Raw genomic sequence first — 219,809 nt, 5'->3', positions numbered from 1 at the left:
AATCCTAACGCTATTAAATCACATTATCAATATTATAATATATATATTTATCAAAATAGTGTATTTATACTACTGAAGTTTTAAATTTATATAAAGTTTTATAAAAGAAATATTGTGTATATGTTCATCCCTCTAAAAAAATAAAATGATAAAATAATGTCTAATATTTGAGTTTTGATGATAAGAACTTACAAATTAATTTAAAATAAAAAAATATAATTTGACCCTTGGTTGGATAAATAGATTAAGAATTTTGACCTTAATTCCCATATGGCCATATTTCTATAGCAAAATATACAACTATAAAAAATTATAATTGTTATAGTTAGGATCCTTAAAAGATATATGAAATTTTCACTTCATAATCTTTTTTTTTTGGTGTTTAAAATCATTGTTTATTCCGACACTCTTGTGTTGGTGAAAAAGTGTTGCAAAGCAAAAATGATGTGCATAGATAACAAATGAGTTTAGGATAAAAGTGCAAAAGTTGAATCCACTTCCTTGCATTGGCATGATTGATGTTTCTGTTTTCTTAGTTGTATAATTAGTTAATTACTTTTGGTATGGGATAATGATGATCAGGTTAGAGTTGTATCCATCTTTTCAAGTTTGTATGACTCAAATGGGTATATTTTATTATTAATTTTTTATTCAGATTAAAACATATATTTTTTTGTTTTTAATATTTATTTTTATTCATATAATTTATTTTATTTATAATAAATAAAAATAAAATATATTTAAAAATAAAAATAATATTATAAAATTATATTGTTAGAGAGAGTTATTGTCTATTATATAAACAATAAAAGATTAAATGATATATATTAATTATAATAACGAGAAGTTAGCATTTTTCCTTTTATTTTATTAACAAGAAAAGAAAGGGCAGGGGTTTAATGGGGGAACACATTGCTACTAATAAAATTTATTAGTGGAAGTTAAGATTTAATTTTCTTACGAAAATAGGCGAAGTTATCCATCTTATCCTATAATGCTTGAACTCATAAATTTTTTTTTAATGTCTACTAGAGTAATAATAAAGTTATAAATTTTTGTACAAATATCCAATTGTAATTATAATAGGTGCAAATTAACACTATTCAAAAGTGTATTACTCTCAAGTATAACAGTGTCTAATTATAATATAACTCGGTGAGACCAGGGTCGAACCACATGGAGTTTTTAATCTAGTAAAACTAAAAAAATTAATTGCGGGGCAAAGAAATTATTTGAAATTGATTTAAAAATAAGCTAAAGTTTAGGATCCACTCTCTGTATTTAAACTATAATTTTAATACTCTCTCATTTATATTTTGCCTTACTTTTACCAATTAATTATTATATCATTTAATTCTGTGTGTGGATAAATATGAAATAAAGTACCTAATGTGTCACACTATATTAATATGTCGACATTATGTCAAAATATCATAAAATCCAGTGAAATTTATAAATTAACATGATATAAAAATAATTAGAAAATAATTAAATAAACTTAAAAACTCATTTGAGAAAAAAATAATAATTAATTGTTTCAAACATTGAGCTTTACCTTTCACCTCAGCTTAATAAAAATAGCTACTCATATTGAAAGAAAACACAACACTCTTTTTATTTGATAAACTTTTTAAAATATATTACAAAAAAATTGATACAAATGGAAACAAGAAAAGAAAAGAAAGAAAGATAGAAATTCTTCAGTCTCGGCTTCAGCACTCAAAATATCTCTCTAGCTTCTGGCCCTCCGCTCTCACTGCATTTCCTTGCCTATACATTATCTTTATTTATTTATTTTTTATTATTATTATTATTATTATTATTATTATATATATATATATATATACACACATTGAAATGTGTAATTGGCCACTTGACCATAATGAGAAGCCAAACAATTCGATTTTTGTTCTTTTTTTTATTATTATTTATGTATTTTCATCTCCTCAATAATGCTTCCAAATCGCTCCAGTAGTCCTTCTTTGTTCCCGCTTTCAATTCCAATTTATTCTTGAAAAATATTTATAAGGTAAAAATTAACATATTGTGAATTAATTTAACACAAAAATTTATTTGGGGAGCATTCATATAATTTATAAGTTATGCGCGCATTAATCAACACTTTAAGTAAAAAATTAATAATTTTATCCTTATTACACATACACTTTTTAGTGTTAATCACAAATATATCTCGCATTTGGATTTGCAGCTTGTTTTTGATGAATTAAGTGCACCAAAGTAAACATGTTTATGTTTGAGTAGCTCATACACATTGAGGGACTACTGTAGCATTCTCCAAATTATTTTAGAACCTGAGCATTGTGCGGGCATGGGTTACCAGTAAGATAATACTTTTATGGTGTGTTTATTTCATGAAATGGGAATGAGGTGGAATGTGAATGAGCTAAGAATGGGAATAGACTGGAATGAGAATGAGGAATAGGAATAAGATTTCAATGTTTATTTGACAAAAATAAATGGGAATTAAATGTGCTGGAATGCCATTGATGTGTTTACTTGGCAAAATAAATGGGAATGAGGAATATGAATGAGAATCAATTTACCAAAATACCCATAGTATTAATAATTAATTTATCATTATTAACAATATTATCATTATTGTTGTTATTATTACTATTATTATTATTATTAAAAATATTATTATTATTAAAAATAATATTAACAATAATTAATAATAACTAAAATAATAAAGTTATTATTATTATTAAATTTTATTAACTTTATTATTTTAGTTATTATTAATTATTGTTATTATTATTTTTATTAATAATAATAATAACAACAATAATGATAATATTGTTAATAATGATAAATTAATTATTTTTATTAATTATTATTTTTATCTTTATTTTTTATTGTTAATAATGATAATATTAATAAAAATAATTAATAATAACTAAAATAATAAAGTTAATAAAATTTAATAATAATAATAATTATTAATGACATTTAAAATCATAAAATTAATTGTGATTTGAATGAGGTAATTTGAGAAATATGAAAAATTTAGAGGGATACAGAAGTAAACATATATTTCATTCTCATTCCCTCATTTTCATTCCCAACCCCCCATGAGAATGGAATTCCCATTCCTTATTCCCAAATTGTGTGGGACCCACATATTTTATTCACATTCCCAAATTACATTTTGCCAAGTAAACATGGATTTCATTCATATTCCACATTCCATGAAGTAAACGCACCATTAGATTTTTTAAGGTTTTGCATACATTAAACGACAAGCTTTCCTAGTTTTATTATTATTATTATTATTATTATTAAGCCGTGCCTTGATGCCGAGGGCTTGCTTAAGAAGTTCACCAGCAGTCGCTCTTGAGAGTGGGTGGAACGTGGAACGATTGGGACAAGGCGGGGGGCTCCCGCCGAACCACGGAAGCCTTACCTCTGGAAGTAAGGGCGTGCTAATCCCTGACCTAGGGAATGGAATGAGTTATAGATAGAAAGAGAGTGGGACTGGTCAAAAGGGAACTATGTAATTATTAGAATATACGGTGATCGAAGCAGACAAAATGAAAAATTTACATACAACTTCTATCCAATATATCAGCATTGATTAGTTAATATGTTGGTTAATTGTATTCTAAAACGCGAACCACTAGTCTTTTGATACAATCATATCCAAAATTGTGTGTAATGAAGTAAGATCTTAATAATAAGATATAATTACAAAATGTAGTAACTTTTTCTAAGAAATTGACCTCTATAAATAGTGAGAAATATAATTGAAAGTGCTTATGAGATCACAAAGAATCACATTAGGAATAATAGGGAGGCCATTGATAAGCTTGAGGATGTGCTTATGGAGAATGAAACATTTTCAGGGGATGAATTCAGGACGATTCTGTCAGAATTTACTGATGTATCTATGGAGCAAATTGATAGAACTCCTACCCGAGAGATAATTAGTGTTTAAAATTAAAAAAAGTGTACTTAAGAGATGTACACTCGTAGTCATAATGCAGTACACAATTTTGTTACTGAAGCAACACAAATCTTGTATAAAGTATAGAATCTATGGCATAGTTTTCAGCATAACATTGAATAACAGCTTTTCAATCAGCAAATTTTCCATTTGTCATCCTACTTTCCCATTCTTTGAACTATATTGGATTCTCAAATGATTCATGCTCTAAATTCTATAAGACATGTAACTTGAGTCCTTGGGACATCCAATTACTTCTATAAAGAACTGTTATAACAATAAAAAATAATTTTGAGATACTAATTAGGTTCCATCAGATTGAACAGAATCTAACTTTGAACAATCTAGATACAACATATCACATTCACATAAATTGTATCACTCGTATATGAGTAAAATCAGTGCAGTTTTTTTCCTCTCTTTCTGCCTCAATCAGGTGTGAGCAAAACCGGAACGCTCCAGCACTTGAGCTGCACTGCAGTTGACACGGGAGCCGTCAATTCCGCATTAAGTGCAGTGGTTTAGAACATAAAAGTTTGCGGCCGTTCTCTTACATGCTGGACACGCCGCTGCCTTTCTTGGCAGTCTCAGCCAATCTTAGGTGGGCGATCGCTGTGGAGTGACGACAATGGGATTAAGGGAATCCACAGAAGGACAATCAGGGGGATGAACAGGGGGATTTGTGAAGGACAACACATGCCCATAAGATTCCTGAAAACTCAACTTTTGTGCAGTAAAATTAAAATGGATGACGAAAGCTCTAGAAATCTCGAATCGACTTCATTCAAAAACAAAAATCAAGAGGAAAGATTCCTGAAAATCTTAGACTATATTCATTAAATTAATTTATGAATGCAGATAACTTTGTCATTTTATAAATATCAAAATGCTAATCAAATACAATATTTCCTTAAAAGCAAACTTCATTCGATTGCCCTTTTGGGCATATCACTAACAATTTCGTGGATCAACAATGTTTTCAGGCTCTTGACCATCCATCGTCCAAGGGATATATGGTATTAATTGAATTTCCATTCAGTCTAAGATAATGTTGGGGATCCAACAAAGAGAATTAATGATGAATATAAACAAAGTCACAAATCGGTTATGACGCAAGGTTTTTGGTTTGCTTTTCCACAACCATATGCAAATGGAACTCAAAATAGTACTACCAATGCAATAGATCCAACGGACGATCGCTCTGAAAGTTGTACAATAAAGAAAAAAAGGAGAATAAGAGGAATGAAATTGTCACAGTTGAAAAGTTTTTTTTATAGAAATTATGGGAGTTGGGTTGTAGAAATAGAAAACTGTTGATTTTCGAGCAAGAATTAAAATAAAAACTTGTAAATTCGAATTTAAACATATACTTGGATTATATGCGGAAAATCAATAAATCAAGGTCGTGCTATTGATTTATGGTCAAAAGATGATCAGAAAGTTAGAAAATTCTCTCAATTCATATTGCAAGAACCCTCTAAACTTCTTTTAACTTGAATTTTTTCTAAATTGCATTTTGTTTTTTTTTTTTTTGGTTAACTTCTTTCCTCTATGAATTTGCATTCTATTTATAACATTCCAAGAGTAGTGAACATCTTCTCAATGATCACTAAATAAGCTTAAACAATTGTTATAGTGATCATCTTCTTAATGATCATTTAACATCTTTCAATATAATATTTAAAATATTATAGAGTTCTAACTCAAAATGATCACTTGCTCTTGGTCATGCTTCCCTCATGGCTGACCTAAAAGTGATAAAACCCTATATATAAATATATATTTAGATATATATTTCTAACAGAAACTATATAAGAAAAATAAAATGATAGAAATTATATAAAATAAATTATATAATATTTTAATTCGTAATTTCATTTTAAAACAAGAAATTTAATATTCAAACACCGGTGGATTTGATATATTAACAGTACCTTCCAACAAGAGAATTGTATCACTCGTATATGAGTAAAATCAGTGCAGTTTATTTCCTCTCTTTCTACCTCAATCAGGTGTGAGCAAAACCGGAACGCTCCAGCACTTGAACTGCACTGCAGTTGACACGGGAGCCGTCAATTCCACATTAAGTGCAGTGGTTTAGAACATAAAAGTTTGCTGCCGTTCTCTTACATGCTGGACACGCCGCTGCCTTTCTTGGCAGTCTCAGCCAATCGTAGGTGGGCGATCGCTGTGGAGTGACGACAATGGGATTAGGGGAATCCACGGAAGGACAATCAGGGGGATGAACATGGGGATTTGTGAAGGACAACACATGCCGATAAGATTCCTGAAAACTCAACTTTTGTGCAGTAAAATTAAAATGGATGACGAAAGCTCTAGAAACCTCGAATCAACTTCATTCAAAAACAAAAATCAAGAGGAAAGATTCCTGAAAATCTTAGACTATATTCATTAAATTAATTTATGAATGCAGATAACTTTGTCATTTTATAAATATCAAAATGCTAATCAAATACAATATTTCCTTAAAAGCAAACATCATTCGATTGCCCTTTTGGGCATATCACTAACAATTTCGTGGATCAACAATGTTTTCAGGCTCTTGACCATCCATCGTCCAAGGGATATATGGTATTAATTGAATTTCCATTCAGTCTAAGATAATGTTGGGGATCCAACAAAGAGAATTAATGATGAATATAAGCAAAGTCACAAATCGGTTATGACGCAAGGTTTTTGGTTTGTTTTTCCACAACCATATGCAAATGGAACTCAAAATAGTACTACCAATGCAATAGATCCAACGGACGATCGCTCTGAAAGTTGTACAATAAAGAAAAAAAGGAGAATAAGAGGAATGAAATTGTCACAGTTGAAAAGTTTTTTTTTTTAGAAATTATGGGAGTTGGGTTGTAGAAATAGAAAACTGTTGATTTTCGAGCAAGAATTAAAATAAAAACTTGTAAATTCGAATTTAAACATATACTTGGATTATATGCGGAAAATCAATAAATCAAGGTCGTGCTACTGATTTATGGTCAAAAGATGATCATAAAGTTAGAAAATTCTCTCAATTCATATTGCAAGAACCCTCTAAACTTTTTTTAACTTGAATTTTTTCTAAATTGCATTTTATTTTATTTTTTTTTGGTTAACTTCTTTCCTCTATGAATTTGCATTCTATTTATAACATTCCAAGAGTAGTGAACATCTTCTCAATGATCACTAAATACGATGTTCACTAAATAAGCTTAAACAATTGTTATAGTGATCATCTTCTTAATGATCACTCAACATCTTTCAATATAATATTTAAAATATTATAGAGTTCTAACTCAAAATGATCACTTACTCTTGGTCACGCTTCCCTCATGGCTGACCTGAAAGTGATAAAACCCTATATATAAATATATATTTAGATATATATTTCTAACAGAAACTATATAAGAAAAATAAAATGATAGAAATTATATAAAATAAATTATATAATATTTTAATTCGTAATTTCATTTTAAAACAAGAAATTTAATATTCAAACACCGGTGGATTTGATATATTAACAGTACCTTCCAACAAGAGAATTGTATCACTCGTATATGAGTAAAATCAGTGCAGTTTGTTTCCTCTCTTTCTACCTCAATCAGGTGTGAGCAAAATCGGAACGCTCCAGCACTTGAGCTGCACTGCAGTTGACACGGGAGCCGTCAATTCCGCATTAAGTGCAGTGGTTTAGAACATAAAAGTTTGCGGCCGTTCTCTTACATGCTGGACACGCCGCTGCCTTTCTTGGCAGTCTCAACCAATCGTAGGTGGGCGATCGCTGTGGAGTGAAGACAATGGGATTAGGGGAATCCACAGAAGGACAATCAGGGGGATTTGTGAAGGACAACACATGCCCATAAGATTCCTGAAAACTCAACTTTTGTGCAGTAAAATTAAAATGGATGACGAAATCTCTAGAAACCTCGAATCGACTTCATTCAAAAACAAAAATCAAGAGGAAAGATTCCTGAAAATCTTAGACTATATTCATTAAATTAATTTATAAATGCAGATAACTTTGTCATTTTATAAATATCAAAATGCTAATCAAATACAATATTTCCTTAAAAGCAAACATCATTCGATTGCCCTTTTGGGCATATCACTAACAATTTCGTGGATCAACAATGTTTTCAAGCTCTTGACCATCCATCGTCCAAGGGATATATGGTATTAATTGAATTTCCATTCAGTCTAAGATAATGTTGGGGATCCAACAAAGAGAATTAATGATGAATATAAGCAAAGTCACAAATCGGTTATGACGCAAGGTTTTTTGTTTGCTTTTCCACAACCATATGCAAATGGAACTCAAAATAGTACTACCAATGCAATAGATCCAACGGACGATCGCTCTGAAAGTTGTACAATAAAGAAAAAAAGGAGAATAAGAGGAATGAAATTGTCACAGTTGAAAAGTTTTTTTTTGAGAAATTATGGGAGTTGAGTTGTAGAAATAGAAAACTGTTGATTTTTGAGCAAAAATTAAAATAAAAACTTGTAAATTCGAATTTAAACATATACTTAGATTATATGCGGAAAATCAATAAATTAAGGTTGTGCTACGGATTTATGGTCAAAAGATGATCACAAAGTTAGAAAATTCTCTCAATTCATATTGCAAGAACGCTCTAAACTTCTTTTAACTTGAATTTTCTCTAAATTGCATTTTGTTTTTTTTTTTTTGTTCACTCCTTCCTCTATGGATTTGCACTCTATTTATAACATTCCGAGAGTAGTGAACATCTTCTCAATGCTCACTAAATAAGATGTTCACTAAATAAGCTTAAACAAATTTTATAGTGATCATCTTCTTAATAATCACTTAACATTTTTCAATATAATATTTAAAATATGATAGAGTTCTAACTCAAAATGATCGCTTGCTCTTGGTCATGCTTCCCTCATGGGTGACCTGGAAGTAATAAAACCCTATATATAAATATATATTTAGATATATATTTCTAACAGAAACTATATAAGAAAAATAAAATAATAGAAATTATATAATATTTTAATTTCGTAATTTCATTTTAAAACAAGAAATTTAATATTCAAACACCGATGGATTTGATATATTAACAGTACCTACCAACAAGAGAATTGTATCACTTGTATATTAGTAAAATCAGTGCAGTTTGTTTCCTCTCTTTCTTCCTCAATCAGGTGTGAGCAAAATCGGAACGCTCCAGCACTTGTGCTGCACTGCAGATGACACGGGAGCTGTCAATTCCGCATTAAGTGCAGTGGTTTAGAACATAAAAGTTTGCGGCCGTTCACTTACATGCTGGACACGCCGCTGCCTTTCTTGGCAGTCTCAGCCAATCGTTGGTGGACGATCGCTGTGGAGTGACGACAATGAGATTAGGGGGATCCACAGAAGGACAATCAGGGGGATGAACGAGGGGATTTGTGAAGGACAACATTTACCCATAAGATTCCTGAAAACTCAACTTTTGTGCAGTAAAATTAAAATAGATGGCGAAAGGTCTAGAAACCTCGAATCGACTTCATTCAAAAACAAAAATCAAGAGGAAAGATTCCTGAAAACCTTGGAATATATTCATTAAATTAATTTATGAATGCAGATAACTTAGACATTTTATAAATATCAAAATGCTAATCAAATACAATATTTCCTTAAAAGCAAACATCATTTGATTGCCCTTTAGGGCATATCACTAACAATTTCGTGGATCAACAATGTTTTCAGGCTCTTGACCATCCATCGTCTAAGGGATATATGGTATTAATGGAATTTTCATTCAATCTAAGATAATGTTGGGGATCCAACAAAGAGAATTAATGATGAGTATAAGCAAAGTCACAAATCGGTTATGACGCAAGCTTTTTTGTTTGCTTTTCCACAACCATATGCAAATGGAACTCAAAATAGTACTACTAATGCAATAGATTCAACAGACGATCGCTCTGAAAGTTGTACAATAAAGAAAAAAGAGAATAAGAGAAATGAAATTGTCACAGTTGAAAATTTTTTTTTTATAGAAATTATGAGAGTTGAGTTGTAGAAATAGAAAACTGTTGATTTTCGAGCAAGAATTAAAATAAAAACTTGTAAATTCGAATTTAAACATATACCTGGATTATATGCGAAAATCAATAAATCAAGGTTGTGCTACTGATTTATGGTCAAAAGATGATCACAAAGTTAGAAAATTCTCTCAATTCATATTGCAAGAACCCTCTAAACTTCTTTTAACTTGAATTTTTTCTAAATTACATTTTGTTTTTTTTTTTTTTTTGGTTAACTTCTTTCCTCTATGGATTTGCACTCTATTTATAACATTCCAAGAGTAGTGAACATCTTCTCAATGCTCACTAAATAAGCTTAAACAATTGTTATAGTGATCATCTTCTTAATGATCACTTAACATCTTTCAATATAATATTTAAAATATTATAGAGTTCTAACTCAAAATGATCACTTGCTCTTGGTCATGCTTCCCTCATGGGTGACCTGGAAGTAATAAAACCCTATATATAAATATATATTTACATATATATTTCTAACAGAAACTATATAAGAAAAATAAAATGATAGAAATTATATAAAATAAATTATATAATATTTTAATTCGTAATTTCATTTTAAAACAAGAAATTTAATATTCAAACACCGGTGGATTTGATATATTAACAGTACCTTCCAACAAGAGAATGTAAGGTAAAGTAATCGACACTCGACCCAGGACAATATTAAAAACCATCCATAATAAACTCAGTAACTATTAACAAAGTGAGGCCAATGATGAATCGCAAATTTTTGAGGATTTTGCAGAAGCATGAGAAAGAAAAACAAAGAGAAGCCACACAATCCACTCGATTTACCTATTCCATCCTTATTCTCCGGCCCTTTCACCTCCAACATTGCCGGCGGCGGTGGTGCGAAATCATCTTCCTTTACACCAGCGGGGACAACAACTGCCTTGGTCAAGGCGAAGGCTAACACGCAGACAACCGCGAACAGAGCAAGTTTCAAATTCATTTTAGTTTTGAATTATAATTTTACCGCGCAAGGACATCCGGATCTGCTATATATAATGGATCCCCCTAAGTTTCATTTAGCCCCCTATACTCTACATTATTTACAATTTATTCATAAGTATTTAAACTTTTGTATTGTAAAATTTTGTTTAGCCCCTTACACTCTATTTTATTGCATTAAAACTTTTAGAGTACCAATTTGCCCCTATAATTTTAAATTTCCAAAATGCCCTCCATTTAATTAAAAAATATAATAATTATTAAATGAATTATAATTATAATTATAATAATTATGTTTATTATAACTATAAATATAATTACAATTTTTAAATAGTTTTATTATTATTATTATTATTAACAAGAATAAAAAGTATTATAATTATTTAACCTATTAATAATTATTATTAATAATTTTTTCGTTAAATTGTTAATAATAATAATTAATGATAATTATTATTAATAATAAAGTTTTGAATAATAAATGTTAATAATTGTTAATAATAATAATAATAATAATTAATGCTAATTAAATCATAATAATTTATTTACTTGAACTGCAAGAATCGTAATTATAATGAGCTTTATTACCATTTATGTATTTACTTTGTCTTATAATCAAAATCAGAATGAATTAAATTGTAAAAAATTACTATAAAACTCTTAATTAATTTTTATCATAATTATTATTTTGTATTTTAATTATTGTTATTATTATTATTCAAAAATTAATTATTAATAATAATTATTGTTATTTGATTAATTAATTATAATACTTTTTATTCTTGTTAATAATAATAATATATTTAAAAATTATAATTATATTTATAGTTATAATAAAATAATAATTATAATTCATTTAATAATTATTATATTTTTTAATTAAATGGAGGGTATTTTGGGAATTTAAAATTGTAAGGGGCAAATTGTTACTCTAAGAGTTTCAATGAAATAAAACAGAGTGCAAGGGCTTAGCGGAATTGTACAATGCAGAAAGTTTTATAATACTTATAAATAAATTTTAAATAACATAACGTATAAGGGGTTGAATGAAATTTTACAAGGCAGCTGTAACTTACATCAATTGTAAGTTAGGCAGACCCTTAATCTATTTAGTATGAATGCACTTTGATTTGGGATATTACAACATGCAAAATTTGTTTCAATCTGTTAGCTATAGTTTTTGTTACGATTCTATAAATTACATTACACAAGCTAATATGTATATATTCTGTAACATCTCTTGGTTTCTCAACCTTTGGGATAAAGGCAATATATGTATGATTGAGAGGAGTTATGTTACAATTTCCATTCAAGATGTGTAAATATGTTGCTAGCACACATTCTCCCACTCAGTTCTAGTGCTTTTGAAAGAAAACTACTAGGAAGCCATCTGATTCAAAATCTTTTGTTGGACACATTTGGAAAAGCACCTCTTTGATTTCATCCTTTGAAAAATGTCTCACTAGCTTCTCATTCATCTCATCTGTAATTCTTCTCGGCGTCTTCTTAAGGGTTGCCTCCATTTGCTGTCTTGAGAGGTTTGTTGTGGTGTATAGATTTGTGAAATGTTCACAAAATCTCCTCTTTATCACCTCTGCTTCTTCTGACCAGCTTCCGTTTTCATCCAAAACTCCCCAAATCTTGTTTTTTTTTTTTTTTCTTCCGTGTTGAGGCTTTGGCATGAAAGAACTTGGTGTTTTTGTCTCCTTCAAGTAACCAATCAGCTCTTGACCTTTATTTCCAGCAAATTTCTTCATCGATCAGTACCTTATCAATATGTTTTTCCAACTTCTTGATTTTGTCCCCATCCATATAGTGATCATAGTTTTGCTTTATGTTTTTTCTGCAACTTTTTTTAATTTATTTTCTCTTTCCAGCTCTACAACAATAATTTAGCCATTGACTTCTTTGTAGTCTATTTGAACATATTCACAACATTTGCTCCCTCCCAAATACAATTCTACCGCCACTCCCTTCTAACTATCTTTTGACATTTTCCATATGGACTCCACATATCTTGAATTCAACTAACAGTGGAGCACAAGATTTATTGACGGCAAGGGGTTTTCACTAATAACGGATCTTCGTCATCTAAGTGCAAATAATCTAAAGTTCAGGGGAGGAAAGTAAAATTTATTATTTAGAAAACAGAAAAAAGAAAAAATAGAATATCATGAGAGCTAAAAAAAAAAAACTCAAACTCATTCAATGTTCTGGGCAAGAAAAACAAAACATTACATTGCATCATTTATTTGATATATATAAAGAGATCAACATTTGTGTTACATTAAGTGAAATGAATGGTGGATTTTTCAACTTCAATGAATTTAGAACTAGAAATATTAATGGTTGAAGTCATGAATGAAGGTACTCCTAATCTTATGCTTATTAGTTAGTTTACGAAACAGATGGGTGGAAGATCAAGTGAGCTCCAAATTGACAATTCCCCATCACTGGTTGGAGAATTAGACCCCATAGCACTTGAACTTTCTGAATTTTCATCCTGTTTCCCTTCTTCTTCAATTTTCTTCCCTTCCTCTATGTTCTTGCCGCTACATGCATTCTGAAGTTTGCTTAATTCAGATTTGCCACAGCCCTTCTTGGTTCCTGATTCAAGCCTCAGCTTCAAGCACTCGGGTATCCCGTTGAAAGCATACAGAGAAGCTGAGAACTTCCTCTCGTACTTCATTCTCTTCATTGCTGCTCTAAGCATTGATGGCTCATCTGCACAGGTCTCCGCCTCCACTAGATCCTCTATCTCTGCTGCTATCTCAAATGGTGAGTAGAAGCATGATGAAGAACCGACATTATCCAAGAAATGAAAATCAATTGACCCTATGTCACTGCCTGCCTCCTCTTCTCCACTTGAACATTGACCACCTGTATCACTCAAATTGTAATCCAAACCTGAACCAGAGCCACTATCTTCTTCTTTCTGATCACTTAAACATGACTTCAAACTCGTTGTCATGGAATCTAAAGTACTTGCGTTAGTACTAATGATGGCGTTGTAATCTTCAGTATCATTGAGAAAGTCGGCCAACCGTGTGTCACTGAGATCTGCTGATGTTGCTGCCGGTTCACAGTACTCCTCTGCTGGTTGCCTTTCTGACTGGTTATTAGCAGGGAAAGAACTAGACGGCGAAAAGGCAGAATTGTTTCTTGCTTTGAGTCTTTGAAGCAGAAGGTTAGTGATCTTTGAAGGGAGAGCTGGAGTTGAATATGTAGAGGGTGAACAAGGCCAGAAATTTGTCCTTGTATTGGCACCGCGAAGCAAGCAAGCAGCCTCATCATAAGCCCTTGCAGCTTCCTCAGCAGTATCAAAAGTGCCTAACCACACTCTGATCTTCTGTATAGTATCCTTGATCTCAGCGACCCATCTACCTGATGGCCTTTGCCGAACACCGACAAATCGCTTTCTAGCCCTTCTTGCTCCTCCTAGTGCTGCTGCAGCAGCTGCTTCTTTCACCATCTCATCCCATGTCATGTTTCCTTCATCTGCGCCCTTTTCTTCAACTCCTTCACAAGTCTTTCTCTTCCTTGCCATAGTCTCTTTGCTTTTGCTTCGTTTGTTTTAGTGTTCAAGTTCCTTGAAGGATTTTTGTATTGGAGGCTTTGGCTTTTGCTTTTGCTTCTGTTGCTATTGTGCTTATGCCACTGCCTTTTATATATGAAGTGAGTAAAGATCCTGTCAAAGAGAAAGTGATAATTTGAAAAGGTCTTATTGCTTGTTCATATCCTTTTGTTCTTTCTCAATTTTGGCTCAAAATCAAACCATATGGAAGTGTGTTTGCAAAGCAGTTAAGTTTCATCAATTATGCTTTGACCAGGCCAAAGGTTATCTTGCTTCCACTTGTATGAAATTAGTAACTTTCTTCTTCCCTCCTGTTTTAATCAGACAGAATGACTCTTTCGTCCTCCACCGAAAATTTTCTTTTACAATTTGTATCTTTTACAGATTTTTTTAACGTCTCATTTCATCATTACCATTTACCATACAAAGGTATAATTACACTGCTAATTTTTTTTTTTTAAAAAAAATGAAAGACTGATGTGACAAAAACACATGCGCAACTATTTTAAATCATTTAAAGCGTCACATTTATCTTTCAAAAATATTATTTTCTCGTTAACATTTTAATTTTAAAGACAAACGAGGTTCTACAAATTTATCCAAAAAAATCATTCGAAGGATGAAAACGTCATTTTCTTCTAGTTTTAATGTAAAAATATGAGCCAGAATGGGTCATGTCAGTCAGTAGCTCCTTTCTTTTCTTACTTCATTATAGGTAGACATTTTCATTTTTTAAAATTGGACTGTGACAAAATGGAAAATAATTTATTCTAGTAATAGGCGATCGATCGAGGAGACAAGCTTCGAAGTCATCGCTATCTTGAAAACGACAATTTGTAAATTTTCTATTACGTTCACAAATTTATGCCTTGACCCTGACATGAGATGTGCAATGCAAATCTGAAAAAATGTAGCAACGACTTATTAATAACCGATAATGAAGAACTTGTGATCGTTGCGACATACAATCCAATAATTATAATATGAACTATGAATCTTTCTTTTCTCAGAATGAAAAGAAGCCCTAATAGAAGTCATTTTCGAACCCGCTTACTAATGTTAAGAAAATTACTTTGGTTAATTAACCATACAGGTCATTATCTTCTTGTCATTTCTCAAATAAGTCAAAGTTAACGATTTTCCCGAAGAGCCCACAATTATATTAATAGTTTAATACAATGGCCACGCCAATCAATATGTTTTTTTCAAATTAGTTTTATTAATGTTATTTTCAAGTACTATTTTGAATACCCAATAATCTTCTTTTACTTCTACAAGCTTTTATTGGCTTTCTGTCAATAATTATGCAGAGAAAATGACATTCTTGTACCTACTCTTATTCACCGTTATCTCGTATACTTTTTGTAAATGGCTACATGTTATAAACCAAGAACCTAAAGATTCCTTACACTAATTACAAGGACCTACCCAAAAAATTTAAATAAAAAAAATTATATATCGAAATGAACTAAGATTTAGTGTAATTCAAAAATAATAAAACCATCCAATTTTGAATTTTTTTCAACTGTGTCTTTGATTTAAGAATAAATAAATGTTAGATTTCACAAGTTATGCGCCACATTTCAAGTTTGGTGTTAAATTTTATAATTATTTTGTTCATCGCTGTACCATACATAATAAAACTGAGTAATTATAACGATGAAACCAAGAAATTTTTTTTTTAAAAAAAAAAAAAAAAAGTGAACGAAAGAGGCCGTAAATAGATGCCCATTTGGAAAGAGAACACAAAAAAACAGAAACAAAATCAAGAATTAAGAGTCGAGGCAGCAGATCTTTGTGGGGACTATACTCTATCTAGGTCAATAGCAAAAGAAAAAACAAAATAAACAAATTTCATAAAAAGACAAATTTAAGCTTTTTGCGTCTGTTATGTTGATTTTTTATTTCATTGAAATTAACCACCACTATAGACTTTTAATTAATTAATGAGATTTTCATATCACTAAACCAATATTTAATTAACCAACAAAAAGGAATATGCTCGTCGCCTGGAATAGAGAAAGCAAACAAAAGTTAATGAATTAGTAAAAAAAAAAAAAAGGGTCAAGGCAACAACATGCATATGTGAGCAAAATAATAAACACATGAGCATAAGTCTTACCACACAGATCTTATGGAGCACATTTCCTCTCATTTTTCATCATAATTTTTAAATTTATGTTATCGTCTCAAATTTTCTTTTAATAATTTCAAAATTTTTTTTATTGCATAATCATAAGGAAATTCCCTCCCACTTTTTGTTATGCAAGAAGTCTCAAATTTTTTAAATACAAACTCTCTCTATATATCTAAATATAAATAAGTTAGGAGCAGTAAAAGGTGCAACCAGTACAGTACGCCTACCCACAAAAAGAAGACAAACTCTACCTTTTTGGCGAGATTTGCATGCAGCGACGCTATTCACCGTAATTTCAATGGGAATTAATTATAACATATAATATATAATTAGTCACTTGTCACTAATTAAGCTCATACATTACGCTTTTAAAAACATTTTAAAAAAAATTAAAAAAAAAATCTGCTGCAAAGCAAGAGCACCTGAAAACTGCGTCCTCGGAAGACGTCAACGGCCGTTCTTGTTGCTCCACGTGGAGGTTTGATGAGAGAGTAAATGTCTTCTTCTCAAAGCTGATATAAGTTATGCATCTTCCTTGTTATGGCCAATTGATTACGTTAATAATATCCTGCAAAAGCATATGCCATCTGTCCATCTGTAGACTAATCTGATAAAATATGCAGCTCGAAAGACGAGTTTTGTTTTGCATCGCCGTTCATAAATTGATGAGTGCAAGACCGACGGAAAACAACTAACAAGCATGAGATTTGAGATTAATAGAATGTTGGCGTTGGGCAAATGCAAGCATAATTTTTAATGTCTTAGGCTACAAGTCTGCCCGTTAGCTCCTGCAAATCAGTTAGTTCAAGCCAAATTTTATTGTAATATTAAGCTTATCCACTGTCTTTTTATGCGGAAATTACAGAGCACGAAGTTCTCATAAGCAATAATCTGAGTGAATTATGTACAATTATTTAACTGAATGAAACTAAAAGAAATTTTGTCATTGTAATTGTATCCCGAGTTAACATTCTGATGCACAAATGGAATAGTTTGTCAAGAATACAACAAATCAATTAACAAATAGTGCTTTGATTAGATTGGCAAACCATTCACAACCGAATAAGACATACCACTTTCTAGTTTCTAGTGTGCAAATGCTACAAAAGGAAGAGCTATCTACTAACTTCAAACATTGGCGGCATGAAGCAGAGGAGAAGTGCGCTCGTCAGAGCTCCCAGAGTATTGAACTGGCATCAAAGCTGGATCTTGGTACGCAGTTACTAGTTTTTCATAGAACTCGGCCATTGTGGGATCATTCTGGTCTTCCCTATCTTTCTTCACTAAACACTGCACAATGTACAAAATACTCAGTTCTTTCATATAGCAGCATGGGAAGAATGCAACACTTGCACGAAAGTTTGTGTAGGTGCCTGACGTTTAGCCAAAAATACAGTTTATAATAAAATGTAACACGATACGGATTGATTTCGTTGTTATGCCAATGTACCTCTGTTGGATAAGCTTCAAATATCGGTAGGAACCTTTTCCTGCAGTACTCATTAAATAGAAGCGTGAGAACTGGAAGAGGAATAACTAGGCTGGATGCCAGTGGAAGCTTCTTAAGCCCAAATATCCCAATTGCAATAACATGCATCAGTAGTAAAGAAAAAATTGTTGAGTTGTGCACGATAGGCCAAAATTTTCCGCCAGTTTCAAATTTGGGTGCATATACATTCAACAGCTGCAAAATAATGGTAGCAATAAATCACAAAAACAATAACAACAGAAAAAACAAAAACAACAACAGTATTAAATGAAGTTGAAATGAAATTACTAAAACAAAACCAACAATCTTTTGATAATGAAGCGTTGTCAGGCATTTTGTTTTCATGTACCAAATAAAGAGTTTAAGGATATCCCACATACCTGGTTGCGATAAATGATGTATCCCAGACAATAGTAGACCAAGAGGAATGGGAGAATAAGTGGAGCAAGGAAGAAATATGTGATTCCAAGAAGTACAGAGAAGATAACCCGTGGAATCTCACTGTGATAGGGAATTGATGGAACCTCAAGATCATCACTAGCATTGTGACAACATAGTCTACTTATGAAACTGCAAATGAGAGGAAACATTCGAAATAATTCTGATGATATACTTGTCCATCCAGACGTCACAACATATGCAATGAAGAATGATGCCTGTACCAAAATAAATAAACAGTGTCACTTTCCCACTGATAAAAATAGAAAAAGGGCTAGTATGCTCAAAGATTTGAAACTCACAACCAAAAAACTCCATACAGTTATTTTGTCGCAATTGAACTTAACAGTAGAAACGTAACCTGAGCAGGAACTCCTTCGGCAAGCACCTGTGGGATTTTCTTGGGCTCAAGGAAGACCTGGACATGATACAGAGCGGTTCCTGATAGTGCATTTGCAAAGAAAATGTTCCATACAGTAAACCACCAGACCTTTGAACAAGCACTTTTCTCTATATTGCTGAGGGATATGTGTCCTTGAATTGAGGAAAACATTATCATGATGGGCGGCACAAAAGATAGGAACAACTGAAGAATAAGACTAGGAAGATATCCTGTAATTACTTGGCTAATGAATGTCCTGCAACTCAGACGATTGTATGGATTATTATTAGTCTTACACAAGATATAATCTTCACATAAGTAGGATAATGTTTCAAAGGGCCTAAATCAAATGTCAAAGAATCTTTTAAACTCGTGAAACAGAATGATTCATTTTCAGTACTTTGCAAGGTTCCCCCATATCCTCGAGGATGTTAAATTCCAATAAATATGCTACTAGTATATTGCTTTCCTCTGCTCAAGACGCCCCTTGCCTAAAGAATGTATCTGCACAGAAACTCAAATGGCCAGGGCCAGGAAAGAACCACTTACAGATTCAGTACACCTTTTAGGAAAGGGAACCACGTCTCCAACTGATCTAGATGAGTAAGACCTTGTACTATTACAACTGGAATAAGGAATAAGATTGTAAGAGCAATACATGCAACAACCACTGCCAACTTGCAGATCCATCTTTTCATGAATGATGAAGAAAAGAAAGGCCAGTGAACATCCTGAGGCCCAGGAGCTTGTTCAGTAACCCACTCCGTGGGATTAACCCCCTGTTGAATGTGTAGAGCTATTGCAGCTCCATACCGTGAATTGAAAGACACGAAAGCAGCTGCCACTTCCTACATGTTTGGAAGGCATGATAGAAGAAGCAATTGCATCAAACTAACTTTATTTAGAAAACAAATACAAATTGAATTTATCAACTGGGCATATAATGCAAACATTGCACGGACTCTTTCCTAGAGCTATCTGCCTTCCCCACAGTAACACCTTAAAATCTATAAGCAGTTTCATCTAATTTCATTTTTTTTCCTGTGATGATAAATCCATATGCTGAAACGATGCGGGATATCTGAGAATTTTACATCCTCAACATATAAATCTTACATGTGTTAGTTTAAATGCTGTCTGTGCAAGAGAGTCCCATAGCAAACATTAAGGGACTTGATTGATTGAAGGAAGATGAGACCTTGTTCTTTTGGGGTAAGATAGACCACCTTCATTTTCCCCCAACCTCATTGCCAAAACTGAGCTCTGCCAAGCATCCATTCATATAGTTGTTACATAAAGCCTCCAAAAAAATTTCTTATGGCAAGGCCAGCATAGCACAGATGACCTCTGATGGTCCTTATACTGCCAATATGCTTCCCATATATCTTTACATTAATATTAATGACCAAAGAATTTTCAACCAAAGTAACCAGAATAATGACCAAAGAATTTTCATGCAGAGTAACCAGAAGAACCACCCCTAGAAAAATATGACTAACTGTTTCCATAAGTGAAATCATCACCTGGTCGTAAAAGTAACCATAGAAAGAGACAAAAATAGTACACACCTTTCCTGCTAACGAGGATTGCTCCATTCTCACATTATCCTGTAAAGCTTCCAACCTTTTTCCATAGTGATCCAAAAGATCAACTTTGCGTCCGAAGATTCCCAAAAAGCCATCACGCCTAAACCTTTTATGCGAATTATCGTTTGAGTTTAAGCGGGCAAGTCTTCTATACAGCTTCTCTGCATCTTTCTGCAGGGGAGAACCCATAATCATCAAAAATCTGATTTAATTAAGTGAAGAAGGAAAAAAACAATACAGATTCATCAAAAAACACAATCATAGTTAGGGTGATATATCCGGCATGATTCTAATCCCTGGAGGACTAACATGTATAGAAAATTGCACATTGCAGTAATTTATTACAAGTCTGCTCAGTATTACATTGCACATGCAACAAATGCCCCAAAATAAATAAACTATGTAACTTTTTTTTTTTAATTGGTAGGAATAACTATATACAGTTCTGAACAAGTAATTCCAAAAATTTATGTCCCAAATATCAAAGAACTGCATTTTAGAACTTTGATGAAGGTGGTACACAATTTACAGATGCGAACATTCTAAGCCCTCATACAACTTGGTAGGTTCGATTTTACATTCTAGAAAGTGAATGCTGAATGCAATCATAAAAACACGAATTTGTTCTATGAAGATGGCTTTTTATTATTTATTAATTTATTTTTCTTTTAGTACATTTAAGATTTGATAACATTCTAAAAGTGAACAATTAAGCTTTTAAAATAAATTTCATAACCTAGAAGGCGATTCAAAATCAATTGGAAGTTCATTTTCAATGCTTACAGTAAGTTCTTGAATTTTGCTTGTTCGACGGATCACAGTATGTGAAAGGTAAGTAGAAGGATGATACTCTTTGAAAAAGCTTTCAACAACTTCACTGAAGCTGCTTCTAGAAGACCCTGGGATACCCCGGACTAATAGTGTAAACTGATGAGGCTGGGGCTTGGATGAATAGAAGTAAGAAACTCTTTTTGACGAAATATAGCTATATTCCTGGAAATCACAGAACCAATATATGTTAAAATTTGGAAGGATAGTTTTGCTTTCATGAACCAGCAAAATGTGACTGCATAGACTTACTTGATAAAGAAAATAGCAAACAACTCCAGTGAAAACATATGCAGCACAAAAGTGAATCCATAACCTTGAGAAATGCCAAAAGTAAATTCAGAGCTTTCTCACAATAAGGTGGCCAAATGTTAGTTGGCACAAGATAAAAATAATGGATACCTGAGGAAATCTACAAATAACTCGTGCGAAAAACCTTAAAATTGACGTGACAACAAACTACCAACGAGAGGTGAATATCATAAAATAGCCATAAAAGAATACACAAGCTTATCATTGAATATTATGCAATAGTTTTTCTGTTTACCTGTTTGAACCATCATCAACATTTGAGATACTGAATGAGTCCAAAGACTTGTTTGGCAAATCAGAAAAATCATAACTTAGCTGATTCCCCAAAAAGTTAATGGGCAGAAGAATGGTGATACCAATAATCCCAGCAACAATAAATACCTTCAAACTGCATTCATTTTTTTTTTTTAAAAAAAAAGGTAGAGAGAGAGAGATCAGATCATTTGAAGATAAGTCGTGAAACTAAATAAGAAAGAAGCACAAATATGAAAAAGGAGAAATAAGGTCCCTTAGTTGATTAATCAAGCGACAAAAATGCCAGCAGGGTTTATGTCCAAATTGAAAATGAGGTGCCCAGCTTGTGCCAGAAAAGGCTTTTGATAGCCAGGACACTGAGAATGGGAAGATCCACCCCTTAGCTCTGCAATTTGGACAGCTGAAGTTTCATGCCTATCTAAACATGAACAATGAATCGACGACAATATGGTGACACCAAAAGACTTACTAACTGCTATTCAATTCCTCATATACTTCTGTACAAAATTATAGCCACATATTCCACAAGAACTCAACCAAGTGACCTCTAAAATCAATATGCCCCAACTAAAAGATGGGATTAGTAAATAAATCATGAACTTTTTAATCCTTACATTTAAAGAAGAAAAAAAAAGCTACTTGTGCGCACAGAAGGCAGCAGCTTCCCAACATAGCATGTTTCGAACTATACTAAGCAATGAGTTCAACAGTCTTCTAAAACTTAATTATAATCCACAATCCAATAAAGCAAGTTACCTGAAGGTAAAAATGTGCATAAATACCACAGCATCCAAGCCTACCGTTGACAAGAGTTCATCTTCAGAGGGCTCCCACGCCTGCCTAACCCAGCCAGGAGATGGCAATAATCTTTCTAAACTAAAATCTGCCTGCTGAGATTTCTTTTCTTTCTCAACCAAGCGCGGTGCATACACAATTCTATTACCCGGTTGTTTCCTCAATATAGAATACAAAGTGAAAAACAATAAACAAAGACCAAGATTGATTCCCACAGACGTTAAAAGAGCAGAAAGAATCATTCCTACCCAAGAAGATCCGCAGATCCTGTGAAAAACACCAAAATCTGAACCGATTTCAAAACCTTCAAATAAATAGCTGTATGAAAGTTAGCACAATTTCCAGTGTCAACCAGTAAGATGCAACATTCAAGACTTAAGAAAATAAGTCGACGAGACAAAAATGATGATTTTGAGCTATATTCTGACATCCCATTTGCAAAAGTTTAACAAATTTTCCATCAATCCAAACATATCTACTGAAGCAAAACTAAACATCTAAAACAAGAGCAAAACCCCACTTCGATAAATACGAAACAAATGGAAAAAATTTAAGCCCACTTCAAGTTTTTAACTAATGGTCAAAAAATTAGCTTCGAATAACATTACTACCAACTATAACACTTCAGAACCGGCCAATGTTGTTTACGACTGTAAAAAGCAACTAAAATTTATATTAAGCAAACATAAAAAAGAGTGTAAGAGACATTGAACTGAGAAACAATGAGAAAAAATAAGAGACTGAATCGAACCAGAAGCGGTATCAGTGATGATCAGCTAGCTGAAGGAGAAGCAAACAGCAAGCCTTATTTTTTTTTAACCAATAACTAACCGACTGTACCGTTAAATTGACATTTTTACCCTTCACAGTCCGTTCTCATTGGCTGGTGTATACAGTAAACCTCGGCCTATGCAAAATACTTTATGGGAATATTTTTTTTCGTTGATTATATTTAGGGCAATTAAGGTTAATCGGGAGAAAAAAAAATGTGGAAGAAAGAAAATTGCAGTTTAATTATTGACAAATTTAATCACAAGCACACATGACAAATCAATCACTATGTTCGAATCAAAGCTATTTTAAACCAACTCGATCATTTTTTTTTTTCAATATGAATGTAATACAAAAATATGGAGCTACACAGCTCCTAATTACATTAAAAAATGCTTATTTTAAAAGTTTTACTTTGAAAAAATTAATAAATTAGTCAAATTGGAGAGAAAAATAAAATAAAATAAAAACTTTGAAACTAGATGTTACACATGAAACAAAAAACGTTTCTTAAAACCGCGAAAACGCGCGTCCCAAAACTCGAAGTCGAAAGATCTGTGCTGTTGTAAAATCAAAATAGAATCTCAAAACCACTCTGTTTTCTTCGTTTCATAGACCCATTTTCATTTCAAATGTGAAAACGATAACTTCTGATTTAACTCACTCATATATCACGTGATTACTCTTCAAATCCTCATCACGTCCCTGCCCACAACAGTTTTCCAAGCGGGAATCCTCCAAAGAACAATCAAAGGTACCATTTTGACACTCAATTTCACAGATTTCGCGTCATGTGAAATAGACCCAGATGGATTTGAGTCGATTTTGATATGGGACTGTGATTTGATCCCTGTTTTATGTTCTATTGGATTCAGTTTCATACTCAATTGGGTTAGATCTGGTTGCTTTAATTTTGTATTTGTATGATTATTTTGGTCGATACATTTTGTTTACTTACGTTGGTTCTTTGCCGCAAATTTGATGTGGGATTTTTTTTTTTTACTGCTTGATACATTTTGCTTTTAGTAAAAAGTTTCAATTTTTAGATTTTTTTTCTGTTGAATGCCTTTGTTGCTTAAAGTAATTGGGCTTCTTGTTTGTGTCTTTAGTTGCCCGTGGTATGATTCAAGAGTGAGTTGAATTGTGGAAGAAGCTGGAATGAGAATGGGGCATTTGAATTTGCCGTCTGGAACAGGAAGCAATGCGTTTTATGCTGGAGTTAAGGATCCACTTATTAAGCCCTCAGGGGGTGCTTTCGCTTGTATGATAAATTCTGAGATAGGTGCAGTTTTGGCTGTGATGAGAAGGAATGTAAGGTGGGGTGTTCGTTATATGGCTGATGATGAGCAGCTGGAGCACTCTCTTATTCATTCGTTGAAAGAATTACGCAAACAGATATTTTTATGGCAGAATCAATGGCATAAAGTTGATCCAGCTGTGTACTTGCAGCCTTTTTTGGATGTGATTCAATCTGATGAGACAGGTGCACCAATTACTGGTGTTGCTTTGTCATCGGTTTACAAAATTTTGATCCTTGATGTACTTGATCTTGATACCGTGAACGTGGGAGAAGCTATGCATTTAATAGTTGAAGCAGTAACAAGCTGCCGGTTTGAAGTAACCGATCCAGCATCAGAAGAAGTGGTGCTGATGAAGATACTTCAGGTTCTTCTAGCTTGTATGAAAAGCAAGGCGGCGGTTAAGTTGAGCAATCAGCATGTGTGCAATATTGTAAATACTTGCTTCCGTGTAGTCCATCAAGCAAGCTCCAAAGGTGAATTATTACAACGGATAGCACGTCAAACAATGCATGAGTTAGTTAGGTGTATCTTCTCTCACCTTCCTCATATTGACTGCCTGGAGCAATCATCCGCTCTTGGAAGCAGGTCAGACAATGGAAACAAGGTAAGTACTCTAGGCATAGGTTTTACTCTTTGATGGGATACTTTTTGAATGAAGATTCTAGCATTGTGATATCATTATCATTGGCAATTTGTTCAAACTAAATCATCCCTCCCCCAAAGCTCCATACATGTATACTGGACTGTTGATTTTGTCAATCCTGAAAGTTGATTCAGTGGGCCTACCGCCGATTTGTCTGCTTGCATTAATGTTTTCATATATAATATATAAATATAATAAAATTGGATGACTTAGAGTTAACAGCATTATATAATTAATATATGAGCATTCTAGACATACAAACTAATGATACAAACTAACATGGAAAAATGTAATTGGATGAGTAAATGTAGAAAAGTCAATATTGTTGCCACATCCCTCATTCTCATTGTTGCATTAGTCTCTTTATTTACTCGTGTAATTGCATTATGCCATGTCAACTTCTGTGGATGAGATTTTATCATTAGTTTGATATTTAGTATTACACCTAATCTGATATACCATTGGCTTCCCATGTGAACTGATGCATAGAGGTCAGGCATTTAAGCTGCCAAGGCAAAGTAGGTCTGCATATGTTTTATGGTTGTAAATTACAACTTGTATGTCTAGATAGGATGAATATTTTCAATTCACAATAGGATGAGCAACCAAATTTTAGCATAGGTATCCCTTGTCAATTTTTGAAGCTGATCTGTTTCTGCAGGTGGGGTTAATGGAGAAGGAAATCACCTCAGGAAGTAAACCTCTAGAGAATGGTAATGTTAGTGTTGAAAGGGATGGTCAATCATCAGTCGAAGCAAATAATGGTGAGACTACTGTTGAGATGGGGTCTACTGAAAACGGTGAAAAGATAATGATGGAGCCTTTTGGGGTCCCATGCATGGTGGAGATATTTCACTTTCTGTGTTCTCTGTTGAATGCTATTGAGAACATGGGGATTGGACCTAGGGGAAATCCTATAGCGGATGATGAAGATGTTCCACTTTTTGCATTGAGTTTAATCAATTCATCCATAGAATTGGGTGGGTCGTCAATCGGTAAATATCCGAGGTTATTAGTGTTAATTCAGGATGAGTTGTTTCGTTATCTGATGCAGTTTGGTTTGTCGATGAGCCCTCTAATTCTTTCAACAGTTTGTAGCATTGTTCTCAATCTGTATCATCATTTACGTGTGGAGCTCAAAGCACAGCTTGAAGCTTTCTTTTCTTGTGTGCTTTTGAGGCTTGCACAGAGCAAGCATGGGTCCTCATACCAACAGCAGGAGGTTGCCATGGAAGCTTTGGTTGATCTCTGTAGGCAGCAGTCATTCATGAGTGAGATGTATGCCAATTTCGACTGTGACATAACCTGTGGTAATTTATTTGAAGACCTTACTAATTTGTTATCAAAAAGTGCATTCCCAGTCAATGGACCATTATCTGCAATGCATGTTCTTGCACTGGATGGAATGATATCCATGGTTCAAGGTATGGCCGAGAGGATAAGTAATGAGTTTCCTGCTCCAGAAGGGGCAACAGTTGACCCTGAGGAATATAATGCATTCTGGACGTTGAAATGTTCGGACTATAGTGACCCCAATAATTGGATTCCATTTGTTCGGAAGATGAAGTACATCAAGAGAAAGTTGATGGTCGGAGCTGATCACTTTAATCGGGATCCTAAAAAAGGTCTAGAATTTCTCCAAGGAATGCATCTACTACCTGATAAACTTGACCCACAAAGTGTAGCATTGTTCTTTAGGTACACAGTTGGGTTAGATAAGAACCTCATTGGAGATTTTCTTGGAAACCATGATGAGTTTTGTGTTCAGGTACTTCATGAATTTGCTGGGACTTTTAATTTCCGTGGCATGAATTTAGATACTGCGTTGCGTCTTTTCCTAGGAACTTTCAGATTGCCTGGCGAATCGCAGAAGATACAAAGGGTGCTTGAGGCATTTGCTGAACGATATTATGAGCAATCATCTGATATATTGAGCGACAAAGATGCCGCTCTCTTATTGTCTTATTCGCTTATATTGCTCAACACAGATCAACACAATGCACAGGTTAAGAAAAAGATGACTGAAGAAGATTTCATCAGAAATAATCGAAGTATCAACGGAGGGAAAGATCTTCCTCGAGAGTACCTTGCAGAGCTTTATCATTCAATATGCGAAAATGAAATCTTGATGATACCAGAGCAAGGTGCCGGGTCTCCAGTGATGACGTCAAGCCGCTGGATTAATGTATTGCATAAATCCAGAGAAGCCACTCCTTTCATCGTGTGTGATTCTAGAGCACTCCTCGATCATGATATGTTTATTATCTTGTCAGGTCCTACAGTAGCTGCAATGTCAGTGATTTTTGATCAGGTGGAGCGGGAAGATGTTTTGCAGAGATGTGTTGATGGATTCTTGGCTGTTGCCAAACTTTCAACGTTCTATCATTTTGGTGATATCTTGGATGATTTGGTTGTGTCTGTCTGTAAATTCACAACCCTTTTGACTCCATTATCTGTTGAAGAAGCTGTTCTTGCCCTTGGAGATGATACCAAAGCCAGGATGGCACTGACCACCCTTTTCACAATAGCAAACAGGTATGGTGATTATATCCACTCGGGCTGGAAAAATATTTTGGATTGTGTATTAAGCTTGCATAAGCTTGGCCTTCTTCCAGCTCGTCTGGTGAGTGATGCAGCTGATGATATGGAGCCCTCATCTGACCAAGAGCAGGAGAAACCTGCTACAAGTTCTGTCTCAACATCACACGTAACACCTGTGGCCACTCCTAGGAAGTCTTCTAGCCTGATTGGTCGGTTCAGTCAACTCTTATCATTTGATATGGAAGAACCAAGGTTGCAGCCCAGTGAGGAAGAACTTGCCGCTCATCAGCGCACTCGTGACATCATACAGAATTGCCACATTGATAGTATATTTTCAGAGAGTAAATTTCTCCAGGCTGAGTCTTTGCTGGATCTTGTGAAGGCCCTTATTTTGGCATCAGGCAGACTCCGTAAGGGTAGTAGCTCTGGCGAAGATGAAGACACAGGAGTGTTTTGCCTGGAATTGCTGATCGCAATTACACTGAATAACCGAGATAGGATTATGCTTATCTGGCATGGTGTCTACGAGCACATAGCCAATATTGTTCAGTCAACTGTAATGCCGTCCATGCTTGTAGAAAAGGCAGTGTTTGGGCTCCTCAGGATATGCCAGCGACTACTTCCTTATAAGGAGAACTTGACCGAAGAACTACTCAAGTCACTACAACTAATATTGAAACTTGATGCGAGGGTGGCTGATGCATATTGTGAACCCATTACGCAGGAAGTAATGCGTCTTGTAAAAGCAAACTCAACTCACATCAGATCCCATGTGGGATGGCGCACAATCATTTCCTTGCTATCTATCACAGCTCGACATCCAGAAGCATCAGAAGCAGGATTTGAGGCTTTAGCTTTTATCATGTCCGAGGCAGCCCATCTGTTGCCTTCAAATTTCATTCTTTGTGTGGATGCAGCAAGGCAATTTGCCGAGTCTCGGGTTGGTGAGGTTGATAGATCTGTTTCTGCCCTAGAATTGATGGCAGGCTCTGTTGTTAGTCTAGTCAGATGGTCTTCTGAGGCTAAGAATGCAGTGGGGGAGGAGGCTGCCATTAAATTGAGCCAAGATATAGGGGAGATGTGGCTGAGGCTGGTTCAGGGACTGAAGAAAGTGTGTTTGGACCAAAGAGAAGAGGTGAGGAACCATGCTGTATTGGCGTTACAGAGATCTCTGGCAGCAGTTGATGGGATTCGCCTTCCAAATGCCTTGTGGTTCCAGTGCTTTGATATGGTGATATTCACATTGCTCGATGATTTGTTAGAAATTGCACAGGCTAGCTCTCCAAAGGATTACCGGAACATAGATGGAACACTCGTTCTAGCCATGAAATTAATGTCAAAGGCATTTTTACAGCAACTACAGGATCTCTCACAGCAACCGTCCTTCTGCAAACTTTGGCTTGGGGTTCTTGATCATATGGATAAATATATGAAACTAAAACTTCGAGGAAAACGTTCTGACAAGATTCATGAATTAATTCCTGAGCTTCTCAAGAACAATCTGCTGGTGATGAAGACGACTGGCATTCTCCTGCCGACTGATGATATAGGTGGCGATAGCTTTTGGCAGCTGACATGGTTGCATGTGAAGAAAATATCCCCATCCATGCAATCAGAAGTTTTCCCTGATCATGAATTGGAACAATTGAAAGCAAAACTTGTAACAACTGGAGGAACTTCTGCAACTGATGGGTCTGTGATTGTCCAATCAGATGAAAACACAGCATGCAGATAAACTTTGGCTTGTCAAAATTACAGAGAATTACTTCATAGCACCAGTTGTCAACTGAAGCAGGCTTCTGTCTTTGTTGAGATTCGAGCTGAATAGAAGAACATCAGACACCAGAGACAAGTTTGATGTTTTTGAGCATCTCATTTTTGCAGTGAGTTGCTGCTGATGCTGCTGCTGCATTTTTCATGGAGAGTTTGTGTAGTACCCATTTGTTTTACAAGGGATCCAAGTAAAGAGCCCTTTATAAATTTTGTGCTTTTTGGTCTTAATCTTTGTACCCCAAATCGAAACCCCACTAAAATTTGCACCATTTCTTTGTATACATGGTGCTAATAGAGTTTTAGTTCGTTTTATTGAAGAGAAATTAATGTCACTAGAAGCAGTGATTATTGATAAAATAATTATGCTATTCATTATGTAGACAAGTTGATGCTTTTTTGGTAATGGCTTAAATATAATTATTCAAAGGATCTTCATTCTTACAGAAGGTAAATAAATAAGAAAAATTTCTTACTCTTTATGAGTTTTTTTTTTTTTGAAATAAAATAATTTCATTTATTAGATTTATATTATAATTAAATATGTCCCTCGGTGCAACCTTAAATAATGTCTAAATTATCATAAACAATAAAATTAACACCAACTGAAAAGTCAAGGGCATTACCGGATATTCTCCGCTCCCACCCACGTAGGGCAAAGCAAATCCAATCTCACCCACGGAAACCAATCAATAGCCACCACATTTATTGCACGTGTCATTCTACCCGTTCCCCATCAAGTAGCTTTATCATTTACCTTTTTCCATTTCATCCACTACGCACACGATCGCTGTCGTTTCGATCATTTTCAAAAGAACTTACAAAACCAATTCACAGAACCTTCGCGATCGCAACCGAATCAAACTCTCTTTCTAGACGATCTTCGCAGTTCGATAATTCATCACAAGTAAGTTTTTATAGTTTTTATTTAATTTTTGTTTTTTTTTAAGTTTAATTTGATTTAATTTGTTGGCTGTGAACAGATTTCATTCGGATTAAGAGATAATGAGTGACGTATTTGAAAGGTACGAGCGACAATACTGTGAGATTTCAGCGAATCTCTCAAAAAAGTGTACGGCAGCTGCGTCTCTTGATGGAGGTAAATAAAAGTTACTGAAAATTAATAATTAAATTAGTTTTACTTTGACATTAGTGATGAAGCTTTGATGTGTGAATTTTTGTAATATTATTTAATTATTTGCAGAAAGGAAGAAGCAAAAAGTATCTGAAATTCAAACTGGATTGGATGAGGCTGAATCTTTGGTACGGTTTTTTATTCAGGCAGTGTTTGGTTAGACATCGTAATTCAATTTTGTTATTGTTTTAGCTTTTTTTTTTTTTGAAGATTTTGTTAATTGAATAACAACGTGCATTGTTTGAAGAAGGAAAAATAAATAGTCCATTCTGCTGTTTTGTGAAATTATACATGAAAAAATCGCAGAAGATAAGGTTTGGAGTGTCGGAATTTAACTGGATGGGTTTTTGTATATTAAGAGTTTTTTGTCCCCCTCAACTTTTGCTGCTATTATGAAATTTTCACCAGTTTTGGATTTAATAGTAAAAACTCTTTGGATTGCAAACAAAGAATGCTCTAATTATTCTAGCACGGTCTGGATTATCTTTTTGAACTTGATATTGATTGGTTATGTTTTGGCAGATACGGAAAATGGACCTTGAGGCAAGAAGTTTGCAGCCAAATGTTAAGGCTGTACTTCTAGCTAAGTTAAGGGAGTATAAATCAGATTTAAACAATCTGAAAAGTGAAGTTAAAAGACTTGTTTCTGGAAATTTGAATGCCGCTGCTCGAGATGAGTTATTGGAATCAGGAATGGCCGACGCTTTGACGGTTTGTTTGATTCATCTGGCTTTCTTTTATTAGTTTCGCTAAGATGTTTCTATTTTCATATATATATATATATTATATATATATATATAGAGAGAGAGAGAGAGAGAGATTTGTTAGAATTGGATCTAGGGAAAATGGTTTAAGACTGGAATGGAATAAAAGTTGAACCCAGTTGCAAATTCAAGTTCATTTGCGTGAACTATTGTTTGCCTGAATGCATTCCTTGTTAATTTTCTTGTAGATGCACCTAGGAAGCAATTCAAGGATGTAAATTATCATGTAATAAGTTTAATTTTTTATCTTTTCCTTTATGCTTTGTTGCAAATATGGGTTTTACAAATTTGTGACTAATGGTGTGAAAGTGTTATTCTTTTTGCTTCTAATTTGTAAATTGTAATCATAGTATTTCTGTGATGGTAGCTTACTAAAAACTTTATACTGTTTGATCGCTATCTTATTAGTTTTAGGTTTAACTGCTAGTCTTCAGTCATATCCTTACTCGAGGAATGTTTGATCCACGTGCAATAGGCATCAGCTGATCAAAGGTCAAGGTTAATGATGTCAACGGAAAGGGTAAATCAGTCCACTGATAGAATTAAAGATAGTAGAAGAACCATGCTGGAAACAGAAGAGCTTGGTGTTTCAATTCTTCAAGATCTGAGTTCACAAAGACAATCTCTTTTGCATGCTCATAATACAGTATGTTTCTTTATTCATTTATAGTCTCTTATGAGCTCTCCATCTTTTGATTCCTTGTCTTGTGCCAGTTTATTTACTGCTTTTTGTTCTTGAGCTACAGCTTCATGGAGTGGATGATAACGTTGGCAAGAGTAAGAAAGTTTTAACGGCCATGTCAAGAAGGATGAGCAGGAACAAGTGGATTATTGGTACCGTTGTTGCAGTTCTCGTTATTGCAATCATCTTGATTTTGTACTTCAAACTTGCTAAATAGACAAGATGCTTTCTCATTGGATTGTGGGTGTTCTTCAAAGCTCAAACGCTTAAATTTTTTCCTTTTATATTTCTCATTTAACATTTTGTTGTGTTGCCAGTTCTTTTTGTTTGTTTGCCTTTGGGTGCAAAAGTAAAGCAACCTCTTGTTTGTCCAGTCTGTGTGGTGCTTTAATTTCCAAGGAGTGAATGTTAAGAATTGTTTTTGATATGTCGCAGCTTCTCTTCTGTTACCTACAACATACATGTATATTTGTTTAGAGAGCTGGAGTAGCTTATTCGGCTAGAGGGTATGATTTTTTAACCGTAAGGTCGGAGGTTTGAGGCTCGCGCCATCAACATGGCATATAATCGAGTATCACTTGACTCCTTCAATGGAAATACAAATAATTTGTTGAAAAATGGGAGTAACTCTGATAATTTGAGGGGTTTAAATATCAGTACTCATTCTTATAATCCAGGCATCCGAAAAAATTCTTGGCATAGCTCAGAAGTTACATTTGGGCCTTTTCGGGAATTGAATTGGCAAAAAGATTCATAAAATCGGGGCATTTTGAGAAAACATTTTGTTGTGTTGCCAGTTCTTTTCTTGATATGTGTAAATGAGATATTCGAAGAATTACATAATTTTTTTCATTTTTCATTTAACCCCTTTATGTCGCATCACTTTTTACGCATTTGTTTTATTATTCAACTAAAAATGAATACCAATGCACCAAAAGTTACTTCTTCCTAAAAGATGTATGATATGAGCTTTAATTTAAATGGTTGTTAAATATATAGAATATGAAAAATACATTAAGTAATTACCCTAACAAAAAAATTTATAAGTAATTGGGATATTAAATTTTTTTTTTTAAAAGATGTTTCTCTACTGATGTTACATATTAAGTGGAACACGTTAGAAAATATTACAAGATTACCACAATGAGAATGAATAATAAACTGATGTTACAATTATCTAATGCATGTCGCACTTGAATTGAAGGCTCTTTGTTTATGACAAACAAGTCGACAACCTTTAACTCGGGTTGTCGTTAGATTAACCGATTAAAGGTGCGTCTGGGATTGAGGTTGGGCAGCTGTAGCTTTTAAGCTATATTGATATGATTTTTCACTTGTATAATACAAAATCTATTATATTTTTAATAATTTTATTAAAATTGTTATTTAAAATTTATATTTACTATATATTATTAACTTTTGTTTCATAATTACAGTTTTTTTTCACAGCAGCGGTAGCTTAAAAGCTACAGCAGCGGTAGCTTAAAAGCTACAGCACCTCAATCCCAAACGCACCCTAAGAAAGATTGCATTAACTTATTTCTGGGCCAGGACCTTGTGGATTCCAATTATAATTAGCGACTGGTAGCTGTATCGGTGACCATCAAACGAATCTCCCCTCTGACATGACATGATAATGTGGCGGTGGAGATGGAGATGGTGGAGGCTGACAAGAATCCTCAGCAGCTGAGGGCGGTGAACGCGTTCATTCCACTACTGCCGCTGAGATTGCGCATACTTAAATAAGAGTTAATTATATCTGCTGTAGTGACATGAACTTAGTGGTCAGTTCAATTTTGGTTCTTAGAATTAGTAATAATTGATGCCGGAGAACACAAGAGCATACAGATGGGGATGTAGCTCAAATGGTAGAGCGCTCGCTTTGCATGCGAGAGGCACGGGGTTCGATCCCCCGCATCTCCACGTCAAGTTCTTTTAGCAACGGCTGAATTCTTTTATGTTTTCACATTCCGGGCAGGGTCTCGTCGCGAGTGCTCCATTGTTTGGTCGCCTAATCATAATTGCTTTTTTAAATTATGATGATCTGTTACTCTCATCACAAGTGCCCTATTGCCCGTCTATCAAACTTTACTTTTATCCAGCATAGAGATGCAGTGGGGATTGTTTTTTTGTTTTTTTGTTTTTCAACAATGAGTTGCGAATTACAACTAAATTTCAAAGAAGTGCCAAGAACATAAGAGCAGTTTTCAACTTTATTCATTATAATGGGATTCCTCTAGAGTGCAAGGAAGATTGTTTAAATTCAACCATAATGAATAGAAAACACAAATTTATTAAAACTTCAACAATAAGGGCATCAAAATCAACAAAAAAACTGACAGCCAATTTCAGCAACTTCTCTTTGTACCATGTTATCTAACATGAATACAAGAATGAACTACAATCATGATTCCCGAGTAGAATTTCTACGCAATAATAGTTTTCTTTTTTTCCGAGAATATTAATAATTAATCCTAGCGAGCTCTGTATTATTTTCGAACTCGGCCAGATGCCCTCAGTTTCATCTTGTCTGATGCCTCACACTATTTAGGCTCTCCCTCTTGAATTTACTGTAATCTCGAAGCAACCTACCATTAACTTTCTGCTTCATGTCCTCGATCAATCTTGTTAACACCTGTTCCGGAAATATTTATTTACAGAGGTTTGGCTAGAACTTGGAGCAAAAATATGTGTAAACATTCGTTATAAAAAGGGCTTCTTGTAGGGGCTTACCGACTCTGCAACATTGCGGCGGACATCATCAGGGATCAAAGCAAGCACAGGAGGAAGTACAAAGCTTATATTCACCTCTAATTGACCTTTAAGCCGGCTCCTTGTTCCCCGTCTGGCAGAATATAAGGCCCCTTTCACACTAAGAGAAAACTGAGATGGTTTAATAACATTTTCAAGGTCTCTGAGCTCCCATCTTGTCTGAAAAAAGAATGGATTTGGTGTGTATCATACAGGAATGGTGAGAAAATTAAATACGTTAAACATTCATTCCTGTGCATCTACAACTTACAATGTCAAGCTCAAGAACCTTTGTGATATCTTGAGGAACTTCTGGTGGGTAGTCTTTCCCTCCTGTTTTGCATCTCAACCTCATGTCTATTACTGGTTTCACAGTCAGGAAGATGAACTGTATCGGCAGCATTTGAATCCTCCACTCATCCTGCAAAATATATTATACATCCAAATTACATATCTCAGATTTCGGGAACCTTCTCTTACATATAAAAAGAATGCGTAGGCTTAAAAAGCATTTAAGCTGATGGCTATATTCTGACTTCTACCAACGACCATTTGGGGGTGATATATAACTTCTGTTTTTGAAAAGACTAGACAGGTCTAAATGCAAAGAAGATCTTTTGGCAAATTTTTGTTCAGGCTATGCGACGGATCTATGTAAAGGCCTTAAAAGCAAGCAAGTATATCTAGGTATCATACACCATGAAGAGATCCTCTGATAGCTTAACTTGGCATTAATATATTCTCAACAGATAAAGCTAGAAGAATCAATCTCACTCTCTTTCAACTAGAACTACATGGTTAGGTATGATTATGCGATCTTTCAATCATGACGATTCACAATCACCATTGCCAGTACTACTATATCGTTTATTGACAAATTCTAAAGCAAGCGATTCTTTTAGTCAGATGGACTCCCATTCTTAGAAGAGAATCATTACTAAATTCCATCCAAATGACAAGAAAACAAGGAGATCAAGTCTCATAATTAAGCCCAGATAATCATATCAATTACCAACAATTCCAAAATATTAGCTTGGAATAATGCTACAAAACTCATTGTAGGCACATAATTGTAAACAAAACTGGTCTAAAATTCCAGAAGCGTAAACAGTGAAATCAAACACAAAACCAAAATTAGAAACCTCATTAAGCCTCTGACTTCTTTGTTTATTATCAGGAAACATTGCATTAAAAACTCTTGGCTTGTCCTCCAAGCACTGATCAAACAAAGCTTGCGACATAAACACAAGTCAAAGAGCAACCCCACATGAAATTGCAAACACAGAAAAAAGAAAAATGAGAGAGTTAAAGCAAAAAGGTAGACAGACCCCAGGAGATTCGTAGAGAGGAATATCAGTAGCGATTCTTGAAGAGTAAGTTGCAGGCTTAACGGCCATCTGATTCTTGACCATCAACGGCTGTGATGATGATCTTTTCTCAGACTTGGTTGTTGCATGGCATTGCCATTGTGGCTGCTGGTGGTGCTGCATCAGCTTCACTCTCCATCTATCTCCATGGTGACATGGCGCCAGAGAAGTGGATGCAATTTTACTCATTTTCAACCGAAAATTGAAAGACAGGAAAGTGATTGAAGTTGTAGTTAAGAAGAAGAAAGATAAGCGAATCTGAGTTGGCTGTTCGCTTTGTACACGTGGCGCTTTTACAGAGACTCTCTTGGCCTCTTGTGCTGGGGGTTAGCCCCCACCGTTTATTGACTGGGATTACAACAATTGTCAGCTAATTTTAACAATAACACCACGCACACTATCAAAGTGTACGTGGGTGCTCTTCAATACGCAGTTAACTGCAATTTTAATCTTTTTTTGGTTTCTTTTCAGTTTTCACTAAATGATTGTGGTTCTGTTTTACTTGTTATTCTCAATCACAAGATTCGTGCCCGCCCGTGTCACTTGACAATTATTTCGATTACTAATTAATTAATTATTTTAGCTATGACTGTGTTCCTCCGATTTCTTTTGTTGTTTCAGAGTTTAAGGATCCGTACGCAGTTCGCAATCTAACTCATTAGTGGAGTAGCCTACACAATACAACCACACAAAAATATGTAATTAAAACACAAAGGGCAAAACTGGCATGGTTGGTACCTTGTAGAGCTCAAAGCGTAGTGATAATTACACTTTACACATGAAGAAGAGGACCATAATTTATCAGACATGTAGGCTGGGATAAGTGGGGCACTGTCATTTTATTTTAATGTACATGCTATTAAGACGAGTAGTTTAATAGAATTGTTTTTTAATCACCCATAAAATTACTACAGTAATAAGCACACACCATCTTTCGTCATGACACAAGTACGATTTTATTGACCTCAATTTCGGTCTTATTTGCTGGGAACCTCATGCTTGTCTTATTCAATTGTGATCTTTAAGCAGAATATGGTATCCTCAGGGCCATTCTCTGGGCAAGCCAAGGTCTTTGAGGATCTGGGTCGATGAAATTATGCATGAGAAACTGTTCTGCCTCTTCATCTAACAGTTCTCTAGCCCAGGTTTCGCGTTTTGCTGGGCAGCTACCTGGTCCAAAACACCTACAGTTTTGATTGTGCAAACGGAACTCAATTAACTCTGATGACTGGGAAACACAATTAAATTGAATGTATTTAAGATATGCATAAACATGAGATACCTATACTCATAAAAGCAAGCACTCCTCTCGTTCTCCACTTTGCCCCAGTTATGCCAGCCTACATGTCTGATACATTGATCCATATATGTAAATGCAAAGACCACCCTTCCGAAAGGTCCCCATGGGCGTCCAAGATAGATATATCCTGTCCCTCCATTCCCAGTGATCACACATCTGCATCAAGTAGATAAACTGTTAGGAAGAAGTAAGAAAAAACAAGAGGATTACAGAGAGCATTAGGCATCGGAAACAAAGGTACTACCAAAGAATTAGGATATCTTTGTCTGGCACAATCCTTCTAACATGATTTCAGTGTTGTCACATATGAAAAATCATCCCACCCAATTTCAGTGAGCCAGCAAGTTATGATGAATGTATTTCAAGAACATAAGGCATAAGATCATGGAGAAAATGCCTGGAACCAGCCCTTAGAGAACACTACAACAGATGGAAGTGTCTAGAAAATCAGTGTTCTAAGTTTGTCTCAGAAAGTTCTAAAAGGAGCCAAGTCAAACTCTTGCTAATCCAAACAAATCATTCCACCATATACATGAACATTATTATTGAAGTCCATGCTTCATATGCATGCCTTTCTTCAGGGAGGGGACTGGTTACGTTAAACAATGAGGATATAAAAAATCATAATTGCAGTTCAGTGGCCCAAATAACTCTCTAATTTTTCAAGGGGTTCAAAAGATCATTTGCTGATATATATTGAAGTTTTCAAGGAACAAATTTGAGCCCTAAAAAAGCTTTGCAGGTTTAAACTGTATAAATGCCATTAGTGATAACAAAGTGAAAAAGAAAGGAAAAGAAAAATGAGCAAATACAAACCTCAAAAACACATAACCAGTTGTCTCCTGAGAGGATTTCCTGCTTTGTGCAGTAATAAAACCTTGCGACTTGCAGTGGATATGACAATGCTCTATGAGAGCAGTACTATTCCCAAATATAAAATCCACACTTCCTTCAATATAGCAATCTTTCAGATACTGTTTTCCATAATGCAAGTAAAGAGTATCCTGCATGCAAAATAACAATCAGCAACTGTATATCTAGAATTGCAATTGTAAAACAAAAATGAACGTGATATTTTTCTGATTTATCCTGAAGATGAAACAATTTTAATGCAATTAATATGCACATACAAGCATCCAGGTTATCATCCACTGCCCTCGGTTGATATATGATAGATCCTATATCTCTGTGCCGAAAATGTCTATCATACTGCTTATGAAGCAAATCCTTTTTCCAACTATAGCAAAATTTTAAATGGTAAACATCTATATTGGGTGCTGCTTTGACTTTTAGAAAGTTTTCACACAATACATCATTCACAGGCAAAATTACTGTTCAAATGGAATCTGTCACCTAGGTTATGTCCAGAAAATCAATAACCTGGTCAAGAATCTGAGATATGCAAGTTACATTTCATGAATCCCTAATCAAACATAGTCATCGATATTGAAATTTAACAAACCTGCCAACCAAGAAACCTGCAGTTATAGAAGGCGCATCGGTCTGCAGTTACCCTGATTGCCACAGCTTGGCCGGAACCCTATAATGAGGAAGACAGAGAGTGCTGAATAACAACTTCAAAGATCATATTAAAGAAATTATTAAAGCATTTATAATCAACTCAAAATAAGCACCTCCAATAATACCCAGATCTCCACATCAAATTTTAACAGAGCACGATGCAGTTGCGGACACTCTAAGAAATCATAAAGCTAGAATGAAAATTGCCCTTTTACGAGAGACCCAACATATTATATAACCCTATGCCGAAAATCATAGCATATGCAGAAATAATAAAAAATCAGTGAGTATGTGTGCAACTTAACAAAAAAAAAGTCTCCCCATTTTACCAAAAACCAAATCAGCCAAGATCGAAACATTACTCACTAACATAACAAGATCATCAATTAACTTAGGCCTCATTTTTCATCAAAAATATCAAAGAACAAATATGTAAACTCATCAAGCATATATATAATAAATAAAAGGCAACCTCAGGTGCAGAATTCTCGAAAGTGATATTCTCAGCAACGAAATCTTCTCCTTCCACAATCACACTGCCACACCCAAAAGTCCCAGTCCCAATTACCCTCGCAGCCTGAGGAATATATATATATATATATTAGTTAAAAAAAATACCGTTTTGGGAACACGTTCATAAACACAGATGAGTAGTTACTAGGTACTGAACCTGATGGTGTTCAATTTTAGTGGCGGTGTTATTCCAAGTGAGTACGGTGTTTTCGGGACAAAGACCCGCGAGTGTAATGAGGTTCTTAGTCTTTGGCACATACACCGGCTGTCTATAAACCCCAGGTGATATACGAATCAGAGTCCGACGAGTGTTGCACAGCGGCACCCTATCTATTGCCTCCTGCACCGTCCTGTAATCCCCCGTCCCATCCTGCGCCACCGTCACCACACATGATGCCATTTTCAAAACCAAAAGGAAACTAACACACCCGCACCGCGCAGGCGGCGATAGGATCGATTGCTGAGAAATAACGCACCCAAAGATAAATTTAAACAAAAAGGTGTAATTGTGGCTAAATGGTTTTATTTATGTAAAGAGAGAATCTCTATTGATGTTGATGCGTTTTTTATCATCTTCTCCTCATTGAATATTTATTTTGGGTTTTTATTTTGATGGAAGAGAAATGGAGGGAAGTGAACGGAAAATGCCAAAGTGCTTTGATTAACTTTGGATTTGTTTCTAGTTAATAAGTAGAGTGAGGCAAGATAATGCACATTCTTATTATTATTATTATTATTATTATTATTTTGAAAAAATGCACGTCTAAAATTTTTTATCTAAAAATTAGTGTGCGTTTGGGTTAAGATTGGGCCTTTTTAATTTAAAAACTCTAATATTAAAATATTTATTAAATATTATTTACTGTAATTTATAAATTATATTAATATAATTTTTTATTTATATAATAAAAAATTATTACATCTTTAATAATTTTATTAAAATTATTATTAAATTTTATATTTATTATATATTATTAATTTTATTTAATAATTATATTTTTTTTCACCGCATCTCAATTTAAAAGGAAACTTAATAGAATTAACTGCAACTTACTGGAGCATCATTGATTATTGAGTTGTAAATCTATCGTCTGGCAAAGTTGTTGGGGGCGCATGCAAATTAAACCCAAAGTAAAAATATAAATTAAAATAAAAGGATGGGATATTTTTAGCCATATTTCAATTTTGCGTTTCTCTGAACGTTTTATTAATTTTTTTATAAAGATGTAATTAATAATTTTAAATAATATAAAATTAATAATATTATATATATATATATAATTAAAAAAAATGAAAAATTAAGTATAGGTTACTAACTATGGTTGGATGATTGGACCTCACTATCAAAACTAATTATATAGGTAAAAATCAATCCAACGTCGGCAGGCACGTGTCTCTTCTTTAAACATTTTAGCATCAAAGCGAATCCAATCCAACGGGCAACACACACAACGTCTTATCACAAACGACACCGTTTGCAAGTCATATCACCACAATAAAATCTCCACTCATTTTTTTCCAGATCCCAAAAACGAAATAAAACAAAACAAAATCGCGATCGGAACAGAGAAACAATGCCGTACTACGCTGACAATGACGATGACGTTACTGATTTCGACGATTACGATCCAACACCCTACGATGGTGGATACGACATCACTTTGACTTACGGCCGTCCTCTGCCACCGTCCGATGAGACTTGTTACCCATCATCGTCGGCGTCAGATGGGGACTTCGACTACGCTCGTCCCAAGTTCTCGTCGCACTCGGAGCCTTCAGCCTACGCTGACGAAGCTCTCAATAACGAGTACAGCTCCTACGCCCGACCAAAGCCTCGTCCCGGTTTCGTACCCGGGTCAGGGGGTGGGTCGGGTTATGGAGGAAGGCCCCAGCCGCAGCCGGCGTATGGGATTCAGCCTGGAATGGGAAGGCCCGAACCTTATGGGTCGGGGAGGTCTGAATCTGAATATGGTTCTGGGTATGCGAAGAGGCCTGATTCGCAGGAATATGGATCTGGGTACGGAAAGAGACCCGAGTCGGAGGAATATGGATCTGGGTACGGCAGGAAACCTGATTCCGAGGTGTATGGCTCTGGATATGGGCGGAGACCCGAGTCGGGTGAATCCGGATTTGGTGGTAGGACTGAGTCCGAGTATGGAGGATCAGCGTATGGACGAAAACCCGAATATGAGTCCGGTTATGGCCAGAAACCGGAATATGAATCTGGCTTTGGTGGAAAACCAGGGTACGAGTCTGGATATGGAAGCAAACCCGAATTTGAATCCGGATATGGTAGGAAACCCGAGTACGAGTCTGGGTACGGCAGCAAGCCGGAATTTGAATCCGGCTATGGTAGGAAACCCGAGTATGAGTCCGGCTACGGGAGTAAGCATGATGATAGGTCCGGCTATGGGAGTAAGCCCCATGAATCTGGCTATGGGCGTAAACCCGATTATGAGTCCGGGTATGGCAGCAAACCGGAGTATGAATCTGGGTATGGGCGTAAGCCAGAGTATGAATCCGGGTATGGTAGCAAGCCGGAGTACGAGTCGGGGTATGGGAGGAAACCTGAATCTGAATACGAAGGCGGGTACGGCGGTGGTTCGGAGTATGGAAAATTTGAGAGGAAGTCGAGTCATGGGAGGTCTGATGACGAAGAAGGGTATAAGAAGCCCAGTAGTTATGGTTATGAGAGACGTGGTGATGATGATGAATATAGCGGCGGGTCTCATGAATATGGCTATGGACGCAAGAAGAAGGTACGGTTTTGAAATTTGAATGATTTGATTCATTGGTCATGATTTTCTTTTGCAAGTATGCTCCTTTTGATTATATATTTTATGTATATTTGCTAGCTTTTCTTTCAAGTTGATAAGATGTTTAGCATTTGTTGAGGCTAGAATGGGAATCAGAATTATTACTGTGAATTACATTGCATTGTTTTGGTTTGGTCAGTTAGTTTGAATGATTGGATGAATTGTTGAAGAAATCTATGTGATTCACTAACTTTGTTGGTTGAATAAGGCTATTGCTTGGGGTTCAAATTTTGTTTTGTGGTAGAATTCAATTACAGTCTTGATATATTATTGTTGAAATTTTTTAGCAGATGTTGATACACCCAAGTATTAAATGTCACTTTTATTATTATTATATTGGTACTTTGGGTGAAGATATGTTTAGAGATTCAAATTTCTAATGACTTGTTTCTATTAACAAGCACAGAGTTGAGCCGGTCCTGTGCCAAGTGTGTCTCTCGAGAGTTCAAGGGGCTTGATAGAGTTTAGGGCTGCATGGCTATGTCACATTTGTGAATTGTAGTCGAATGCTACACATGGTTTCCTCGAGTAATATTATGGAACTTGATGGCTTGTAACCATGATTATGTGTGAAATCATAAGTTCCGTTATGATATGGGTTCAAGGGGCTTTATTTTTTCTAGTTTATTTGATTTTCAATTATTTTCTATTGTTGTTGTTAATAGAAATAGCATGAGATCAATTACAGCTCAAGTTAGTTCGTAAAACTGGGGCTCGTGGAGCTGTAATTTTTTTTTTTTGGGGTTCAGTATGATTGATTTCCCTCATGTCTATCGTTTAATTGCCCCATATTGCTCCCTCTATTACTGGATGGGAGTTGATGGCTCCCAAGTATGGTCATCTCTAAGATGTAGATTTGTTCTGATTTGGAGTTGGCTTAGATTTTGGGTTTCATCATTTTGCATGATTGATTTGTTTATTGTAGATAGGTGGAAGAAAATGAAATTTGTGGTTTTTATGTTAAGACTGATCGAAACTCATATTTGCTCATTCTGAAAATGGCAGGATGATGACAGTGATGATGACAATGAGAAGAAGCATAGCCGCCATAAGCACCAGCACCACCACAGGCACTACGATGACGAGTGATCGAGAAGCTCGTTATCTTTTAAATGGAATTCATGCCATAGTTTGCTAAATAAAGGATGGGGGTTGAGGCATGTCTTCCTTTGGGTGATTCTAGACCCCTAAGACATTTGGCATGTATTGGCTATTATAAACTATGCGTCATTGAGTGTTTGTTGCTGCTTAAAAGCTCTCTGTTTGTGCTGCTTAACAAAATCCCAAACACTTGTGTTGGTTTATTTTATCAATTATCATGTAGTTTCTCTTTGTTGTGTGAAATGCATTTCATATTTTCTGAATTTGCGAGTGCTCTCTATCTTTTGTTGGAGCTATGCCGACTCACATTTTGTTCTTGATTGGACTTTGCGGCAATATAATTGTATTAAAAGTACAATATTGTGGATCCATCACAGACAACAACCCAATAAGGATCTGATCCCACTATGATGTGAAATTGATTGATTTCAATCAAATGACCTGGTAAAAAGTGTTGGTACCCACGAGTAGAGCTGGCAAAATTTGACACGATCCGATTACCCGACACGAACACGACACCAATAAATGGGTATGGGTCGTTGAATTTAACACGATTATTAAATGGGTCGGGTCTGGGTCAACACGATTTTTTTCGTGTCGGGTTTGGGTTAAAATTCTTGATCCATTTACCCGATCAATGACTCGATTATATTTTCTATTTTAAAATAATTTACAGATTCTTGTAATCAAAATTCAAATATTAGGATTTTTTTTATTCTTTAAAAAGATGAATATAGACACAATATTTTATTTATAAAATTTTAAATACATTTAGAACTTTAATAGTGTAAATGTATAAAATATTGGTAGACATGTATATTTTATAATATTGATATATAATATTATTTACATATATATAATTAAAACCTCAATAGTGTGTGTAATATTTTAGTAAATATGTATATTTTATAATATTGATAAATTATGTATGTATGTATGGATGTATGTGTATGTACATACATATGTATGATAAAGTGTAAATATTTGATGTAATTTTTGTTTAATATATAGATATTAAGCGGGTTATTGACTAACCCGATTATTTTTCCGTGTCGGGTTTGGGTCTCAATATTTTGACACAATTATTAAATGGGTCGGGTTTGGGTCGACCTAAATTTGACACGACACGAAGCTGACACGACACAAACACGACCCGATGACCCGTTTTGCCAGCTCTACCCACGAGGGCCAAGGCCAACATTTGATTTGAAAATAATAGCCTCAAACTAAACAAACAAGCACAACTTCACTAGCATCTTGGGAGCCAAAATTGAGACTTTGTCCAACAGCATTGCAGCTGCCTTTGTGGTAACATAGTTCACAGGAACCAATTTGAGACTTTGTCCAATGACATTGCAGTTGCCTTTTTGGTAAAATAGTTCCCGGCAACAAAACAAGAGAGTATATATTATCAATTGCAAATGCAGTAAGCATACAATTTTCTAGTATCAGCATTTCAACACAAGTATTAACCACAGCAACTGATCAAATGTGATGAAAACTTTGGTAGCAACTCTAGAGGAGCTTCTTCCTCTCAAAGAAGGTCTTCAGATGCCATATTTGCAATGCAGCAACGGATAGGCAAACAACAAGCGAAATGAATCCAAGACTCGCCATTCTGGAATTTGTTGTTTTATTAAGCTCTTGCATTTCTTCCTCCCTTAACACCAAATTCAAAACTAAATTTTAAAAAGTCAAATACAACAAAAACAGTGTGGAGCTCCTCAATAAAGCCACTCAGAACAAAAATTTAGGATAAGTTCTTTTGAATAAAATGATTTTTGATGAACAAACTGTGGTAGTATTAACATGGAAAGATATAATTAAGAAACAAAATGCCTCCCCAACATTTAGTTGAGGAGAACTAGTCATTGTCTCTATTCAGCGTTCATCATGATGAATATGAAGAACTTGAGCTGAAAAAATTCGCTCCAAGTGTCTACACAAAATATGTTTCAATTAGAAAGATTTTTTTATTTATTTCCCTAAATCACTTGACCATCATTTAAACACATGGAAATATAATTTACCATGAAACAAACATCTGCTTGTTATTAGAATGCCTTTCTGTGCAAGAAGTCATACCTCTCACGAAGATAAAACATTTCTTCATGAATGGATGAGACGGTATCAAATAACTTCTTGAGCTCCAGTTCCATCATCTAGCACAATTGATGAAAGCATACATCAATAACAATCATAAAGTTTAGATCTCTTGTGATAGTTTGAATATAAAATTATCTTGTTTTTTAAAATAGAAAAAATTTTGTACATGGAAACAACAATTACCAACCAAAGAATATAGGATAACGTCGCTGAAAGTCACTTAAAGATCACATTATTCATACATACATTAACTATCACAAAGAGAAAGCCAACCATGCCCCTCCTTAACCAACTCTTGTATATTGACAAGCACAAAATGCAACCCTAACCCGTACACCAACACTAATGAAATAGTACAGGCCTTGTACAAATGTAAATTCTCTTGTAAATAGAGTTTTGGACTTGTCCAGCAACTTTAATGGCATTACGGTTAATTGAAAGAATACATATTTATAGAACCAAATTATATATCATTTTAGTTTAAAAGAAGAAGAGTTTCCTTGGTATTATTAAAACAACTTGATCTTGCTATCTTGAATATAGTTGGCATTAACCTAATAGAAAGTTTTTAGCATACCAAATCATCTTGAAAGATACCACAAGACAAATGCAAAGTACTAATGAACAGAAGAAGTAAAATGCTTGTAACAGTCACTTACGTCAACCTGCCCTTTCTTAGCAACCTTAGTCCAATCCTTGGAAACTACACCGGTCTTCCACTCAAATTCAACTGTCACAGTTGCTGGTGGGTTGTGCTCAGGTGACCAAAAGCAAGCAGTATAGTCACCAGCTTCAGCTGCAGTAAATGCAAAATTACCCGACTCCACGTGATCCCCCTGGTGGTAACTGTTCCCATAAGGCGAAGTCACCTATATCATATCAAGCCCCTCATCTGCTTAAATTAAATCTCTCCAAACCAGTAATCTCAAGCATTACCAAAATGAGACAAAATATCAAAATCTTTTGAACATGCATACACTCACAAGGATGCTAAGCTCCACATCATTCACACCAAATACAAAATTTTCGCAAACAAAAACACACCCATTGGGACTTAAGCTCCACTTTTGTCATCCAAGTACTCTAGATTTCAAGTTGTTACTAAAATCATATTCACGCTTAAAAGTGACAGCATTCAATTTTTCGACTCATAATAATGCATTCATCCCAAAAAGCGCAAAATTTTTCATATTAACTTCCGAAAAGATGAGTACTTGCAAAGCATTAAAAATTCAATCACAAACCTTAACAGTGAGCTTGTGCGTATCAGGCAAAGGGTAGCCTTCATTTGGATTAACAACACTGTACTTTCCCACAGTCATTCCATTGTGATTTATATCCTCTGATACGCATTTCGTGTGTCCTGATGTCAGATCGAACCTCATTGATTCTCCAAATTTTGAAAATAAACCAAGAATTATAACTACATTCGTTACAAGATTTGATATTGGTACGGTCATTTTGTGCCTCTAGGACAAATTTTGATTTTTTGAAGTGGGGTTTTTTTTGGGTTTGGATCAACTAGTTCGGAGATGTTGAAAATCCTGGAAGTTGCTTAAAAGTAGAGAAGACTTTCTCCCGTTTTTGTTTAGTACTGTCTGAAAATTGGTAGAAAGAGGCAAATGGATTGAACCGGCTCAAATGGGCCGTTATCCAATCTGCATTAAGTGGTTTGCTACGGCCCATTTTAAGTGATCTTATAATTTCTGAGCACCGTACATGGATGGTATCATCAAGCTGCCGGCAGACGCAATGAATGCTCTCTCTCTCTCTCTCTCTCTCTCTCTCGCTACACTACTTAAATGATCTGTGGACCCATTTCATTAATTATATTTTTAATTCATCGATAAAGTTGGATGAGTGAAACGAGTTGTAAATTCGTAAGTCTTGTTTTGACTCACAAGAATTTATGAGATTCATTTGATACATCCATTATTGATATTCGTAAGTAATTCACTCATATAATTACCCAATTTTCTTACTTAAAATAAAAAAAAAGTATGATTAATTATTAAGAATAACTTACATAGTGTTGATGCGAGATTCCAGTTCTCCTCGTTCTACGACCAGGATCTCTGCTCGATCAACTTCCCCACGACCAGGAGGTCTCCTAGTAATGCTTCTTCTCCAGATATCCCTGCACACACAGACAAGTCAGAGTACGCCGGTTGTTCTCCCGGCGTAAACCCTCCGACGCTCAAGTCAGATATCAAGGTTCGGGGAACGCTTGCCACAAGTCTTATGGCTTTTTCGTGGTTTTTTCCTTTTATCTCAAAAAAATGCTAACCCTTTTACCTTCGTTGGCTACCTTTTTATAGGCTTCCTCTGAATCCCAGTTTTCCGCTTTTTTCGAGACGGTCTGGGGCTCTGACTGCTGCGTTATGGGCAAACGGGGGATCTTGCGTGTTACGCCACGGTTCAGGGGAAAGCGTGGCTGTCGTGGTTCTGTGAGATCTTGCGTGTTACGCCACGGTTCAGGGGAAAGCGTGGCTGTCGTGGTTCTGTGAGATCTTGCGTGTTACGCCACGGCTCAGGAGAAAGCGTGGATGTCGTGCCTAGATTCTCGGGCTGGAGAGCATGTCTTGCCAACTGCCGTCGACCGGGTCTCCTCGCCTATCGACCTCTAGCCGGAATGGCCGTATATCTTTTATAGGGAATTGGCCTCGCGGATGACAACATCGTGGACGAGCAGGACATTTCTGCTCCTGTTCCTCCGCGTGCCAGGCTTTTATGGAACGCACCGGTTCGCAGAACTCTGCCATCAGATATCTGCTCGTCATTCCTGGTCTCGTCGACATATTTATCCCAAACAGTATCTCTCCCAAACACATAGTATAGTTCAACTAGCAAAGAAATTAAACGACTAGTGCAAAAGTTAGGATTGTTGATTGAAGTCCAACAAAATAGCAAAGCATCTGCATTGTGCAGTTTCAATTTGAATGAATATGGCAATAAAAATACAACTTTCATTTATACGGGCAATTAAGTTTAATCGCAGCAGCACAAGTAGAAACATTCAAATGGCAACGAGAGTAGTTGAAAAGTAGCTCACAACATCTCAAACATTCATTTGATTTTCTTTTTTTTTCTTTTCTTTTCCCCCCATCTATTAGAAGTCTTTAGTTTAGGCCCATGCATTCCCATGTTTATATTAAAGCTCACCAATATAACAACTTCCAATCCCATTTCATTTATTCTTGTTAAAGTTTGCAGGTGGGTGTATGACTAATTCTTTGAGACTAAAGAAACTATCATTTTTGGGTGATTTACACATTAGACAAAAGAGAGAAATATCAATTACAGTTTGTTGTTTTGTCTTAAATTTTTAATGGGCAAGCTCTTGGTGGACTTTCATATTCATAAATACATGACCGTAAATTAACGTGCATGCATAAACCATAATTTGTTTTAATAATTGAACCGACTATTCAAATTAATCAAGAAATAATAATATATAAGATAAGCTAACATTGAATCAAGCATTCATATGCCGCAGATCTTTTAGGTTGGAACGCGTCGATTTTCAGCACCACATGAATGGAAATAATAAAAAAAAAACTTTCAATACTCCTATGCAATCCAGAATTCATTTACCATCTATAACAAACCAAAAAAATAAGAAGTAAAAGATAAAATGTCACATTTCAGCGATTGAGCGACAAGTATTTTGTTGAACTACAGCATAATTGGCATGTCATTATTTTACTTTGTATATACACGACAAGTCGTACTGAAACGGGGCTTAGCGGTCCCATTGGGTGAATTTTGCAAGCTGGCCGGGCCAAGAAGCTAGAAGAAGAGACATCAAACAAGTGAACAGCCTAATAATTGGCTTTAAATTGTTCTCGTCATACAAAGTAGAAAATAAAAAATAAATAAAGATCCTCGATATGTAAGTTGTAATCAAGCACTCGCATGATAAATCTTTCATCATATATTGAACAATTTGGTGTTGACTGTGTTTGATGCATCATCCGTGTTTCTATGAAAAAGGGAGATTCCCAAAGTAGAAAACTTTCAACTTGATTTACCAACAAATCTTCTTTTGCTTTGCACGAAGAAAATTTTTCAACTTGCTTGAGCCCAACAGAACATAATAATAGGTCAAAATTAACTTCAAATGACAGGTTGTGTATGTTGTATTCATCGACAGCCGTGAGTGAAGGCAATAAACGCTTCATTAATTCTCAGCCCCATATCACAATTTACTCACTTAAAATATTGAAAGATATGTCATTATCATGGAGGAAGTGGGTATCACTATATACATACATATATATATATATATATATATATATATAGAGAGAGAGAGAGAGAGAGAGAGAGAGAGAGAGGTGGTAATTGGAAAAAAAAAAAAAAGAAGAAGAAGAAAATTTGTGACTGTTAAATAATTATAGTGTGCCGAGACGAATTCTTTACATGTTTCATGATTTTTTTTTTTCAAAATTATTAGGGCAATAAATATATCTTGTATCTATTAAAATGAAAGCACTAATTAATGAATGAGTAGTTGAACAAACAAAGTTCTTTTTAACAAATACACAAGAAGTCATTTTCTACTATGAATGTTTGTTTTAAATTCATATTTGGTGTTGATTAGACATCAACTATATAGTTCAAATTCTTATTTTGAAATGAACGGCTTGATAATTTTCATACTATAAAATGTAAAACATAATTTTTATGTCAATAGCTGCAGAGTGGAATTAGATTAATTTTGGAAGCAAAGTCGATAAGTGGCTTCGTGCTTTCAAAACAAAGCTGAAGCACAGCCGTTTTATTTATTTATTATGTTGTTAAGGGTTGGTATATATATATGTATTAATCTTGAGTGAGGGGAAGATTTTGTCATTTGGACAAAATGAAGTTTGGCAAAGAATTTGAAGCACAGTTGGTGCAAGAATGGAGAGAAGCATACATGGATTACAATTATCTGAAAACAATCTTGAAAGAAATCTTACATTTCAAGCAAAAACACACAGCATCTCCAATGACAGCAACAACAAAAGAAGGGAGGTCATTGAAGAGAAAGGTATCATTTTATAGAGCCTTCAGTGGGCTGACAAACAAGTACAGAAGCTACTCTCCAAGGAAGTATCGTCATGAAGAAGATGAAGCAATTTTGGTGAGTTCTACAGTTGATGAAGGAGACCAGTATCAGACAATGTTTTTGATGTCGTCTGACGAAGGAGGCCAGTTTGAGGTTGTGTTCTTTAGAAGGCTTGATGACGAGTTCAATAAAGTTGTTAGTTTTTATAAGAAGAAAGTTGAGGAAGCTGTGGCTGAGGCTGATGAGTTGAGTAAGCAAATGAATGCTTTGATTGCTCTTAGAATCAAGATTGATGATCCAATGTTAGCAGGAGCTGACATTTCTCCATCTTCATCAGTTTCTATTCATCCCAACAACGGCAGCAAGCAACAAGGTAAGGGGGCTCTTTTCTTTCTTTCTTTCTTTCTTTCATTTTTTTTTTCTTCATTAACGATGGCAAACTGGTGTGAATTCGATTGTGTTTTGCTATGCTCTCTGTTTGGACATGAAATATGAAGGGCAGTTGCATATGGAGAAAATTCAAGAACTTGAGATGAGTAGTGAGGGATCCTCTGATGGGAAAACGAGAGCTGATATGAACGGCTTTAGCCGAGCTTCATTGGAAGTGCTGGATCATGTAAAGCTCAATGTTGAGCCTGAAACGCCGGTATCGATATTAAAAGGAGTACTCATGACTTCAAAATCAGATAGGTCATTCAGCAGAAATGAGCTGAAGAAAGCAGAGGCGCTAATGACGAGGGCTTTTGTTGAGTTCTATCAGAAGCTTAGGCTTCTGAAAAGCTACTGGTATAATTGGCCTATTTCGTTTTGTTTAGAACTAACAACAATTAGAAGCTTTTGGGTTGTGATTTAATCCAGTTAGCATATCTAACTGTTATAACAGCTTCTTGAATCAATTAGCATTCTCCAAGATCATGAAGAAGTATGACAAGGTCCATATCTTTCTTTTTGAATGAACAGCTTCTTTTTAAAAAAAAAAAAAAAAAATCTTCTTTTGGGTTTAATTGGGCTAATTTGTGGTATCAGTGCAGATCACTTCAAGGAATGCGTCAAAGGCATACTTACAGATGGTGGATAATTCTAATCTTGGCAGCTCTGATGAGGTTAGTTATAAAACTAATGAGACTCTTTCGGGTCAGTAAATTCAATGCCCTCCTGCTAATAACTTTGGCGTTACGTGCTTCTTCTTAGGTTACTAAGCTCATGGAAAGAGTAGAAGCTACTTTTGTGAAGCACTTTGCAAATGGGAATCACAGAAAAGGAATGCACACATTAAGACCAAAAGCCAAAAGAGAGAGACACACCATTACATTTTTCTTAGGTATAACTCGTTCTAATAGGAACTAGAATTCTTTTCCATCAATCAATTTTGTTAAATCCAATCGGAGTACTCTTAGCTTCTTTAAGCCTTCATGCAGGTACCTTCTTTGGCTTCTCTCTCGCGCTTATTGTTGCCGTTGTTGTCGCTATTCATGCAAGAAATATCCTTGAAAGTCCTGGAAGAACTCAGTACATGGAAAACATATTTCCACTTTACAGGTGATGATGCTGCATTGCTTAGACATCGAAAGAAGCAAAATAAAGTCAAAGGATTGATAAATTTTGCGCATACTTTTTGCAGCTTTTTCGGATACATTATCCTGCATATGCTCATGTATGCTGGAGACATATACTTTTGGAAGCGCTACCGGGTTAATTATTCATTCATTTTTGGCCTTAAGCAAGGAACAGAACTGGGTTATAGAGAAGTCCTTCTTCTCAGTTCAGGTCTTGCAGTCCTTACATTTTCTTGTGCGCTTTCAAATTTGGATATGGAGATGGACCCCAGAACAAAAAGCTTCAGAGCTCTAACCGAAGTAGTCCCTTTGGGTCTACTCATTGTAAGTTTAATTTTTAGTGTCTTTTAATGCATTAAAAATTTACAATGAACAAATATTATCATTTGAACATAAACGGCTGGTCATCTCTTTGGCTGCAGATTGTGACTCTTATAACATTTTGTCCTTTCAATATCATATACCGTTCAAGCAGATTCTTCATTATCCAATGTGCGTTGCGCTGCATTTGTACACCTCTTTACAAGGTACCAAGAGTTACAAAAATTCTAGATATTAAAATGAATTGAATATATTTCAGCTTTTTTATTTTAAATAAAATTTTCTTTTGTTATTCAGGTTACCCTCCCAGATTTCTTCTTGGCAGACCAGCTCACTAGCCAGGTTACACATCGTGCTGACGCTTGCCTGACTTCTAATTTTTATTGCCTGATATTCGAAGAATCTTGAGCTCATATGAAGATTCCAGCTTGGTTTATTTTAAAATTATCTGCGTTGTTGTTTCATTTCAGGTTCAAGCTCTCAGAAGCTTAGAATTCTACGTTTGCTATTATGGATGGGGAGACTTCAAAAGAAGATCAAATAATTGCAATCAGAGTGAAATTTTTCAGAAATTTTATGTAGTAATAGCAATCATACCATACTGGTTCCGGTTTCTTCAGGTACTTTATGGTTACTCAAACAGATCAATGTTCATTTCTGAGCTGTCCATGTTCAAGTCTGCATTAAAGCATATGCAGCAATGGTTCTTACAGTATCTGTGATCTACATTTTAGTGCCTTCGCCGCCTATTCGAAGAGCAAGATAGAGTGCATGGTCTTAATGCTCTAAAATACTCATCAACAATTGTTGCTGTCGCTACAAGGACAATCTATAGCTTAAGAGCTGGGAAAACTTTGCTGATAGTGGCTGCTGCCAGTTCAGGAGTTGCAACAATTGCTAATACATACTGGGATATTGCCATAGACTGGGGTCTTCTGCGCCGAAATTCAAGAAACCCTTGGTTAAGAGACAAGCTCATTGTACCAATCAGAAGTGTTTATTTTATAGCCATGGTAACAAAACTTGTGAGTTTCCTCCGCTTTTTATGGTGTAATTACTTGATGATGAACAATAATTTCGGATTGAATTGCAGGTGTTGAACATCCTACTGAGACTAGCGTGGATGCAGACAGTGCTAGGCTTTACAGAAGCTCCATTTCTGCATAGAACAGCCTTAATTGCAGTAGTTGCTAGCTTGGAGATTATCCGGCGTGGCATCTGGAATTTCTTCAGGTAAGAGAAACTGGAAAAGTATGTTCACATCGACAATAAACGAAAAACTAGAGGTATTATTGTCGATTTCATGATGACAAATTCACGATTTTGATTGGTCAGGCTTGAAAATGAGCACTTGAACAACGTGGGGAAGTATAGGGCATTCAAGTCAGTACCTTTGCCTTTTAACTACGATGATGATGAAAACAAGGGATCATGAACAAGCGTATCAGCTCAGAAAGATATGACAGATCCATTTTAGTGCAGATTTACTGCACATGTGTGATTTTTTGTACCCCAGCTGATTGATATGTTATATAAAGAAAGACGCAAAAGAAAAAAAGAGAATGTATGTGTTAGTACCGATACAAAGAAATGACAATGCTTACATCATAGCAAATGATGTTTAGTCAAACAAAAAATGAAAAAAAAAATCAACTAAGTGGCTTAAGTGATAGTTCTGCAAATTGCAAAAATGTACAAAGGCAACCATCTAATCCACAAACAAGAAACTTTGTTAGTAACTTCTAGAGGAGTTAACCTTTAACACACATTAATTCAACTAGCAGCTTTCATACAATTGAATGCCTGTTATTATTCAGTTTCAACTTCTTACAAGGAACTTGGAAAGGAAACAGAACCCCAAAAAAAAAAAAAACAAACACGCATTCATGAAGAGTGGGTATCATCGTGATTGTCCTCTCGATTGTTTAACAAGGCTGGAGAGTTACAAGCAGAGTTTTCAGCCGTTACAGCACCAATGCTTTCATCATCCAGACTCTCAAATAGAGACGAGAATGACAATGGGTTAGAAGTAGAGCTAGCCTTTCGAAGGCCTTTTATGGCTTTCATTGCAGCAAGGGTGCTTCTATATACATCCAAGGTTTCATCCCTGAGATTTGGTGGATTGTCAGACAATGTGTTTGCGGCATTCAGCTGTGATTTTGATTCGTCTGGTGTGGTGGCAGTAGCCTCAATGACTTCCGCTTCCAACGGGAAGAGAAGCTCAAGATTTTCCTCACATTCATGGACTAGCCTTGTGAGAGATTCTGTAGTAAAGAAAGGTTGATGAACTGCAAGTTGAGTGAAAGGTTGACGCAACAGTCCCCCAGTTCTTTTATCATACTTCTTCAAAATTTTCAATAGTCCTATCAAGCCAAAAAAACAGAGAAAATAATTTCAGAAACTGAAGCAGCTGCACTGAACCATCCCATGTCGAATATAGGAGAAAGCAAATTAATGATGCACCCTAGAAAAATAATGTTTAATCAGCATCATCTGCGAGGCAACAAAATTCTTACAAACCAAAGTCAAATAGAACATCACAAATGTAGTTGCTGACCTGCAAAATTTAGGGAGCTATAATTTTTAAGGAGAACCATTTCCCCGTGAATGGTGACAAAGTCCTTCCGAATTTCCATCATTTCCTCGCTAAATTCACTTTCAGAAGTAAAAGCTCCACCAGTTTTCTCCTTGACTCGCTCAATTCTGTCCTTCAGCTCCTATTGTAACAAAAAGAAGAAAAGATCAAAATAGCCATAGTAGAATAATAACGTGGGGCCTTGCCATCCTAAATATGCAAAACATCATCCATAGAATTCTTCAATGACAGGTCATTTGGTTCCATCAAGGAAAATACTGAACAAATCATTGATGCAAACAGAATTTATAATGATTATTGTCTAAAACCTTCATCAAATCTCTCTTATCAACAAAATAAACAGTACAATGAAAATTTTGATTGATAAGATAACGTAATCTCAAATACAACCACATAAATACCGTCAAACAATGAAAAAAAATGCTCCTGTTATAATCAAATTCATTCTAATTCATTCCAATATAATCATTGACAAAGCTAACAGACTCTAAATACACAGACAGCAACATACATATTCTACTATCCAATCAAAGGTCTCTCCTTTCCCATGAAAAATATGTTCCTTTAGGCTTTTATAATCAATTAACTCCAATTCAATGTTCATTGATAAACAAACAAATTTCTAAATACACCTATACAAAAATATGATTATGAAAACAAAGATGGCAAAATAACGGTACCTGAAAACGGATGACAAATTCTTCCTCCTTATCAATATAAAAATCATTAAACTTTTCAAGCTCTTCTCTGAGAATTCTGACAAACCAATCTTGTAACCGATCCAAAGACCAGCAGTTACTGCTACTGCTGCCCGTACGATTATGATCATCATCAATAATAACAACAACATCAACGGTGGGCGTTGGCTGTGAATGGGGTTGAAAGTCAGCCGCAGGGAAGTGTTTGAGGAGCTTTTTGAGAGGCTTGTAGCACAGAAACTTGTCCCTCCACTCCGGCAATGTCTCCTTCAAGTGGGTTGTGAATTCTTTGCCAAATTTCATTCTATTTGATTGAATTTCCCTTTTTCTCTTTTTTTATTTAATTTTTTTTCTTGGCGATGATAACAAATCACACCGATGATGATCAACTGAGAGAGAGAGAAGAAAACAAGAAAAGAAAAAGAAAGACAGAACCCAAAGGTGGCCGAGGAGGCGGTATTTGGTATCTTTTGGCAGTGAGTGTTTGCATGTGTGCATTCGGATTTGAGGCATCGTTGGATTTGACATTTCTTTTTGCTAATGACATTTTGCTCCCTAATCTCTTGTGTTTTCGGTTCTTTCTCTTGAGTAAGCTTCATATATAAAGTTTGGAACAACCTTATATAAAATTTACCTTTCTATTGATGTTATAAATAGAATAAGACTAGTAGTCTTGAACTTGATTAACATAAGGATAATAAATGTAACTCAAAAGTCATCTGTAAAAATTAGAACAGTCTTCATGAAAACCAAAAATCAACTCTCACAATGATCTACTTTCATTTTTATCGAAATGCTCAGTGGTCGATTTATATGCAGAGATCTATACAGCAATGAACAAACTGTTCAACTCATAAAAAATATACTAAAAGAAAATAAGGGGGCCAAGATAGTTTCGTTTTATGAATAGGTATATCAACGACTGTGGAAAACAATAAACTACAAAACGTCAATTTTCTTAATACATACTCTTTTAACAAAATTAATGAAACCCTACTAAATTTCCTTGTGCGTAAAATTAGTCACCAAATTTAGTTGTATAATATTAAAAATGGATCGCAAGCCCCTCTTCTCAACATTTTCGTTTCCTTCTGTTCTCTTCTGCACTCAATCATTCAGAAACTAAGTAACAAACTAAACAGAAAAGGAAGAACATTATAGATGAAGTTTTAAGATTATTCAAGGATTATTGTCACTAAAACATAATAACAAAACGAACATATTCAAACATCAAAAGAGAATGCCGTTAGGAAAAGTAAAATGAAAAATTTGCGAAGGTGAAACACAAAAAACACTTCTATATGGCGTGCAGGGCCTGAAGTACATCAGCCTTCAAATCTTCAAAATCTTCCACTCCAAAGCTAAAGCGAACCAAGTTATCCATAATCCCATACTTGAGCCTCTCCGATTGGCTAAGGTCCCAATACGACATTATAGCTGGCTGATCAACAATGCTCTCACAGCCACCGAAGGATGGAGCAATATATGGGATTTTCAAGGCATCAATAAATTTTATGGTGGCCGTTAGGTCTCCATCAACCTGCATGTATTATGAACAGTGAATGTTCAAAATTCCACAAGAAGGTACTTCTGCGAATAACATGTGAATCACTGTTACAAAAAGACACACACCTCAAAACTAACTACCCCACCAAAACCAGTCATTTGCTGTGTGGCAATGTGATGCTCAGGATGACTCTTCAAGCCTGGATAGTGAACGCGCTTCACCTGCAAATGATATTTCACATAAGCTCTTGGAATACAATAATTACTAGGAAATACAAGTGTACAAACTATCAAATAAAATTTCAATAATTTTAACATTTTTAAGATCGTATCGTCAATAAAGAGTAAATGGTACTATAACCCGTCAACAATCAGATGAAGATATTGTTGCTTAACACACCTATCAGCTGCACTGCATGTAGAGAGAGAAGTTTACAGTGGAAGTGAATGCTTGGCTATATTAGTAAGATGTACCTAGTCGTGCTAAAAACCAAAAGCTTTGTAGAGAAGTTGTTATTAAAGTTCAGAATACATCACATTCATTAAAACCCCTATCAACATGGTTAATTATTTCATAAACCCAACTAAGGTGCCATTAGAAAAACAAAAAAGAAATGTGATAAATAGCAACAATACCTTTGGATGTGCCTCTAAAATCTTGGCCATCCTCAACGCAGTTGAATTTTGTTGCTGTACACGAAGATGCAATGTCTTCATGCCTCGAATGATCAAATACGCGGCATTCTGTCAAAGGAAACAAAATAAACATTATTATCCCGAGACTTAAGTTGCATGGAAGTTTCAACGAATAAGATATGAAGCCAGAAATCCTCAAAAAACAAGTTGAAAATATCTAAGCAGCATAATTGAAACACCATCCAAACTCATTTTCTTGAGTAAAAAAAGTCTCTCATTTTCTGGGTATATGCCAACTAAAAACCCTTAAGACTGATTAATACATTTACTCACCGGGTTGAGAGCACCACCCAAAACATGATGCAAATTACGAATTTGTGTAACTAACTTCTCTGAACCACTAATGCACCCAGCAAGGACCTGTACAGAAATATTAGTTTGTTTGGTGATCAAATTAAGGAAGATTGACAGAGTGGTAGGGGATCAATGCAAACTGACTAACATCATTGTGGCCACCAATGAATTTTGTTGCAGAGTGCAGTACAAGATCAGCACCAAGGCTGAGGGCCTTCTGATTGAGAGGTGTGGCAAAGGTTCCATCTATGCAAACTATTGCTCCTTTCTTATGGCAAAGATCTGAAACCAGTTTGACATCCACACATCTCAGGAATGGATTGGTTGGAGACTCGGTGAAGAATAGTGAGACCTGCATGAAATTACCACACCACTCAACTTAGTATGACCAGTCACTTTCAAAGTACATCAAAAGATAGAATTAAATGGAGAAAGAAAAAAAAAATTGACATATTTCTTCACTACTGACATTGTTATTGTTGAGTGCTGCCTCCAAACCTTCCATATCAGCTGGGTCAATCACCGTAGCCTGCATATCAGACAAATTGAAAACATGCGTTGAATACCGGATAACTTTTGTTCCAGAACACCAGAAAACTACTCTATGTTCCCAAACATCAAATACCAATGACCTAGAAAATATTTTCTGTCGTCAAAGACACAAAGCAACTGCAACCTAAATGATAGCATAAAATGTACCGTGATTCCCATTTTGGGCAGAACAGTCTCAATGAAAATCCTAGTCTTCCTGTAGCAATCAGTGGTTGTCACAATATGCCCACCGGCTGGAACCAATGCCAACAACATGACTGTGCTAGCACTCATTCCAGATGCCATAATCACAGTTGATTCAGCCCCCTCAAGTGCACTAAATTGAAAAAAGAAACGACATGGCGTCAAAAACATTCAAAACATATCACTGCCAACGAAGCACTAAAATTCTATTTAGTCAAAGAACAGATTAGCAAACCTCATCTTCTCCTCAACGACCACAGTTGTTGGGTTTCCATACCTCCCATATTCAAAACTTGCACGACGTTTCTCCTGCCACAAGACCATAGAAACAGCATTAGTCATCCATCCCAACTTCCTTAACAATAACATCTTTAATAAACCGCTTGGTCAAAACTTAAATATAATGCATACCTTGAAATCAATAAGCTCAGCAGTTTTCTTAAAGAAGTAAGCAGAAGTATTCACCACTGGGGTAGTAATTGCATCTGTTACTATACCACGACCTAATCTTTCACCTAAAATTGACAGAACAAAAATGTTACAGATTCATGCATTAGCTAAACATCACTCATATTAGCAACTTAATTAATTACCTAGACAAGATCAATAATTTTGGAGAAAAATCATCTTAAAAAAATATATGAAACTAATATCCAATACATTTATTGCTGTCCGCAACATATAAATATCTAAAAACACGAATCAATAACCACATAACGCATCGAAAATAGAAAAATAAAACTAAGAACAAAAGTTTTACCGGCATGAATTGCAAGGCTCCCATCGGAGCTCAAAAACGAAGCCTCGTTTTTCAAATCAGCGAGGGCTTCCAGCTGTACATTTTTCAATCCGTCAACCAGCGCGATGTCATCGCCGCTCGTAATCTCGACGGGGGCGGGCGGGGCCGGGGCAGCGGAAGCGGCTGTAGCCGCCGCCGAGTTAGAGCCGGAACCCACACTGTTCGACCACGAAGCCGCCACGATTTGCGCCACGCCGATGTTGCTGCAGTTCCTCCTGGCCTTCGTGCTAAGCTGGCGTACGAAGTTCGGCGGAAACCTGAAAATCAGAGACGACACGCCGCTAAACGACGCCGTCGAGGCTCCAATGACTCGCGCCGCCGAGATCCTCGGTTTATCAAACCGAGCGGAGCCCGAGAAGTCGGGATCGGACCGGCACTCAAAAGACGAACATGAAGAAGAGAAGGACAAAATTTTTTGACTCGAACATGAGGACACGGCCATTACGACGTCGTATTGAACGGCGGCTTTGCTCTCTCGGTCTTCTATGATAAGAACACAAGTCAAGAAATGAATTTGGAGATCATATGCGACGAGGTTTACGTCCTTTAAATGCGCTTTGCATTGTCGTTTTCCTAATTTAGAGTGTTTGCGGGCAATCACTGGAATTAAATTTAACTGGGGTTAGGTTAAGGTTGTGTCAGAGGGTTGGTGGATGACGTGGTGGACGGAGACTGGTTGGCTGTAGATTTTTGGATGGTACCGCGACGGAGCACATTATTGCTAATCTTACACGGGTTCTGTTTATAATTAGGTGTGTGTAATTAGATTAGTCAAAGGTAATTAGTTAGATGGTAAGACAAGGAAGTCCAGTCAAAGTGTTACAACTTAACAAGCTGTTATTCTATTTTCGTATTTTTATTTTTTAATAATTTGTGTAAGAAGTGCATTGCCCACTTTGTGACAACACAACGACATAATACGGTAGAATAAGGCATCGTCATCAAAATTAATGTGTTTGATTAATAAGATATAGTAATATTGTTCACTCATTAAAGCATTTATTTTGAGTACAATTTCAATGTCCCTTCATATAAATAATTTGTTACCATATCTCAATATTAATATTTGTATTTAATTATTTTCTTTATATTTTAACTACCATAATTTTAAATAAGTTAAATTTAAATTGTCAACTGATTCCTTAATTTGTGGATTTATGGAACATGATTTATAACATACTTACGCTCATTTTTTTTTTCAAGCTTGTAACTTTGAATTAAAGTTTCATTTTAAAGTTTGATGTTTTTCAATAAAAAAGTGTCTTAAATATTATTATTTTCACAACTTAAAATTTGTATTTGGAAACTTATTGATTTTTCGAATAATCAATATTTATTTAGATATATAAGTTTCTTCTTATCATTATTGGTGTATGTTATTTGGCATAATAATATGTAAATGTATGTTCCACCTTTCTATTTACAATATTATTGTAAAGACTTAACTTGCGAAGGTGCCCACTTTTGTTGACTTCTGTATATTTATAATAACAAAAAAAACCAAATACTCACCTAATTGAGTACTGAGTTGGCTGGGTGTTGTGTCGATAATAGGCAATAGAAAGGAATATACCCTCTGTACTACATAAAGATGCTCAGGTGGTCAAGTTGTTTACAACTTTTATCCCTGTTAGGGTCCGTTGGGGTGCCCACAATGACACGAAGTCCAACACTGAATTTGCTCACTCAGAATGTTACAGTTGGTACCATCAACGGGACCGGTCTATGGTACAGATTCTGTAACAAACATCTCCCGTCATCCCATCATCCGATCCTCTATTGTTTAGTTTCTCACTCCACATCCAACGGCTGATGCTGCAGTCCGTAGCTTACAGATTCTGTAAGCTAGTCAAGTCCCCATCCAACAATATGTACAAACATAAAATATGAAATACATTAATCATACGTCTATAAATGGTAATTTGGGCGATGCATTAATTCAAGATAATTTACACTCATTGTAGAAATAACTCGAAACAATTGTATTGCATGAAACTTAATTATATAATATAAGGGAATTATCTTATTAACAGGATAATATTATTTGTCTTTTACGTAAATAATCATGCAAATTTTGGGAAAAATAAGAAAACAATATGAGTGGATTGATTGAATATCGAAGAATATTTCTATGCAAACCTGAGGCGTAATCCAAAAAACAATAGTTTCTTAGAAGAATTTTGAGGTAACAAATTTGCGACTAGACATGGCCTTTTTTTTTACATCCACAAAGAGATGAGGAGTACAAGAACCTAAACCCACTACTAACCGTAAATGAATCAGAACTATTGAGATGGATGGTGCCTCTGATTCACTGGACACCAATTGTTACTTTTTGAGGAAAAAGGCCAAAAGATAAAACGAAAAGACGCCACTGCATTCATTGCGGTCCTAGTATATTCAAACAAGGCAACGCAACATCGGAAAGCATTATCTATGCGTGGTTTATTGGTGGGTCTTCGTTGGTTGATTAATTTATTTAACCGAGTTGTCATTATTTGGTTTATATGCAATTTGATGATTGTCTGTACACTAATATATACAACTGATACGATTGTTTTGTAGCAAAAGCCAGCGACGTCCGTTCTGTCATGTTTAAAGAAGAAGAGGGGGGGGGGATGGATTTCTTTCATTTACTATCGGCGACATTTCGTTTCACGTCTCTTGTATGACACATGGTTTGTTTAGATTATTGACAAGAAAGTTATAATTGATAATGTCTTAATAGCCATGTGCATACAAAGTGAGGATCAAGATCAAGCGAAGTGTGTAACTGCACACGTATCAAGATTTGAGATAGAATCGTGGCCCGTGGACCACACACAACACAATTATCCACCATCTCCCGTGCCGTGGATCTTGACTCGAAAATCTTGTAGTATATCATCTACTTTTTCTGAAGGGTATATACTGTGCAGTAAAAGATGCTCACAGTCACAGGCGAATGCCTCTGCTAATGATGCATATGTTTTGGAAATTTACCGTTCTCATTTGCATTGTTCATTGAATAATTTGACCGTTAGTTCAAAACTACAGACTTAACTTCAAAGCAGCCTTTTGTGACTTTTGACTTCAATATGAGGCATCAAAGATGCTTCTCAATAAAGGCCTGTAAAACGTTGTGATTAAATTTAGTGTGATGATTTTCTTAAACAACATGTAAATATCTTTACGACTCTTATTAATTCCAAGGTTTTTATAATTTTTTTTTTCCTTTTTAACAGTTTAACGACGGATCAATATAAATTAAGATGAAGTAATTTTTCATTAGTGTATTCTAATCTAATAAAAGAGAACTTTTAAAATACATTAGATGTATTATAATTAATTGATGTATGAATGACATGTGTAGTTGAATTTAATACAATCACCACTTACACGACAATTTTTAAAAATAAATCACACATGTCATGACTTTATTTATTTATTGTATATCTGATATGATACCTCATATGTATTCTAAAATTTTTCCTGACAACAAAGTACGCCGCCCTCGATTAGAAGCCAATCAAGTTATTTATTAATTTATGTTCGACTCACTGATGACATATTAGAAGCACGAAACACGCTGTGAAACTCTTGTGATTCTGCAGCAATTAATTAAATAGTTATTAATTTGCACAAGTTTCAAATTAATCCGAAGCGCGACAAAATTTTATACTATAATAACGCGATCGCATGCAGCACACCGTTGATTTAGAAAAGGAAAGTCCAACGGCAGAGATGAATCATACACCCAAAACCCTAATAACGTCACAAGCCCTCACCAGTCTCTCTCATATATAGTCAAGTCTCTAATTCCTTGGCCCTTCGTCTATGCGTAGAGTCGCCGTTCCAATCCAACAAATTTTAAGTAATAACCCTTTCCAGAAACTTCAGCAAATGCAGCTGCTCTTACTGCTTGTAAGCTGAGGGTGGGTTACATACTTTTATTATTCGCTATTATTGTGAATATAAATACCCACTTCACTTTTAGTTTTCTTTTTTTTTTTTTTTTAATTTTTGGTTTTAGATTTGGTTAAGTAGCAATTATCAACTGCAGAATGCACAAGTACTGAGGCACCGAGAGTGAATAATGGAGTTCTCGGTCGCCTAATCTTATTGAATGTGCAGAAAATGAAAGCCAAAAGAAAGGGATGCGCTTTGCAGCTTCAACTTGTTCGACGTGTTTTTGCTGCCTGTTCATGCCCTTACATTCTTTTATCTCTTTCCTTTCCCACTTTAATTTTCTCCAATCGATCTGCTTCTTCTTCTGCTTCGCGCACACAAATATTATATATGGAATCATCGAAGCAGAGATAAACGGATTCGGATTCGGATCCTAATCTAATCTTTGTTAATCTTTATAGGAGATTTAGTAATTAAATAATTTCTTTAATAATTAAAACGTCCCCAGCAAATACCATGATGCTAAATACCCTGTTTCTTTAAAACGTCCCCAGCAACAGTCCATTTCATTTCATCCCAAAGCACAAATTATATATATATATATATATATATATATATATATATATATATTTGTTTGTGATATGAGAAAATAAAGAAATACAAATATTAGGTTATAATTAATTTTTAGCATTAAATACTAGCACAAAAGTAGAAACCATGCATGTAGGAATATATATATATATATCACAACGATTAGCTTTGGATTGGATTGGATTTAGGCAGCAACAACAATAGAACAAATAATACTAAAACAATCGCTGACATTGCCCAATCTCTTTCTTTTATTATGTTGAAATCTTGTATTGTCCATAGAATACAAATTTAAAAAAATGGCAACTTTTTGTGATTATTAAAGAAATTCAAGAATAGATCTAATATTGTCCATATAATTATTTAATTATCACGTGTCTAAATCTCCTACAAAGATTAGGAAAAATTAGGTTAGGAGAGGATACAAATCCGAGATAAATATCATATATATATATATATATATATATGACATGTCATCATTGCTATCAATACTTTTTAGTTTTGAAATTTGAACATGTTGTCGACATAAAAAGCATCCGTAGGATTTGTTTGTTAGCATGTGCCATGTGTGTAGTTTTCGGAGTTCAGACAGACAAATGGGTTTCCTAGATTGTCCAGGCCTTTCACTCAGGATCATATGGGTATATTATGTCTTCGTTTGGAGTCATCAGGCCTATTAGAAACAAGCCCAAAACTACTTGATGTTTGGGGTTCCTTTTTAGTGAGTGTATAAACTTATAAAGATATGATGATCTGTTAATTTCTCGGTAGTCCTTGGGAGTCGCAGTTTTCTCAAAGACGGGCGAGCATTTATTACTAATTGGTTGAACTGAACAGGACTTTTATTCGAGGAGGACATAATTCTCGATAAAGTGCTTCTTTTTCTAAATTAGTTGTATAATAAGATGGCCCATTTTGATTAATTTGTCGATAATTAGTTTGAATTTAAATCGGTGGCCTTAAAAAAATAAAAATAAAAATTAGTCAAATCTTCAACAAGATGTCTTTGACGTTTGAACAACTACTTTGATTATTAGATTAATTTAAAGAGCTTTCAATTGAATTGAATTGAATTTCTTCGAAAGCAATAATGATTGCTTTTATTTCCGTTTTCTTTTTTCAGAAATTAAATCCAAATGAATGGATAGATGAGTTAAATGCCTTCCCAAGTAGCAAAAAAAAAAAAAAATCTTGATGTTGAAGTTGAAAACTCTGCTGCTGTGTCCGTAAACGTTTAATTTTCCATATTTATTTTTAAACGTATCTTTAGAACAGAATTTGACCTTTATCCATAAAAGTGGCTGATTTTTTATTCAATCATTTACCTAGCCAGCTAAAATCATTCACTTCATCTTGGGAATTCGTAGTTATTCAGAGTGCTCACTCACTCCTTACTTGTTCTTGTTTTTTTTTTTTTTTTTTTTTTTAAAAATATAAAATATATACCTGTATAAAATTTAAAAAGAAAAAAGAAATAAAAAACTAATGTTAATTAGTTCATACAAAAGTTTATCCAAAACAATTTTAACAGTTGTACTCTTTTCAGAAAACAATATACAGTAAAATAGTGTATTTATTCTTTCCTTGGAGGAACGATGACAGATACATAGCATGGTTTCTTTCCGCAATTTTTCACTTTCTTTGACATTTAATTTGTCGCTATCTATTTATTATCGCATTTAATTTCACAAGAAACCGAAGCCACGGGCTGCATTCAACAAGCAAGCAATGGTACAAAAGTTGGAGTTGGACTTGCGAAAATATAGCCAATGCATTAGTGAGTGGACATGGAAAATACTCCAATACTCCAATACCCTTTATGCGTTAATGGTTTGCATACGTAATAAACCTATTCGGGGAAAAGTAGAAGGATTTAAAAAAAAAAAGTAAAGAAGAAGGAAGTATTGGGACGTTTCTAAAAAAATTAAGAGGTAGTAGTGTGAGGTATTATTAGGCTGAAATGCAGGGGTGTGGGTATGGGATTTTCCTTTTTTTCTTTTTTTTTTCTTTTTTTTCTTTTTTTTGTTTTGGTGGCTGAAAGCAGGGGACATGCATAAATGTCGAAGAGGGAAGAGGGAAGCCAAAAAAAGCTCATTAAATAAGTACAGTTGGGCGCAGTCGAGGAAAATTTATGACCCATGTGATGAGCAATCGAGCATTGTGTGGTGAAATAAATGTTCGTGTACGCACAAAAGTGAGAGCAGTAGAATGAATGAAAGAAAGGATCAGTTGATGTGTGTGTACTTTTAATTTAATGTAATTTTTGCTTTCAAACGGGGCCAAAAATTTCACTATTATTATTATTATTATTATTGCTCCACCACTATCAACACAGCTGGCTTCATTATCCATTCATTTAATGGGAAAATAACATTTTATCTTTTCCTATTTTTATTTTTATTTTATTCTGCAAATTCTCAATTTGTGACGACGAGACTGACTTCCCATGTAGATATGTTTCGCGAGGTTTAATTTTTTCTGGTAATTTTGCATGCAAAAGTATTCTTGACAAGACTGCACCAGGTGACCAGTGATTTGGATTTTTTTTTTTTTTTTAAAATCAAAGATGGTTTTTTGTCATTCAATCGATCGTCTACTACAAAAGCACATAAGCATGCATCGGTGGCTTCTTTCTTTTTCTTTTTTTTTTTTAAATTAAATTTTGTCAGACATAATATCTTTTCTTCTTGATTTAAAGTTTTCAGAGATTTTATATGAAAATTTACAGAGGTAAGTGAGTAATGGGTTGGAGACAGAAAAAGGCGGATCCAAAAATTTGATTCATAGGAGGAGGCAACACGTTATAATAAAAAATAATAAATTATAAAATTAATTTCAATATCAACATCTTAGCCCACATATATATTTTCAAAAAATTTTAAAAAAAAATATTTTTAAGCGGCCTTAATTACCCACAATCCCTTGAGTGTAAATCTACCCTAATTATATCGATTGATACGAAGAATAAGGGTAATTTGAAAAATAATATCTCTATTGATAAGCACCGAGATAGGTAGAAGTATCATTTAAAAACAATATCTCGGGTGCACTTATTTTATCCTTGTTTGTATGTTGCTCAGCTTTAATAGTTTATTCAGTTGTCGTTTATTACAATGCATTATCCATCAATAACATTTTATAGTATGATCTACATAGTCAGTTACAACCTACGTCTGATCATTGTTAAATTGTGATGGGTTCAAACTACAAAGGTTGTGTTGTGAAAGTGAAAACGAAAATGTAAAGCTTGTAATATACAAAATATTCTATGAGTGACGATATAAGTATAAATTCTTATATAAATTTATCTTATATAAAGTGACGTGACTTTAATTTATTGGTTGAATGAAAGTATAAAATAATATAAATAAATCATGTGAGCCAAAAGATATTTAATTCAACTAATTTTATCATGCTATATCAATTTGTACAAGAGTTTATAACTATATCATTACTCTTATATATAATATTGAGTAATGATATAGCTACAAACTCTTGTACAAATTTATTTTGTACAAACTTATATAGCATGATAAAATTGGTTGAATTAAATATCACTTGACCCACATGATTTATTTTTATTATTTTATATTTTCATTTAACCAATGAATTAATGTCATATCAGTTTGTACAAAATAAATTTATACAAGAGTTTGTGGTTGTATCACTACTCTATATATATATAAGGGATGTAATAATTTATTAAAAAGAAAAAAAAAACACTAAAAGATGTTAATAGAATCAACTCAAATGATACATGGGGACCACCACATTGAAAATTTTGACTGTCAGCCGGTGGATCGACCGATGATTTGCTTCAGCTGCAGGGCAAAACTAAAAGCTCCCTTTTCTACTTGACCCATGCATGCACTTGTTCTTTAAATAAATGTACATGAAGGACGCTGCACAGACGTGCATGCCTTCTTACAATCCCTACAGTAGCTGTTCTTACAAAATCTCAGCATATGACGTGCCAATTAATACTAGAATTATGACGTGCATGATGTAGAGAAAGATGATAGAACCTGAAATTGAGCTGAACCCCGACAACACTAGCAAATAATGAAAGTTAATTAGTGGAGCATGTAGTCAAACTCAAAATCGGACCCTAATTAGGTTAACTAGAGAATCCACAACAACATTATACTCCCTAAATGTGTGCGTTAAGGGACAACAATTTCAAACTCAAAAGATTTCAAATTTTAATTAATTTATTAACTTACCTAATTAATCACTTCTTTTGTCTTAATAAAACTCGTTCATTCAAAATCTCGAGTCTTAGGTGTTGGTGATCACAAGAGATATATTCTTAATTAACTTCATCATATGTATTAAGCAAATTATATGTCTAGGTAATGCAAAAGATGTAGCCTTTAATTAAAGACATAAGTATTGCCAAATTTCGAGGGTCAAGAAAATATCAAGTGTATAAGCAGCTACACGAAATGGAAAAAGAAAAAAAAAATTAATTTCATGGAAAGCTCAACAACGCTGCTAGAGTATAAACATATTTCCTTAATTGAATATAACTTGTTGACAAATATTCGAGCACATCTTCCGTGGGCACACGCACAAAATTACAAGAAGTCCAAATCATATCTATATTCTCAATCAAATTAATACAATAGTTTCTAGGGATTGTTAAAAACGACTCTACACATGTATTTGAATGGTCTAATTTAATAAAAGTCACTTATAAATATTGAAAACTACGAATCTTAACAACTATAGAAATTAAGTGGATTTGATAAAAAAAAAAAACACTTAAATCAAGAGAGAATCTTAATTTTTAATCGATTCAAAGGCGCCGAGATGAGGTCCAAAAAATAATTCTTGATCGATTCAAAACACCAGACATGATTTTTATACTATATATATTTTAAAAAATATTTAACCCCAAAAACTTAAGCTATAAATAAAGTAAGACTTGATATATATTAAAGATAAGTCTTTCACATCGATAGAATTTTAATAAAAATTGATGTTAATAATATTTTTCAATATGTATGACATAATCGTGATATATATTTGCTAAGCTACCAACTCTATAATCAATCTATTCCTATCGAGCCATAATTGAACCTGTGAAGAAATAATGCTTAGCAAAAGCATGACACACCAAAATTAGGGCATGCAAAGTTGTCACAATCTTAGTTTGGTGCCCATATTTTCTACCGACGAATGGTACGTTTATATGTATATATAAACCAAACACTCAGTTTCTTTATTACTTTATCAAAATTAAATGAACATTATCATTAATGCATTAATTTCAAACTCAGTGACTGCATGCAGCTACACCAAATCAAAGAGAAGAATCAGCTTGGGAATTCCCCCTTAGATTTCTATGAACTATCATGACAATTCATCAAATCTATGGACGTCTCATAAAAGTCGCAGCTTCACTTAATTTCTATTTTATTTTTCTTTATATTATTGCTTTTTCAAAGTATATATATACATGAAATCAACAGCAACACACACACACATTGATATAAAATCATTATTTTTCTTGATTGTGGGCAGAATGTGACATGAAACCAACAGCAATAAAGTCTGCAATAAATACATCTCTTATTGCACCTCTCAAAATTAATATTTGTACAGAAATTAGTAGTCTTAAATACACAAAGAAAAATTACTTCTGGCAACTCTCTGATCACTTCAAACACACTTCTCTGGAGTCAATTTTGATCTCCATTGGACTACTTCAAAGATTATTTAAAATAAAAAATAAACAAGAAGAAGAAGAAGCAAAAGGAGACTTGGAGATTGCCATTGACTTCACTCAAGACACGTGCAATAATAGTTGAGCTATGAACATTTCACTTGAACTTGTAATTTCTTGCTTTCATGCAAAAGCTAGTAGTAATACAGAAGCAACAGAGCAGCACTGCGACTTTTTTCACACTTGAATAAACTATTAAATGACTAAACTGTGGAAACAACAAAACCCTAATTCTTTGGCAGCTGCAGAAACATTCCCAATAGTGTTTTAGTTCAACAATATTGGAAAAGAATTAATGATCAGGCTTCATTATTCTTGGATCAGAAACTTATTATATATCTCTTAGAACATTGGTGAGGTAGATGGAGATGAATTCACCAAATTGAGAATGCTGTTCCAGTAATTCTTGTTATCTTGATAATAATCACTGCCACTATCACCACCATCACCTCCGCCACTATTCTCAGAGTCCTTGCCACTATCCGATAAGCTCGGCCGGTCGCCGATGGAATCATTAAGCAAAAGATTAGTGAAACCCTCCTCCATTGTACTATTGTTAACCCGAAATGATTCATCAGGATTCCATGGCCCTTCTGCCGCTGCTTCCATTGAAATTGCCATATCATGATGATGAAGAGTACTTGAAGTAAATGATAAAGAATTTTCAAGTCCTAATTTATTCCAATCTTTCTGCAAATTATTATTTTCACCTTCTTCTTTGATCAAACTAGCTTGATGATCAGATGATCCTGAACTTCCCACAAACTCAATCATACTCATCATCATAGGCGGCGCCAAGTTGTTATTATTGTTATTCTCAGAGAAAGTGACTGTAGATGTTGGAGACTCAAGATCACCACCAATACCAGTCCAATTATTAGCTGAAGTTTTGTTCACAATGAACTGAGCTGAAGCCGAAGCAGGAGGCGGAACAGAAGATGAAGAAGCAGAAGCCGAAGCTGAAGGAGGAGGAATTAACCCTAGCTGAAAAGAATGTGAACGAAGCTTTGATTCTCGAACAAGTCTTGCTTCAGCTTCAAGCCTGGCACTTTCCCACTGAGCCATGTGGCTAAGATTGGCAGAATTCTTGTTTTGACCGTCGCTTGAAAGCAAAGCATCATTTTTTGGCTTGTGGGTAACTGGATCAATCCCCATCTTAGCTAGCCTCTTCTTAAGATGCGTGTTCCAGTAATTTTTTATCTCATTATCTGTTCTTTTTGGCAAGTGAGTGGCTATTGCCGACCACCTGATCACCAAAAGACAAATTAAAGCACCTTTTTTTGAAAAAGAAAAAAAAACATAATGCAGACAGAGGCTTAAATTTTCCTAAAAAAAATTAATAAAAAACCCTAGAAACCATCAACTCCCACCAAACAATTCTCAATGCTGTAGCCATCTGCAGACAAAAATGTCTCATTCATTTTAATGTTTGAGGTATCAACGAGAAAACTGAATCATTTTCTTTTCTGTGCCTCGTTTCCTTTTGAATTTATTTGAAACCAACCGAGAATTCTGAGATTGCAAGGTTTCGGATTAATTAAAGTGAGGTTCGAATCTGCTCACACTAGAAAGGGTTCAAAAAAAAAAAAGAAATTTATAGAGAAGTATGTACAATTAACATACAATAAATTCTACTGGAAATGTTAATGACAGTCACGAATGTCAACGAGATTGATGCTGATTACAAAGAATTTTTTTTTTTTTTTGGGGTTACCTATTTCCTAAAAGGGCATGAAGTTGAATGATGGTTTGTTCTTCTTGTAAACTGAACTTTCCCCTTTTAATATCAGGTCTTAGATAATTGGTCCATCTAAGCCTGCAGCTCTTGCCGCATCTTTGAAGCCCTGAAAAATTGAAAATTCACGAAAGCAAATGAGATGAAAAGTTTACTAAATATAAAATTTAGTATAGAGCCTTTAGCTAGGGGAAGTGATAATGATCATATATATAATCTCACCGGCTTTCGCAGGTAAGGCACGCCAGCTTCCATGGCCATGCTCTTCAATGTAAGCCAAGAGTTTTTGATCTTCTTCAGGAGTCCACGGCCCTTTCTTCAAGCCAACTTTGTCACAGCAAGGTGACCTGCCCATTTGGCTCTTGTGTAAAGATTTTGCTCTTGCTCTTGCCCTCAATTCTATGTATCACAAAGAAATTATAAAAGAAACACTCATGAAGAGAGAAGGTTGAAAGGGAAGCTTTGTGTTTATAAATAGAACAAGAGGGAAAGGGCCCAAGATGCAATAAATAGGATAAAGAAATTAATTTTCAATAGAGTTTATGTTAAAATTACATGACATAAGTACCCTTTACGTCACAGTATTGTGCAGCTTTTGGTTTAATTTTATTTATAAAAGGGTAACGAAACTATCCTATACGGGATTAATTTGAAGGAATTTTTAATTTTCCTAACTATGGTTCTATGGACAAGGTAATGTAATATTTAAATGGGACCAAAATTAAATCTTCAATATGCCCAAGTCTGTTTCAAAATTTTTTGTTGCTTCACTACTGTGGTGATGTCCTTTTCATTGCCCATTGATGTCTTTGCTAAAATGGATTTGTTCATGGAGATGCAGCTACTTGTATGCTAGCTAGAGAAGATAATTCTTATAGGCTTTTAATTTTTGTAATATTCCCATATTAATATTTTAACCTCATACCTCTGCAAGACACATTTTGTAGACGATTTTGGTGGAGACACAAAACGTAAAGTCATAAATCACCAAGATTTCTTTTCCCAAAAAAAAAAAAAAAATACCAAGATTGAGTTTGCCGATTAATACATTTTTTTTTTTTTTAAATCATGCTAATCTCATCTTTTTTCCATTGTAATCAATAAAACAATACACACACCAATGAGGGCATCCTTACTTTAACAAAGTGAAGATGTTACTAATTAAGAAAAAAATATAGATTTCAATACACTAATAAATAAAAAAATTTATATTTTTCAATATATTGAAATCTTTTTTTTAATATATTTTAATGATATCCTCACTCCATTAAAGCCCTCAGATTTCTTGATTATTGTAGACCCGATTAAAAAATTTACATAATTTAACCAGACCTAGGATTTTTTATAGAACCTATATATAGCATCTTGATTTCTTTGCTTGAAAAACTAAATAAATAAATTTAATTTAATTTTTCCTTTCAGCGAAACGATTTATCTGACAAAACCAACCCCATGTCCATACTCTAGCTGTCTTATATATATATGGAGCAGCTCAGCCAATAGCCACCATATTCACAGACTGTACTGTGCCTTGTAAATTGCTGTAATTTTTCAGTAGAAACAGCCCCACGAAGGCAATTTATTGCATGCAAGATATGAGTAAAATTACAATGATGAATCGTCTCGTCAAATATTTGTAGCTAGGCAAAAGCATGTGAATTTGCAAATTTGCATTACTTCTAGTATTGCACAGATGCCAGATATCATTCAGTGTAAAGCCATTCATGGCATGTCGATGGCACGTATATCTGTGATACCAAAGAAAAGATAAAAGGATTGTTCTGGGAAAGCTTTTTAAAACCAAAAAGGCATTTTTCAAATCTATTAAACTATTTTCACAAACCGGAGTTTTTAGAAAATATTTTCTGATTACACTCAAAATGCTTTTTCTCCACAAACATGGCTCAAGGGCTGGCGGAAAATTTTCCCTCAGACAATTGTTTGATCTAAAAATTTAAATTATTTATATACAAAGGTTCATTAGAGATGTGCGTCCACGCACAATAAATCGCTTATTTAATTAGATTTATATACAACTCTATTTGGTAGCACCTTTGTTTAGAATCATATCTAAATTTATAACTTGTGAAGGCAATTTTATAAAGTGTGTTTGCAAAGGAGGACTCTAGTGTCTGAAGTCAAGTTGACATATTCAAGTGGCTAGTATTTGTATGGTGTAATTAAATTACTGGAACAAATTTACAGAGTCTTCAAGAAAGCTCAGCGCGTTCTGCAAATGATAGTGGAGTGAATTTAAAAATTTCCCAATCATACAAGCAATGAAGGAACCGATATTACATCAACAAGCTAAGACTGTTTCATATACTTTTAAAGCTTAAATTGCTGACGACTAAAGCTTTTTTTTTCATATATTTGCTAATGCATGCAAATAAGGGCTTAACTGCCTTCATAATTCTTTCATAAATATTGTTTTTAATTAATGTCCCAATAGGTATGGGTCCCAATTCGAGCAAATGATTGGATGACATGTTTCAGGAGTAAATACTTGTTTAGTTTTTATGTTATGATTTAAGTGTCGTTTATTTTTTATATTTTAAAAAAGTATCCCAAGACATCCTATTATTAAATATATTATATTCTTACCCTTATTTTATTTTTTTATTTTTGCGTCTATGATAACATTATAGCAATAATGTTCTTGACTTTGATTAATTTAATTATAAAAAATTAATTAAAAAAATTAACCAACAGTTATTTGTTAGGAAATTAACAAATAGATATCAGTTTAAAAGAACTAGTATTTTTTGTACTTTGCAACAATCTTTTTAATGATTATTTATAAATAAATTAATATCAACCAATCTAAAACAATGCTTTATATCATTACAATAATCTCACTAATAATTATTTATAAAAAAATTAATATACCAAATTATCTTATTATCTCTCCCAATTTAACTGTGTTTCATTTTTATAATTTAATAAAGTTTCTCTCATTTATTAAGTTTACCTTATATAGATTATAAATATATAGATCATTCCTTGGGAAGTCATGTCAATTATAAATATATAGATCATTCCTTGGGAAGTCATGTCAATTATTTTCACATAAAATTTATCAAAAAAATTCTCTTTCCAGTGCTAAAATATCTTTATTAAGAGAAAGTCTTTAATGTTTCAGAAACATTATTTCTGATTCATTTACTATTTACTGTATGTGAATGCATATTATGATGATTAATTAAAATATTTATATGACAAGAAGTGAATTTAAAAAAGAACAGTACTTCAAGAACACCCAAAAAAATTTTATCACTCAAACAAACTCTATCTACAAAACCTGCTTTTAACTCTCTAACCCATTATCCCCAATAATCAGGAATGTGGGGTTCATCATTTAAAACAAAGGTGAATTTGAACTTAACCTGCCTGCCAAGAAAAGTTGACAATTGATGGTGATGATTGTGACCTATTTATAACCCTGTAACTTCCAATGAAGGACTTCCTTCAATGGAATGAAATAGCAAGTGGTAGGGGATACTTTGGTCACTAAGATAAGCACAAATGCGTACGAGCAATTTATTGAGGTGGGCTCTAAGCTTTTTTTTTGTTGAAGGTGGTCTTCAATCTTCCATTGATTTGTAGGATTGTAGCATGAAAAGACAAGGAGAGAAGGGTCCCATAACGAGGGAAAAAAATAAAGAAGCCAAAAATGATAAATTCAATGTTATTTATTTCTTATTATTATTCGTGTATGTGTGTGGGGGTGTGTACCATGTGTGGTGAGTAGCAAAGCATAAAGCAGAGCCAAACGGGATCTGAAATTTGTATCGGCTGGTCCAATGAAAAGAACGTCAATGGGGACACCGATCTTAAATTCTTCTTCGCTCAATGACAGCTTTAGCTTTGTGTATGGTCCAATATTGTCTTAATTGTGTATTAAATTATTTCCATTACACTTGTCTAATTTTCATTCGATCACGTGAGTTTTCAATTTGCCCTTGAATGGAAGCATAAGAAAGGGGAGTTGAAACCGTAACGAGAGTTATAAAGACCAGTAACAAGCTCTATGATGTAAAATGTGAATGATTGATTTTAAAATCATGCAATTTAAAGAGATTGAGATAGCAGTCAAGTCAAATTTTAATAAGCTCTCTCATATCAAATGTGAATAATTTGATTTTAAGATCACACAAGTCTAGAAAATGGAGAAGAAATTTGGATATAGAAAAAAAAAAAAAAAACTTTTAGCCTTGATACCTTGAATCTAATATCTTTAACCGTTGCCACTTCGGCCTTGGCCGAAGTGGTGTGCTGCTGCCCTCACAAGACTTGTGGGGGTTAAATGTTCTTAACATGTAAAAATTATTCTCCCTTGCAAAATACGAGTGGAGGATTGACATCCCTCCTCTGTGAGGGGTTATTTGTTTGGGCATGTACTTCACAGAATTCAATGTAATAATATAAGTCTCAATCATGTATATCTTATTGTAATTATCAGTGTAATATATCTGCTATAATAGCAGTTGTTGTAAATATCTGTGTAATGCAGTAATCTGATGTTTAATCAGTATTCAAAAAAAAAAATATCTTTAACCGTTGGGGAAACGTTTTGACCTGAAAAACTAAAAAAAGAGACCAATATTAGGAGCATTTAAAAGAATTCGGAATATAAAATTAAAATAAAATAATTTTAGTGAATGACGTGACACACAAAACTCTACAAAAATTTAATAATTAGTACATTAGATCCAGATTATTACATATTTAGTATGATTTATCTAATAGTCAGAATTACTTCTTTATCTTAAAAGCTCTTTTAACAATTTTTACATTATTTGATTGTCTTTCAAGTAGAGCTTTTAAAGATTAAATATGTCATTTTACCCTTATTAATAGCTCAAATTTTGAACTTTTGAGAGTAGATGTTGCAAAACCATTTCAAAATGTTAAATTTTCTAAAATAATTTTCACTTATTTCACAATCTTATTTTACTCCTTTAATAACATAACTTTGAAAAAAGAAAAACTTACTAATTGAATTAATTTTAAAATTTTTCATAAAAACTCTTTTTGACAACTAAACAACTAAAGTTTTTTGGTAAAATCTTTACTTATAAAAATTTTACTAATAAAAACTCTAGTTGAATAAGTTATATCTGAAAAGTTATACCAAATGAATTAGTCACTTAGGCCATTAAATAACCGAAATTGGAGTAATTAATAATTAAAGAAATTTATAATGCTTAATTAGCAAGCAATAAATTAATTACATTATTATTGCGCGGTGGTTGTCAGCTGCCAATAATTGGATCATATTCAAAATTTCAAATGCGCAGTTGCCCAATTTTTATTTGGAAAAAAAAAAGAGTGGGAGGTGGCGCGGGAGGGAGGGTGTGAAAGAAGATCTATATATTTAAAGATGCTTACCTTTAATTAGCAATTTTTTTTTAAGCTTGACGAAATAATTAATCAAGATTAAGAGATGTATTGCCTTTCATAACTGAGCCAGAAGATCCAGCAAATCTTCTCATTAAAACCTTTAATTAAAGGTTAATTTTACATCTGAAACTGAGGCTAAGTTGAGATTAAAATTGGAACCTCTTTTAATCTTTGTATAGCTCATATTAAGATTATGTTAAGTAATTATTAGAGTAAATTATGAGGTGTTTGGGAGTAAATTTGGGACATTGATTTGGACCAATAAGCAAGTGAAATGTGGTAGTAGAAAATGAAAAGGAAAGTGATGACAATTGGAGCCCTGAAATAGGTGGGCTACATGCCATCAGAGAAAGAATAAATATCTTTGTCCATTATGTTAAAAGCAGGCCGACTTTAGAACCCTTTGAGCTTTATGACAATTTTTGTATGATGTTTCTTTTTATTCTGCAACTTCAATATTTAAATAAATAGAAAGTATCTCAAAATTTGTTTCATACTTAGTTATTGAATTTCAACAATAATTAAAAATATTTTTTATTTTTATATATAATATTATTTTTAAATAGAATATTTGCAACCATAACACATAGAAAGTTGAAAAAATGAATTAGTGATCAGATAATAGATATGAATTTTCTGTTTCAAGAAACTAATTTTTTTTTTAAATGAACCAACGGATGTAAGAATTTTATTTGCAAATAAGACATCAAGAAGTTGTTTTATCTATTAATTTTTGAGATTATAAGGTTTTTAATAGAAATTAAAAGGAATACTAAAAGTCAAAGATTTTAACATTAAATAATTAGGCTTTCTTGGAAAACTCAAAAGGTAACGAATTTAATTTTTTTTAAAGACTAACAATCAATGAATGAATTGATGGTTAAATAATATTATTAATTATATCTCTTTAACATTAAGGTTAAAAAATATAGATAAGCTTTCTTACAATACGTAATTTTAAAAAATAAACTTATTAATTAGAGAACTATTAAGAAAATATTATTAAAAAAAGGTCTTCTCAAAATATAGGGCCTTAGCCGATCGTCTTGTTCGCCAATACCTAAAACCACTACTGATTAAAAGTAGGGATCAATATCAGAATAATCAGTTGAGCATAGCAATGTGGAAAAGACGCATCAGCAATCCCCAACTGTCTTTTGAGAAGCAGTAGGGCCACTACTCCAAGGTCTGCCAGGGAGCAAAAAGTAAGAAGCACATGAGGGATAGAGGAACTGCTTGCTCATTAAGCTTATAGGTCAATATCAATTTAATAAAAGAAAAAAATGAAAATAGCCCCACTTGAGGAAGACGACACTAATAAAAAATCTCCATATGATAGAAAAGATAAAAATGTCCTTAGAGCACATATCTTATGAATTCAGTTCATGACACAAGATAAATGAGCTTTTTTCTAGATTTGATTTCTTGAGAGGTTGCTTCATCTTATTCTTCCTCCGTTTCTATGATTTCCTCCTCCATTTTCATATCTCCATAAAAGATCTTGACCATATTATCTCTAAAAAAAAAAAAACGTTTTCCTTATTTTTCACTTAGAGAACTCTTCATGAATTCATATTCTTCCTCATGTTATTATTTATTATCACCAACCTTTATTAAGGTTTTGTTCATATTGTAATGAGAATCTTGTAATACTTCACACACATAATGGATTGGAAATGATTACTCCCGTGGATGTAGGCCAAAAGATCGAACCACGTAAAATATTGTGTATTCTTTACTTTTATGCTTATTAGGATAATTCTAATGCTTAGATCATATTTCATATATGAGGTCACCTAACTTATACCACGAGCTCTACTGGGTTCCCCGAATAAGCCCTTTAGGGCTATCCTTAAGTTCATCAAAGCAATTCCTTGAGCTCTCTTAAGCTCCCTAAGTCAACTTTTTAAATTAACTCATTCGACCTCCACGGAGCTTTCCATATTATTCCAAACTCAAAACACCTCAATTCACAATCCCATATCACCTTAGCTATATAACCTACCTTTAAAAGTAGAAAAAATACACCTGAATCCAAACTTAGCTTAATTTCCCCTAAAATATAAATTTACTTGTTTAAGTTAGATTTAATATGGATCTGGTGAAAACAACCACTAAATGGTTCAAATCATATTCTCACGAAAATATGAGGAAATCATGAGGTAACGTTTTTCCTAGTCAATCATCAATCACAATCCCAATTCAGAATTTTTTTCAACAAACATTTCAATATAACTCCCTCATTGTCATGATAATGCCAACATCAATCTAATTATATATGACATCCCAATCGACAACTCTAAACTCCACCAGATCTGCTCATAAACTTAGAAAAGTTGAGAATATGAAATTATATAGCTCATAATTTTTGAAATTGATGCTGATATTAAGAATTCTCTTTGTTGTGCAGTGCCAATTAGCGAGTCATTTCAAAGAAGTCTCCTTATCATTAGTCATAAATTGATGCCAAGATTGATAATCAATCGTTTATGATTAAGTAGTAATCACTACAACATCAATCTATAGGTAGTTGGACTGAACAATCATTTGAAATTTCCACATTATTATGTCCCACAAACAAATTAATCACTAAACATGAATTGTGTGATTGTCTTTCACAATACATACAATGGAAAGTGGGTGATTTTGAGCTTTTAGAGTTTAGTTGGTTGCCTCTTGAGTCTTGATTATTGAAATCATGAGGCTCAAGGCCCATAAACTCGTCAATGATTTTTGTTTTTTCGGAGAAGCTCGTCAATGATAATCTGGAAGCATTGCATGCACAAATTGGGCCTATTCTGCTTGAAGTCAGAAAAAGCTGGCTAAGCATGCCCACTTTTGTTTTAAATTCTATCAAGGGCTAACAGAATAACCAAGGTTGAAAATATCGCATTCCTTTAACCTTTTGTTTTTCTTATTTTAGGAATTACCCAATTAGTGGGAAGGGGCTCGAATCCTTAACTATATAGAGAAGAATTCTTTCAAGTATTTGAACTTAATTAGACCTAAAAAATGTCGGCAGATTTTTTTATCGCAGATATCAATTTAATTTTTTCCTAAGCCGAAAAGAATGTTTTTTGCCTTGTTTCAACAATGCATCTAAAAATTGCATATTGATAAGAAAATCTGATATCATAAGATTCAAACCTTACATTTTTGGTATAGCACTCAAAATGTTAGTCCAAGTAACTGGTACCCGTCTAAAGATTTTTTTTTTTTTTTTTTTCACCTGCCATGGGTTTTGGTTATTTTTGTGTTGATTATGCCTTCTTTCCCGTTGGGTTTAATTTCGTTGTCACTCTGCATAGATTTATACATTGAAAGTGAGAGATCTTGGAATTTCAACCATTAACATGAAGACAGCTAATGTAATAATATTGCCAATCTCATTGCAACGTCAAGCAAAAACAAAAGAGATGATGTTTGTGTCTGGTCACATTTTCTTTCAACTTTCCCATATAACACAAAGAGACAAAAGAGTTTGTGAAAGCAAAGATTGGGTCCATGCATGCATCACAATGAGTTAGCAGTCGTCAGATTTGATAAGTTTGGAAAAATATTTTCATTCTAATTTAATTTTCATTATTATGATAGCATTTTAGCTTTTATTTTGTTGGTGTAGAATATTAAGTAAAGATAAACAATTATAGTATATTTATACAAAGAGTGATGCTAAATATATAAACTCTTAAGGCCAGTCACACACCTTCAACCTTGAATCCAGAAAAAAACTTGCCGACAAATTTGGCTCACGTTCTGAAGTTTTAAAACGACAAATTTTTTGTGCGTTCAGCGTTGAAAGTGTGCTGAGGGTGTGTGACTAGCATTACTCCAACCTTGATCCTTACGAATAAGATAAAGAAACGGGGGGCCTCATCATCATCAATCTTGGAGTTGCCACCTCTCACACAAAGGAGAAAGATATAGATACAGTGCATTTTGCATGAAAAACCACTCGAGAAGACAAAAAAGCTTTAACAGAGGTTGTTTCCACAGCATGCAAAAATAGAACTAAAAGTACAATTTCTCACAAATTATTTTGTCGATCGAGAAGCAAGTCTCGAAACGTGTTGCTTCTTCTTTTTTCCAATTTCCATGCAAAAGTAACTTTCATTCATACTAAAATACAAAGTACTTTTGTTTTAAAGTGGTACATGAAAAGAAAGCAAGGATAAGACCCACCAACATCCCTTATCCAATTTCATCTACTTCATTAAAATCAATTTTTTTAGAAACTTTTTTTTTTTTATAAAAAATTTTACCACACATTTAATGATTATTTTATTTATCATTTGTTATTAATACCTAATAGGAATTAGAGAAGATGATAAGGTCTTTGCATTTTATGGCAGTTTTCGGTTTATGTTTAATATTGACTTCTGGTCCATTGCCTTTGCTTCAACAACTTACCAAGCGAAATTCTAATGCATATAAATAAACCCATGTTCGCATAATAATTGCATCACAAAATTTTCGATTGCTAAAAAAATTCTTAGTTGAAAAAAAAAACAAAAAAAACAAAAACGGAGAGAGAGAGAGAGAGAGAGAGAGTTGGTTTTGAATAATGCTTCAAATATTGAGATTCTTTCATGACACGCGTGTTTGAATATATCATGTTTGGTTCCATTGGTTGATTTTCATGCGAAAATGATTGCTGAAAGTTCTTTGGCCGACTGATTTTGTTAATTGAAAAGGATGATATACATATTATTATTATTATTATTATTTTTTACTTTTACTATTAGATTAAGAATAATAAATCAAGACAATTAATTTATCACATCAGATTTTTTGAATTAGATTTTTCGGTCAGTTGTGATCACCATTCATTTTCTATGCTCACGTGGTCTTTATATATATATATATACATACTTGGAAGCTAAATTAAAAAAATGGAAAATGATAAGAAACTTTGAGATGGAATGAATAATAGACATAAGCCTTATCAAAAAAATAATAAAATAATAAACAGACGCAAAATGGTGACCCCACTAGGAGAGATTGATGATGAAACTTGGAAGGCTGCGCATGAATCTCATTATTGGGGGCCTTTTCTCGCAGAAAGTATGATAATAAACAATAATAATAATAATGGGCGACACTCGTGTTTCTGTTGTTACCACGTGGCTAACGTTTACTGGTGGTCAGTAGAATGAAAAGATGGCGTGGCAGTTCCCAACGAACGGTCTGAATGCCCACCATGTGGTGACGTTAACACCGCGTCTAATAGCAAACCAACGACGCGGGGAAATGGAGTGGGTTCCACTTGGTTGCCTAACTCTCTTGTCCTACAGCTTTTCCCTTTTTTTTTTTTTTTTAAAAAAAAAAAAAGTTATTTTATTGGTAACTTCGGAAAAAATAACTTTCGAAAATTTCGATTTTTTTTCCCCCTTTAGAATTGAATTGTATGGGTAAACTTGTATTATACTTTTTAAAATGAACACTTTGAAAATGTTCATTATCTAATCCATTAATTCAGATTTTACACCGTAATAATGAAAATATATAATGTAATTCAGTAGTAAAGATTAACTTCATTTCATATTGATTTGATGATTTTGTATTTGTTATTACAATATGATATTAAATATATAATTTTTTAATAAGAGATCCATTATTCTAAAATACGTGAAAAATTAAAAAAATAAAATAAAGAAAGATACACACTCTAATCACACACATATGGTGTATTGGTGTTTGAAATATATCTAAAAAGAATAGTTTCATATCCTTTGTAATATCATAAAATTCCTTATTTACAAAATTTTATTTGGATTTTGTGTTGATTGGGACAAAATGTCCAATGTGATTTATAGCAAAGATTAGAAAATGCTTTTACGTTATAATGCTATCTTGAGTCGACAAAATATCAATTATTCTTATGTTTGCAGCTCATTTATGGCAGAGAAAAAAGAAACTACATGGCACAACCAACTAAATAATGAAACAATAACGGACAAAATGCACACCGTTTTGTATAAGGTCATTGCTATGTGAAGCAGATTTTCAATATCAAAACTAAAATTGGATTTCGTGGCCTTTCAAGCACTAAAATACAAAGTATAGCTCCAACTGATCTAATTGGAAACAGTAACGTTTTCAATATATAGAATGTTTCATTTCGTGTAAGGCTTGGGCAGTGGGTGATGATCTAATCTTGTTGGGAAAATGAGAAAGAATAGTAAATGGAGCTCCATAAATTAGTGTGAATATTCTCATCAGATTCTTACGAGAGATCTTTACGTGTGAAAAAACTTCTTAAAACATTAAAATATCATAGTTAATTTTTCTTTCAATAGTTATAAATTTAAAATAAAGATCGTGTAAAGCAATAAACTTGTGCAATTGCCGATGAATTGACATTAATTTTACCGTACTTAATTGTAGAACAAATCTTATTCAACGCGTGTCTTAAAAATACTCGATAAAGTAAAGAAATGACATCTTTATTTTTCCAAATACATCAATATTATTTAAATTTTTAACTTTCTTTCAACGAATTGAATACTGAAAAGTATTTTAAGATATTTTACCATGGAACATTTCAAATTCCTTCGCTTAAGATCTTATACATTCATATAAAGTCAAAGGATCTAAAATAGTGTTGCAATCAAAACAGAATAAGTTTCTATCTATCTCCATGTGATACAACAAGCTATGTAGTTGGCTAAGAACTCGAACAAAGTAAAAGATCACAGGATTGTACTTTGTTTTAAATGATTTTCAATGCACTCGTGCATCTTGTCACCTATTCTTTAATCGGAACTGAATTTAAACTCTTGTTAGGTGGCCTAACATATGACATGAAACTTTGACTAGACTGGGAGAGAGAGAGATATAGTGGCAGTAATCGGTAACTAATCTGCCAAAAAACGAATGGCAAACTTGAAAAAGAACATTCATGACCCCGTTAGCCGAATAGTTAGATCCACAGTTTTCTTTCATGAGATCTGGAATCCGAGCCTCAACCATTGAACACTTCTTTTTTCTTTTTTTCTTTTTTTTTTTGAATGGGAGTATATTTCATTCAGATACCGCCATAATAGGACTTGCTCAAATCTCATATCCCGCTAGATATATGAAGAAAAGTCAGTAATGTAAACTGTAAAGAACTTGAAAACGTATAACTAAACATGTTGATATTATGTATAGTCAATAACAAATCTCTAGTCATTAAATGACAAATTCTATGCTTACAATTTGAGCCCCAATGAACCGAAAACAGAGAAAATATCTACAATCCACAAGGCTAGCAAAGCAGAAATATTGATACACGCTCTTCATTTTACTACCTATTATTTGAATGTAGATAATTTATACACACTCCCCACAACTTTGCAACAACAATAATAATTACTAAGATTCTAAATCACATTTCAATAATTCCAAAGACAATCAAGGGCTACTGGGCCAGCAGAACTTGACGGGTCCTCATGATCATCAAATGACCCTTGAATGAATTCATGATTTGACACAACTGACTCATCCTGTGAGAACTCTGCTTTTGAATTTTTCTTCGTGCTGGGTCCATGATTCTCCAGCAACATCTTCAAAATGGATTGGTCTTGCATCAAAAAAGAATCTGGGTATTGCATATTTGCAATACGTGGGAGGATTTGATCGGCGTAGAGTGAGTTTGAAAAAGAGGATTTGGAAAAGAAAATTGAGGCAGGGGAGATTTCGGAGTGAGGGTTTGAGGAAGATGAAGAAGCTAAAAGAGAGTTGTTAAAGCTATCGATCATGTCTTCCTGAGCTTTCTGGTCCTCCAGGGCATCGGAGAAGCAGGTCACGTGAGAGGTTTCATTAATGGTGGTTCTCGTTTCACTATTGTAAGGAGATGAATCCATCAATGGAGGCAACGCAGAAGAGCCGATGCCGTTCCCGAATGAGCCTAATTTCACCATCCCTTGAATATGTGTTTTCTTTCCTCCACCACTCTTTTGAAACACCCTACAAATCACCCACTCATTCTGCCACCAAAAAAAAAAAAAAAAAAAAGAGAGAGAGAAAATCATCAAAAACATTGTAAAAGACACGGTGAAAGCAAAGAAAACAGAGCCGAAACAGAGTAAACACAGAGGGAAACAGGGGCAAAACAGAGGAAGGGCACATACTTTGGCTGTTTTGGGGTGGTCGTAGGCAGAATATTTGCCTTCTAAACGATATTCATGCATGACCCAGTTGGTTTTTTGACCTTTCGGGGCTCTTCCTCTGTAAAAAACCAAAGTTTTCTTCATCCCCACAAGTGCTTTTGCTTTGTAAATCTCCTTATCTTTGCCTGTGGCTTTCCAGTAACCTGCTTCAGTAGCTCTATTTGTTCTCAATCCAGTTGGGTACTTTCTGTCCCTAACACAAAAAAAATACCATTCCTTTTCACCCATTTTAGCTCTCCCTTTATAGCAAAAACACGAACACCAAAAGAAAAAGAAAGAAGAAAAAGTTAGAATAAATTCCATAAAAAAGAACCAAAAAAAAAAAAGAATAACAATAATAAAAGGCTACTTACGAGGCAAATCCCAGGGCTCACACTTGTTCAAATCAACTTCACCGATAGCTCTAGCTGAAAAACAACCATCAAAAACCTTTGGTGTTAAGTAATGAGTTATAAGCTCTTCATCCGTGGGATGGAACCGAAATCCTGGAGGCAATTCAATCTGTTCTTGATCGTCATATTTCTCCATTCCTGCAAGAAGCTAAGAATGACTCTGGTGCTTAACTGAAGAATAGTTGTGAAGTGAAAAGCTTGTTTATAATGAGGTTTTAAGAGAAAAGGGAAGTTTTGTGAAGAGTATAACTAATTAAATAGTGTTTATTTCTTGGAGAAGCGTGGATTGTAAGGCAACTTTGTGGGTATTTTCGAGCTTTCATCTTTCTTTATTTTATCTTTTTGTGTAGTAATTTTTTATCTTCTCATTCAATTTGACCAGGAACAATTCATTTTCTGCTACCTGCTTGTAAATTTGATAACCACTTTTTCTTTTTCTTTTTTCTTTGGTTAGTGTAATGAAGATCTTTTGTGAACGCTAGTTGTGATAAAGAAAAAAATGAATAACAAAATTAGGCAGATTCAAAGTCTCGTTGTTAGTTGTTATCTATTTACCAAAGTTATTATATATGTAGTCACAGTGCAAGAAGCAATATTTGATTTGTCTACTGGGGAGGTGAAATTAGGAAATTAATTTATTATAATTTTATTATTTTTTTCCTGAGGGGTTTTGATGCTGGAAAGATTGTCAAAGTCACATGAGCCACACCCCATGCATTATATAAAAAATAATTATTATTAGGAATTATATCATATTATATAAGTCGATATGACCACATTGCCCACACACACTCCCCAAACAATGTTACTAATAGATTCACGATGCATTTCACCGTATTTTTTTACACTAAGCTCTTTTTTTTTTTTTTCTTTTTTTCTAATGCACCCTTAAAATAATTATATTTTAAGAAAAATATTATTGATGAGCTCCATAAGAAGAAGCAAGTTTGTTAGACAAGAGGACAAATATGACAAATCTGAAAACATGAAATTATCTTTTCTATTTTGTGTTGTTGATTATGAGGCTCATAATGAATCTTGCACCAAGCATGAACATGAAAAAATGAAATTATCTTTTCTATTTTGTTCATATTAAAAGAAATTAGGTTTGTGTTCATTCTGGCAATAACAACATGAACATGCATGTCCATTTGCACAATTTTAAATAGCTCTATCCGTTATAAAACAAGCATTTGGAAATGTTGATTATTTATTACCCAATTGAGCAAAGCATATTTTCGATCAGATGATAGCCATTTTATCACGATCCCACCCTCAATCAAGTGACCATCTTTTTCTTCTTCATTTTTCCTCATTCTTATTTCCTTTTAAAATTAATTTTGCTATGAAGAATTTGTGTACTTGCACTCGAAAAATAAAATAAACTCGCCATCACTTTTGCTTTTCCTGATTTGGTTTCTGTTGAAACTAAAGCTTATCCATCCAAAAATCTCTCTATATGGAGGAAACCGACCAAACTTGTCAAAACAAAGAAAAATCTTCAATGGAGTATGTCATCAATGCTTTATGCTATAACAAATACTCACACCTCTCCCATTTTTCTTACCCTAACTTTTAAATAAGATAATGCAATTTTATTTTTTTTTAAAAAAAAAAGAAAAGTAGGTTGCATCCAATAATGGATTGAAACGCATATAATGATAAATAAGAAAAATAATTTGAATTTTTTTTAACATCATTAAACACATTGTCATCCAATTTAATTTTTTGTGAAAAATTTTAGAGAGAACAAAAAAAAAAAAAAGGTACCATATTTGTCATAAGAGAAAATAGAGAGTAAAACCTTTCTTTTTTTTTTTTTTTTGGGATGAAAATATTGAAAAATAAGCCTTTAGCAATAGCACCAGTATATCAATAACTTATTTGAGAAAAAAATAAATAAATATACTTTTCTTTGAAGTGTAATTACATCCTCCGTGCTCATAATTCGATTTTTCTTTAGATTACATCCTTCCAGAAAGATTTTTTTTTTCTTTTTTAATTTAATAAGTGACTATTACTCATTACCTAACTATTATTAGTGAACATCTCAGCCATGTAATTATCATTATCCTCGAACAATAACTAATTTTTCCTGCTTTTGTAAACGTTATTTTAGTACAAACAATAACAATAGTAACATGATTATAAAAATAATTTAAATTATATTAGTATACAACTTTCATTGTGGACGTTTGTACGTTTTTAAATATAAATTAAATTGAGACTTTTAGTTTAATTAAATAGATACAGAAATGATTTTATGTGAAGATGAGGGAGAAGATTGTAATTGGGTCAGTTGTAGTTGTTGTTGTCTTGTTGATGTGGTTTGTTAATAATTGAATGTTTCTTAATTACTTAAATGCCAAAATGACTTATTTCCTTTTCAGGAAAATAATTCAATATTCACCAAAGACGCGTGGCGATGATCGACTATTTTGAGGAATTTCAACCGTCTAGGCAACCTTCTTGGTCCGACGGCTGAGATTAGATCACGCAGTCAACGTTGATATCCGCCACGTAAGATCCTAGAAAAATGAAATGGACAGTGCCGCCTTTGCCGACGGTGAGGCAGCCAAACTCCTCCACGTGGAGGTTTCCAACTGGATGGGATCAAAAGTAGTACCGAACTTCGCTTTTTGATGTGTTGACAAATTTAAACCCAAGCGCTGCGATGGCGCTTGTGGGCCCTGCTTCCTCTGTTCCGACATGATGCCATGACAGGAGCAATACACGTGGTGGGATTTTATTTGTTGAAAAGTGCGCGAAAGGCGTGCAACCAGTTTAGTAGAGTTAGGCTACCCAATTATCATTACAAAGTTACTATCAATTAGATTATGGTCAAGCTTAATTGTTTGAATTAATTAATTGGCACTTGCTTCAAAATAATGATGCATTGGGTGTGATTATCTAGAAACAATTATTACTTCGTTAAACTTAATTCAATGCCGTTAAAGCGTGACAAATTTACTCATGATTTAACTTATTTAACGCAATTGGTAACAGTACCACATCAATAAGGATGATATTCAAAATTACATGAATAAACTGATGAATGGTGTTAAGCGTGCGGAATAATTAAATAATATTATGTGATGGTATCAAACATTAAATTTAAATTGTGTCTCTTACTAAATAATTAAACCATCGGTCTTATCTTTTAAGTTATATTTTCTGTTGTCATTTTCGGTGAATGTAAGTATGATCATATAATACCATAGAATTCTATTATAGAAATAGTGCTTTTTGGGAAATTAAGAACGCCCAGTAAAATATATATGTATTTAAATAGAAAATTTTTACTAAATTGTAGATATATGTATATATAGATTGTCACAATTTAAAAAGTAAAAAGATCGTATTATTTATCGATAAGAAGCAACACATAAAATAAAAAAGTTATTACAAATAAATAATGTTCTGACACCAATCAAATTCATGATGAGGACATAACCATTTCAACTTTTGTTTTAACCCAAAAAAAAAATGTTTTAGATAAATACGATGTGATCATGCAAAGACATTACAAAAAGCGGCGGAATTACGGCAGCATTTGAAATATTTTTGGCAGCTTCTGCTTATTATACATGGTTAATCTCAAGTTGTGGTTACCAAACCCTTTATTTTACACTAAAAAAGGATCAGTTATTCACATCTTGATATGTATTAAATTATAAGATAATTATAGACTAATTATCAGCTTATTGCGCTCTACAAGATCGGCCAAGTGGATTAACATCTGGGTACAAAGTGAAAAATATCTTACTATTACTAATCAAAGTGTGATAACTTTTCAGACGCAAATAAGTAAAAATGCTTCGTGAATTAAGTACCAAGCATCCCTGAGATTTTAAATTTACGTTACAGCGTCTAAGTCAACGGAAACACTTGATACAATCGCTGGCATAGGATAAGATTTTTAATAATATTTTGATAATTCTACATCTCTTTGTGAGGGCGCAATTTCAAATAAAATTATAATAATTTTATTCTTTGAATACGTCATGACATAAACTAGTTGAAGATTTGGAAACACATAGGGTGGGAGTTGTAACCAACTAGAGTTTTATATGAAATAGGTGGTAGATTTTGGTTGGTTTTTTTTTTTAACAACCAAAAATCCTAACCTTTCCTAATTTCTTATAAAAATGACTTGATTAGTGCTTTTAGTTAAATAAAATGTGAGTAACATATCTATGGTTAAAATTGGCTGGCAATAATATCGTGATTGTTAGATAAACATTCTCCATTATATTGTCATGGGCTGTCCTAATTTCAAGTCAAATAGACTAAATACTCAAATCAAGGGATGTTAACTTGGTTTGATTTAGAAAGTTTCATGTCTACCATATTTTTTATTTGTACACATATAGAAAATGTCTAAATAATGTTTGAGTGTTGTCGCATGTAACTTGTACATTGAATACTCTAGACTACTCTAGGATATTGTAGAAATGAGAGCTCTTTTAAAACCGTGAGAACTCTCTAGAGTTATAAAGTTTTAGAACTAGTCAAGTCTCCTTATAAATAGCACTTAGCACTTGCGATTTCCATTTAAGAGCAACAAGCAATCAAACTTATGAATAATTCAAAACAAGCTCTCAAATCTCTCTTGTACACACTCTCTTGTGAATAATACACAATCTCTTTGGCTCATTTGCTCACTTTTCTCTCTAACTGTTCTGTAAGCATATCAGCTTAGCTAGTTGAAAAGTTCAAGGTTTATTTATTAACACTCGAGTAAGAGCTGTCTAATTGTTGCATGGGTGTGCTACGTAAAATATTCATCCTGTGATAATATGCAAGGCTGAGGATAAAATCAAAAGTACTTAAATACTATATGAAGTTGAAGGGTTACGTTATGAGTGACGTAATCTTTTTAATTTATTTATTTTTATAGATGAATTGATCAAATGGGGATTTTGATTTTAAGATTATTATCAATATAAAATTTGATACACATAGTAAATAAATAATTGTTCCACGGTTAACCTATCTATCTATCTATATATATATATATATATATAGATCATAAAAAATAACTTCGTTTTTTTAATGAGATGCAATAATGTTGGTTCTACCTACATGGTACCTCATAGAATATCCTAAAGAATATTGCCCTTTTTTATCAGGTACTTTTAGATTTCAGTCAAAATGACACAACTCGATTCTAATAAAAAGATATCAATGTTAAATATAAATAATTCGAGTTACTTTATCAACGTCAACGAGTCTTTAAAGATATTGGAGACTTTGATGTATCTCACTGGACTGTATATATTTGTTCCGAAAGTTGAACCAAGGTTGCAAATCAGTTCGGTTTAGTTCGATTTACTCGGGAATTGAAAGATACGCTAAATCGAAACACAGGACAAAATAACTTTAAAAGGGCTCAATATTGTCCATTTCGTTGGCTAAGCTTGTTTGGGCATGTAGAAAGTTGGCATTACTTTCGCAAGGCCCAAACCAACCATAAGAACAAATCTCACTTCACTGCACGTGATGTACAGAAACAGAACAAATCGGCACCGAAGCTCAAGGCTATGGAAAAAATGCACAAATCTCCGGACTTTGAAACAAATCCAAGCATTGGTAACCATCAATGGCTTCAACTCGGACTCTTCAGCTTTAAGAGAACTGATTTATTCCGGTTCTGTCGTCATTCCAGGTGCAATAAACTACGCCCACAAGATGTTTGTGAAAATTACTGAACCAGATACCTTCATGTACAACACCATCATTAGAGGCTCAGCTCAGAGCCAGAATCCACTAGACGCTGTTTTTTTATATACCCAGATGGAGAAATGCTCTATAAAGCCTAATAAGTTCACTTTTTCTTTTGTGCTTAAAGCCTGTACTAGGCTTTTGTATAGAAACATGGGGTTTTGTGTTCATGGAAAAGTTGTTAAATACGGGTTTGAGTTTAACAGATTTGTTAGGAATAGCCTTATTTACTTTCACGCTAATTGTGGTGATCTGAATACTGCTAGTGTGCTATTTGATGGTGATGCGAAAATGGATGTTGTTGCTTGGTCTTCTTTGACTGCAGGCTATGCAAGAAGAGGAGAGTTAAGCATAGCGAGAAGTCTTTTTGATGAAATGCCAGTCAGGGATTTGGTTTCTTGGAATGTGATGATTACTGGGTATGCGAAACAAGGAGAAATGGAGAAAGCAAATGAGCTTTTCAATGAGGTGCCTAAAAGAGATGTTGTGTCTTGGAATGCGATGATTTCTGGCTATGTTCTTTGTGGAATGAATAAGCAGGCATTAGAGATGTTTGAGGAGATGAGGAGTGTGGGAGAGCGGCCAGATGATGTGACTATGTTGAGTTTGTTGACTGCTTGCGCAGACTTGGGAGATTTAGAAGTAGGGAAGAAGGTACACTGTACACTTCTGGATATGACTTCAGGGGTCGCAAAGGTTTTACACGGGAACGCACTAATAGACATGTATGCTAAATGTGGAAGCATTGAGAGAGCAATAGAAGTGTTTCTTGGGATGAGGGATAGAGATGTTTCAACATGGAGTACATTGATAGGAGGGTTAGCATTTCATGGTTTTGCCGAGGAATCAATTGCTATGTTTCGTGAAATGCAGAGGTTAAAAGTTAGGCCAACAGAGATCACCTTTGTTGGTGTTTTAGTTGCTTGTAGTCATGCAGGTAAAGTGGAAGAGGGGAAGAAATATTTTAAGCTTATGAGGGATGAGTATAATATCGAGCCAAATATAAGGCATTATGGGTGTATGGTCGACTTGCTAGGGCGTGCCGGACTGTTGGATGAAGCATTCAAGTTCATAGACAATATGGATATTGAAGCCAATGCCATTATCTGGAGAACTCTGCTTGGCGCTTGTAGAGTTCATGGCGATGTTGAGTTGGGAAGGCTTGCAAACAAGAGACTGCTTAACATGAGAAAGGATGAGAGCGGGGACTACGTATTACTTTCCAACATTTATGCTTCACAAGGCGAGTGGAACAGGGTTGAAAAGGTTAGAAAGTTGATGGATGATAGCGAGATAAAGAAACAGCCTGGTTGTAGCCTAATTGAAGCAGATGATAAAGCTTTCTTGCAGTATTTGTTTAATTTGAAACCTATGCCAAATTCAGGAAACCTGGATACTTGAGCTGCAAGTAGTCTAGAAAAATACTCTCATTCTAACCTTAAATGTTAACCGTGTTGTGAGCGAGCATTATACAAGCTTAAATGAAAGCTTGATCGTTCTTGGGTTTTAAATTTTATCTTCGAGTCTTTCTGGTTATCTGTAATATACCAAATTCTGTAAAATTGACCCACAAGAAAATACTAGATCGGTTGCCGAAAGTGAAGATTATAGTTGGCTGCCAGATTCTATTTTAATCAAATTATTGCATTGTCCACTTTGTATATTAGTTCAATTTTAAACTTCATTGATTAATTAACGTTATGAATCTTGTTGACAATGAATCTTCTTTGTTAATACATGAATGGATGCTAGTGGCTGTATTAGAAAGATTTTGTGAGGGGACGATTCTTTTGTGACACTTTCTGCTCATCCGCTTGTAGAAAATTCACTCCAAAAACAAAAGATAAACAGACTAATGGTCGCTGTACTGACATTCAAATAAAGAAATGGCAACTTCGAAGACAGCAAATGCATTACATTACAGAAGGATAACCAACGTTAAAGGGAATCCGCAAAGATAAACCAACCGACACACTTTGACACACTGATCACCAATATTAACGTCGAGAAAGGGCTACACCACACAACATGATTATCAGTATAAGCAGCGCCATTCCTACGAAGGATCCGATCAAAGAACCAGAGATTCGCTGACAGAAGGAGTTAAATTGTTGGCAGATAGCAAACCAGTTTGCTTTAGCATTCCCCTTGTGTGCTAAGTATACAATAGCAGCAGCTGCTGATGCACTACCCGTCAAAAGAGCTAGCATTGCCTGCGTCAATAGACACAAAGTTATGTGATACTTATTTGCTCATGCAAGTTATTTGCTCATGCAATTGATAGAGACACAAAGATCGTGTTCATTGAGCTACACATTAGCTTAGTGTCTATGGAATTTACCGTGTCAAAGAAGACCAAGAGAATTCTACTCTTTTGTGCTCTGCTTCTAACGATATGGAAGATCGAAAGAGAGAGAGACAAGATCAGATATCCACTCACAACAGCATTGGCTGCCACAAAAAACCTGTTCAAATGAAAAGCTCAATATTTTGCCAACGAAAATGCTAGCTAAAACATATGATTACGATTGTATTTAACTTAGGAATGAAGAAGAGCTTACGTGAACGAAGGAAGATCATCGTACTCAGCCCTGAATCGAATGAGTTGTGAGAAGAAAGGAAGTGTTTCATTAGTTGTTCCCATGGCAATTGCACTTCCTAGAGCACCAGCGAAAGCAAGCAGCCTCAAAACGAAATCTAGTATTGAAATTCCTTTATTCACCCCATATCTTGGGGTTGAATTCTTGGCCTCGCCAATCTCAACAGCACCTGCCTTCATTATCCTTAAATGGAATTATCTGTTATTTCTATGTTCCTTTAAAGGTTATAGATCACTTAGATATCGAGATTTGAATGTGCATGGAAAACGAGAAATGAATGGCTTATTTATATGCACGCGGGCATGTGTTCTAACATGCAAAAACAAGACAACCGAGAGCAGTTTGGATAGCTTTTAATTGCTTGAACGCCCCACATTCTTGCCACGTATCAGGAAATTTGTGCTTGTAACATGACCTGACTTCCTAAAGCTATGTGATAATGTATTTTTATAAGACTACCTGCTGTACTTGCACTATTTATTTATGGGAAATTATCAGCTATATACCCTTAAATAACACCTGTATCAAACGTGTGTGAACACTTTTTAAGTGTATCACTCGTTTACCTTAAGTTGACAAAACACTCTACCGTCTACCAATCCGTTAACTTCCGTTAGAAAGTTAACAGAATTGTGACAAATTGACTATTTTCCCCTTGAAACTCAAAATGAGATAAAAAGATAAATTTACCTCAAAAATTAACGTAATTTTTAATACACAATTTTTTTATTTTGTTATTAACAATACATTTTTTTGATTAAAAAAATAAATTATTAATGGTACATATTATTAATAATTATCCATAAAAAATATCAATATTATGCCATAAAAAAATTATTAACAACATATTATTTACAATTATACATATTATACCATAAAAATTTCCAGTTGGAGCTTGGAGGAGTAGATTTTCAAAAATTTAGGTTAAATTTTGGAGGAGTAGATTCGGTTGTAAAGTAATTTTTTTTAGCAATTATTAGCAATTATCTGATAAATTGGATGACATGTCATTTTTATCAATATATATCATATGACATGTCATTTTTTATTAGGTAAATGGGATGACATGTTTTTTTTTAATCAAAGTTTAGTCAATCTTAAAAGACTAAATTACCCTTATGATGTCAGCGCTTGCAAACGGAAGTTAACGGATTGGTGGACGGTAGAAGTGTTTTGTCAACTTAGGATATACGAGTGATACACGTAAAAAGTGTTCACACACGTTTAATACGAGTGTCATTTAAGGATATATAGCTAATAATTTCCTTTATTTATTTTTTGAAGTTTCCATCAAGAATGATAATAGCTCTTCCAAGTTCCAACTCCACCAGACCAAACACATGACCCAAATTGGTAAAAGAAGATTAGTTGGTTGCACTCCTTTTTTGAGAAGATGAGAAGAAATCCTCTTATTGTTCTTTGTTAGATTTTAGGATATTCCACTCTCTGCATGGGAATTTTGGGGATATGGGGCAGTTGCCATTTTTGGTAGCTAGTGGGAATGACACTATTGAGTTGGTATCTGATTACTGCATAGTGTGAACCAATCCACTTACTGCTATTTCATCAACAAGAAAGACATCAAAAGCTTCCCTACATTTTGGGTTCTTCACTGGCTTTTGCACTTTATACAATTTTATTTTCATTGCAAGTCAACAACGTGTTTATTTATTTTAAGGAAGAAAATTTGTGTACAGTTCTATGCGATGCAAAGATCATAGGATGATGATTGATGAAGTATACATTAGTAGAAAGCGGCACAAAATAGGAGGCATTAACATCAAGTTGGCCATGTGAAGGAAAGGTAATCTAGTAATGAGATTATAAATACGGTATGAAAATAAAACCGATATACAGCACACGCCGTTCTTTAATTATCTTAGGGCGTGTTCGGGGCTTTGCTTCAGCTTAAACTTCTTTTTTTTTTTGAAAAGCCTTCAGCTTAAACTTTTGAAAGCAAAATAAATATAATATTTGACGACGCCCAAGTTTATTTATTTTGTAGCTAATATTTATCACCTATATAAATTAAATATTCTCCCCTTTCATGTGAGCAGAGCACACAAGAAATTTTACAAATTGACATAAATAACTGGCACCCACATTAAATACTTAGCGCCAGCTTTATAGAGGTGTTCGTGAAAAATCTAGCACCCACGTTACGCTGTCGTGTCTCATTATGGAGGTGTTCGAGAATCGAGAAATCAATGGCTTGCAGATGAAAACTCAACTGAGGGAAAAGGTTAAAGGGAAATGGAATACCTCTCAAAAGTGAGAACAGGAGAGCCAAGAGTTGGTTCGAATTAGATTTCACGAGGATAAATGCATTGCAAAGGAAAAGAAAGAACAAACAGGCAAAAAGGAAATTCTTTTCTTCACAAAAATTTCGCTTCTATATTTGATATATTGAAGTATTGAACAGACTTCACAAATATACATCTCACGCTACAAAAGGCCTAACATTTTGGCCGTACATCAAAACAAAACGATGCAAGACTAACCCCAGAACCTGGGAAGACAGTAATGGTGCTTTTACTTTTTGAATTGGGGAATCCTAATCCACTATAGGAATCATCAATAATATTTACTTAATAAATCCACTTCCAGAAAGAAGCCTTGATAGAAAACCTTGGCTGTTCCTGTTGTTGTCCTCGTCATTTGAATTGCGTAAGTTACTTATCAGAGACCAATGTGTGCTGAAATCTGGACTATAACCACTCTGTTGCATAGCTTGCATGAGATCAGATGCCTTCCCGAGATTGTTTTCAAGGGAATATCTGTTAACTACAGATGAGTACATCTCCTGTGTTGGAGTATCTCCTAACTGAACCATGGAAATCAACAGCCTTTCTGCTTCGGTGGTCCTTCCTTCTTGGCATAGTTTATGGACAAGCACGTGCCATGTGTTCATAATTGGTTTCAGATCCCTAGCCATCATCTCCGCATGCAAATCCATAGCTGGATCCAACTTATTACATGTACTAATTATAGAATCATAACTAGAGGAATTAGGAGTGCTTCCTTTCTTCAACATTATGTTCAAAAGATCAACAGCCTTGTCTAGTCGTCCATACCCACAAAACCGCTTGATTAGATTGTCGTAGTTGATAGTATCAGGGACTAAATCTTTATCTACAATCTGATCCAAAAAATGTTCTGCTTCCTGAAGCTTGCCCCGAGAAAGAAGCCCCTCAGCAATTGCATTTTGAACAATTGAATCATGGACCAAGCCTTTTAGTCTCATTTCTTGACTCAACTCCAAGGCTTTTCCCAGTTCCCCAACTTCACACAGGCAGCTTATTACTGATCTTAAGCTGCGATTACTGGGGTTAAATCCCTTAGAAACCATTGCAGAAATATAGTACATAGAACTTGAAACATCTTTATGCTTTGAAAACCCATATATTAGAAAATTGTAAGTGCCTTCATCTGGTAGCAACTCATTCTCTTGCAGTTCATCTAAAACTCTTTTCACATGAAAAATGTTTCCAGATGATATAAGGTGAAAAACCAAGATGTTGAAGATGATGAGATTATGAGACTTGTTTTGTCCAAGCATTAACTCTTTCAGGTTTAATGCCCACGGGACTCCACCCTCCATACACATCCAGCGAACCAAATTCCGATAACTTGAGATCGACAGGCTTAATCTTTTTCTTATCATGGCGGAAAGTAGCTCCCTGACTTTCCTCAAGTTATTAGCTTCGCAATGCCCTTGAATCAGCATATTGTAAACTTCATCTTCCAGAAGCATCCCCTGGGATAACATATCTCGGAACAACTTAGATGCTTCTTCAGCCTTCCCTGTCGCGCAAAATCCACTTATGAAGGCACTGTGGAAAGAAAACAATAATAAAGGTTGCTCCTTCAAACTAATCTCTCTTAATGCAACAGCTTTTTCAAGTCTACCAGTTCTGAACAGCTGTGGAATTAATGAAACAGAAACATCCAAGCAGGGAGCCATGTTCTTATCCAGCATAGAGTCCAGCATTTTAAATGCAACTGAAAACTTTTTCTCCTTACATAACCCTCTTATAAGATGGCTATAAGCCATTTGATCCAAGTTGCAACCCTGCTGTAGAAGTTCTTCCACCAGTGCATGTGCATTGCTGGAGAACCCTGTAACACAAAGCTTTTCCAGGAATATATGACAAATATCTGACCTTAAGCAGGGACAGGACACTAACATGCATTCAAAAAGCTGCAATGATTCTTTCAGCAATTTTTTATGGCAAAGACATTCCACAAGTGATTTGCAATCCCCCAACCCAGGCAACCACTTTCTTTTTTGAGCAATATCCCAGAAAGCATGAAGATCCTTGATGAAGCCTTTCTTACACAAACTCATTAATAGAGCAGTATAACTCTCATTCTCGATTGTTAGACCCCTCTGAAGCATCCCATCAAAAATTTTCTTCCCATCACGTACCAATCCCTTCTTGCAGCATGCTTGAATAAGCAAATTGAGAGATTCTTGGTCTAGCTTATTGGCCAATTTTGGCATTTTCTCAAGAAGACCAGTGCACGCCTTGATATGGGAGCGAGAAGCACACAGGCCCTTCACTAGTGCTGAGAAGACAGACAGAGACAGTTCTTGACCCCAGCGAACCATTTCATCTACCAACAACAATGCAGCTTTTAAATTACCACGTGCATGTACCATCTTTATAAGAGAGTTAAAATTAGGTATCATGGAATCTTCAATAATCTTACTTAGTTTTCTCTCATACTCATCTAGGTCTGTGTCTAAATAAAGTCCATTTCCAAGATTATCAAAAAACTCCACCTTTGAAAATCCCATGTCATTGTCCCTTCTCAATCGGACAGCTGATGGATTGAGCCCCAAGATCATAAAACCCTTGGAAAGTGGATCCTCCAGAGAAGATAGTTCAATTAGACCAGATTTAGCCATCTCAGAGACCATTATTTTTGCTTCATCAAATTGCCTGGCTTTGCAATACCCAGCTAAAAGAATTCGGTAGGTGGATAAAGAGGGAGTTATCCCTCTATTCACCATTTCATCAAGAATTTCTTTGGCATGCTTTGACATACCCTCCTTAAACATCCCACTGATAAGAGAGTTGTAGGTATGTACATCAGGATTTAAGCCTCTTGATAAAATCTCCGAGAAGAAGACAAGGGCACTTCTCAAATTCCCTTCACGACAAGTCCAACCGATCAAAATCCCGAAAGTTATTTCATCAGGCCTGAAACCTGAATGCTCCAACTCTTGCACGAACAAATCTGCTCTCTTTGAACCAAAGATGCTACATAGTGTATGAATAATCCTATTGCCAGCAAGAACATCTGGTGTACACTTCATCTCAGTAAAGAAACTCAGTAAATCTTCAAAATCCTTCTTCTCACAATACCCATAAGCAACCTCGTTGAACACTAAACTGCTAGGCTCCAATCCAAAAGCCATAGCCTTCCTAACAAGGTTTCTCGACTCCTGAATCTTTCTGTCTCTACATAATAACCTAACAACATCATGGAAACTATCCTTTTCTAGATCAGTTAAATTATTCCCCATTACCACCATATCTACACATACTCGAAAAGCCAAATGGGTTACTTTCATTTTAACCAAATGATTAATAAAAACACGATAACAAGACAAGAAGGGAACTAAACCCCTCCCCCTCATTTGATCAAACACCAAAACAGCCCTCTCTACATCACCAACACCAACATACCCTTGAATCAAATTACTAAAAATTTCATTACTTTTCAATAAAATCCCCTCCCTCTCCATTGCCAAAAGCAATAACTCAACTTCTTTCAGCATCCCCACTCGTATAAGCATCAAGGCCATAACCTCACATGATCTAGGAAGATGCCTAAAACCCTTATATAGCTTACTAGCCCACTTAAAAATTTCCCATAAAGTTTCAACCTTTTCATTTCTAAACCCAACCTTTTCACACTCAAACCAAAACCCCACCAATATTTCAAGCACATTTTCAGGTTTCAACACTAAAAATCTCAGAAACTTACGCGCAGTTGCAGGTACCACATCGGATATATTCAAAAGAAGGTCTTTTAATGAAGCATTAGCATATGACTTATCTTTCTCTGTCTCCAACAAATGAGAACTCCTAGAAAGGCCAGATTTTGCTATACCATCGAAACTTACAGAAGATAAATCTATGTGGGTTTCCATTTCCTGGTCCTCTGATGATGATAACGATGACTTTGGACGATTTTTCAGAACAATATCACTTGTGAAAATGTGTTGTTCTGTGGACAAGAAAGAACGAACCTGTTTGATTTTGTGCAGCTTGCGGGGGTTCCTGAGAGTGGAGAGGATTTGCGACATATGATTGCTATCAATTTCGAAGATTGATGTTGTTCTTGTACTCATCTATCGTCTATGGCTACATTGCTTAATGCTTAATGACTGTTTACAGAGTTATGGCAGCTTCTATCAGTTTAGAACAGTGAGAGAGAAATTTCGTGGGAATGACTTGATTTTCAATCCTGCTACGGGAAAATAACACAGGGAAGTAGAAACTCAAATTCTTTTGAAATCTAACACAAAACCCAATAGAAGCGCATAATAACATTAGAGTACTTATTTTTCTAAAACTTCACATACTCAGTACCTTATTGCGCTTTGTCCAACGCGGGTCCTGCAGTTAATAATGTCTTATATTTTATTTACAACGGGTATTAACAATAGTGAAAACTCATTGAACAAATTACATTTTTACAAGTTAATATGGCATTAAATGATTGGTTGAGTAAAAATAAAAAACAAAAATAAATAAATATGTAGACTATGTGTGTTTTTATTTAATCAATATTATTATATTATATCAATTTATGTAAGATATTTTGTACAATAAGATTGTATTTCTATCATTTCTCATGTATTCTTTTTTTTACAATTATTCTATATAATAGTTATTTAAAATAACTATAATACTAATAAGTCAAAATAAATTTTAAATTAAAAAAAATACAAAATTATCTTTCTTCTACAATTTTGTGGGAAATGGTTGAGCTTCCACCGGTGATAAATGGAAGTTGATGTTTAACCTAACCATTATTTGGAGTGGCTTTTCTTATAGCACACTTTTAGACTATGCTCGTTGCGAATGAATGCAGGGATCTACGAGGAAGAAAAAAAAAAGGGGGGCAAAATTATGCTTGCCTGTGATGTACCAAAATGCAAGGTTTTTATTTTTTATTTTTTTTTGGTATTGAGGCAAAATGCAAGGATATAGATATTATTATTTCAGTGGCGCAAGTGGAGCTACTAAGAAACATAAAATAAATTATTGTCTCAAATTTCACTAAAATATTCTCAATGTCAATGTATCATGATATGTAATAAAAATAACTAAAATAGAAAAAATAAATATTGGATCAATTACAAATGTCGGCTAGCTCTCATCTAATCAGCCTCTTCCTCCCTCTTGAAGAGTTGACTTTCAAGACTAGAAATTGGCTTCAGATTGTTCTGAAAAGGCCGTAACCAGCTTTCATCGTTGTTTAAATCGAAACAATCAGACTCACCAAGGGAGGCAAGGGGACGAAGAAGACTAGAAGCCACTTAGCACCACAACACAAACACAATGAATCAAAACTTGAGCTCCCTTTTGATTGGTCTGGTTGGTGCAGTAATCACTTTGTCTGCATATTCACAGACTCTCATCTCTTCAACTCAATGCATCGCTGTTGGCCTCCTTGTTCTCGTGTTTGGGCTTCTTGTCAGAGAAGGGTTCATATCTCTCTAGCTAGCTTGGTTCTTATATCGCGTTTGACTTTGCTTAAGATCTTGATTTCTTATGTTGATTCTTTTCTTAACATTTCAATTTCTATGTATGTTTGGCAATGCTTTGACATGTTAAGCATCTCTTCTTCTCCTTTTTTTTTTTTTTTTTCCTTCCTTCCTTCCTTTTAGAATGAGAGAATAATATATATTTTATCATTTAAAGTGATTATAGATCTTGAGGTGTTGTTTCTGAAATTTAGTTGTTTAGTTATTTACCATCTTAAGTATGTTATTTTCAATCCATTTAGCTAAAATAATTCAACGAGCAATATCGCTCACCATATAAAGTAACAATTATACATGTGGTGCAATTTCGTAAATAGTTTTAAAATTATGGATTAATCACATATCCTCTTGTATACTATTTCTCATCTTAAATACTTTGTTTTCCTTGAACAACTTTGCTTAGAGAGAAAATTGCACATATTGTACACCTCTCGGATGCATAATGCTGAATCTATGAATTAAACAAACTTGAATTTCATCATATCATTACTATTAATATTTCCTTTTAGATATACATGGATATTGATCATGTTATAGCTGAAGTTTAATTAATTCAACATGTAAATATATGATTCCTAAGCTAAGTGCCTTGAGGAAACCGTGTTCGATGCTTTATACAAAGATATATCATACATGGAACGGAATGCACGGATTACGCATAAAAGCTTATGATACAAATGATACCAAAGAAAGCATCCCTAATGATCACAAGCCCTAATCCATAGGGCCTGAAACTTTGCCATATTTAGAACATGGATACTACTATAATATGAACATTAATTGATCAGAATTCCACCTACAAGTATAAAAACCTGAACAAAAACTGCAGTGCGTTAGGCCAAAGAAACTGTCCCACTAGCATAAGAAGAAAAAAACAAAAAACGAAAATCCTCAAAGATGTTAGTAAAATGTTTACCAAGATTTTTGTGGTTGTATTGCTTACTCACCGAAAACGAAAACATCATAACTACATCACCATCATCATTATATCGCGATTATCATCTGATATCCAGCATGAGAGAAGGAGGCAGTATTGTAGCCAGAGATGACTTGCCGATGAACTAGTTAACACATTTATGTAGTGGTGTCATATCTAATGAAGCAAAAATGAAGTGATCAACATGCCAATGTTGCCGGCAAGTCATCCTTGGCTGCACCACATACCCTCATTCCCACATGCAAGACCTTAGATGAAAAATACCGTAAAATTTTTTTTAAAAAGGAAAAATGCTCACTTTGTGACAAAAGACTCATTAACAGAAGTAACGGACATTCGAAACAACCCAACCAATCAAATAGAGACTACACTGCCATAAACTCAAAGATATGGAACAGAATTTCCCAAATGAGAAAGACAACATTCTCTACTTGAAATAAGCAAAAGGGAACACACCCATCTTTATTTTTTTTAACACAAGAACAAGCAAGAAGCTGATTGGATAGAAACACTTTCATGGCAGTGAGTAAACAAATGAGGTTGGGTTGAAGCAAGAGTTGTTTATAAAAGGACTTCGCATACTGTGTCACCAAAAGCTATTAATGAGGTTATGATAGCTTTAAAAGCTCAAATAGGGCAGCTTTAGAGCAGTCTATGCTGTGACTGTCTTCGTTCAACAAATTAGCTGAGAGAGCTGAGTTACACGGAAAGTTCAATGGTTAAAGATGTGACTTTGCATGGGTCCTAACACCAAGATTTATTGAGCTTGAAGATCTGTCTCTATCACCCAAGCTCCTCTGTAACAAAATAAATTAAGCCTAGAGATCGATCTTGATCAGTTAAAGATGATCTGGATGGCTGCAGAATCATTTAAGAGACACTGCAACCGTTTTTACTAGTAGTAAAGGAGGTGTCTGTCCAAAAGCAGTGCTACTTGTCTAAGGGTGTTGGGTTAGTTGACTCAATTTACTCCTTGAGCAGTGCTAGCGTCAGTCGCCTTTGGGAGCGACTGACGCAGTCGCTGCTTCTAAGGGGGACAAGTGTCCCTTGTCTTTTTTGTACTTTATTAAATGCTTTAGTTATTGTTTTAGTTTTTACTTGTAGCACGGATTATCAATTATAGTCCTTGTAACGGTTATAATTTTATTTTTACCCATACAATTATAATGAAAAAAGTCTTTTATCCTGACAATAATCTTTATTTTTTATGCTTAATTATTATATTATGATTTCTTTCAATTTTTTTGAAAAAATAATATTTATTTAAGAATTTAAATCGACTGCAACATTTGTTTAACATGACAATAACAACTTTACATAATTTTTTTCACTTCAAATTTTATTTTTCTGAGATAAGATTTAAAATGAAACACTAATGCACTATTATTATTTTTCAATTCTTATTTTAACCCCTCTTTTATTATGATATTTACAAATAATTTGAGATAAATGTCCTCTTAATTATCAGTGGAGTGAATTTAACTTATTTTGAACTTAAATTTTGATTTTAGATATTCAAACTATTTCGTATAATTAATTTAGTATATTCAAATAATTTTTTTATATTATAAATATCAATATTTTTGTTAAGTAATTTAGTGACTTAGAGTAAAAAATTATTTTTACTTGTACAATTTGTTTAATAAATTTAATGTATAGTAATGACTCTATATGTTTTTTGTTTTCTTAAGAAAAAGATTAAATAAATATATAAAAGATGATTGTATAACAAAAGTATTTAATAAAGTATAAAAAAGACAAGGGACACTTGTCCCCCCTTAGAAGCAGCGACTGCGTCAGTCGCTCCCAAGGCGACTGATGCTAGCCCTGCTCTTTACTGCTTTTTGGTCACATCAATAATTTGTGCATCTTGCCAAGTTTGAATCGTGCATGAGCCCCCTTCAATTGTTTCTGGAGCGACTGACGCTAGCACTGCTCTTTACTCCTTTTTGGTCACATCAATAATTTGTGCATCTTGCCAAGTTTGAATCGTGCATGAGCCCCCTTCAATTGTTTCCTCTGTTAAGACCTTTCTTTTTTCTTCAATTGGACTCTATGCACAACCCAAAATTAATTAACGGTTCATTTTTTATTAGAAAGTATGGATCCCCTTTGTATTATGTTTAATAAATATATGGTTTATTAATAATGTTTTTTCACAAAACTAAAAAAGATATTATAAACTTTCATCAAAGAATGACTTATCTTAAACAAAAAGTCCGTGGAAAGTGTGCTGTGGGAATTGGGATGATTGAAAAATGCATTATCATACAAGCCGGCAAACCATGCAAGTGTTCCGCCTCAATTCAAACATACAAAAATGAAACAGAGCACGGCAGCTGATCAATTTGTAACTTTGTTTTTATTCATTTTCAATATGCAAATACGTTTTCTTTTTTGTACAATCGAAATTAAGTACACTAATCGTATTGATGCCAAAAGTAAACAATGTGAATACAGTTGAATTTCCCCACAACCACTTGCCACCGTAAGATGGATACCTGCCAGAGCATATGCCCACAAGAAACAGTGCAAACAATCAGCCGCTTATTGGATAACAAAAAAATGATCTAGTGAGCAACTTTGCACATCATACGCCGAGCAACAATATGTGCCATGATCTTGTAACGGTTCATAAAAAGCAATGGTGTTGTGAAGTAACCAAACAGACCATTGCAATGTTGCATACCATAATGAGCAAATGTCACCCACTAGATCTAAAAGCACATAAGATAGGAGTTAGAAGAAGCCAACCTACCACTTGGAATTCTTAGATTCGCCTTCAAAAGCCACTGAAACATCCATAAAAAAGTCTTATACATGATACAGCATACCTTTCGATTGAGGCCTCCGAAACCACAGGCATTTTAATACATACGACAACCTCCAGAAACTACAGAAGTGAGAATACCACGAAGCTATTTCTTCAAACAGTTTAATATTTACAAACTCCTTTAGTTAATAAATTCATTAGTGGTAAGAGATATCAGATCTCTCAGTTCATCGTAGCAAAGCAAGCAATAAAAGTGACTAAGCTAGCAATTCTTCAAATGGATGTAAAATATAAATTAGCGGAATAAACTAAGGCCAATAACTCAAAGATGTAGCATGGGGAAAACTAAATTATAGGGCATAAACCTGATAGGCCATTCAGAAACTAGAAGATGGAATTTCATCAGTTCTGTGTCCATCAAAACCAAAGCCTAAATGATATCAAAACTCATTTGAGCATTGTCCACACCTGTAGTACGCTTAATGCATGATGCTTCGAGGAAATGCTGCTTCTGATGGTTCTATTGACTCCCATGGCTACACCCAATCACAATTAAAACACTAGCACTTTCCTGATTTGATTGAACCTGTTAATTAGCAAGGGATTTTCAGCCTCTAGAGCAAGGGATTTTCATTCGAAAAGTTAGAACTCACACAGCCTAACCTCACAACCACAGTTCAATAATTCTTACTTTTAGATTGATGCAAGAATAAAATAACAATACCAGTAATGTGGGTTATGTTAATTCCGCTACTTCACAGAAACTGGAAAGGTCAAAGAACAAATCCGTAAAAAAATAAAACTATTAAAACCAAGACAACATAGCTGAAGATAAACAAAGCCTACATTTAATACAAATTCCAGAGGATGGAAGTCACGGTTTTGTACTTCTAAAGGAACGTGAACTAGGGAAAATAAAAGCAAAATAAAGCAGCAACATAGGCAGCCAGCTATGTAGGTTCTTGGGAGCACAATGAGTAGAGCTTGGTAAATTTGGTGTCAAAAAGATGTCAAATTCAACAGTGAATAAACAAGTCCTCCACATATATTTAGTCCTTCTAATTACAGGCAAGAGGGTGGGCCATGAGAATGTCAACCCTGGTTCATCTGGTCTTCCGGTTTAGGCAGGCTTCATCAAAAGAGGCAGTAGGCTGGCTTCAGGCTTCATGGATCTCAGCTGTTTTAATGGGAAGGGAAAGGCAACAAGGTAAAACACGAACATCAGAATCCTATTTTGAGGGAGTTGGATAGGTTATCATATCAAACTGTCATATGTATGTGACCAGACTATATGCACCGGAGTTGCCAACTATATCAATTGAAATTGAAATAAAAGAAAATGAAAACCATAATCTACCTGCATGGACTGCACAGAATTCTAGTAATAGCTTTTGCGCCGAGAAACAGGGGCATGACTGGATAACCTGATAAGAGAAGCTAATATGAGGATTGTGGCTTCATAAGGGTGAGACAATAATTAAATGATCCCCCTAAACAATCTACAAACTATAACCTCTTCCACAAATATATGAGAAATCTTAAAATGTCTCAGTGATAGTAGATGAAAATCCATGGCATGCAAACAATAACTCCCAAAATTTGCATTCAACCAAGTACTTGAACGATCTTTCACCCCAAGGGATCAGTAAACTGCAATCTGTTGTAAGAACCAAAAAGAGAGAGGAAAAACAAACAACTAAACCAAGCTCAGGCACATTAGAAAGAACTACAAAGAATAAACAATACTTACCCAGAGCCACTTCGTCCTGAAGAATAACTTCCATAACTTCCATATGCACTGCCAGTACCACCGAGCTGCAGATAACATGAAAGATTATTATAAAGCAAATAATAGACGGGTTTAACACAAGCTGGACACATGGCAAAATGTATGAGACGGGCAAAACATAAATCATAATATAGAACAAATTAATAACCAAGCAGCAGAAGTAACTTGCCTAAAAAAATTTTAACAAATAATAATACAAGTACAAAAATTATTTTTAAAAAAGGTACACCAATTTTTTTTAAGAGGAAGTACCTGTGAACTACCATAGCTTCCATAACTATCACCAGCAGCCAAATCACTTGATCCATAGCCACCATAAGGAGGTCCACGTCCATGCCTTTTGCTATCTCTACTTTCATAATTTAAGCCATCTGACCCATTTTCTGACACGGGAATGTAAGGCAAAACAGGCACAAACGTAGAAACAGCACCCTCCCTATCGAAAAGATTTGCTCTCAACCGCGTCATTACTTGTATGAGAGCATCCTTGGCAAGATCAAGGTCTCCAGATATCTGATCATATGAAATTAACAATGTTTCTATCAGATGAAGGGAGGAGAAATAAAAAAGAAGCTAAATATACAGGACAAATTTCAGAATACACATGTAAAGGCTTTAATTTAGACTTTACCTGCACCATCTCATCATCTTCAGATGCAATTTTTGGGAGGTTTTCCTTAGGAAGTATGCGAATATTAGCTTTGGTCAGTCTCCTCATCTCAGTTATAATAGATCCTCCTTTACCAATAAGGCATCCAATACGAGAGGTTGGAACTAGAAGTCGGGTTGTGAATGAGATAAGCCCTGAATCTCTTTCAATTTTCTCACTGCACCTGGGTTGCAACCGAACGACTGCTTCTATAGTTGCAGATAGTGTGTCCTCAAAAAACTGAACGGCCCCAAATTTGAATATGTTTAGAACTATACACACCAAGACCCTCCATAATTAACCATGCATAAAAACAAACAACAAAAGAAAAAATATTCACCTCCTTCGATGAAACAGTTATTAAACAATCATCTCCTTCGGTCGATGAGCTATCAACTTTTATAGCTGCACCAGATTCCTGTCTTATCTGATTGATTATGGCACCGCCCTTGCCTATAACCCCTCCAATATTAGCAACTGGACAGACCAACCGAAGGGAAAATTCTTTTGAAGACAAATCATCCCTTGGAGCTGAATATAAAGAACGTGACCAGTCTCCAGCAGTATCACCTTTGTATCCTCCATAAGGACCCATCAATGGAGCTATTCCCACAATTGGAGCGGCAGCAGTTGGACCCACAAGTGAACCACTGGAAGAGTGGTAGTTGGAAATAGCAGAAGCAAGCAAGTGTTGAGACCGAGATGGATTATCATGAAGGCGAGATGCAATTTGACATAGAGCCTTTTTCACAACTGAAGCTTCCCCAGATATCTGGCAGCCAGAAAAAAGAATATTAAGTAAAATAACATTATGACAAGCAACCCAGTCAGAAGCCAAAGCCAAGAAGATATTAACAAATTTAACAAAGAATCTCCAGGCATAGCAGAACACTATAGGAAATTTATAAAATTCATCCAGAATACCTGCACAAGCTCATCTGACCTCAAAGCACAAGAAGGTAAATGCTCGTCCTTAAGAATGCGAATCTGCGCACCTGTTTCACTACGAATGTTCTGAACAATCTGTCCACCTTTCCCAATAACACATCCAATCTGGTCGGATGGTACAAGAAGCTTAGCAGTAACCTGGTGACCTCCATCAGAGTCTTCATCACCTCGCAATTCTTCAGCAATAACTCTATCGTGCACCTTAAATAGTGCATCCTGAGCGGGTGACACGAATTTGTCGCCATCTTCAAAGGCATTAGTCTCATCACTAGCACTGTAGACAGTAACAACACGTTCCTCAGAACCTGGAACAGTCTCACCGATTCTGATCTTTGATTTAGTGTCTATTCTTAACTGCTTGACAATCTCCCCTCCCCTTCCAATTATGCTCCCAATCTTTCTAATTGGGCACAAGTATCGGTACACGGTATCTTCTGGACCAATTATAAATTGGTCTCTATCATCACCAGTATATCTCCTTTTATTTGGGCCATGGTCAGCATAATCTGTCTGAGAGTGGCTCCGTTTTCCATAACTATTCCTCTGGCCAGCCATGACAATATTGGTGTTTATGTCTGTGCAAAATCAAAGACCAATACATGAAAATGCTTACCGTGTAACCAAAATTTATCTTCTAAATTGTTTGCACAAACTATAAATTAACCGTTCCATCACTTGGGAGGCAAATCAAACAGCTAAGCGATCTTAATGCATCAATCTGAACATAAACAGGCAATGCAGCCAATTACCCAAAGCAAGCTTCTACTTTTACAGACTCACCCGTAATTAAAAAAAAATTCAAACCCAAGATTCAATAGCATTTACCAAAAAAAAAAAAGGACAAAATCCTCCAATAAATTGTTGCTGATAGAGAAACGGCATCTTCCAGTTCAACTCATAGATAATTTCATCATAGAGTTAAGAAATTTACACATGATATGTAAAAATGAAACATGCAACGTAGATCTGATCAATGAACGGTAAAGTCAAACGCTATTTCCCAAAAAAAAAATTAAAATAGCAACAAATAAATTGAATCAAGAAATTGTAAATATAAGGACAGATACTGTACGTCGTTTGATAGATGCCGGTGAAGGCAGAAGAGAGTGTGAAACTAGAGAAAATTTCTTCTTCTTCTTCTTCTTCTTTGCAGTCACTCTCTTCGTTTCGAATTCTAGGGTTTTGACCGAGCTTGTGTTCTTTTATTTCTGCTGTTGTGTGTAATGTGTATGTGTGATGCTATGTTACACGTGCGCTACACGTCGTTCAGATTCTTGATAATCACATAGATTCCCCGTATGTTTTGGATATTCGATACAAAGTACTAATTTGTCTTAAATTGCAACAATTTACTCCTTCTTTAAAATTACAAATCATTACGGAAATTTTCAATATCTTCGGTTAATCTTTGTGGTTACTGAAAGCAGCCAAATTCACATCATGACAGATCTGGTTTTGTCGAGTTGCCAGTGAATACAAAATTAATTTGATGGATCATTCAAAAAAAAAAAAAACTATTAAATGTCGTCACATATCATAACTTATTTCATCACTTTAATTTCAATTACTTTCTAATACTTTTTCTCAATTTCTTATCTCGATAAAACATGGATAAGGAAAAAAAAATGAGAATAAAAAGACTAGAAACAAAAAAATTAAAACAATATAATGAGAATGTGATAATGTGTAGAAATTAAACGAGAAGTAACAAGAATATTCATTACTTTTTAGTAATTTTTTTCTTTTTTTTCTTTGAATTACATGAAACTACTAATCAAATTACAACTCATATTATATGAGACTATTACCGATATTTACAATCAGACAATTAGTGTGACTAATAGTTTACATTAAATATTGTATAGCACTACCTAAATTTTTACTCTCTCTAATATTCGATAAACGTCAATTCCACTCAAATTTCGAAATAAAGAAGATTACGGTGGCGTTTGTTTTTTAACTTAATGACTTAAAGTGACTTAACTTAATTAATTAAGTTAATTAGAGGTGTTTGTTTTTATAACTTAATGAGACTTTTTAGATAATTTTGACTTAATAAAATAAGTTAATTTTTTTGGCTTTTTACTTAATGGAGAAATCTAAATTAAGTCAATTACTTGCTAATGTAAAAAATATCTCTGTTTTATAATTTATTTTTCATGTCTATCCCAAAACTCACCCATAGAGATTTACCCCACATAAAAATATCCATATTTTTTATTTCTTATATTATATACGATAAAATTTGAAATTTATGGTATTTTATATATTAAAATTCCAAAACAATTATATATTCACTTGAATATAGTTTTACTTATAAATGTTAAAATATTGTGATATTTAATATATTATTTATTTGACATTCAAATTTAATAAGGATACAAATGTAAAAGTACATATTTTCAGCTTTTTAGGTTGAAAAAAAAAACAACTTAATACTTATTTTATGAGATTCAGACGAAAAAATAAACATATTATTCAGATTCAGACATTCAGACCTATTCAGAATTCAGACTAATTCAGGTCTATTCAGATTTTAGACAAAAAAATAAACGCCACCTACCTTAACTCAAATTTGAAAAATGAAATTAACCCCCTACATGCTTTTTTTGGTTCGAACCACTACCCTCACCGTTGTTAGGGAGTGGTTCTTTGGCCGGGTGGTTTACTAACATTCTCTTAAGACTCCTTGTTTAGGATATATGATATGAAATTTTGAGAATAAAATAATAAAAATGAAATGGACAATTATGACTTTCTAGTATTCTCTCATGACCTTTTTGGCATTTAAATAGAATATAAATCAAGTAGTGTGTTAAGATCTACTAAACTAAGATTGAAAATAGGTGAAAGAGTTAATGATAAAGGGTCTTACCATGACTATTAATGATTCCATCATCAATTAATCTTTAAACACCATAGGTGACAATCCCTTTTAATAGGGGACCTAGAATTTTTTATTAACCAGGGTTAATTTATAAAATTATGGTAAATATTTGTATAAGCATCAATTGGTGGAAAGGAGTGAGAAAACATACGGTAAAACGTCTCTAAAATAATATTGTTGGGATTCAAAAAAATATTATTTTAACAAGATTATTTATTTATTGATAAATGAATATTTGTTAATTTATGAAGAGTTTTCTTGGTACATGTATAAAAGAGGTGTAAAGAGAAACAACTAAGAATAATGATTGCTATGATCATAGAATATGCTAAAATTGGTCTATAATGTGCTTTGTATACACATTATAAAGGAAGAAATTATGGAGTAGTGAGCCCAATTAAGGAAGAATATGGTTGACAAATAATCCTTGAGATTTAGCTTTAATAGTGACAAAATTTGTGTGATACCGGTGTTATTTTACACAGTGCATGAAACATAGAATACAAACTCTATAAATACATAATCCATTATTTTTAACTTTAGACTCAAATCATTAGAATCATGGCTTCTCATATGAAAAGAGTAAAAAAAATTACATTGATTGATCAGACCTCTCCATAAGCCAATCAATAATATCAAATACTTTTAAAATGTCAACTGAATATTTGTCAAATGAGATGAAGAACAAGAATGTGAAGAGATACAAACCGGCAAAATATCCCGAGTTGAAAAAAGTATTATATGAGTGGTTTCTCCAATATCAAGAGAAAGTAAACATGACTGGAGAAATGATCCAAACCAAAGCAAAAGAGTTTTTGTAGAAAATGTACGGCAACTCTAATCCAAAATTTAATTTCTCAAGTGGTTGGCTCAATCGATTTAAGGCGAGACATGAAATTAAATCTTATCGAAGATTTGGTGAAAGTAGTTCGATAGCTATGGAGAATATTAAAGCTACTTTACCAAGTATAAAAACTAAATTAGACCAACTTCAATAGAAGGATATTAATAATACGGATAAAATGAGTTTATTCTATCGTTTGGAAGCAGATTATTTGCTTGCTACAAAGCAATTGGAAGGATGGAAAAAGGATAAAGAGAGAATTGCTATGGTTGTTTGTAATGATAATAATAATTTATGACTATTACTTTTTTTATTATTGTTGTTGTCATTATTATTATTATTACTACTAAGGGGGATTGTCACTTTCCCCCCGATGGTAATCAACATATATCATTTACCCCCTTGTTGTTTTCATAATGGCCAAAAAACCTCCTTACAGCATAAATTTACAATATTACCCTTATTTTTAGATATTCTTTTATTTACATTTATTATAAATTAAATAAATTACATGAATAGAAACTAAATAAAAAAATTAAGTATTAAAAATAAAAAATATATGTTTTGATATGAGCAAAAAAATTAATAATAACCTTTTTCTTGTAATTATTTATTTTGTGATCATTTTCTTATAAGAAACATTTTGTAATATTTTAAAATTAAATGTAAAAAGTATAGGGAAAATATTTTATTATTTATCTTATAATAAATTTTTATTTGTCATTCAAGTTTTCTTATAATAATTTTTTTCTCATTTTATAATAATTTTCTTATATATTTTTAATGAGAAAAATTTCACAAAATAACTAAGTACAAGAAAAACAATTTATTATTAATTTTTTTGCTCATATCAAAACATATATTTCTTGTTTTTAATGTTTAATTTTTTATTTAGTTTCTATTCATGTAATTTATTTAATTTATAATAAATATAAATAAAAGAGTAGTTGAAAATAAAGGTAATATTGTAAACTTATGTTGTCACGAGGATTTTTGGTCATTATAAAAACATTAAGGGAAAAAATGGTATATGTTGATTACTATAGGGGTGAAAGTGTCAATCTCCCTTACTACTAATAATACCTTTTTCTGAATTAAAATAAATGAAATTTATTAATAGAGATGAAGTTGTATGTCTTTTCTTTTAGAAACATTAGGGAGTTTTATATATTTTTCTCCAAATATTGAGGGGCCAACAGTCATTTTTCGTATTTTATTATAAATATACAATATTATCTTTTTTTTATTAAAATAAATAGAATTATTAATGAATAAAAGACTTATATGCCTTTTTATATATTTTTTTCAAACGTTGTAACCTAACAGTCCGCTTCTCTAAATTTTTTTATGCACAACAACCAGAAGATGAAAATTCATGAAATGATAATTCCGTCTCAAAATGCGATTTTACCTGACGGGCACAAACAAACACACCCTTCACTAGATAAAAACCCCAGTCATAACCACATGGACACGGTGTCATACTGTCATTTCTCGCAAACATAAAAAACTGATTCGTAATCACAAACAGCGATAAAAACTTTCCGAAAAATCACCGAATTTTCCTTTCTGGACAACCAAACAGAATAAAAAACACACCAAAACCCTAGATGTCGAGCTCGAGCCAGCCGCAATTCCGGTACACGCAGACTCCATCGAAGGTCCTCCACCTCCGTAACTTGCCCTGGGAGTGCATAGAAGAGGAGCTCGTTGAGCTATGTAAACCCTTCGGCAAGATCGTCAACACCAAGTGCAATGTCGGCGCCAATCGAAACCAGGCCTTCGTCGAATTCGTAAGTGCTGCGGTCCTTTTTCGCTTGTTCAATTCTGTTTTGTTTCAATTTTCGGCCTGTTTGGTTCTGTAGAAATTAGGTTCTGGGAAAATTCTTGAGAATTTGAACTATTGTTAGAAAGTTTATGATTAGTTGATTTAGGGTTTTTTTTATCTAATCGGACGAGCTAATAAACACAGTTATATCTTGCAGGCAGACTTGAATCAAGCCATTTCGATGGTTTCCTATTATGCTTCGTCATCAGAGCCTGCACAGGTTCGTGGTAAAACTGTGTATATTCAGTATTCAAATAGACATGAAATTGTGAACAACAAGAGTCCAGGAGATGTTCCTGGAAATGTCTTACTGGTAACCATCGAAGGTGTTGAAGCTGGTGATGTGAGCATTGATGTTATTCACTTGGTAAGTGCTTTCTACTTGCTTGTTATCACGTCTGGTTTTGCATAATCTGATGTTATGAGCCCGTGTATGCTTCTCATTATCCAAGCTTGAAATGACATGTTAAACTCTAAAGTTACTGTGGAGCAGATGTGGCTTAGTGTTTCATGATCAGAGTCTTTAAAGGTGAAACCATACATGTTTAAAATCAATTGAACTGCAGTTGGTGTATGCCACTTATAATTAGTTAACTTGGAGGACCTGAACGAAGACTGTTTTTATCTGTTCTTTACAACTTGATTAAATTATGTCAATTTTGATTATAACCAATTGGATCACAGATGGTTATGCCTCTTATTTAGATGCTTTTGTTGGAGACAGTTTGGAAATTTTATCATGTCCGTCATACACCTTTCTAAGGTCTATCTTGAGGCATATATGTACAGGTGTCATTCTGCACTTATATCTTATCTGTTTGCAATTTCTTTTCTCCCCCCCCCCCCCCCCCCCCCCCGGTGAAATGATGTTTGAGATGATTCCTGGTGGTAGATTTATCGTACATCTTTAATTTTTCTTTAAGATGTGATCATGTCTATCTGGTACTTGTTTTAGGTCTTTTCTGCTTTTGGCTTTGTGCATAAGATTGCCACCTTTGAAAAGGCTGCTGGTTTCCAGGTAAGAGATCAGATATTGGTTCTGCATATCTTTGAAATTTCCTTTGATTTTCTGTGTTATTCTCAACTCCGTGACATATCTTGGCAGGCGTTAATCCAGTTTACCGATGCTGAGACTGCATCTTCTGCCAGGAATGCTTTGGACGGGAGAAGTATTCCCAGGCATGCACTGCTTCTGCGCACCTCAACTATTTCATATTGTGCATGTTTCGATTGTAATTAGTGTAGACTTAGCAGGAACATTATTTGGAATTTGCTTATTTTGTGTCATGATGTGTCAATTAGGTACTTGCTTCCAGAGCATGTTGGTTCCTGTCATTTGCGTATTTCTTATTCTGCGCACACAGATCTGAATATCAAGTTTCAGTCTCATAGGAGCAGGTAATGGTGAACTTAAGAAGTTGATAATCTGATTATTTATTTATTTTTTTGTGATCATGTTTATTGCTTAAGTCTCTTACTCGTACAGTGTTCTTTTTTGTCATTTGAGTTCTTGCTAATTGATGCGTGTGCTTCTTGTCATCTAGGGCCTTAGTGAAGCTGTCATGGCTGCATAGTAATTTTCTTAATCTTTGATGGTAGTTTAATGCATTTGCAAATGTTACTGTTGTCCGAGTTCCTTGTCCATTGACTGTGAAATTATATTGAAGTATCACTTTGGTTATGTGAACAATTTTTAAACTCTTCTTACAACTTTTAAATTCGCGTTACAGTTTATATTTAGCCTTGTTTGCCAAACCACTATGAGCATTTTAAATTCTCTATTGCATTATATTCTCTAATTTCATGCTAGGAACTTCCTTGCAGATCCCTGTGTGCATCATATGTGGTGTTCAATGTTTAAGTTGATTTGCATGATGATTTAAGTTTTGCCTTGTTTATAATTTTGTTTGAATGCTTCCGAATTTCTGCTACAGTTTCTGAAGCTTCTGTGTAGGCTATGGTGTCTAATGTATCAATGACGAATATAGGTTTGTTTGTCTAACACTGCAGGGACTATACAAATCCCTATCTTCCTGTGAATCCTACTGCAATTGAGGGCGTTATGCAGGTATCCCTCTTGACAATACACCACAGCAAACTACTGCCCCCTGCCACACCCAAAACCCCTCTCTTCTTTTTTTGGTGTGTGTGTTTTTTTAGTATGAGTGTGTACTAACAAGCTGTCACCTTCAGCCTACTATTGGTCCTGATGGAAAAAAGAAAGAACTTGAGAGCAATGTACTTCTGGCTTCAATTGAGAATATGCAGTATGCTGTCACAGTAGACGTTCTTAACACAGTGAGAATTCTATATATGCATGCTTCATTCTAATGCATTACTGTTTTACTACATTAGTTTTGCTGAAAGAGTGCTGCCTCTTTATCCGTGATAGGTATTTTCTGCATTTGGCACAGTTCAGAAAGTTGCCATATTTGAGAAAAATGGTGGAACGCAGGCTCTGATTCAATATCCTGGTTTGTCACCTTCCATGAAGATGTTATGGTTCCCATTTTGTTTTTTTGTTTTTGTTAAACATTTGTCTCCATTATTAACTCCTCCCTTTTTCTCAAACCTTGTTTCTTATCCATAATTGCTCTTTTATCTATTTCTTGTATGCTTTATCTATTTCTTGTATGCAAGAGTCTGCTTGGCTCATGAGAATTTCTTTAAGCTGTTGATTCTCCACCTTGAAGACTCTTTCCAGAGTTGGGGCTGATACTTAGTCAATATTGTCATTGCATAAGGTTAAAATGTTATTTTTATTTGATTTTAAACTTCAAATTCATCTTAATATTCCTTTTCTTCATCTCTCTCTGCCTTTCTTCCACCGCCCCTTTCTCTCTCCATGTGTGCTCTCATCTCTCTCACTCATTCAAGATGAAAAAAATGTAATTGAATCCACAGATTTTCAGAATCCGCACCCTTGTTGGCTCGAGGACCTTTTCTGTCAAACACATAGAGTGAAGTCTAGTGCTTAAGAAATCAATGATGGATTGGTATTTTGGCTAATTTTGAAACTTCTGTTTTCGGTTCGTTTATATGTTTAGATATCAAAATTGGTATTGGAGTAAGAAGATTCTCTAAATGATATATTTTTCAGTACATTGTATTCATGGTTATGTGGAAGTGAGTACATGGGATAAATCTCTGTAATGATTTTTGTAAGTGATGAGGTTTCAAGTCTGTTGGACAAAGAAGAAGTGTTAGTATGAAGCAGCTGCTCTTAAGACCTTTGATTGGGATCTTTTTTACATATCACTGAGTATAACTACATTTTATCGATTGTTGGGATTCATTTCTCGAATCTAATGAAAGAGAGTATTCTGAATGTCTGTAGTTTTATGGTATTGTGATATTGGGAGGGCCAATTTTAAGTACAATGGGACAAATGGTTTTGCCAACACCTAAATTTTATATTTAGCAACTTGAAATACTCTTTGGTGTTGGTGTCTTGGTGATCAATTATGTGTTGGTTGAATTGCTGCCTTCGCTGTGACTTGGCAGGGGTTTTTTTCTAGTATGTTTTTCATCACTAGATGGCCACATAAGAATCTGAAATTTTCCCTCCTGTCAGGCTGGAGAATGCAAAGGTGTGGCAAGTCTTGGAAGAGCAATTATTGCTTTTTGACAAATTTGCTATTAAAATTATTACTTTTGACTCTTTTGCAATGAGCTAAGATTTGGAAGGTAAACCCCATTTTTGCCCCCATTGGAGATTTGGAGAGCCTCAATACACTATATTGTAGCTTGCTGATTTACTCTTCATCTTGCAGTTTCTTTTGTGGTTCTTACTAGGATTAGTACTCCTCTATATTAGAAAGAGGAAGATATGAAGCACAAGGTTGTCTGCTTCTTGCAGCAAAAATTCTGGTTTGGTAATTTGGAGGTTTTTCATATCGTAAAATTCCAATATTGGGACTAAAGTATCTCTCTCTTATTGGAAAATTTTAAGCTAATTGTCTCTTTTTTGAAGGGAGAAAAGTGAATTTGTCACCATATTTGTGGGTTGTTTTATCCACTGTTCCTTTGAGTCCTGCTTCTGTCATTTGCTAATGTTTTGTTTCCGTGAGTGGTGCCCATTCAAATGTTTTATCATTGATGTCAGATTATCTACCTTTGTTTTTTCATTTGAAAATTTTTGGTATTTATGATAATTGCTTTATTTCATTTTTTAAATGACCAAAATTTAGACTGTCCTGATGTTCATGTTGTTATTTTCCAGACATTACAACTGCAGCAGTTGCAAAAGAATCTTTGGAGGGACACTGCATTTATGATGGTGGCTATTGTAAGCTTCATCTATCATACTCTCGTCATACTGATCTTAATGTTAAGGTATTAATATGTGTTTTTGAATTAATGTTCATGAGAAAATAGAAAAAAGGAAAAAAAATTAGACATCCTTAGAAGAAAAAGTGGATTCCTTCATGATCGAAAAAAGATATGGTCGCTTAAAAGTACGCTTCTTGACACTTGGTTCCCCCCTGTTTGTAATTAAGTTCATTTCTATTATATGGTTTGTGAAATTCCCTTTGTTAAAACAAATTAATTTGTCAATTGCTTTCTGTAGGCTTACAGTGATAAAAGTAGAGATTATACAGTCCAAGATCAGACTTTGCTCGCTACACAGCAGATCCCCAGCATCCCTGCTGCTCCATTGGTATGGCAAAGTCATCAGGCGGCTCCAATGTATAGTGGAAGTGAGTATGCAACTGCAGTGCCTGGTCAAGTTCCTCCTGGACAAGTGCCGTCTTGGAACCCATCTGCACAGGCCAGACCCGCAGCCTATGTGTCGGCTTCAGGACCTTTTCCTGGTCAAACATACCCACAATCTCCGGTTTCCGCTTATGCCACTGCTCCAACACCCACTGGTTCCTCACCCTTGTCATTGACACAGCCAGGAGTTCCGCCTGTCCGACCTGGTGGAGCTTCACCACCAGGCCATCCTCCTTACTACGTTAGATGAGTTGTATCTTTTCCTTATTTACTTAAAATGAACTTCTCGCATTGTTCTGGTGAAATTGACTCAAAAAATTCTTCAAAGCCTGCACGTTGATTGGGAGAGACATAAATTCTTAATTTTTGTTCTTTTTTATGCTTGTCGATTGTGTCCGCTGATGTTTGCCAAATGACATCTTTTGTTGATATTCAATGAAATGAGCTTTTTCAGTTCAGAATAAATTACGACCGGAAAATCTTTAATATTGATATTTGAAACTTTTGAGGGAATGCAACAAATAAAATTAGTAATTTGTCCAAATAAACCTTAATAAGCATCTATGAAAAATGAATTTGTTTTATATTTTTTATGGTAACATCGTTCGGTAAATCATTTACACCCCCTGCTGTACACCTCAGTAAGGTTGCGTAGGAGACAAAAAATTTTCTATGATCAATGAGCCAAATGGGTTTGTCCATCTTCAGGACTTTCTCGAACAGTGTACTTAAAGCCCGTTACTGATGTCTCAGTTTCGTGGCTGGCCCACTAGTTGGTCCAGGGGGTTCAAAATTTTCAGCACCCATGTGACTACCATGTGAGTGTGGGTTCTCCTTCTCGGTTACAAAAATGTACTTCATCTTGTGCAGGCAATTTTAATCAATCTCTCTGGAGCTCAAGCACTTTCAACTTGACTTGTAAGCATCAACCTGTCTCTAGCTAGAAAAGGAAAAGATAATAATAAATAAATAAATAAAAACTGCACACCGACATTTTCTAATTGAAATATTTACTTCTACTGTTCTTCATGATGTCGATGCTTGATAAAATATCTTGGGATTCAGTTTATGTAATCTCACATCAGAGTCGACGAGTAGGGTTTATATAATGAAAAAGAAATATAAGACATTGAAACCCAACATTGGAAGATGCATGTTTGAGTCGCAGGGTAAGGACTTCTTTTGCCTTGAGTAGATTATCATCGTTATGAGTATGCATGGTCCACATTGTAAGTCTCTAGAAGGAGATTCACTTTTACATGCTTTTGATTTTAGAATCATCTTTGCAATATCTTGTGTGCTATATACAACTCGTTCATACAGATATATGTTTCATTGATGCCGGGTGGTGACCAGACCACCTGCATAGAGAAGGGGATATGTACCAAAGTTGAAATGTTAGCTTGCTTGTTCAGTCATCAGCAGCTAAATAACCTGAAATACTCAAAAATAAATCTAAACGAAAACAATTTTACTGACTTCAAATGATAATACCGGCCCTATACCAAATACTTGATGAAGTTTACATGCTGCGGGGACGAGCATGTGCTACAAAATGTATTTCATGCAACTTCATCGCTCAATTTTGCATCTTAACCACACGTGATATGTACGTTGTTCTCGGACAGATAAGTCCTGCAGCATGGATTCTGGTTACTTTTTGATATTACAGAAGTTGTGCAATTGAGAACAATTATGGAGAATCCTGTGATCCGAAAGTTGCTTACATTTACCCGGAAATTGTCTTCCAACACATTAGGCCTAGCTAGTTAGGCTAAGCTTATAAGGTAAAAATTTGCAGCAGTAAATTGTTTTCGGCTTTGAAGAATTTGACAGAGCTCCAGAATTTTGTTACTTCAGAACTATATCTAATTCTTAGAATCATATTTGCATCCCTTACTGTTTTACATTCTTTCAGTTGGCCATGGAGGTGATAATTAACCAATTGTTGCCGCGTAACATAATGAACGCTAAGTTAATTTTTCATGAGATGCTATTGCTGCACATGTACACTGAAAATTTAGACAATGTCACATCTGTTGTAGATCGGATCATTTGATTTCACATGCTCTTAAAATTCAAGTTCAAACAAGCACACATGAGTGTTGCATCAGAAAGTTAAAGCTACCACTGAAGTCCATATCATGGCATCTTATTCTGAATTTATGCAAGAGCATGAGTTGCCTGACTGCATGTATGCTGAAAGCTATATTTCAGAATGCCCCCAAAAGGCTTGGCCCCATGATTCGTTGTAAATATATGAACAAGTTGATTCCCATCTAATCTAAAAACGTAAAATGTTGTGGCCACTATGAAATAGAATCACCAGCTCTTAATTATAAATGAGTGGCCTGTAAAACTAATTATTTACCAAACACCTGGATGTCCATGCTTTTATTATTAATTTCTGATGAGAAGCGTTTTTCACACTTCCTCTTAAGGTTCTCAAATCAAGCAACGAAATTTGTCACAAGAGCAGTCAGTTTTCAAGCATAAGCATGTTATGTCCCACCTAATCTAGTCTAAAAGATATGTCTCTTTGCACTTGACTAGGCAAAGTCTCCATTGATAATGGAGTTTCATGAAATTATTAATTCAAAATCAACCTTCTCTCTTTTAATAAATCAAGAAGTGACTTCTTTTCTTCAAAATCTGATCCTCTGTTAGCGCAAAAAGATATGGGACCATGGTCATGAAGCAACTTATGCATTTGGCCTTAGAATTTTCATCAGTGGGATAAAAAGTTTAGTTAGTTAGCGATGGTCATTGACAAATGACAACATTAAATTAGTTAGCGATGTTCATTGAAAAAACATTAAATCCTAAACGAGACACACCCAATATGTGAAAATGATAGTAATGAGTTGTTGTAATATTTAGGCTCATCTCATGGACATCTTAAAGTAACCACAATTTAAAGTATTGATCAGAAAATTGGTCATATTTCCACCCACTATACTGGTTCTTTTCAATGCTACTCACCCATGACCCATTATAGCTTCAAAGCAGCAAAAGGTTTTGAAGCACACAGAATCAAAATCTTTATTACCATAAGAAAACGTTTTGTTGTTATGCAAAAAAGCTGCAAGAGTTGTGCGCCACTTAATGAGAGATGGACAGTGCTGGCCCTACACATAGCTTTGGTGAATCCTCAGTGAAAGTTGATAAGAGAGAGCCCAAAACCCAGTTACCGCGGCAATTTTGTGGAGGTTCTAGATAGAAATCTCGCTATATTTTGAATTACCAATCACAGCATCTCCTTTTCATATTGATCAGAACTTCAATCAACGGATTTAACCCCTCATTTTTATTATCTGGGTTCTTTACAATCAAATTAAAATTAGATTATGAAGTAATATTTTTTATTATAATTTTGTTTTGATGAGCTCTAAATCAGATCCAAAAAAGAACTAGTGGGAAGGCAAATTACAATTTCCGCTCATCATTTTTAGTATAATAAATGAGACGGCACCATTTCTCAATCAGATCAAGCTATTCATCAAACACAAGAACATCATACATGTGCACTTATCCCATTATCAAGTCCACTTCCATGAATGGCATTTAATAGCAATGTCACCACACAGATATAGACCGCATGGACACTTTAGAGTTAAAGACTTTATAACTAGGGAATATATCAGCTTTCTCATACCTTTAATTCATCAATATATCTTCACTGAATTCTCAAATTTTACCATGTAGTATCAAAAGAAGAATGCTACACGGCTCCTATTAAATTTGCATCCAAAGCTATCATACTCCTCCCAACCAATAATGCAAAAAATTAGTGCATTATGATTCCTTTACAGGTTTTTCGAAAACAAAAACCGTGAAGGTCTAGCTTTACAGGCTACAGCAACCGATATCCTACTCCTACAGTGTATGAACAAGTAGTTACAAAAAGATTTGGATAAGTTCTAAAGTCGCTGCAATATTCTTATTGCAAAGTAACAATTTCAGCATGAACCATTTCCAGTGATTCAAAAGACAATGCATGTTTTTACAGCAATCTTCTTGTCATGTGTTTCAACTTATTATTTTTATTTTCATTATAATTGGTTAATTTCAAATTAAGTGTATATATGTCAAAATGTATTGGATGGTCATATCTGCAATGCGTATGCCCTACCCAAGTTTTACTCGCGACATTTTAAGTGACTAACATATTTTTTTGAGAGGTCTATTCAGGCTATATCCCTCACAAGTATTTCTCCATTTACACTAATGTGAGCCAGTCCCATTTTGTCTGTCTACATCTAGAGCTCAAATTTTCTAAAGCTCTATGCCATATTCACTTAAAACCACATTCATTTTCATGGCATTTCTCAAAAAGGACACTGGACAGCTTCAAAACCACGCGGTTTGAGCCTTGAAGCCCCAAAACCACTAGCAAGCCCTCATTAAGAAAACCACATTGTTTCTACAAAAATCACAGTCTCAAAAACAACTTACTGTTACCATTTGCATGTTCCCAACAGGCTCAAAGATAATTGTCAGGTTGTCAGTCCTGTTTGATGTTGACTTCCCTCTAACTCTATTTATTTCCCCTCAAGCTTTCATTTCCTCAAACAAACTCTCCTTCAAAGGTTCATTTTCTTGCCTTCTCTCCCAATTTAATCATACTATATAGTTAGTCATTAGTTACAGTACTATGTTACATTCTAGTACTAATATGCCATATTTTGCAGGAAAAAAAAATGGCTCTTTGGGTGATTCTTTGTGTTGGGTTTCTCTCATTGGTCTCATCCGTTCAAGGTTATGGAGGTTGGATTAATGCTCATGCAACTTTCTATGGAGGTGGTGATGCTTCTGGCACAATGGGTATGTAAAATGTCACATAACAAAACTGAAGTATGTAAGTTGTAGTAAAATTTCAATGTGGTGATTGTATTTTGGTAACTTTTCTTTTAGGGGGCGCTTGTGGGTACGGCAATTTGTACAGCCAAGGTTATGGTACTAATACCGCAGCACTTAGCACTGCTTTGTTCAACAATGGCCTAAGTTGTGGAGCTTGCTTTCAAATTATGTGCGCTAATGACCCGCAATGGTGCCTGCGTGGCTCCATCATTGTCACTGCCACTAACTTTTGCCCTCCTGGAGGCTGGTGTGATCCTCCTAACCACCACTTTGATCTCTCTCAGCCTGTCTTCCAACACATTGCCCAGTATAGAGCTGGTATTGTTCCTGTAATCTACAGAAGGTAAGTGTTTGAAATGAAACATATGTAAATATTATGTTCTAACCGTTACAGTTAATTACAGTTTTTGTCTTATGCTCGCCTTGAGTTTGTTATTTTTCATTATGGTTCCTTATGGAACAAAAATGTTTGTTTCACCGCTAACTAAAAGGTCTTTTCAAGTACTCCAATATGTTTGCATAGGTCTCTACTTTCGCCTTTTGTGTGAGAAGCATGTTTGATGTCAATCTTGTACGCTAAAGAGGCTTGGTAAAAACTGTTTAATTTTTGTGAGCCATATTCAGGCTTAATCATTTGGTATCAGTCTTGCATTATTTACTAATTTTCAGATCTTCAACGACCGGCTTAAGCTGTTAAACCTGACTTTATGCAAACTTTTTCAGGGTGAGATGCAAGAGAAATGGGGGCATAAGGTTCACAATCAATGGCCATTCTTACTTCAATTTAGTTCTAATAACAAACGTGGGTGGAGCTGGTGACGTGCGTGCTGTATCCATCAAAGGTTCAAGGACTAGATGGCAACCGATGTCGAGAAACTGGGGCCAAAACTGGCAAAGCAACTCGTATCTTAATGGACAAAGCCTCTCTTTTGTTGTGACCACAAGTAATGGCCACAGTGTTGTTTCTTACAATGTTGCCCCTCCTAAGTGGTCATTTGGGCAGACTTATACCGGCAGACAATTTCGATATTAGGCTTAATTAAGTTAAAATCAAGCAACCCTTTTAGTATTTTTAATTAGCTCTAGCGATATGGGTGCGTACAAAATTAATTCTGAATTGGCCCTTATGTGCTTTAGTACCATTTATGAGAGTGTTTGCATGCAGTTTTTTCATGCTTTTGACTTGAGTGGCTGCTGCTGGGAGATAAAAGAGAAGTGATAGAAATTCTGCTTAAAAGCAGGTTCCAATACATAAAATGTATTTGAGAAGTGCTATAGTGGAAAGCATTTTGTTATTGCCTTAATGCTTTTGTATGGTAAATGAAATTATATATATATATATATATATATATATATATATATATATATATATAAATAAAAGCTGTTATATTCTCCTTTTGTTCCTAAGCTCAATTTGTGCAATGTGAAAGGTAAAAATTTCAGTCTGTCTCGCAACAGTTTTCGTAAAACTCGTAACTAACGAAGTTAGATAACACTGTTTAATTTCAAATCTCTATTTTAAAATGCGTTGATACTCGTGATGAAAAAGAACTCTTTAACGAATATATATAGCACCTCAATTTCAAATTTTTTTCAATTTTATGTTGGACATATTAACAAGTATTGGTAATAAATCATCTACCTAATTGATATATATGTTGGAGAAACAGCAATAGTTGTTATTATTATAATTTCGCAATTGAAGGGTTTTTCTACGTACCAACGGAACATTGCTTAACCTTGTTAAAGTATATGACTGTGAAAAATAAATTTGGTGACTTTTGATTGAATTAAATCGAAAATAAGAGAAGGCACCGACGCATGTAAAAGCAGAAAAATAACACAACTGGATTCATGCAAATTGTAGAGGATCATAATTACAGTATCTGCAGAATGAAAACGAACCAACAAGTTATATTTGTTATGAAATCAAAAAGAAATTCATATCTTTTATATAATAATAAGAGTTTGATATTTTTAGTAAGAAATTCATGTCTTTTAAAGAATGAAATGCATGTTTGCAATAAATAAAAAAATGACTATATATAAGAGTTAAAATTCCAAATATTAAAGATTGAGCTCATAGATTTCGTCTTTCTGATTGAATAGATAAAACAATTTTTTTATTGAAAATTTTCCCTCTTAGCTAGATAGTCAAACTCTCAAATGCTCACGCATGCAAAATGTAAAATACGGATATTCTTAATAGTTATACGTTGGTAAATGTTCAGGACTTTTAAACCGTTATATAAATTTTTCCAAACTTGTTAACAGAGAAATATTTGCACTGATAAAGACTTATTAAAGTTTGATATTGAAGTGTTATAACTTTTAAGTCATATCCATTGTGAGTTGTGGGGGGGAGGGGGGGGAACTTCAGTTATAAATAAAGTTGATAGTGTGTGGTTATATGATTTTAAATTTTAATACAAACATAAAAAAATATTATAGGTTTTTTTTTTTATTATACAAGTACGGATTCAAATTAACTTAACTTTCAAATTAAAGTAACAAGCATTTATCAAATATTTTAGTATTATAACTTAAAAACTGCAGTTGGCAAACCATAAAATAATCTCGGCCAAGTATATGAGTGTTGTTATTATTAAGCAGTAGGAAGCTTACACATATGATTTGATACTTAAGAGACATGCTAATAATATCTTAAAATTTCAGTAAAAAGAAGTTGTTGGCAAGTCGGCATCTAACCAAGCTGTATTGCAAGATTTGATGTTGTCCGACGTTACTTCAGCATTATGGGTCCTTTTGCTTATTTGGGTTGAGCCTAACCTTCTATCACAAATCACATTTCCAGTTAGCAAAATTGATTCCGAATAGAGCTTCTAATCCTAAAGTTGCCTTTAATTAATCAAGTGGATATATGTTAAACCTACTAGATTTTTTTCAAAGGTAGAAGTGTTTTGAACGAAAATAAAGAGAGCTTAAGTCCAGAGTAAAATTGTGAGGGCGAAGAACGCCTGCCGGCGTGCGTCTCTAAATTTAATACAAAGCAATTAATTTCCTAATTGGGTTTTGTTATGATGATAATAATTGTCTTTTTTGGAGATCTTTACAAGTAAACGTCCATCTATTTATCTAAAATTAAAATTTAAATGGGTTGCAAGTTCCAACGTTATTAGTATATTGCAGCAAAATAATGGAGAATTTAATTTCAGAATAAGAGTGCAAATCTAAGTAGGTCCATTCTTTCAGTGATGGCAAGGGAGAGAAAATAAGGATGGATGCACATGTAATGGTTGAAAGTGTGAGCCAGCTGGTTGGCAATCAGAGTGATACGACGGGGAATTCCAACTTATCGTGTCGAATCCATTTTCATTGGGTCCATTAATGATGTTATGTACGGGGTGTTCATTTAAGGCGTGTGTCTTGTAACTAACGGTTAGATTGATGCCAATTGCATGCCATTACTGAGATTAGCTGTAACGAGTAACGACTGAAATTATGCAACATTGATTCTACAAAAATCACAGTCCCGAAACCAACAAAAATTAGTGTCACCGCTTACTGATTTTGATTGATTGTTTTTATAACAAGTGGCAGTGAAGTGGCTGGGCTACTGGCTAGTTAGAAATTGGTTGTGTCACTTGAAAGCCCAATTGGAGCTTGGAAGCAAGAGAATTGAATACTTTTTTTTTTTTAATTTTAGATGACCCCAATTAAAGCAGTGAAATAATCTCATCACTAATGCATGTGCCCGTCAGCCAGTTTTGATTTTAGGAACTAACAACGATGCTGCAGTTTGGGATTAATGCCGTGGAGAAATCAGCAGCATGTTACAAAAACAATAAGTGTTAGATGCCAAAGATAACCTTAACAACTGAATTTATTTTTTTGCGTATAACTGCTCGAAACTAAATTCAAACATCGATTTAACCGTAGTTTTTTATACCTGTCAGCAGTAGAATGTGGTTAGAATATGTCGGATGCGGTTCTCGCATAGATTATCTGATATTTTAAGTCAGATATTTGGTAAATAAGAAGGAAAAATAGATTGAAAAAACTAGAAATAATGTTGGAATTCAATGGATTTTCAATGTTGTTGAAGATCATGTAGAATGATTGAATGGTTCATAACTTGTAGAGCTCTTAATTGGATTTTGTTAACCCCTTCCTCTAAAGCCCTCTTTAACTTAAATAGACTCATAGTTGTAGGTAGTTACTTCCTTAATTTCAGAACCATTTTCTTTAGTAGTTGCCTGTCAATTGAGGCCTGTCAATTGAGGGTGGTTTAGAAGATTGTGACACATACTTTTCCTAAAAAAATAGGCCACTGACTAATAAATCCTCATGTTAAGCTAGCATATTTTCAATTCGGACAAACATATTTTTAGGTCAAACTACCTTACTTGTAGATCAGACTAATGGATTTCCAAGTCAATGGCATAGATTTTAGCTATACTATAAATCATGTTGCTCATATAGACCAGGTTGCCCACATAGACTTCAGGTTGTACTTATAAAGTTGACTTAGTGGCAGTAGGTTCCAAGCGAGCTCGAGTCAATAATATTCTCTTAGTACTATAAGAAAAATCTAACTTGAATATTAGCCCCTTAGTTTTCAAATTTTCTAATGTGGAGATCCAAAAATTTTATAATATTGATTGAGATTGGACAAGACTATCTAACAATCAAATTATAGCTAAAAAATATTGTCTATCTCGAATCTACGTTTTAAAATGACTAAATATCGACATTAAAAGAAATAAGTTTAATTACCGGTGATAAAAAGCTTAGTCGAATAGAATTTGGGCGTGACAAGAAGCTCTAGGTAAGCAGGAGATCTCTTCCTTGCACAACTCTCCCTGTAATACAAACCCATCATTATCATAAGGTTCTTCAAAAGTGATAAACAAAACCACCATCTTTTGCAGGAAAAAGTTTTGTCATCTCCATCTCAATCTCATAATTAACCTGAAAAGTAATAAAAATCAATTTTTTCTGAGTTGATTCAGAAACCCAACAGAAGGCTTCACTTTTCCATCTTTAAGCTTGAGGTATATATCCTTGAACCCGTATGTGTATGAACATTTGGTCTCTCCGTCTCGATCATACTCACGCAACCGCAAATACTTATTAATTTGAAGCAGTAAATGAATGAGTAAGTAATCATTCTTGAATTCCGACACCAGCACGTTTTACTGTGTGAAAATAAATGCATACGTATTTTGAAACGCATTGAAGGAAGATTTTTCACAGTTATGTCAATGAACTTACATATATGTTGACCTTCTCAAGCAATGAACAATCAGCTAGGGAAAGCAAACGACATTGCAATATTATATTCCTTGTTTAATGGTCCGAACCAACAAAAGTAGGATGACAAAATACGGATTTGGACCGAGTATTTTCAAGTACAAGATCAAGTTCATTAGAGGAAAGTAAAAGGGCTAGGGTCAGTGCGGGTCTGGGCCGGACTTGGATTTTTATATTTTTTTTTTAATTTTTTAAAATTTTTTGTAAACTTAAAAAATGAGTTAATAGTTACTAAGTTGTTATAACCGATAATGAATTAAAGAAATGAATAATTCAAAATAAAATAATAAATAAAGAAAATAAGGCAAATAAAAGTTTAGAGATTTAATTTTTTTGATATTGGATTCTTTAATTTAGACTCCCGCTTAACTAATTAACACCTAAAATAGAGTTTAATATTAAAATTTTAAAATTTTTGATTCATTATTGTTATATAAATTAGTGATTTAAACCTTTATTTTCCTTTTTTAATTTTTTCATTATATTCTAAATTTTAATTTTTAATATTTTTTTAAAAATAGAGAGTTTAAGCTTGGTCCAGACTTTTTTCCCTAAAGTCCTTGTCCTGGCTCTTCATGTAGAGGCCGAGCCAAAGCCCATAGAAATGGGCCGGGCAAAAATTCTTGAGGCTCCTGGAAGCTGTCCATTAGTTTAGCATTTGTTGATTGCTCTTAGGCCGAAAATTTGCAAATTTCAATATATTTGCCCACATGAAGAAATACATAAGATTAGTAAACTCGATGAGAAAAGTTTTGCAATTTCTTTAAAAAAAAATTCAGATTTTGCATGTTTAATTACATCCAGATGAGATAATAAAATTACAAGCAAATTTTCAGCACAATTGCCTTAAAAAATAAAACAAGAAAAAAATACACTCCTAATTTATAAAAGCATTTACCTGAACAAATAACCCAAGTCTATGGCATGGAATGTGGGTTTATTCAATTTTCTTGTCTTTTAAATTTATAAAATAAAAAACATAATTTTTTAAATATATATAAAAAAAGTAAAGATGATCAGTTGTGAGCCAGAGCGTCAGGACATGCAGCATAATTCTCAGATTCTTTTTAAACAGTATTTTAATTGTGAATAAACTATAAGCAAATTGTAAGAATGCCACTTACCATAACATGAGAAAAAGTGTTAAAAAAAAAAAAGACAAAAAAGATAAGTTAGGAATCATTACCCTAAGGAGCCAATAATCTACGCCAAGAGGCTCAACATGAGAAAGTTTTTCATCAAGCAATGCTTTCACAACATCAATACCAATGACGTTATCCGAAGAATCAAGAAAAAGATTGGCTTCAGCAAGGCAAGGCAAGTGGCCTAAACAAATAAACTTTCCACTTCCACAATTCAGAGCAATCAAATTCGGAGCATTATTAACTTCCACCAATGTATATCTTTGTGGCCTCCGAACAAATGTAACATGCTTAAGCCGTGGCCCAACCAAAAATCTTCACATGCTTAAGTTCTCTACACTTATCAATTATTAGACTCTCAAGAAGCTCACATTTGAGCAACGTTTCACGTGTAATCTCATCACTAAGCTTACAACGCCAGAGCCTGAGAGATTTAAGAGAAGCAAATCCCTGACACCCTAATGGAGGATTGATATTTGCACAACCAAGAGATATTTGCTTCAATGATCAGTTATTTATGTAGGATGAAAATGTGAAATCAAAGGCCGTATCAGGAAGTGGGGAGGTTTTGAAATTTAATACAAGGACTTGAACGTGGTGTGCTAGGGCAAACTCAACCAAACTTGGGGCTGTGTTAGAGTAGAAACCAACGCGGACGGTGGCGTCTACGATGAAATTTTGGAGCTCCGGTGGTGGTCTAGGATTTGGTCTACAAAGCTGTAATGGACCATCCTGAAGGGATGATATGGGAAAGAATTACAAAAGTGGACAGTGGAGGTGAATTTCCAGAGATGTTGCCATCTTTTAGATAGAATGCTTGTTTGAATTGCTGATTTTGTTGTAATGGAAGAGAGTACTTGGTGCAAGATTTCGTGTGGTAGTTCACTGATCCGATCTTTTTCATTGATGGATATATATATATATATATATATATATATATATATATATATATATATATATATATATATATATATATATATATTATTTATTTATTTATTAAAAGTGATATAATTTCTATTTCATCAAACGATATTTAGTTGTTTTATGAGGTTAATATTGGTTCTAATCTTGTTGTTTGGCGCTGTTTTGTTTTTCTCTTATTGTTGTCTTGCGTTTGGGTGGTTTATTTGTTATCTTTACATATGATATTAACAAGAAATCTTGTATGGTTTGAACACTGTAGTTTATTATTAATTTGCTAACTCTTATTTATACAAGTTCTTCCCCCTTTCATGATGCTTTTTATTGGCGGATTATCAATGCATTTCGGAGCTATAGATTTTGTTGATTTCATAACTCATATCATAATAGTTAGATAATCCCAAGACTCAAAATTTAAGCATTGTTAAATGTGTGATCGACATTAATATCTAAGATCATATTTAATGTTAATTAAATACACCACAATAAGAATTTTTTTTTTAATAGACCACATATAAGAAGTCAGAAGCATTTAATTTTCAAAACCTTTTAATATTGGAGGTTAATAACTAATTGCATTACCATGTAAATCTTTAAACTAAATTCAAAGTTTTATGATGAGTATCACTTACTAGTTGAGTTATAACTGTAATTTTAATGTGTAGAAGGAGGTTCAAATTCCTTATATGTATTAATATTATCAAAGATAAATTTATACAAAAAATCAGGCGACATAAAGAAAAAAAATCAGATATCATAAATTATGGATTCATCTTCTCAATATATAATCCATTATTAAGGGTTAGACTTAAGTTGTGGAGTGGGGGAAAAAGGGAAGATAAGGGGTACTAATTGAAATGTGGTGTATTTTGTGACCATTTTACTTTTTGGCCAACATAATTTCCAGATATTTTATTTTTACCTTTATGTCAGTAGTTTGTTCATTTTAGCCCTTATTGGACCAAAATTTTGATTACACCATTGTCCAAAATGCCATGATTTCTTGCCATATGTATATAGACATATCGTAATGATGTTATTATACTTGCCTTAATTGTGCAAAGACATTGTTACATTCTCATTAGTTCTAAGAGATTAATTTCTGACTCTAAATATATTAATTGTAATGTAATATTATTAAAAACAATTCCAAGTTATATATTTGAAATGCAGTTCCAAATTTGAAGCCACAAGCTTTATTTATTCCCTCTGCAATTGCTAAGTCATAGTCTTACTAGGAGTTTGAGCTAGCTTTCATTCATAAAATATACCCTATCACACAGAAAGCAGAACTGAAAAAGGCACTTCTGCTTGCCATAAAACTAGCTGTTTAAACGAGCTTTTACCTTGATACATATTCACATTCTCTTTTCATTTTTTATAATTAGATGTGTGAGCCGGGCGATTTTATAATGTTAAAATCCTGTTAATAAATGTGGCATACTGTTTTGACCAGTTGCATGAACATTGGGATAGGCCTTTAATATCACAAGAAACAGAAAGCTCTCAGCATTCTGAAATTTGAAATTGTCAGTGAGTCTATTCAACCCAACGTACAAACGATTCCATGCTGATTTTACAAGCAAAATTTCTAGCTATTAGGCTAGGCCCCGTATCTGTGACTGTCAGTTCTTTATGGCCAATTGGCCTTGTCCTCCATCATGTCAAATCGTGAGAGCAAACTTGTGATTCCACCCAGTAAAAACTTGAACAAATGAAAAGAAACAAACAATTGAAATAACTCAATTTTCATCTTCAGTAGGCTAGATTATTACTCACATTTTTTCTATCTTTTTTTTTTTTTTTGTATTTTTCACTACAATTCTTCCTCAGGTACCCAAAGAAGAAAGAGAAAAAAAAAATCAATTCTCTATTCAGTCCTTTAAAAAGGTTTCAACCTTAAGTTATCTCTATTATCTAAGCTAGATTTTGTGCGCCTTTTTGAGGCATCGCTTAACTTCAAGAGGATTGTCGCCGAAATTAAAGTCATCGGCAATTTCTCCAACACAAATCTCCTCCACAAGATTTTTTTCTTTTTTAAATAATGATGATAATGAGTTAACAAAGTTTTACTTGGGGGGTGAAAATTTTTCTAGGTAATTAATTAATTCAGACTGCATAATTGAGAAAGCTCCTGAAATATGCCTCACGTTTCCTCAACAGACTTGCCTTGAGATTTTGGTTTACCTTTTGACTCTTCATTCAGGGCCATCCGTATAACTATATCATATACATTTTTTTTTTAATTTTAGTATTATTTATTATTTATTATATATTTTGCCTATAATATGAGATTCAATGGTGCGATGAGTATATCGATCCCTAAAAAGTTAAATTTGAGAAGTTCTTGTTTGAGATAAAAATATTTTTTCCCACAACAATCTGGACCCTTAAACGAATAGATATTGGTAATTTGTGTTTCGAACCATGCAGTTTCCTCCATTGCAAATTATTTAAGCATCAATAGGATCCAAATTTGTAACTTGCCCTTCCTTAGCCACGTGCCCATGAGGAATTAATATTGTCTCGCATATAGTTTAAATCTGGGGATTAATTGCTGATGTCATCAACTTTGCCCAGAGAAGGCTCAATGATAGAGAAGGCTCAAAGAGATGATCCATACACGTATCAAACTGCTAGTTCCCTCTTTAATTATATTATTACCTTCTTATGGCTTCTGGGTGCAGAACGCTGAGCCTAAATTTGTTCAGGTGGTCAATTAAATAACAATAAACAATTTTTTTTTGTAGAAAAAGAATTAAAAGAGTAAGCAGAAGCCTAAAGAAGTACGGTCTCGAAGTTATATCACTGACAGTGATAGCTAGAAGCAGAGAGAGAGTTGGATGTTATTTAATGTTTGTGAGGTGGCATGTCCTTGTTTCTCGGCCTCTTAATTGTAAATTTGTAAGGTCTTTGAGCGTTCTGCGGAACTACAGTCATCTTCTTTTGTCAAGTTAGAGAGAGACAGCCCCAAATGGTTAAGTTATCGAGTGACAGGCAGCCCTTAGGGTTAGGGTTAGCTAAGGTTCGGTTCTGTCCACATACAGATTTAAAGTACAACCTCCTCACGCGTGACACTAGACGCCATCCACACGTGTGTAAGTGATCTTGGACACAAGAGAAAGATAATAATTAAGAAAGAACCTTCTCAGTTTTCAATAAGCCCTGCAGAAACACACTGTATACGCCAGTCCCACCTCAGGCGTTTGCATGCAATGTACTAACTCAAATATATTTTACAATTCCATATTGAATAATGGTACGTAAACTTATTCGTAGGTGCAATCGTCTACACGTTTTATATTCAATTCTTAGTAATTTAATTACGTTGAATTCTTATTTTAAAAAATATATGTTACATCCACTCCTCAGAAAAATTAACTATACGAAATGATGGAACATCTAAATTTATTGATGAAAGATGATAATATGTTATTTAATTCAGTACTTCATTCTATATATGTATCTTGCTATATTAATTATTTCACTAGGGTTTGATATTTCATCTATGTGTCACGTGTGTATTACTAAATCTCTTGGACATTTTTTTTGTGATACATTACAATTAATGCTAGACGAGTGACGTTCAAGATAAACCATTAGTATTGAGTTATGTTCTTCTAACAAAACAGCCAGCATTTTGAATAAATTTTAAAATATTATGCACCTGTAATAGATCTTTTATAGGAATCAGAGCATCAGAATTTTTTTTTTTTTTTGGAGCCCTCTTTCCACCGTTTTGAGAAGCTAATTGACAATGGATATGGTATTAGCCTTTCAAATTCTAGTCATTTATTACTAAACAAGATCATCCGATTTTGTTAAACACAGAAGGTTTATTGTTAAGATCCCATCTTATCTCTAATGCCCATACTAAAAGTTAAGACCCCTTATCTTCACCATCTTCTTGTCTCCTTGATCACTTTTTAGCTCCAGTACGTAGTTAATGCTTATTTTGGCAATCTTTGTTCAAATGAATGAATCAATAAACTGTGTGGCTGACGCACCACAAAATAGCGTGCAGCTTTCACTTTCATCACCCTACAGAAAAGAGTCGAAACAGAGCCAATGGACTCAATCTGAACAGTGAAAAAACTGCCTAAACAAGAGGATATGTGCAAGTGGTCGTTTAGACTTCTTTTACAACAAAGGCAAAGACAGAGACTCGTTTTTTCTCCCTTAAAAAAAAAAAATAATAATTAGACTTTCAAATTGGACGATCAGACCATTCCATATTTCCATTAGTGAATTCCCCAAATTTGGGTGAAGATAAAGGGCGTCATATAGTATATTAATCTTAGCTAATGAATGTTATAATATAATAATGTCTTATGTCCTTCCAAATAAACGTAATTACTAATGAAAAGGATCATAATGCTAATTTCTTAAACGATTGAGGTCTAATTGTCTGTTTCTAACCGTGAGAGCTATCTAATTCTCTACTAAAACAAACTTTATGGGTCTCGTGCCCTCTTCATTTAAAAAAAAATAAACATGTATATATATTTTCTCTTTCCTCTCATTCACTCTCTCTCTCATTAGTTTTCTTTGTATCTTGTGGCAGTTCCTTTTTCCATTTTAGGCCTTAAGAACATGACCTTGCAACAGTTCCACAACAGCACCTCCTGTCACAAAAGAAAAATGAATAGCATGACCAATCACTACAAAAACACTATCAATGCAAATGCACCTACCATTAATTCATCAATGGATATGTTTGCAGCAGTAGCACACATGGGTTCTCTCTGCGCTTCTCCGAGAAATAATAGTGGCCACATTGTCACCTCACAAAATATTTGTTACTGCGACAGTTCTGATCATCAGAAGAGTGACCTAGCAGCAGGAGGTGACAGTGACAATAATAACAAGGTTGATGAATCTGTTGATGGTTATGAAGACATGGAAGATGTGAAGAAAATGGATGGTGGGCTGTCAAAAGTTTGTTCAAGAGGCCATTGGAGACCAGCTGAGGACTCAAAGCTCAAGGAACTTGTGGCCCTTTATGGCCCTCAAAACTGGAACCTTATAGCAGAGAAGTTAGAAGGAAGATCAGGTAAATATTTATTTAATTATGATCAATTTCGTTTGTTTTACCTTTTGTTTTTCACTAATAAAGCTTTTTTTTTGGGGTAAATTAACTTGAAGGCAAGAGTTGCAGATTGAGATGGTTCAATCAATTGGATCCAAGGATAAACAAAAGGGCTTTTAGTGAAGATGAAGAGGAGAGGCTAATGGCAGCACATAGAGTGTACGGCAACAAATGGGCTATGATAGCTAGGCTGTTCCCTGGAAGAACTGATAATGCTGTGAAAAACCATTGGCATGTGATCATGGCAAGAAAATACAGGGAACAATCAAGTGCTTATTATAGGAGGAGAAAATTTCTGAATCAGGTTGTTGATGATAAAAAATTGGAAGCTGCCGTCGCAGCCAATGACTTAGAACCTAACATTAACAACGTCCATGATATCAGCAGCAGCAGTGTCAGCTTCTTAGACTCATCATCACCACGGAAACCATCATTTCAAGCTCCCATTGGTGGGTGTAATTGGTCTTATACTAACTTGATCACAGCTAGTGAACAAGGCGTGAGTTTTGGTAAAGATTTGTTTCTTGGGTCAACAAGCAGCAGCAGCAACAACAAATTATTATCTTGTGAAAATCAGACACCTTTTGATTTCTTTTCTGGTTTGTCTTTTTGGTCTCCCCCTATACCTACATTAGTTAATTTGCATTCTAAGTGCATTTTGGATTATTGTGTTTCCTCCTCTCTCACTTTGTTAATTACATTATTATTATTATTATTATTATTTTGTTTTTCTCACACATCTAATGTCTTTCCAATTCAAGTTCAACATGGTGAATGTCATCTCAAGTTCCCTTATTCCTTTGCTTTAAATCATTTATTCACTTTCAGATTCTTTTTCTTTTTCCCCAAAACTGATCTCCTCAACTCTGAAGTGAGCGAGATTCAAATTCAGGAAATTTGTGTCTTCAACTTCAAGTTGATGGTGGATATAGTATTTATTTACTTCTCCTCTTTTGATGAAACGGTGGTGGCGATTGTTGTGTTTTCAGGTTACAAAAGTGACGACAGTTTTAGCCAGAAGAGCATGCAGCAATGGGGTATGATCATGAAAGATGGTGCAAGCTTCACAGTTTCAAGTCCCTATACACATCATCATCATCAACAACAATTTTTAATGCCAATGCAACATTCAAGCAACTATCATCTTTCAGCTGCTGCTGGTTTCTCAGACACCATGGCATCAGCAGCATCTCAAGTCACAATCATTGAACCATCAGCTTCATCATCGTCATCACAATCAGCTGCAGAAAACAAAAGAGGAACTAGCCATTTAGAGGCTACAATATCACCACCATTTATAGATTTTCTTGGAGTAGGAGCCTGAGAATGCAACTCTTAGCTTTGGCAGAGGCACCATTACAAGTAAAGATGAAATGACCTTCTCTTTAGGCAGCTCAGAATTAGCTTGCTAGCTAGCCCTAATTATCATCATCATCAGAGAAAACAATCATCTGTCCATGTAGCCTTTTATCAATTATTATAAATCATCATTTCCAAAGTTGAACAAGTGAGAACTATCCCTCCCCTCCTCTCTTTCTTTTTCCACCTTCATCAACTTTATTTTTGTATCTCTAAATCCGATTGCTAGTATCAGCAATTTGAGGACGGGGAAAAAGAATGAGACAAAGCTTTGGATGAAACGGCCTCTTATGATAATTCAATAAATAATAATGTGAGACATTAGAAATTTTCTCTTTCATTTTATTCTAACAATTAATATGATAAAGGCTTGTATGTCATAATATATCATAAATTTGGGTCAAAAACAAAAAAAAAAAATTGACGGTTTAATTAAGAATTTAGAAATTTCCATGTAGAATACTAAGTAAGCAAAACATATTATATGAGCATATAAATGACATCGTAGAATACAAAGTAAACAAAAATACTAAGACTCTTTGGATTGATGGGAAGGAGAAAGAAAGAGGGGCGGGGCTGAACAGCTGTTAGTTGCAAAATAGGGCAAAGAAGACGTGGGATAACAGAAGCAAAAACAAAACACAAAAGAAAAGCCAAGAGGGACTTTTCAAACATACTTGTGTCATGGGCCTGCAAAATTCAGGAAAATATTTCAGTTGTGAACACTTTACTTGGTTGAACATCACCACATAAATTCTGGTCCTCACGTGCACAGATTACAGTTGGATTTTTTAGGCACATTTGTCTTTAACCACAAAACACACGTTAGTAATTCTTGTTTGAACTTTGAAAGCATGCAAATATCTTCTATTCATGTTGGTGTTGACTCATGCTTTTGATGCTTGTTTGTGTTTTTGGGGCCAAATACAAACGTGTGAGTGTGAGATCTCCTGTCACATAATGCACTGCTTTTAAGGGCTGTGACTGTTCCTGAAGGTTCAATTATTTTCCCTAATAAGTACCAATAGAGTTTGTCACACCTAGGGACCAAGCTATAGGTACCAATAGGTGCCATGCAGTCAATTAAGGGAGGAATACCAGCTTACCAAGTGTGCAAGTCAATCTATAAATCCAAAAGTTTATGATAACCACTTGCAGTTAATGAAAAAAAAAATCTTTTAAAGGGTACAAGAGGTTTAGAATATACACCTGCAGACCACAATTTGTGATTGGTTGTTAACAGAAATGAAATATAATAATGGAATAATACAAGCATGGCACAAACTTTTTATTCATAACTCAGTGATCGAGAAGTGCATAACAATGATAATTGAATGCTTGAACTTGATGCAGAGCAGCATTTAGAAACTATTCTTATGGTCTACACCTTTCTCAATAAACATTATAAATTTAGTTTCAAATCAAATTACAGTATCAGAAAATAAAGCTTGCAGCCAATAACGGAGAAAAAAGGCAGTGTCAGAAGAAATTTTCAAGAATCTGGGCTTCAAATAAGCGCGTGTTAAAGACTTAACGGGAAACACCCATTTAATTCCCATATAAAAGAGAAAAAAGAATGTCTGTGTGATCTTTAACTAAAAACTGACACCAATAATCTCAGGCTGAGTTCCCAAAGCTTCCTCAAGTTCTTGCTTCGAGAGAAGCCTGGTGGAAGGTACAAATTCTGCTCCACAAGGTTCTTCAGTAGCCTCCAAGTTTACATTCTTCACTGAGAAATAAGTTTCAATAGCCTCAGTTGTTTTCTCTATGAAATCTGTTCTTGGCAAATATTCATTCATTCGACAGATAAATTCTGTGTGGCCTCTTTCCTGGATTGCAGGTATGAAAGATATTGCATTGAGAAATGCCCAAGGCATAGCATTTTGTCAATCAGTGCATCATGCGTTAAAGCAAAATTTACATATTGGATAAATGAGATGCAGCATTTCTAAAGATGGTTGAATCAAAGTAATCGCTAGGAAACTGCAATCTAACCTATTTCATTAAGTATCAATTTTGTGGCACTACAACAGATGGCAAAATTTAATTAACTAAAGCACTGTGTTCATGGTTTACATAATATTGCCGCAAAATGAAACTCAATCTGAGAAATATAGTGCAAAATTTATAAAAATAAAAAATCTTACCATTCTATACTCAGGAGCCCGGGCAGGTTGCTTCAGGTAGGCCATGTTGCCCTCCGCATAATCCCATAAGAAAGAGGTGTGGTGTATCCAACGGTTTTTGGTAATAGATTGAGCATTTCCACCAAACTTGCGATTGCCAAACACATAATCTAAAGCAGATTCAAACGAGTTATGTAGTTGGAAGCAGGAGTCTCTTTAATTATTAAGTCGTAAATAACCTCCAAATCAAGAAAGGAAATCACACATTAACAGTTAGACTGGTGTAATTGAGTGGGAATTAACAGTACTAAATGAAAAGGTACAACTCCATGGAATCTAAATATAACAACACAACAATCCACGTCGGAGTAAATGTTTTGCAGAATATTACTGTATGTGCTTCTTGCAGCTTTAGATGATCAGAAAGAATGCTGAAACATTGTCAGTCTTAATCAACTTAAAACTTGCAATAATCTTCTGAGCAGCATAACATGAAACCATTGGAACCCCTATGTGATTAAGTTAGTGCAGTAAGAAATTTTTTTTCTATAAGCTCCCAACAAGTAGCATAAAAGCTAAGAGATTAATGGATTTCAAGCAGAGATCAGAACAGATACCATTCTCGCGAAGTTGGAAATCAGCAATCCCTTTAAACACTTGATTATACAAAAGACCACTCCAAGACATGATGGAACGGGGAAATGGCTGCACGCCAGGAACATCATCCTTGTTGCATATCAAAGTGACAAAAACAGTTCCCTTGTCAACAACAACCGTGCCTCCTCCAGTAAACCTTTTCATGACAGGAACCTGATCTCGTAACACTGACCCAATTTCAAGAAGTTCCGAAGGTTTCCTGCATAAAATACCCACCACTCAAAATAAATCCTTCTCAGCCAGCGTATGATAAATATGGTAGCAGTACCGTCCATATCATTCTCTCAAGAAAACCAAAATTCTACCTTTATAGGATCAAGAGAGCACTTTGATTGCATTTTGGGTAAGCAATTGATATATATACTTCTAAAACCCATTTTTGGTGAAAAAGAATCAGAAGTTCTTTCTCTACAAACACTATTTAACTCAAAAGAAATATAATCAAAAACATTTTCGAACTCACCTTAACATACTTACCCAGAAATGCCCATCACAATGGCAGGAGTATCTGTTCCATCATTAATGATGCACCAATTAGTAGACGATTTACGAAGCAATTTTTCCTCCAAATGCAGTTGTTTCAAAATGGGTGTTCTGTTTAATCTCACAAGATTCATGAGTGGAAGTCCCACTTTTTTTCCTTGTTGCTGTATCATCATTCAACGCCACTAAATTCTAACCCAAAGGGAGAAAAGAAGGGGGGAAATTTTTTGTCATTTTTTAATATAACCCAGTATTTAAAAGCAATAAAAGTTGATATTATTGATAACAAAAGATTGTAACATTTATCATACAACGTATGAAAGTTATTGAGCACTTAAATCAAACATGTGGTGGGCTTCACAAGTATCTCAAGATTCCAAATTTAACTTTGGGAATTAAAACGGAAAATTTTTTCCTTTTTTCTAATGTTCATTGTAAACTTAGATAATAAGGATCATTATGTGGCTTACCTGAAAGTGAGTTCTCTCCGTGTTTCGGATTCAATGGAGATATGGTGACAAAAGGGAGAACTTAGAAAGATACAGGGAACGGCGTCGTTTCGAATATAGCAAATCGGCGACGCCGTTTTATTGCACCTTCTGGCGGTTTGACCTGCACAGCCGTTTTTATTTTTATTTTTTAGTATGTCAGAAGTTGAAATTCGATGTCTTTTAAAAAAAAAAAAGTTGAAATTGGATGTGGAAAATGAGATACGTATCAATATAAGACTGTTTTATAATTATATATACAATTTATGTGTTGTATTTATTTTAAAAATAATTATAATTATAATATTACTAATATTTTATAATTAGAAAACTATTCATTTCTATTATATTACGGCTAAAATATTATAATTTTTATTGTTTATACTTTTATATTACTTGTAACACTTACTGAGTTGATCTATGTTATATTTAAAAAGAAGGAATTTGCTCTCAATATAAGTATTTGAAAATCAAAAGCCTGTGTGTTTTGATACATGCACCTACCTTGCAATTGAATGGGTTCAAAATCAAAAGGAAATAAACACGTGCTTTTGCTTTGCCTTTGCGGGGTGTAACGCAAACCAAATGCCGGCCCGAAAACCGCCAACAAGCCCACAGGCGGCTACCAGGTGCGCGCCATTTCTTTTTAAACAAAACCGCGCACCTCCCTCTGTTGAAGACACTCTTAAGCTCTTAAAACACTCTGCCGATTCAAAGGATTTAAAACTGGGCAAAGTAATCCACGCCCATTTGATCATAACCACTGAATCCTCCAGGAACGAGAACGTTGTTCTAACGAACTCTTTAGTCAACTTATATGCAAAATGTAACCAAATTTCAATTGCGCGCCAATTGTTTGATAATATGCGCCAAAGAAATGTAGTTTCTTATAGTTCATTGATGACATGGTATTTGCATAATGGGTTCTTATTGGAAACTCTTAAACTGTTTAAGAACATGGTTTCTGGGGACAATTTGGAACCAAATGAGTACATATTTTCGATTGTTCTTTCATCTTGTTCAAGAAGTGGAAGAGGTGCAGAGGGGAGGCAATGCCATGGTTATGTCTTCAAGTCTGGATTGGTGTTTTGTAAGTATGTGAGGAACGCGCTTGTGGAATTGTACACCAAGTGTTTAGATGTGGAAATGGCAAAGCGGCTGTTGGATTTGTTGCCGGGATATGACGTTTTTGAGTATAATTCAGTTCTAAATGGACATATAGAAAATGAGTGTTTCAGGGGAGGGGTTGAGGTTTTGGGGAAGATGGTGAGTGGGAGTGTGAGGTGGGATAGTGTTACTTATGTTAATGCTTTTGGCCTTTCTGCTTCTCTTAAAGATTTGAAACTCGGTTTGCAAGTTCATAGCCAGATGTTGAAGAGTGATATTGAGCCTGATGTCTTTATTAACAGTGCGATGATTAGCATGTACGGAAAATGTGGGAAGTTTTCAAATGCTAAGAAGGTTTTTGAAGGTTTGGAAACTCGAAATGTGGTGTTGTGGACAGCAATGGTTGCCGCTTGCTTCCAGAATGAGTATTTTGAGGAAGCATTGAATTTATTTTGTGGAATGGAATATGAAGCCATTCGACCAAATGAGTTTACTTTTGCTGTTATGCTGAACTCTGCTGCAGGATTGTCTGCACTAAGACATGGCGATCTGTTACATGCACATATAGAAAAGTCTGGTTTTAAGGAGCATCTTATTGTTGGAAATGCTTTGATCAATATGTATGCAAAGGGTGGCAACATTGAAGCGGCTAATAAAGTTTTCTCTGATATGAGATATCGAGATATTATAACTTGGAATGCTATGATATGTGGCTATTCACATCATGGACTTGGTAGGGAAGCTCTGACACTGTTTCAGAACATGCTGGCCGCAGAAGAACGTCCTAACCATGTAACTTTTGTTGGGGTTCTCTCTGCTTGTGGCCACTTGGGTCTAGTGCAAGAGGGTTTCTACTATTTGAACCACCTTATGAAACAAATTGGTATCGTACCTGGTCTGGAGCACTATACATGTATTGTTGGACTTTTGAGCAAGGCTGGTCTACTTGATGAGGCTGAGAAGTTTATGAGGTCTACACCAGTCAAATGGGATGTTGTTGCATGGCATACCTTGCTCAATGCTTCTCGTGTCCATCAGAACTATGGTTTTGGAAGGCGGATAGCTGAATATGTCTTACATATGGACCCTAATGATGTGGGAACATATATACTGCTATCTAATATGTATGCTAAGGAAAAAAGGTGGGATGGAGTCTCAAAGATTCGGAAGTTGATGAAGGTTAGGAAAGTCAAGAAAGAACCTGGATCGAGCTGGACTGAGATAAGGAATACGACCCATGTTTTCATCTCTGGGGATAGTAATCACCCAGAATCTAGTCAGATATATGAGAAAGTAAGGGAACTGTCAGCTAAGATTAAGCCACTGGGGTATGTACCAGATGTTGCTGCTGTACTCCATGATGTGGAGGATGAGCAGAAAGAAGACTATCTTAACTATCACAGTGAGAAGTTGGCTATTGCGTATGCCCTTATGGAAACACCTCCAACAGCACCCATCCTTGTAATTAAAAATCTTAGGATGTGCGATGACTGCCACTCTGCTGTGAAACTTATTTCGAAGCTTACAAAAAGGGATATAATTGTTCGAGATACCAACCGTTTCCATCGTTTTCAAGATGGGTGCTGCTCTTGCACAGATTACTGGTGAAGATTTGATGGGTATTTGAGTCATATGGTGAAAGATTGAATGCTTGGATGCTACGAAGATGAGCATGCTGGCAAAAAATCAGCCTCTATGGCCGTCCAACGCCACCAAGCTTGCTGGAAATCTGTGCCAACAGGATATTATATAATGCTCTTTTTTCTGATATTGAGATACTCCGGGAACTTTTCTTCTAGTTGTTTGACTTCCAGCATCAAGCATTCATGCCATATAAACCTGAGTCACCTAACCACACTGCTACAGCCACAGCTCAAGGTTCAATTGTAAATTGATGATACGGTTTGGTTTTTAAAAAAGGAAGTGCAATTCAATCTTAGAGACTCCAGAACCAGAGTTTGAGAAATTCTTTTGCCGGAACTCCACTTCAGCAGCAGCTAGAATAATTAATCTCTATAAAATTATTCTGCAAAATATTAATGAACGGTGACAATATTTATCAGAACTCTGTTAATTTCTTCCTTTTTATCTGATTTTTATATTTGAAGCAATCAGAAGAGAATAAAATGGAACATCTAATGTAAGTTGCGTAGATATTCATATTAGAACTGCGGAGGAAAAACAAAAGTAAAAAATTGAAATTGAAAGGAATAAGGTAAACACCAAGCTGTGTTACTTATATTGCGTAAATTAATTAGGATTCAACAAAGCTACTCTCCATAAACTTTACAAATTCCTTAAAATCTATCCTTCCATCTCCGTTTTCATCAAAAGTTTTGATCATTTTCTTGCAGTTCTCCAGCTGGAATCCCTCTTTCATGCCCAAAATACAGAGCACTCTCTGCAACTCCAGGGCATCAATAAAGCCATCTTTGTTCTCATCAAACACATCAAAAGCATCCTTCACCTCCTCCAAGCTTGGTTCTTTCTCCTCAAACAACCTGGAAAGCTCTCTGGAACCGACCTTCTGCGGAAGCTCCTCGCCTTCGGGGCTGCAAAAAAGTGTCAAGTTTGTCATCACCGTCTCCACTTGATCTCTAGAGAGACTCTCATCGTCATGTTTCTTCTCATTGCAGGAAGCTTGTTTGCTGCACAACTTAAAATCTTGGCTCTTCTCATCCCAATTTCTTGACTCGCAAGACTCAAATTGGGATTGGACAAAAGAACGATGGCTTAAGAAAAAAGTGTTAACGCAACTGATCATTGTTAGAAACTTATGAAACAAAAAGCCTTGAATGAATGCAAAGAATTGATTAAAGGGGTGTTGGTTCTTGTTTCCTGGTGATTTTTGCATTGTAATTAAGCAGTAAAAACTGTTAGCAGCCATAGCAATGTTGAAACTATAAGATGTTTTTGGTGATATGAGAAAATGAATTACATGGAATTTGATGTGAGGAAAGAGTCAGAGGATTGTTATATTTAAAGGGCATCAAAAGCAGTGAGCTTTCAGGGAAACTGCTCAACGGCGGCCGCATGGAAAGCGCATGAAGAAAGAAATGGTCAATTTGGTGGAAAAATCTTCTATGCAATGAAATTGTGACATGTATCCATTGTTGCGTACATGGCGTAATCTCGTTGGCTGGACTGCCACTTATTTTGATTTATTTAAATATGGGACAGGGACTTCCCAAGAATCTGGTGCTTTCATCACACAGGGTAGACTAATCTTACAAGAAAATTTCGAAGGCACAGTTGCTTGAGAGTTTCCTGGAAGTGACAAACTGAGAATACAAGGTTGCTTTGTTTTGTTTTTAATATTGTGGCTTTTAAGCAGCCATCAGTTTGGTCAATCTGGGGCAACTCTTTTGTAGGTTTCATGCAAGGAAATGTCATGGAAACTTTTTGGTTATGGTCTTTGTGGAATTTTAGACATTGAAAATTTGGGAGATGAGTCTCGTGACAAAAAATTCAATCTCTTCTTGCACGTTTTGGTTTTGGACAAGTTTTGGACGTCAGAGAAGGGGAATTAGGTTCTCCATGGTCTAACGATTTTTGTCTTTCCAATTCATGCGTATACGTCAATACTGTAATTGCATTGTTGGATGATTCCCGCATTGGGGTTTAACAAATTAAAGCATGAATTATATCAAATTAAGTTGATCCAATATGTTAAGCATAAGCATAATCAAATTATTGTAATTTTTTTTTGTTGGTATTTACGTGATTAACAAGTCATCTTGTAGTTACCTAGAATAGATAATTGATTGATTAAGGTTCTGTTTGGTATAATTTGTAAAATGAGCTTATTTAAATAGAGTTTTACAAAAATAAATTTTATTAAAAAAATTAGTTGTTTGGTTGTTAATAAAATTTTTTATTAAAAATTATAAAATTAGTTTAATAGACAAGTTTTAAAAATTTGAGATTTTGTTAATAAAGATAAAATAATTTATTTAATCTTCAAAAATTTTACGCAAAAACTAGCTAAACAATAATTAAAAATAATTTAAGAAATTAAATATACCCTTCTGACCAATAAATAAACCACACTAAATAGACACTAAATCATAGCTATAAATAAAGTTGATGCAATTGAATTGCATATTTATTGAAAAGGACCCCAAAAATGATTAACTATTTGCAGTAGAAATTAAATTGCAAATAAAAATGTGGGTGGGTACGAGTAAATTCATGTTAGATAATCTTGACTTGCGCGAACTAATCCCACTGGGGCCGGCCAAAGCAATTTTTATGGACACGAAGCATTTGAATAAAAGATAGATTTGGTTCACTCCTCATTAGGGTAGTGGTGGAAGGTGATAGAAACGTGTATTTTGCTATATAGAAGCTTCAAGGAAACCCAGAACCAATTATCATTAAGTTAGTGGATTTGTTAGCGCATTGAGCGGTCACGTCATGTTTATGGACTTTAACTATATATATATATATATATATATATACATTAATATATTACCATTAGCCACTTGGGCTTGTAGCCCAGTGGTAGACCATTGTCCTCAAAGTTAAGCATGACTATGAGGGCAATGGTTCGAGTCCCACGGACTCAACCTCCTCCAATTAAACATAATTGTGTGGAGATTTCTATAAACGTCTTTCTCACTTGCGAAATGCGAATGGAGTAGAGACATCCCTCCTCCGTGAGGGGTATTTGGGATGGGCATGTACTTCATAGAATAAAAATGTAATAATATAAGTCCCATGTATATATATCTGATTGTAAATATCAGTGTAATGACCTGCTGTCATAGCTGTAATGACCTGCTGTCATAGCAGTTGTATATATATCTGTGTAATGCAGTATCCTGATGCTTAATCAGTTTCAAAAAAAATATATATATATATTACCATTAAAACTTTATTGATACTTATAATAAGAAATTAATTGGACTTTTCGTGATAATTCTGCTATAAGTTTCAATTCTATCCTCTACAATACCGGAAAATATTTATTTTACTTCAAATTATGAAGAGATAATTTTACCCCTACTCGATTTTTATTAGGAGGAGAATTAAATTCATAACTAAGACTTGAACCCGTAAGTGCATGGGTGGTGCTAATGGACTACAAGTCTATTGGCAGATTTTAACTACATGGTCGAAAAAAAACATAAATTGGAATAGCTTATGGGCTAATAAGCCCAAACCAAGCCCATATAAATTTGCTACAGCAAAAATCAAGAAAATTCTTTTGGCACCACTTGATGACTCCAAGTTTGATCTCTCTCTCTCTCTCACTCTCTCTCAACCTTCAAACGGGTGTCAGCTTAAACTAAAAGCACTAAAGATAATAAAGACCCAATTGGACTCACATATCAACTCTTACGGACCCAATTAGATAGAGATGGCAACATTCTCTACGGGTTTGGAGCCCCATGGAGCTCCACCTCAAATAGAAAAAATTTTAAATAATTTTTAAAGAATCAGATGGGGAGTGGGAGAAAAATAATTCTTAAATTCTTAATGGGGTGGGGTTTGGTTTTGCACTTCCCACCCCACCCCCACCCCAATCCCCATTATATATAAATATATTTTTAATTCTTATTTAATAATTTTTATTTTATGAATTATAATGTCAATTAATATTTTTTTAATTTTTATGCAATATAAACAGGATATGAATGAAAGAAAACTCTATAATATTTTTCAACTATGAAACATTGTTATATTTTCTTTTCTTTTTTAAAGTTCTACGCTCTTTAAATATTTTTTACTTTTAATATCATTTTAAGATGTTATTTCAAACTTTTAGATATTTTTTTTAAAAGAATTTAAATACTTTATAATATGGTGATGATTTTATTTTAAGTCTCTAATTTTTAACTTACTGAAATCATATATTTATACCTAATATAAAATAGATAAATGGAGAATAGGGTGGGGATGGGGAAAATATTTCCCACATGGAGATTCCTCGTCCCCACCCCACTAAATTTATTGGGGAATGAGGTGGGGAATGAAGGCAAAAATTTCTAACGGGGTGGGGAATGGGGTAGGCCTCCCCACCCTCACGCCACCCTATTGCTATCCCTACAATTAGATCCATGTATTTTATATTTCACTCAAGACTTCAACAATTTCTTATAGGCTAATTGTAGGCAGGATGTAATTTTAGGAGTTAAAGAATACAAGATGCTTATTTCAATTTCTGCAATTTTAGGAGTTAAAGAACACAAGATGTTGCATCATTAAGTATTTCAATCAAGTATTTAAAGGGAATAAGGATGGCATAATTCTTTTGCAAAACATGTAAGCCGCATAAGAAGAATGCTACTATTTAGCTGCGTATACTATAAATTTCCACTCTTAAAGCAATATTTGAGACCTAAATGCAATGGTTTGTTTCAATTCATTCAATCACTGTGCAAGCATACTACCATCACTCCTCTCTTCATATAATATAAATTTGTTTTATTGGAGCGTATTTGAGAACTAAATATCTAAATGCAGTGGTCTCTGTTTCAATTCATTCAATCACTGTGCTCTTAAATATGAAATATTGAAGTAAAATATCTGTTTAGACACACCAACATTGAGCTTATTTTTTGTATAGCAATTCACTTGAATACAACTCATGAGAACCAAAAGTCTCTTTAGAAAACGACCCTTAAAAAAAAAAAAAAAAACCAACAACAACTACAACAATATTCAGATTCAACTTCTTCACAAACCACTATACTAAGTCACATAGAAACATGAAAAGTAAATTAATGAAAACAGAAAACAGAGAAGCAACAAGAAAACATTCCACTTAATGAGCCTGTGGTGGAGGACTAAGCATGAATCCAGATTTCGGGTTCGTGTTTGGCCCGGGATCTTTATAATCCATCAGTTCCATCATCTCCCTTGGTTCTGCTCCAGCTTCCTGGAATAATTTTATGTAATGAGAAATTTGCAAAGGAAAAACGGAAAACAGATGGATGAAATAATAAACGAAAAACGAAAAACCCAAAATATTAAAAAACCAACCTGCACATGAACTGTGGAATCTTCAAACTCAACAGATTCCTTCAGTTGTCTACTGAATCCTGAAAGTTGACAAATTAAAAGAAAGTGCTGATTAAGAGCCCAAAATAATAATAATAATAATAAGAAGAAAAAGTGAATTAAAAATGAAAAGAAAACAAATTCCTGAGCGTAATAAAAAATTATGGCGGTTACCAGTACTACCATGGGGAAGGGAGAGAAGCAGAAGCACTGAAACAAGAAGCAATTTGTAAAAACAAAACCGGCCCATTATTTCTTTGACAATTTCAGGAAATGGGTTCAGGGTTTGGTTTGTTTTTAATTTATATGAGCGGACGAGGTGGTGGCAACAATTAATAAAGAACAGCTTCCGCTTCCGGCTTTTGGCTTCTTGGAAAGCGTTTCAGGTTTCGGATCCAATGAAGAGACTTTAATGCATGTTATTTGGGGCACTTAAATTTTGCAAATAATTAAAGATAGAAAACTAATTCAAACTTTGCTATGTTTGTATATGCAAAGACTTGGAAACATCGAAACTGCGTCTGGTATTGCCAGAAAAACAAGTATTTTTGCTACTGTTTGAACTGAGTTTGTGGGAGAGGATCTTATAATCACATTTTAAGATTATTTTATTATTATTATTTTTTTTTTTTTTAGCTTTTGTCAACAGGTTTATGGAAGAAGGTACAGAACAGGCTTGCAAAGCAGCAGCAAAGCGTGTGTTTCAGTGGCTTGTTTTAATATTTTTGTTACAGCTAATTGAAGAATTAATTATATAATCTATCTTGCTTTTATTAAAATTACTCTCAAATTCTGATAGGTTGTTTATTATATTACGTTTCATAAATTAATATCTTGAATCTTTCAAAAAAAAAATTAATATCTTGAACAACTTTGTTTATGAAATTACGTTTTTTCAGTATTTAGAAACTTGGATACAAATGTACATAATTTTTCAGTTGACTAATTATCTTGTTTCTTGCGATCCAATAAGGATGACTTGGTTCCAAGAGGGATTTTTTTTTTTTTTTTTTTTTTATCAAACGTCAACTATTTTTTTTTCTCCCAACAGATAAAAAGTTATATATGCTAGACTTCTTTACATAAAATGATTATTCAAGAAAAGTAAAAAAAATATAAATTTCTTTAGGAATATTATAATTTTACTACCCAGTGTTTTTCGATATATCAATTTATCATTTTACTACTAAATCGTTAATTCCATTAATAAATTACTGATCTCAAAAGGATATTTTAAGAATTTTAGTATATTTAGTATTTTAGAAATTTCACAATGTATAAAATTTACAATTTTATCAATTAATTATTTTTAGATATATAAAATAATCATTTGATAAAAGCATTATTTCTTGGTATATAATTAATTTTGTATTTTTCAAACTTAGAAGATTAAGGTACACTTACATATTGTAGGGCTAAATTAGATTTTACTATAATTAAAAATTATGTTAACTTTAACAATTTGGTGTTAAAATGATAAAAGTTAGGTGGTAAAGTGATATATCAGAAAACATTAGGTTGTAAAATGGTAATGCTCCATTTCTATTTTCAAAGATAATTAGCTACTTTTTTTTAGTTACCACTTCTTTTTATATATTAGGTCAGACTCTAAAGTGTCAAATGCTACAAAATTGTATGCATAAACATGAACTGTGTAGATCTATGTATGTTGTTCAACTTTGAAAAAGAAAACATATACATACTTTGTTTTGTAAGATCAATCCCTCCAGCAAAAATATAAACCATCTCTATTATATGATACAATCATCCAGTGAATTGTTATTTGGATGACATAATAATGTAATAAGTCTCGTAATGCTTTAATCAAAGAACTCCTTCGTACTTATATGTAATTTTAACCCGTTTGCTCTTAAACAAAAGGATTAACTGATTAAGGGGAAATAATAGCTAATTAACATTAGTTTAATTAGTTGTGGATTAACGGCATGTGTTCAAGGGTTTATGAATAATTGCATCCCTATCCCTAAGCACGCGTGTTTATGTATTCACGTGAAACTAAAATAAATAAAAAAATTAAATCCCTTTTGCTTCGTCTATTATTTATGTATTCAGTGTCCACCTAGATTAAATTTATTACAACACTGAACAGATTAATATGAATAACATATAACCTAGTACAACACATGTTAAATAGGAATCCTCAAATTTTCATAATTTAGTGGACGAAATTACGAATTATTGATCTCAAACTTTTAGCAATATTTGGCACATTGAATTACAATATTTTTAACTTTGTTTTAAATAAAAAATCTTATAATGAACGAGTATTTTAATCATAATCTAATAAATTAATTAAGGTCAAGTTGATCAACTTTTGGGTATCAAATTAAGTGCTAAAAGTATATATTTCAAGTTAGGTCTTCTCCCACGGAGGTGTCAAGTTGGGGGGGTTGGAATTCTTGCTTTTTAGGCAAAGTAATCAAAAGCTTTCTACTTTTTATGCGCACTAATCTTTGTTACAAATGGGTAACATATGGATATGCTTTTATTTTAGGCGGCATGCCACAATGGGCACGGAATGGGAAAACATTTTTTCAAGAATGAAATGGGTTATTAAGATTAACATGTTTTTTTTTTGTCTCTATTTTGAATAACCTAAAGCTGAATGACTTGTAAAAGTAAATCACAAAATTAAAATAGAACCACGAATGGAGTTGACTTTACAGTCACACATCCCAATGAAAGCTGTACATTTGTAATTGTAAAGAAATCAAATCCAGTTAAGCCAATCAAACTCTAATGAAATTTCTATTGAAATGGGAAAATCAGTAATTATCCTAACGGTGCGTGCATGAAATCTAATTTTTCATTTATACCTAACCGCTAATGTTGGATAAAATTGTTTATGTATCAGAATCAAAGTCTCATGATCTTGAAATCGGGGCCTCTTTTTTTTTTTTTTTAGTATTCATATAAATAATCTAACTATACTTTTCAATCAAGTTTGTATGAGAGACCACAACCAGGGATGTCAATATTATTTGTACATATTCGATCTGAACCAATATCCGTAATAAATGAATTTAATTTTTATTGTTTGAGTAGGTGCAGGGTACAGTATGGGTAGGAATTTATCTTTCATTTAATTAATGGACCTCTCTAAGTTACATTTATCGTAAGTTACAGCCTGTGATATGACTACTTAACCAATAAGCAAATGCCAGGTGTACATGACAACAATAAAATAAAACCGTTTTAAGCGGTTACCAGCCGGTTACTAAAAGCTTCTATAACCAGTTGTGACAAAAGTAACGACGCCGTTTTAACCATTAGAAACACACCATGAACTTTAAGCAACAGGAGTTTCTTCTCGTCCAACACAATCCTCCATTTATTGGGATTTTGAACTCATATCTCGAGAAAATTAGTGTGAAAGTTGGAATTTCTACTAGGATTAATAGATTTGATAGTGGATATACTCGGGGTTTGATTGAAAAGGTTGGCTTTTTAATGGGTCGAGATGTGGCATCTTTGGCATTGGAAGCATGCATCAGTTTGAGGATTTGGGAATTGGTGGAGACTTTGATAGTTCATGGGCTAGTTGATCATCCTTCGTAATCGAATTTGGTTATGAGACTTGCAACAGAAAAGAGGTCAGATTGGCTTTGTCTTTGTGTTTAAATATTCTCTAGATCTTGGATCGTCTGAGTTACTTTGCATTTTGAAGTACTTTCTTTGTCCACTTAAAGATGCTTATGGTAGCATGGGTAGTGTGAGGATGGAATGGGAGAGCCAAGCCTTGTTAGCTATTGAGAAGGCAAGCGATGAAAATCCGTCTAGGAAGAAATTGTGTTTGGCGAAGGAGGCTTCAATACTGTTGATGGTTGCACATGATGGATTTTCAGTTTCTGAACTTTGTATGCATTATTTGTTAGCATCTTCAAACATTGATGAGGTGATGCTTTCCTCCCCAATAAGTAACTTGGATGGTATGAGCTTGATTCGGTACCTGGGGAAATGGTTGAAGAAATTTGAGACGTTTCCCCAAATTGCTATCGACAATCCTTCTACTTTGTACCCCTGCAATTGCATCCCCCTCCCACTCTTCTCCTCTTCTTTGGCTTTCGTGGCCGTTCTGTAATTCAACGGCAACAAAGCAATCAATCATCAATGGATATATGTCAATCTCGATTCAAAATCGGAACAAAAGCTTTACACTGATATGCTTCGTTTTCAGTCAAAGTTCGATTTTATTTATCTCGATCATTCTCCTTCATTTTGAACATTTTTTTGTTTAGAATTAACCAATTTAGCCGGTTTGCCATTTGTTACTATTTTTGATAAATTTAACAATATCCGTTGGATTGAAATGAAAGATATCTAACGGTTCAGGTTAGCCAGACTGTAAGTTACGTTAAACGTAACTTAGGGATTGCCTTAATTTAATGGGTATGCGTTTGGTAAAATATTTTACTATCTGCTTAATTAGTTTGCAGACTCGGTCTCTTTTAAGTCCAACAACAAATTTATTATGTTTATACTTGTTCTATAGTAATAATACAGCCACACATATTAGTTTGTATAAATCCATTTGTGCCTCTATTATTATTGTTTGTATTATATTCATTATTAGTTGAACCTAAGAGATTATTTTTAACAAAGTTTGGTTTGGTGATACTAAAAGGATAAGTAACGAGCAAGGGTATCTGAAAAATTAATGAATACGAATTTAAAAATACCACTAGCCATTCGAACTCGTCTGGTTTACATTCCGAACGCAACGGCTTATTTTATTGTGTGTCAATAATACAGGTCACAAATTAGGTGACGCATGATGCAGTCTATGATATATAAGCAAGTGGCTAAGAGGCTCGCATGAATCTGAGCTACGAAGATCTGAAGGTGGGAGGTGCTACTGTATGGTAACCAAAATGTGCAATCGATGTTAGAAGTTGTTTGTCTATGTGAGGAGTTGGAAAGTTAAGTCATGATCATGAATTTATTGGCAGATATCAAACAAGTGGCTGCAATTCAAGACTGCCCACGTCTAAGAAAATTGACCATTATCTAGGTCATAAGACTCAAAATTTTATCGTGAAATGGTGAAAAGCAGAGGCAAAAATACACCAGGGAAAGGGCAAAAACAAAAAGAAAAAAAAAAAAAAGAGAGAGAGAAAGCCGAGAGCAGGCCAAAGAGGCTCAATAGCATCACATGCGTTGGGTCCCATAAAATAACTCATGGCTCACAAACTTTGCCCATACTATAAATATATATTATTCATCAAAATATCTCCTGGTCTTTTACCCCCGTCAAACTGTCCGGGTGCCCATCAATTTTGGACTATTTGAGGCACCCAGTTACATTAAGATCACAAGTGGGACCTCCAGCTCAAGTATGGTGCTAGTCGCCCCAAGTAATATTTCAAAGTTTGATTTCACATTTCTATGAGTTACGCTGGGGCTGGATCTTACTGAGTATTTGAGAGTCTAGCCACACAGATCGAGATGGGACAGTCCGGATGCTAAGCCTAAAATGGATAAAACCTACCTCCTAACGGTTCGGAGAAACCGTCTTTCACAATTCGCGTGCATACACATATAAAAAGAAACGTAATTTATCACCCAGTAAATGAGTAGCTCCAAAGATCCTATGAAGTACAAAAATATGATAAATCAAAGGGTTTAAACATTTGGTGATCCTTATCGCATGAACCATGTGATGTATGTTAAAGATGAAGTCATAATGTACGTGTACTTCCTCATTTCATTGGTTGGTAGAGGAAAGAAACAAAAGAAGATGAAGAGAGAGGGTAAAACTTTTTGTAGTCAGCTTTCCACCTCTTGGTGCTTTTACTTGTTCTGGATTTGGCCTTTTGTTGATAAGAATTCAAAGTCTTATCAGTAAAGGAGAGGGCCTACTTGCAAGCTTTTCTGTCTTTTCAACCGGCAGCTACCACAACTCCTCTCTCCATATTTATTTATTTGCAGACCCTTTATAAGCCATGATATTCAACATGTTTGGCTTCTTTCAATTTCTTTAACCGCATTCTCGGATTTTTCCTTTCAGAAACGGACAGCACACAAGCTTCAATTCCATCGCCACATGATGTTGCATATTGGGGTGTGACTAAGACATATTATGTGTAATTTCTATTTAATTTAAAATTTATATCCTCTAATTCGAGACATACATTCAATCAAACAGCGCTTGAATTATTAGTGTAACTCATCTTGTGATCAAAAGTTGCATCATTTGGCTCAATATTTATTCGTGAAGCGAGTACAGAAGGTACAGTTTCTTGGCGTCATAAGCTTGATATATAACATGCTTTGAGAACACTTTAAAAGTACGAATAAGAAGAAGTTGAATTTGATTCCCATATTTATTTTAGTACAAATGGGAAATTTATGGTACACAAACTCACACTTTTCTACCTCTCACTATTTTGCATATATAAACTATGTACATGAACTCGCAAACAACCTAACCTCCAACAAAAAGGGAAAAAAGAAAAAGAAAAATCGGTTGCCACTTCAGCTAAGCTCTCTTCTCCTAAGAAGACAATGAAACTGTTGTAAGAGTTCATTTCGAATGAGGATGGTGAATGTATATGACCTTGGAAGGAAGCAAAAATGGAGAGACTTGCAAGGATCAGTGACACTTGCACTACCACCTTAACCAGATACAAGTTGATGACCTATCTAATTACGAGCTCTCTTGGAAATTGAGTGATCTAGATAATGCTGCTGGATTGGCTTGTAAGACCGGAGATGTTCCAGCAATGTGACCCCTTCCATCATTCTTCTGTTGGAATGCCTTGAAGAGTCCTCCTCTGCCAATGGAATCAGCCTTATCATTCTTAATCCCTAGTGTCGTCCATATGGAGCTCTTTGCAGCATCTCCAGGGTCATCGATCCTCAATGTTTTTGGAACCCAGAGACATCTTTCGGCATTGTTTTCTTTGTGTTGCTCCTGTCCCTCAGAGTTGCTTGCTTTTACCAAGCTCTCCTCCCTTGAATGCTTTCCTAGTGTTGGAGAGTTTGGAGCCGAGCTTGGGGTTTTTGGAGAAGTTGGTTGAGGAATCCAAGGGATATTCCAAGCGCCCGGTACAGTACAACCCCAGTAAGCTGCTGGAGGGTAGAATGGCATAGGGAAGCCTGGAGGAAGGATCGCAGGTGGGGTAACTGGAGGGCTCCATTGAGCCGAATTCCATGGGTATGGCCACGGAGCCCCAGGAAAGCAAGCCACATGAGGAGGGAAGCCTTGACAATTCTGCACAACTGCCTCCTGTGAAGTAGTTTTGCCTGCCTCATCCTTTGAATTTGAAACTGGCACCGGAGATCCATGTGCATAATTATCCCCATTTTCTCCACCTCTGTAAGTAAGTCGAATTCTCAACTCCTCAGGTTTATGAAACCCATTTCTCGTGCAATTCCTCATTGTTTTATCAGCAATATTCAGAACTGATGCCATTGATTCACAAAGGGGTGCATCTGAGCCAAAAGTAAGTACAGTACCATTAGTTTTCAACGCAGGATGGTGGACCCCATTCGGAACATCAGTTCGGACGTTTTGGAGGGCTTCCGAGACAGTTATGTGACGGTAGTGAGAAGCTGAGTTCTTGTTCTTTCGACGACCAGCACCTACAGGTACATTACGCATTGTCCCACCAGCTGTCCAGTATCTCTGGCAGTTCTTGCAGAAGTGTCGTGGTTGGTTTACATTGTAATTGTTGTAGTAGCAGAACTTAGTGTCCATACTATTACAACGTGGGCATGGAAGAATCTTGTCAGGTTTCTTCAAGGTCTTTTCTTGTGAAGTACTAGGTTCGCTCTGCTCTTCTTCTGTCTTTGAAGTCTTCACTGTAGTGCACTCCTTTTCAACAGGCAATGCTTTAGGGTTCTCACTGATCCCCGAGGTTGAACCTGGATTTGTGGACTCTTCAGAATTTTCTGGTGGGGCTTCATCTTCCTGTTTGGTCTCAACAGGCTTGTCTACCGACATCTCCTGAATTTATCATTTTTTTTTTCACAAAACATGAGCATCAAAACCGAATTCACAACCAGTGAAAAAATAATTAAAACAATGGTAATAAAACCATCATGCTCGGCAAGAAGAAACTCTCTTTAGACAGCTGATCATTATAAAACAGAACAAGGACTGCCAGCTAACTATGTTCAACACCAATCACAGAGCCATACTAATTACAGACAATTTCGCAACTAGTAAACAATTTTGTCATTCTACTTTGGATGCCTAAAAGAACCTAACAAGATGCAATAGGAGCTGAGGATGAGGTGGAAGTAAGTGGATCACAACTTCCTGTGAGAACATACGGAAATTACAAGTATATAATGATCCATATTATGCTCAACAACTAAGCTAATATTTCAAATGGCAATTTGCTACAGCATCAAATTCTCATCTGCTACCAACCTACCACTGAACAAAACCGAGAGAACAAGAAAACACAGTTACAAATCAATAATCAAGCAACAATCAGGAAAGTGAATTCTAAAACAGAATTTAAGCCCCAAACTTTCAATATCTGATGGAAAATTTAAACATTTCTTCAAAACCAGAACTGATGATTTAGCAGTAAATCAGCAAGTTACTTGTTCAAATGATGCTCCAATGCAATAAAGACCAACAGCAATCCAATCTTAAGATGCTAGATAGAAATCCAATTCATAAACGAACACATAAACTTAAACAAATCTAGCTAACACCATCAAACAAGCTCCTTGATTTAAAAAATAACCAAAAAAGGGTAACCAAAACTCTATCAATCATCAAACCAACCGACTTAACAGAACCTCAAAACGATGCCAAACTAAGATCGACCCATTAAATATTTTGACCATTAAAGTAGTGGGTCAGCTTCAAAATCCAAAATTTGTGAATCCAATTCAATACCTTCTCAGAGTCTCTTTCTTCTCCGTCTCTGCTCTTATCGCTTTCTCGTGAAGAATTTGTTGAACAAGTTGGATCCTGATCGATTCTATCATCAACAGAAGGAGCGGCACCGACTGATGGAGTTACTTCAGGCAAAGGTATGGTTCTGCCAAAGAGCTTGATCCCCTGATCCTTTGGCTCCGCCATTTTAAAAGATAAAAACCAAAGTACAAAGCAGATAAAACTGAAAACAAAAAAAAAAAAAAACTTTGCGCTCAGAGAGAGGGAGGAACAAAGTTTTGTGCTGTTGTAAGGAGAGAGAGATCTAACACGGTGTGGTGTGTTTTTGAGTGTCTTGTGTTGTTTCGAGTGTTGTGTTTTTTATGACTTCTTGTTGTCATTGCTGCAAGTAGTAATATAATATCAGCACACCTAATTTTTCATATTTTTTTAGTTAAGTACATAGTTTCCTCATTTGTATCAAATAAGCACTTAGTCCCTATCAAAATGACTGAAGTACCCTTATACTAGTAATGTAGTATGTCATGTGAAAGCATGTCTTATTGCGTTGTGCTGATTATGTAACCCAACTCTTTTTTCTCTCTAAAAAAGTTCCTCTACAGTCGAAATAGTTTCTTTTTTTCTTCCCCTCTTTAGTAAATCAAGTTTATTCTTAATTTATTTTTTTTTCAACTTCCTCCTCCTTCATATGTGAGGTAAATATCTACTTTGCGTCTATTCTAATCATGATTTATAATAGTTGTTGTGTGTTTTTATTGACCTTTTCAGTGACTCAAACCTGATCTATTTGCAATTAACTCTATTAGGTAAAAAATTAAAATCAAAACTTCTTTGTTATCATTATCATTAACCTTCTTTATCATTAACTAAATTTATATAGTTGAAACTTCATTTATAGAATTTAAAAATATAACAAAAAAACAAGAAAAATATTCATAATATATAATAAATAATAAATTTTGGCTTGACCATGTGAAATTAGACTCAATACAATCATTTTTATCATCTAAGTTTTTGTCCTTTTTAACTATCCATGTCAAATTTTGTTTAATGTAATGGACAGAATATAACATAGCACTAATGGTATTTTAGTCATTTCAGTTGGAATTAAGGACTAATTTGATATAAATGAGTAGTAGATACTCTTGTTTCATAAATTACAAACCTTAGGGGATCAAATATCAGTAACCAAATTGTTGTAGATGTCGTCGTCTCGTGGAGTCTACGTTATTGATCCGTTTAAGCAGGTGGGGTGCCACGTCAGCAACCAGGAGGATTCTCGGCCACAAATTTGCCTTGTGGCCTTAAAGATATCTTTCTCTCCTTGCCTCTTTTTGATTCTTCTCTCTTTCTTTTTCTTTTCTCTTTCTCTCTCTAGATCCTAGTCAGCATTTTTACTTTTCTTTTCCTCGGCTGTGTTGCCAATTTTACTCTTAAAAACACTTTTCAAATAATCGCCGAGTTTTATCTCCATGGAACTATTCAAAAGATTTTTTAAATATATTTTTTGGTATTATATTTTTTATTGGGTTATTTGTGGATGACAATTTTTGTTGGCCCATTTGCCTCACTTTCTATTTCTTATCAGTATCTTGTTCGCTAGCTACAACAACCACTATATCCATCTTTGTGCAATAACTCATCATGCCCTACTCCATTATGAAATTGATACATCAACTCTATTCCATAAAATATTTGTTGCTAAATAATAACAAATAATCATACGAGATCAAAAATAAAATAAAAATCAATAAAAGAATTTAACTCACATATAATATTTATTGGCAAAAGCTTTAGAAAATATTTCATATGTGATATATAGAATATGAATACGATTTTACACTATCATAAGAAATATTTGCTTTACACTAAAATGTATAATTATTTATCAATTTAATACGATAATATAATTGAGACTGATAATTACAAAATAAAATTATGAATATATTTTTAATATTATATTTACAAATTTATGAATATTAAAATTAAAATTTTATCAAGTTTCATACATTAACTCTAATATTACCTTTGATATATGGCATGTTGTAATCAGAATATAACATAATCCCATAAAAAAAATTTATAAAAAATTTCCCAAGATTGCATATTGGTATTCAGCCCTTGCAACATCATCAACATTATTGGTCCAAGAAAATAATTTTATTGGTCATTTGGTGGAGCCTAATGCCTTAGAAAGATTTTTTTTTTTTTCTTGTTTTTCAAGCTGAATTTTGAGGAAGAGTGACGGGAAAAAATATATATTAAAAAAAATTCAAAAGTCTTCTGTCCGATTTTTTGCCGAACTTTTCTTGTCCGGGCGGAGAAACCAATATCGCTATCAACAAATGTTAAATCCAATTAGATCTCCACGTCAGCATCTAATGTCAAGACACCATGTGCGGTGGGACCACGACAATGCCACACCGGATTAAACCTCGGGTGGGGCCCATCCAAAAAAGTGAATTGAAAAAAGAGTCCTACTCTTCGTATGCTCCCAGCAACACTCATCTTCACCACAACCAATGGCGTGAACACACGTGTCCAATTTTGTACACGTGCGAATCATCTTCCATAAAACCCAAGAATCTGCTTCTAGTGGCTGAGGTTTTCCTTGTTCGATAAAGATTTGCCCTGACGTTGACACGTGTACGCAGACAAAAAGCTGGTTTGTATCTTGCTCTTTACTCGTGTAGTGATTTGATTGGCTGACGGGAGATTAGATTAATTAAAAAAGTATAAAGGGATATTAACACGTAATCAAATAAATATCCTTTCTTCAATCTACTAGGGGTAATACATTGACACGTATAAAAAGTCACATTTGTGTTTTTCTTTGATATTATATAATATAATAACTTCTGTTGGTGTTTTGTACACGCTAGTAGGTTTTGACGTGAACATCATCTGTTCTTATTATGAAGTTATTTATTTAAGAAAATAGTACCCCAATTGATTTGGCAACAACAGAAACGCCACGTAATGGATTGCAAATTTCAAATCTGATTTCTCAAAGAGAAGTTGTGCGAAAGGGCAAGGAAAATATAATATAGTCCTAATAGTTCATAATATTCATTAGACGGAGTGTTCACAAAAATCAAAAAAGAAGGAAAAAATAATTTATTTGTGTAAATTAATAACAAAGTAATGAAGATTTATATATATATATTGAGGATATTATCAAATATCCACTTAATATTTTCTGATATATTACTTTAGTAACAAAATTTTCAACAACTATATTTTACTACCTAATGTTTCAATTGTTATTATTTTACCGCAAAACCATTAATATTGACAGAATATTTAACATGATTTTTATTAAAAAAATTATTTTACCCCTTAAACTATTTAAGTGTGTAAAAATACGATTGTCCTCTAAAATAAAAAAATCCAAAAATTAAAGACTTGGAAAATAAACTATTTTTAATGTTTAAACTTTTAAAAATAAATGTCCATATTAAGAAACTAATGTTATTTTAATATTTATATTTATATGAATTTTAATAAATACAAATAATTTATAATAATATGTTTGATGAAGATGGACCCTTGTTTTAAGAAAATTATTTTATCTTAGTTGCTTGTTGTTTAAACATTTGTGTTTTGTTATTTAAATCAATTTAATAAGTAAATATCAATTATGTTATTTAACTTAATAATCCTAAATAGTTGTATTATTTTATTGAAAAATATCAATTTACCACTTGAGTTATTACAAACGACATACCTTTTTCGTTTTGTATCAAATCACTACTGCTACTTAAATTTATCAAATTGAAAATTCTTAAATACCCATGTGATGTCATCATTTTAAAAATAAATTTAACTATTTACTGTAAAATAATAATAATTGAAATATCATATGGTAAAATATGATTATCATAGACCTTTAGTAGTAAAATAAGATGTTAGAAAATATTAGTTAGATATTTGATAATATCCCATATTTTTATTGTGACTTATACTTACATAATCACTTTTTGAGACGAAGGCCTAAATGTTCAGCTTTAATTTATTAAGATTTAGGTCTTGGTTTGAGCTTCATATGGCTTGACTTAAGTGCCCGTTTAGATTATATTTTACAAAACTATCTCAAAATATTCCTATAGTTAAATATATTATATTCTTACTTTTATTTTACAATAATATCCTTCCAACAATATTATTGAGATTAATTAGTTTACTTATAAAAATGTTAATTAGCAAATTAATCAATAGTTATTTATTAGTAAATTAACCAATAAGTACCAGTGTGAAAGAATTAATATTTGTTGTACTTGTGTAACAATCTTACTGATAATTATTTTATAAAAAAAACTAGTTTACTAAGTTAATCTTAAAAGTAAGATAATAATATAAAATTTTGAGTACATTTTTTGTTACTTTCTGAAATAATTTATAACAACATAAATCTAATGATTCTGGCTGGGGACAACTATTCGTTGAAACATCTCTACTGTTGCTGAACCCGATTGATTGGGGTTTTACAATTTGTCATAAATAACGATACAAAATGTAATTCATGTTGCCAACTGCCAACTGGCTGTCGTGCTTTTTGTCTGTTTGTGAAATAACCATTAGATTAAATTAAGCCAAATCCAACGTTGAGAATGAGGTTGCGCAACATAAGTAAGTAAATGACAGGCAGGTCTGCTTTAGTCAAACAAAATAATAGCAGAAAAGGAACAAGTGATCGGCTAACCTTTTAGGGCTGATGCTACGTTAAGTTGATCGTAACGTACGTCACACACAGTAATAGTAACGAATTTTATTATAAAAATTATTGCTGTGTGTGGATGTATGTTACGATTAATGTAACGTAGCGGAATCCACATTTTAATATTTAAAACAAGAAAAACTTTAGAAACGGAACCAAGTAATCGGATATAGAGCTAAGTAACAACCTGGGCTGTACGTAAAGTGTAACAATACGGTCATGAATGATACATGATTTTTTTTTATTTTTTTTTAATTTAGCTTAACTGTAATTAATTCCCCTCTCCCACTTATATGATTAGGATTTGAACTATAAAATTTCAACACAAAAAAATTTACCATTGAAGGTAGGTGGCACCCTCAAAAACAAAACCAATGAGATCACGTGTTGTTAAAAAATTTATAATTGGCGGTCTCTGAAAAATCTTTCAGTTCTTGTCTTCTAATTGTGGATCAGTAACATAAAAAGTCAGTACTCAAGCTGGGCTCTTCAATTGCTAATGTAGTTCGACAACTGCTCAAGTGATTCTTCAATTAGCTAGGGTGGGAGTATTAATTAATTATATTCTAAGGATTACTATTAATAAAAGTGTGAGTATATTTAAAACGGCCAAATTACTTTCTAAACCCATTTTATATTCATCTTAATACACAATATACCCTTAAAATTAATTCATGATTTTCTGGTACTTTCTTCTTCTCTTCTTTTTCTTTCATCTCTTCAACCTTTAAATGTGTTCATATCCTTCAACTTCTCAAGTGGAATTTCTTTTTTTTGGGCCACGTTGTCATTAAACCGCCAAAGGAGTTGAAGAAAAGTTTAAAAAGAAAAAAGTTAATAAATATGAAACAATCTTTATATATATATATATATATATAACGTATACATTGAACAGATTTAGAGATGATTTGAAGATTTTAGTAATAACAGATTTTATAAAAAGGCGGGTCAAATATCCACCCTTTGATAACAGAATTTATTACATAAATATTCATAATGTGAATTACTATTAAGATAAATATGAGTCCAATAAGCTAATATAATATAATTACATTGAACACTAATTTAACACTCCCACTATTTAACATATAAATCTCATATCTTAAACCATAAAAAATTATTTTCAATATCTTAAAATAATTAGTGTTATTTAACAATTGATGTTCATGAAATGTGAGTAGAGTGGACAGCTCTCGAATATTTGAGAGGGTTTGAAGAATTTGAGTAGCGCTTCAGAGGAGTACATGCCACGAAGAAAATTTCAATTGTAGAATCTGTTTGTAAATATTAATTGTAATACTTACAGTCCTGTATAACAATATTTAAAAAAAAAAAAAAAACTCAAGGACCCCTCTCTCCCCGTCGAGTACAAAATTTATGTCTCCGAAACACTTACAACGGAGTGCAATTGTCCTTTCACACCACAATCGGCTAAGAGGCCACGTATAGAGCACAAAATTTTCTGATTTGCCAAGAAATTAGAGGTCCATGTTTTTAGAAAGCCTAAGTTAAGTCTCATTGACCAGTATCTCATCAATCCATCAGTTATTTCACATACACACTAGAAAACTAAGTATGCATGTTACCGGCTTGGCCACATAATTGAATCCTATAATGATTTCTTTTTCGATAATAATGATTTCGAAAACATTAGTTTGACAATTTATACTTTTTTTTAATTGGATCATCTCCCAATTTGAACTCACCTAACCTTTTGAAAAAAGAACATCCAGACATTATTAGTTATATTCAAGATAAACTCTTTTACTACCTATCACATGTTTGTATTAAATAATTAACGGGGAGGAAAGATCATGCAGAAGAGAATCATGATTTATTTCTTACCCAAAATTAGAAGTTTACAAAATATTAAGTAAACCCTTTTGGGAGCTAATGTCTTATGGGAAAAGAAAAGGGGTTTAGATTCCATAAAGCGAGATTGAAGTTTTTGTCAATGACACTCCAAGCCATTTAGCATATGGCATCATGCATGCTTCATCATGTTCAAACTTTTTGACTTATTTTTTCAGCCATAAATTATAAAATGTTCTCTTTAGATGATGACTAGGTCTTCCAATGGAGGACTTGAAAGTACTTAAAATTTGTCTAATTATTACTGTTTATTAAAATGTAAAAAATTGCAAGATCTCTTGTGTTGGAAATTGAAATAATGATTAGTTGGTTGAACCACTCAACTCAAAGAAAAGCATCGTAAAGAAATTGGTCATGAGTGGCGTTACGACATTAATTTCTTTTTCAATATTCGGCGAGAGATTGAGTGGCAGTCACTTTCTAATTAACCCAATGTTTATGTTATTTAGACTATCTCCATTTTAATTTTCACATAAGAGGCACCATCACTTCAACGCAATTAAGGTCATAGTAGGCGGAGAATTAATTTCTTCTTCCATCGATCATGACGTGACCGATTTTTTCTACCCTAGCATACAAGTTAATAATATTTGTACATTATACATAAAGGGAATAAAATTAATCTCATACCACCAAGATGTGACCCAATAGACAATTTAAAACTCAACTATTTCAGAAATAATCTGTTAAACTCCAATCGTTCGAGAAATAGATATCAAAACCTATTTTTATTAGTGTTTTTCATCTACATTTTAATTTAAAAATATATTAAATTAATCTTGATGTTTATTGTTTAATTTCGATGAGCTGAGTAATATCTCAATAATTCAACGAAAACTACTTAGAGCAAGAAAAAAAAAAAGAAACTCATTTGAAATAAGTTTAACAATTTAAGAATATTTAAAATTGAGGTGACGTGATTTCTAATTTATAAATATATTGCGAAATGAAATTACTAATTAAGTGTGAAATATTACTGGGAGAGAAGACACCATTATTTTTATTTACCTGGTAAAGAAAATAATAATCTATTAGCTTTAGAAGGATAAGTGAGTAATATTACAGCTAAAAAATGAAAACACAAGTAAACCACAAACAAAGAGTGCTAGAGTCTTGGCTTCTTCAGGCCATATTTTTGTGGGCGGCTGCTTCTGCTTTGCTTGGACTCACAAACATCATATTAGAGCATTGAAACTCGAAACTCGAAATTCTTCACGACTGACTTATCATCTTTCTGTGGTTGACTGAATCTAATAAATAAAAAGAATTCAAATCAAAATGGACGACTTGGTTAATGGATCGGGTTGAAAATTAATGGTGCTATATTGCATCAGCACCATCTTCAGATTTCTTCGTCTTCTTCAACATGCATGTTGACCAAAACCAAAACCCTAGATATTTTTATAGACCAAACGCGCTTTGGTTGGTTTTACGGGTTTTCAGGCCAAAGTCGGCTGCTTTTTTAATTTGTCTAATCTTCCTCAGTTCATACGTACACTACATCACAAAATGGCAAGAAATTAAACGGGATTCAAAAGCAATTCCCACTTGAGAGGGCATCCACAACATTGGAGATAATAAAATATTATTCGAATTTTGGCATCAAACGTAACGTAAATGTAACTTATATTATTTATAAATGAAAAACAAAAAGGTCTACGTGTTTACTTTTATGAAAGGTGCATGTAGTATTCTTGGATAAAAATTCTTTGTATGGTTCGATTTAATTTGTTTGTCCTGTGAGTATCAAGTTCTTGGATAAAGGCGATGCTTTTCCCCCTAAATTAGGCAAAGTGAATATATACACACACATATACATACATACATACACATATAAAAACAAATTCTCAGGTCCGGACATCTATATATGAATTTTGTGCGCATCCACTTTTATATATATACACACACACAAAGTTAAGTCATGGTATTATAATTAAGTAATGATCGAGAATTATTTAAAAGGCGTTACAAAATTACACCATTTATAAAGTTGCTTATAATATCATTTATAATTATAGCCTATGTTTTTACTTAACACAGAACACAATCTCCACGTTCATCCGTATCCATGGTTATTAGAAAACTCAAAAGTGAAAATCAACCCTAGAAATCAATTTTGATTCTATCCAAAAGAAAGGAAAGGAAAGGAAAGGAAAAAATAAATTAGAAACAGATACAAACAACAAATCGGTGGGCCAAATTAAAAAGCCCATAGAAATGCCCCACCACCAAATCATTTACGCATCATTACCTCGAAGCCATAAAGCCCAAATACAAATGTCACCTTCAATTTCATTTCCTTTTAGCTTGTGTGACCCCTTCCTCTTATAACGACAAAACCAACCATTCAATTACACTGCAGAGAAAAATATGAACCAATTTTATGGCGAAGACGAAATTCTGTGTTAGAAAACAAACATGAGTCCGTTTTGTTTTCCTCTCCTCAGTAGCTGCCTTTGAATAACACAAAAATTATGATAAAAATTTCATTTTTATTTTTCTTGATCTGAATTGGTCACCGACAGCTTGATTTGTTTGTTTTTGTGTTTTGATCAAGTGGGTCGATCCGATTTTGGTTGAATTTTCGGTGGGTATTGATAAAATCTTGATTTTGATTCCTGGTTTTTGTTTTGATTTGAAATGGTCTATATCCATAACTCTATCTCGGTCTGCAACTCAATTGACCAGAACATGGCGAATTGTGTGAATTCAAGTGACGCGTTTAATTCAAAACCAAGGCAAAACAATCATGTTTATAGGAATAAAAAGATACCCAGTTCTCCAAATTGTCTCAAAACTCCAGCTTGTGATCGATCAAGGTTCCGCTCAGCTGCTGTTGATGTGGTAATATTGATAGCTGTGATCACTGCTTGCGGGTTCTTGTTATTTCCTTATATTAGAGTTGTTTCAGTTAAATCGGTTGAAGTTTCTGCAGCTGTTTTTTATCTTGTAAAAGAGGAGGTAATTGGAAATCCATTGATTTATTCATCAATAGGGGTGAGTATGTCTTGTGTTGCGATAGCTACTTGGGTTGCACTTCTGTGCACAAGTAGGAAATGTGGGAATCCTAATTGTAAGGGACTGAAAAAAGCAGCTGAATTTGATATTCAGTTAGAGACTGAAGAGTGTGTCAAGAATAAAGATAGTGCCAAAAAAGGATTGTTTGAATTGCCCATAGATCACCATAGGGAGTTACAAGCCGAGCTTAAGAAGATGGCGCCACCTAATGGTCGTGCTGTGCTTGTTTTTCGGGCAAGATGTGGATGTTCTGTGGGGCGATTGGAGGTGCCGGGACCAAAGAAGCAAAGAAAGATCAAGAAGTAGGAGATACTAATGTATTGAAATGGGATTAGGAGGGTAAAATCAATACAGGAGTAGAGATAACAGAGAGAGGCCGTGACTGTTGCTTCTCTGGTTAGTTGTTTCAAAACTATATTGTTCTTAAATAAGCTGATCATGGCATTATGTTGTAATGGATTATATACAGTTGGTTATAGTGGGGAATATAAGAATCTTTTTTCTTTCATTTTTTTTTATCTGTTGCTTTTTGTTATGATTTGCTTCTTTATAGCTCATGTTTTGGATTTTGTGTTTTTAAATCTATTCTCTGTAGTCATAGTTTATTGAATCACTTATAGGACATTATAGTTGTTATAGTTAGGATCCTTAAAAGATATCTGAAATTTTCACTTCTTGATCTTTTTGATTGGTGTTTAAAATCATTGTTTATTTTGATACTCTTGTTTGGTGAAAAAGTGTTGTAAAGCAAAAATGATGTACATAGATAACATATGAGATTAGGATGAAAGTGAAAAGTTGTATCCACTTCCTTGCATTGGCATGATTGATGTTTCTGTTTTCATAGTTATATAATTCGTTAATTACTTTTGGCATGGGATAATGATGATCAGTTTAGATAGCAGAGCTTTGGATAATGATTTTATATCTGTAAATAAATTAAACTTTGGATAAGACTTTATGAGAGATCAATCGTTTGGTCTGCCCATCAATTGCTTGGAAGTTCTAGATTTTTCTTGGTATTAGCTCGAGTTTGTGAATTTTCTTAACTTTACACCGTTGTTAATGATGGAGAGCAGAGTTTGTTTCTCATGCAAGTTGAATGCATTAGACTTATAGATTTCTCATATGATGGATTTTTTAATTGTAGTTGTGCTCATCTTGTGTACTGTTGTATTAAGTGCATCATTTAACTGGAGCTCAAGCACTTATATTTTGCTTCTTTTGCCTTCTTTTGGGTAAGTAAAATAAATTATGGAGATCAGAAACACACATCCACAAATAAAAATAGCACATTCATATTTCTGCTGGTATGCAACATTAACATATACACAACATCGTAGATTATTAATATATATTTCTGCTTTTGAGTTTTAAATATTCTTTATGCATAGAGAATTGACTTGCATTTGTTTGTACAGTGAGTTCATTTTTATTAGTTATGGATATGTTGCTTTTCATGAAAATTCTTATATGACAAAAGGTGAAGACCATGCTTTGCAGAGTTCTGTATTAGGCTCCTTTATGAAAGGATCCGCAATTAATGTTTATGTAGTGGATGTTGAAAAGGCGATAAATACAACCTATATAATATCTGATGATAGGTCCTCAAATTCTATGGAATTGACCTATGTTTCTGATACAACATATTCTTCTGCTTTCAAGAATTTGAGGATGCATTTTTTGTCCAACTTCTTTACATCTGCGAATTGAGTGCTAGAGTTGAATGATTTGTTCTAAATGAAGCTGTAGATATCGAACCTGCTTTATTTAAATGGTTCTCACATCCCAGTGAATCATGCTGCCTCCTTCTTCAAGACCAAATTTATTGTTTGTTTTAGACTCACGAAACTATGTTTGTAAGTGGGATGAATAGGTGCCAGAGATAGATATTGCTTTAGTGGTCGAATCAGTCCATTTACTTGGTCATCTTCCAAATGCGATCTTCATTGTTCTCTGTTTTCAGCTTTTTAAGGTTGTATGACTCAAATGGGTACCAACTATTTACTTGGTCGCTTGAAGTTTTTGCTTTCCTAGCTTTAGCCAACTTCAGTTTTATGTTTATGTTCCATCAGATTGCGGTGATTTACTTTTGGTGGGACATGGAATATATTTCTCAACTTGGTTACACAAGCCTATTATTTGATTGACAAAGCAAAATGGGATTGGCAAAGTTACTGCTTTTTTGTAATTTTATATGACAATTCTGCTAAATCCATTCATCTATTGCCTTAATTTTGAGAGAGCATCGGCTAAAAGTGTTCGGTAAATACCCACCTAATTTTACTTCACTGTTATAATTTCATTCCAAGTTGAGAAGGGATTTTTTTTTGTTTTTTCAAATCAAAATAGTTATGGATTATATATGTCGGGCGCAGCTACTTTGCATCAGGGGTTTGGTACCCAAGTCATTTGTCTTGTAGCAAAGTGACCGTTGGATTTAATCTAATGGCTAAAGAAGAGACACAGCACGTAGCTAGTAACCTGACAAAAAGGTAATGGCCCGGTAACCTGCAGGGGATCAGCTTTTTGACCAAAAATAAACCACCGTAATGGGTTGGAAGTGGTTAAGTATCGCATACAAATAAAGGAAAAAGGGTGCATGCAAGTAATGGTTAAAAACAAGACATTGGAAGCGTGCAAGTATGGGTTGGGGTAAGATGGATTTGAAATTTTCGAAAATAGGGACGAAAATTTTAGGAAGTGGATTTAAAGGTATGGTCAGGTATTGCATTGCGTACTTGGGGGGGAAAATGGGAAATATCAAATTTAATCATGAAAGTAGCGTGACATTAATTTATAGTAAAGTGACCGTATAATCAGATTTTTGTGGAAAATTTGTGTGTGAGTAAAAGTAAATGAAAAGTAGATTGGAAAAAAAATATGAAGCAAAAATATGTACCGGGTAATAATAATAATAATAATAATTATTATTATTATTAAATAGATATTGATCAACGAAAAATTACAGTTTAAATTGAGGTAAAATATAAGTTAAAAGTAGAAGAAAACAGGTAAAAGCCTATTTAGTTACTGTATTTTAAGATTAGTATCCATTTAGTCCCTGTATTTTTTAAAATTCCTCGAAACATACCTACCATTAAAGTATTAATACCCCTACCGTTATTTTTTATTTCTTTTCGCTTACTTTTATAATATTACCCTTTTATAAGAACCTTTTTGTTTGGTGCTTACAAAAAAATTAATATAATTTTTTTAATTTTCTAGGGTTAAATTGGTAATTTAATAATTTTCTTTTTATTAATGTCTAAGAAAATTATTATAAAAGGGTAATATTGTAAAAGCAAGTCAAAAGAAATAAAAAATAACAGTATAAGTATCAATACTTTAACGGCTGGGATGTTTCAAGATATTTTTAAAAATATATGGACTAGATGAATACTAATCTTAAAATACAGGGCTAAATGAACTTTTACCCGAAGAAAACTAAGAGAAAACTATCTTGAGCTTGATGAACTAAACACCCTATCGCAGATTTTTTGTTCAATAGTTTGTCACAGGATGGGTGTTTTGTGCAAGGAATCCAGCTGGCACTTAGATGAATTCTAACATATAAGCTGCTAAGTCGCTAAGTAAGGCTAGAAACCAATTATTAACAAGAATAATAATAATAATAATAATAATAATAATAACAACAACAACAACAACAATAATAATAATAATATTAATATTATTATTAAAACAAAATAACGATGATAATGATGATGATAATTAGCGTAATAATAATAACAATAAAATTGAAAATAGTAAATCACCAACCAAGAAATATAGGCTTAATTGAGATGAAGGATAAGGTTAAAAAAAGAAAGATAAAAATATAATGGACTATTGTGTATGGTAAATGACATTAAAATATAAAATTAAACAAAATTTATTTATAAAAAAATTATGGAAAATATTAAAACACAGCTGAAAATTAAGATTACATGCAATTTGAGAGAAATTGAGAAGAAGAGAGATGCCCAAAAAAAAATTGAGGCTCTATTGATAGAAAAATTATTTTATAATGTAGTAATTTGTGGTCCATCATAAGCTTCATACATGTTTTCCTCACAACCATTAGACGGAGAGTGAACGGTTGGTATTTTTTTAAGTCAACAGCACCCGTGGCATAATTTGAAGCGTCTGATATGATCAAAGAACAATTGAGATTTGCGGGGTTAATGTGTGGAATGGGTTGACCGGAATACAAAGATTTGAATACTACAACTTGTTTCACCAACCATTGTCAAATGGGACAATCGTGACATTATACATTTTACAGGACAATCGAAATGAGTTTTAAGATTCATGAGCCCGAAAACAGATTATGACTAGCTCCAACCTGTCAAGCCTAATCTCTCAGCAACATTATACATTACTAGTTTATCTCAAGCAGAGCCAAAGAGATGCTCCCCTCCGATGGCAAATGTCAATGCCCACGAGAGTAAAACAATGGTGAAGACTGCAAACCCAACTGCTGATCCAAGAACATCTACAAAAGAATATATCTTACAGTTATAAAAACGAATAGCATGGGAAAGAAGATGCGTAAAATATATAATATGTGATATAATAATGCCAACAAGTAGCCTTCCATGTCGAAAATGCAAAGGCACCCAACTACATCTCATCAAAGGGTGCCTTTCTGTAATCAATACAACAAGCTAATTACAGAAAAACTGCTACGTTCTTGGCTTACACTATATTGTAATCTAAATACGAGACGCGTAAATGAAAGTCCTCGGTTAGTGGTGGTTGAGGCAGCATGCAGACTTCATCTATTGATTCTTAAAACACGAACACACACTCATTTGAAGCAGATCATGCCTGTGTTTCCAAGCTTTGCCAAATGAACGACACAGAGACCCACACCCCCTGAGGCAGCAGTGATCATAATGTTTTTCTGCTGGCCACTTCCATCTAGGTTGACACCAAGGAGCTGAGTGAGGGCCTAGTGAGCAGAGAGACCAGCACAAGGTATGCCAGCAACTTCAGCTGCAAAAACTTAAAAACTTCTTGCGGCCTAGCAACTGTCAAGCTCTCCTTGGCCATAGCAAACTCAGCTAGTCTGCCTCCACTCTGTCATCAATAACGATATTTAAAACTGAAACAAAATGAACAGATGAAATCAGCTTATACAAAATTAGACTGAACCCTGATGGAGCAGCATCACCTCTTCGCTCACATAGATGAAAAGACTGAACCCTTCACATGCCAAAGATGTATGAACTTTGAATGAGGACAGAAGGCTCTCAGATATCCAACTACATGTACCAAAAACCAAATATAACTTGGAAATAAAGATTTATAGTGGTGGTATCTCTATACATGCCTATAACCTCATCCAACAAAAAGCAACAGCGTGCAGTTTACACCTTTTCTTTTTGAATCTGATCTGACAATACTAAAATCTTTGAAATGCCACGTAATTATTTTTGTTGACTGACCCAAGCACGAAACAAAGAAAGTACCAAAAATTCATTCAATTCGCTCTATCACCAGATTGCAGTAACAAAAAGAAATTTTTATCGGGAAAGCAGAGTTGCTAGCATGGTCAAGAACCTGAACCGTGTAAAAAAGAGAAATGTGCTTTCGACATTTTACTAATTATCATAGTTGCAACCACAACCATATTAACTAAAAGGGGGTTCTCTTAACTGAAAGAAATGATATTTTGTTGCCTATCATCAATAACCCGTCATCCAAATTTCTCCATGAGCTTAATTTCAATCTTCCTAGTAGTGAAAAAAGACTAGAAATTTATTCAGAATAAATCAAAGATAAAAGGATAAGAAAATATATATATAAAAATTAGCACTCATAAGCACAACTACAACTTTGTCACCCACTTTGAAATTTTTAACTTCTAATCCTAGCCCTATGAACTCCTACTACATCAGATGCTGTTCCAAAAAAAACAGCTTCATCAGCAAAAATAAATACCAGAAGCACAATTTGTTTGTTTTGAAAAACAAGTCCCTTTTGCCGAACTGGAATTTTTTTCATCTTCACAATTCCCTTATGCCGAGCTGGAATTTTGCTGACCGAGTCTCCGTTTGTTCCCATAATGGCGGCGAGAATCCGACCGAGTCTCGACGACAGCTCATTGCTACGACTCATGACTGCGTCCCTTGAGTCTCTATCTGAAATCCAAATGCCGACGAAGACGGCCGCCTCCACGAACGGTTCTGAAATCACGCCGTGCGTTGATGACGTGGCGGTGGCGATTAACAACAAGAACTTCAACTCGGAGGAGAGGTTCAACGGCTGTGATTTTTTTGTTGAAGCAGTCGTATTCGTTCGGATTCGAGCGAAGTCTTGCGTCGGAGAGGATGGTGACGAAGGCGGTAACGGCGTCGCCGTGGAGGTACAAGAGGGGTAGTTTCTGGAGCAAACGGCTGTCTCCGTTTGGCTCATTGACGAAATCTAGAGTCTTCTGGAGCAAAGGATTATATACTTCCTTTTTGTTTTCCTTTTATTGATACTGTAGCTATAGCCGGTTACCCATTTTCTAAGTGTTAAACCTCAGCCGTTGATTTTCTTTCTTTACGATCTAAATGGTCATTTGCAAAAGGACAAATGACTGGGGTACCAAACCCCTGACGCAATGTAGCTGGACCCTATATATGTCACAACATAGTGCCTAAAAGCACACATGTTTAAATAATTTTGTTATAACGCCGTCGAAATATCTAACTTCAAAAGAAGTCTAATTTATTTTCAAATAAATATAAGAAGATATTTGCCAGTGTAAGGCTTTGGTTAAATAAAGGATTAAAGCTTGAGTATTATTGTTCAACGGATTGCAATTATAGCATTACAATACACACAGCGATTGGAGCACACAAAATAAAACAATTTACATACTTCTCTTCTATCCAATATATCGACATTATATATCGACATTGATTAATACTTAATATGGTCGTTAATTGTATTCTAGAACACGAACCAAGAGTTTAAAAAGAGTTTTGTGTTTTGATACAATCTTATCCAACATTTTACGAACTTCACATGTGAGTAAATATGCGAGCGAGTTCATAATATGAGCTCTGATTGCTTTATGTTTCCAAATTGCAGGTAATGAAATAAGATCTTTATCATAATATATAACTACAAAATGTGACAACTTTTTCCAAGAAATTGACCTCTATAAGCTTTGGCCACAATTGTCGCCAAGGACTAGAGACCATCTTTATTTGATGCCCCCTTTTAATTTTCCTACGAGATTTAAAAAGACAGGGACTGATGCGACATATTAATCAACCACATGCTCACCTTGACTTAACTAAACTCATCACCGAAAGGGCTGGCTAAGCTTATCTTGTGATTTGGACTCAATTGGCAAATACATTATAAGCTCAAACGATGACGATGATGATATTGAGAATTATGATCGTGTTCTTATCACCGTGCACAATGAAGACCGAAATTGACATGAATCGCAGAATTCACAAACCAAAGAATTTATTAATAGCTATTCCTTTTAGGCCATTTTCATTTTCATTTGATGCTCTTCTTCTTCTTCTTCTTCGTCTTCTTCTTTTTGGGTCAGTTCTCGTTGGCGAAATGCTAGTGTCTTGCTAACGTATTTATCATTATAAAATTTAGAATTTTTCAAGTGCGGCATGCAAGAAATAATTGAGTGAGAAAATTGGATACCCTGTTCTCATTATAATTCGAGTTTTTCTTGAATTTCTTAAATAATGTAAAAACTAAAATCTTAATTGACATCATGACATGTATAGTTTTATTTCATGCTCATCATAAATTCACTATCAATAGGTTTGGTTACACTTATAAATTTAAACATTCATGAGAATGAACCGAAACCAAAAGGATAATAAATCATTGATGAAAATTAAGAGAAAAATTGAAGGCCAACCCCAAATTGAACCCATTCAATCAACTGAAAAGGATTTAGTTCGTAATTTATTAAACCGATCCATTTTTGGTTGATTTTTTAAAATGAACCAAATCTAGTTTTAATTCGAACTAACTAGTAACATAATACAAAAGTGCGATATTATCTCTGCCACTGTTATGGGTATGTTTTTTTGTCACTAAAGGTTTGTTTAGAATTATTTTTGGGAGGTTCAAAGGTAGTTTTGAAAAGTTAAAAGTTAATTTTGGTGTTTGGTAATTTTTTTTTTAAAATAATTTATGGTAAAATCACCTCATTCTACGGTAAACTGTGAAAAATATAAAATAGTGGATTTTAAAATCTAATTTTGAGAACTACTCTCATATTTAATACAATTTCTTATATATCCTCATATATCTTATAAAAGTCTAAATTATCCTTATTAATTAGGAAACAAAATTATTAATTTTGAAAAGATTATTATTATTACCAATTATTTTGAAATAATAAAATAAAATATATAATTAATAATATAAAATATTGATTTTAATTATCAATTATTATATGTGCAATATATGTTTATAAATAAATTTTATTCAATATTATATCTAATTTAGTCATTCATATTTTTACAACAATTTAACAGTAAGATTTATTAAACACATACAACTGCTTTTAAAACTAACAATACTTTAAAAAATAAATTTTATCAAATATTTAATTATTTTTCTTTACAACTAATTATTTTTATATTACAGTTAATATCAATTATTTTAAAAATTACAGTATTACCAAAATAGTACAAGTGTTATGCAATGACAAAGTTGACAACTCACTATCCTTTTAGAATTAAAAAAACCCGGCCCATCAGCCGGTTCGATCCGAGTAAAATAACACACACAGTGAGAGACTCCATTGGTACATTTCATCTCGCTCTCGTAGCCGTGTAAATACAAACAAACTCTGAAGCTCATATTGCGTAGGACACACACTCACTTTGATCCTTCTTAGATAGGCGTTAAAGAAGTGTAAAGCCTGGCTGGGTCTCGGCTCCGATAACCCAGAATCCATGAAATCACCTTCCCTTTCTAATCCTCTTGATATCTTCGAGATTTACCGGCGGTTTTGCGGTAAATTACAAAATTTCACCCACTTTTTGTTTTTGAATTGGGATTTTATAGATTATCTTATTCTTGTTTCTTGATTCGAATCACGCTTCTAATTTTTTACTTGGAAAATTTTGATTATTTGATGTAAAGTTTTCGTTTTTATGCATTTTTGATGTGGGTGTCTGTGTCTGGGAGTTTGATGGGTGAAGGATTTGATCTTGTGTTTTCTTTGGACAACTTTAGGGGTTTTATCTATTGGGTTGCTCAGTGACTGTGCAATTTTAGTTTTGATGAGCTGTTGAGGAACTTGAGCTTTATTCCAATCCCGCTTGTAGTTTTTTTTTTTGGGGTTGGGGGGGGGGGGGGGGGGGGCATTGAGGTATATGGAGGTCTAGGGTTTTGGGTTTGAAATTATTCCTGATTTATTTTGGTTTTGTAGGAGGGATAGTGGGTTGTTGTGTATAGTTTCCTAAATCCCGTGCTTTTGATTGTTTATGACTTTTTCTGAAAAGAAGTAAATAGAATTTGAGATGGTTTATTTAATGTAGAGATTTTAGAAATTATGATGTGGTATCATGCGTTACATTTTGTAGCAGTTGTCAATCATTGATTTAAATTAGTTTTGTAGTGGAATGTACGAGGGAGTGGATGGTTATGTATCTTTGCAAAAGCCCGCGCTTTTGATTGTCAAAGACTTTTTTGGAAAAAGAGAATAGAAGGCACTTTTTTATATGCTGTTAAATTAAAGATTGTTGAATTAATTGTTACTATGCGTTAAACTGTTTAGCGGCTGCCATTCATTGTTTTGTACTTGTTGACGAGAAAGAAGTTGTCATTTAGCTGATTCTTTGAACTTATATTGCAGAAATTAAATCACAAAATGCAGATGTTTGTATAGAGGACAGTTATAGAGAAGACAAAGAATCCCCAAAGGCCAAGTTTTCCAGGGAGGCATTGGCTGAGCTATTTAACTTGGTTGAGTTAACTGTACATATAAGGTAGGTGTACACAAGCTACGCCTGGTTTTTCATGAAACTGTCTGAATTTTTCATTATCTTTCAAGTTGTGCTGTGGTCCTGACCTGCTTTAGTATCTTGACTATGTACAATGGTCATTTGCATGTAGGTCTGAATTCCTTTGTTATTCTGCGTCGTCAAATATCTAATTTGTGATAGTATACTATCAATTATTGCATCATTTAAATGTTTTTAATGCTTTATTTGTTTGTTTGACAGGATTTTTGTTTTTGATGAACTATTCAAGCTCATGTCACAGCTAGACTTGATGGTGAGAGTTCATGTCTTTCAATTCATTTAACTGATGAGATTTTTTTATTTTCTCAGTCATAAATTTTCGTTTTATAAACATTGTCATGCTTTGACATTTCCTTTTTGTTGGTCTACTGTTATATGGGTCCTGTATTCCATGATTGATGTATTATTGTTTTAACTTTGACATATCTACTTCTGCAGGGTGACTTTTCTGAATTTTCGCGATTATATGATTTTGTTTTCTTCATGTGCCGTGAAAATGGTCAAAAGAATATAAGTAAGTTTTATTTCGTACATCTAATATACTTATTTTGTTTATGAGCCAAAAATAAAAATAAAAATGAAAAAGAAATAAAGGTTTTGTCATACACTTAGAGTTGACATTGTAACTTTACCAATTTGTCCATAGAACTGCAATTTCAGATATATGTTCCACTTATTTATGTTTTGTACTAAGTACTTTTGGATCTTGTTGACCCTTTCTTTCCTTTGAAATGATTTACAGCTGTAAGCAGAGCGGTCACTGCCTGGAGATTAGTCTTAGCTGGGAGATTTCGGTTACTTAACCAATGGTGTGACTTTGTTGAGGTATGGCTGACACTAAGCTTCTAATGCTGGATTTATGTCATCGTTCTATTTTTATAAGTTGCCTGCATGATCAGTGCCCCTTCACCACTGCTGAAGGCGATTAGAAATAAGAGTATTAGGCTTTTGTATTCAGTTTGAATTTTTATTCCTACATTTACTGTGCTTCTTGGGTTAAGACATAAAATCGTTGCTTCACAACTTAAAATTCTTTTATGATTTTCCAATCGATTTACGTGCATCCATATTGGAATTCATTTCTCCCTCTTTCTCTCACTTGTTCTTTGTACGATATGGAAAGTCACTAGGATCAAGATCATGAGAATTTAGGCGCGCTAGATGACATAGAAGCATTGATAGGTAACTTAGTATTATAATAGGTAACATTGTGTGATAAGAGGTAACTTAGTATGATAAAAGCAGATTGCGTCTTCTTGTATAACGTAATTAACAATTTAATTTTGTTGCATCGAGAGTAGTTTGTTTGCTATTTCCATCTATAAAGGGCTCAGAATTGTTGGGTTCTTTTTTAATTGCTTTCAAGGAACTTTTGGCTGAAGGTTTCAAAAGAAATTGCTCATAATTGATAGATCTTGTTGTAGCATGTCCTGCGCTTATATATAGGGAAGCATACTACATCTCAATTTAACTTCTAGATATCTCTGGTTTTTCCTTATTTTTCCCAAGGCATCTAATCATTGGAATTCTGTTCAGAGAAATCAGCGACATAACATCTCTGAGGATACTTGGCAGCAAGTTTTAGCATTCAGCCGGTGTGTACATGAAAATTTGGAAGGGTATGATCCTGAAGGTATTATTGCTTGTGAACCCATACTTATTTAGGTTGCAGAAGATGATTAATCTTTGATCATTTTCAGGATTAGCTTCATGTTTTTCATCCAATGATCCCACCTTTGGAGGTCGTGAGAGAAATCTTGCATTTTACATATATAACACGATTGGTTTTTTTTCTTTTTTCTTTTTTTTTTTGGGCATTAGTTTGATTTTAAAATTTCTCTATTGGCTTTTCTGCTGCTTATCATTATCATTAAGTTATGCTTAGTCCTAGTAATTATAGGGTAATTATCGTTTAAACTACACCAGGTATTGCGAAATAACAAACCACTACACAAGTTACTGAAAAATGACACTTCACTACATTGAATTTTTAACAATTACAGTTTACTACATTTCTTGGCACTTTCGTTAGTCAACTGTTGGTTGACTTATACCAATTATGCCCTTAATGAATAACTCATAAAACAAAAAGAAAATGATACAAATTAATTCCATGCGAATTTACAATGTTACCCTGGTCTTAGTGCAAAACAATATTGTAATTGCCGCTTGATTTACAATGATAATTAAATGACAGTATTGCCCTTGCAACAGGTTGCATGATCAATTGTAAATTGACAGAAATGTAGTAAATTGTTATTTTTAAAAAGTTAACATGGTTAAGTGTTACTTTTCCATAATTCATGCAGTGGTTTGTTATTTCGCAATACTTGCCGTAGTGAAAGGATAATAACCCTAGGACTTAATTACCAAATTTGGGTTTCATTTGATGAAAATAAAATTTTGCCCATATGACGTCAGTGTGACATCATCGTTGGAATAACAACAGTGACAGAAATGTAGTAAACTGTTATTTTAAAAAGTTAAGGTAGTGAATTGTTACCTTTCACTAATTCGTGTAGTGGTCTGTTATTTTGAAGTACTTGGCATCATGAAAGGATAATAACCCTTAGTTATATCTGCAGGTGCTTGGCCTGTCCTTATAGATGACTTCGTGGAGCATATGTACAGGTTTCATTTCTTGGAATTCTCAAGATATTCATTTTCTTTTGCTATTGATTATTTGTTCTAAATTTTTTATTGTTTATGTCTACAAATTATAATAATGGAAATAGTATACAAATTATAAACATGGAAATAGTTATTGTTATTGTAATCACACCTTAGTATGTTTTGATGTAATGGCTTTTTCAAGGTTATGTTAATCACAAGTGGTTGATGGGTCTCCCTTGGGAAGCACATCTGTTCATTCAGTATACTAAGATCTTGAAATTTTTTCTTCCATTATCAAGTCTTTGTAACTCATCAAACTTATTTTGATGAGTGCCTTAGAGGTGAATATTGAGGAAGGAATTCCGATTGCTAGCCATCTCCAAACATCTTTTCTCTCTCTAAAAAGTCTCCTTGAAAGTGTGATAGTCGGCAATATCTCTGTTCAAGCTTCTAATGTTGCTCATATTGTGTTAACCTTATATGTTGAATTAGAGGGGAAAAAAAAAAAAAAGCTAAGGCCAAAATCAAGCTCATTCACTGATTGACAAATTCTTTAATTGTTAAATTCTTGCACAATAGTAACCAGAAACCATATATGTTGTTCGCTTAATGGTAAAGAGAACCTCTATTCAATGATTGAGCCTCTCTTCATTGAAAAACTTCATCTTTCTTTAATTAAGTGAACCTCAGAAATTCTCTTCGTTAGAGACATCAAAGAGAAGGTCCTTTTTATCTATTAATTATTTCTATCCATAATATTATGAAAATGGATACAAATTTTTGAAAGAGTTTTTCTTATACTATTTTCTCCTGTTGAAGAGAAATTAAAGAGAAACATTAAGTGAGTGGTTTGTGATGAGATTCCCTTTCTTTTAAATTTTGTGCATTTTTAGAGTTCTATTTACTGAAACAGACGTAAACGTTCGAACCTTCTTTGGAGCTCCAACTTGGCTACCATCATGTTTTCTGCTTGTGTTTCATTGCATTTCAGTCAGCTGGTATGCTGAACTATCATTTTTCTTGCAGAGTATCAGGATCTAAGGAAAATCCCGGCTTATTTTGTAGCTGTGGTGATTCAGAATCCCAATCTTGTGGATATGAGGACTCTCTTCCTGGTATATGAACTTACTGCAAAGAGTTTTAGCTGAGTCCGATTGTTCACAATTTCCAGACTTTATACACAACAGAGAATAAGCTCTGAGATCTTTTTGCAGGATTGAAAATTTTTCCGGGTTTGAAGAGGAAGTCATCTGGCATAGAACAAGATGAAATGGAGTCTTCAGATGCTCATATTCCTGAATTAACAGACCACAATCACATATCCAAGAGAAGCAGACAAGTTGCTAGACCGGTAAACCAGGAAGAAAATCCCCCCGGGAGTTCTGGTGATGATTGTATGGAAATAGTTAGACACAATAGTCCATTAGGCTCGGCAAAGTCTCCTTGTGCTGTTGAAGGTTGCCTATCAAAGGGCTTTGTAGGGCTATTCTCAGCTCGTTCCTATCTCCAAGTTGATCGGGGAAGAAGACTTTCCTATATATAAAGCTTCTTAGGATTTAGAAATCTAGTAACATTGGTCTCGATAAGATTTTCAATGTTTGTGTTGCGATTGTTGTCATCGTTCCATATCCCCACATTTTTCGAAAATCAAGGGGGATATTTTCCTTCTTCCTTTGTTGGTTTTCTGAGAGTTGTGGGGTTCTCTGATTTGATTTCTTGGAGTATGTCATATCCGTTGTCCAGAGTGATCCACATAATCAATAAAACAAATCATCAGCTTTAGTTGTTTTTGTGTTTTTTTTTTCCTTCTATTACATGGTGTTGAATTTCTCATTCTTATGTCTAATGACCACTAATTACATAAAAAAGGTGCCAGTAGAACATTGCAAGCCTGTGTAATCGTAGCAGTGAAATACGTGGGCTTCCTTATCTAGCCTCGAAAAGAATAACAGAGCGAAGAAAAGAAAACAAACAAAAAAAGAAACTTTTTACGTATTAATCCATGAACCATTGCCAACACACTACAACTGTGGAAACACTCACTCTTATATGAGTGAGCTCTAAATGTATCTGCCTACTCAGAGATGGGTAAAAGGCAAAATTGTAGACATTCAGCCCTAAGTCTCACCATTGGTACTTGGCAGCAACAAGTACTTCCTCGTACAATTGAGCAGCATGATCCCAACTGAGGTCTTGCATCATCCCTCGTCTCTGGAGTCCTTCCCAACTCTTTTTGTACTCTTGGAAAGTCAATAAGCAGTTTCCTAATGCATGTATCAGCTTACCTGCAGAAGCACTATCAAACGTCCATCCAAGCCCTGACTCACTGAATGGATCAAAAGGCTGCACAGTTTCTCTTAACCCTCCGACTGCATGAACAACGGGAATTGTCCCATAGTTCATAGCATAGAGCTGGTTCAATCCACAAGGCTCAAATCTAGATGGCATGAGCAAAACGTCTGCACCAGCAGTTATCCGGTGAGCGGTTTTCACAGAAAAGCCCACCCACCCTCGGACTTTGTCATGATGCTTTCTCTCAAAGTTCCTCAGCATCTCTTCCAAATCTGGTCTGCCAGTGCCCAACATGATTAATTGCACGTCCTGACCCATCATCCATGGAATTGCTTCAGCTATGAGGTCTACACCTTTTTGGTGATCAAGCCTTCCAATGAAACCTATCACTGGGACATCATCACGGACTGGCAATCCAAACTCCCTTTGTAAGGCTGCCTTGCACTGGGGCTTGCCAGTATGCAGAGTGTCCAGGCAGTAGTTAGTGTAACCATCTGAAGTTAGATGGATATCATACATTGGGCTCCACTCTTTTGTATCAATCCCATTCACAATGCCGCTTAATTTCCAGTCAACTTCATTTATAATATTGTGCAGTCCCCAACCACCTTCAGCAGTTTTAAGCTCCCAGGAATATCCTCGACTGACAGTGACCACACGGTCAGCTGTTTTTAATCCAGCAGCAAAAATATTGAAGTGCTCACCTCCAACAGGGTCATACAATTTGGAAAGGTCCAAGTAATGTCCTGGCAGATCTGTATAGGCGAAATCTGATACAGGCCCCCGACCCTGGATACAGCATTAATTAATATAAGCTGATGAAAAATGACAATTTTCTGAATTCTTATTAGAGTAACAGATATTCATAGGCAGACGTTGTGAGAATAGACATGCAACTATATCAAGCAGATTGAAATGAAATTAGAATAAACCTGATGAGCTATGTTGTGAATAACGAGCAGGGATCTCGTATACTGCATTAAACCATTGTCTCGATAGTATGCCTTCAGATACACTGGGAGCAGTGCAGTGTGCCAATCATTTGCAATGAAAACCAAATTTCCATCCCCATAGCAGACACCACCACATGGAACATACCAAGGTATCTGCAGATATCAGATTTTCTACGTTATGACACTTTAGCACATAAGATAATAAGAAACTATATTCAACCAGTAAGTTAGCTTGGAGACAGTCACAGAAAAAGAGAAGAAAGAAGAATGGAACATGGATCAGAGTGTACTACCAGTTACCAAGCACAAGTTTATCAATGGTGCATGTAAATATCCATATACCAACTGGGAACTTACTGCCATTGTACTTTTACCTGACTGGGACTTTGTAAACCACATCCCACATTATGTAATGGTTAACTAGCATAAGCTTATATAACATCATTCTAGCTTGAGACTTGAAAGAATGACAGACATATCAGTATAACATCAATGAACCACTGCTCAGATACAAACAGGAAGGACTTGGTTCCCTTGAATTGTCACTGTTTCACTGACAAGCACTTTTAATATCAGTTTCTACTCTAATGGAAAAAGATGATTTCTACGTAAATGCTAAAATACCTAAAAAGAATCAGTATAGATGAGGCTCATCTCTGAAATCCACTGTATGAGTACGACCATAGTGAAGCTAGAATTATAAGGACATACAGGCTACCGAAACAAATTGTTTATTTGATGGTGAGTTTGTGACCAAAATTATAATCTGTAGGCTTAATTGGATGTCTCAAGTTGGAATCCACCAAAAGGGCACTCTTTCAATTTCAAAAATTATAATTTTTATGCCTACTATAGAATTTTACCTCAATAGCTGCCTTGCAAAACAATACCATGCGTTTCAAAATATCCTGTACCACAAAACTAGATGTGTAAGAATCAAGATGCTTACAAATGTTAATTCAAATTGAATCATAATTATGTCCATTCTTATTAGATAAATACTTTATATAGAAAGAAGACAGCAAACAGAGCTCAATGAAGCTAACTCATCTACAACAGACAAGGGGAACTTTATAGCCAATCAACAACACACAATATGAGACTTCAAAAAGAAAGATAAAGTTTCTAGAAGAATAAAGAACTAGGTTACAGGCTTCAAGTCACTGTTTAAAGAATACTACAATGTAGCTCTTAATTGGAAATATGTTCTACCAGGCAAAACAAAGGACTGTCAATGAAGGAATTTCTCACCTCCCGACCTCCTCCATATATGTTATTTCCTAGATGGCGAAACAAAGGACTGTCAAGGAAAACAAAATCCACACCATCAATATACGCCTGGAAATATGCTACTTCCATATCCTGCAGACCATAGAATGTTTAAACAATTGCTTTGGGACATCCTATTATAAATAAAGAATCAGATAGTCAATAATTCAAAGTTAGCAGCATCCAATGCATACCTGGCGATCCACCCTATACCTTTTCCGGATTCCAGTATCTTGAGGCTCTGCATAATTGCCATAATGTGGTGCCACGACCTAAGAAGAGAACCAAAGAAATGCAAAAAATAAGAAAGCATGATCATTCTTAATCCAAAACAAAAGTAGGTGAAATAAAGAGCAAGACAGTCATGAATCCCCGTCAGTCTTAAAAATCTAAGTTATACAGATAAAACATCTCTGTTGTCTTTTATAAATAATACATAGAGCAATTCTTAGCAAAGCCAGATTGGCTACAACATACATCCTAACCTTGAGTGCAGCATAACCCACAATATATAATTTCCAAAATTTCCCAATTCCTGAATTTAACTATATTTGCAAAGGGAAAATTTCAGAAAAATCTCCCTTCCGCTTATCATGTTAAAATACAAACAACGTTACCATGACTCTGTGTCCACGCCGAGCCAAAGCCTTTGGTAAAGCCCCAGCAACATCTCCAAGCCCACCTATAAAAACTCTTCATACATCAATATTTAGATCACATACAAAAGGATACATACAGGTATGAGCATACAAGCTTGAATGTCGACATGCACAAAGTATTCTCCTAACTCATAGTCAACCTCATAAATAATAACAAGAGACAGACAAACACTGAACTTTCAATAGTGAAAAGAGCTAGAAATATCTTGATTAACTTGATTAATGTAAGAGATCCAGCATGTCGTGCAATGATTCGGTAGTGTCCACTTATGCACATGAGGTGGTTGTCAAACACAGCCTAGTGACCGATTCTCTAAAGAGTTCAGACCATTAATACCCTAAGTCAAGCAGCTTCTTGAACAAGGAAATGATTTTATTTTAATTTTCCAATTACTCAAAATTTGGTTAATGTGAAATTTAATGATCTTCGTAGCAATCCCATAAACAACAATCATTAATACGAGTGTTAGTAAGTAATATGAAAGAAATTTATTAACAGTGCACTACATGTAAAAGAACTGTACAACTTATGTTTGTCCAAGAAGAAAAACATCAATAATTTATTCTTATTATCTCCACATTTTATCGAGTGACTTGTATGACATTCCTTTCTTCTGAATTAAAAAGAAAAATTCCTACTATCTTTTATTTTGGACAAGCACATCAAGAAAGAAAATCTTTCATGTGAATGCCTTTGTCATGCCACATTAAGGTACATACTTCATACCAGTCTTAGACCATGGAGCACATTCTGCGGCTACCAATATAACGTTCATGACATTTGCACCAGCCAATGGAGGGGGTTTTGCTTCTTCAGTTTTAGGTTCAATTGGCTCACTGTCAATTTGCTGTACTTGATCCAAATCTTTTTCGTGCCGTTCCTCCTTTGGGCTGGAAATTACAGCAGTACGTGAAAGAAAAGATGGCAGTTCATCGGACCAAGTTGACTGCGTGTCAGTGCCTTTCAACAGTTTCGAGCAATCTATATCAATAGATTCCTTTTCAGGAGACAACCTGTTTTCAGATTCCTTTCCACCTGCATCAGGACCTCTGTTAGCAGCAGAAGATTGAAGTTTTGGTGCCTCATTTGCAGTTGAGTGGTCACCGCTGCTTGAAGGAATGATGCCATTTTGGTTTTCAACTACATTGCTACTACTGGTTGAAGTGAAATCCAAATCGGAAAAAGAGTTCTCCCTCTCTTCATAGGAAACTTCATCTTCTTCTGAATTAGCAATGTCACTTTTTATAGATGACACCAATTTCCTTCTTTCAGAAATCTACAGAAACCAAGATATCACAATATTTAGTCCACTTCAAAATTCTCATGTATGACAGAATTTAGTCATCTCTCGAGACCATAATTTACAAAAGATAAAATTTGATTCTTTGAGGCGAAGAAATAAATAGATCACGAATACTGCAAAGTAAAGTTTTAAAACTTTTTAGCACACTAGGAAGCAAGAAATTTGAGATGATTAGACTCAAGCTTCCACCACCATGCTCATGCTTATAGATAAGACAACTGAATGCTCATGCTTATAGATAAGACAATTGAAGTGTACACTAAATAATGATCCGTGCAAGGTATAAGTATAGAATATAGAAGCCACTCATTTCATTGAATCCCCTAATCATTTCACCATCAAAAAAAGATTTGCGTATTTTAATAAACACGAAAACGAAGAAAAGGAAAAGACCTGTTGAAGTAGTTGTTTTTGCATAGCAAGAACTTTCTTGCTCTTTTCGATGGTAGCTTGAAGCGAATCCTCTGGTTCATTACCACTTTCATCTTCCACGAATCCTGCTCCTGTCGCTTTCACATGCTTAACCTTCAACAAATGCCCGCTTTTATTAGAGCGACAAGAGAACCCAGATACTGAATTATTTAAAAAAGCAAAAATTGGCGACTTTTTTGGCCTAAATGCTGAAAATGATGAACTGGGTCGATACTGATTTTTACTAAACAGCACCACGTAACTATCAGCTTTTGTTTCAACCATAAAAGAAAGAGACCTAATAGAGGCCATTAAGTGTTTGAAAAAACGCCTCCCTAAAAATCCAAGTGTTTAAATGATGCAATTATATACTCTTACGACTTTAAGTTTAGTGTGAAAATGGGATGAGGAAAAGTAAAGATTAAGAAACCTAATTGAGGAAATTACAAGTGGTCCAGAAACAAAAGGGTTATTAATGATAGGCAAATTATACAGTAGACAAGAAGAGGAGAGCTTTGTTACTGAAAATAGATGGAAAAACATAGACAGAGAAACAGGAGGAGGAGGTGATCAAATATTATAATCTTGGTGGATGATTGTTGAAGTGGGCCCAACAGAATGAGAAAACATAGAGGGGGTTTGAGGTTCAAATTGGCCAAAATTTTTAGGAAGAGAGATTATATGGGTGTCTCTAAGCCTGGCCCTGCGGGTCAGGGTTCAAAGAAAGCCTTTGAGCCACTAGCCATAAGCTTTACTCAAAATATCACGTCATCCTTCACAATAATATTTTCGACTATTATCATTCGTATGTTTTATAGATATTTTATTATAAAAAATATTATAATATTTTAAAAGTATATCAATCGTCTATTTTAAATTGATAAAAATTATCTGTCAACCACTAAATTGTTAGTCTGTCATTTGAAAGTTAACGGAATTATAATAAATTGATAATTTTATTTTTTTAAAGTATCATTTGTATACCCTTAAATTATCACTTGTATCATATAAAAAGATCATATTACTCTTCTGACGTTATTCGATTTAAACGATAAATAATAATTTGATAGATGGCATATACATTTTTTTAATTTAAAGTAGACGATTGATATCCTCTCAAAGTGTTATAGTATTTTTAATAATAAAATATCTATAAGATATACGCATTATAATTTTCCACTATTCTTTTCCGGCCAATAAAAATGGCATGTGAAATAAACCCTATTTGTAAGGTCATTTTCCACGAAAGTGAAGCAATACGTGGACGTCTTATGAGCGGGGATGAGGCATTGAAATATGAGTTTCGTGTTTTTAGACCATGTGTCAATATTATATATAGGCATTAGTGTTGGCTTGGGCTGAATGGTTGATTGGTTCCTTTCGTTCTCTCTGTTGCGTAATGACTTTTAGGAAGAGTCAGTGGCTTTTCCGATTTTCAAAGGGCTTTCCGCATTAAGGGAAGGCTGTTTATCAAAGTGAATTTGGTTTCATGACTAAAACATGTTGCAAAAGGAACTTTAGACACTGTGATAGTAGTAACTTTCTCATATCCTTTTGCATTGTCCTTAATTAGGTATTACTATTACTGAAAGAATATATTATCTATTACTGAAAGAATTGGGCCCCCTCATTGATTAATACGCATAAAGAAAATTGAAATTTTTCCTTTGATTGATTAGAGATAGTACTTGGTAATAGTTATACGCAAGGTATGTACTGATTGATGAAAATGAACACAAAATTTTATTACATGACTTACGTATGGGTAGTTTACATAAATAATGTAGAAATTAAGCTCAAATGGCTGACAGTTTCCTCCACTTTTTATGGGACAAATACAAATTCTAAGTTAGTAATTTCATCTGAATATAGTCAAGAAGGGGGAAATAATGGACCAGTACTGCTGCAAACTCTGGAAACCTTTCCTTCTTTAAACTCAATGTTATCTAGCTTTTCTTGGCACCATTTGAGTTGTGAAGATGATATTGTGTACATTTGAAGCACCCTTGATACAAGCTTCATGTCTATCATTGTGAATAATATCTCTTTTCTTTGTGATTCTTCAACAGGATTTAAAATTTTCTTAAGCCAACACCGCTGCTTCCCTTGTAAATCTTTCAACCATAGTTCCTTCTACGAAAAAAGAAGGAAAAGAAATTTTGAAAATTTAGATTTTTTAATGAATCATTCTTCGTTGTGAATTTGAAACCAAACAATTTAGTCTAACAAGATGTATTACGACAGTGTTGCTTAGCTCAACTATATATGTTAAAACTAAAAAATGTTTGCACCTGCAAATTTTCTTGGTCAATATTTAATTAACACCTTTACCTTTTGGAGATTTCTGTTTAGAGAGCATAGGATTTCCAAATCTCTTGGATCTTCCAGAGGAGGATAGGTCCATAATAATGAATTTTTGATAAGTTTCCACCAAGCTGGCTTCTTGTTGTCTGCTCTGACAAATTTCCCAAAAGCATCTACACATCTCTCAATGGCCTTCAGCACTTCTTTTACTCCTATGGCTTCTCCCTTTACATTTACATTTTCCTCCTCTGAAAAACCTTCTGGCCAGGCTTAATTAACTTAATTGCAGAATAAAATAGCATATGTAGATTTAGCATCTTCTTTTTAAGTCTACAGTCTACTTAATCTAGCGTGTCAAGTACGGGATGCATTTTTCTTGAAAAGGAAATTTCTAACGCATGCTTTAATATTCTATCCGGAACGTCATTTGGATCTTGCTGTTTGTTTTTTTAATATAATAAGGAGGTTGCCAAGATTACAGGTTATTTAAAATATTAGCAAACAAAATTTTATAACATTTTAATCAATAAAATAAAGAGTATTTTTTTAGTGCGTATGTCTGCATCTCAACTTCATATTTATAACTATAGTCAAAGGTTCAAGTCTCTATAAAGTAAATATAATATAAATCCCATATAGATTGTTTTCACAGGCATGATCAAAGTAAATATAAAATATATATTAACGATTAAGGGAAATATTACCTGAAATTTGAGGAACTTGGAGGAGACTCTTGAGAGCAAATCTTCCCCTCACATAATTCCAAATCCTCTTGCCTTCACACATTTCATCTTCAAGAAACCTTTCTAGAAGTACTTGAAATTTCTGAAATTCCCCTACAATATTTCCGTAAAACACACCGTTTTGAGAGCTAGATTCTGCGAGAGCCTTGACCTTTGTGTATTGATACTGAAGAGCCTCCCATGACAAACATGACTGAGCCACATAAACAATTTCAAAATCACTTTCTAAGCTTCTTAGTAGCCGCTTTTTAGTCTGTTTGCTCAATGACAGATGTGGAGTTGACATTTCCATGGCCTCACTGTTGCTATCAAATGAACTAGGAGTCCCCAAAAATTGCTTGTTAAGAACAGAACCTGCAGAAATAAATTTGATGAATATATTCTAGCTAAGAAATTAATTAATTTATATCTATAAATTATATAATAGTAAACATCTACCCGACAACATTGCTTAAGTTATGATGAACAATACTCATGTGTCGCTAGTCGGTTAATCCACAACTTCTACACTAATAACAATCCTAAATATAGCACAATTTAAATGAAAAAGAAACGACTACCTACTTATTCCACAAGTTCTATCATAATTGAGTAAATCGAACCATCTCATTCTTTCAGTGTACTTCTTGTAAAAAGGATCTGATTGATCTTGATGCTCGTCTCTAACAGCTACTTGCCTTTCCGCAGCTACTGAAGTAATGGAGACACAAAGTGCTGTTGGTGGAAACTCTGTCATATCTCGATTTTCGGCTGGCGAATAGGAGCTACAAGCAGATGACGAATCTAATTCTTCAACCGAACCCACATCTTCTGAGCATGAATTGGATCGGCAAATTATGGAAGCTATATAACCGTCCATGCCAGTGTCGTTATCCGAACAAGAATTGAGTTCTTCCATATTCTCGTCTCCGTGAAGAACAAAATGTTCCTCAAAATTAATTTCCTCTACAAGCTCATTTTTCTGAAACTCAATTAGTGTTAGCTTGCATGGTGTTGGTGAAATGTTTGAATAAATATATGAGTTACCAGTAATTTCATTCCTGTTACAGCTTTGCACAACCAAAGAAAATTTCCCAGCCTCTTCTGTAACTACTTGAACATCATTAGCCACTCTATTAAAGGATAAGAAAATTTTGATGATACGATTTCTGAAAAACCTGAAAACAAACAAAGCCAAAAAGCAGACGATTCTAAAAGGATAAAAAGTTGCAAATAGAATCCACCTGATGAGCAATTGAAGCCAAAGAAAAAGCTGACAAAAAACGAGAAAAAATGGATGGATATAGAAGCTCAAATAAAACCACTTCAAAAATCCGTTTGGGATGATGATAGATTCAATGATAAACCAACAGGATATCAAAAGAGCCATTCCCGTAAAAAATTCAAGACTACTTCTCCATGACTTTTCCCAGTGGATGGCAACTGCAAGAGCTACTAGTATAGTTTCATCTGTGCTAATAATATATTAGTTTGAGTAGTCATCAACACTCGAAACTGCGAAGAAAGAGCCAAATTAGAAATTTATGTGCTAGTTGTAATAAACAAATTAATATATACAGTCGTTATCAACAATGATAAATTATTATGTCAAAATTTCAGTTTCTTTGCAAGGTAGACTAGACTTCGCTTAGAATATATTTTGTTGCAGAACCTGAATAACCCTTTTGTTTATGTTTTAACATTATAAAACTTGTATGCTTGCAAGGATCCTATCCACAGCCTAATCGACCATTTTCTTCTGAACATGTGTTTCAACTCTGTCTTCCTGATCCAAGTTCTCTTAAGTTCTATAGAAAACTCGGATCACGAGTTCAAGAAGCTAAAATTAGTGGATTTTTTATATTTCCATCTATCAACCCACGATTATAAATTCAAATTATATGTGCTCAGAAAAAAGTTTAAATCAGGATATGTCACAAAATTACACATCGATAGCTCGTGGTGTGTTGGGGTGGCGCGAGGGATTCAGATTAGGATCTTGCCTATGTTTTTGCTCTTGGTTGAAACATAAAAAGTGAAAGTTTAACTGCTGAAGACACGGATGAAGGGAATGCGTAATAATAAGAAATTATGAAGAAAATAATTAAAGGGAAGAGGGTGTAAGATAATACGTCATGATTGAAAAACGTTCTTACATCACGACTAGATAATCACGGACAAGTGAACGAACATTAGCTACCAACTACATAACAAATTAACTATCAATGTCTTACAGTGCCGGCGGATTTAGAAAAATAATTTACCAGGGGCTAAATTAGATAATAATAAAATATAAAAAACTAAAATTTTGAATATATAAAATATTTTCTAATACATTTATAATTATTCTCTATGCATTTTTATATTTTAAAAATGTTATGCAATAGACTCATTATCAATATTATTAAATTTATTGTTTCTTATATAAACAACTAAACTATCATTTATCTCATCCATTCCAAAAATGATTCTTCATGAGTTTCATTACTGAAAACGTTCATTCTATTATTATTATAGAAACTGGAAGAATTAATCTTATTTTTGATAATAAAAAATATTTTGAGTCGTGGGCTATCATTATTTTTAATTAAAATATAAGTTTTTATAATTCTTAAAAGTCAAAGTTTAAATTTTATGGGAGTTTATATTTTATAGTGACTATTTTAATAAATTTAACGGGGACTAATTAGAAAATTAAAATATTTTTCTCTTCTATTTATAAAAAAAAAATGTGGCCGAGCCCCCACCGGTCACATGCTACATCCGCTCACTCTCACTATTCCCATTGCTCAGCACTTACGTAACAGTAGAAGGAAAATCCTTTAAAATATTTTCGGCGTACTATCAATTGCTTCCCTTCCGTTTCCTCAAAGTAACAACACTATGGACATTTTAAAATCGATGAAATAAAAAAAAAAAAATTAGCGGGTATGAGAGATTCCAAGGATTTTTTTTTTTTTTGATTACATGAGACTATTGCTCAGATTACAACTCATATACATGAGACTATTACTGATATTTACAAATCAGACTATTACTGGGACCAACTGACATCAATACTAATGGAGCTCTGCCCAGATTTTAACCCTCACAAATATTCGAGGGATGTCTACTCCTCACTCATGGGTAATGGAGAAGACTACCTTCACTCAAATTAATTGAAGAAGGAAATACCCCCACAATACTTTTGTGGGGGTTCGAACTGCTGCCCTCCAAGTTGGAGGGCAGCAGCCCTGGCCACTCGGGCTACTGCCCGAGTGGTTAGAGATTCCAAGCATTTGAAGACTCAAAAGTGTCGATTCTTAATTTGCGTTTAAGCCCTTTTCTAAGCAATAAGTGTTGCAATTTTTACTCAAAACGAAAATGTTAGTCTATGGCCCTGGGGAGTTCAATTAGTATATTTTGAGTCTATTGATATTGAAATGATATCTAAAAATTAAAAAAAAAAATCAAAATGATAGTCTGCATATTGGAGAGTGTATCATGTTAAAAAGAAGGGTGGACAAAATTCAAAATCCATATTTAATTTCTTAAATTCTCCAAAGTTTAATATCTTGTGGTCATTTAAATAATATTACTTGAAAAACACCCCGTAGAAAAAAAAAAGAATAATTAAACCAAATAGAATTTTCTTTTATCCTCGTAAAACCAACCGTTGGAAATAACTCATACATAATTAACCGTTAATAACTACCTCCAAAATTCAAATTCAAACTCACATAAAAAATCCTTTATATATCGAACAAAAACCAACTACTTGAAAATCCTCTTATTTTTACTAAACCATAGTCACTCCATCCCTGATTGCTTAACAAAGGAAAAAATGGAGCAACATCAAGAAGGAATTGGCATAAAAATCTACAACGCAACCCCGCCAGAAGGTTCCACTCCACGCATGGCGGATGCCCTTCCAGCAGAACCCTCCTCCGGTGTCCATCAACCCGGAAGAAAACGCCGTGCCGTCGCAAAAGGAGTGCAGAAAACGATATCAAAAACCTCCATGCTTGTCAACTTTCTCCCCACAGGCACTCTCTTAACGTTTGAAATGATCCTCCCTTCGGTGTACGGCAACGGGGAGTGCTCTCCGGTGAATACCCTAATGATCCACGTACTACTGGGGCTTTGTGCTCTCTCTTGCTTCTTCTTCCACTTCACTGACAGTTTCCGGGGACCGGACGGGAAAGTTTACTACGGATTTGTAACGCCGAGGGGGCTGGCGGTGTTCAAGCCGGGGCTTGAAGTTGAGGTTCCGAAGGAGGAGAGGTACAAAGTAGGGCTTACGGATTTTGTGCATGCAATGATGAGCGTAATGGTGTTTGTGGCGATTGCTTTTTCAGATTTTAGGGTTACTAGATGTTTGTTCCCAGGGCATGAGAAGGAAATGGATCAAGTTATGGAGAGCTTTCCATTAATGGTGGGTGTCATTTGTAGTGGCTTGTTTCTTGTGTTTCCTAATACTAGGTATGGCATTGGTTGCATGGCTGCATGAAACCATTTAAGGGTTCCATTAATTATTATTATTTGTGCCTAGTTATATACAAGGGAAGTGATTATATTTGTAGACTATAGTTAGTGCCTTATGTTTATGTAGAATAAAAGTTAATTTCTCGACTCAATCGGGAAATTATGGTGTGTTATATGTATCTCTTGTTACGTGGAGGAAATGTTAATGTATTTGATATTTACTTGTTTTTATCAATAATTCCTTTTGTTTACAAATGAACGATGGCAAAATCAGGATTTTGATTTAATAGACGGCATAACATAGTATTTAACTGTTAACATGAGGAGGTCAAATAACATGAAATTTGCATATCTCTTTGCCTCGAATGAGAAATTAAATTGGATATGTTAATTCATTCAGAGGTCACATCCTACCATATGGACAGAACAAATACAAAGATTTGTGTGACTTCTATTTTACAAATGTAACGGACATTAATCTTTCTATCCCCTCTGTATAGTAACTGTGAGTACTCTATGAATTACTCTGTACAATCTCTTTTATCTTTCGAAAAAGTACAGTATTGCATTGATCTCTCGAGGGGGAAAAAAATAACAGAGTATTACCAATTCCTGACTAACTGTATGTATGTAAAAAGGAGAAAATCAAACTAGGGTATCAATTGATGAATCTGGCGATTTCTCATCGACTTGCTTTCGAATGTCTAATCTAAATGTAGCATCCCGTAAATTAAATTGCAGAAGAAGAAGTGTGGAGGTGATCCTTGAGCCGAAGTTAAGGTCAAAGCTATTAGCTAGCTTAATTATCTATCACCACAACATTTAGCTAATCTTTCCTCTTTCAACTTCTGCCACAGACAGAGCATTTCTCTGGGGCTTTGGTAGTGTGCAACAACAAACTGATCTCTGCACCCTTCGTTGTACACACGTGGTTCATTTATGTAACTTACTTGCATTCCAAGTTTCTTCAGTTGTGCTATCCAGATCCCCATTGCCACATCCTCCAGCTTGAACATCTGTACCAATCGACCCTAAATTTAGCAAGAGACTTGATGTACTTTCACGTGCAGGGCAAAACTGCAAGCCCATCTGTGTTTACTTACCTTTAAATGGCCTTTATGTCTCTTAGCAACTGCCTTAGCTATGTCATATGATACCACATAACCAGGACCATGTGCCCAAGGGGGGTAAGAAATCTCAGGCCATTCCTTCAAAATTAGAGAGTTTTTAGAGATGAACTCATCTGTAAGGAACTTATTTTGATAGTTGCAGTAAAGAAAGTTACCTCAGGGCTGATATACCATTTACTATCAGGACTCCGATGAGGCCTTGCATCAGCATTGATGAGACCATATAGCAAGCCCTGCGTCACATTTGCTCTATTTAGAGAAGCTAAAACTTCATCCACGCGAACAAAAGCATCATCATCTGTTTTCATCACGTACTTAGCTGAAACAACTTCTGTCTGTCAAAAACCATAAAATAAGACAACAGGATAAACAATTTTAACTTTGGAATAAAAAATAAATAAATAGAAAAACAAAAAAAAGAAGTAAGAGCTTACCCCAAAGATGCAGATAGCTACGGTCTTCCAGGTTATAATACTATAATAGTCAACAAAAGGCATCAGCTGAATGTCTCTATATGTTTGTAACTCGGTCCAAAGTTCCTCATTCACAATCTGGTTTTTATGCTGTGGCAGAGTGCAATCCCTTTCAGTATTTAGCTTCAGACGTGCATGTATTGAGAAGACAAAAATAGTGAAAAATGGTACTCACCAGTCCGACAAAAAAGCGTACTGCAACAGCTCCTGCCTTCACAGCAGGGTACTGCATCCATGCTCTCCGAACAGCCATCCTTCGCTTGAAATTGTTCGCTGTAGAGAAGACACCAATGAATAGGTCTAGCCGGTGATGCAGGGGAAGTGGAACTGATCTCAGATCTTCAAGGTCAACAATCTCATCTAAAACCTCGGATGTGGGTAAGCCACTGGCCAAGACTGAAATTAATTCCAAGTCTCCAGATATCCTTACTTCACTTACAAGCCACGGCTCCAGACTCTGAAATCATCACAAAAATTGCAGAAGAGTTTGGAAGCATAAACACGTAAGCATACACTGCGTTCACAGAGAAACAAGTGAAATTAATTACTTCGCGGAAAGCAAAAGATGTTATGTGCTTTCCATCAACCGTCATCTGAATTCCTTCTTCTCCCAACCTCAGCGTCATAACAGACAAGTAGCCTTGCTTGAAAGGGAAATACTGGCTAGCTCTAGTTTTGTTCCTCTCCATTGATGAGCGTAAGGAAATGTATGAAGATTCATTTCCTGTTAACTTTCTGCCCTCATTGTTACCCACAATTTCATTGCATTGCTTCAGCTCATCCACTGCTTATTATGCAAAAGAAAGACTCTATGTTAAATGAGAAGCAACAAGAAGCTCTAATGCGACCATGCCTTTGCAGTTCTATTCAATGATCTTCAAATGACCTCAATAAGCTCAGTATTCTCTTGATTTGTAACACATAATAGTGCAGCAAAGCAATGTCACAAAACCAAGTGTTTTCCAAATGGAAATATAGAGATACCAAATTCTAAAAAAGATGCAAAATTGGGCTTATGTCCTATGTAGACACCTAAAACAATAAAAAGATCAACATTCTACTCGAGTTACTGGCATACAAGAGAGAACTGATGCATCAGGCCATAAAATTTATTTCAGATTGCGAAACTCTAAAAACAGAGGAAATGATGTATACCAATACCTTTCTTATTTTTACCGGGAACTGGCGAGGGGCACCGCTCCTCTTCACCCCAATCTTGTGTTGCAGTCCATGTGTTTTGAACAATTACAGGATTCTCGGTTACTTTATCACCATGAAGTCGTACATTGTAATGCAAAACTAAAGGAGGATCTGCCTCCCCTGGAGTAGGCTCCCCGGTAAGATCAATTCGAAAATCACCAAGAAGGCCATTTGGAATGCCTATTATAGTAATAGAAGAACCCTGAATCAGGCCACAAGGAATCCGTAGTCTATAACCACTATCACCAAATCCTGTGGCATTAATATTACTAAGAAAATGTGGACATTGTTTCTCCTTCACTTTGTGAACTGAACTTCCATTTAAGTCACCATGTTGGTCCTTTCCAAAGGAATCCATAAGATTGTCCCATGCAACTCCAGCTTCTCTAAAAGCCTCTACTGCATTAGGCAAGCCCTGAGAGTACTTAATCAGATGCTTCATCCGATTCCACGTCATCAAAGAACTTTGCACTTCTTCAGAGAAGTTCCTTCTAAGAAAAAGACCAGACACCAATGTATCCGCAGAAATAACTTGATTAGCAGAATCTTGAGGTTCAATGGTAGGTGGAACAGCATCTTGGTGCGATTCAAGTGGATCAGTTGAGTTGATGGTAACGGGAACAAACAGAGTGCTCTCCCCAAATGGGTTTTCCAGCACGGCATGCCTCAGAACTAGTAGCACAAGAAAGAACCCAATCAAACCGCCGCCAAACCATTTCTTCATTTTTCTTTAACACTTTCACATCAATGGTTAACAAATCGAAGCCTATACACTCGCCTAGTCTCTTAAAGTGCCTCTCTAGCTAATATTGTACCCACTACAAGACGAATCCACACAACCCAAGTGATGATGAAACTGAAATTGATGATCTGCAATTGAAGAACAATACATCCTTGTATGAAATCACTTGTAGCAATGTTTTCTGTTTTACGAAAAAGGTCTAAAAAGTAAAAACTGTTGCAACACATTGAAAGATTCCAAATTTCCAATTAAAAATGCTACACGAACTATGACCCCAAAATAAACCAAGCCGGTTCAGGACTCTTTAACGGTTATAAACTCCTATTAAATTCAAAATACAGTGTCACCGACTCTTAGAAGCAACAAAACCCCATCTCCAAATTCTAAAATCACGACCAAAAAAAAAAACTGACCAAGAACGCTAGAATACAAAAAACTTAAACAAAAACCAACCATCAATTACAAACTAACCCCAGATGAGAAAAAAGTAATCACATATCAACTTCATCTGCATTCATTAAACGAACTGCGTCAATTCAAATAACAGCAGCAGAAGATACGTAAGATTACTACATAAACATATACCTTAAAATCAGTTCTGCAAACATAAGAGAAGATGCAGACACAGAAACTAGAAAAGGGCTTAGAAACCAAGAAAATACGAGTAAAGAATGAAGATTTGTTGTGTTGTTTGGTGAAATGCACTGTTGTTTGTAAGTTTGAGACTTTTAAGCTTATTAATATTCTATTATTATTAAATATTACTAATTATTATTTTTATGAACTTGAAGTCTACGCCAAAACAAACAAAGTGAAAGCGGTTGTTGTTCTGATCAGGTGTTGCTTTTGCTGTCTTGTGTTGTGTCTTCGGTAAATACAATCTAGGACGATCTATTTTCTTGTAAATTACCAATCATGCCACTGAAAGATAGCCAGGTTGTTGACAGTTAATATGTGTAATATGTAATGTTGCCGGCTCGCCGGGCTTTCTGAGTTAGAACTTTACGACATTCAGACTGCGTAAGGAAAAAGAAAAGATTTACGTGTAGCTTTGACTGGATTCTTTTCTTTTCTTTTGCTTTCTTTCTATTTCGTGGGGGCTTGGAACTTTGACTAGTTCCTTGCACCAAAAAGCAAAAACTCTTCTTAATTATTGCAAATATTTATTTATTCATGGAAATTTTAGGTAGGTTCTTCAAAATTTAATTTAATTTGAATAGATCAATTCAATTCGAATCAATATAGATAAATTAATTTTAAAATCATACCGTAAAATTTTTCTTAAAAGATCTATTTTAGATGAGATGTCACCCATCATGTGGAATTAAATTAATTTGTAACAATTTTAAAAAAATCTTTTGTCATTTGATGGGTGCCACCTCCACGCACCAACTCATTTGGGACGAATTTTCTGGATTTTTTTTAGATAAGTAGCATAATTTTTATTTTAATGATTATAAAGAATTAGATTTAGGGGTGGCAAAACGAATAAACAAATAGAATTTGAATCGAATCGTAAACGAATTGGGTCAAAATTCTATTGATTCGAATTCGATTCGTTTATTAAATAAATTGAAATCTCAGAATTTGGATTCAATTTGTTTATTAAATGAATATTCGGTTCAATTATTTAATTCATTTAGTAGAATTAATAAATGAATCGAATCGAATCCGGATTCGTTTTTATTCATTTATCCTATTACGAATGCATAACGAATCGAATTGAATCAGCATTTGTTTACAATTCATTTAGAAAAATATAATTAATAAACAAAATTAAGCAAAATAAAATATAAAAAATCCACAAATTTAATATCCTACAACAAAATACAAATAACCCAAACCATATTCTATGATTAAATATACAATTATCCAAATACGAAATACGAAATCCTTAATAATATAAATAACCTTCAAATTTTAAAATATTTTCAAATAAATTTAAGGATAAAAAATAATTTAATTAAACAAATAATAAACAAATCGACCTGTATTTGATTTGTCTATGACCCATTTATTAAATGAATCTAAACGAATAAACAAACCAATATCTTTAAACCCAGATTCGATTCGTTTAATTAGTGAATCAAATCGAATTCACCTATTTATTAAATTAATCAATTGTTTCAAACTCAAACCCATTTTATTCACATCGAATCGAATAAACGAATCTTGACTCATATTGTCACCCCTAATTAGATTAGAATTATATATTGAAATATTAAATTAGTTTGATTACGCGAATAATTTTACTAGAAAAATAAATACAAGAAACTCATCAGATCTAGGGCTAAATTACGGTATCCCATGAATTATGTGAACACAAGGCTTGTTAACCAAAATGGGGACAATCGTGAAACTAAGTCAGCGATTTCATAAAGCTATGCTTGTTGCCTAGTTCTATTACCGTTGGTACTTATTTTTCAAGTGTTTGTTCAAAGCCTACCAAATTGGAGTGGTTACAGCAATATCACAGCGCATGAAATTATGATCATATAAATATTTGACCACCTTTCCCTTTCTTACCGAAAGCTATATATTTAAGTTAATGCACTAGCTTATATCTTACATTGTGGGCATTAGTTCTCTTCTTGGCCTCTTAATTGCTACCATCATTTTGTTGCATTCAGTGCGTTCCTTACCCACCTCTACGGTCTTCTGTTTAGTGTAAAATTAGTGTATAAAAAGGTTTGGAAAGTAGACATTGACGGTGTGTTTGTTACCTGAAATTAGATTGCAATCTATCATTCTATTAATTAAAAAAATAAATTGTATAATAATTTAATATAATTGACAATAAATATTAAATTATTTTTAATTCAATAAATATTAATATTAATAAAACAATAATATTTCACATAATATAGTTCATGTTACACTAAACATAATACTATTTAACATATTAATACAATACATGTAATATAATATAATTAATACTAAAATAATATAATATAGTATATCAAACACACCTTAATGAATTTTCTACCACTCATAAAAATTATGACGTGCCCTAATTTTGGGACATGATTAATTAGACCCATGAAAGTCCAAATTTCCACCACCTCATAATATCCAAGTGTATGGTTGTATAATTCATCGAACCAAAGAGACGAAAAGAAGTGTACATCTATGCGGATGGTTGATGGTTATGGTTTTTGGCTGCATTTCATGATTCAGCCTGGACTTTTCCCGGGACTGATATACGGTTGCAGAAGCACTCGGTCATGTATATAAAAGCTCTCGGGTGCGTTTTCTAGACCCTTCAAGATGTTAGACTAATTAAGCAAGTAATATCAACTCAAGAAAAGCCAAATGGAAGTGCTGGAAACATCCTATTATCATTATTTAACAAACGGTTCTTCACTTTCCCTCCCGAGACAAATTTTAACCACGAAGTCAGAAACCAGAAGCAGAAATCAGCTTAACAAACCAAGTGAACAACCAATGTCTCCTGCCGTGTCTCTGTCCATCTCCCACCTTCCAATCTGCAAATCTCAGGACGTTGCAAAAGATACCCACATCCCAAAAAGCACTTTCAGAGAAAGTCCTTTTCATAAAACACCTACCGATGTCAAACTCAGTAAAAGAAAGCTGTTAAATTCCACTGCCTTGGGGCTTTTAGGAGGGTTGTCTCTGGCTCAGCCAGCAAAATCAACTGAACCTGAGAGCCCCATTGAGTATACTTCGAATAGAATGACTTATTCAAGATTCTTGCAGTACTTAGATGAAGGTAGTGTCAAGAAAGTAGATTTGTTTGAGAATGGAAACGTTGCGATCGCTGAGATATTTAATCAAGCACTTGACAAAATCCAGAGGGTCAAAGTTCAGTTGCCAGGATTGCCACAAGAGTTGCTGAGGAAAATGAAAGAGAAGAATGTTGATTTTGCTGCTCGTCCAATGGAAATGAATTGGGGAGTTTCTTTACTGGACTTCCTAGCAAATTTTGGCTTTCCATTGTTACTACTTGGCTCTTTGTTTTTAAGATCATCTTCTGTAAACAGTCCTGGAGGTCCTAACCTGCCATTTGGCCTTGGAAGGTATGACTTGGATTATATATTTTTGAAAATTCTCAAGCGCGGGCACTTGTAATTTGTTAAAATTTGGATAGGTAGCTATTTGTAGGAAAAGCTGAGCAAATTTTTTGTCGTTTAGCAATTCTCTGTATAGAGATATGTAATTTTAACAAAATGCCTACGTCCGAAAGATAGGAATGATCATAGCATCCATTAATATTGTATTTTTCCTGTAAGCAGGAGCAAGGCCAAATTTGAGATGGAGCCTAACACAGGAGTGACATTTGATGATGTTGCTGGAGTTGATGAAGCAAAACAAGATTTTCAAGAGATTGTGCAATTCCTTCAGACACCAGAGAAATTCGCCGCAGTTGGTGCAAAAATTCCAAAAGGAGTTCTATTAGTTGGGCCACCAGGGACAGGAAAGACGCTGTTGGCTAAGGCCATAGCTGGAGAAGCAGGGGTTCCCTTTTTTTCTCTGTCAGGATCGGAGTTCATTGAGATGTTTGTTGGTGTAGGAGCTTCAAGAGTAAGAGATTTGTTTAACAAGGCCAAGGCGAATTCGCCATGCTTGGTGTTTATTGATGAAATAGATGCAGTGGGGAGGCAGAGAGGAACTGGCATTGGTGGAGGAAATGATGAACGGGAGCAAACTTTGAACCAGTTGCTTACTGAAATGGATGGTTTCACTGGGAACAGTGGTGTGATTGTTATTGCAGCTACAAATCGGCCCGAAATTCTTGATTCTGCTTTGCTTAGGCCTGGAAGATTTGACAGACAGGTAAGTTATATTTAAGTAACATACACTCTTTGTTTGAGCTTGGTTCACGTAACAAGCATGCTTGGTATTGGTTTTGCACTTGAGCCTTTACCTACCTAGCTTAAACTTCTACGTCAAGCGGTAACTTGAGAGATTTTGATTAGACATCATCCGACATTTGTGTTGTTTTTTTGAGCAGGTCAGTGTTGGGCTGCCTGATATAAGAGGGAGAGAGCAAATATTAAAGGTGCACAGCAACAACAAGAAGCTTGACAAGGATGTATCTCTCAGTGTTATTGCCACGAGGACTCCAGGATTCAGTGGTGCAGACCTGGCAAACTTAATGAATGAAGCTGCCATTCTTGCTGGTAGGAGAGGAAAAGCCAACATTACTCTGAAAGAAATTGATGATTCAATTGACCGAATTGTGGCCGGAATGGAGGGCACCAAGATGACTGATGGAAAGAACAAGATCCTGGTTGCTTACCATGAGATTGGACACGCTGTTTGTGCGTAAGTATATTCAGGGCTTGTTTGCTACTATAAAATAGAATCACTAGTTGAGAAAACTTTTTGGGAAAAATAAAATATGTTTACAAATCGTTCTAGCTTCGTGCTTTTAAAATAAAGCTGAATGACAATGGTTATAAAAAAGTACTAAATATATTTTACAGGACATTGACCCCAGGACATGATCCAGTGCAGAAAGTAACTCTGATCCCTAGAGGCCAAGCTCGAGGGCTAACATGGTTCCTTCCTGGGGAAGATCCTGCACTCATCTCCAAGCAACAGCTTTTTGCCAGGATTGTTGGAGGACTTGGAGGAAGAGCAGCTGAGGAAGTGATTTTCGGAGAAGCAGAAATCACAACTGGAGCAGCTGGGGACTTGCAGCAAATTACCCAGATAGCAAGACAGGTTTTGTAACATGCTTCCACAATGTGTTCCGCTTAAAAAATTTTCTGAACTTTCAATCTGTTGCTAACAATTTTTCTTAGTTTGTTACACAGATGGTAACGAGGTATGGCATGTCCGAAATTGGGCCATGGACACTGATTGATCCTTCAGTGCAAAGCAGTGATGTCGTGATGAGGATGTTAGCAAGAAACTCAATGTCAGAAAAACTTGCAGACGACATTGATACAACAGTGAGAAATATAATTGAAAGTGCTTATGAGGTTGCAAAGAATCACATAAGGAATAACAGGGAAGCCATTGATAAGCTTGTGGATGTGCTTATGGAGAAGGAAACACTTTCAGGAGATGAATTCAGGGCGGTTCTATCAGAATTTACTGATGTATCTGCAGATCAAGTTGATAGAACTCCTATCCGAGAGTTGATTAGCGCCTAAAGAGTGTCATTAATAGATTGTACCCTTACTTTGTAGTCATGCTGCAGTACACAAAATTTAGTAACTGAAGCAAGCAAATCTTGTACATTTTTGTATCCATGGTACAAATTTACAGCACAGTAGGAGCTTTCAATCAACAAAATTACTATTTTGTCTTCCTATTTTGGCATTCTTTGACATATATATTTTGAAACATGTTCTCAATATATATGTAGTTTTACAAAGAATTGTTGCAACAGATATAAAATAACTTTATTTGTGAGATATTGATCACATAATCCAGATTCTATGAAAGCGAACATTTTCCCTTCTTTAATTTTTCAATAGATCTGTTATATTTTATTAAATTAAGCAAGAACCAAGCAAAACACTCTTTTTATGTGCTGCTCATATCAGGCTAAAAAACATAAAATAAATTACGGACCGTACCTTTATATTTTGAGTTTTTCATTCCATGAATTCAAAGGAGGCGAATAAAGAGAAACAACAAACCTAAAGAGGTTATGACATAAATATTATAAGTTTTAGGGGTAAAAATGTGAACGATGAAACTGGGTAAATTTGCTTTTATCTTTCCTGAAATAGTTTCGGCCAACACGGTTCATTGCATGGTTCGTTTTCCAGTCCCAACAACCAATCATATCTTCCCTCCAAAACCCTCCAACTGTAATTCAGATTTGCTCTCTAAAGCCCGCCAATGCCTCTCTTTTCTAAAGCTCTGCTGCTCCAAAAAGCACCTCTATCAAATCCATGCACAAATCCAAGTCTCTGGTCTCCAAAACGACGCCCAAATTTTAAAGGAACTTGTGCGCTTCTGCACTTTATCATCCTCCAAAAACTTAACGTACGCGCGTTCAATTCTTTGTAACTACGTTAATGATTCAGTGCCCATTCCTTGGAACAATCTCATCAGAGGCTATGCCTGGAGTGATAGACCAAGAGAGGCCGTTTGGGTTCTTATTGATATGAAAAGAAGAGGAATTAAACCCACTGAATTTACCTACCCTTTTGTTTTAAAGGCGTGTGCAGAGATTTCCGGGCTTAATGAAGGGATGCAGGTTCAGGCGAATGTTACGAAGAGTGGGTTGGACTCGGATGTATATACTAATAATAATTTGGTTCGTTTCTATGGGTCCTGTAGGAGAAAAAGAGATGCGTGTAAGGTGTTTGACGATATGTGTGAGAGAAGTGTGGTTTCGTGGAATGTGATTATAACTGTTTGTGTTGAGAATCTGTGGTTAGGAGAGGCAGTTGGGTATTTTGTTAAAATGAAGGATTTAGGGTTTGAGCCGGATGAGACCACAATGTTGGTTGTGCTGTCTGCATGTACAGAACTTGGAAATTTAAGCTTGGGGAAATGGGTTCATTTGCAGTTGATTGAGAGAGGAACTGTGTTGAATTGTCAATTGGGTACTGCTCTTATCGATATGTACGCAAAGTGTGGGGCAGTAGGTTATGCTAGGTTATTGTTCGGTAGGATGGAGGAGATAAATGTTTGGACATGGAGTGCTATGATTTTGGGATTAGCCCAGCATGGGTATGCTGAGGAAGCTCTTGAACTTTTTTCAAATATGAAAAATTCTTCAATAAGTCCAAATTATGTCACTTTTCTTGGGGTTCTTTGTGCCTGTAACCATGCTGGAATTTTGGAAGATGGGTACCGGTACTTTCATGAGATGGAGCATGTGCATGGGATTAAACCCATGCGCATACATTACCATACCATGGCGGATATCTTGGCTCGTGCTGGCCATCTAAAAGAGGCCTACACTTTCATAATGAACATGCCTTTTCAGCCTAGCCCAATTGTGTTGAGGGCATTGTTGAGTGCAAGCAGCATTCATGATGCTAAATACCAAGATGGAGTGGGGAATGAGGTGAGAAGGAGGCTGCTTGAATTGGAGCCCAGGGGGAGTCAGAATCTAGTGATTGTTGCAAACAAGTATGCTGAGGTTGGGATGTGGGAGAAAGTATCAAATGTAAGAAGGTTTATGAAAAATGTTGGGTTGAAGAAAATGAAAGGAATGAGTTGGGTAGAGCTTGGAGGATCTATTCATAGGTTCTATTCTGGGTATGATTCTCAGGTTGAACTTGCAGGAATTTACCAGATTCTTGAAACATTGAACTTGCACATGAAGGTACTAAATTTTTAATAGTAATTTTTTATCTGCTTGTATCTCAAACGGTGGATGTCTACGGTCATTTGATTTTTCGGTGAATCATCTTCTACTTGCTACTCCGATTCCGTACCTTACCTTGAGGCTGCTAAAAATATCTGCTAAATAACAAGGCGCTAACCGTATTAACTCCTTAATGAAATCAGGAAGTGACAATGGCATAAACTTTACAAGATGCGGCTGAAGTTTCAAGTTTTTTTTTTTTTCCCTTTATAATTGGTCCCTGTTTCCTTCCTTCCCTTCTTCATTTCTTTGTAATTTGTCCACTGTTTTGCGTACATTTTCTCATTCATTTGTCAGCTTCATGTGCAAGTTCAAGTTCATTAAAGTCAGTGGCTGAGGATCCAATTTGTTTTTTCTTTTTTTTTTTTGGTGGGGGGGGGGGGGGGGTGGGTGTGGGGGGGTGGTGTTGGTGGGTGTTTGGAGTAGCCTTCGTAACGTTTGAGAATTGAAGGACAAAGTTGATTGGTTACTGTAACAGAACTAGAAGTTTAACGTTTTTATACATAGTGTCCGATTATTTGCACAAGAGATACATAAGTACCTACTACTGCTATGAAAACAGCCAATGATACAATGCCAAGAATGGCCATCATTTCACAGCCATATCTACGGTATAGCTGAAGTGGTCCTGCCTAGATATGTGAATAGGGCAATACATACCAAAAGGTTCGAAGAAGGAGCGCGCCAGTATGGATATGGTTGTCTGAGCCAAAGCGAGCTCATTCTTCTGTTCCCAAGGTAGATTCAAAAATGAAAATGAAATAAGGGATACATTCCAAACTGTTGGGGTCGTTGCTTGGCCTCAAAGAATTGTTCCCCCGGTGTGAAACGTCACGAATTGGATGGCAGGCACAATTCTTACTACGAAATCATTTAGCCGTCTACAAAAGGAAAGGCGTCGGTACTGGTACGGAGTCACCGTCAAGACAAACTTGCCGAGTTTGATTGATATGGTGCTAGAGTATAAGCTTGGACGGACCAACCAGGAACACTAGAAGTTTAACGTTTTTATACATAGTGTCCGATTATTTGCACAAGAGATACATAAGTACCAACTACTGCTATCAAAACAGCCAATGATACAATGCCAAGAATGGCCATCATTTCACAGCCATGTCTACGGTATGCACCTGAAATCTTCAGATAACATAAGCAGGGTAGTATAACTGAAGCCGTCATACTCAAAAATGCTCCAACCAGTGCCATGAGGTAGCCGAAAAAAGGGACAACAAGGGCTACAATCACCGTGCTTATTACAAAGCCGGTGCTGATTAGGAGGCTATATGGCCTCTTACTGTACTGAGTTGAAAACCGCATTTTGATAGTATTCACAACTGGTGTAACCATCAATGCATATTTGGCAATGGGATTTACCAGAGTGGTGTATATTGCCACTCTTGAGCTCAATTTTGTGGTTGGTAGATTTAAAGTTATCTGTGATTGAACCTCAGAACCGAACATCAAGTACCCAAAAACTGCCATTGATGCATAAATGAATGTACACAAGAAAAAGCAGACAAGCAGGACCTGCAATAACACAATGTTATGTCATAAGCACAAGTACAGCATTACAAAGCTCTAAAGAATGAAATGAAACAGAAACAAACTTTTACTTACATGAGAGAACTGATGTTTTTTCTTCATGGAAGTATACAGAGTTGGGAAAACAGGATGAGCACAGTAACAAAAAGCATATAAGCTAATAGAAGTAGGGATTCCTTTCCAATTAACAAGTGTTCCCTTTCGATGAAACCCAACTCCATCAAAGGCACCAGTAGAAAAAATTGATCCAAGTGTGATAATAGAAGCTAAAACCCCACTTGCTGAAACATAAGAAAGAAGGCTGAGATTGTCCAACCAAACTGTGGGCAGAATAATAAGGGCAATGATAACAACAAAGCTTTGCTTGGCACCAATTGTCAATCCTCCAACTTCAATTGCAAAGTTTGGAAACAAATTCTCTAAGTTATCTCCTTCAAGTATCAGGAATCCGGTGGCAACCAAGTAGAGCTCTATGTTCATGAAAATTGAAACAATTAGTCTCCCATTCCTCCCAAATGCCCGGTCGCCTATATCGGGATAACTTTTGATGTTAGAATCCAGATCCATGCATCTTTTAATCAACAAGCCTGAATAGAATGTTGCTGCGGCGATAAGGAACAGAAGTAGCAAGCTCAACCATCCCCCTGATGCTAGTGCATATGGGGTTGACAGGATCCCAACTCCTGGTACCAAAATAATTGAAAATTAGTTAGTGAACCACAGTGCTTGCTTAAATGTGAAGAATAAGCATATGGAATGATGCTAATTGAACTCCTAGCTAATATATATGCTCATTGTTCTTCTTTGGTACTCGAGAAAAAAAATAATTCAAAAAACAATTTCAATCAGTGAACTAAACAGATAATAGAATGCTACAACAGATTTGTCTGACAGTTCAATCAATATATTCAACTGATTTTGATTGTTTTAAGAAGAAGCTTAGAAGTAGAACCTGACAAAGCATTGACTCCATTGAAACAAGTTTTGAAGAAAGAGGTTTTGCTTGTTCTTGAATCATCATTACCAAGATGATTTGCTTCCTCATCAACGAGGAAGGGCACATCCAAATTGGAGGCATCATCATTAAACATGGCTAAGGCTTAGTGTGAGTGAGTATGTGAGGAAGAAGAGATGAAGTTCAAAGGTGCTACAAAAAGAGAAAGAGTAAGAATCCAGTGAGAGACTTGCTAATTTAAAGAGTAGATTAGTTGGTAGATCTTGGAATTTTGAGTAGTTTTTATAGCTTCTTCGGCTAAGCTTTGTAACGTGCTGTAATGCAATGCGAAGGTGTCAAAGTTTAAATTGAAGCTAAAGACACATCTTAAGTTTTAAAGGTGCCAGCAAAATTAAAAAAAAAAAAATGGTGTCAGCATTTATTGTCCTAATGCTACAATACAAAAGCTTCCTTATGGGGAATCTGTTTTGACAGTTTTCTGAGTTACTTTCTACTTCCTCCTGGATTAGGACCTGTCTACCTTACAGATTCTGTAACATACGCACCCAATGCATGCACCACACCTGTCCTGCATATGGAGAAAAAGCATTCAATTGTTTTTGTTTGGTAGCTAGCTAACCAATCAGGAGCTGGCTAAGTTGGATCTGTATGTTACAGAATCTGTAACTTAGCCAGCTCCCCTGGATTATGGCATCTATCTTCAAGTGAATTAATAGAGACGCCATTGCTACTTTATTCTAATGCAAATCATTGAAATTTTGACCATGTGATGGGTACATGAATAAATAATTATAGCCTCTCTCTATACATGTATATAGTTTTCTAATATGAGATGTTTTTTATTCATTTTTGTCATTTAATAAAATAGTTTTTGCCAATTCGTAGGTCAGCCAAGGCTCTAGCTTTAATATTCTATACAAATCCAAGTCACTCATATTGTCTGTCTATCACCGCCACTCAAGACCATATTCATCTGCAAGTCATTCACATTGCAATCAACACTCAATCTTATATTAACTGATAGCCTAGTTTTCGATTTCAGCTGATGCGAGGTATTTTCCATTCGATTTGTAGCTAGTACTCTTCACTTCTACGTGCGCGCACGGCAGCCATGTTTTGAATGTCGGAATGGAAGCTTTTTATTGGTTTACCACGAAAATCCGGCTGGGGTTGCTACTCTTCACCTTGCCCGCACTATCAACATCATAAAACATAAAATAATATGAACTCGCAAACAGCTTGTCGATAAAGATGATGACCAAACGAGTCACGCAATTAAGCATGCGGACGATATAGGTGAGCATTAGAAAGTTCAAAGGTAAAATGGGCGGCTGAGATGTTTTAGAAGATTTTAATTATATCTTTAACACAAGGATTTTTTCAGAAACAGCAGACAGAACATACTTGATAGAAATTTCAACATATTAGCATTTTTTTTTAGTATGGTGATGCGTGCTAGTCCATCCATGCCTGCTATTAAAAATTATTTAACTTCTAAAGTCCCCTAAGAATAATTGTGCTATAAAGATCTCAATAATACCATTCCAGAACCATTCACGCTAATCAATCAAGGATTCTCATAAACATCAACGGGATATCAAGTATCAAACCTGCCTTATTATATATAATTTCAATGGCCGCATGAAGCATGTGTGCATTTGAGTACTTGCTTTTTTTTAAATATATATATATAGAGAGAGAGAGAGAGAGAGAGATGTTTGCAACAACTCGGATACTTGTAAACAAGGCAATCGCCTATAATCTTCCAACAAATTTGATTATGTCGCACACGGATGTGGCTAAGGTCCGTCCGCCTAAAAGCTGTGTCTAATAACCCAATACTTGTGCACTTGTGCTGCGCTATTACCAAAACTTGCATTAAATGTTCTTTTGGTTTCAAGGATAACAATCATACTTTATTTGAGTCATGGAGAAGCAGCCAATAACATAAATATCAGGACCACTTTTGATCTGTTCAAGATCAAGTGGGACCGTTTGATTTCAACGCGACGCTGCTTTCGGGTTGCTTCTATAGTTTTCTGTTCTTGACTTTGGTTTTTTATATTATAATTTCGTGAAATGCTTTTGCAACTATTTAAAATCTTTTTCTTTTATAGTGCAAAACAATTTAAGAAAGTTAAAATCCTCTCCTAGTTTCAGTTTTCTCATTTCAAATTAAAGGATTTTATTAAATTAGATCATCGGATATAACACACGGCTAGTATTTTTTTTTCCTTTTTTGAATTATTGACATTACAATTATCGGGGATCTTTTAAAAACCTATTTTGATACAACACAAAATTACATATTTAATATCTCTTATTTTTCCAAATATGTATAAATTGTAACCTTTTCAAATATATTAAGAAGGATCTGTATAGATTAGGATTCTATCTTAATTTAAACTTTGAAAATCTTATGCCACTCAATGTACTTTGGGTCCATTTAAAAACGGCGATTGAGAAATTGAGTGTTACTGATGAGTTGTGAGTTTATCTAAATTTTAAAAATTTTATTTTCCACGTGATCTATGAGGAAAAAATGTCAAATAGACGTAAATCATATTGTATTTGTGTTAAGCAAGCAAGCGGATGGACAGAGAATGACAAGAACAGAAAAGAAAAGAACCTAACAAAGCATTGAATCCATTGAAACATGTTTTGAAAACGGAAGTAGTGGCGGTAGGGTTGCCTTCAGAATTATTTTGAGTCGTTAAGGAATCTTCTGCCTCCCTCAATATTATTTTATTCCGCGTGAGCTGTAATATCAGGAACAATGAGTAGTGAAGAATTATCCATCTATTATTGTTTTGTTGCTTTGATTATTCTCCGTTGGATCTAGAGAAGAGAGATCAGAGATCGATATTGACAGACCAGATTCAACAATTCTAAATTTAATGGGCCTGCCATATATGGGTAGACACAAATTTATTTTATTTCTTTAGTATTTCATTTGTAGAATCCGGAAAAAAATTAAACGTGTAGTATGGCTGGATTTTTCAGTTTACAAGTTTGCATGGAATATAATACAACTGGTAACATTGAGTTGTAATTTTATTCATGATAAATCTTTGTTATGTTTTGCAGCGACCAGTCGGAGAATTATCAGGTCAGGAAGAAATAGTCATACGTTTTTTTTTCATTATTAAAAGGAAAAAAAAAATTCTTCTAAAAACGGAAAGACAATATACAATATTTTTGTCTAATGTAATTCAAAATTCAAACAAATTTAGAATGCAACAAGTAAGAAGAAGTAGAAACTAATTAAATTAATTTTAACAAACAAAAAAAAAATTAATAGATTGATTGTTGTAGCTAGCGTGTCAATTTTGTATCTCACATATAATTATATCATACGATCTTGTTAAAAAAGTTAACAGCAAATGAATAAATGACTCTCAATTATGTAATTAGTGTCACAAATTTCTGTGTAGTATCATTATTAGTATCATTATTTTAAGTATTTTTTAATTAAAAAAATCTTAGGTGAAAAAGAAGTGTCACTTCATACGTAATTGAAGTTGTAAAATAGGTCATTATTAACAGTTACACGTTTCATTTTGTTCCTAATTTTCGCTCTAGTTTTCAAATTCTTTAATTGCACCATATAATACCCCTGATTCAATACAATTTTTTTTAAAAAAAAATATTTAATAATATCGCCTCATCCTAACGAAATTATTCAATATAGAGAGAGAGAGAACAGAAAAATATAAAGCACGTAACAATCGCTTGTAGGACAATTAAGAAACTAATCTCCAGTGATTTCTCTTAATCAGTTTGACTATATTTCTTTGACATTAAAGAGTTTAACTGGAATTAAGAACATAAAAAAGATGATAATGACTTAGGTGGCGTTTGTTTTTTAACATGAAATCTGAATAGACCTTAACTAGTCTGAATTTTGAATAGATCTGAATAACATGTTTGTTTTTTATCTGAATCTCGAAAAATAATTATTAAGTTATTTTTTTTTCAACTTAAAAAACTGAAAATATGTATTTTTACATTTGTATCCTTATTAAATTTGAATGTCAAATAAATAATATATTAAATATCACAATATTTTAACATTTATAAGTAAAACTATATTCAGGTGAATATATAATGATTTTGGAATTTTAATATATAAAATATCATAAATTTTAATTTTATCGTATATAATATAAGAAAGAAAAAACTAATAAGATGCTTGAAACAGTTGATTTACCATTTCATCTTGAAGTTGTCGCATGTAATTTTGATCTTCCATACTTGAGGAGTTGATAACAAAGTGAAGAGGGATTCCGTGATGGCTAAAAAAATAATTATGAGATTATTATGTGGGGGAAAATGTCTATGGGTGAGTTTTGGGATAGATATGAAAAATAAATTATAAAGCAGGGACATTTTTGACATTAGAAAGTAATTGACTTAATTCAGATGTCTCCATTAAGTAAAAAGCCAAAAAAATTGGCTTATTTTATTAAGTTAAAATTATCTAAAAAGGCTCTTTAAGGTATAAAAACAAACACCTCTAATTAACTTAATTAATTAAGTTAAATCACTTTAAGTCATTAAGTTAAAAAATAAACACCACCTTAATATATCATCACCAATAAAAATCCTATTCTTTTCTTCCACGCCTTCACACCTTCAAGTATGTGTGCTATATTTTTGGTTGGCCTCTATCCTCTTTCCTTCACTTACTAAAGTAATTATTTAACAGAAGATGACAATGACCGTTATTTACAATTACATGTAGATTGTGAAACAATTATAATAATTGCTACCAGTTGTTGTTGCCAACCTTGAATACTGTATTTGGATTGGATAGAGAATTTCAAATTAAACAACTAATTATTATTATCATTATTATAATATTTTTCCCCCTCTCTCTATCAACCTTAGCCGCAGTCCGCAGGCACTTCAAATTTTCAAGCCCTCCATCATTGAGGGAGGGGAAAATCGTTTAAATTTTTCTTCATATTAATAATGACATAGTTACTTATCTCTCATTTTGTAAGAGCTTTATCTTTACTTTGTCACTATCGTTTCATGATCTCATTGATATTTAAATCTTTTACTTAGGTATACATCTTCATTATAGTTGAAATTATTCTAACCTATAAAACACATTTTATTAGTATAAATCACTAAAGACTCCCATTTTTTAAAAGGTTTTTATTACTAAATATTTTAAACGTGTCAGGGGCTCATGGGCCAGCACAGGCACGATATAATAAGAGTACGTTTTGGTAGAGCACGCAGCACAACACTGCACGCACTTAGTCTGGGCTGGATTTAGAATTTTAGGCAAGCATGCCTTAAAAGCACGACATGATTAGAGATAGACTAAAGCATGACACATGAAAAAACATGCAATAAGTACGTTTCATTTTTTAAAGAAAATAAGTTTAATATTTTATAATTTTATAAATAACTTGAAATTGAATCTTTCAATATATTTTATTAGTGTACGTTTTCTAAGTTCATTTAATTCTTAGTTTAAAAAAAAAACTCTAATTGTTTTTTGTTTATAATTTATTAAATGAATAGACAATATAATAAAATTATAAATATTATAATTTTATAAAATTATATATTAATGTTATTCTAAACTAAGATTTATGACGCTACATAAGCCCAAGTTGACAATTAACTTAATCTTTAAGAAAAATTTATTATTGTTGTTGTTATTGTTAAGTACTATAAAAGAATTCTAAAATATCGTAATATCTAATTTAGTAGTTAGTATTACATTTTCTTATTATTATTAAATATGGATTTGACTTGTAAACTTTTAATTTTATTGAATTTTACTAAAGGCACATAAACTTAAAAAAAGTATATAGGATCGCCAATAACTTGGCTTGCTTATTGTGCTTTGCATGGCGCCACACGGTGCAGCCCATGGCATGAGGGCCTAAGAAAAAAAAAACACATAATGACATAAAGTACATGATAGGTATGGCAAGGCACGAACACGAACTCACGTGGACTTTCCTTACCGGCCCGGCCCGTTGCGCATCTCTACTTATTACCTATTCACTGGCCCATTTCTTCACTTCGTATGGTGCATTTATTACCACTTACGTGCAATTTTGGATTTAAGAAGAGTTTGCCTTTTAGGCTTTCTTTGATATTTAGGCGAAATCTACTAATCTTTTAGATATATATGTTCTTACGTATACAGTGGCGGATCTAAAAAAATAATTTATCGAGGGCTAAATTATATAATAGTAAAATTTTAAAATTAAAACTTTGAATGCATAAAATATTTGTTAATACATTTATAAGTGTTTTCAACGTATTTTCAAGAATAGAAAAATGTTTGTGATGATGACCTATCATTATTTTTAATTATAGTATAGGCTTTTATAATTCTAAAAGTTAAACTTTAAATTTTGTGAGTTTATAAATTTATAAGATCAATTTTAAAAGATTTAATAGGGACTAATTAGAAATCTTAAATTTATAGGCTCAATTTTATTCTTAAATTTTTTTTTGTAGTCAAGCGGAGCTACAGCCCCCACTGGTCATTTACTACATCCACCCCTATACATATGTATCTAAGCTATTTTATTATAATTTTGTCTCCATAAAAAATATATATATATATATCTTCGATTGAATTTGATTAAAACTTTTACTACGCGCTCAAAGAAAAAAAAAAACTATAACTATAAATATAAAAACAAAACAAACAAATAGTTTCTTGATGTTCTCGCGAGCAAGATGGTTAATTAATTCCCTAAGACATGCTCTCCATTCAACAATGTACTTATTCCATCAAAGATATGACATTAGATTATTACATGTTCTAGCTAGCCAGCTCTTTTGGTACTGCTCTTCGAGCACATCTGCAGAATCAGCTATCAACACAGCAAGCATGCATAAGCAGCATTATTAAAAGATGCTGCATTGGTTCTGTCAGTTCATTGGGATGATCAGAGTGTTATCAACATCCTCCTCTCAAGCTTAGTGGTTTCTGAAGAACCTGATGCTTGCCTCAGTAGTGGTGGTAGCTTGGAGTCCTTTGCAGTCTAGTCTTCACCAGGCACAAATATAAACTCTTACAAATAGTGCTGAATTATTTGTACAAGCGATACATAGGTACCAATTGCTGCAACTATAAAACCTATTGAAACAATGCCGAGAATGGCTATCATTTCAATGCCATATCTGCGGTAGGCCCCTGAAATCTTGAGATAGCATAAGCAGGGTAGTATAACTGAAGCTGTGACACTCAAAAACGCTCCCACCAGCGTCATGAGATACCCGAAGAAAGGGACTACAAGGGCTACAATCACAGTGCTTATTACCAAGGGAGTACTGATTAGGAGGCTGTATGGCCTCTTACTGTATTGAGTTGAAGCCCGCATTTTGATGGCGTTCACAATTGGTGTGACCATCAATGCGTACTTTGTAATTGGATTAACTAGGGTGGTGTATATTGCCAACCTTGAGCTCAGTTTTGAAGTTGGAAGATTTAAGGTTATCTGTGATTGAACCTCAGAACCAAACATCATGTACCCGAAAATCGCCATTGACGCATAGATGAATGTGCACAAGAAAAAGCAGACAAGCAGGACCTGCAATAAATACAATGTTGTATGATAAGCATAAGCTGAGTATTAGAAAGCTCTAATGAACGAATTGAATGAATTAAAAGTAAAAATTTTTCACTTACATAAGAGAATTGATGTTTTTTCTTCATGGAAGTGTACAGAGTTGGGAAAACAGGATGAGCACAATAACAAAAAGCATATAGGCTAATAGAAGAAGGGATTCCTTTCCAATTAACAAGTGTTCCCTTCTGGTGAAATCCAACTCCATCAAAGGCACCAGTCCAAACGATGGATCCAAGTGTGATCACAGAAGCTAAAACCCCACTTGCAGATACATAAGAAAGAAGGCTAAGATTGTCAAGCCAAACTGTGGGCAGAATAATAAGAGCAATAATGACAACAAAGCATTGCTTTCCACCAAGTGTGAATCCTCCAAGTTCAATTGCGGTGTTTGGAAAAAGATTCTCCAAGTTATCTCCTTCCAAGATCAAGAATCCGGTGGCAACCAAGTAGAGCTCTATGTTCATGAAAACTGAAACAATTAGTCTCCCCTTCTGCCCAAAGGCTCGGTCGCCTATATCAGGATAACTTCTGATGTTAGAATCCACATCCATGCATCTTTTAATCAACAAGCCCGAATAGAATGTCACTGCGGCGATGAAGAACAGAAGTATCAGGCTCAACCATCCTCCTGATGCTAGTGCATATGGGGTTGACAGAATTCCAACTCCTGCAGGTAGCCAAACAATTCAATACAACAAAATTTAGCGTTCGACCAAGAACTTTAATTATAAGAGAAACAAACAGATAATAGAGTCCTACAACAGATTTATCAGAAAGTTAACTAATAATGAAGATTGTTTTAAGAAGCTAAGAAGTAGAACCTGACAAAGCATTGACTCCATTGAAACAAGTTTTGAAGACAGAGGTTTTGGTTGTTCTTGAATCATCGTAATGAAGATGATTTGACTCTATTTCCTGAAGCTTGCTCCCAAGCCCTTGTTGCTTCTCATCAACAAGGAAAGGAACAGCCAAAGATGAGGAATCATCATTAGACATGGCTAAGGCTTAAACCTTTGTGTGGGTAACTGAATATGTGAGAAGAGATGAAGTTCGAAGACGCTACACAGAGAGATAAGGTCAAGGAATAAGATTTGGGAGAGACTTTATATATATTTTTAAGAGGGGTAGTTAATTCACAACTTTGGAGCCTTGAGTGGATTTTATAGTTGCTTTGCTAAAGCTTTGAAACGTGTAACGTAAAGTAAAGTCAAAGTTTGAATCACATTTTAAAAGTGTCAGCACGGGTTGTCCTCTTGTGGTCTCCGAGCCGTGTAGAGTTGCAGCCCTAATGGCCTCTTCCTGATTACTTCCTCTTCCATTATGTCACTTTGCAGCCATTGATATTTCACTAGTACATTAATACTGCAACTATACTCATGACTCATGAATTTGGGCAGGGTTATCACACAACTAATGTGTGCTACACTCTCTACTCCTTTCTTCTCTTTCTTTTCAAATCCTTAATTAAATTTTTTATTACAAGCTGCAAATTTTTAATACATTTCTCAACTTATGTATTGTGCAATGAAAAACTAAATTTGAATATTTTTTTATAAAAAAATTGAAAAGTATGGCAAAATATTTTGAGAGACTGAACCACTAGCGGGTTGTATGTTAGCATGATTTATGAATTTAGCACTGACTAATCGGTTTGTTTGGAAATTCGCAATGTGTCTCATTTCATACCTCATGGGTTAACCATCTTGTCTGACAACAATAGAGTATGGTCCACATTAAAGGTGGTAATCATGAGCAAACATATGAGCAGGTTTGATCAATAAAGTGGGTGGCCTCAACAATGGGGTCTGGGTACAATATATCTGATCCACTCATTTGTGTAATCTACTAGTTACGTATAAGAAAGCAGTAGAATCCATCGGTCCCCCCCCCCCCCTCCCAACACAAATCTTCATGCGACCAACAAGTGTAAAACATTTCTCTTTATTCAAGCCGATCTATCATTGATGCATCAGATATATTATGGTCATAACCCTACTCAACCCACCATATGACTACTGCATGTATAATGTAATTATGAAAATGCTTCGTGTCATCGTATATAAAGAGTCAAAAGTACGAATAAGCTTGAGAGCCCTGAGGTGGGAGATTGAGATGTATTAAATTACTTTTAGATTTTTATTGGGGTCCGGCTAAGTATAACCTACAGTTTATCCTATTCAAAATGTAACCTGGACCCACTCTTAACTAAAATAAATTGATAAACTGATATAGGACTGTCATATTTGTTTTTAGATAAATTGATACAGGATTGTTCTAACTTAATTAAAATTTTCGATTCGAGACTTACGAATCCAATCATGTTAAATATTTATTGAGAGAATTTTGCTGCTCTAATGGTCCTATCCAACTTAAATTTGGATTA

At 34.3% G+C, this 219,809-nt stretch overlaps 34 protein-coding genes, 1 long non-coding RNA gene, 2 other non-coding genes and 1 pseudogene across 59 annotated transcripts; 16 read left to right on the top strand and 22 right to left on the bottom strand.

Moving 5' to 3' along the window:
* Positions 1-13,181: 13,181 nt before the first annotated feature.
* On the bottom strand, positions 13,182-14,794 carry LOC102624900 (ethylene-responsive transcription factor ERN1). Its single transcript, XM_006482577.4, has one exon. It carries the CDS (start codon positions 14,517-14,519, stop codon positions 13,365-13,367), a length of 1,155 nt encoding a protein of 384 aa, XP_006482640.1. The 5' UTR covers positions 14,520-14,794; the 3' UTR covers positions 13,182-13,364.
* A 2,808-nt stretch (positions 14,795-17,602) lies between these two features.
* Positions 17,603-23,676, bottom strand: LOC102625182 (CSC1-like protein HYP1). Of its 3 annotated transcripts, none has more exons than XM_006482580.4 (11): positions 23,520-23,676; positions 22,730-23,035; positions 21,954-22,106; positions 21,659-21,722; positions 21,362-21,571; positions 20,561-20,749; positions 19,542-19,840; positions 18,972-19,248; positions 18,553-18,828; positions 18,134-18,367; positions 17,603-17,973 (listed from the first exon to the last, which is right to left on the bottom strand). In XM_006482580.4, the coding sequence occupies exons 2-11, from the start codon at positions 23,008-23,010 to the stop codon at positions 17,812-17,814; spliced, it is 2,145 nt and encodes a 714-aa protein (XP_006482643.1). In that variant the 5' UTR covers positions 23,011-23,035; positions 23,520-23,676; the 3' UTR covers positions 17,603-17,811. The 3 variants fall into 3 exon arrangements, with proteins under 3 accessions (XP_006482643.1, XP_006482642.1, XP_006482641.1); XM_006482579.4 differs by having other exon boundaries at positions 22,730-23,054; positions 23,520-23,653; XM_006482578.4 differs by having other exon boundaries at positions 22,730-23,072; positions 23,520-23,536.
* Positions 23,677-24,026: 350 nt separating this feature from the next.
* On the top strand, positions 24,027-30,135 carry LOC102624619 (ARF guanine-nucleotide exchange factor GNOM-like). Its single transcript, XM_006482576.4, has 3 exons — positions 24,027-24,293; positions 24,649-25,444; positions 26,145-30,135. Exons 2-3 carry the CDS (start codon positions 24,698-24,700, stop codon positions 29,757-29,759), a joined length of 4,362 nt encoding a protein of 1,453 aa, XP_006482639.1. The 5' UTR covers positions 24,027-24,293; positions 24,649-24,697; the 3' UTR covers positions 29,760-30,135.
* A 400-nt stretch (positions 30,136-30,535) lies between these two features.
* Positions 30,536-32,802, top strand: LOC102624328 (vesicle transport v-SNARE 13). Its single transcript, XM_006482575.4, has 6 exons — positions 30,536-30,701; positions 30,778-30,893; positions 30,999-31,057; positions 31,452-31,640; positions 32,169-32,339; positions 32,440-32,802. Exons 2-6 carry the CDS (start codon positions 30,800-30,802, stop codon positions 32,590-32,592), a joined length of 666 nt encoding a protein of 221 aa, XP_006482638.1. The 5' UTR covers positions 30,536-30,701; positions 30,778-30,799; the 3' UTR covers positions 32,593-32,802.
* A 1,423-nt stretch (positions 32,803-34,225) lies between these two features.
* Positions 34,226-34,298, top strand: TRNAA-UGC (transfer RNA alanine (anticodon UGC)). Its single transcript has one exon. It is a non-coding gene; the product is annotated as a tRNA-Ala (tRNA).
* A 272-nt stretch (positions 34,299-34,570) lies between these two features.
* Positions 34,571-36,825, bottom strand: LOC102623850 (uncharacterized). 2 transcript variants are annotated; one of them, XM_006482574.4, is made up of 4 exons: positions 36,455-36,825; positions 35,398-35,547; positions 35,109-35,306; positions 34,571-35,010 (listed from the first exon to the last, which is right to left on the bottom strand). In XM_006482574.4, the coding sequence occupies exons 1-4, from the start codon at positions 36,680-36,682 to the stop codon at positions 34,897-34,899; spliced, it is 690 nt and encodes a 229-aa protein (XP_006482637.1). In that variant the 5' UTR covers positions 36,683-36,825; the 3' UTR covers positions 34,571-34,896. The 2 variants fall into 2 exon arrangements, with proteins under 2 accessions (XP_006482637.1, XP_052299397.1); XM_052443437.1 differs by lacking the exon at positions 36,455-36,825 and adding an exon at positions 36,269-36,423.
* A 370-nt stretch (positions 36,826-37,195) lies between these two features.
* On the bottom strand, positions 37,196-40,445 carry LOC102623565 (pectinesterase 31). Its single transcript, XM_006482572.4, has 6 exons — positions 39,985-40,445; positions 39,787-39,891; positions 39,256-39,333; positions 38,610-38,797; positions 37,776-37,949; positions 37,196-37,677 (listed from the first exon to the last, which is right to left on the bottom strand). The coding sequence occupies exons 1-6, from the start codon at positions 40,225-40,227 to the stop codon at positions 37,515-37,517; spliced, it is 951 nt and encodes a 316-aa protein (XP_006482635.1). The 5' UTR covers positions 40,228-40,445; the 3' UTR covers positions 37,196-37,514.
* Positions 40,446-41,330: 885 nt separating this feature from the next.
* On the top strand, positions 41,331-44,007 carry LOC102623265 (uncharacterized protein At5g39570). The gene is made up of 2 exons (XM_006482571.4): positions 41,331-42,586; positions 43,649-44,007. The coding sequence occupies exons 1-2, from the start codon at positions 41,402-41,404 to the stop codon at positions 43,730-43,732; spliced, it is 1,269 nt and encodes a 422-aa protein (XP_006482634.1). The 5' UTR covers positions 41,331-41,401; the 3' UTR covers positions 43,733-44,007.
* A 964-nt stretch (positions 44,008-44,971) lies between these two features.
* Positions 44,972-47,436, bottom strand: LOC102622773 (transmembrane emp24 domain-containing protein p24delta7). 2 transcript variants are annotated; one of them, XM_006482570.4, is made up of 4 exons: positions 47,095-47,436; positions 46,510-46,719; positions 45,830-45,906; positions 44,972-45,423 (listed from the first exon to the last, which is right to left on the bottom strand). In XM_006482570.4, exons 1-4 carry the CDS (start codon positions 47,308-47,310, stop codon positions 45,381-45,383), a joined length of 546 nt encoding a protein of 181 aa, XP_006482633.1. In that variant the 5' UTR covers positions 47,311-47,436; the 3' UTR covers positions 44,972-45,380. The 2 variants fall into 2 exon arrangements, with proteins under 2 accessions (XP_006482633.1, XP_006482632.1); XM_006482569.4 differs by having other exon boundaries at positions 44,972-45,404; positions 47,095-47,432.
* Positions 47,437-50,346: 2,910 nt separating this feature from the next.
* Positions 50,347-54,654, top strand: LOC102622474 (phosphate transporter PHO1 homolog 9). Of its 2 annotated transcripts, none has more exons than XM_006482568.4 (13): positions 50,347-51,273; positions 51,398-51,686; positions 51,784-51,832; positions 51,932-52,003; positions 52,092-52,221; positions 52,319-52,439; positions 52,522-52,780; positions 52,879-52,983; positions 53,075-53,119; positions 53,248-53,397; positions 53,512-53,790; positions 53,871-54,010; positions 54,113-54,654. In XM_006482568.4, the coding sequence occupies exons 1-13, from the start codon at positions 50,712-50,714 to the stop codon at positions 54,210-54,212; spliced, it is 2,301 nt and encodes a 766-aa protein (XP_006482631.1). In that variant the 5' UTR covers positions 50,347-50,711; the 3' UTR covers positions 54,213-54,654. The 2 variants fall into 2 exon arrangements, with proteins under 2 accessions (XP_006482631.1, XP_024955560.1); XM_025099792.2 differs by having other exon boundaries at positions 51,133-51,273; positions 51,403-51,686.
* Positions 54,487-56,653, bottom strand: LOC102622169 (SPX domain-containing protein 4). Its single transcript, XM_006482567.4, has 3 exons — positions 56,054-56,653; positions 55,335-55,494; positions 54,487-55,140 (listed from the first exon to the last, which is right to left on the bottom strand). The coding sequence occupies exons 1-3, from the start codon at positions 56,372-56,374 to the stop codon at positions 54,662-54,664; spliced, it is 960 nt and encodes a 319-aa protein (XP_006482630.1). The 5' UTR covers positions 56,375-56,653; the 3' UTR covers positions 54,487-54,661.
* Positions 56,654-57,206: 553 nt separating this feature from the next.
* On the bottom strand, positions 57,207-60,638 carry LOC102621879 (cystathionine gamma-synthase 1, chloroplastic). The gene is made up of 10 exons (XM_052442948.1): positions 60,063-60,638; positions 59,714-59,817; positions 59,538-59,611; positions 59,267-59,435; positions 59,037-59,096; positions 58,716-58,919; positions 58,547-58,633; positions 58,214-58,321; positions 57,704-57,799; positions 57,207-57,611 (listed from the first exon to the last, which is right to left on the bottom strand). Exons 1-10 carry the CDS (start codon positions 60,541-60,543, stop codon positions 57,369-57,371), a joined length of 1,626 nt encoding a protein of 541 aa, XP_052298908.1. The 5' UTR covers positions 60,544-60,638; the 3' UTR covers positions 57,207-57,368.
* Positions 60,639-70,130: 9,492 nt separating this feature from the next.
* Positions 70,131-72,515, bottom strand: LOC102621582 (transcription factor MYB16). Its single transcript, XM_006482565.4, has 3 exons — positions 72,266-72,515; positions 72,023-72,152; positions 70,131-71,554 (listed from the first exon to the last, which is right to left on the bottom strand). The coding sequence occupies exons 1-3, from the start codon at positions 72,396-72,398 to the stop codon at positions 70,651-70,653; spliced, it is 1,167 nt and encodes a 388-aa protein (XP_006482628.1). The 5' UTR covers positions 72,399-72,515; the 3' UTR covers positions 70,131-70,650.
* A 12,053-nt stretch (positions 72,516-84,568) lies between these two features.
* LOC102621297 (NAC domain-containing protein 100) lies at positions 84,569-86,437 on the bottom strand. The gene is made up of 3 exons (XM_006482564.4): positions 85,953-86,437; positions 85,561-85,838; positions 84,569-85,416 (listed from the first exon to the last, which is right to left on the bottom strand). The coding sequence occupies exons 1-3, from the start codon at positions 86,125-86,127 to the stop codon at positions 84,823-84,825; spliced, it is 1,047 nt and encodes a 348-aa protein (XP_006482627.1). The 5' UTR covers positions 86,128-86,437; the 3' UTR covers positions 84,569-84,822.
* Positions 86,438-91,262: 4,825 nt separating this feature from the next.
* Positions 91,263-93,354, top strand: LOC102621024 (pentatricopeptide repeat-containing protein At5g15300). Its single transcript, XM_006482563.4, has one exon. It carries the CDS (start codon positions 91,494-91,496, stop codon positions 93,114-93,116), a length of 1,623 nt encoding a protein of 540 aa, XP_006482626.1. The 5' UTR covers positions 91,263-91,493; the 3' UTR covers positions 93,117-93,354.
* A 166-nt stretch (positions 93,355-93,520) lies between these two features.
* LOC102620734 (casparian strip membrane protein 3) lies at positions 93,521-94,555 on the bottom strand. Its single transcript, XM_006482562.3, has 3 exons — positions 94,277-94,555; positions 94,057-94,180; positions 93,521-93,928 (listed from the first exon to the last, which is right to left on the bottom strand). The coding sequence occupies exons 1-3, from the start codon at positions 94,492-94,494 to the stop codon at positions 93,713-93,715; spliced, it is 558 nt and encodes a 185-aa protein (XP_006482625.1). The 5' UTR covers positions 94,495-94,555; the 3' UTR covers positions 93,521-93,712.
* Positions 94,556-96,672: 2,117 nt separating this feature from the next.
* LOC102620469 (pentatricopeptide repeat-containing protein At5g15280, mitochondrial) lies at positions 96,673-100,823 on the bottom strand. The gene has a single exon (XM_006482561.4). The coding sequence runs from the start codon at positions 100,677-100,679 to the stop codon at positions 96,900-96,902; it is 3,780 nt and encodes a 1,259-aa protein (XP_006482624.1). The 5' UTR covers positions 100,680-100,823; the 3' UTR covers positions 96,673-96,899.
* An 846-nt stretch (positions 100,824-101,669) lies between these two features.
* On the top strand, positions 101,670-102,582 carry LOC102620178 (uncharacterized). The gene has a single exon (XM_006482560.3). The coding sequence runs from the start codon at positions 101,896-101,898 to the stop codon at positions 102,055-102,057; it is 162 nt and encodes a 53-aa protein (XP_006482623.1). The 5' UTR covers positions 101,670-101,895; the 3' UTR covers positions 102,058-102,582.
* Positions 102,583-103,106: 524 nt separating this feature from the next.
* On the bottom strand, positions 103,107-103,288 carry MIR169K (microRNA MIR169k). Its single transcript, NR_161512.1, has one exon. It is a non-coding gene; the product is annotated as a microRNA MIR169k (primary transcript).
* Positions 103,289-105,378: 2,090 nt separating this feature from the next.
* Positions 105,379-110,436, bottom strand: LOC102619226 (KH domain-containing protein HEN4). 11 transcript variants are annotated; one of them, XR_008055818.1, is made up of 11 exons: positions 110,270-110,436; positions 109,174-109,772; positions 108,590-109,021; positions 108,232-108,489; positions 107,853-108,113; positions 107,562-107,626; positions 107,169-107,235; positions 106,536-106,988; positions 106,280-106,397; positions 105,797-105,931; positions 105,379-105,539 (listed from the first exon to the last, which is right to left on the bottom strand). XR_008055818.1 is itself a non-coding variant. In XM_006482558.4 (8 exons), the coding sequence occupies exons 2-7, from the start codon at positions 109,750-109,752 to the stop codon at positions 107,190-107,192; spliced, it is 1,641 nt and encodes a 546-aa protein (XP_006482621.1). In that variant the 5' UTR covers positions 109,753-109,772; positions 110,270-110,436; the 3' UTR covers positions 105,379-106,397; positions 107,169-107,189. The 11 variants fall into 11 exon arrangements, 3 of the variants coding, with proteins under 3 accessions (XP_006482621.1, XP_006482620.1, XP_006482622.1); XR_008055816.1 differs by having other exon boundaries at positions 105,797-106,397; XR_008055817.1 differs by having other exon boundaries at positions 105,379-105,931.
* Positions 110,437-114,369: 3,933 nt separating this feature from the next.
* LOC102618721 (polypyrimidine tract-binding protein homolog 1) lies at positions 114,370-119,855 on the top strand. 4 transcript variants are annotated; one of them, XR_003065932.2, is made up of 11 exons: positions 114,374-114,721; positions 114,914-115,123; positions 115,712-115,774; positions 115,862-115,935; positions 116,059-116,154; positions 116,767-116,824; positions 116,950-117,054; positions 117,149-117,230; positions 118,979-119,044; positions 119,134-119,213; positions 119,327-119,476. XR_003065932.2 is itself a non-coding variant. In XM_025099846.2 (10 exons), exons 1-10 carry the CDS (start codon positions 114,539-114,541, stop codon positions 119,335-119,337), a joined length of 948 nt encoding a protein of 315 aa, XP_024955614.1. In that variant the 5' UTR covers positions 114,375-114,538; the 3' UTR covers positions 119,338-119,855. The 4 variants fall into 4 exon arrangements, 2 of the variants coding, with proteins under 2 accessions (XP_024955614.1, XP_006482618.1); XR_008055711.1 differs by having other exon boundaries at positions 114,370-114,721; positions 118,979-119,213; XM_025099846.2 differs by lacking the exon at positions 119,134-119,213 and having other exon boundaries at positions 114,375-114,721; positions 119,327-119,855.
* Positions 119,856-123,832: 3,977 nt separating this feature from the next.
* LOC102618439 (expansin-A5) lies at positions 123,833-125,636 on the top strand. The gene is made up of 4 exons (XM_006482554.4): positions 123,833-124,061; positions 124,164-124,296; positions 124,387-124,675; positions 125,056-125,636. Exons 2-4 carry the CDS (start codon positions 124,173-124,175, stop codon positions 125,363-125,365), a joined length of 723 nt encoding a protein of 240 aa, XP_006482617.1. The 5' UTR covers positions 123,833-124,061; positions 124,164-124,172; the 3' UTR covers positions 125,366-125,636.
* Positions 125,637-129,040: 3,404 nt separating this feature from the next.
* Positions 129,041-129,784, bottom strand: LOC127903017 (uncharacterized). The gene is made up of 2 exons (XR_008055772.1): positions 129,265-129,784; positions 129,041-129,155 (listed from the first exon to the last, which is right to left on the bottom strand). It is a non-coding gene; the product is annotated as an uncharacterized LOC127903017 (long non-coding RNA).
* A 6,373-nt stretch (positions 129,785-136,157) lies between these two features.
* Positions 136,158-138,445, top strand: LOC112498562 (transcription factor MYB35). The gene is made up of 3 exons (XM_025099633.2): positions 136,158-136,722; positions 136,815-137,357; positions 137,748-138,445. Exons 1-3 carry the CDS (start codon positions 136,263-136,265, stop codon positions 138,080-138,082), a joined length of 1,338 nt encoding a protein of 445 aa, XP_024955401.1. The 5' UTR covers positions 136,158-136,262; the 3' UTR covers positions 138,083-138,445.
* A 936-nt stretch (positions 138,446-139,381) lies between these two features.
* LOC102617401 (uncharacterized) lies at positions 139,382-142,086 on the bottom strand. Of its 4 annotated transcripts, none has more exons than XM_006482550.4 (5): positions 141,854-142,086; positions 141,378-141,568; positions 140,861-141,099; positions 140,265-140,413; positions 139,382-139,946 (listed from the first exon to the last, which is right to left on the bottom strand). In XM_006482550.4, exons 2-5 carry the CDS (start codon positions 141,557-141,559, stop codon positions 139,713-139,715), a joined length of 804 nt encoding a protein of 267 aa, XP_006482613.1. In that variant the 5' UTR covers positions 141,560-141,568; positions 141,854-142,086; the 3' UTR covers positions 139,382-139,712. The 4 variants fall into 4 exon arrangements, with proteins under 4 accessions (XP_006482613.1, XP_006482612.1, XP_024955992.1 ...); XM_006482549.4 differs by having other exon boundaries at positions 141,378-141,575; positions 141,854-142,084; XM_025100224.2 differs by having other exon boundaries at positions 141,378-141,408; positions 141,854-142,084.
* Positions 142,087-142,308: 222 nt separating this feature from the next.
* Positions 142,309-144,944, top strand: LOC102617103 (pentatricopeptide repeat-containing protein At5g39680). Its single transcript, XM_052443241.1, has one exon. It carries the CDS (start codon positions 142,457-142,459, stop codon positions 144,584-144,586), a length of 2,130 nt encoding a protein of 709 aa, XP_052299201.1. The 5' UTR covers positions 142,309-142,456; the 3' UTR covers positions 144,587-144,944.
* Positions 144,945-145,114: 170 nt separating this feature from the next.
* Positions 145,115-145,947, bottom strand: LOC102616804 (probable calcium-binding protein CML46). The gene has a single exon (XM_006482547.4). It carries the CDS (start codon positions 145,863-145,865, stop codon positions 145,233-145,235), a length of 633 nt encoding a protein of 210 aa, XP_006482610.2. The 5' UTR covers positions 145,866-145,947; the 3' UTR covers positions 145,115-145,232.
* Positions 145,948-153,073: 7,126 nt separating this feature from the next.
* LOC102616030 (uncharacterized) lies at positions 153,074-154,460 on the top strand (annotated as a pseudogene).
* Positions 154,461-156,292: 1,832 nt separating this feature from the next.
* On the bottom strand, positions 156,293-159,216 carry LOC102615735 (cyclic dof factor 2). Its single transcript, XM_006482546.4, has 2 exons — positions 158,862-159,216; positions 156,293-157,952 (listed from the first exon to the last, which is right to left on the bottom strand). The coding sequence occupies exons 1-2, from the start codon at positions 159,045-159,047 to the stop codon at positions 156,651-156,653; spliced, it is 1,488 nt and encodes a 495-aa protein (XP_006482609.1). The 5' UTR covers positions 159,048-159,216; the 3' UTR covers positions 156,293-156,650.
* Positions 159,217-167,746: 8,530 nt separating this feature from the next.
* Positions 167,747-168,976, top strand: LOC102615429 (uncharacterized). Its single transcript, XM_006482545.4, has one exon. The coding sequence runs from the start codon at positions 168,091-168,093 to the stop codon at positions 168,772-168,774; it is 684 nt and encodes a 227-aa protein (XP_006482608.1). The 5' UTR covers positions 167,747-168,090; the 3' UTR covers positions 168,775-168,976.
* An 8,291-nt stretch (positions 168,977-177,267) lies between these two features.
* Positions 177,268-182,873, top strand: LOC102615154 (defective in cullin neddylation protein AAR3). The gene is made up of 9 exons (XM_006482544.4): positions 177,268-177,465; positions 178,310-178,442; positions 178,680-178,731; positions 178,917-178,992; positions 179,221-179,303; positions 180,015-180,111; positions 181,064-181,109; positions 182,118-182,206; positions 182,306-182,873. Exons 1-9 carry the CDS (start codon positions 177,405-177,407, stop codon positions 182,632-182,634), a joined length of 966 nt encoding a protein of 321 aa, XP_006482607.1. The 5' UTR covers positions 177,268-177,404; the 3' UTR covers positions 182,635-182,873.
* Positions 182,874-183,060: 187 nt separating this feature from the next.
* On the bottom strand, positions 183,061-188,629 carry LOC102614846 (granule-bound starch synthase 2, chloroplastic/amyloplastic). The gene is made up of 8 exons (XM_006482543.4): positions 187,962-188,629; positions 186,992-187,541; positions 186,223-186,287; positions 185,800-185,877; positions 185,588-185,698; positions 185,200-185,244; positions 184,316-184,489; positions 183,061-184,172 (listed from the first exon to the last, which is right to left on the bottom strand). The coding sequence occupies exons 1-8, from the start codon at positions 188,289-188,291 to the stop codon at positions 183,216-183,218; spliced, it is 2,310 nt and encodes a 769-aa protein (XP_006482606.1). The 5' UTR covers positions 188,292-188,629; the 3' UTR covers positions 183,061-183,215.
* A 1,043-nt stretch (positions 188,630-189,672) lies between these two features.
* LOC102611893 (uncharacterized) lies at positions 189,673-192,449 on the bottom strand. Its single transcript, XM_015531601.3, has 4 exons — positions 191,591-192,449; positions 190,988-191,380; positions 190,311-190,540; positions 189,673-190,112 (listed from the first exon to the last, which is right to left on the bottom strand). The coding sequence occupies exons 1-4, from the start codon at positions 192,393-192,395 to the stop codon at positions 189,852-189,854; spliced, it is 1,689 nt and encodes a 562-aa protein (XP_015387087.2). The 5' UTR covers positions 192,396-192,449; the 3' UTR covers positions 189,673-189,851.
* A 2,271-nt stretch (positions 192,450-194,720) lies between these two features.
* On the top strand, positions 194,721-195,697 carry LOC102614561 (hypothetical protein). Its single transcript, XM_006482542.4, has one exon. The coding sequence runs from the start codon at positions 194,829-194,831 to the stop codon at positions 195,492-195,494; it is 666 nt and encodes a 221-aa protein (XP_006482605.1). The 5' UTR covers positions 194,721-194,828; the 3' UTR covers positions 195,495-195,697.
* A 201-nt stretch (positions 195,698-195,898) lies between these two features.
* On the bottom strand, positions 195,899-199,978 carry LOC102614069 (beta-1,3-galactosyltransferase GALT1-like). Of its 2 annotated transcripts, XM_006482541.4 has the most exons (8): positions 199,600-199,978; positions 198,234-199,142; positions 197,621-197,856; positions 197,248-197,529; positions 197,034-197,162; positions 196,755-196,934; positions 196,573-196,677; positions 195,899-196,485 (listed from the first exon to the last, which is right to left on the bottom strand). In XM_006482541.4, exons 2-8 carry the CDS (start codon positions 198,994-198,996, stop codon positions 196,273-196,275), a joined length of 1,908 nt encoding a protein of 635 aa, XP_006482604.1. In that variant the 5' UTR covers positions 198,997-199,142; positions 199,600-199,978; the 3' UTR covers positions 195,899-196,272. The 2 variants fall into 2 exon arrangements, with proteins under 2 accessions (XP_006482604.1, XP_024956033.1); XM_025100265.2 differs by having other exon boundaries at positions 198,234-199,978.
* Positions 199,979-202,195: 2,217 nt separating this feature from the next.
* On the top strand, positions 202,196-207,355 carry LOC102613766 (ATP-dependent zinc metalloprotease FTSH 6, chloroplastic-like). Its single transcript, XM_006482539.4, has 6 exons — positions 202,196-203,051; positions 203,268-203,808; positions 203,987-204,300; positions 204,462-204,702; positions 204,795-205,111; positions 205,834-207,355. Exons 1-6 carry the CDS (start codon positions 202,327-202,329, stop codon positions 207,287-207,289), a joined length of 3,594 nt encoding a protein of 1,197 aa, XP_006482602.1. The 5' UTR covers positions 202,196-202,326; the 3' UTR covers positions 207,290-207,355.
* A 438-nt stretch (positions 207,356-207,793) lies between these two features.
* On the bottom strand, positions 207,794-210,164 carry LOC102613290 (amino acid transporter AVT1I-like). Its single transcript, XM_006482537.4, has 3 exons — positions 209,811-210,164; positions 208,934-209,541; positions 207,794-208,843 (listed from the first exon to the last, which is right to left on the bottom strand). The coding sequence occupies exons 1-3, from the start codon at positions 209,947-209,949 to the stop codon at positions 208,325-208,327; spliced, it is 1,266 nt and encodes a 421-aa protein (XP_006482600.1). The 5' UTR covers positions 209,950-210,164; the 3' UTR covers positions 207,794-208,324.
* Positions 210,165-216,534: 6,370 nt separating this feature from the next.
* On the bottom strand, positions 216,535-218,562 carry LOC102612989 (amino acid transporter AVT1I-like). The gene is made up of 3 exons (XM_006482536.4): positions 218,248-218,562; positions 217,486-218,093; positions 216,535-217,387 (listed from the first exon to the last, which is right to left on the bottom strand). Exons 1-3 carry the CDS (start codon positions 218,420-218,422, stop codon positions 216,869-216,871), a joined length of 1,302 nt encoding a protein of 433 aa, XP_006482599.1. The 5' UTR covers positions 218,423-218,562; the 3' UTR covers positions 216,535-216,868.
* Positions 218,563-219,809: the final 1,247 nt, after the last annotated feature.

This window comes from Citrus sinensis, chromosome 6, assembly GCF_022201045.2.
Source record: "Citrus sinensis cultivar Valencia sweet orange chromosome 6, DVS_A1.0, whole genome shotgun sequence".
NCBI classification, from domain to species: Eukaryota; Viridiplantae; Streptophyta; class Magnoliopsida; order Sapindales; family Rutaceae; genus Citrus; species Citrus sinensis.
This window is presented reverse-complemented; position numbering and strand designations above follow the sequence as displayed.

What these genes read in the sequence shown, in the direction of transcription:
- LOC102623850 (XM_006482574.4), bottom strand. Translation starts at nt 36,682, where the DNA reads ATGAGTAAAATTGCATCCACTTCTCTGGCGCCATGTCACCATGGAGAT. An exon ending in CTCTCTACGAATCTCCTGGG is followed by an intron (nt 35,548 to 36,454) that starts GTCTGTCTACCT and finishes TATATTTTGCAG; the next exon opens with GATGAGTGGAGGATTCAAAT. An exon ending in AGGTTCTTGAGCTTGACATT is followed by an intron (nt 35,307 to 35,397) that starts GTAAGTTGTAGA and finishes TTCTTTTTTCAG; the next exon opens with ACAAGATGGGAGCTCAGAGA.
- LOC102621582 (XM_006482565.4), bottom strand. Translation starts at nt 72,398, where the DNA reads ATGGGCAGGTCACCTTGCTGTGACAAAGTTGGCTTGAAGAAAGGGCCG. An exon ending in TGCCTTACCTGCGAAAGCCG is followed by an intron (nt 72,153 to 72,265) that starts GTGAGATTATAT and finishes TCAATTTTTCAG; the next exon opens with GGCTTCAAAGATGCGGCAAG. An exon ending in CATGCCCTTTTAGGAAATAG is followed by an intron (nt 71,555 to 72,022) that starts GTAACCCCAAAA and finishes TTTGGTGATCAG; the next exon opens with GTGGTCGGCAATAGCCACTC.
- LOC102615154 (XM_006482544.4), top strand. Translation starts at nt 177,405, where the DNA reads ATGAAATCACCTTCCCTTTCTAATCCTCTTGATATCTTCGAGATTTAC. An exon ending in GATTTACCGGCGGTTTTGCG is followed by an intron (nt 177,466 to 178,309) that starts GTAAATTACAAA and finishes CTTATATTGCAG; the next exon opens with AAATTAAATCACAAAATGCA. An exon ending in AAATGGTCAAAAGAATATAA is followed by an intron (nt 178,993 to 179,220) that starts GTAAGTTTTATT and finishes AATGATTTACAG; the next exon opens with CTGTAAGCAGAGCGGTCACT.
- LOC102614561 (XM_006482542.4), top strand. Translation starts at nt 194,829, where the DNA reads ATGGAGCAACATCAAGAAGGAATTGGCATAAAAATCTACAACGCAACC.
- LOC102624328 (XM_006482575.4), top strand. Translation starts at nt 30,800, where the DNA reads ATGAGTGACGTATTTGAAAGGTACGAGCGACAATACTGTGAGATTTCA. An exon ending in AGCTGCGTCTCTTGATGGAG is followed by an intron (nt 30,894 to 30,998) that starts GTAAATAAAAGT and finishes AATTATTTGCAG; the next exon opens with AAAGGAAGAAGCAAAAAGTA. An exon ending in GAATGGCCGACGCTTTGACG is followed by an intron (nt 31,641 to 32,168) that starts GTTTGTTTGATT and finishes CACGTGCAATAG; the next exon opens with GCATCAGCTGATCAAAGGTC.
- LOC102622773 (XM_006482569.4), bottom strand. Translation starts at nt 47,310, where the DNA reads ATGACCGTACCAATATCAAATCTTGTAACGAATGTAGTTATAATTCTT. An exon ending in CTAAGAAAGGGCAGGTTGAC is followed by an intron (nt 45,907 to 46,509) that starts GTAAGTGACTGT and finishes CAATTGTGCTAG; the next exon opens with ATGATGGAACTGGAGCTCAA. An exon ending in ATGTTTTATCTTCGTGAGAG is followed by an intron (nt 45,405 to 45,829) that starts GTATGACTTCTT and finishes TTTGGTGTTAAG; the next exon opens with GGAGGAAGAAATGCAAGAGC.
- LOC102613290 (XM_006482537.4), bottom strand. Translation starts at nt 209,949, where the DNA reads ATGTTTAATGATGATGCCTCCAATTTGGATGTGCCCTTCCTCGTTGAT. An exon ending in TGGAGTCAATGCTTTGTCAG is followed by an intron (nt 209,542 to 209,810) that starts GTTCTACTTCTA and finishes TTTTGGTACCAG; the next exon opens with GAGTTGGGATCCTGTCAACC. An exon ending in AAAAACATCAGTTCTCTCAT is followed by an intron (nt 208,844 to 208,933) that starts GTAAGTAAAAGT and finishes GTGTTATTGCAG; the next exon opens with GTCCTGCTTGTCTGCTTTTT.
- LOC102621024 (XM_006482563.4), top strand. Translation starts at nt 91,494, where the DNA reads ATGTACAGAAACAGAACAAATCGGCACCGAAGCTCAAGGCTATGGAAA.
- LOC102623265 (XM_006482571.4), top strand. Translation starts at nt 41,402, where the DNA reads ATGCCGTACTACGCTGACAATGACGATGACGTTACTGATTTCGACGAT. An exon ending in GCTATGGACGCAAGAAGAAG is followed by an intron (nt 42,587 to 43,648) that starts GTACGGTTTTGA and finishes TGAAAATGGCAG; the next exon opens with GATGATGACAGTGATGATGA.
- LOC112498562 (XM_025099633.2), top strand. Translation starts at nt 136,263, where the DNA reads ATGACCTTGCAACAGTTCCACAACAGCACCTCCTGTCACAAAAGAAAA. An exon ending in GAAGTTAGAAGGAAGATCAG is followed by an intron (nt 136,723 to 136,814) that starts GTAAATATTTAT and finishes ATTAACTTGAAG; the next exon opens with GCAAGAGTTGCAGATTGAGA. An exon ending in ACCTTTTGATTTCTTTTCTG is followed by an intron (nt 137,358 to 137,747) that starts GTTTGTCTTTTT and finishes TTGTGTTTTCAG; the next exon opens with GTTACAAAAGTGACGACAGT.
- LOC102617103 (XM_052443241.1), top strand. Translation starts at nt 142,457, where the DNA reads ATGCCGGCCCGAAAACCGCCAACAAGCCCACAGGCGGCTACCAGGTGC.
- LOC102617401 (XM_006482550.4), bottom strand. Translation starts at nt 141,559, where the DNA reads ATGATGATACAGCAACAAGGAAAAAAAGTGGGACTTCCACTCATGAAT. An exon ending in ATTGTGATGGGCATTTCTGG is followed by an intron (nt 141,100 to 141,377) that starts GTAAGTATGTTA and finishes TATTTTATGCAG; the next exon opens with GAAACCTTCGGAACTTCTTG. An exon ending in GGGCTCCTGAGTATAGAATG is followed by an intron (nt 139,947 to 140,264) that starts GTAAGATTTTTT and finishes CCTGCAATCCAG; the next exon opens with GAAAGAGGCCACACAGAATT.
- LOC102623565 (XM_006482572.4), bottom strand. Translation starts at nt 40,227, where the DNA reads ATGGCATCATGTGTGGTGACGGTGGCGCAGGATGGGACGGGGGATTAC. An exon ending in CTAAAATTGAACACCATCAG is followed by an intron (nt 39,892 to 39,984) that starts GTTCAGTACCTA and finishes TATATTCCTCAG; the next exon opens with GCTGCGAGGGTAATTGGGAC. An exon ending in GCTTGCTTTTATGAGTATAG is followed by an intron (nt 37,678 to 37,775) that starts GTATCTCATGTT and finishes TCAAAACTGTAG; the next exon opens with GTGTTTTGGACCAGGTAGCT.
- LOC102614069 (XM_025100265.2), bottom strand. Translation starts at nt 198,996, where the DNA reads ATGAAGAAATGGTTTGGCGGCGGTTTGATTGGGTTCTTTCTTGTGCTA. An exon ending in AATGGTATATCAGCCCTGAG is followed by an intron (nt 196,678 to 196,754) that starts GTAACTTTCTTT and finishes CTAATTTTGAAG; the next exon opens with GAATGGCCTGAGATTTCTTA. An exon ending in GACATAAAGGCCATTTAAAG is followed by an intron (nt 196,486 to 196,572) that starts GTAAGTAAACAC and finishes CGATTGGTACAG; the next exon opens with ATGTTCAAGCTGGAGGATGT.
- LOC102624900 (XM_006482577.4), bottom strand. Translation starts at nt 14,519, where the DNA reads ATGGCAAGGAAGAGAAAGACTTGTGAAGGAGTTGAAGAAAAGGGCGCA.
- LOC102621297 (XM_006482564.4), bottom strand. Translation starts at nt 86,127, where the DNA reads ATGGAGAAATATGACGATCAAGAACAGATTGAATTGCCTCCAGGATTT. An exon ending in TGAGCCCTGGGATTTGCCTC is followed by an intron (nt 85,839 to 85,952) that starts GTAAGTAGCCTT and finishes TTTGCTATAAAG; the next exon opens with GGAGAGCTAAAATGGGTGAA. An exon ending in ACCACCCCAAAACAGCCAAA is followed by an intron (nt 85,417 to 85,560) that starts GTATGTGCCCTT and finishes TTTTGGTGGCAG; the next exon opens with AATGAGTGGGTGATTTGTAG.
- LOC102620469 (XM_006482561.4), bottom strand. Translation starts at nt 100,679, where the DNA reads ATGAGTACAAGAACAACATCAATCTTCGAAATTGATAGCAATCATATG.
- LOC102618439 (XM_006482554.4), top strand. Translation starts at nt 124,173, where the DNA reads ATGGCTCTTTGGGTGATTCTTTGTGTTGGGTTTCTCTCATTGGTCTCA. An exon ending in TGATGCTTCTGGCACAATGG is followed by an intron (nt 124,297 to 124,386) that starts GTATGTAAAATG and finishes CTTTTCTTTTAG; the next exon opens with GGGGCGCTTGTGGGTACGGC. An exon ending in GTTCCTGTAATCTACAGAAG is followed by an intron (nt 124,676 to 125,055) that starts GTAAGTGTTTGA and finishes AAACTTTTTCAG; the next exon opens with GGTGAGATGCAAGAGAAATG.
- LOC102619226 (XM_006482558.4), bottom strand. Translation starts at nt 109,752, where the DNA reads ATGGCTGGCCAGAGGAATAGTTATGGAAAACGGAGCCACTCTCAGACA. An exon ending in AAGATGATGAGATGGTGCAG is followed by an intron (nt 108,114 to 108,231) that starts GTAAAGTCTAAA and finishes TCATATGATCAG; the next exon opens with ATATCTGGAGACCTTGATCT. An exon ending in TCAGGACGAAGTGGCTCTGG is followed by an intron (nt 107,236 to 107,561) that starts GTAAGTATTGTT and finishes TTCTCTTATCAG; the next exon opens with GTTATCCAGTCATGCCCCTG.
- LOC102613766 (XM_006482539.4), top strand. Translation starts at nt 202,327, where the DNA reads ATGGAAGTGCTGGAAACATCCTATTATCATTATTTAACAAACGGTTCT. An exon ending in CTGCCATTTGGCCTTGGAAG is followed by an intron (nt 203,052 to 203,267) that starts GTATGACTTGGA and finishes TCCTGTAAGCAG; the next exon opens with GAGCAAGGCCAAATTTGAGA. An exon ending in GATCAAGTTGATAGAACTCC is followed by an intron (nt 205,112 to 205,833) that starts TATCCGAGAGTT and finishes TAAAGCCCGCCA; the next exon opens with ATGCCTCTCTTTTCTAAAGC.
- LOC102622169 (XM_006482567.4), bottom strand. Translation starts at nt 56,374, where the DNA reads ATGAAATTTGGCAAAGAATTCACAACCCACTTGAAGGAGACATTGCCG. An exon ending in AATTTGTCATCCGTTTTCAG is followed by an intron (nt 55,495 to 56,053) that starts GTACCGTTATTT and finishes TTGTTACAATAG; the next exon opens with GAGCTGAAGGACAGAATTGA. An exon ending in TAGCTCCCTAAATTTTGCAG is followed by an intron (nt 55,141 to 55,334) that starts GTCAGCAACTAC and finishes TTGGCTTGATAG; the next exon opens with GACTATTGAAAATTTTGAAG.
- LOC102620178 (XM_006482560.3), top strand. Translation starts at nt 101,896, where the DNA reads ATGAATCAAAACTTGAGCTCCCTTTTGATTGGTCTGGTTGGTGCAGTA.
- LOC102615429 (XM_006482545.4), top strand. Translation starts at nt 168,091, where the DNA reads ATGGTCTATATCCATAACTCTATCTCGGTCTGCAACTCAATTGACCAG.
- LOC102624619 (XM_006482576.4), top strand. Translation starts at nt 24,698, where the DNA reads ATGAGAATGGGGCATTTGAATTTGCCGTCTGGAACAGGAAGCAATGCG. An exon ending in GGTCAGACAATGGAAACAAG is followed by an intron (nt 25,445 to 26,144) that starts GTAAGTACTCTA and finishes CTGTTTCTGCAG; the next exon opens with GTGGGGTTAATGGAGAAGGA.
- LOC102618721 (XM_006482555.4), top strand. Translation starts at nt 114,539, where the DNA reads ATGTCGAGCTCGAGCCAGCCGCAATTCCGGTACACGCAGACTCCATCG. An exon ending in CAGTAGACGTTCTTAACACA is followed by an intron (nt 117,055 to 117,148) that starts GTGAGAATTCTA and finishes TATCCGTGATAG; the next exon opens with GTATTTTCTGCATTTGGCAC. An exon ending in GGCTCTGATTCAATATCCTG is followed by an intron (nt 117,231 to 118,978) that starts GTTTGTCACCTT and finishes GTTATTTTCCAG; the next exon opens with ACATTACAACTGCAGCAGTT.
- LOC102620734 (XM_006482562.3), bottom strand. Translation starts at nt 94,494, where the DNA reads ATGAAGGCAGGTGCTGTTGAGATTGGCGAGGCCAAGAATTCAACCCCA. An exon ending in GATGATCTTCCTTCGTTCAC is followed by an intron (nt 94,181 to 94,276) that starts GTAAGCTCTTCT and finishes TCATTTGAACAG; the next exon opens with GTTTTTTGTGGCAGCCAATG. An exon ending in TCTTGGTCTTCTTTGACACG is followed by an intron (nt 93,929 to 94,056) that starts GTAAATTCCATA and finishes CTATTGACGCAG; the next exon opens with GCAATGCTAGCTCTTTTGAC.
- LOC102625182 (XM_006482580.4), bottom strand. Translation starts at nt 23,010, where the DNA reads ATGATTCTTTCTGCTCTTTTAACGTCTGTGGGAATCAATCTTGGTCTT. An exon ending in ATGCACATTTTTACCTTCAG is followed by an intron (nt 22,107 to 22,729) that starts GTAACTTGCTTT and finishes AAATGAATGCAG; the next exon opens with TTTGAAGGTATTTATTGTTG. An exon ending in ACATCATTTATCGCAACCAG is followed by an intron (nt 18,368 to 18,552) that starts GTATGTGGGATA and finishes ATTATTTTGCAG; the next exon opens with CTGTTGAATGTATATGCACC.
- LOC102611893 (XM_015531601.3), bottom strand. Translation starts at nt 192,395, where the DNA reads ATGGCTCTTTTGATATCCTGTTGGTTTATCATTGAATCTATCATCATC. An exon ending in TGATAGAACTTGTGGAATAA is followed by an intron (nt 191,381 to 191,590) that starts GTAGGTAGTCGT and finishes TTATTTCTGCAG; the next exon opens with GTTCTGTTCTTAACAAGCAA. An exon ending in TAAACAGAAATCTCCAAAAG is followed by an intron (nt 190,113 to 190,310) that starts GTAAAGGTGTTA and finishes CTTTTTTCGTAG; the next exon opens with AAGGAACTATGGTTGAAAGA.
- LOC102622474 (XM_006482568.4), top strand. Translation starts at nt 50,712, where the DNA reads ATGAAGTTTGGCAAAGAATTTGAAGCACAGTTGGTGCAAGAATGGAGA. An exon ending in CAACGGCAGCAAGCAACAAG is followed by an intron (nt 51,274 to 51,397) that starts GTAAGGGGGCTC and finishes TGAAATATGAAG; the next exon opens with GGCAGTTGCATATGGAGAAA. An exon ending in ACTGGTTCCGGTTTCTTCAG is followed by an intron (nt 53,398 to 53,511) that starts GTACTTTATGGT and finishes TCTACATTTTAG; the next exon opens with TGCCTTCGCCGCCTATTCGA.
- LOC102614846 (XM_006482543.4), bottom strand. Translation starts at nt 188,291, where the DNA reads ATGGCCTCTATTAGGTCTCTTTCTTTTATGGTTGAAACAAAAGCTGAT. An exon ending in TGCTCCATGGTCTAAGACTG is followed by an intron (nt 186,288 to 186,991) that starts GTATGAAGTATG and finishes GAGTTTTTATAG; the next exon opens with GTGGGCTTGGAGATGTTGCT. An exon ending in TATATGGAGGAGGTCGGGAG is followed by an intron (nt 185,245 to 185,587) that starts GTGAGAAATTCC and finishes TTTGTGGTACAG; the next exon opens with GATATTTTGAAACGCATGGT.
- LOC102612989 (XM_006482536.4), bottom strand. Translation starts at nt 218,422, where the DNA reads ATGTCTAATGATGATTCCTCATCTTTGGCTGTTCCTTTCCTTGTTGAT. An exon ending in TGGAGTCAATGCTTTGTCAG is followed by an intron (nt 218,094 to 218,247) that starts GTTCTACTTCTT and finishes GGCTACCTGCAG; the next exon opens with GAGTTGGAATTCTGTCAACC. An exon ending in AAAAACATCAATTCTCTTAT is followed by an intron (nt 217,388 to 217,485) that starts GTAAGTGAAAAA and finishes TATTTATTGCAG; the next exon opens with GTCCTGCTTGTCTGCTTTTT.
- LOC102621879 (XM_052442948.1), bottom strand. Translation starts at nt 60,543, where the DNA reads ATGGCCGTGTCCTCATGTTCGAGTCAAAAAATTTTGTCCTTCTCTTCT. An exon ending in CTGAGCTTATTGATTTCAAG is followed by an intron (nt 59,612 to 59,713) that starts GTATGCATTATA and finishes GTCTTGTGGCAG; the next exon opens with GAGAAACGTCGTGCAAGTTT. An exon ending in GTCGTTGAGGAGAAGATGAG is followed by an intron (nt 59,436 to 59,537) that starts GTTTGCTAATCT and finishes TTTTCAATTTAG; the next exon opens with TGCACTTGAGGGGGCTGAAT.
- LOC102615735 (XM_006482546.4), bottom strand. Translation starts at nt 159,047, where the DNA reads ATGGCGGAGCCAAAGGATCAGGGGATCAAGCTCTTTGGCAGAACCATA. An exon ending in AAGAAAGAGACTCTGAGAAG is followed by an intron (nt 157,953 to 158,861) that starts GTATTGAATTGG and finishes TGATAAATTCAG; the next exon opens with GAGATGTCGGTAGACAAGCC.
- LOC102616804 (XM_006482547.4), bottom strand. Translation starts at nt 145,865, where the DNA reads ATGGCTGCTAACAGTTTTTACTGCTTAATTACAATGCAAAAATCACCA.